This window comes from Pinus tabuliformis, chromosome 2_2 (genome assembly GCF_031772625.1).
Source record: "Pinus tabuliformis cultivar Carrire ecotype Pingquan chromosome 2_2, CPIR1, whole genome shotgun sequence".
In the NCBI taxonomy this organism is placed as follows: Eukaryota; Viridiplantae; Streptophyta; class Pinopsida; order Pinales; family Pinaceae; genus Pinus; species Pinus tabuliformis.
Window position 1 is genome coordinate 1201091645 of NC_142300.1, and position 288358 is coordinate 1201380002.

The 288358-nt window shown below is 38.7% G+C and overlaps 1 pseudogene; it reads right to left on the reverse strand.

Annotated features, from left to right (window-relative positions):
- Positions 1 to 93084: 93084 nt before the first annotated feature.
- On the reverse strand, positions 93085 to 243240 carry LOC149197804 (PI-PLC X domain-containing protein At5g67130-like; annotated as a pseudogene).
- Positions 243241 to 288358: the final 45118 nt, after the last annotated feature.

The following is a 288358-nucleotide window of genomic DNA, read 5'->3' on the forward strand; positions in this document are numbered from 1 at the left end:
AAGGGCTGAGTGTCTTCCTCACTAGTATTCTCAGGAGTGAGGTGAGTTTCTTGGACTACAGATTTACCTTTATCTTGCTTTCGTTTCTTCCTCCCTTCTTTTCTTTTCTGAGCAATTTCTTGAGCAAGTTCTGAAAGAGTTTTAGTGATAATTCCTTGGGCTGCTTGGCTATCATCTTCAGTAAATCCAGGATCAATTTCCTGTTCAGGATGCTGTATATCAGTTTCCTCATCAAACTGTTCTTGAACAGTTTCCTCTTGGGCAGTGGTTTCAGGAATAGTGGTATCAGGAACAATAGTTTCTGTTTGGGCAGTAGTTTCTTGGTTAACCCCCTCTCCTCTTTTTCTTCTACTTCTTTTTGGTACTTGAGGGGACCCTCCAGAAGTTTCTCCTAATTCTTGAAAATGATTTCTTATGAGAAACCTCTCCCATGTGTCTCTTTTTGATTTCAATTGTTCCTCCACTAGCAATTTCACAAGACCGTGATGATATAAATGTGCTTCAATATTTCTGGGGTTCCTTTGGACACTTGCACACATTTTCTTAAGACTTGAAAGCAGAAAGTATGGGAGGTTAATATCATCTCCTAGAAAATGCATCATAACCTTTGCATGATAAACATATAAGACCCCAAATCTTCCCTCACAAGTGAAAAATTTTTGCACTAACAAGAGTAAAGTGGTCCACTCCTCCTTAACATAAGAAACAGGAATCCCTTTGGTAAAGATACTTGTGTCCATACCTGGGTTTTTTAAAATTTGTTTCCACTGCTGATCTTGAACTGACCGGTTCTTAAACCACCTTTCTCTAGTCTGTGGAAGTGAGGTAGCTTGTGCTATGCTGCTTTCATTGACTGTGAATTGTAAGTCCCCTATCTCCACGTGATTATCCTTTTCTCTGAAGGACCTTGCAAAGGCCTTGGTAACCTCCTTATGGTAGCCTCTGAACTTCTGTATACATTGTAACCAGTTTGCCTTTTGTAATGCCTCTTTGACCTGAGGATAACCCTCCAAAAACTTTGAACCTTCCGGTTCTGCCCTTAAGAGCTTTCCCATTGGCTCTTATGGCTCTGTTCTATTTAAAACACGGCTTCAAAACGGCCTTACACAGTCAATTCACGGCTTTGTTCTAGAACACGGCTTCAACAAGGGTCTTACACAGTGAATTCACGGCTCTGTTTTGGAACTCGGCTTTAAAATGGCCTTGACTTGGTGGATTTACGGCCTCAACACAGTGGATTATGGCTTTAGCTCTGGATACGGCCGTAACAGACCTCCACTGGTGATTAGAATTTAGCGGAGAGGGAAAACAGAGTATAGTGAATGGTGGCAGCGTAATGAGCACAGCGTAAATGGAATGAAATAGTGTGAGTGGAAATGAAACAGGGAAAGTGAAATGATATGAGCGTAAGAGGGTAGAAGGGTTATGGAATGATGAATGGAACAGCTATGTCCTTAGATTTCGGTTTCGGAGTTACACTTGGCTGCGTGAGTTAATGTCATAGAGACGTAGTACATTAGGTTACGTCACCTAAGTACGAGATCTTAATGGAAGAAGCAGCCGCAAGTGAAATTCAAAATCGTGGTAATCAAGGACTGATAGACTTGGGAGATACGTGGGTATATGGTTGCATGACTGGTAATCATTACACTTAGTGGCAAGAAACATAACCTAGAAAACTTTGCATAATGAAATAACTGTAAGTTTAGGATTTAACCCATACCTCAGATTCCCGCTTAGATTTGCCTTTGATGACTTGCCACTAACCCTTCGCTGATTTATGGCTGTTGCATGACCATTTTTCATTTATTATTGATGACTACTGAGCTGCAAAGAAATTTCAAACAGACTGTGTTTTTTTTTATATGCAGGTACAGAGAGCTGCGGAATCATTAGATGGCTGCAGAATCTTCAGATAGCTGCGGAATCTGCAGTAGTAGCCTCCGACTGCACAAAAAACAACTTTTAACTATCTAAAAATGACTTTATTGATGGAATGGAATGTAGTGGATGGGTGGATGAATGGAAAAATGAAGTGGAGTGAAAATGAATGAAATGGTGGATGATATGGTGGTGATGATGAAATGAGATGAAATAAGGGAAGAAAGAGAGATTTTTTTTTTTTTTTTTTTGGAAAACATGAGGTGTCAGGTGACCCTGATTTTCACCTCAGGTTTTCTGTATGAGACTGCCAATCAGAGATTGGTTTTCAGGCTCATACATTTATTCTTTTTTTTTTTTTCTTTTTTTTTTTTTTTCAAAAACCAAAGATTAGGCTGATGGAGGAGAAGAATCCTTCTCCACCAACCTGATTGCAGAATCTTCTTTGAACAATTTGACAAACTCTTCTTTTGAGAATGGCTTCTGGTAGATTTTCAAGCGGTGGCCATTCACAATAAGAGGAGTATGAAATTCATCAATAGTTTTTACTCGAACTGCTCCATTGCTAAAGACTTCATCAATCTCATATGGCCCAAGCCAATGAGTTTGAAACTTTCCTTTGAAGTCTTTGAATTTTGAATCAAACAATAGAGCCCAATCTCCTTTCTGAAACTTTCTTTCTTTGATATGACGATCATGCCATTTAGATCTTTGGTGCTGAACTAGATCGGTCCTTAGAATTGCATCTTGTCTTATTTCATCTAGCTCATTTAGCTGGTCCATTCTGTGTTTTTGAGCTTCTGAGAGGCTCATTCCCAATTGGACTGCCATCTTGAAGGTCTTGATTTGGAACTCAATAGGAAGCAGGACTTCCTTCCCATAAACAAGTTCATAGGGAGAATGTCCTATTGTGTTCTTCCATGTGGTTCTATAGGCCCATAAGGCTTCAGGGAGCCTTTCCGCCCAATCTCTTCTATGAAGATGAACAGTCTTGGTGATAATGCCTTCAAGAACTTTATTGGTAGATTCCACTTGACCATTGGATTGCGGATGGTAGGGAGTAGATGTTCTGTGCTTGATCTTATATTCCTCCATCAGCTTCTCCATCAAATTAGATGTAAACTGGCTGCCTTGATCTGTCACAATTTCTCCTGGGACACCAAAACGAGTGAAAATATCCTCAAAAAGAAATTGAACAACTGAATTTTCAGTGGCAGAAGGCAATGCTTTTGCTTCTACCCACTTAGTGACATAATCAGTACAAACCAGTATATACTTCTTTTGCTTTGATGGTGGATTAATTGGTCCAACGAAATCTAGAGCCCATTTCTCAAAGGGTTCGATGCATACCTGAGGCTATAGAGGCATTTCATTTGAAGGAGTTGGTTTCCCAACTCTTTGGCAGCTGTCGCACCTTCTAACATACTGCTTTGCATCTTTAAAGAGAGAAGGCCAATAATATCCTAAAGAAAGGATCTTATAGGCTGTCTTCTTGTCCGCAAAGTGCCCGCCACATGGTTCATCATGACATGCCTTAAGGATGTCAGGCATTTCATCTTCCCGAACACACCTTCTGATTATACAATCTGGCCCTGTTTTGAACAATTCATTAGAAATCCAAGAATAATGTGAACTCTCCCGAATGATTTTCCTTTTCTCATTAGGAAATAAGTGTAGAGGAAGCTTCTCTGTAACAAGATAATTAGCCATATCTGCATACCAAGGAGTCTTGGTAGTAACTGCAAACAAGTATTCATCTGGAAACTTATCTTCTACTGGAGAATCTTCATTAGTGTTTTGGATTCTAGACAAGAAATCAGCTACTGTGTTTTGCTTTCCAGGTCTATCTAACACAGTAATGTTAAATTCTTGCAAAAGTAAAAGCCATCTTGTAACTCTACCATTAGTGACAGGTTTGTTCATTAAGTATCTTATGGCAGAGTGATCAGTATGGACAAAGGTTTCATAGCCGGTTATGTAGTGTCTAAACTTGTTGATTGCATGTACCACAGCTAAGAACTCTTTTTCTGTAACAGTATAATTTAACTCAGTAGGAGTCAAATTCTTACTTGTGTAATAAATGGCATAAGGGATCAAATCCTTTTGTCCCAAAACAGCTCCTAGAGCTGTATCTGAAGCATCAGTAGAGATGTGGAAAGGGAGTTTCCAATTTGGCCCCCTTAAGATGGGTGCTTCAGATATTCTAGACTGTAAAGCTTCAAAGGCAGATTGACACTCAGGATCCCATTTAAACTCACAGTCTTTGGTAAGCAATTTGAAAAGAGGAGATGCTATCTTAGTGAAGTTTTCAATAAATCTTCTGTAATACCCAGTAAACCCAAGAAAACTTCTAACATCCCTCTGGCAATTTGGAACAGGTAACTTAGAGATGACTTCAACTTTGGATTTATCAACCTTGATCCCATCTCCTGAAATATGATGTCCTAAAACAATCCCTTCAGTAAACATCATAAAACACTTTTCATGACTTAAAGAAAGATTTGTTTCCTTACATCTTACCAGTACTTTTTCCAAATTTTCCAAAGCTTCTTCAAATGTATTACCATAAACTGTGAAATCGTCCATGTATACCTCTACACAATCATGAATCAGATCTGAAAAGATTCCTAATACAGCCCTTTGAAATGTAGCAGGTGCATTGCACAATCCAAAAGGGAGTACTCGGTAGGCAAAAGTTCCCCAAGGACAAGTAAATGTGGTTTTGTCTTGATCTTCAGGTGCTACCTGAATTTGATTGTACCCACTAAAACCATCCAAGAATGAGAAATACTTTTTACCTGCTAAGGTGTCTAGTACCTGATCAATAAAAGGTAAAGGAAAATGATCCTTTAAGGTTGCCTTGTTCAATTCTCGATAATCAATGCAAACTCTCCATTTACCATTCTTTTTGGGCACTATAACCAAGGGAGAAACCCATTGGCTATCTGAGATGGGGTAAATGAAGTTTACCTTGAGCAATTTCTGGAGTTCTTCTTTCACGATTTCCCTAAGGTTTGGATTCATCCTCCTTTGTGGTTGCCTAATAGGTCTACTATGCTCTTTAATGTAGATGTGATGAATACAAGTCTTAGGATCGATTCCTTTCATGCCAGTGTATTCCCATGCAAAGGCAGTGGAATGTTTTTGCAACAGTTTAGTTAATTCTTCTTGTTGTGGTCTTCCCAAGTTTTTGTTAATGTTTAATGTTTTTCCGGGGAGGATTTCAGCTGTAGAACTACCAAACTCTTCCATTGAGAAGAGAGACATTTGTCTCGAGGAGAGATATTCAATGTCTGCATCTATCTGAAAATGTTCAGAGTCATATTCTAAAGATACTTCAAAATTTTCTAATGTATTTAGAATTTGACTATCCTCACTGATCTCAGAGATGGTTAGAACTGGTTGTATAGTATCTTCATCCTCTACCCATTCATCTTCTCCTATTTCTGTTATAGCTTTTGCTGGGGGATACAAGTTGAACTTCTTGGTGGAATTACCATCTGATATATACATGTCTCCAGACCTACAGCTTATGAAAGCATCAGCTGTGGCCAGCCAAGGTCTTCCTAAAATAAGAGGATGTCCTCCTAGATTGCTCTTGGGAGTTAAAATCATAAAATCAACTGGATATTCCCAAGAATCTAGAGAGACTGGAATATCTTCCAATACACCATCAGGTTTAATGATTGATCTATCTGCAAGCTGCAGCAAAGTAGGTGTAAAGAGAAGATTAGGAAGCTTTAACTGATCCATGGTCTGTCTACTCATGATGTTGATCGCGGCCCCTAAGTCAATCAGAGTATTTGGGATTTCAACCCCATTAATATGAGTTTTGACAATAGGACTACCGGGATCTACATACTTTTGCATGGTAATCTTACCCATCATTATGTCTGCAATTTTTCCAACTAGATGTATCCTTTTAGTATCTCTGGTTCTTTTTACTGTTTTCTTCAAACTCAACTCCTTTATTGTCTTCGCTAGAATGGGAATTTCCTTAATGGCTTGTAACAAGGGGATCTTGATACATACATTTTTCAATTCATCTAGGAAGTTATAGTCAGGCACCCATATCTGCTTTTCCACCCCTTTATCAATTTGCAATCTTTCAGGAAAGGGAGGTGTAGCTGTAGGTGTAGGTTGCTCAACTGGGGGAGTTGTAGAGATTGATTCTTTTTCTTTTTCTTTTTGGATATTTTGGTTTTGAAGTGATACTTCAGAACCTTTATTGACTTTGAGAGATTCCTCCTCAGAAATGCTTGGTTGTTGAACACTTGTGGAAGGTTGATCTAGGATTCTACCTGATCTAAGTTGTACTTCATTAAGAGGAACAACCATGTAGGTAGGGAATGGTTGACCTTCCATCATGTAAGCATTTTGAGGGTTCCTATTATTTGGATTTGGTAATGGCTGAGAGGGAAGTTGATTAGATTTCTGCTGGGATTGAAGTGCTAATTGAGAATTTTGATTTTGTGGAGGAGGTTGTTGTTGTTGAGGGTATGGCAATGATAGTTGTTGACCTTGGTTTGGAAGTTGTGGAGCTTGCTGATTCTGAAATGATGGAGGATATTGATAGAATTGAGCAAGTCTCGCATAAGGATTTTGCATGCTTTGCATCCATGCTTGGAAAGCATTTTGAGGTTGAGGCCAAGGTTGTTGCCAAGGATTCCAATTTGGTTGGGATTGAGAATTCATAGAGTTGTTAAACCCTTGATTCTGTTGTCCTTGCCAAGGTCTCCTTGCAATAAAACATAGAGATTCAAGTGTACCTGGATCCTCTTGAAAGACTGCTTTGAGGCCAGGAATTGAGGGACAATCCTTGGTCTCATGAGTTTCTGAGCAAATTACACATGTTTCTACAACGTGTGCATCTAAGGGACATTCCCTTAAAGCATGTTTCTTTCTACATTTCGGGCAAAAGATAGCCAAAGCCTCAGCTTCTGCTTTCTGTTTATTGTGAATCTTAAGGGTATCAAGTTGTTCACTAAGACTCCCTAAGATATCAGTTTTAAATTCATCAAGCATACTGCCGATTTCAGCCCTACTCACTGATCTTGTTGCAGATTTATTCGCCCTAAGGAGAGAAGGATCTCTAGGCCCTTTTTGAGTTTTTGATTTGCCCCTTGAGAGATGGATACAAAGTTCTGCTATGTCATTGAGAGAAAGTTGAGAAATATCCCCTTTCCCCATCATGTTTAAGATGTCTATCCATTCATCCCTGATGGCTTTTAATAAGAGGGCTTTTAAGGTCTCTTCATCCAAGGTATTCATTTTTGCTCTTTTCAAGTTATATTGAAATCTTTCAAGTAAATCTTCTAGACTCTCATCTTCTTTTTGTACCATTTTAAAAACCTTGTCCTTGTGATTAGTAGGCATGCAATAGTCTAAACACCTATCCAAAAATGTCTGTTTCATCTCATCCCAAGTCCTAATGGATTGAGTGAGTAACCCCATGAACCATTTCAAGACTTGATCCTTCAGTGTTGAAGGGAACAACTTGAGTTTCTGAGAGTCATCTAGGTAGTCATAAGTTCGACACACCACTTCAAACTCAAATAAGAATGTTTCAGGGTCCTCAGTCCCTAACCCATGGAAGTTAGGGAGGACAGATGGTGATATGTTTTTCATAGTGGCTCGGGAATCCTCATTAACAATGGGAAACCCAAATGAATTATCCCCATTTCTATTTCCTCCTCCAATGGGACCTCTACCTCCATTATTGTTATTGTTATTTCCTCCTCCTCTTCTACCTCTACCTCTACCTCCTCCTTCTTCCTCTGCCATGATGATTCTCCTAGGGATTTCAAAATCTTCTGGTTCCTCTACAAAAGGTGAATGAGAAGAGATTTCTCCTTCTTCTTCAGATGATTCCAATTCCTCAATTACAATTGGTCTTCCTGTAGGAGAAAGAGAAGAGTCTCTTCCTGGTTCAAACTCAATAGAAGGTGTAGGAGAGTCAACTCTTGGCTCTTGAATTCCAGGAATTCTAGGACTAGGAGTTTCGGTTGGAGATAAGGGGGGTGTCTCTTGTCTATCCCTTGAAGCAGATGGACTTGTAAAAATTGAACTTCGAGCTCTAGCTAAAAACCGTCCTCTAGAATCTCTAGCTCTATGCATGTCATTTTTTTTTTTTATTATTTTTCTTCAAGTCAAGTTAATAGTTCTTTTTCTGATCTTCCAGTTCACTCTAGGTGCAAGAAGAGAGCATACTCAAGAAACTACTAAATCAATAACTTTCTCCTTTCTGATCCTCCAGATCACTTTAAAGTGCAAGAGGAGAGCATACTTGGATAGGTTATTAACTTCTTTCCTTGAAATTTTTATGTTTTTTTTTTATCTAAGTATGGCTACTTAATTTCACTTCCCCGGCAACGGCGCCAAAATGTTTAGTCAATTTAGTGTTCCTAAATTGCTAGTATTAATTGTCAACCCGGGGCTCGTAAGCTGATGAAGTGAAGGTGTACTATATGTACTTAAGCAACCTCTTAGAGCTTTTTGTCGTTTGGGGGTGTTGTTTATGGTTAACTTTTCTTCCTAAGATGGAGTGATGATTATAGACAGATGAGTGAAAGTGTGTGTAAAGTGAGTTCTAGGTGAGTGAAAGTGTGTGATTAGTGATTCCTAATTACTTGCTGAATTGTAAAGGAAAAGAACTTGAAAGAAATGAATAACTTGAAATGACTTGAAAGCAAATGACCACGTTCTAATGGCATTAGTCTCTATCCATATTGCTGCAAATAAAAGAAACAAGAAAATCACTTCAAGGATTGATGATAATGGTTATCTCTTCCTAACTCCCTGCTTCTACCACATAGTACTGCGTAAAACACGATTAGGAAGTAGCTGAAGACAAATCCAAGAATTGATAAAAACTCTAAGTGACAAATTATAGCACTACTAAGCCTTTTCCATCATACTGCTTCCTACATGTGTGATTATGTGTAACAAGAGGAAAAAGTATTAGTGCTACAAGCCAAAGCTACTTAAAAACAAGCTGCAATCAATTAGTGTTCTGTTCTCTGAAAGATAAATCATTCATGATAAAGAGAACATAAATTAGTTAGCATCCAACTTGTAAAACTAAGCTAAAAACTAGTCTAGAAAACAGAGTAAAAAGGGCAGCGTTATGAACAAGACAACTGCAACTACCATTAGATATTAAAGCAAATACAACACACTCAATCCCGGGTAAAAACCTGCAAAGAAGCAAATCTGATCAGTGAAAATAAAGGCTGCAGCAATGAAAAGAAAGTAAGCTGTACATAACTTCAAGAAAAAGAAATGATGTAAGTAAAATAAAGAAATTGCAGAAGTATGAACATGAAATACTTATACACGGGCAGTCATGGACAGGGGCCCTCCATCCAAACAACCCACAGAAAACTCAGATGATGTAGAACTTCAAAACAGCATTGTTTCCATTACTTTATATGCAGAAATACATAGTCAAAGGGCTGGAACAGCACTATAAAACAGAGTTTTAAAAGTGTGCTAAAATTCTCACAGAGTCATAAAATACAACAGCTAAAAAGGTAACATAAGCGTACGCAGACGCAAGTATTTATAGGCGTCTGCAAGATAGCCTAATGCGTAAAGCATAAAACAGAAAATCAACAGAATGTCATGCGTAATTAAGTGCAGTCAACACGTCATATGCCTCATGGTCAAGCTGGAGGTCCTGGTCGTTATGGGCAATGAATCCAACATTGGATCATGTTCCCCACGGCTTGCAAAACACGGACAAGTCACCTTTTCCACTGACGTAACCTAACAGCTTACGCATCAACGTTAAGCTGCCTTTATTTGACCGAAACTTGACCCCCTTTGACCGGAGGTACAGGTGACGTGGCTGGCTGAACTGATGGCACAGGAACCTCGAGCACAGATATTCCAACATGCCCATGTGGCTCGTTCTGAAAAATAGCACGTGGAACCTTGAGATCAACAAAACAGCTGCGGGATCATCAGATGGCTGCGGAATCAGCAGATGGCTGCGGAATCAGCAGATGGCTGCGGAATGCCTGTAAGTATGTCAAAAACTAAACAAAACAATCACCCATTAGCAAAGCTCACTTGATCATGTTTAATGACAACTAATGTAATGATCTGGGTGGAAAATGAGGCAAATGAGAGAGGAAAGTGATAAAAACAATAGGTAATGATGGATGATAAGGTGTAAAGTAAAGAATCTACAGTATTCATGGAGGCAAGCATTTGCATGGCCATCAACCAGAAGCCATGGTTGTCCCCAATGGTGTTCAAGCAATTATCAGAGTACGTGGAGTTTAAGGAAGACTTCCACCACATATATATCAAGGCACAAAAGGATCCACAATAGAGATGGTTTGACCTACCTTATCTTGCCATAGGCGATGCCATTCAGGAGGTTGTCAAGTGATGGCCGATAGATTGGCATTCTTCATCCGATCTGGCCGTAGGCAGTAGGAAAGTCATGTGGAGTTCTGAGGAGAAAAGGAAGAAGGAAGCAGTGAAGTAGGTAGTCTAGCAGTTGGCTGAAAAGTGGAGGAAGCACATCGAGGAGAAGACCCAGTTGGAAACGAAGCATGCTGTGAAGTAGCAAGCTGAACATGAGTAGCATGAATTTGAGTGGAGCAGTAAAACCCCTTCACCCCAGACTGAGGAAGAGGAGCAGTCAGATCAGGGAGGGGGTAGAGATGAAGAACAAGGAAACCCCTTCTAGGTGAAGAGGTATAGGGAACAATATAAGGAGGGGCCCTGGAAGAAGTCAAAAGAAACAAAGCCACCTTTGGATCCCATCACGCTCACAGAAAGTGATCTTGATGAGATCAGAGATAAGGTGTGTGATACCACAATAGAATTATTGCAACAGTTCCAACAAAATCACCTGCAATCGCTGGACACTCTTTAGAAGGATCTGCACGAGTTGTAGATCTATACCAATAGGATCTAGGTGGGCACAGTGCAGGTGAGTGCCGCACATACGTTATTAGCACCAGGGACTAGTCAAGTTGCAGAAATGGTCAGATCAGTCGATCTCTGAGAAGTCGCACTACAAGACGGTTCATTGAGCATAGAATCGGCTAATGACAAGGTCATCATGAGTGCGCTGACGAATATTGGCCTCAACCTCACAACTCTCCCCAACAAGTATCTTCACATGCTATAGACATGTGTGACTGTGGAATTACGAGTGCAGGGGCAATACACTCTCTACCTCATTAGTGAATATCGGATGAACAATGAAAAAATGTTCATCGAGAAGACAGAGGCATTGAAGGCAAAGGAGACAATCTAGGCATAAAGTGCCCAGCTGGCAATTATTGTGGCATAAGCATGCAGGACAGTGCTGGAGTTACACATACCGGATGAAGCACTGCTTGAGGCCAAGATCAAGAAACTTGTAGTGGGTGTCTATGATGCCAAGGCAGAGGTGGCTCGAGTTTAGTTCAAACTCAACTTGAAAATCACAGAACTAGAAATTAGGTCACAACCTTCGACTCCACCAAAAGTTAGGGAACAACGCAAAGAAGTTGTTAAGGATTGATTTGCTACTGTCAATGTTGTGGTGGTGGACTAGACAACATTGTTTGATTAGGCCATGGAAGTAGTGATGGCCCTGCAGTAAGATCCAAACCTACAGAGACAGAGACCCATAAGCTCCAATAGCAGTAAGATGAAGTGCAGGTGATGACATGCATAGTGGCTATAGCGCAACACCTCGCCAAGTTGCAGGAGGGTGAGAAACTCCTTGTAAAAGTGGAAGCTGCACAGAAAAAAGAGGTAGTCCATAAGGTATAGTTGGACCCTTGGTTGGAAGAAGCCTAATGAGTCTCCACCAACATACAGGACAAGTTGGAAAACCTGTAGCTTACATAATAGAATATCAAGCAGGACAACAAAGGACTAGCCATAGAGCAGTTGGTAGAATAGGTGAAGCAGGTAGCCACGCAGAGTGTGGCTAAAGTACTAGTGGTTCAAGTTGAAATGGGGGATCTTCGCAACAAGATCTCTATGCCAGCTGAGTGAATCGAGGGCGAGTCACGATATTTGTGTTGGGGGCCTGTTGGGATGGGGTCCCCTCGGTCAGTTTTGGGGGAAAAGCCCAAATTTTGATGTAAAAAGATGTAACGTCTCCACAAGTTGTGGTTGTGGATCGTGTAGTTATTTAAAGAATCAAAAAGAGTTTTACCCTTCTTTTATGTAACTTGAGTAGGCTTTGAAGATCTACACATGGTCTGTGGACCATGGGATTGCATAAATAGGTGTGTCATAGGAATGTCTAAGGCAAGTAAGAAAAAGTCTATGGGTACAAGCAAATAATTCTAGTGCAGAAGTAGGAGTCTTAGAGGAGGGAAAGGCTTTGCAGCTGAGTGTGCAGAGGCCTAGATTAGTGTTCGCAACTAAGTGCGTAGGGAAGTATTGATTATATAAGCTTAAATGAATATCAATAAAAAATATTGTTGTAGAAATTTGTGTGTTTTATATATTAACTTCTGTTATGTATTGATGTGTGACTTTACTTATTTCACATTGTTATCTGAACACAATTAATGTTAAGTGATTACGTGAAGACTATAACGAATTATGTTAAAGTTATTGAACACTTAAGTAGATCTAAGCAAATAATGGTCTAAGAGTAATCTATGGTGCACGTAAGTAGTTTATTCCCCTGTTCAGGGTCCACAAAAGCTGATCAAAGACTTTCGCGGAGGTCTAGAGGATGATTAGAGGAAGTTACAACAATAGGTTACAGGAGCATAGAGGTCTATGCGAAGGCAGATCTAGGTCACCAAAAAGACATCACACTGATCTCTGGGTGTAGAAACCTGGTTCCAACACCCCCCCATACTTCTTTGGGTGAGACTACAGTTTGTGCACCATGGTTTGATGTTGAAAGGGCTAGTAGTGTAGGGATTTGTTTGGTGCAACTAAGTCTGAACCTGGATCAAGACCGCCTAAGCCAACAGTCAGTAAGTGAAACTCATGTTTCCCTTAATTATTCTTCTCCTCCTGCTATAGCCATAGTAACTGTGGTTCCTAATGTGAGTGGGTAACATACAAATTCATCTGTCCCAATATCTGAGGGGAAATATCCTCCACCCTATACACCTGTTGCTTCTAGTGTAAGTTACACACCTCCTTCGGGGAAAAGTCAACCCATTGGTGTTCTTTCTAACCCAGGTGGAACATAAATTCCATCTGTATCAGGAAATGTTGGAGGGACACCTCTACAAGGTCAGCAAGTCCCTTTTTCTCAACCTTCTTATCAACAACCTTATACTCCTATAGGCTCACAATAACTCCAAACTCCATATCGGCAAGAAGGTCCTTAAATGTAGTATGGTCCTCAACTGAAATATGCTTATGGGACTGGTAATCCTCCTTTATGGCCATAAATTCCTATTCAACTGCAGCAGGTACCCTACCTGCAGCCACAGCTGCCGATGTCTTACTCATAGCCATAACAACAGGTTTCTTACCAAACCCAACCAGGACGTTATCATGAACCATAACAACAAATTCCTATTCAACCCTAGTAAGGACCTTACTCACATTCGCAACAAAATATTCCTTACCAATCCTAACAGAGATATTACCAATGACCATTGCAATAGTCGCAATAGATGCAACAAGGACCTTACTAACAACAATATGGTCAATTTGCTTCACAAAATCCATACGTCCAATATGGTCACCAGACTCAGTATGGCCAATCTCTTTATTATCAACCTCTTTATGTTCAAACTCCTTATGGGAAAAATCTACCTCAATGGGGCCAACCCAAACTTAGCAAGGTTGGAATAATCAGTTTAGCACATACCAGAGACCCTATACTCTTGCCTTTTTTGGAAACATTGGAATTACTGAATGTGTCAGGACTCATGAATGACCCAATACTTTACTCACCATATTGGCCTCTGGTACCAACCAAAATTCATAGTGAATTTCCAAAATTCAAAGGTAAATCTAGAGAAGACCCCCAAGCACAAGTTATGGCTTACCATTTATGGTGTTCCTCTAATTCTTGGGTCGATGGTTCTTTTCGATTACGTCTTTTCCAATGCACTTTAATAGACGTTGCTACCAAATGGTACATAAAGTTCTGTCATGGTGATTTTCAATACTTCAATACTTTAGCCATGGCTTTCCTCACTTGTTTCTAATTACCAGTCCAGTATGAAACTGGAACACATCTCCTAACGTCTTTGCAATAGACGAATTCTTCTCACATCTGTGATCCACATCCATAAATTGAGGAGTAGGCGTCATCTTATCAAATTCGATATCTTGGAACAGCTCTTGACTGAGTGGTTCACTAAATCTTGCTTATTGCCAAAGATATATCCATGGGTGGCTGTGTGACTGAGGAACAAGCTATCACTCATGCTGAATATTTGGATTTGGTTCATTCACAATCTAGCACATTATATGAACTCTTACCTATTACCTAGCGACCTTCACTTAGCCCTGCCTCTTCCCAACCCGCATATTCACCACCTACCGATGGCATCATTGGATCTATGGCATAATGGTCTAGTAGTGCTCTGGCTACTTCTTCAAAACCTAAATCTACTATGGCTGCTGCAACCTCAATTCCTAAGAATCCTTGTAAAGACTTTGAGGTAAATGTTGTCCAGTCTACCGCAACAGGTAAATCCTTGAAAGCAAAGAAGAAGGGTAAGGAAAAAATAAACAAGATATCCTTAACAAGATTCCCAAAAACAGTTGACTGATGACACACCCAAACGAAAGCCTAAATATCCTTGCTTGATATGTGATGAAGACCATTATACCAAGGATTTCCCTCATCATGTAGAATTAATTCATATTCTAAAAGGAACTACAAGGATAGAAGTTATGCTTAAGGAACCTTTCCCATCTCAGTAGACACAATTGGTAGATAAAGCCCATGCCCAAGCCTCTGGAAGCTCTCAATTGTTTATGACTAGCTCAAAACATATTTTTGTAGCCACGCGATCTAAAGATTATCCACCTCCGGAGAAACCTGTGGTGGAGAAAGATACCATTGATGTACCCTCTTCCTCCACTCCATCAAATTCGTTCCTCTCCACATTGAGAAACCTAGCATTGATTCCGTCATTCAACCATCCCCTAAAGGTGTTCTTCAAAAATCATCCTATAATTTGAATGCCTAAGCTACCCAACACTACATTAGTGCATAATACTTGGCTCAAGCACCTTCAGTGATGTCAGATTTGGAAGTCCTTCAGATGTGTCTATCACAAAGGAAGGCTTTGTTATCCACTATTGGAGGAGTTTATCCCACAAAATCTAATATGATTACTTTTGATCTCGAAAACCATGTTCCTATATTTCCACCTCAACTTGATTTTCTTATACAAGTTGTAATTAAGGGAAAGACTACCCATCGAACTATTGTTGATGAAGGAGCATCCACATGCATCATGTCCATCTCATGTTGGAAATCCATTGGTTCCCCTCCTCTCAACCGATCCCTGAACACTTTAGAAGCTTTCGATGGTCGAGGCCGATCATATGGTATTCTCAACTCCTTACTCATTCGGTTGGAGGGAAAGATAGTTAATTTATAAGTCGAGGTTGTTGACGCCAATCTCAATTACAAACTTTTACTTGGTCAGAGCTAGACTCATGCAATGTTTTGTGTGGTCTCATCTCTCTTCAGTGTACTTCGTTATCCCCACTAAGGGAAAATAGTCACTATTGATCAATTAGCTTTCTTTTCCTCTAATTCTACAACAAGTAATGTGCCTTATGTTGGGAAAACCAACATCCCTTACGAAAGTGTTGGAGTAGGCCTTTTCAAGGATCCTGCCTTAATGGGAACTTTTTCCCTTCCTTCTCCCTCTAATGTTGCCTTAATTAACAAGATCTCATCTCATTATGACCTAAGGATTATTCCTAGTCCTGAACAGATCAATGATTTTGCTGACACCATACCGCTTAGCCTAGTTGAGAAAGCTTATCAAACTATCCTTTTGGCTTCTGCGGTTGCATCCACAACTCATGATAAATTAAGGTCTTCCCTAGACTCATATCTACAAAATCCTTGGCTTGGTTCTTTTGATTCCAAAGATCCTTTGAACTAGATGTTCCTTACTAAAAAAAGCATTGTTGAAGTCATGTCTATAGAGGAAACCCCTTGGAATGATATTCATCATCGTTCCTCTTTTCTCCCTAGCCCTGGGTCGATTCCTACTTGTTTAGGTACTTTTATTTCTTCTAAAATAACTACTCCATTTCAGCCACCTATCTTGGTTCATGAAGTGTTGTCTGAAGGTAATTTAGGCAACATTTCATCAACCATGCCCATTGACATCTCGGTTAAACCTAGGGTTGTCAAAAATATTTAGATAGGAGCTGCCTATTCTATTGATGAGATTAACATTTACACAACCTTGTTCAAAGAATTTCATGATGTCTTTGCCTCGTCTTATGAATACATGCCTATCATTGATCCTAGTATCATGGTACATGAGATTCCCACCTATCTGGATGTGAAACCTGTATGACAACATCTTCGTCCAGTGTACCGTAGAAGGTAGTTTCCATTAAGGGAGAAGTTGAAAAACTACTAAAATTTGTCTTTATTTATCCTATTCTGCTGATAGATTAGGTCTCCAATGTTGTTCCAGTAACTAAAAAACAAGGAGCCATACAAGTTTGTGTTGAATATCGAGATCTCAGCTGAGCCTATCCTAAAGAAAATTATCCTAGTCCCTTCATTTACCAGATTATTGATGAATGTGTTGTGAGTGAAATTTTCTCCTTCATGGACAGATTCTCAAGATATATTCAGATTAATATCCTTCCTGCTGATCAACACAAAACTACTTTTATCTATCCTTGGGGGAGTTTCGCCTGCAAAAACCTTCCTTTTTGTTTGAAAAACACTCATGCAACCTTCCAACGAGCTATGTCTTATGCCTTCCATGATATTAAAAATATTGATCAACCATATCTTGATGACTTACCTACACATTTGCTTAAATGTCAAGACCATCCAGCTCACCTTCATGTGATTTTTCTTCACTATCAACACTACAATATCCTTTGAATCCTTATAAGTGTGTCTTTTGCATGGAATCAGGTCGTCTCCTAGGCTTTGTAGTCTCTAAAGAGGGAATCCACATTTATCCTCTCAAGGTGAAGGCCATTATCAATTTTCCACCTCCATCTTCCTTACATCAACTCTATAGTTTGTAGTGTAAAGAAAGCTTTCTTCGTCATTCTGTCCCTAATTATGTCGAGCTTGCCAATGGTTTTGCTTGCCTTCTAAAGAAAGGAGTCCCATTCATTTGGAATGACATTTCTTAGAAGTCATTTGATGCTTTGAAGGTTTCCCTCATTAGTGCACCTTTGATGCATCCTCTAAAATATCTTCGTGATTATCTCTTGTACTTGGTCACCGCTGATTAGACCATTGGTATGGTGTTGGTTCAATATGATGATGAAAAAAATGAGAATGTTATTTATTACTTGATTCATAACCTTTTTGATGTTGAGACTCTATATGCTCATGTATAAAATTTGGCGTTGGTTGCAGTTCATGTTGTCCAACGTTTTTGTCACTATATTCTTCTGCGCAAAACTATAGTGGTCTCTGATTGAAACCCCATGACCAACATTTTCTCTCATCAGTCACTTGGGGGAAAATCCTCCAAATGGATTGTTATCTTGCAAGATTTTGACTTCGAATTCACCAAAGCTAAGTCGAAGAAATCACTCCTTTTTGTTGAGTTAATTTGTGACCTTCCCTCTGCAAACAAAACTACTGGGTCTGATGAGCTTATTCTTGATGAGCTTCTCTTCCTCATCAGAACCAATGATCCATGGTATGGACATATCTGTTGGGTTGTGTTATATTCTTTCCACATAGTTAATAGGGGGTTTGAAGGGCACTCGTAACCCCACTTTATGGGGTCCGGGGTAGCGCCCCAGAAAATTTTGGTTTTGGACCCTATGTTAGGTTGGGCGGACCCACCTATGGTTATGTGCATGATTTTCACACATGATTTTTGGACGCGATGGTTTTCAATCCATGGCATTGGATGCTTCGGCATGTATAAATATGTATTGTAACATTGAAAGGAATATAATGAAAAATCAAGCTGGTAGTCCTGGTTTTGGGATCCAGGGGAAATCTCTATGCATATGTATTTCATGTGTTATGCTCTCGCATTGTTTATTTTCTTTGTTTAAGAATTCGTATGCAGGTAATTTCTGTACAGGGTTAAAACCTACAATATCATCATATATCTCAAAACTCATACTTTTCGATCAAAGTTGTATTGCTCTGAGAGGCATCAAATCCGATATCACTCCCAACCCTACCTCATTATTGGGGATACCTTATACTGACCTGGCCTAGATTTAGTCCTTTGATGGTGTCTAACGCATGAGGAATCAGAGAAAGATTTGAATGACTGCCACTTTGGATCCTGTGGCCGTCATATTTTAGGATATGCTACTACTCAAAAGATCCTTCACACCGGTTATTTTTGGCCATATATTTTCAAAGATTGCACACTTATAGTCCAAAAATTCCATGCTTGCCATATTTACAACTAGATGTTGTGAACCCCACCTACTCCTTTACACTTAGTTATCACTGTTGTCCCATGTTCCAAATGAAGAATTACTTTTAAGAAATGTAACCCTCACTCGGTTGGGGGGCATGGATACATCATCATTTCTATTGATTATTTACAAAATGGGCCGAGACGATGCCTACCTACTCTTCCTACGGTGAAACTAAGGTTTTCCTTTTATTCAACCATCCCATAGCTCGGTTTGGTGTACCACAAGACATAGTCACCGACCATGGCTTCCATTTCCAAATCACATGATGACAAAAATCATTGCTCAGTTGGGCTTACGTCATGATAGCTCAACTCCTTACTACCCATAGGCCAATGGCCAAGTTGAGATTGTTACCAAAGTTTTGGTTAGAATGCTTCAATGAACCATTGGGATGCACAAAAAGAATTGATATATCATGATTTTTTTGGCATTATGGGCATACCGAATTGCTGCCAAGATGATGACCAGATTCACACCTTTTCAATTGGTTTATGGTAGGGATGCCACCCTACATATCAAATGTGAAATCCATCTTTAAAACTAGTCGTCAAATTACTTCCTGGTAATTACGTGAGCAAGAGTGGTTACTTAATTTATAACATCTTGATGAGGCTCGTCAAATTTTTGCATTAGTAACTGAGTCTCAGAAAAAAATGAGTTAAAATTCAGTATGACAAAACTGTGACCCCTCATTCATATGCAAAATATGGCTTAGTCTTGTTGTTTACTAGGCTAATTACAAATTAGGAGCTGAGATATTTGAGCTTGTGTGGCATGGACCCTACATTTTTAAATGTGTATTGCAAAAGGGTGCATACGAGTTAGTTGACTATGATGGAAATCAGTTGTTTTAGTCCTGCAATGGGATCTACCTCAAAAAATATTATGCCTAGATTTTGCATAGATACCTTGTACATTAGTGTGTTTTTCATTAGTGTGCTGCTTTTGGCATGAATGTTTGCATTCTTGTGAACATGTTTTCCCTTCTTACTGCATGTTCCACTTGGTTTGCAGATGTTGATGAACCTTATTCCTCATATCGGTTTCACTGATGACGCTTTCCGTAGTATACAAAATCTCTCTTCTGCTGCATGTGAACTCTATTCTCTCGATGGTCAGTTAGTGAGTTTACAGGGCATATGTCTAGGTCATACAACTAAAAATATTTCTGAATATAGTGTGGTTATCAAACTATTGTCGGAAGCTATTGCCCTTGGTATTAGGGCATTAGTTGTTAAAATTGACTGGAAACTCATTGTATTACAGTTAAACGAGAATTATTCCATCATAAACCCTAATATTCTAAGGATGTATTTACATGTTCATCTCTTGGAAATATATTTTGATTACATTACTTATCAACATATTCCAAGACATCTAAATGTATTAACAGATACATTGGCAAATTATGTATTAGATAGACATCTATGACATATGTAAAAAAAACCATCACTTAGTAGGAACAGTAAAAATAACCGTTAAAACATGTATATATATATAGAGAGAGAGAGCTTACAAAATGTCTATTACATCAAAATATGTATTCTGAGACACATGGATTCTCGGGCCTACATAAGTGTAGAAAAATGAAAAGTAGAGATTGAAATCCGCCAACATGGTGCTCTTGGTAGGACAAAACAAATATGATGAGTCAGTTCAAAAATCGATGTAGTCTAGATGACACTCCTATAATATGCCTCTCATACTACAGTTGCACCTCATCAATAGACGCATACTCTGGAATGCCTCTTGTTAAGGTTTCCAAGTTACGTTCCACCTCTACTATCAGGTTAGCTCCTTCCTCATAGGGTGCATCGTTGATCTATCATGCCACCCTCCTAGCTATTGGAGAAACCCCTAAAGGTCTCTTTGGTCTAACATTTGCAAAAAATCATAAGTTTCAAATCTCAGTTTACATAAAACAAAAACATCAAAAACTTGAAAAACTTAAAAAATAGCTTTTTACCTGCATCAGTCCACTATGTACCAGGTAGAAGTGGAAGGTTGGGATCTCCCCAAAAATATATACTGACATATGCCCAATCATCTACCATGATTAGCTGCTAATGCAACCATCCAAAGAATGCTCGAGGAAAAGAAATTTGTTGACCACCTCCATGTCGAGGCATCAAATCACCCCACCTCAGCAACCATGGATCCCTGGGCCTTGGAGCCTCCACCTCTATCCATTGATATGTGAACAATGGTACACATTCTAAGAATAATTTCACCAAGATATATCCGTAGCCGAACTGTTTCAACTTCCCTGTCTTGCATTTCATGAGTTGGTCCTTCATGATGACCAACAATCCTTCACACCAATTAAAAACTATGGGACTTAGACAATCTATGGCATAGTAGAAATGAGATTTAGTCACTTCATACAAGGCGTGAGCTCCTACTATTCGAGCCATGGTATGGAGAATTGTTCTTAGCAAGATATTTGTGATAGTTTTGATGTCTATCTTCCCACTCTTAGTTTTCTGAGAGCCTGGGCAATGTCTCATGATCAACATATATGTACTCTCCCCTCTAGTATGAGAAATAGATAGCGAAATTTGTTGTCCCCTTCTAGAAAAACCCCTAATGAAATATATGGTTTCGATATTTATCTCAAGTTCCTGGTCCCCATTCATAAACAGTTGACTGTCTACATCCCACCAACTGACCAAATATTGCAATAATTCAATTTGGGTCCTAATCCCAGGATTACGGAAGAATTTCAATAACCCATATGCCTAAAGGGCCACTATGTAATTTGGTTCTTAGGTTTCTTGATGATCTTCTACTTCATTCCCTCTATTGTTCCATTTGATCACCGTTTTTCAGTGATTAACCTATGGAACATCCATAAACCAAGATTTTATGAGCTTCTATGGAAAAAAAATTGGGACAAAGTCATTAAACATGGAGGATTTTTCAAAAATTTTATGTCTCTGCACCAGCGTATCTATTTCCCTATTTTTTTTTCTTCCAGTGCGCTAACACAATTGAGCTTAAGGTGAGCAGTGTGGTTAGAATGGGTAAAACTCTCATTGATCACCCTTGACATAATTTTTTTACCAGTCCTCCTTACCATTTTTTTATGGATGAAAACACCTAAAATTACAACTAGAATGAAGGGGAAGGAAAGATCTCTTACCTACAACAAATGGATCGATGAACAATGTCATGGATTGGTTGCACTCCTTGCCTTAAGATTGGGGAAAATTGGGGTAAAAGGTGCTCTCCAAATTACCAAATGTCAAATGGTAATATTTTTTTACTTTTTGAGTTTCTATAAGTCTATTGAGATATTTTTACCATTTAGGGCACATTTTTATTTTATTCTAATATTTTTCTCGAAAATCAGTAATGTGCATTCACTTGTGCAGTGTCATGTCATGGATAAATGCTGAGATTGATTAAGTTTGACTGAATCAACGAGTTTTATTTTATCACTTTTTCAGACTCATTAAAAATAAATGAAAAAGGAACCCCTGAAGTCATCATTCAACTCTTTTCTAACTCTCGAGATATGAAAATATTGTTGAGTACTTGTTGTTACGAACTCGTTAAAGTAAATGAAATGACGTCTACTCAGTATAAGTTTAACCCTTTTTCGGACTGAGATAGACTATTGTACAAAAAAGGAATACTTTAGTCACACATGGCTAAGAGGTTCTCTTGGATATTGTTTTCTACCTTTTCAGATTCAAGAGACTATTTACAAAAAGGGACCTTTGGATTTTCCTTTTTTCCTCTTTTTCAAACTCTCTGAACATGAAAAAGATGTCGAGTTACCCCTTTGTCAGACTCATAAAACTTAAACGACGTAGGACTTGTCACCATAATGAGATCGACTTTATCCTTCCGTTGAATCATTAAACTTACTAGGATGGATTCATCTGAATGATGAACTTATACAATAGGCATATGCTATCCTCTTCAAGCTTGCAATAAAAACTAATGAGGTACTCACTAGAAATAGTGGGGAAAAATGAAAGTGAACACATCCTGTATTTTGTATAAAGGAAACATGTCACTCTTGAACATGACACTTATCTGTCACTCGTGTCAGGTTTGGGTTATCCTCACTTCATGACTTTCCTTGGTTTTGGGAATCCAATTGGTTTTCATTTGATTATACCATATTTTCATCATGACCTCTCATCCCATGTTGAGTCAAATGCTGCCAAATTCTAGAATCGTGTCGCGGATATGTTCAAGAGAAGTCCCATCTCCAATTTTTACCACCTATACCTTGTCTTACCTTTCTGTGACAATATTGAATCACTCTTACCTACTGTGCTATATATTTTTCTTCATGTCGATGATGTGGGATACATCATGGCCCTCCTTTGATGGATCACTTCCTATCAACTTCAACTCATTATCCAAGAAAATGATCTAGAAACTCCCTTTCAGTACATAGGAGCTTGCATGCCTCAATGGAAGGTTCTTCTCATTCGATGATAGGTTCACATCATTGTACTGCGATCAAATCATTCTGCGGGTGTTTGAATTTAGCTTCATTTCTCACACCCGTGGATTTTGCTATTGTACCTTGAGAGCCATTTTCATTATTGGTGGTTGCTCTCGTGTCTGTTAATAATTTACATCATTGACCAGTAATTAGGTGGTTTTATATCATGTTCTAACCTGACACATCTATTCACATGATAGAATTCGTAGATTGATTGGATCAAGACGAAGGTGAAGACCCTGGGTTTCATCTGATAAATCTAGGTTGCATAGAGTTTTGAGCTATTCATGATTGTACACATGATTCCCTCTATATGCATGGATGCGACCATACTATGGGTCCATATATATGATCCTTTCTATTCGGATGGCTATGTCCATGTTGTGGATTCTTACACATGATCCTTTCTATTCAGATGGTTGCATCCATGTTGTTAATCCTTACACATGATCACTTATATTTAGATGGCTGCATCCATGCTGTTAATCCTTACACATGATCACTTCTATTTAGATGGTTGTGTCCATGCCGTGGATTCATGTATTGTTAGATGCCTATTTAGAGATGTATTTTTAGGCATATTTACATCAAAGATGTCAGATATCTATATTGTATCATGCTTGATTTGTAGGTCTCCTGATAGTGTTTCTGTAGGTCCTTTCCTTGACTTATAAAGCATTTAACCCATCACTCCCTGTTGCACTTTCATGCTTTTGGTGATATCTATTACACGGTGTTTTGTCACACTTCCCATCCCATATCCTAAAGCATCAAAATGATGTAAGATGTTAGTGTAATCACCATGAAACACATAAAAAATATCCCTGAATAAGAGAAGAAAAGTTGCCCTGAGATAATTCTGAAGATGTTTGCCTAAAACCCTGGTTTTTAGGATCAACGTGTTTTTCATTACTGCTAGCCTGTGCTAATGGAGTTTTGCAGCATATTGACCTAGCGTTTCTAGTGCAATTTTTGATAGGAAAACCTACACTGAACGTCTTCTGGCAGTTTTTCCTAAAGTGGAGGAGAAGCTTCTCTTACTAGAAGCCTGGAGAATGACAAGTAGGATATTGTTGAATGAGGATATGGTTGATTTCTCCCATTTTGAGTTCTTGATCCTGCCTCTAGGGATCTTTCCCTTGAGATGTGGACCTTCTTCCCTCTTTTGTGGATCCCTAACTCCCTCTCCTTTCCTGTAAACGAAGTCCCTTCTACCCCCAACTGGTTGGTCATTGATTGGTTGCGTTCCTATGTTGAAACTATGCCTAAATGCTTCCCATCTAACTAAGGAGAAGGAGTGTTTGAATGGTCTTGGCTTGGATTTGGAAATCCACTACAAAGGAGGCTTCCAGCATCAAGGAACCTATGGTTGTATGCTTCCCTCATTTCTATTAATAAATACATCTGGTGTTTATTTTCCATAAGTGTTTAAATTAGTATTCATTTAGCATGACGCTCCTTGATCTCTCATGTAGTTTATGTTAGAGTGAACTAGGTTATGTATTCTTTTGTCTCTCTTGTTTGATATTCCTTGCAGGTACTCATCCATGATGGTATAAAGAGGATTGAACCCAGAAGCGAGAAGGCCGAGAATGACATCAATGAATGATTAGCATCAGAGAGAGGTAGGTTATCTATCTTACTTTGCATTTTCCAACATAAAATAGGAAAGCATGCACTTGTTTATCTGGTTTGTTGCTAGATCCTCTCATAGGACTAAAGAGATTGCTTACGTCCATAGAAGGGATTGTCTTCAAAATAGTGAAAGAAAATAATAAGGACTCTAAACTAAAAAGAGGTAGAAATACACAAGAGTTACCTAAGACATTGGGGTTGGGCCCAAACCCAAGAGCCTCATCCCTCTGGAACTAACTTAGTGATGAAACAATAAGAAGCTTCTCATTATCATTGCATCAATGTCTAATACATCACATAATAGTAAAAAATAATAGTGCCAAGTACTTGATCTCAATAACTACCTACTTGAAAACAAAACTTGAATATTCATGAGCTCTTTTACATGTTTATTTATACAAGAGTGGTGAGCTCCAGTATTGCAGCAATGATGCTGTAACTCCTGGGACTCCCTACTTTACTTTTATCAACCCGGTAGTTCATAACAAACTTGGAAGCGACGGTGCTATATGCACAAGTACTAACTCTTATTGCAGGCTGTCACTTGATCAGCTGGCACAAGCTCACTAGGAGCTTAATCCAACTTCTATGAGTTCTTAGAAGAAGCTTTTAACTGCGATAGATGAAAGCTAACTCAAAAGAGGCTAGTCTACTTGCAGAAAGGAGATGAAAGCTGAAAGAAAATGCAAACCCTAGTTTTACCGACTAACCCTACTTGTGCAAGAAAAGAGATGTAAGCTACTAAAATGGATGCCATTAACTATTGCAAAGGTAGAATGCATTTGTTTAAGCTACTTCTAAAGGTAAAAATGGAAAAATCATCTTTTTGTATTTTTGAGTAATTTTATGCAGAATTATTATGCATGTGTTTTAACTATTTTTTACTGTGCAGCGGTTTATTGGCGAAAGGGAATGATGTGTGCATTTTCAAGAGGTTGGGATGGTGTGGAGAGGACCTAAGGGGTCCCTAGAACCCTTTTGAATATTTCCACTGTGTTCAAATCTCGAAAAATCACTTGCGTGAACTTCTACAGGAGGTTGTAGGGGATCTACAGGAACAGGCCGAAAGTGGTTTTTAGAGGGTTTATGGTGGAAAAATGGTGGGAAAGTGGAAATGAAGGATGGATAAGGATGTTAAGGTATCTAGGACTTGGTAAATGAAGCTCAGGAGTGATGAAGATGGTTGGATTTGTTCAAGGATGAAGAAAGCAATGTTGCACATAAATGTCGAAATTAGGGCAAGTTGGGAAAGTGTGGCAAATGAAGGAAAGAAATCTTGAGTGAGGGATTGGAGTAGGTTGTATTATGTAGGAAGGGTAGGTAGGAATGTCTTATAGGTGCTCTGCACACTACTTTCCAGAACTGATAAAAAAAAAGACAAAAAAGACAGAGATTTATCTATTTTGACCTAATCTGCCCTAAAAACTAGAAATGTGATGAACAAAAGCTTATAGATAGAAAATCATGCAAGAGAGCTATGGAAACTAAGCAAGAATAGATCTAAACATGAGAACACAATTGATATCAACTTTTCCAAATCAAAATCTAACACTAGTAATTGCATTGGAAGGCAAAAACAGTGCTTTTGTGGCAACAAGTGTGCCTTGGTCTCAATTCATGGTCCCTAGGAGGGAGAAATGAGATCAAGGACTGCTTGGTAGCCTTTTTATGGATCTTTTCTGTTACCAAAATTTCAAATCAACCTAAAGCATGAACAACTATCTTAATCATTAAAAACAACCTAAGTGATAAAGTAAGATGTTAACCTAAATAACAAAAATTGTTCTATGAATGCAAGAAAAACACATAAAAGTACACAAAGGAGGTATTGAGCACTTGGGTTGGGTCTAGCCCCAATAGCCTCCTAAGAAAGATCAGAGCTGGTGCAAAGTTGAATTCATCTTCATTAATAAAAAAATAATAGTTACATCCCAAAACCTGTCTACAAGAAGAAGCTTGAAAATGTGCTGATACAGGGCTGCACTAAGGTGTGAAAATAGACTAACAAATGACTAAACTATTAAGGCTTGTAGCCTTCCTACTTATGCAAACGAGGAATCCCAACAATCCTCCTTAATTTTAGGAGCTTGGCTACCCAAAACTGAAGTTAATCAGCCACTTCACTAGACCTGCTTGGCTGCCCCTTGAAATCATCTTTGGTGGGATGTTGAACTTCGAGCTGATGGTGGATAACTCAAGGAAGGGGTCATTTAGTGTAGGAGACACCCCTCCTACAAATCCTCAGCCTTGTTCCTTCATATTTGGCTTCCAATCTGCTCATAAATGCCTGATCTTGGTCCAAAAATGTCCAAAAATCTGCAATAAGCACGTATTAGACTTTGTGGTAAAGTGACTATTCCCATTCACACAATTAACATAAATATATTCAAAAGCATGCATAAAACTATGGAAAATGGTGGGTTAAATGAGAATAATAGGAAAAATGAGCCGATATAGTTACCCATTTCCGGGGCTCATCAAAGGGGCTAGCTACTAGTAGCTCCCTTGAAAACAGTAATATTTGTCTTCCTTAATCAAGAATGGTTGATCTTGATCTTCATTAACTGCACTTGCTTGGTTGCCAATGGCCTCATCTTTCCTGGCTGCCAATGACCTCAAGCTGATGAGAGAGAGTGTTGTGATCTTGGGTTGATTAAAGGAGCTAAGGAGGTGGAAAACATCCTAGAATCTCTCCCTATTGTCTGCATTGAGCCCCTGCATGGAAATTATCCAAAAAATTCTCCATTTCCTACAATTAAACCATATTAGGCCACATGACATAGAAAAACATATTTTACCCCTCTCAATATTAATAATATAACAAATTTCTAAATAAATGTGAGAAAGAGATAGTTATAAAGCTCGAGGGTGGCATTATGACCCTTAAAATGTACCTATTGATGAGCCTCATCATCACCCCCTACTAAAATTGTTGCTCATCCTCTAAGAAAATCAGTCATCTATGTGTATTTATTTCATGGCCCTAGTGGCCTCCCTGACATCACAAGGCTCCTCAGATGGTTTTCCTTCTTGGGGATAGAAACTTGCATTATTTTCAATCTCCGTCCATTCCTTTTGCTCTTCTGGTTCATATCTTCCTTCCTATAGGCCTAACAGTAAGGGTGAAATGAGCTTGAGTCCTATCCACTTAAATTTTAATCTTTACATAATCATCTTGTACATGGGTGTCCTCTCCAAGGCATTCCTCAGCCTTTTAGGAGAGTGATATTCTCTGATTTGGATGTTGTGGGGTAAGGCACGCCATCTCCTTTAGTAGGATTGTAGGCTTTCTATTCCCAACAACCTAAATGTGACTTCAAAATGTAAGATGGCTTGTTCCTGGTTGGCAAGGTATTTAGTTTCTAAGTCAGCATCATTGGAGATGATGGTCTGATTTCTAATGAAAACCATTAGGCTCACTAGCTATGCCCTAATATATAATGGTTCATTTTCCTCCTTTTCCATGATTCTATTCACTTCCTTGGCTCTTGCCTCCTCATGAGTTATCCAGGATTCAAAGGCCATCAATTTTGTATCCCCCAATCTTGCATTGGGATCCCAAGTATTCACATAAGTCAAACTAAGGTTATGAATGTAAAACTCAGCCAATTTTGGTTTGTCCTCCATGCTAGCTTGGTTGAAAAATTCAATGAACTTTTTGTAATCATGAAATGGCATAGATCCATGTTGTGCTAAGGTTTTTATTTGGAATTGCAGCCACTTCTCTTTGAGAAAGAGTGCATAAGACTTGGATGGTTGTTTACACTGTAATGCATCCATGGAGAGGCTTTCCATGGTGGAAAGTTGGGTTTCCTTCTCCTACAACTTCTCTCTCAACCACATATTTTATGTATGTAGATGCTCCTTCATTGTGGACTCCCTCATTCTCAGCTCACTTCATTCTTTTCTCATTTCAGGGAATTTTTCTTCCATGAGACCCACATCCTCTACCTTCATAGACTTATAAATTTGCATCCACTTGTGGGCTCTTCCTCTTTCTACTTCTAGCACATATAAAAGTGGGACTGCAAATTTTTGGGGAATGATTCTCCCTCATTAAATGAATTTATAATAGGAGCTTAGGCTACGTTGTGGATTGGGCTCCTAGAGATTTTGGAGGTACTTCTCAAATGTTTTTGGGAAGGTTGCTTCCTCCTGTAGCTATTGTGTCACATTATGGCCCTCTTGTTTCTCATATATCCCACCTGTAGCTCATTCTACCCCTCCTATAGCATACTCTTCCCCTCCTGTAGCACACTTTATTTTTCCTATAGCATACTGTGCCCCTCTTGTAGCTTCCCCTTTTCTTCTTGTTGGAGGGTGGTTGGTGTCTTGGTTTGTTTGAAGGAGGTTTATATGGTGGGGGGCCTCCTTACCTATGCCATAAAAGTCTTTGTTGTGGGTTTTGGAGAGGTGACCTCTTCAACTTTTCCTTCAGTTGATCCCACCTCCTCTTTCTTTCTTAGGGACTCCTCAATTGTGATGGGGACCTTTGTGGGATTTTGTGCCCTCCCTTGCTTGATCCTTGTCCTTTTCTTAGTCTTAAAATATAGGGGGGAATGCCTTTGTCTCTTCCTTTTATGTTTGACCGGGGTGGTTAAGGTAGTTAAAGTTACAACTACCTCCTTTTTAGTGGTTCTTGGAGACAAACTTGTTTTCTTTGGGGGTATCTTTATTTCTCTAGGCTCAATAGTATTCTCAAGACTTGATTTTTCCTGTTTCTCCCCCTCTTCTTTTTCATCTTTTTCTCCTCCTACCCCTACCTTTGGTTCTTATATTGCCCTTTCTTCTTATGTTTCTCTTTTCTCTTCTTCTAACCCTACTACTTCATTCTCTTCTCTCCTTGTCCCTTCTTCTTCTTCCTATTTTTTCCCCTCTCTTCGTCCAACATTATAGGTTGGGGTCTCACCTGGTGTGAGGGTTTGTGTTTAATTAAAGGCTTATCTATCCATGTCTATGAATTTGGACCAAAGGACACAGATTCTCAACTTTCTCAAGGCATCCACCACTATCAGTTTAATGAGGCCATGGTGGCCCAGGTGTTGGTGTTTTACCTCTCTCACTTTTTGACTCATGCCCTGATGGACTGTAGGAGGAAGTATGGCACACTAAGCCTTTGAGCAAGAGGAAATTCTTCTTGGAACTTGAGTTCATGAAGTAATCCAAATTGGTATGCATATACCACACTCATTCTTCCCTCACAAGAGATGTATTTCTGAATATGGTAGGCCACCTCATCCCAAGGATAGTGTATGATTTCCCATCTATCTCCATTCTTGTCCTCAACAAGCTTTTCATTGGTAGTGAGGAAATTCTTTTTAGTAGTGACAATGATGGATTTTTCTTCTCTGCTTCACTTGATCCATAGAAGTAAGGTTTTCACTCAGCTAATAATTTCAGGGCTAAGTGAGATAGCCAATCCCCTCACCGTAGTGGTGGAATTGTCACATGTTTGTGAGTTCACATCCATGGAAAATTCCAAGGCAAGGTCATCATCATACCCTTTCAATAACTTGATGAATCCTAGCCATTAGTGTCTTCTAAGGACATCTACCATAGGCAAGTGTAAGTGGATTGTCTTGGTATCTGAGGGCTCCATTCTATTCAATCCTCCCTCCATTTATTTTCTATATTCTCCATCAAGTGAGGGAAAGATACTTCTTTAATAGCTTCAATGTGTAATTTGCTGACAAAAGTGAGTTAAAATTTCCTTGTTAATGATAATTTCCTACATTCCCATGATTCTACTACTCGAGAAGACCTTTTAATTCCACAATTAGATTACCACTACCTGTAGAATTTGAAGTGAAATTTTTGACTGGGGTGCTTAAGGTAGCTAATTTATTGAGCTTAGAATACAATTGATTCTCTCTCAACAATCTCAATACTGCTGCCAAATGTTCGACATGTTCTTCCTCATTTTTAGAATATACCAATATATCATCAATGAACACAATAACAAACTTGTCTATATAAGTATGCAACACACTATTCATCAAGCACATAAAAGTAGCCGGATCATTAGTCAAACCAAATGGAACTACAACAAACTCATAATTCCCATACCTGGTCCGGAAAGCAGTCATGTAGATGTCCTCTTCTTTAATGTCTACTTGATGATATCTTGATCTCAGATCAATCTTTGAGAACATTGCTACTCCCTTCAGCTGATCAAACAAGTAATTAATCCTCAGCAACAGATACTTGTTCTTGATGGTCACCTTGTTCAACTACCTGTAATCAATGCATAACCTAAGAATATCATCCTTCTTCTTCACAAACAACACTGGTGCACGCCAAGGCGATAAAATTGGCCTATTTTATCCCTTGTCAATCATCTCCTTCAACTCTAAATTAAAATCCACCAACTTTGGAGTGTTCATCCTATAAGGTGACTGATGCTGGTGTTGCCCTTGGTACCAACTCAATGTGAATAATCTCTTCCTTGATGTTTAGTTTGATGAAATTACTCACAAAGATGAACAAACATGATCATGGTTTAGCCTTTCTTCATTTCAAGATACTTAATTTCCATAATATAACACTCTTCCAATTTCCTACATGTATGTCAATGTTATCTAGTAGCCATGGCCTCTTGGATAGCCAAGATTGGTCTTAAGTTTTCCCTAACATGTAAAAATATTGATAAATGGAAGGGGATATGACTCCAACAAGGAGAAACCTACCATGTCTAAAAATGTCTAGGCATGTAGGAATCTACCTACAAACATATAAAAACACCTAAGAAAGGAAAATTAACCAAGTAACCAAGAGAAATTAACTAATTTGAGAAAGTAGTTGACCAAGCTTAGTGAAAGTCAACTAGATGAAAGGAAAATCGACCAATTCAATACTTGAGTCAACCAAACAATATGTAAATTGACCAACATGTAAAGAATATCCCAACAATCAATAAAGCCACCTAAGGAGAGAGTGAACACCTCTATGGGTTGTGTGCAGTATATTCGACCACCATACAGTCCATGGGTGAGAGAAAGAATGTCTAGGAAAGGAAAATGTCTCAATAATGAGTAATTCCAATCAAGAATTCCAATCAAATTGTATAGTCGACCAAAGAAAGGGTAAGTTGATTACACAAATAAGAATTAAGTCAGTATAATGAAATCTACTACTAATAACAAGTTCCACCGATAATAAATTGATATTAGAATACAACCATATTTTCATAGCAACCCATTAAATGCAACCAAGCTATATTTCTGTCACATAACAATCAAAACAAAATGACAATTGACTCAAGAAATTTTTAATACTGGAAACCCAAAACCAATTGTCAAATGGGGGTCCGGTCTATTTCAACAATCTCTAGTTCTAATTATTTTCTTGGCTTGCTATGTATCTTCCTCCTTAGATAGAAAGCCATTGACAATAGAGTGAAGGAGGAAATATGGAGGGTTGGGGTTTAGGGGGAAGACCAACAACCATACCCTCTCATTTCTCATTCCTCAACCTTCTTTCCTATTTAGTTTTCTTATCACATTTAATTCTTTTTTTTTTTCTCACATTCTCTTTTTTGTCTTATTTGATTTTCACATTTACATTGCATAGTTTGTTGACCTTAAAGAATGGTCAATTGAATCTTGGAGGTATTTAGTCTTACACTGTAATACCCTCATCATTCATAATGTAGTTAAATATTATAATTTAGGTTGGTGAGCCGAATTGATATTATGGGGCCAATGTGCCTAGATATTTATAAGCCTGTGAATGTTATGAGGCCTTAGAGATTGAATTGCAATTAATGCAATAAAATATTATAATAATAATAAAATAAGGTTAGCTACATGGCCCACTCCATGGAAAGAGTATGGGGGACACAACTCCAGATAAAAAGGCAATGGTTGGGTACTTTTGGTGAAAAGTACACCTTGGGGCCCATGTGGCTCTAGTGAGTTCCACTTGGGTAATTAGGGCCATGTAGTTATAAAAGGTTGTGTTCTACCTATAATTCATTCATTCATCCGGGGATGGATGGAGGAGGGGTAGTCAGTGAGTCTTGGGGTGGACTCTAAGACTGGTTGATGGCCACTGAGTCCTGGGGTTGGACTCTGGATTGGACGAGGTGTGGTTATTAATTTAACTGTGCCATATGGATGCATCCTGTTTAATATGTGAGCCCTTATGTTGGCTCTGGGAGCTTGGCACTCCAAGAGTTTGTCGACCTTGTCTATGGCCTAAAGGCCATGGAGTTTTGGTGGGAATTCAATGTTATTTTATGGCTTGGAGGATGCGTAAAGCCCTAAAGAATAACGATTGTTGGGGTGGCACCTTGGAAATTAGCCTAGAGGGTGCCTGGAGCCCTAGAGCAATGGGATTGTTGGGTTGGCACCTTGGTCATGGATGTGTGAATAATTCGATTACTATTGCCTTTGGAGTTATCGTCCTAGCTCGGGGGTGACCCGGTGGTTGAGCTTATGAACCACCAGGCCTATGGCTAGGTGGAACATGGAGGACCTATAACCAATCGATCTCTTTTATACAAATAAGTACCTAAAATTTACTTTTAGCAATTTATCTTCTTATGATTGATATTGTTGAACTGAATTAGAGAAAAACCCTAATTCTAGGGTTTAATGGTTAATTGTATGTTATTGTTTGGTAATTTTGTTGTGTATACTTGTATTTTTATTGATTTCGTGTGTTATGTGCCCTAAAATGATCTATGGGTGTCTTTGTATGTTTTTATATGCTCTAATGGTAAGACCTAAAATGGGAAATTCATGTATTTGTGTATATTTCCTTTGTATGTGTGTGTTGAGCTTTATAATTTGTGGGATATGGACTGTAACTCTAGTTGGGGTTTCACATAATTTTATAAATGGCTCAACTATGTAATCATGCTAATATGTGTTCTCATATAAGTGCCTTATGTTTTTGTTATGGTATTTAATAATTGTTATGTGCAGTGTAAAATATATGTATGTGGAAGATGGTATTACAATGAATAGTTGATCATAATATTCCAAGCACAAGGTAATTTATGAAAACAAAGTTTAATTGTTGGTTGTGGTAGCTTAGTTTTTCCTGACAGGAGGTTGGGGACACTACATACACCCATTTGTCAATTTAGATCCATTTTAAATAATCTCATTGTTGGTTTGAGGGGGCTTGACCCATGTTCAGAGTGTGATGCACACCAACAAAACCCTCAACTACTGGCCCTTTTGGCAACGACCTGGAAGCAAGTCGCAGTCTCACCCAAAGCAGTTATGGGAGGTTGCAAAACCAGGTTTCTGCAAAAGAAGGGATATCCGCGAAGTGGCGTTATGTATTTACTTCTATTGTATATCTATCTTATAAATTTTCATGCATAAGAACTTCACGGAGATGATTAGTTTGCAGAAACGCATCAACTCTAACACATGACAGTATATCTTACAGGTCTTCACATAATTCACTAATAAGCGTACATAATCAGATACATAATAGTAGAGAATTAACATGTATATAGATACAATACTTCGCCAAAAATTCTTCTTTATTAAACATATCTTCAATTACATTCACTTTTCTAACATGCGCACCCAGCTATAGGTGGTTTGCACACTCAGCTGCGAACTCTTCAAGGTCTCTGTGCACTCAATTGTGGAGCCTTCCCCAAAACTACAGACTATAGACATGAATACAAAGAATCAATTCACTTATGATATTTCATTATTTTTTTCCTCTTTACAAAGTATTATATATCCTTTTATAAAATTCATCTATACAAAAACCATGGTTCGCATACCATGGATCCATAAAACAAGGACTACAACCTGATACCCATTACAAATAAGGATTTTATCCCATCACAAAAAGCCCTATAAGTATGCGTGATGAATATATCTTCACCAGCTCTGTGCAATCCACTCCTTCTTTCACGGTGTCTTTTACCCAAAACTTGTACCAAGTTGGGCCATGCCCAACAGGCCCCCAACACTCACACGTAACTCGTCCCGAGTCACTCAACTTCGATGCCCTTTATCTGTGCTATGATCCCATTGTATACTGTGTTGTAATGCTGGAGAGTTTCTGCCATCAACTTTTCTTCCTGTTGTGCCTCCTTCAGCAAAGCTTCTGTAGTAGGGCCAATGGTCTTTTGCAGTAGCTCCACTTCCCTTTTCTTCAATTCCTTTAGTCGTTCATCTACTACTTGTGAAAGTTCTAGGGCTTCCTCCTACCACAGCTGAGTCCTCTCCTACAAGATCTGTACTTTCCTCTGCAGATCATCTGTTTGCATCTGGAGGTTATTTCCTTGGAAAATACTGGCAAGCCTTTGCAAGATTGATAAGGTTTTCATAGCTACCAAGATCTCATCGCATTGCTTCTGATTGGCCTATAGTTCTTCCTCAATATTCAAAACATTTGGATTCTCCTGTAGCGAGGTCCAAATCTACATCATGTCGTTGATCAACTTCCCACAATCTCCCACCATCTCAGATATGCCCTTTAGCATTGTGATGAGGTCCCTTTGTCTCTACTCCTAAACCTCTGGTGGCGTACCCGACTACAACCTTATTTACAGCTCTGACATCTACACCTCTAGTCAAATTTTAATTTTTTCATAGCATTCTTTGAGTCCTTCATCACACGGGAAAGCTTCACGACCTTCTCTACTTGATCCAAAATGGATTCAGTTTTGCCTCCAGATCAAAGTCTTTGAATGTAGATGAAAGTGGTATCAAGTAGAAGTGTTCGTCGATACGATTCCAACGGTGTGAACGACGTGTAAAACCAAGTCCCGATGAAGAAGTTAAAGCCAGTCAAAGTTTATGAAAAAATACGGCTAAAAGTCAAAAAGTCAAAGGTCAACAATCAATGGTCAATGGTCAACTGGACAGTGTCAATAGGACACGTGTCATCCTTGGAATACACCACTAATCCTAGATGACATCATTCGAGGAAGTGACGTGTCGCAGTGTGATTGGTTGATATGGGCCAATCCAGTGCTGACATGAGGCAGCCCAGATTTTGCCCAATGTGGCATTATTTCCAAAATTTTGGGGATCAGGGAGGATTGAACCCCTGACCTCCTAGAATTGCTAAGTCTTCACCGAAACTAGCTCATCGGTTGGGCTATCATAGGTCTTGTTAATGGAAGTGATTAGGTTATATTTATGGTGTGCGGGATTTAGGTCACCGGAAAAAAGGGTCGATGACCATGGTCAACCCCATGACCGTCGAAACCCTTAAGTTTATTAATGTAATATCCCACATGCAACGGGTGGTGGTAACCGTATACCATATATGAACAAAACAAACCATATAACAAGCAACTAAAAGTGGAACCATATAGCCTGAAACCTTATCATATAGTGTGAATATCTATGTATATCCATGTAAAACGGCGGGAGTGTCAGGCAAGGATTTCAACCCACTGACCTCCAACCTTATATACCAATGACTTCAAACATTCAGGCTAACCATGATGTCAAGGGTGGGACTTGGTTAACCAAGCCACCATAGTTTTATTTAAACAGTTGCAGGTGTCGAACCTACCATACCACCAACGCACAGCCCGAGACAGTTTTGAGTAGGCCAAAGTGGTTTTTGTCAGCAGAGAGTGGTTTTTTAGGGACAAAGGCAGTTTTGGATCATTCCAGGGAGTCTGGAGGTCACAATGACCAAATATGGTCAAGTTTATACTTGTTTGACTCAAAATTTCGAGCTGAATGCAATGGTGAGGTCCATTTTCTCATTTGAGTCTCTATTTTTGAGCTCTTACCTATAACAGCATTTTGAAGACAAAATAAAGAGGTCGGCACTGGAAGCTAAAGGACCAGGAGACGTAGCCAGGAAATATGGTGAAATCCTTTATTAAATTTTGTTGTGTCAGTGTGTTTGAATGTGTTTTCAATTTTCTTATGTTTTTATGTTATTTGCAACCTTTTCGATCCATTGCACTAAGTAACATATGCAACTTCACATAAAGTCTATAATACCTTTCTTCATTAATGGTGTCACATGGAATGAGTCGATCTTGCGGACAAGATAGACCTTCCTAGAATCTAAAGAAGACCTAATGACAAGCAAGCCAACCAGACACTATCTTTCTCTAAATATGCTTTAATAAACAAAGGCAAACAAGTTTTTTTAGGGCCTACCTTAGGTCCAACGCAAGTTTGTGGATGCCCTCACTCCTTTGATCCAAATGAGCTCCTTTGTCGCGAATCTGCAAACACAAACAAGGCAAACAAATTAAATAGCACCTGAAAAGCCAATAACATAAAACATATTTAACATGAAAGTCAAGGAGTTCATGAAACAAATAACATGAGATACTTGTTGAGAAAAATGAGTTTGATTGTATTAATTCAAAAGAAGAAGAACTTTACAACCTGTGCCTTGACGCTATACAAGCTCCTCCCAGGGTCCAGCAAGAAGTCTCCTCTACTTTGACAAGTTTCACTCACTTCCAAATGGAACCAAGAGGCATTATGTTGGCATTATGAGACAAGTGTTGTCCTTGATGGCAAACCACACTGATGACAAATCATAGTGCAGAAGGTCAGCAGCAAGGAATTGATGATCAGACTATAAGAAGAAGAGAAAGTTCATACACGCAGGTTCATTAAGCCCAAGTCGCGTGTATACGCTGGTTTGCTTCAGTAAAAGAGCGTGTATATGGAAAACTTATCTTTGGTCCACGGCGGTTATTCCTTGGAAGTTGTGCCTATGGTTTTGGACCTTGGTGTCTCGACGGACGTGTTGATCCCTAGTTTTGAAGTTGATGGTATTGGATTTCTATGGTTGTGGCCCTTGGTATTGAACAAGGCCTAAAGCTATATAAGGAGAAGGAAATCATTAGGCAAGTGTATCTGAAATGTCTTGAATATCTGATGAAGCATTAGATCCAGTATGCAGGGTTATGGGTTGATGATGCATTGCTTGATCTGAGCTAAGGAGAGATCTCACCGGTTGATGGAGAACTAGATCCAAGGAGAGATCGGGATCAAATGGTTTGAAATGAACTATCTTTATGATGCTTATTCTAGATCTACATACTGACGCATGTATAGTTCTATAAGTGTTATGAGTATGACTGATGTCTGGTACAGCTGCAAGTTATGAGAAATTATTTTTAGATCTGTACGCGGGTTGTCTTTGGCAAAAGCGCGTATACACGCGGGTTTGATTCATCGAAGTAGCGTATACATTGTAAAGCTTGATATTTGAAGTTGCAGATGGATCTGATGGTTATTACAGAGTTCTGTGTCTGCTCTGTGTTCTAGTGACTGTTGTTAACAGGGTTTCAGTGATTCAGAGTTTGATGATTGTTTTGAGCTTCAATGATAGTTATGGGTCCAGTATGAAAATTGGATGAAAAGTGGCCTTACAGATTATGTGTTGTGCTTCAGTGTATCCAGTCTGAAAATTGATGAAACGTGGTACCTGAAGGTGAGAAGATTGTAGGCAAGCACCTACGTACTAGTATCTAAGCTAGTACAAAAGCTAAGGGAGATCTTTGGAGCATTATAGCAGGTAGTAGCCTGCGTACTAGTAAATGGATCGGCTAGTACAAGAGCAAAGGGGGTTGTAGCTCCCGTACTGGTATAAGACTGCACCAGTACAAATATTGTAAAAAGATTTTCTTATTAAGAAGAAGATTGAGATGACTTGCAGCAGGTGGTTTTCACCCACATTGGGTTTCCACCTTATATCTTTGTGTTCATGTGTGTGGCTCTTGTGTGATGTTCTGTTCTGTTATTCTGCACCTATTTACTGTTAATATGCTTAATAATGATCTGATGCATTTACTGAAGATTAAGCTAACTGAATTATAAGATCTCTGGATATACGCGAGTTTCATTAGACACAGTAGCGTGTACACGCGGGTTCACTTAATTGAAGTAGCATATATGTTTCTGAGTATGAAATTGAAAAGTTTGATTGATCTGATAATACTGATTCACCCCCCCCTCTCAGTATTATTTCCAACAATTGGTATCAGAGCGGGTCCTTTGATAGAAGCTTGATCGCTTGAAGGAGATCTGTGGAACAATGGGAAAGAAGCTTAAGAAGAAAGCTCATAAGAAGAAGAAGACATCTCAGAAGGACTATGACAGTGGGAGAGTCGATTGGGGATTAGGTATAAGAAGCTCCTCAGATTCAGAATCAGATTCAGAATCATTATCAGGTATGAATGTGTTATCCCCTGATGTTCCAGCTATATTTCCTTGTGAAAGAGATGGAAGTGATAGTGAAACTACTGAACATGCTTGTATGGGTGAGCAAGAAAAGTGTCAAATAGAGGCAGTATTTAGAAGGCTTGCAGACAAAGTTAAAGATCAACAAGATCTATTGAACAAAAGGGAATGTGCTTTCAAAGAAGAAGTTACCAAACTAAAGGCCCAACTAGAAGAAGGAAACAAGGTAAGAAAGCTACTCAAGGACAAGGAAGACCAATGTCAAAAATTGCAGCATGAAGTGACATCATTAAGAAAAGAAGTCAACGAAAGAAGCACAACCATCAAGAAACTCAAAGATAGATCCAGCTACTATGAAAATCTTGAAGCTACAATCCTCTCACTAAAAGGAGATCTTGAAGAATCAAAGAAGCAGAATACAGATCTACTCCAAGCTGTTGCGAAACAAGAAAACGAAGTCACCAGCTTAAAATCTCAACTGGAATGTGCCTTCCGAGTTCGTCAAATGCAGCAGGATCTCTATGAAGAACAAGAAAAAGAAATTCTCAAACTAAGGGAACAAATGGAAGAAGGAAGGAAAGCTGAAGAAGTTTTGAAAAAGAAATCTCTTGAAAAGGAAGAACAACTTCAGGTTGAGGTAAATATCTTGAAAGGTAAACTAGAAGAAAAGGATAAGCTTTTACGATTTCAAGATAGCTCTAAAGTATTGGATGATATTCTTAGTAGTCAAAGGTCCCCTGCTATAAAGACTGGTCTTGGCTTCCATGAATCTGTTGAAGGTGAATCTAGTTCACAAGGTGAGGCAAGAAACTCTAAAAGGAAATCTAAAGTGATCAACGAAGAAGTGAAAGATCAATCTCATCATCAACCAAGGAAAGAGATTCCTCAAAGAAAATCCTTTACTCCTCCTATGAATAATGTTGAATGTTATGTATGTCATAATCTTGGACATGTTGCAGCTAGATGTAGAAGAAGAAGAGTTCAAGACCATTATGCAGACAGGTCATCTCAATCAAGGTACTTTAATGGATATTGCTTTGCTTGCAATATGTATGGTCACAAAGCTGCTGATTGCTACAGAAGGAACATGAAACATGTTAGATGTTATGCATGTAACAAGCTTGGACATATAGCAAAGGAATGCAGGAACAAAGGATGGACATCACACCGAAAGGAGAAAACCTCATCACACTTGAAGATATGGAGGAAGAAGGAAGTACAGTCAGCACAATGTACTGAGACACAGCACAGCACAGACATATCAGACTCAGGGGGAGCTGAAAGTGTAAACCTTCAGTGTCCTGAATCTCATACGTAAGTTCCTTAAAGGGAAGTCGCGTATATACGCGAGTTCGACATTGCAAAGTCGCGTATATGTCAGTCTGAGGAAAAGCAGTGGGGACAGGCTCAGAAAAGGGATTTGATATGATTCAGTCCATTATTTGCTCTATTGGTTAATAGCTACAGTCTGCTAAGGATGTGTGGAAATGTTTTGTTACTTGTATGATGTCTAGAAGTGTTTTGATCCTAACTTGAGGATGAAGATGTTTTGATGCTTACTGCTGATATATGCATGATCAGATCTAACAAATGGCACTGGTTGAGGGGGAGCATATGCCTTTAGTAATTCATTGTTGGCATTATGGTTAATAATCCTTGGTGATGATTCTTATATGGATAAATGATATATCTTGCTATGATGTGGTTGTGAGTTGTCTATGATAAACTCTCATATGATTCTTGAAGTTACATAGAAGATGTTCAGATCAGATTTATGATTGATTCTTTGATGATGCATATATGGTGCCTACATGGTAATCTTCATAAGGACAAGGAGAAGTACAAAGCTTGAATACACATCTTCCTCTCTTGATGATGAGTCACTTATATACTGCTATTGTCATATGCATAAAGATCATACAGTTATGATGCAGGCACTCTTGTGAATAAGGATTGTTGCTGTTGATGATATCAAGAAGTTTTGTCAAATGAGCTTGAGCTCAAGATACATAGTGCTGATACATGGATGACTACTCAAGGTTGCTTTGTTGGAGACATGGTGATGAGTTCTTGATACTTGCATGTGTTGATTGATGCAGATGTTCCCAAGTAATGATACTTGGATCATGTAGAGCTTGATGAAATGGCTATGGTGGTTTCACACATGTGAATGACTCTGAATTCTGTTCAAAGGGATGATTTGATGCAGACATACCTTGTTATAGGTTGATGACTTATTCTCTACAGGACATTTACAGGTTGCTGATATGGAAATTGGTATACGCGAGTTGGATAAGTACTATCCGCGTATATACGCTTGTTTATGAAGATACAGACACGTATATGATAATTTGAAGGAAATCAGTGGGTCAAACCCAGAATGAAGATTCTGATATGGGTCTGACAGAGACCATCTGGCACAGGTTCAGGGGGAGCAGATAATCTTCCAATGATGCATTGTTGGCATTATCTTAGAAGCCTTTGGTTCTAGTTCACAAGTTGTTGTTGATTTCAGGTGAAACAAAGTCAGAGGAAGAACAAAAGGATCTCTTGGTTGCTGATCTGAATGCTGATTGACAAGATGCTGGCGATATCAGTTATTTGTGACTTTCATAAGTCTTGGTCTAGATCTATTGTCGCTATGTCATGTATCTCATTTGTGATATCTCTTTTATGGTGTCAAGGTCATGTAACGGCCTATTTTGGTTTCCCCACTATGCCTGGGATGATTGATGCAATATGATTAGTTGTCATATGTAAACTTTTGATGTATCCCCACTTGGTTGGGTGGATGAGTCAATGTTTGTATATCCTCACTTAGTTGAGAGATGGATGTATGTATGAGTCTTTGGTGATAGGAAGGTCTTTTATGATGTATAGAGTCATGTTCTTCTTGAAGAACATCTTTTGTAGATCTTGCCTACAGTCAGGAAGAGCATGAACAACACACTTCAGCAGTACAGAGATTCAGCATGTACTCAGAGGGAGCATGGATAGATTGGTACACCTTGGCATATACAAAGGGGGAGATTATTCAGAGATTTCAGCAGGTACTCAGGGGGAGTATGGACAGTGGATTGATTCAGCAAAGGAAGAGAATATCTTGGTCCACCCTTTGCCCTTGATGTCAAAGGGGGAGAGTGATTTGGTGTTGTTGCCATCAAGTCCAAAGGGGGAGATTGTTGGCATTATGATGCCTGTGTTGTACTTGATGGCAACCCTCTCATAGAAGAATATCTCACTTATGTATAACTGGATGAATCTTCAGAAGAGATATCAGATGTGACTGATGGAGGACAGCTCAAAGGAATCAGATGATAGTTCTAAGTGTGACAAGTTAGCTTTGCCATCAAGTCCAAAGGGGGAGATTGTTGGCATTATGAGACAAGTGTTGTCCTTGATGGCAAACCACACTGATGAAAAATCATAGTGCAGAAGGTCAGCAGCAAGGAATTGATGATCAGACTATAAGAAGAAGAGAAAGTTCATACACGCAGGTTCATTAAGCCCAAGTCGCGTGTATACGCTGGTTTGCTTCAGTAAAAGAGCGTGTATATGGAAAACTTATCTTTGGTCCACGACGGTTATTCCTTGGAAGTTGTGCCTATGGTTTTGGACCTTGGTGTCTCGACGGACGTGTTGATCCCTAGTTTTGAAGTTGATGGTATTGGATTTCTATGGTTGTGGCCCTTGGTATTGAACAAGGCCTAAAGCTATATAAGGAGAAGGAAATCATTAGGCAAGTGTATCTGAAATGTCTTGAATATCTGATGAAGCATTAGATCCAGTATGCAGGGTTATGGGTTGATGATGCATTGCTTGATCTGAGCTAAGGAGAGATCTCACCGGTTGATGGAGAACTAGATCTAAGGAGAGATCGGGATCAAATGGTTTGAAATGAACTATCTTTATGATGCTTATTCTAGATCTACATACTGACACATGTATAGTTCTATAAGTGTTATGAGTATGACTGATGTCTGGTACAGCTGCAAGTTATGAGAAATTATTTTTAGATCTGTACGCGGGTTGTCTTTGGCAAAAGCGCGTATACACACGGGTTTGATTCATCGAAGTAGCGTATACATTGTACAGCTTGATATTTGAAGTTGCAGATGGATCTGATGGTTATTACAGAGTTCAGTGTCTGCTCTGTGTTCTGGTGACTGTTGTTAACAGGGTTTCAGTGATTCAGAGTTTGATGATTGTTTTGAGCTTCAATGATAGTTATGGGTCCAGTATGAAAATTGGATGAAAAGTGGCCTTACAGATTATGTGTTGTGCTTCAGTGTATCCAGTCTGAAAATTGATGAAACGTGGTACCTGAAGGTGAGAAGATTGTAGGCAAGCACCTACATACTAGTATCTAAGCTAGTACAAAAGCTAAGGGAGATCTTTGGAGCATTATAGCAGGTAGTAGCCTGCGTACTAGTAAATGGATCGGCTAGTACAAGAGCAAAGGGGGTTGTAGCTCCCGTACTGGTATAAGACTGCACCAGTACAAATATTGTAAAAAGATTTTCTTATTAAGAAGAAGATTGAGATGACTTGCAGCAGGTGGTTTTCACCCACATTGGGTTTCCACCTTATATCTTTGTGTTCATGTGTGTGGCTCTTGTGTGATGTTCTGTTCTGTTATTCTGCACCTGTTTACTGTTAATATGCTTAATAATGATCTGATGCATTTACTGAAGATTAAGCTAACTGAATTATAAGATCTCTGGATATACGCGAGTTTCATTAGACACAGTAGCGTGTACACGCGGGTTCACTTAATTGAAGTAGCGTATATGTTTCTGAGTATGAAATTAAAAAGTTTGATTGATCTGATAATACTGATTCACCCCCCCCTCTCAGTATTATTTCCAACACTTTACAACCTGTGCCTTGACGCTGTACAAGCTCCTCCCAGGGTCCAGCAAGAAGTCTCCTCTACTTTGACAAGTTTCACTCACTTCCAAATGGAACCAAGAGGTATGTGATCTCTCCTCTCAAGCTCAACTAAGAAGTCCTAATTTCACCAGCATTTACCCTCAAAATGTTCAGCTTCTAACCTCTCTAGTCCTCACCCCAATGCCTGTATTTATAGTGCAATGGAGGGAAGTTACTAGCTCCTCCTTCAAAGGGATAAAGCCCTCCTTCAAAGGGATAGCTCCTTTAGTCAAGGGATTAGCTCCTTCTCTTTTGGGATGCATGAACCACCTCAGAGCGAACAATCCAGGTCAAAATTCCTTCTAGAATCCTCTAGAATTAACCCAAACTAAGTTTTTTAAGATAAACTTTGCGCCTTTTGACTTTCACAGGGATACGCACCCACCCCTTTATAGACAGAGCGTGCAGATACGCAGTTGACACGAACAAAGGGTGCGGGCCCGCAGGTGACAGTAGGAGAAAGTGCGGAACCAGAGCTTTTATTGATTTTCAATATCTTTCTCTCATTTTCAAAGCTTGACTTAAAGAGCTGAGGTCTGAGACTTGCTTAGGAGGACAGTACAAGTGATGATGGACTCATACTGACTGCAGATAGTCATGGTGACGATATTTTTGTGTAACAGATTGCCCCCTAAAGTACGAAGTCTATAATAGATGAGGATTTCATTTATCATATAAGAAGAGTGAAGTACTTTATCATTTCGAGGATCATCTTGTGGAGAGCCCAGTCGGAACTTGTAAAAACATTCAATGCAAGATATATATATGAGATCATATCATCGCTGAGGTAGGCATTCCCATACTTAGATCAAAACTAACTAGGAAACTATCTACTGGTCTGATATAGGAATGATCTTGTAATACATCACAAGTATAGACTTCATGTGAACACAGTATGGACGCAGCCATCTATTTATGAATAGTCCACAATATAATGAATACAAAATTCCTCGCAGCCTGGATGGTGGAAACTAGATCCAGGGTCTTCATTTCTACTTCTCGAAATAGCACGATTCTATCCATGCAAATAAATGTGTTGAAGTCGAACATGGTAGAAACCACTTGATTACCAGTCAATGATGTAAACTGTTAACAAGTGTGAGAGAAACCACCAGTGATGTCAATGGCTCTCAAAGTACTCAATACAATCCATGAGGTGTGAATAGATGTGTTGATGTCGAACATATCACGGAATCCTTTGATCGAAGGTCAATGATGCAACCTATCGTCGAAGGCGAGAAACCTGCCATTGATGCATGCAGATCCCAAGGTACTGACGATTCCTAGATCATCTTTCTAGATAATGAGCTGAAGTCGATAGAAAGCGATCCGTCGCAGGCAAGCCCACAACACGAAATCATAGATCAAGTTGAAGAAATTTAGCTGCAAAGACTAACTCAGGGATGGTCAAGATGGATGACAGATATTTTGCAGATGAATGGCTTATCGACGGTGACCTCTTGAACACATAACGACACAACAGATGGTTTGGTGACAATTGACCCAAAGTTAATACCCAAAAACTGGCTGAAGACTTTCAATGTGGTTTGATCAACTGTTAGGCAAAGGATTTCCCAACCCAGGTGAATAAAAGTGTCGTGTTTAAGAGTGGTTACAAAGTATGACAAATTGACTCATTTTTCTCTCTTTTCCCCCACCATTTCTGGCAAGTACCTCTTTATTTTTAACAAGCTTGAGGAGGATAACATTTGCTTGATTATAAGCTCATCCTTCGGATGAGTCCTACTTAGTTTAAATTCGAACCCTAAGAAGGAGTGGTTCGTTCCTATTTGTAATTGAACAGGTCCTTTACTGTAAAATTTTAACGAGTCCAGTATAGGAGAAACTCGGCATTTTTCAATTTTAGAGAGTCTGAAAAAACTTAAGAAGACTCCAGGGTTGACCTTTTTCATAAATTTGTGTCTCCCAAGCTCGAAAAAGTATAAAATAATACCTGAGAGAGCCGCTTGATCTTGCGACCAAGGAGTACTTTTTGTAATTAGTGCCCCTGATCCGAAAAAGTAAAAAAGTGATCAATGGCACGTCGTTTTATAACCAATATCGAATCTGAAACGACAAAGATCCGACAATCTTTTAATGTTTTTACGGTCAGTAAAAGCGCTGTAAGTGGACCGTCTTTTTAGTTCCGTTTTAACGAGCTCAAAAAGAGAAAGCTCGACAATCTTTTCATGTTTCAGGAGTCAGAAAAGAGCTTAAAGGCGACTCTAAATGTTTCACTTTTTCGTAAGTTTTAATGAGTTCGAAAAAGGGATAAAAATGTACTCATATGGCCGACTTTCAATTTAATTTACGAGCAGGAAAAGACGGAAAGAACTCGGCATTTTCATTTTTTTTACGAGAATGAAAGATAGCAAAATAATCTCGGGATTTTCATGAGTTTAACGAGTCTTGAAAATAACTGAAATTGACTCGAGATAGGTTTCATTTTTACAAAAGCTTGAAACAAAGAAAAACTATGCTTCAGAGTAGTTTCATTTTTACACAAGCTTGAAACAGAGAGAAAACTGTGCTTGATGCCCCCTAAGCATAGCTGCTAGAGCGCATGTCCCCCCCAGCTTCATTTCATTCAACTAAGTACACTGCTGGATGGAATGAAGGTTCATTTATGAGATCATATGAAAGATCCGACCTAAAACTGTAAGAAAATTATGCAAAAAATTGAAATAACTAACCTAAATATACAACTTAACATTTATGAGATCTTGTCAAAGTCTCGACTCAATTAGAGGAGGAGTTGTTTCATTTTTTAACGAGCTTGACACAGGAAAAGAACTATGCTCGGATCCAGTTTCATGTTTACGCAAGCTTGAAATGAAAAACTATGCTTGTTATAAGTTCGCATGCCCCCAGCATAATGACGCAAATCGAGGTACATGCCCCCCAAGCTTCATTGCATTCAACCAGGTGGATGAAATGAAGGTTCACTTTCAAAATCTTGGAAAGACTTGTGGGAGCTGTTTCATTTTTAGTGAGGTTGACACAGGAAAAGAAGTATCCTCAAAACCCTTGTTTCATTTTTTAAACGAGCTTGACACAAGATAAGGAACTATGCTCATAACTACTCTCTACAATCTACCTAACAAGGAACTATACTCTAAAAACCTTGATTCATTTTTTAACGAGCTTGACACAAGACAAGGAACTATGCTCATGACTACTCTCTACAATCTACCTATATAGCCTATCCTTGTTTCATTTGTTAACGAGGTTGACACAAGACAAGGAACTATCCTCGAACCTGATTCATTTTTTAACGAGGTTGACTCAGTAACAGGAACTTTCCTCGAACCTGATTCATTTTTTAACGAGGTTGACACAGGAAAAGAACTGTTCTCATACTCACTGATTCATTTTTTAACGAGGTCGACACAGTAAAAGGAACTATCCTCGACACAACTGATTCATTTTTTAACGAGGTTGACACAGGAAAAGAACTGTCCTCATGACAGCGTGTTTCATTTTTTAACGAGGTTGATATAGGAAAAAACTATCCTCGCTGACTGCCTGTTTCATTTTTTAATGAGGTTGATACAGGAAAAAACTATCCTCGCGCTCACTGATCATGGCTTCCAACTGGAAGAAAGACATGTCAATGGACACACCTTGATCATGGCTTCCAAGAGGTCTTCATCAGAAGGAAGAATAGTTCTCTGGAAGGAACACATGTCAAGGGACTCAAAAGGGATAAGAAGATTGTGTTCGAGTAATCCCATAGAGTTTTCCATGTCAATTACCGGATCTAAATCAAAGGAAGATGAGCAAATAGTGAGAGGCTCACTTACATCGGTAACTGAAAACATGGGACCAGTTGCCACATAATTAACCCGTGGCGGGGTAGATATCACTTTAGAATCAGGAAAATTTAGGGGTGTCATATTATTGGTAGTTGAAACAAGACTAGGGAACGAAAGCTGGTCTACAGTCACAATATTTCCATTGTGAGGGAAAGACATCACGCGAAAGAGTGTCGATACGACAGCTTTCATTGCATAAACATAGTCTCGCCCAAGGAGTAAATTGAAATCCAAGGGGCCTTGAACCACCATAAGATCAATACAGACAGTTTTACCTTCCAAGGTAATAGAAAACTTAGGAAGGATCCCTAAAGGTTCACTAATGGTTCTGTTAAAAGATTTCAGATTCTGCGTAATAGGTGCAAGCTGAGGGGAACCCAAAGCTTTCCAAGCAGTTGAGGATAAAATACTAACAGAAGCACCTTCATCTACCTGTGTGCGGTGCATGTCTCTACCATCAGCCTTGGCAATGATTTGGAAAGGGATGGAGGAGGGAAGATGAGGTTCTGTCAGTCTATTCCAATCAAAGAAAAAGACCTCAGTACTTGGAGGGGGTTCTGTAGAAACAGGTGAGATGCCCCCCGGCATAGAAGAATCTGATGTAACAAGAAGAACCTGAGCAGTATGAAGTTCACTCTCTAAAGGGAAAGTGGGATCGACCGAATGTGAAATTGAATCAACCACTTGATCAAGTAATGGATCATCAACCTGAGTGACATGAGTTTCACTCTCCAATGAAAGAGTGGGATTGACTGTACTTGAAATTTGATCAATCACTCCGTCAGTTGATGGTAGTTTGGGAGAAAGTTTACGGTAACCAGTTGGAAATTCTTGCTGTGGAACAGTAAGGTTTTCCAACAATTTTGAGGCTTCATCCATGTGAGGGAAAATGTGAGTTTGATGACTCCCTTTGCATAACTTACAAGGAAACCTAACTTTACCCTTTTTCCCAGGAACCTGACTATCATTGGTTGATGGATCAATGGAAAGTTGATGAGATTTTTTTGACCATACTTCCAAGACCTTTGGAATACCAGGACAATTGATAAGGAAGTGGTCACCCTTACAAAGCCTGCAAGGGTATTTGGGTTTACGATGCATGTTGGAGGTTTCCTCAACACAACTAACACTTATAGCCACGGTTGGTTGGTTGACTTCTTTCTTATCTTGCTTCTTCTTCTTCTTCTTCTTCCCTTTCTTCTTCTTCTTAGCCACCTGGTTACTAGCATCAAGGCTTTTACCAAGTGAAGAGGAAGAAATGGAGGAAGAAAAATTAGGCGAAGAAGGTAAAGGGTCAACAGAAGGTTGGTGATGTTGAGATGGTGAACTCTGTTGAGGTGAAGCATTTCGTTGAGGTGGAACAATTGGAGTATTTGGGGCCAACGAAGTTGAAAATAACCATATCGGTAATCCTATTGTAAATCCAGGTAATGACAAAGTAGCCATATAAGGAGGACCAACATTTCCAAAGAAAGGAAAAGTACTAGGATCCTCGTTAAGAGGGGTTCCTAGGTTGGTAAATTCCGGAACAGTTGCCATTATATTCAACTTCAATGAATTTTATTAACAATTTAAAACTAAAATTAACAATTCAAAATTCACACCTATGGTCTCTAAAAGTAAAAACAAACAAATTAACACGCGCTATCAAATCTAGGAGTCAAACCACACACAAACAGTAACTTTCCGTACCAAAAACACTAGTTGGTGATGAAATCCAACGTCGCAGAATTCAATACAGAAATGGTGGTTGGAACAGTTACCCCGACAACCTGCTTAATGAATAGACTGGCACAAGTTTCTCCACTAAACCGTCTCGAGTGAAGAGAACCCCCCAGAAAATCCAAGTGAGTCTAGCCGACGTCTGCTCCAGGTACAGTGAGATCTTCCCACCACTGTCACCTTAGGAAGAATCCTAAAGAATATGGTCACTAAGGCTACCAACCGTAACAAATATACCTGGGGGAACAGTCTACAATCCGATACGCACGCAAGGGCAGAGTAGCAAGCTCAATCCCCTTGAAGGCTCCTTGACATAATCCAAGGTTTACCAACAAGTGACCCCAGGCTCCTTGACAATGGTTAATCCGAGGTTTACCATTTTTAATACGTGAATATCTGGCGTCGTTCCCAATGAGGAAGGATTGATTCCCACACTGGTTCGGACATGATCTCATGATTCTCCTTTAAGAGGAGCTTTCCCAGAGCATAAATGCAACAATTGGATTTCTTCCTACCACAAGATACAACTACTTGTTTGTTTTACTGTCTTGGAGAGTTAACTAAAACCTATTCCAAGACACTAGCCTAAGTTAGATTGGTGGAAAGAGCCCTAAAAATGTAAAAATTACTAGATGAATTTTAATTAAGCGCTGTGTTATTTAGGCCGTTATTACTCAAAAGGGTAAATGGATATGAAACCAATGGTGTTATGACCCGAACCAAAACTGAATGCAATCGAATATGATAATGTAATCTTTTCAATTCGATGAATCCTAACTAAAGTAAGGAGAGAGTTGCCATTCACTTCCAACAATGCAAAAAATTGATCACGAAGAGAAAATATAACAAATTCTCTAATGCACTAATTTCATCAAGAAAAACTAATGCAAATCAATTCCAAAACAATTTTTATTTTTATTTTTGTGTTAAAAGCAAGAATAAAAATATGTAAATTCAAATCACAGAAAGCTGATCTAAATCTACGATTGTTTTTTCAGAATGTAAACTATGCAATTGTGATCTATGCACAATTCATTTGAAAAGTATGCAAATGTAATCTATGCACATTTTTCATTCATATTCTGAAGATGAGAATTCTAATTATGCAAATGTGATCTATGCAAGAGAATTCTCAAACACAAGATGATTCTAATGTAATCTAAGAACCAATCAAGTGCAAGTCAAGAAAATTGAGTGAGAGTTCAAAATACGCAATTGATAAAAGCTTAAAACAGGAATGCCAGTGGAATTAACCTAAGAAAAGCCTCTGACAAGTTACATGCAGGTCTGGGCAGGGGATAATAACATCTAAACAAATCCTAAACTGATAAAAAAGAGAAAATTTAAAATTTCTCAAAATTTTGACAGGGTACGCAGGCAGCCTGTTTACACAGGTGCAGTCCCGCTCTGTGCACAAAGCAAAAGTGCGTACAAGTACGCACTGTGCTTAACTCAGAGGGTGCGTTCCTCTCCCAAAACTATGAAAAATAAAAACTAATTCAAAATCAAGTAAATCTACCCAATCCCACAATCATCAAGTCAAAAACTAGAAACAAAAAATACAGTTTCTCAGGTCAAAGTAAAAACAAGGAAAAAATCAAGTCCCCAGTATGGTCGCCATTTTGTCACACGGAATGAGTCGATCTTGCGGACAAGATAGACCTTCCTAGAATCTAAAGAAGACCTAATGACAAGAAAACCAACCAGACACTATCTTTCTCTAAATATGCTTTAATAAACAAAGGCAAACAAGTGTTTTTAGGGCCTACCTTAGGTCCAACGCAAGTTTGTGGATGCCCTCGCTCCTTTGATCCAAATGAGCTCCTTTGTCGCGAATCTGCAAACACAAACAAGGCAAACAAATTAAATAGCACCTGAAAAGCCAATATCATAAAACATATTTAACATGAAAGTCAAGGAGTTCATGAAACAAATAACATGAGATACTTGTTGAGAAAAATGAGTTTGATTGTATTAATTCAAAAGAAGAAGAACTTTACAACCTGTGCCTTGACGCTGTACAAGCTCCTCCCAGGGTCCAGCAAGAAGTCTCCTCTACTTTGACAAGTTTCACTCACTTCCCAATGGAACCAAGAGGTATGTGATCTCTCCTCTCAAGCTCAACTAAGAAGTCCTAATTTCACCAGCATTTACCCTCAAAATGTTCAGCTTCTAACCTCTCTAGTCCTCACCCCAATGCCTGTATTTATAGTGCAATGGAGGGAAGTTACTAGCTCCTCCTTCAAAGGGATAAAGCCCTCCTTCAAAGGGATAGCTCCTTTAGTCAAGGGATTAGCTCCTTCTCTTTTGGGATGCATGAACCACCTCAGAGCGAACAATCCAGGTCAAAATTCCTTCTAGAATCCTCTAGAATTAACCCAAACTAAGTTTTTTAAGATAAACTTTGCGCCTTTTGACTTTCACAGGGGTACGCACCCACCCCTTTATAGACAGAGCGTGCAGATACGCAGTTGACATGAACAAAGGGTGCGGGCCCGCAGGTGACAGTAGGAGAAAGTGTGGAACCAGAGCTTTTATTGATTTTCAATATCTTTCTCTCATTTTCAAAGCTTGACTTAAAGAGCTGAGGTCTGAGACTTGCTTAGGAGGATAGTACAAGTGATGATGGACTCATACTGACTGCAGATAGTCATGGTAATGATATTTTTGTGTAACAAATGGATCAAGTGGTATTAGAGCAGCAAGGCTTTTAAGGTTTGACAAGTTTGTGTGAAGATTTGAATGCTTACTATGTTGAGGCTCGGACGAGGTGAAGGTGAACTTGTTGAGGGATTGGAAGGGTCTTTTCACAAATAAGGATGGTGGATGAAACTCCACTTGGGTCAGAATCTCAATTCTTGGATAGTTTTGTGACGATACGTGCAATGGTGGAAGAGATGTCTCGTGAGTTTAAGAAAAACAAAGATGAAGGCACTTCAACCCCTAAAGATCAAGAAGATAAGGGAAAGGGAGGAATGCTTCCTCCACCATCTCCTCCATTGTTGGCTTGTTGGGGCCTGACCCAGGTTCAGAGTTAATTATCCAAAAAAATCCCTATACTACTGGCCCTTTCGGTAATAGTCCATAGAGCACAGACTGAGGTCTCACCCAAAGTAGTTGTTGAGTTACGAAATGGGTATGTATTTACTCTTAATTTCACCACCTTTTTCCTCTTTTCTTATCTCTTTCATATCTTAATACACTAACATATTGATGGATTGTGATAAGAAATGGATAAACTACTCGCAGTTAAGATTTAGCTATCATAACTAACTTTTACTCGTCTTTATGCAGAAAAATGATGAAAGGAACAATTGTTGTTCCCTAGTGATGGAGCAAAAAAAACCAATAAAGGAAGAATGGAACACGTCAATTCCGGATAGGTCAGAGGATGAATCAAGAGGATCAGCATTAACTACAAAGAGTGTCTGAAGATAACATTCAGTTGTGAATCCCTCAGGATCGGGAGATCCTAAGGGATCGCATTTAATCTTCTACCTCTTTTTTACTATAAAAGCAAATGATTGTAGGAGGAAAGGGGATTGATCGATCTCTATTATTTCAAATTGTAATTTTAATTTATAGACTCGTGCTGTTGGAGAACGCGACCATGGTGTAATGTTACTTAAGTTCAATGATTAATATATAATTGAAGTTGTTGTTCATTCATATTCTCTGAAGTAGCTCAGTAGTGTTCGCTAGTGGCTAGGGGCCTGGCCTCTAGTGGATTAAACTGCTTCCTTGTGTTATATATTTCTGATTCTCGCAAGTTTGATTGGTTTGATAATTTTCCCTTTTTTGTGAGTTTATCCTATTTGCTAGTTACCGCTTTCGTGCATTGAAGTAGTATATTTTCTTTATATATTTTGTAGCATTATCACTTGATTTGATTTACATTTATTGCAGATTAAATTATTTAGATAGTGAATCATACTGATTGAATCAGCTGTAAGAGTTTGGTTATCACTATTGAACTCTCAAATTGATATCATTGCCATTTGCATTGCTTCGTAGAGATTGAGTATGATTTAGATTGAATTAGATAAGAAGATATGAGTTATTGCTACTATGCTCTCGGATGATGCTATTGTTAATTGAATTTCTTGTGTGAGATTTGATTATGATTTTAGTATAGGATTGAGTCTTGAAGCTTAGATGTCATATTTCCTTTCATAATTGCAATTGGAATTTTATAGATGCATCTGTTTACTCTTGTATCAAAGGTTTATACTTCATTTTAAGAAACATTACTCTCTAGATTTATAGCTTGCACATATTGTGTACACTCTTGAAATAAAAGGACTTGCTTGGGTTGATGATTAATGTGGGGTAATTAGGAGTTTTAAAAGACACCTTTTATCAGCCAACATTTTGGCATCGTTGCCGAGGAGAGTGTCGCCATTTTACAAAGAGTGATGTATATTTGATAATTGTTGTTGGGAAAGATTGGGTATTGAAAACGGAAGGTAAGAACCTATGTAATGAGCAAGTAAAGTGCTTGCTCATCCGCCCGCTTTTCAGCACAATTATAGAAAAGTGAATTAAGTGTTTGATGTTTGTCTGTTGAGAGAGAATTAGGTATTAAAAATGAAAGGTAAGAACCTGCATATGGAGCAAGTAAAATTCCTGCACCCCCTCCCGCTTTCCAGCAGAATTGCTAGGAATTTAAGGTAGAAATATATATTTGAATTTCTGCATGAATGAATAAGAAGAAAAGACTAGAAAACAATACAATTCCACATCCCAAACCTAAAAAATCAAAGGGACCGATGACCCTTGGATGATCAACTTTTATCGACGAATCTTAAGAAAAATTGAATCTCAGCCATCAGTAGGTCCCCGAAATGTTTCTTTCGGACAACCTACTGTCTCCCTTCGGGCCACAGGCTCACCATCTGTAGCCTACACTAAGGTCCACAGTAAAACTGAAAGGACTAAGCAGAGTTTTCAAGACATTGAAAATTCGCGACCAATTCCCTCACAAGAAGAGAATTCTTGCAACATTCGTGAAGGAGGAGGAGAAACAGGGGAAATAGAGGAACCAATATCCCCTCAGGTAGTAATTGAGCAGAGGACACCCACTGTCCCAGATTAGGGGAGTGTTGTTAGGATCATTCCCACCTCTTCTAGACAACCCAGGGATAACTCTCTAGCTCTAGAAATCCTGGAAGGGTACTGGCATATTTTTTATCAAATGGCCAATAATCCACAAACACCCCAGACTTCTACATTACAGTATCCTATTGTTGACATAGCTGTCAACACACCCAAAAAAACTATCCCTCTACAAAATATTCCTGCCTTTCATGGACTCACTTCAGAAGATCCAGATGAATTTCTATTTGAATTCGATGTCCTATGTTGAGGTTATGATTACACCACCGATCACTAGAAACTGGAGTTGTTTCCTTCCACTTTAAAGGGAGAAGCCCTGGATTGGTTTATGGGACTAGGTGGGGGCACCATAAATGATTTGGACCAAATGAAAATTGCTTTCCTTAAAAAATATGAGGATTATTGCAGATCTAGAGAACTAAAAGATGAGATATTCCAAATGGTAGCAAGACCTAGTGCAACCTTGGAAGAGTATGTGGAGCATTTCCAATATAACCTCCAAAGGTCTACCTATGCAAATCTGCCTCTACCAGATAATGTGCTCCAAACCACGCTGATTAAGGGGATGAATGACCAGTGGATAGAGACATTAAATATTATGGGTAAAGGTGATATCTATCAAGAAGAGTATGCTAACATTATTGATTTGTGTATCAGGTGCTCGAGGGGCAGTACAAGACTGAAACCAGCAGAATGCGATATGATCACCAAGGATAGCAAAATCTCTGGTAGAAGCATTACTCGTACTAAAATTGACAACCTGCTGGAAGATTTCAAAATGGATATCCTGGGAACCTTGACAACACAATTAGACATCATGCAAGCCAAGTAGAAGCAGGCCAAAGCAGAACAGAACTTGGTTATCTTTTGTCCTCGATGCATGAAGAAACATAGTCATAAAGAATGTCCACTAGATATGGTACAAACCTATGCCATATGCACTAAAGAACATGCCACAGAAAATTACCCATCACTCCCAGGATTAAAAGCAGTCTTCAAAGAGGTAGAGGAAGAAACAGATTCAGTCTACCTGTTAAATCAGTGTTGCCAATGGCAACCACGACAAATAGGTATGCCTACCAACCCATATTCATTCTTTGAATTAGCCCCCACAATATAATTCTCAACAATACACAAGAGCTACATGGCAAAACCAGCCACCTTTTCCTAATTGGTCACCACAAGCATTTTCTATGCCACCTTGGTCTAATCAATCAAATGCAAACAATAGTTGGCCAAATTCCTCTTACTTTCCACCATTTTGGCAGAACAATCCATATCCATCTCAATGGACCCCCTCCACTTCACAAAACCAGAACTGGCAGTCAAGCTGGCAAAGACCTACAAACTAGCCATGAGGAACAATCCCCTTGCCTCAACCTAGGCTGCCAGAACCTTACACGTTGTAGTAGAATCCTCGACCCAATCTATGACCACAACTCCCAGTCAAGCCCAACCCGAATCCCAACAACAGACCAGTCCAATTGGTACAATTTATTGAAGGGTTGGATCCAAAAACTGAGTTGAGAGAATGCAATGAACTCAAATTGAGGTCTGGATGAATAATCGAGTTAGAGGAGGATAAAAATATACAATTAGAAGAACCACTACTTGTAGAACAAACACCTCAAATGGAGAATACAATTAAACAGAAAAACCACGATCAAAATATTACCTCTTCTCCTTTATTCCCAGAAAGATTTATTATACCCCACCCAATCGAATATCCTGATTTCGATCTCCTGGGAGAATTAAAAAATCTTTGTGTAAAAATACCCCTCTAGGTTATTTAGGACATTCCAATCTATGCAAAAACTATTAAGGAATTATGTACCAAAAGACCTACGAGGAAAATAAAAGAAACATCAACTGTCCATGTAGTCAGAGCTTTGTCTGATTTATTATCAGGCAGAGAAACACCGGTGAAATATGAGGACCCAAGAAACCCTATAGTCACAGTACAAATAAATGGATGTTCCTTTCCAAATGCATTAGTCGATATAGTGGTAGCAATTAATATTCTCACAACAACAACCTGTTAGAGACTTGGCATCACAGCCTTAGATCCAACTACAACCTTGCTAGAACTTGCTGACTGATTAGTTGTCAAACCAGAAGGGACATTATAGGATGTAATGGTGTATGTAGATTCTTGGGAATACCCAACAAATTTCTTGATTATTAATCCTAGAAATCGGCTAGATGGACATCCTCTAATATTAGGAAGACCTTGGCTAGCGACCACAGATGCTTATATAAGTTTTCAAACATGCAATATGATTATAGCAAGAGGAAGTAATTTGAAGAACCTAGCTTTATATCCTCCATCTCAGCCAAGCCTAACTATAATAAAAACTAGGTAACAACCTGTAACATATTTAACTGAAAATATTCGATCACCACTAACTGTAGTAGATGCTCTTGAATTTAAGAATCAAACAGAAGATGACATTATTAACACTTACATTAACCACTTGGCTGTCGTATGTAATATAAAATGTCACATGATTAAAGCAGCCCTAGATAACGAAATTGAAGAAGATCCCTTAAAAGATATCAATGACCAAATAATACCAACAACAACTATTTATAACAACAAATCCATTGAAATTGAGCCAGGAAAGTCCTAAACATTAACAAAAACCTGACTGATGACCAGCAATAGAGGCTTATCCAAATCCTTAGAAAATATAAAGACACTTTTGCTTGGGATTACCCAAATATGAAAGGAATTGGCCCTCAATTATGTATGCACCACATCTATATTGAGAAAGTTGCGAGACCCATTCAATAACCTCAACGAAGATTAAACCCTCACCTAAAGGATGTTGTTAAAGACGAACTACAGAAACTGTTAGATGTGAATTTCATCTATCCTATATCTGATAGCAAATGGGTTTGTCCATTAGTTATAGTTCCTAAGAAAAATGAGAAGTGGCGTATATGTGTCAATTACAGAGAGATTAATGAAGTAACGCAAAAAGATCATTTCCCCCTTCCGTTCATCGACCAGGTTCTAGACACATTGGCAAGTAAAAAATTCTTCTCTTTCATAGACGACTTCAGTGGCTACAACCAAATCCAAATCACCCCTGAAGACCAAGATAACTCTACCTTCACCTGCCCCTGGGGGACATTTGCTTACAGGGTATTACCTTTCAGACTGTGCAATGCACCTTCCACATTCCAGAGAGCCATACTCAACATCTTTACAGACTTGATAAATGACAAACTCGAGGTGTACATGGATGATTTTACACCCTATGGAGATGACTTCAAGTTGGCATTACAAACACTAGAGAAAGTCCTGGAAAGATGCATTGCGACTAGGCTCTGCTTAAGCCATGAGAAATGCCACATGATGATGACCAAAGGCTTGATCCTGGGTCATTATATCTCAGCAGCTGGAATTCAGGTAGATCCAGCAAAAATTCAGATAATCCTCTTAATACCTACCCCCTGCACTCAAACTGAGGTACGTAGTTTTTTGGGATTTTCTAGATATTATCAAAGATTTATAAAGAACTTCTCCCAAATTGTTGCACCATTATATGCTTTGACAGGAAATATCGATTTTATATGGACTGACAAATGTGACATTGCCTTTGAAGAATTAAAACGGCTAGTATCAACAACCCTAGTATTACGGGGCCCAAACTGGGATTTACCATTCCAGATTTCATCTGATGCATCAGATACGGCCATTGGAGTAGTTCTTGGCCAAGAGGAAGATAAGAAACCTTATGTGATATACTGCATCAACAAAAATTTAACTCTTGCTAAGTTGAATTATACCATGAACGAGAAAGAGTTTCTAGCTGTAATCTATGCTATTAACAAATTTAGACACTATATAACAGGATACCCTGTGGTTTTGTATATTGATCACTCCGTTATCAAATATTTAGCTAATAAACCTATTATGAATGGAAGAGTGACACGATGGTTAGTCCTTTTGCAGGAATTTGACATAACAATCAAGGATTGACCAGGAAAGCAAAATCTGGTGGCAGACTTCCTCTCATGCATGCCAAAAATAGACGACGTAGTGGTAGTAGAAGACCAATTCCCTGATGAGCACCTATTTGTTGTAACTGTGAAAACATCGTGGTATGCAGATGTCGTGAATTACCTAGCAGTGGGAAAATTACCCAAGCACCTGACACCCAGAGAAATAAAATTAATAGTGCAACACAACACTCAGCTTTCCTGGATCAGAGTATACCTCTTTCACATAGGAGCCGATATGCATATCCATAGGTGTGTTAGAGAAGACGAAATATACGATATCCTAAAATCCTGCCACAATGGACCTTGTGGTCGACACTTTACAAACTATAGGACTGGACATAAAGTCTTACAGATGGGTTATTATTGGCCCACCATTTTTAAGGACGCTAAGAAATTTGTCCAGGCATGTGATCGCTGCCAAAGAATGGGTCACCCTGGCCAGTCTGATGAGATGCCCCTGCATCCACAATTAGTCATCGAACCTTTTAAATGTTGGGCATTAGATTTCATTGGCCCAATAAACCCATCATCTAATCAAAAGACATATATACTGGTTACAACAAAATATGTGACTAAATGGGTGGAGGCAAAAGCATTACCAAGGGCAACAGAGGACACAGTAATCCACTTCCTTTTCCAAATTTTTGTGCGGTATGTCCTGCCCAAAGAAGTAATTACGGATGGATGGCCACAATTTGTAGGCCATAAGATCGCTACTACATTAAAAAATCATTACATTTTGCATAGAATCACATCTCCATACCACCCGCAGGCAAACAACCAGGTAGAAAGTACCAACAAAGTAATCGAGGCCATTCTAACAAAGACAGTCGCCTCGCATAGACGTGGCTGGGCTACCCAATTGCCATAAGCCCTGTGGGAATATCGCACGACTTGGAGGAATACCACAGGATACTCCCCATATCAGCTACTGTTTGGCAAAGAACCTATCTTTCCCATAGAATTTGAAATTCAGACATTGAAGATAGCCCAAGGGTTGGATTTAAATGAAGCACAGGTTAACATACTACATCAAATCAATGAATTGGATGAAATTCGACTATCAGCTCTTCTGCATACTACACATATTCAACAACAAAGAGAAAAATGGCATGATGCCTTCGTCAAGAAAATGATATTCCATGAAGGTGACTGGGCACTTCTGTACGATTCTAGGTTCCAGGATTTCCTGGGAAAACTCCAGACTAGATGGTTAGGTCCCTACGAGATACAAGAGGTTCATGATAATGGCACCCTTACATTAGCCACCATTGATGGGTCTGGTTACTCTTTTAAAGCAAATGGACATCGAGTATACCTCTACCACAAACCGCTTACAAGGGAATCCTTTTACCAACAGATATGTGAAGATTCTACAATACAAATTCTCGCTGAAGAGGGAAACTATTCGACAACACCAGTCTAGTGAAGAATTTATTTTTTTGAAACCTGTACATAAAATTGCCTTTCTGTTTTCTTTCTATTTGATTGGATTTTCTTAGAATAGTAGAGATGATTGTTTATTAGTTCTATTTTCCTTTGTTGTTCCCTACAGGGAACAACTATTGTTCCCTATAGGGAACAACACTTTTTCATGTGCATTTTCCTTTGTTGTTCCCTACAGGGAATAGTTGTTGTTCCCTACAGGGAACAATCGTTGTTCCCTATAAGGAACAACACTTTTTCGTGAGCATTTTCCTTTGATGTTCCCTACAGGGAACAACCGTTGTTCCCTACAAGGAACAACTACTGTTTCCTACAGGGAACAATGATTGTTCGCTATAGGGAATAGTTGTTCTTCCCTACAAGGAATAAATGTTGTTCCCTACAGGGAACAGTTGATGTTCCCTGAGGAGAATCAACTCATTTTACCTCCTATAAATTCACAATTTGGGTGTCGGTTTCGACCGAGAATGCACCTTTACATTTCAACTCAATTTTATTTGAATTTGTTTACAAGTTAACTTACAAATTATGATTTTGTAAGTTACATAATGACCAATTATCATTGAATGTTGATGTAGTCTTTTGAAATGTATGAGTTTGTAGTTGCATTAACTTGATTTCCTTGCATGAATTTTCTTGTTGATGTAGAATGTTGATGTTGCCAACTTTGATTATGTTTTGTAGTTGCACAAATGCATGTGATTGTTGTTCTTGATTGAATTCTCGTTGCAACTTCTTAATTTTAGGTGCTTTTATTAGTGTGCTTGTTTCATTCACTTTCTTTAGACACCTTGTGTGTGTTAGATAAGATAATTGTAGTGTCAAAACTAGACACAAAACATGCACAATCAATCACTACACAAGGTGTACCTAAGATCCCCTTATTCAATTTTAGGAAGATCTAGGACACATCAACACCACAAAAAATATGTTTTTATTAAATATTGAAGTACATCAACCTTTTATCTTTACAATGTCGTCATTGAAACTTCTCAAAATTCCAAAACTCCTTGAAAATTTTCAAAACTTCTTGGAAGCAAATTGTCTTCAAAACTGACTCACCCACTTTCTTCAACAAAATATTAAAATGACCTCCTTAACAAATACACCTTATCACTCCATTACAAGGAAATAAGCCCTTACTTTATAAAAATCCCACTTGTCACTCCACACTAAAAAAAATGCACACTTATCTCTCCACTTTTAAAAACTACATATTTCTTTTACTTTAGAAACATAAACTAAATATGGGTCTCAAACCTTCATTTCACTTTAGACACATTTATTACAATGCTATACACTTTCTCACTCTATTTATAAACTTAAAAAATAAAATAAAAAAATTAATTCCATTTAAAAGAATTTTAATGAGTCGCTTTAATAAAGTGAATTAAAAAGTGAATTTAGGTTTATGGAGTTATTTGAAAAAATAACATGCATTCACAAAATTCGATCGAAAGCTACTGCGGCACATGAAATTCTTCACTGAAAGTGTCGCCTCTTTGACTGTTTACTGGAAATTCTTCGGAAGGATCAGGCACGTCCTCCATTACAACCAACGTCGTCTTCATCATTTTCTGCGATTTTTAAATTCTTGCATATCAATGTAACTGTCTCCCTCGGGATTCGCTTCTTGCATATCGCTGCAAGGTCTGTGCACTACAATCATCTTCAAACTTGACCGGTGTACCTCAGATCTTCAAGAACAGGTCCAAGTATCCGCTCGTTGAATTGGATGCTGGAAGGTCAAGCAGATTCCCATGTTAAGAAACACAACCATGGAAATGTCCTGATCTGGTGGTTGGATCAGCAATCTCTCAAATTTTTGTCTCTACACCCTGACCAATTCATATGCCATTTCCTATGCAATCATTGAATTGGTCGTTTGATTTCCTCCAGCATTTTTCCACTAGTAATTGCACATGACTCCAAGCTCCATGCACAATGTGTCCATGCAATAGCGTATTGAACCGGCCACACCATGCTACAATATCCTCACTCACACGCTACTTTGTTCATACATAGAGTTTCATACACCTCCGTGCTCCAGCATTCCTCCCACACACAAAAGGCATTCACACAACAAGTTGCATGCTATGTATATCTTTTTATCTCTGATGGCACGGAAAAGGTCAAAGCCTCATTGTATTATATTCCTCACACTCTCAATGTAATGTACAAATAACTTGGACACTATGGTTGAGAAAATCTCTCAACCAAACACTAATCTAGGAGCCTAACTAGTTGGAGAGAATCTCTCAACCAACTAGCATGGAAAAGGTCGGAGCCTCATTGTATTATATTCCTCACACTCTCAATGTAATGTACAAATAACTTGGACACTATGGTTGAGAAAATCTCTCAACCAAACACTAATCTAGGAACCTAACTAGTTGGAGAGAATCTCTCAACCAACTAGGCCTAAACTGACTCCTAACCATAACTCAATCTAGAAAGGTAGGATTAAATCCAACTTTCTTGATTTTAATTAATTTAATTATTTTGGGCTTATAATTGTTTTTAACACATGAGAGTGAGGCTAACACTCCCCACTTACCCCATGAATAGACACAGTCCCTATCATGCCTTCTCGGTTAAAATCAATAGAAAATTCAACATTATCACAATTTCCATGTTGGAAAGGGTAGTGAAGTTTGCGAGCTTAAAATTTTTAGAGTATAATTTTTCATCTTTGTTGTTGTTCCTCTACCAGTAGGCCTAGACAGTACCCTAGCAATGTCACTATAGGAGCAAAAGCATTGCTCTGCTACCACCGATCTTGAAAAGTACCCCAATGGAGTTGCTTGTTTCAACTCTCTGCGCAGGAAGTCTTTCTCTTATTTCGTCTTTATTTTTTTTAATTTTTTTATAGGACTGTGCATTGGCACTTATTCATTTTGGGTAGAAGAGAAATCATGACTTATTGAGAGCAGGAGAGGCTATTCCTTTAGTGAAGCATGTAAAGACCTTTGATTTAGGTTTTCTCGTTTAGATTTTTCCCATTCTCCTTTTCTACTAATTGGATAAGCATGAAAAAACCAAAACATAAAGAACCAAATACAGGGGCAAGGTTTCCTGAATAGACACGATTTCATGGTTTGGCCAAAAATCTCCTTACAGACATATCATATTTTCCGTTAGAACTTCATCAACCAAAAGACTCTCATTGACCCCCTCACTCAAGTATCTACTAAGATGTCTAAGAAAATATCTTCCATATTGTGATGAATATGTCGGTGATTCTTAGACATGCCAAGTTACACTATATTATTATGCCCCAAGTTGAAAACGTTTTTCTCCATGAGTGAATGCTCATGTCCTCAAATGAGAATGGTTATGCTCCAAATGAGAATGTGCGTGTCCTTAATGAAAATTTCTATGCTCCGAATGAGAATACTTGTGTCCCGAATGAGAATGGCTATGCTCCAAATGAGAATGTTCATGTCCAAAATGAGAATGGGTATGTAAATGGTTGTTTTCACAATGTTGATGATTTTCACTGGTGTTTCCAACATGGTGAGACGTACACATAGATTTTGTTTCTTCACTCTTTAGAGCACCATATTTTTTCCCTAAATCATTCTACTATTGCATAATTAACCTCACATTCACGTTTTGAATCCGAGCTTAACACTACTATTTTTAATGTGAATGCCACCATTATTGATCATCATCTAATCTCTAATTTTCTCTATGTCACCTAGTGTCATCTCTTCTGTTGGAATTCATGTCATCTGACTCACCTTTTCTTTCATTTAATTTTTGTGGCGTTGTAGGAAGTACATGATCTTGTGCAGTAACCTCTCCCTCCTTTCTCCACAAGAAATACAATGTGAATTTCCATAATTTTTGGCTTGAAGGAATTGTGGTGGACTCAAGGGCAGAATTATCTTGTGATCAACCAATTCCTATTTCATATAAAATCTTCCTACCGTCTTAGGTTTTCCTAGCTTGAATTCTCAATTAAAATGGATTCTTCCTAGAGCTGGAGCTCTGTAGTAAATGCAAGAGGAATACCCTATGTGGCACTCTGAGAGGAATACCTTGTCTAAAGCTCTATAGTAAATGTTATAGGAATACCCTGTCTAGAGCTCTATAGTAAATGAAAGAAGAATACTTCGTTCCATTTTTCTCTACAAATGACACAAATCAGGTTGTCCTACTTTACATTTGAAGCAATACATGTAGAATTTTTCACTTGTAGATCAACCTAATATATGCAATGTCCTAAAGCATAATACTTGATCTACTTCTACCATAAACTTTGCAGAAGCTTAAACATATATGAGCATCATCAAGCATGAACAGATATAACTAAGAATGAGAAGTAATCAACCATAACACAAAAGATATATCACTGGGGAAAGCACCAGGCTAAAACCCCAACTCTGTATTACCATACAACTGGAAATCTTGTTCAAGTTACAAAAAGAATTCGCTCTCAAGCTATCCTGATCTCTCTGCACTCAAACAATACATCTCACAAACTCAATAGACATAGAATATATCTTCCTCAAGCCCTCTTATTTCCTTTTGCAATTTTGATTGAGGTCCAATGATATCACATGTGTGAATTGGCCTCATCACACTCACTGTAACCTTAGGTCCAACTGTGCAATCCATAATGAATAATATTCCTTCTGCATGCAAGGAATATTCATCAAGGAATATCCTAGCAACTAATAGTACAATGTCCCTCCATCTGATCTCAACTGGGCCTTTGACTGAACTGACATGCATGAGTTATCCATGAGTGAATCTTCAGTTATCTGAATTACAGTAGTTACATGCATGCAAGCATTAACTAACTGAACTCTCATTAATTTAACAAACTATTAAATTAATCTAACTGGACTTGACTAAGTTAAACTAAGTCAACTAATTACAACTCAATATTACAACTCATCCTTATCTCTTTAACTGAAGGTTAAATTCCTTAATCAAAGGAGAAATTGTTGCATGTCCTCACATAGACTTCAAGTTTGATTTTCCTTAACTAATTAACTCAAGATGAATTAATTAATTAATTTCCAAACTTCTGTTGATATCAAATTCGAATTTTACTTCCTATGTTTAGTCCAGGGACTGACTAAAATAAGAAGGGATCCCAAAATGCTATTTTTAGCACTTTCACTTTTCACCCATTGTTGTTAAGATCTCCAATGGCTAAATGGCTATTTATAGCAGTGCTATTTTTAGCATTTCTTGTTGCAAATCTCAACACTCCCTCTCAACAAGAAAGGGATTATCAACAACCCCGATCCTGTCTCTGTGGAACTCGAACTTGCATTTTGACAATGCCTTTGTCAAAATATTTGCATCCTAATCCTCAGTGGAAACATACTGCAACATCATGATCCTCTTGACCACACAGTCCTATAGATGATGGTAACGGATATCTGTATGCTTGGATCTGTCATGAAACAATGGATTCTCAGAGAGTTTTATACAACTCTTATTATCACAGTATACCACCGTAGGATCCATCATTTAACCAAACAATCCCACTAGAATCTTCCACATCCAAATGGCCTCACATGCTGCCTGACTCATAGCCATGTATTCAGCCTCTGTTGAGCTAAGTGTAGCTGATCTCATTTTCCTGCTATACCAAGAAACTGCAGTTGAACCAAGGTTGAAGATTCCTCCAAAGGTGCTCTTTTGGTCTAATGGACTACCAGCCCAATCCGCATCCATGAAGCCTTGCAGCTTCACTCCCTCTCTCCATCTGTACCATAATCCATACTATGTAGTGCCTCTAAGATATCTCAGCACATGCTTCGCCGCCTTCCAAAACAACTTGGTACGCTGAACCATAGCTTGACTCGGTTGGTTCACTACAAATCATAAGTTGGGTCGTGTGTTCACCAAATACATGAGTGAACCCACCAGCTACCGATAAATAGTAGTAGCGACTACCTCACCTGAAGTAGCATCCTTGTTCCTCCAGTTCCCAGCTAGAGGAGTCTGCATGGGCTTTCACTTCTCCATGTGAAAGTGCCTGAGTATCTCATTGGCATACTTTCCTTGAGACACAAATACTTCCCCATCTTTCTGGCACACTTCCATGCCTAGAAAGTAGTGCATGAGGCCCAAGTCCTTCATCTTGAACTTTCTTGCAAGGTCCTCCTTGCAAGATTTGATCAACTTCTCATCACATGTCAAAATCAGATCATTGACATAAAGTATAATAATCAAGGGCTTACCATCTACCATGATGTGGTATAGGTTCACATTTGCTTCACTCTTGGTGAAGCTCAACCTAGTGAAATAGTTGTTGATCCTGGTATACCAAGCACGGGGTGCTTTCTTTAGTCCATACAATGCTTGCTTGAGTCGGCAAACATGCGACTCGTGATCAATGGTCTCAAATCCTTTGGGCTACTCAATGTATATCTCTTCCTCAATCTTCCCATTGAGGAATGTTGTCTTCACATCCATCTAATGGATCTTCCAACCCATCTGAGCTGTTAGAGCTAGCATCGATTTGATAGATGAGTACCTTGCTACAGGAGCAAAGGTCTCATCGTAGTCGATTCCCTCAACCTGTGAGAAACCTTGGGCAACAAACCTTGCCTTGTGTTTCTCAACACTACCATCAGATGCCTACTTTACCTTGTAAAGCCATCAGGAACTAACCACTGATTTGTCCGTAGGTCTAGGGAGAACATCCCACACACTATTCTACATGATAGAATCATACTCTTTTACCATTGCATCAACCCAAACTGGTTGTTGCACTACCTCCTAAAAAGAAGAAGGTTTGGTCACTACACACTTCCAAACCAAGGCCATGTAGCCAGTTTATCTCTCGAGAGGTCTCCTCTATCTGCGATGAGAGGATGGCTACCCCACATTCTCTCTCGCATCCTGCATCAATCTGTCAGCTTCCCATGAGCGTTTCCTCCCGTCTCTGGAAGACTCTCTAGGAGTGGTGGTCTCCACTACTGGATCGTCTACATGTGGCTGATCCACATCATCAGGAGGCTCCTCCTCCTTTGGAACTAAAAGTTCCTCATCGCCATGCAACTTGAGCTCCCTCTCAAGTGACACTCGCATGGCTCTTTGATCATTGAACTTCAGATCCTTGCACACTACGGTCCTTTGACTGGTAGGCAAAAACACACGATAGTTGTGGAGTGTATCTGTGTACCCCACAAGTATCCCCAACTCAGTTGTTGGGGCTAGCTTCTTCCGAACATCTTTGGTCACATGACAGAAAATTGGTGATCCAAAGATGCGGAAGTGACTCACATCTGGTCACTTCCCCAAAAAATCCTCCATAGGTGTCTTCATCCCCAAAATATGATGAGGACTTTTGTTCTGAATGTTCACTATTGTATTGCATGCCTTAGCCCACAGATGTAGTGGTAGGCCTTGGTCATGCAACATCAATTGAGTTGCTCCCACAATAGATCTGTTCTTCCTTTCAACCACCCCATTTTGTTGTGGGTTATGGGGTGCTGTCAGTTCCCTTTTAATTCCTTCTACTACACAGAAGTCTTTAAACTGCTGGGAGATATACTCTCCACCATTGTCACTACGTAAGGCTTTTACTTTCTTCCCAGATTCTTTCTCTGCCGAGGCTTTAAACTCACAAAACCTCAAGAAGGTCTGATCCTTCTTTTGCATAAATTATATCCAACCACTACGAGAAAAACCATCAATGAAAATAACATAGTACCTTTGTTTAGCATTGGAGGTTATAGAGAATTGTCCACATACATCTGAGTGAACTCGCTCCAGGATTGCTCCAGCTCTACTATCTCAATCTTGAAAGGAAGCTTTTGCATACTTACCCAGGGTGCATCCTTTACATCTATTTGTTTGCTCTAGTTTTCCCTTGGGTAAGACGGTAGAAATTTGTTGCATGATCTTCAAGGCCTTATGATTCAAGTGGCCCAGTCTCCTATGCCATAAACAATGTAAACTTTGAAACGGGAACTGATATTGTTACCCGTTTCGTAGAGATAGCAAAAAAGTGACCTGATTCTGAAAAGGGGTGATGTAGGACACACATGTTTTTTTTAGAGCATGGTTTTTGGCACTTTGATTTTTTTTATGTACATTGCATTTTAGAATGGTAGTGATTTTTATGTTGATTTTAAAAAGTGGTAATTCTGCATCAAACCCTTTTTTTAAAAGACCTATTTTTTGAGTTTAAATTTTCTAATGTATGAAATGTAAATAATTATTTTGTAAAGTTAATAATTTTTGAAGTGGTTATTTTCTTCATATTTTCTTGTTTCTATTTTAATTTTAATTTTTTTTGTAGTGAGGCTTTTATTGTTTTGCATTTTTAAATTAAAAGGTCGATATTTTGAATTTTCGATATTCTACCTATTTATACATCCTTAAATAATTTTTCAATCCACATGAAATAATTGTTTCTAAAAAACAATATTTTTTAACAATGGACATAAAAATAACCATTTTTAACATAAATATAACTAAAAGTCTACACATTTTGATAATTTTTGCTAAAATTGACATGCCAAAATCACAATTTTTATACGAAAATTTAAAAAAAAATGGTTAAATAATAGTTTTTTATGAATTTCATGTCAAAAAAGTAATAATAATATATATTTTTTTTCAACTTATAATGATTAAATTAAAAATTAATGTGAAAATCACATATTACAAATATTCAATGCATGTTCCCGTAATCGGAATCGAATAACCACTGCCCAACTGCCCATGGGGGTGGCTATCCGATTCTTGGAATCAGATAGCCATGGCCCGGCTACCCCCACAGGTGGCGGGGCGGTGGCTATCCGATTCCGAGAATCGGATAGCCACCCCCATGGGCAACCGGGCGATGGCTATTCGATTCCGAGAATTGGATAGCCACCCCCACGGGCATTCGGGCGATGGCTATTCAATTTCGAGAATCGGATAGCCACCCCCGTAGGCAATCGAGCGATGGCTATTCGATTCCGAGAATAAGATAACCACCTTGTTATCGGGAAAACTAGTGTCTATTCAGAGCTGCTAGTCCCACTAAGATGGGTAGCTATCTTGAAAACAAACACATTAAAGTTACTTGTGTTTTCCTTTATGAGAGATAGATGAGAGAGAAACAGAGAGTACCAACCTCAGTCTTTCACTTGGCTCCTTGCTTGTTTCCTCCCTCCTTTGACAAAGATTCACCACTCTTTCCTTACTTGTCCCGATTCAAAGAACACATGTAGAGTCAAAGTAGCATAATACCATCAAAGCATATAGATCTACAACCATAAACAATATAGGATTAGATGTATATTAACCATACAAATGCATATATCAATATAAGATTCAGAGATATACAAGAATATAGAGGAAAACTCAAATGGCTTTATTGATAGAAGTAGTAGAAGAGAGGATTACAACCCATTGGTTTGACCCAACGCCATCCTCCCAGCATCAAAGCCCTCTTCACCTCATACAAAGCAAGATCACCCAACAATGTCTTCAAAGAGAAACCAACAACACTTCCTTGCAAATTACAAAATTCCAGCCCCTGGATCTCTTAGATGAGGGATCCATATATAGATGTTTACAAGAGAGTGAGTCAACTTCTAGGATTTTTATTAGTGTCATTTCACTGATAGTTCTTGGTTCCACTTGGAGGTTTAAGATCCCTTACTCATCCCTGGGTGAATTCAGAGAGGCAAGTATCATATAAGAAGTTTCTAGAAGATTCTCTGGGTTTCCACCTAGCACATTGCTTTTGCCATTTGCCTGCTCTCGCTTATCACACCCTACAGAAGGGCTTTCTAGTATGCATCACACCCCCTGTTTGTAATAGGTGAGATGCATCACACCCTATGCATGGAGCAGTCTGTATGGTCCTGTTTTGACCACTTTTGAGTAGTTTTTCATGGAGAACTTCTGGGAGATGATGTAATCAATTGACCTTGTTCCTTTAGGGTATAAAACAACACTTTTAGGGGTTTAGAAGCCCTTGGTTTATGGACATATGTAATTGGGGTTCCAGTGCCCAAATATGTCAATAATAGTTGCCCCTTAAAGCATGAGGTTGTAAATCATTTTGATGTCGGGTGAAATGATTTATAATGAAGATTCGAGGCTTTTCGAACTGGAAGGTGACCTGTAATAAGATACAATACAATACGTTATCTTCACAATATTTTCATGATCTAGCTGAGGCGGGCATTCCCATGCTCAGCTTTATAAATTCATATTCATGTACATAAGACAGACAATCGTCTGTGTGGCAGACTAATGATTCTGGTAGAGCCATCATCCTTTAGTTTGGATGATTATCTGTGCAACTGTGATGTACATTTGATGTCTTTATTTTCCTAAATATATCACAGTCTGGATGGATGAAACTAGATCTGGGGTCTTCAAACTTGTTCAATCTTCGCTTGAAGTACAAGTCGATCCATGTGAAAATATTTTCTTATGTCGAACATGGAAAGACATCGCCTGATTACCAACCAATGATGTAAGTTGTTAACAGGCGCGAGAGGAATCACCGATAATGATGATGACCCTCAAAGTACTGTAGTACAATTCACGTGGTGTGAATACATGAGCTGATGTTGAACACCATGTAAAATCTTTTGGTTGAAGGCCATTGATGTAAACCTATCACTAGAAGTGAGAAACTTGCAATTGAGGCATGCAAGCTTCAAAGTACTGAAAGGGTTGTCCCTAAGTCAACTTCTTGGATAATGAGCTGATGTTGACAAGAAGTGAATCGTCGTAGGAGGGCCTTAATGAATCCCACATCTATGACATGGAACAAAGAAAATGATTTTGCGGAGGTGAAAACGATCTGATGATACAAGGTTCAGGGTGGTGGTCATGAAAAATGGAGAGTGAAGGTATTGCAGCGGCTGAGACATTGGCTAGGTTGGTGAATTCTCTGAGCGACTTCTCTTGAACATACTGGCGACACTGAAATGGATTGGTAGCGTTAACCCCAAGGTGGATGGCACGGTGGACCAATGGTCATATGACCAGTGAATGGAATAACCCAACCCGACTCAATCATGGTGATGGAGTGAAAGTGTCATGTTCAAGAGCGACCTGCTACCAATGAAGCTATTCAAGTTTTCTTCCCTTTTTCCCCAGTCATTGCTGACTAGTACCTCTTTATTTTTGTCAAGCTTGAGGAGGATAACATATGCTTGTTCTATAATTTTCCCTTCGGGCAAACCCATTGCTATGTTTTAACGAGCCTAGCGACAGTGAAACTCGATCTTGTTCGCATGGACAAGTTTGTTGCTATTGTTTTAATGAGTTTAACGACAAAGATAACTCAGTCCTTTTCAATTTTAGAGAGTCTAAAAAGGGACGTAAAGGCAACTCCAGTGGTCCTTTTTCGTAATGTAATCCCTTAAGTCTGAAAAAGTGTAAAATAATACGAAAGGGATGACTTTTCGATAGTTTTAATGAGCCGAATAAGACAAGCATTCGATATTTTTGTGTAATAATCCCTCAGGTCCAAAAAGATTAAAATCTAGAGGAGGGATAACACTTGGTCACTTTTAACGAGCTGGAGAGGCCAATTGCTACGCAATCTTTTCATATTTTATGAGTCAGATGAAAAGAGCTTGAAAGAGACTCCTTTTTTGAGGAACGAGTGATGTTTTTGGATAGCAAATGGTTCCAGGAAAGGCTTGGAACTTTCCAATCACGACAGTGGAAAGAGGGTGGCTAATAAAATCACTCATCGCAGCTGTTCCTCAAAAGGGTAAACAATCAAATGGAGGCATATGATTAGCTAAAAAAGAGTGGAGGTGATGGTAAGAACACGACCAAGGTTCAAAAGCTGATAGTCATGCGAATGGTTATTTAACGAAGGTGGGGTTCATTTTTTAATGAGCTTGAACTCTATGGAAACATTTTATCATTGCTAGGTTTATTTTTTGTTGAGCTTGAACTTTGTGTAAAACTGCTCATGAGGAGGTTTATTTTTTAATGAGATTGAACTTTGTGTAAAACTGCTCGTGATAATAGTTAAAGATATTCACTTCACCATTACCACTATGTTCTTTTGACGGTCATGTTGCCTGTTCATTTACTCCATCAAATTGATTAGAAATGTGAATACATGCTTGAAAAATGAATTAGACAACCATATTTTACTCAAACTACATAAATAGTAACATAAAAATAGTTTTTACCTCTCATTTTTACCATTTCATTCAAATTTTGGATTCTTGGAGCTCTGGAGGAGATTTTCCCCTTGATTTTCACCAGCTGATTCCGGGAGATTTTGTGGACTATTTTCAGCACCGTCTAGACCATGTAGGAGCTAACCCTGAGCTCTTCAATTGCACTCTTTCCTTTTCTGATTTTGAGCATGCTTTCTTGTTCTCGTGGGCCTCTGGGGTTTGAATAATTCATTTTCTCCCCATCGCACCCAATGTATATCGAAAGGTGCGATGCATACTAAGTTGGCCATTGGCTAGTTAGGATGCATCTCACCCAGTACACAACTGAGGTGCGATGGGCACAAAAGGGCAAGTTTATGCACTATTTTTCATGGAAAATTTTGCCTGTTTTTGCTTGAATCAGGATCCTAATTTTTCTCTTATTTGTTTTTCAGAGATTCATTGGATCAAGATGGTCATTACATGGCATGAACGTGAGCATGAGGAAGAGGACATGGTTACTTTACATGATCCGGGTATGGTGACTGCTTTGCGGAACTATGGTTTGCTCAAATTCTTCGCATATCCAGCATGAGGCAACAAATCAATTTGTTGCAATATTTTCTCATTGCATGGGATCCTATCAACCAAGTGTTCCAGATTTTAGGTAAATCCATCCCTTTGACAATTGAGCATATCTACTTCTTGACTAGTTTATCGAGGCGTGGTGCCCCTCTCTCATTATCAGGATCCGCCCGTGGAGGTGAATCTGTGAGGGATTATATTCACCAATTCTATAGAGATGGATCTTAGCCGAGCAAGGATGACAATATCAGTATTCGTGATGTCACTAGCCGGTCCTTGAGGACTATCTTATTCACCTTTACTAGATTGGCTGGTAGTGTGGCTCTTCATTTGGCCAACAAGTCCTATATGCAGTATGCTCTGGAATGCCTTGAACCAAAGGTATTCAATTGGTGTGATGCAGTACTTCCGGTTATAAAAGAACAGCTCACCAAGGTGAAGAATGGAAGATCTAAGAACTTTGGTTATGGTTCTATTCTCACTGCCTTCGCCTTGGAGAAGATCCCACTGACGCAGCCACATTACATTTCACTTGGACCATCAGTACCAACGGAACCACGGATGTAGAGATGGGTCGATCTTATGGCCAGACATGCTGGCCAGTCACAGATTTCATTCTTTGATTCCTTCTTTGAGTGGTTCGACAGTCAAGAGATGGTCTTTTCTGAGTATCCATATGCTGGGATGGATTTCTGGGGTGACCCAGATTTGGTGTTGTTGGTCGGCGAGCAATGGGGTGTTATAGGTAAATGTTCTGACCATATCCCTGTTTATTGTTTTTATAATGTTCTTATGTATTTTAATGCTATCAAGACTAATCAAACTCATATATTCATGCAGATATTGGACCCGTGTGACCAACAGTGCACTTGAGGGTAGCAGCTGCCATTCCAGTAGGAGAGGTTGTAGGGAGGGTTTTCCTCTGCAATCTAGACATAGCCGAGACCCTTGCAGTATTGCAGGATCATATTGAGGGTCTCACCCTTGGTATCCACAATGTGAGGACTGACGAGTTACCTTTGAGATTATAGCACCATATTATTAGCGTGCCGAGTCAATGGACTAGGCTCTTACGTATGATCACACAGGCGGTGACTTTTTATCACTAGCACCATTAGTCTAGGGTGATTTTCTGCATTTTTTGAGTTTTTGGGTCATGTGACCAATTTTGTCTTAGACACAGAACAATTTGATAAACTATAAACAGTTATATATATTTTTGATTTTCGGAGCTTTATTTTGGTTAAGTTATATGATCCTGATGCAAATGTTGATTGAAATGCTTTCTTTTATAAATGCTGCAAATGTCTATCTAACACATAATTTGCTAATGAATCAGTTAATGTGTTTAAGATTCTGGAAATGTGTTGATATTGAATAGAATCAAACTGCCTTTCCAAAATCCTGACCCTTAGGAACATACGATAGATAGCTGGATTCTGAATAGAATATATGCGAGTAATCTGTAGGATGACAAGTTGTGAGTCTAGCCTGACAAAAAGTCAGCATATGCCACGTGCGATGGCATCAGAGAGAAGTTCTATCAATGTGCTATACTCAGTGATGTTGTTCGTTGATCGACCAATACATACTCCTTTGAAACTCACTAACTCGCTGCTTGGATCAAAAATGGCCCAGGCCGCAGAAGATAGGTTCCGCATACTACGACTAGCTCTGTCGGCATATCCAATGAATGATTCCAATAGGTTCGACATCTGTAACAAATGCAAAAGATGGATTACCTAACCAAAATGATCACTCTTGACGAAAACAAAAATGTAACAAAAGCATATGAAGAGGTCACTACACTTAGTCAAGCATAGTAACGCTTAAGGTACAACCCATTTCGGGGTTGTGCTAGTGGAATTCCATTGTAATCTACTAGCTCGTAGGCTCCTTTTGTTAACACTCATTTAACAATGTAAGGACCCATCCACAAAGATTTGAACTTACCTGCTCCCAATTTATCGGATTCTTGATCATAAAGCAAGACCAGGTCACCTTCTGAGAAGACACGGGGTTTGACATTTCTGTCAAACTGTGTGTTAACTCGTTTCTTATGGGCTTCACTAGCCAAGGTGGCGTCACAATGGGTTTTGTCCAATTGGATTAGTTCCACGAAATGAGCTTCTTCCTCTGAAGTTCTAGGGAGAAGGTCAATTACAAGCTTGAGAGATGAAATCTCACATTGAATCGGTAAGACAGCTTCCAGGCCATACACCAGCTGAAAGGGTGTAAACCCAGTCACATTTCTTACCAAGGTTTTATATGCCTACAAGGCTGAGTACAAGATTAGGTGCCAACTCCGTTTGTGGACTCCGATCATCCTTTGCAGCATACGCTTTAGGACTTTGTTGATGGCCTCAACTTATCTGTTAGCTTGCAGATAATACGGAGTAGAACTGTCATGGGACAATCCTAATTTGGTAGCCAATTCAACCATCATGTGAATGCGAAAATGCGATCCATGATCTGTGACTATACCCTGTGGAACACCGAACCTAGAGACTATATGATTGAAAAAGAAAAGAGCAGTCATTTCGCTGTTGTTGTTTAATGTAGGCATCACCTTGGCCCATTTTGTAAAATAGTCAACTACGACTATGATATACCCATGCCTCCCAGTCGAGCTGGGGTTACATGTCATGAAATCTATGCCCCATTTGGTGAATGGCCCAATAGTAACTACTGGTTGCAAAGGTGCCAGTGGTATTCTAGTTTTACAGTCAAAGATTTTACAAGCATGGCAACTTCTAACTGCAGTTATGCAATCTTTGAACATTATTGGCCAAAGCCTGCTCATAAGATCTTTTGTGCCATGGCATAACCAGATTGATGCCCCCCACACGCGCCTGAATGAAAATCATTCAGGACTTTTTCGGCCTCCTCATGGGTGAGGCACCTTCGCAGAATTGTATCGATACCATGATGGTCAAGCGTATCACTGACGATCATGTAGTCTTTTGCTTGGTATCGAGTACGTCATTGTTCAGAGCGAGAGGTATTAGGCCTGTATGTTTGGGTTTGGAGATAGATGATTATATCTCCATACCACGGATCACTTGATGATATCAACAACAAATATTCATCCACGATTGTTTCTTTGGATGTTGAATCGTTGGATGATGATGGGAAATCACATAATAACTCCGCGAAAACTAGAGATTTCTTTGATTTGGATTTTACGAATTCCAAATCAAAATCTTGCAAAATAGCTATCCATTTTGAATATTTGCCCCCAAGTAGCTAATGCGATAGAATGTATGTCATTGGGTTGTAATTTGATAAAATAATAGTTTTGCGAAAGAGGATATAGTGTTGAAATCTTTGTACTGCTTGAACAGCTGCAATAGCCAACTTTTCAACATAGGAGTATTTTCTTTCTGTATCATTTAAGTTTCAGCTTAAATAATAGATAGGATGTTCGACTCCATTTTCTTCTTGAACTAAAACCATTGCGATGGTTGTATCTGCTGCAGCTAGATACAGGTTAAAGTCCTTTTGATAATTAGGAGCGTACATTAATGGCGCTTTTATTAGGGATTCCTTTAGAGCATCAAAGGAAGCTTGCACAACTTGATCCCAGTTGAAGGGTACTTCTTTTTTCAAAAGACGTGTATAACCTTTAGCAAGTTCAGCGTAATTTGGAATGAACCTCCTTAGAAAGTTCGCTTTCCCTTAGAGTTTCTGAGTCTGAAGCAAATTTGAAGGTGGAGGCATATCGATGATTGCCTGAATCTTACATGGGTCGAGTCGAATTCCATCCTTAGAAACTATGAAGCCAAGTAAATGACCAGAATCGACACAAAACACACACTTGTGTGGATTTAGTCGTATCTTGTAGTGTCAGCAACATAGAAATATAACTCTCAAATGCCATGGATGATCAGTCCGCTTTCGCGAATGAGCCGGAAGATCGTTGAGATATGGTTGAATGATGTTTTTGATGTCATGGAAGGCATAATTCATAGCCCTCTGAAAAGTTGCCCCCTTGTTCTTTAAACTGAAAGGTCATTTTCGATAGGCGAATGTGCCCCACAGACACATAAATGCAGTCTTTGACTGGTTTTGTGGGTGGATATTTATTTGATTACAGCCAAAAAATCCATCCATAAATGAAAAGATTTCGCATCCGGCACATTCATCAATTATCTAGTCGATGAAGGGTGTAGGGTAGTTATCCTTTGGACAAGCTTGATTTACATCCCTGTAATCAACACACACTCTAATCATTCCTTGCTTTTTCTTCATAGGAACAATATCCAATACCTAATCAATTAGAGGAACTAGGTAAATGAAACCAGCATGTAAAAGTTTTTCAACTTCTGCCTTGATGGTAGCGGCTTTATTCGGGTGCACTTGCCAAAGCCGTTGTCATACCGTTTTAACATCTGGATACATCTTGGTTTTGTGTTCAACTACACTCGAGTCAAAGCTTGGCATTTCTTCGTATGACCATGCAAAGACATCTCTGAATTCGCAAAAGAGAGTGCAATATATTTCCAGTTTTGAAGAAGAACAAGATTTTGTAGGTTTTAACCCTGTACAGAAATTACCTGCATACGAATTCTTAAACAGGGAAAATAAACAATGCGAGAGCATAACACATAAAACACATATGCACAGAGATTTTCCCCTGGATCCCAAAACTGGGACTACTAGCTTGATTTTCCATTATGTTCCTTTCAATGTTACAATACATATTTATACATGCCGAAGCATCCAATACCATGGACCGAAATCCATCGCATCCAATACCATGGACCGAAAACCATCACGTCCAATACCATGGACAGAAAACCATCGCGTCCAAAAATCATGTGCGAAAATCATGCACAGAACCATAGGTGGGTCCGCCCAACCTAACATAGGGTCCAAAACCAAAATTTTCCGGGGCGCTGCCCCGGACCCCATAAAGTGGGGTTACGGGTGCCCTTCAAACCCCCTATTAACTATGTGGAAAGAATATAACACAACCCAACAATCTCCCACTTGTTGTTTTCTTTCCACAGGGGGCCACAGGAGAGCTTAGTCATTTTTCCAGCCCTGAGATGCCCATTGCTTCTCTACACCAAGAGAACTTCTCAGAGATCACAGATTTTGTCAATGCATCTGTAGTATTCTTCAAAGTGTCCACCTTTACCAGCAACACCTTTCTGTCTTCTATCATATCTCTCACAAAGTGATACTGAACATCAATGTGCTTTGTCTTTGAATGATAAGCAGGGTTCTTTGCCAAGAAAATTGCACTTTGGCTGTCACAGTCTATTCTTATAGCTCCCTATACTAACCCCATACTTGAACACAATCTCTGCAACCAAACTGCTTCCTTGCTTGCATGAGTGACTGCCATGTATTCTGCCTCTGTAGTTGATAGTGCCACTACAGATTGTTTCTTACTCATCCAACTGACTGCACCTCCAATAAGGTTAAACACATACCCACTTGTAGATCTTCTCTGATCTAGATCTCCAACCCAGTCTGCATTAACAAAGCCATGAATATCCAACACTCTGTCCAATCCTGGTCTTCCTTGGTAGCACAAACCATAATCACTAGTGCCACACAAATACCTGAAAACCCGCTTCACTGTTGTCCAGTGCTCCTTCCCAAGTTTTGACATAAACCTGCTCAATACTCCCACTACATGTGAAATGTTTGGTCTAGTATAGACCATTGCATACATCAGGCTACCCACTGCACTTGCATATGGAACATGGGACATGTCCTCTTCCTCTTCTTGTGTCTTGGGACACTGTTTAGTAGATAACCTCACACCTACAGGAATAGGAACCTTCACCGGTTTACTATCTTACATATTAAACCTCTGCAGTATTGTCTCGACATACTTCCTCTGGTTTAACCAGAGCTTCCTCTTTGCCCGATCTCTTTTAATTTCCATGCCCAAAATATAGTTTGCAGCACCAAGATCTTTCATGTCGAATTTGGAGGACAATTGGGTCTTCAAATCCTGGATAATTTCTTTGTCATTTCCAACCAGCAATATATCATCCACATACAAGACCAGATAAATAACACGGTCACCAATTAATTTAAAATACACACAATGATCTGCTTTGCTTCTGGTGAAGCCAAGTCCCCGTATAAATGTATTAGATTTCTGATACCACATCCTTGGTGACTATTTTAACCCATACAGAGACTTCTTTAACTTGCATACCAGTTCTTTCTTACCGTTCACCACAAAGCCTTCAGGTTGCTTCATGTAGATTTCCTCTTCCAAATCCCCGTGAAGAAATGTTGTCTTCACATCCATATGTTCTACCTCAAAATCAAAAGTAGCAACAACAGATAAAAGTAATCTAATAGAAGTTACCTTGGCAACAGGAAAAAAAATATCACCAAAATCAATTCCCGGCACCTGGGAATAACCTTTTGCTACCAACCGAGCTTTGTATTTCTCCACCTTTCCGTCTGCATTTGTCTTCTTCTTGAACACCCATTTGCTGACAATGGGTTTCCTTCTAGCCGGCAACTCCACTAGATCCCAAGCTTCATTTTTGTGCAAAGATGCCATTTCATCAGCCATGGCCTCTTTCCAGAGTTTTCCATCCTCTGAATCCACTGCTTCCTTCATAGTTCTAGGTTCATCATCAGTAACAGACAAAGCAAAATTTGAACAGAAAGCAGATGGACTATACCTTTCTGGTTGCCTTCTTTCTCGAACTGATCTTCTCACAGCCAAAGTTTGTGGCTCTTCATCTTCTGATTCCTCCTCTGCTACAGAGTCTGATTCTTCCTCCTTTAGTTCAAACTCTATCTTCACAGGTTCCTTTGGTTGGACTTCATGTTTAATAACATCTTTCACCTCTCTGAACACCACATCTCGACTGTACACAACCTTCCATGTGACTGGGTTCCAAAGCTTATAACCCTTTAAACCATCTTTATACCCAATAAAGATGCACTTTTCAGATTTAATATCCAACTTGGTTCGTTTCTCCTTTGGAACATGTACATATGCATCACATCCAAAGACCCTCAGATGTGAAAGAGAGGGTTTCTTACCAGTCCATACTTCTTGTGGAGTCTTATCCTCCAACGCTGATGAAGGTGACCTGTTGACTAGGTAACATGCAGTATCCACCGCCTCTGCCCAGAATTCTTGTCCTAACCCGGCACCACTGAGCATGCTTCTTGCCCTTTCCATCAACGTCTTGTTCATTCTTTCTGCGACTCCATTTTGCTGAGGTGTATATGGAGTAGTCTTCTGCTGTGCTATACCACACTTCTTACAGAATTCTTCAAATTCCTTGCTACAAAACTCTCCACCATTATCCGTCCTCAGCACCTTTATCTTCTTCTCTGTCTGATTTTCCACCAAAGCCTTAAATTCTTGAAATCTGTCAAAGATTTCAGATTTCTTCTTAAGGAAATATATCCATGTATTCCTTGAGAAGTCATCTATAAATGATACATAATACATAGACTTACCCAGTGATGGAACCTTCACAGGTCCAAACACATCACTGTGCACAAGCTCTAATATCTGTTTCGTCCTCTTACCACCAGAGGGGAAACTCACCTGATTCTGCTTCCCATATACACAGTTTTCACAAAAATCAAAATCCAGAGAGCTATTATTCATACCTTCTACCATACCTTTACCATGAAGTTTTCAAAGGCCCTTCTCTCCAATATTTCCAAGCCTTTGATGCCACAACATGGTCTTCTCTCCAGAGACCACTAGATTTTCTAGTCCATTTTCAGGAACCATAGAACTATTGCACCCATCAACAACTGTGCTACCTTGTAGCTTGTACAGAGTCCCAATCTGAACTCCTCGCATCAATATCAGTGCTCCTTGAACCATCTTGCAGGTATCTTTCTTGAACACTGTCTTTACACCTGCATCATCCAACTTGCTTACAGAAATCAGATTTCTAGCCAATGCAGGAATATGCAGAACACCCGGAAGTGTTCTAACCCTTCCACCTTGCAACTTCAACTTTACATTTCCGCGACCAATGATTCTAGCCTTCCTATCATCTCCTAAGAAGACATCACCACCATCGTATTTCTCATGCTCGCAGAACCACTCTCTATGGGGAGTGAAGTGAAAGGATGCACCTGAGTCAATCAACCGTGCCTCATGATCTACATGTGTACTTGAAGAAGCCAAGTACACATCCCCACCTTCATCTGAGGTGGTTTTCGCCTCTACAGAAGGAGCATCATCAGATCCCTTTCCTTTATCAGGAGCTTTAGATTTACAATCCCTTCTGAAGTGCCCTTCCTTTCCGCATTTCCAGCACACCACCTTTATAGGCTTTCCTGGAGATTTAGATCTCCCTCTAGATTTAGATCTCCCACTCGATGACTTATTTTTGTTTCTGTTCTGGGACTGTCCTCGTACAGACAAGGCATCACCATTCTGGTTGTCCATATTTTTCCATCTCATCTCATCCGTCAGCAAAGCTGAGACTATTTCATCAAACTGCAAAGCAGTTGCATTGCTACCTATTGCAATAACCAGACTATCCCACGAATATGGTAGAGAACACAACAGACTGATACACTTATCTTCATCTGAAATTTTAATATCAACAGATGATAACTGACTTACCACAGTATTAAATGCATTCAGATGCTCTATCACCGAGTCTCCATCTTTCATCCTCAGGTTATACAGCTTTTTCCGCAGGAACAGTTTATTCACCAGAGACTTAGATTGGTAAAAAGTCCCTAACTTGTCCAACAAAGCCTTCGCCATAGCTTCCCCTGATACATTCAGCAATACTGAATCTGAGACACACAATCGTATTGTGCTCTTTGCCTTCCGATCCAACTTCTTCCATTCTTCATCGGTCACTCCCATTGGTTTAGTACCCAGATCTACCGAAATCCACTGATCTTTATCCACCAACAGATCCTCCATCTTGAGTTTCCACAACTCAAAACTCTGACCATTGAACTTCTCAGTCTCTATCTTTCCACTGCTCGCCATCTTCTTTCACCACAAGAATCGATCTCGCAGATATCCCACTGAACAGGGTTTACCACAGGCCTAAGCGAAACCCCTCAGCAACAAAGGCATCCACTTGAAGCTAAAACAACTCTAATACCAAATGTAGGTTTTTAACCATGTACAGAAATTACCTGCATACGAATTCATAAACAAAGAAAATAAACAATGTGAGAGCATAACACATAAAACACATATGCACAGAGATTTTCCCCGGGATCCCAAAACCGGGACTACTAGCTTGATTTTTCATTATGTTCCTTTTAATGTTACAATACATATTTATACATGCCGAAGCATCCAATACCATGGACCGAAATCCATCGCGTCCAATACCATGGACCAAAAACCATCGCGTCTAATACCATGGACAAAAAACCATCGTGTCCAAAAATCATGTGCGAACATCATGCACAGAACCATAGGTGGGTCCGCCCAACCTAACATAGGGTCCAAAACCAAAATTTTTTGGGGCGCTGCCCCGGACCCCATAAAGTGGGGTTACGGGTGCCCTTCAAACCCCCGATTAACTATGTGGAAAGAATATAACACAACCCAACAGATTTGTCAACATGAATATTCTCTACAACATTAGGTTTGATCGAGATATTTATGGCAATAGTTTCTTCAATATTGGATAGATTTCACTTGGAATCCACCGTGTTTACAGTATTTGATAGAAAATCAAAAACTGAAGGATGATTAAGGCCATTGGAATAATCTTCGTTGTAATCCGGAAGATGGAAACGATGGTGGTAATCTTCCCATGGTGCCTCTTCTATCATCATCGATTGAATAATTCCTTTTGTCTGTAGAATGTACATGTGACCAAGGATCTGAAGAGGTGCCATATCCCTTTGTCCTATCCACCAAAACACTTGATGAGCATTGATTTGGGTTTGCCACCCAGGCTGAGAAAATTGATTGCTACAAAATCTCTATTAGGCTTGGAGGCAAAACCTATTGATGATCCATTCTAACAAAATGTTTGGAAATCTTCTAAATGGAAGATATCATATTGTAGGTTCCTACTGTTATCACTTTTGCCAGATTATTCGGAGGCAGTAGGGAAAGGGTACCCATCAAGGTAGGGTCTTTTAGTAGGCCTACTCCGACATTTTGGAGCGAATGAGAGCTTCCATGGATCATTGTAATGCTTCATGTAACTTGTGAACTGTTGGGGAGAAAGGTTTGTTGATCAATGATTATAATTCCTCCTTGGAAAGGAAATGCAATCTTCCTAAAGTAAGTTGATACAACAGTAGCCATGGCATAAATCCAGGGCCTTCCTAGTCAGATATTGTAATTGAGGTTTCCATCGATAACTTCAATGTCAATTTCTATTGTTATTCCCCCCAGTTCAACTTGTAAGTTACTTAAAATACCGTACGGGGTGTATGTTCATTAATCGAATTCTTTTAATGTCGTTGATGATCTTGACAAAGGTGGTGATCTTAAAGTTTTCCAACAACTCATTGACATAATGCAGGTAGATGCCTCCTCATCAATAATTGTTTGATGATCAGTTTTGTTGAGGGCTTTCACTTGAATGAGGAAAGCAAGTTGAGCTGGTAATTGAGGTTCAAATCCTTTATGATTAAAGGCCACAAGATTGGAATCTGTTGGGTCAATCCCACCTATTGTAGATAATAGAGCCTGCTTTTGGGAGGGGCAATTTTGCAGTACTTCAAGTGTTGACATAGCGGACGACAATTGGGCTAGATCCTCTACTATATTAAAATTCTGTGCTACTTGGGCATCAGGATTAAATATCGATTTGTGTACTACTCCCTTTGGCGGTTTTATCGTTAGCTCAGGAACGATGGGTGGCACAACTTCGGTTGAATTTTTTGTCGAACTACTAGGTTGATCTGCAACCTTGTTATTCGACAGCCGTGGATTCCGTAATCTTTGTTCCTTGTTGATATCAAAACATCATTTTGCTATTTCGAAATGGAAAACATAAGCACTTGGGATGGGGAAGCATTGTCGCTAGCAACTAGATTGGTTTTTGGGTTTGGAAATGGGTCAGTCAATACTACTAAAGTTATTTAATTCTTAAAGATTTTCTTAACTTTAGCTTTATATGGACAATCTCTCATCCAATGGGCCTCATCGCATATGAGGCATGGTTGATTAGGTTTCTTTTGCCTAGAAGGGTTTGCAGAAGATTTTTTAGGAGACGGATAGTCCTGTTTCTTCTTTTTTCTTTTCCCTTTCTTCTTGACCCCTGGCTTCTTTGGTTCTTTGCCTTTGTCAATCGACACAACATTAACTTCCGAGGCAAGAAGTTCATCATTTGCATTTTGACCAGAAATCGTACGGGCCTTCTTAGATGTAGCCTTCGCGGTCTTCGCGCTGGTTGTGCCTATCACACCATCGCTGGCATGAGAGTCTTTGTTTGATTTAGGAGGAGGAGGAACGGAAAACTCTGGTCTAGGAGCATCAGGGATTTTGTCGTAGAGCATGTCAGACTGAGTATAAATCAAGTCTAGATATTGCGCACGAGCAATGACTTGCTCTTCAGTGACAACCTCCCCTTTAGCCACATCTTATGTAATAGAAGGTAACAATGACTTAATAAACCATTCAGCTAGTAGCTGATCAGGAACATATGTTCTTACCATTCGGCAACGATGTCACCACTCATGAATATGATCTGATATATGAGTGGCTATCGTTTGCTTAAAATTGGTAAGAAGCTCTGTTCCTGTTTCGTACCTTATGGGTAATTAAAAATGGGTTAAAAAGGTTGTGGCAAGGGCGTTGAAGTTATCGAATGAAGATCTAGGCAATTCGATGTACCATTTTGCTGCCAGACCAGTTAACGTTCGCTGAAAGAGGCGAAGCCTAATCAAATCATCATTGAGAGTGTTGGACGAACACCACAAATGAAAGGTCATCACATGATTCGATGGATCTTCACCAGATTTCCATTGAATTTAGGAATATCTGACAGAAGTTTATGAGGAATCGCTGGCCACCAAGGGGCATAATCAATTGGATCATTTGTTAGTCGATTCAGATCTAGTAATTCCAACGTTGCGACGAAAGGCAACTGTTGATTCAGATTTGGTGAAGCGTACCCAGGATAAGATGGAATCGCCTGAACAGTGGGTCTTTGCATACTAGCATAATGTATTTGATGCTGATAACTTTGATAAGGTTGATGGGCATAACCATTACGATATGATTGATGGTGACCGTTTTGAATATACGGTTGCCTATGACCCGTAAAGCTTTGTTGCTCAGGTCCTTGGTAAGCTTGTTGGAATTGCGGTTGTTGATATTGAACTAGCCATGGTTGTGAAGTCATTTGCTGTTGTCCAATACTGGATGTTTGACCAAGATGAGGGGTGCTAGTACCCGTTTGAGCCTGAGTCGCTTCAGTCAAGGAGCCACTAATCAGCGATTGTGGTTGAGTCATTGAGACAAGAGGCTGTTGTATTACGACCTGAGAGACTTAAGGTTGACATACAACAGGCAGCGCTTGTACTTGTGACATCATTACAATAGCTAGTGTAGTGGGAATATTCGACACGGGTAGATTTGGTTGCATTGAATATACAACTCTTGGCTATTGAGGTAGTATTGGCACCCAACCACTGGATGCAATTCCAACTTGACTCGAATTTTGTTGTGAACTCTCATATGGTTGTTCTCCGGGAGGGAACAATGAAAAATCACACTGCCCCCCATATGGCGGCAATCCAGTGTTCAAAGGAAAAATTGGTCCTTGTAGACTGGATTGCCCAAATTGATACTATTGTGGAGGATCAATATATTGAGACTCAACATAAGAAATTCCAGATATTATTCAGGACGAACAAATGGGAACAGACCATACTATTGAAACAACCCTTGGGTGGACTCCATCTAGTGGTTGAGACCCATTTGGGACAGATGGTACACCAGTGAACATTGTCGGAGTAGTGGCAGGAAATTTTACTACTGCTGTATCAGATGACACAGTCCTAGATGTCGATGGTTGTTTAGACATATTGAGTCTATCCAAAAGACTTCCTAGCAATTCTATAGGAACTTGCAATGAAGGTTGACTATCTTCTGAATTAGAAGCATATAGGTGGATCCCAGTTCCAAAATGTAATGGGCTACTAGTTAGAATATCCTCCACAATCTCTTCTATTGCAATTAGTCCAGGTGGAAGACGCAGACCATCAGGTCCGTAAAATATTTCTGGTGCCAAAGAAGGTGGACACTCTGCAACGACAGATGTTGGAGGGTTAACACCTTCTGAATTAGTCCTAGATGGAGCTGGTTCAATAATAGATGTGTTTATCGTTATAGTAGGATTAGTTCTAGTGTCCTCTTGTAACTTTGGAACTTCTTCTGTAGAGGCAGGGATACTAGAAATAGTTGGAGTAATTGGAGTTTCTGAGGATGTTGAAACACAAGGTTCAAACAAACCAAGAGACTTTGACCCAGTTAAACGAGATCGCTTGGCCCGGAATGGTTTCATTTATGGAGTCAAAGATGGTTGGCTCGTTAGCCTCTGCGAACGACGGGGTTTTGATTGACTTTCTTCCATGATTGCTGATTACTTGATCAACTCAAAATAAAAAGGGGAAAATATTATTCCGAATTAAATGAATTTTATGATGCTTTGACACAACTTACTTTTTCAATTTTTAAGAGTCGAGAAAAAGCTAAAGATAACTCTAGTCGCCTTCGATTTTTAATGAGCCTGAAGTGACAAGTGCTCAGATGGACCTTTTCTTTTACGGAGTCTAAAAAGGAACGAAAGTGACTACTCTAGAAATCTAGATAGAGGGATTACCAAACGAATCGAAAAACTGCAGAATACTTTTTATGGTACAACAGTCAATCTTCCCGAATGCTATGTTCAGTGCATTGCGATCGATAGAGCGGCAGACACGGCTTCCTAAGGGTAAAGGATGTAGCCTATTGTGGTCTCCAAATATATACTCGACGGTATGTGGGAGCACAAGTTCGTACTGGCACTTGTCATCTTAAAGAGGAGGAATCACCCAACCTACGATGAAAGCGATAGTTACCGGGCTTTACGACGCAGGAATACATTTCTAGCCTAGACTTCTAGATGTTGTGCATTAGGTTCCAAAGCATTTTTATGTTCATTGAAGTTTATTTTATAGTTGATCTTTCTTAAGAAGTTTTCCTTTAAGGTTCACCACATGATGTAGATATATAATTCCTAAATATGGAATCTAAGATGATAAATAGTTGTTTACTTTCTTTTTGCAATGAAAATCCTAGCTACTAAGGAAAGAGAATTGAAATTCTTTCAACGTAGAGTAGAGAGCACACATTAGATGCACTTTTCCTAAATCAATTTCAGCATGCAGTCTTAATGCAAATGCAGGTGCATGTATTGTTTTTCCGTTTTCCTTAATGTGAGAATGACAAAAGAGAAAACAAATTATAGATCTGAACTATTCACTTTCAAAGCGACAATACTAACAATTTTCTTTTCAAAAAATGAAAGTAAAGCCAGGATGACACTTTGCGATTTCAAATTCAAACTGCTTTCGACACTTGAAATACTAATGATTCAAATCAAATACAATGGCAAAAGTGTAATCGACTATCTAAAAGAGAAATGTTTTGTAATACTCTTTTTCTTGACTGAAAATGACACTTGCGACACTTTCAAATCAAAAGACGACAGTTCGATTAAGCTACTATTTGCAAAGGAGAATTGTAAATGATGAAAAAATACATTAAAAAAACATTCACAATTCCTTCTAATGGAGGCTGAATAATGCAAAGGAATATGGTTTCAATAGAGATATACTAATCACAAACAACAAAACTACTGAATAAAGCTGAAGACAATGAAGAAAAAGCCAAAATCTGGAGGCAGAAGCAGTCTCATCTGATCATCGCACCTATAACATAGGGAAATAGGGATGCATCTCACCTACAGCACATGGGAGATGTGATGCATCCAGACTGCCAAGAAGAGACAGCGCGATGGTCTAGGGACGAGACTGAGCTTGGTTTTTTGCTCATAGTTTGCAACTAAGTTCAAGGATTTAGGCTGAGCTAATGATTGTCAGTAAACACAAAGTATAGGGGCTGATCTAATGAGGTTTTTTGAGCTACCACCAAGGCACTTAGGATGTTTGCAAGTCAGTTGTTCAGTTCATAAACAAACCCAGAGATTGATTGAAGCAGTGTTGCTCTACTTTGCACTTGCATAGCAAATTCAATTCAAAGGCTAGCTGGCTTAACTTCAAGCTCCGTTTGTAGTTTATATAAACAAATAGAGACAAGCAATCAAACTAATCGTTCCCCAGCGAAGTCGCCATTTTATTATCAGGAAAACTAGTGTCTATTCAAAGCTACTAATCCCACTAAGATGGGTAGCTATCTTAGAAACAAACAAATTAAAGTTACTTGTGTTTTACTTTATGAGAGATAGATGAGAGAGAAATAGAGAGTAAGAACCTCAGTCTTTCGCTTGGCTCCTTGCTTGTTTCCTCCCTCCTTTGACAGAGATTGACCACTCCTTCCTTGTCCCGATTCAAAGAACACCTGTAGAGTCAAAGCAACATAATACCATCAAAGCATATAGATCTATAACCATAAACAATATAGGATTAGATGTATATTAACCATACAAATGCATATATCAATACAAGATTCAGAGATATACAAGAATATGGAGGAAAACTCAAATAGCTTTATTGATAGAAGTAGTAGAAGAGAGGATTACAACCCATTGGTCTGACCCAGCACCATCCTCCCAGCATGAAAGCCCTCTTCACCTCATACAAAGCAAGATCACTCAACAATGTCTTCAAAGAGAAACCAATAGCACTTCCTTGCAAATTACAAAATTCCAGCCCCTGGATCTCTTAGATGAGGGATCCATATATAGATGTTTACAAGAGAGTGAGTTAGCTTCTGGGATTTTGGTTAGTGTTATTTCATTGATAGTTCTTAGTTCCACTTGGAGATTTTAGATCTCTTACTCATCCCTGGGCAAATTCATAAAGGCAAGTGTCATATGAGCAGTTTCTAGAAGATCCTTTGGGTTTCCATCTAGCACACTGCTTCTGCCATTTGTTTGCTCTCGCTCATCACACCCTACAGAAGGGCTTTCCAGTATGCATCACACCCCTCGTGTGTAATAGGTGAGATGCATCGCACCCTATGCATGGAGCAGTCTGTATGGTCCTGTTTTGACCAGTTCTGAGTTTTTTTTCATGGAGAACTTCTGGGAGATGATGTAATCAGCTGACCTTGTTCTTTTAGGGTATGAAACAACACTTTGAAGGGCTTAGAAGCCCTTGGTTTATGGACATATGTGATTAGGTTTGTAGTGCCCAAATATGTCCATAACACACCCCCACTAGCGGCCAGACAGTGGCTATCCGATTCTCGGAATCGGATAACCACCCCCTGACCGCCCTTGAGGTGGATATCTAATTCTTAGAATCGAATAGCCACCGTGTGGGGGCGGCCAAGTGGTGGCTATCTGATTCTAAGAATCAGATAACCACCACCTGGCCACCCCACAGGCGGCTAAGTCGTGGCTATCCGATTCCGAGAATCGGATAGCCACCGCCCAACCGCCCGTGGGGGTGGCTCGGAAGTGGCTATTCAATTCTTGAAATCGAATAGCCACCACCCAACCACTCGTGGGGGCGGTGGCCGATAAAATTGTTTTTTTAAAATAAAAAATAAATTTTGTTAAATATGTTTATTATGTGTGTGTGTGTATATATATATATATATATTTTTTATTTTTTTTTATAATTTTTTTTAAATGTTTTTTTTTATAAATTTTATATATATTTGTAATATATATATATATTTTAAATATTTTAAATAATATTCTAAAAAATATCAAAAATATATTTAGCTTTTTTTAATTTTAATGTTTTTTTGAAAATGATGTTTAATTTGAAAATATGTATTTTTTTAAATTTTAATTGTTTTTTGGGTTTTTAATTTTAGCATATTTTTGTTTTTTAGGGTTTTTTGAAAATGTTTTTAATCTTAATTTTTGTAGTTTTTAAATTTTTTTCTTTTTTTTGGTTATTTTTCTATTTTTTTTCAATCTAGTTTGTTTTTAATTTAATTTAATTTTTTTAGTTTTTCTTAATGCTTTTTTAAAATTTCCTATGTTTACTTAATTTATTTTTTTTTGTTTTTTTTCTCAATTTTTTTATGGTTTACCACATTAAAAAAAATGTTATTTTTTTGAAAATATGTTTTTCTTATTATTTGTTTCTTTAAATTTTTTTAATTTTTTAATTCTTATATTTTATAGGTTAATTTTGTTTGTTTTTTTTTTTTTTTAACATTTTTACGATTGATTTTTTTTTTTTAATTTTATATATTTTTATTTACGTTTTGGTATTTTTTTTTAACCTTTTTTTGTTTTTTTTTTTTTTTTAATTTTATGTTTTCATTACCCTTTTTTGAAATTTTAATGTTTTTCGAAGTCATAACAAAATATTTTACACCATTATTTCAAAATGTTGAAAATCCGTCCCCCCCCCCCAAAAAAAAAAGTGTTATTCGAGCATCAACACTTTTCGTTTTGAGGGTGTTTTTGCACATAAAAATTCGGTTTTACTGGCATTTTTTAAGATGTTGAAAATTAACCCTAATTACGCTGGTTTTTGCACAAAAAATTCGTTCTCACTTCCATTTTTAAAACATGTTCAAAATTGACCCTAAAAAAAAAACCATTGTTCTAGTATACACACTTTCGGTTTTAGCACTGTTTTTCATGTTTTTTCGGGGTTTTTTGGGCAGAGTTCTTGTTTTGAGTTTATAATTCCCGTTTCAAAGTTTACATTGTTCATAGCTTGCCAACATCTTGGCTTTGCACCACCTCTACTTTGGAACTCGGTGCGGCACAGTAATCTACCTCCAGCTTGTAGAGATTCTTTACTCGAATCCATATTCGCTTGGTCTATCTAGTGCCGATATGCCTTAGGAACACCTTTCCTTTACTAAAGACTACATCATAGCCTTTATCTTCTAGCATAGCAATAGACACAAGATTTTTTTCAAACCTAGTACATATTTAACAAACAGATAGGATGAGAGGAGCACCATGCTCTCTGAAACACAATTGTACCTTCACGAGAGACATAGTGTTTTCCATCATCGCTCATCTTGATCCGCATCTGGAGATCCTTCTCCTCTAATGTACTGAAAATATTCTTGTCACCAGACATGTGGAAAGAAGCTCCACTGTCCAGGTACCAAACACATCGCACCATGGATGAAACCATGCATGTGATAAGCGAGAAATCCAGCTCAAATTGTGAAGCTAGTGCATCACTATCAGATCCCTTTGAGGAACCCTTATTAGATTTCTTCTATGGAAAATTCATAGCATAATGGCCCACTTCATGACAGTGAAAGCATCACACCTTTGACTTGTCAACCTTCTTCCCACCATGAGAAGTTTTGGATTGGGACGCCTTCCCTTTCCCTTTCTTAGCTTTACTCACTAAAGCTAGATTTTCTTCATCATCTTGTTTTGATGAAGATCCATCCCTGGTGCTCCGCCTTATCTCCTCCTGCATCAGATCTTACCAAAGTTGTTCCCAATCTGGCAGTTTCTCTCTTCCATTAACCGAGTCCTAGTAGCTATGCCATCTCTTAGGAAGATCAAGGAGTCTTAGACTCACCATGTCATCATCAGCAGTCACAATCCCTACACTTGCAAGCTCATCCCTGTAGGTGGTGAGCTTTTTCAGGAACGTAGAGATTGTGTCGCCCTTTTTGCACTTGATCTTTTGAAGTTTGTCCTTCAGCGCCAATGTCCTTTGATTACTGCTATTCTGATAAAGATCTTTCAATGTTTTCCACATCGAAAATGGAGTCTCCTTCCCGTGGAGGCTCGAGACAATGTGATCTCGAACTCCCTCCAGGAGGATTCTCCTTACTCTAGCCACACACTTTTTTCATTCCGCCAGTTGAGTAGCATCAGTCGGCTTTTGGACTTCTTGATCAATGAAGTCCTTTAGGCCGTTATCTTCTAATACTGCCTCCATGCGAGCCTTCCAGGCTATATAATTCGAATTGCCACCAAGGGCATATTCGAGTCTTAAACCACTGAACGCCATCGGTGAAATAGATGTGATAAGAACTCAATTCAATATTCATAACCAAACTTCATACTTCTCCTGGTTGTCAACTATTCTTCCTTGATCACCTTTGCTCTGATACCATGTAAAATTTTTCACCTATAGATCAACATAATATATGCAATGTCCTAAAGCATAATACTTGATATACTTCTACCATAAACTTTGCAGAAACTTAAGCAGATATGAGCATCATCAAGCATGAATAGATATAACTGAGAATGAGAAGTAATCAACCATAACACATAAGATATATCACTAGGGAAAGCATTAGCCTAAAACCCCAACTCTGTATTATCATACAAGTGGAAATCTTGTTCGAGTTATAAAAAGAATTAGCTCTCAAGCTATCCCGATCTCTCTACACTCAAACAATACAACTCACAGACTCAATAAACATAAAATATATCTTCCTCAAGCCCTCCAAGCCTCCTATTTCCTTGTGTAATTTTGATTGGGGTCCAATGATATCACATGTGTGAATTGGCCTCATCACACTCACTGTAACCTCAGGTCCAACTGCGCAATCCATAAGGAATAATATTCTTTCTGCATGCAAGGAATATTCATCAAGGAATATCCTAGCAATTGATAGTACACAGTCCCTCCATCTGATCTCAACTGGGTCTTTGACTGAACTGACATGCATGAGTTATCCATGAGTGAATCTTCAGTTATTTGAATTACAGTAGTTACATGCATGCCATCATTAACTAACTGAACTCTCATTAATTTAACAAACTATTAAATTAATCTAACTGGACTTGACTAAGTCAAACTAAGTCAACTAATTACAACTCAATATCACAACTCATCCTTATCTCTTTAACTGAAGGTTAAATTCCTCAATCAAAGTAGAAACTGTTGCATGTCCTCACATAGACTTCAAGTTTGATTTTCCTTTACTAATTAACTCAAGATGAATTAATTAATTAATTTCCAAACTGCTATTGATATCAAATTCGAATTTTACTTCCTATGTTTAGTTCAGGGACTGACTAAAATAAGAAGTGATCCCAAAATACTATTTTTAGAAAAGTTAATTTTTAGCACTTTCACTTTTCACCCGTTATTGTTAAGATCTCCAATGGCTGAACTGCTATTTATAGCAGTGCTATTTTTAGCATTTTCTAATTTTAACATTTCTTGTTTCAAATCTCAACAATACACAGAAAATGGAATGTGTAAGAACATTCTACGATGAATATTGCATGGTGTGAAAATAAAAATAGAACAATGATCAAAAACTGATGTGAACACAACAATTCGATTTTAACATGGATCAATAAAATTTAACCTCTCTGTGAATGTCATTAAATCCACTAAGGTTGAAGATTAGGGTTTGTGTAAATTCAAAAAACTGAACCCACTTTCACTTTAGGAACATTGTTGTGAAAAGGAAAATAAAACAATGATGAGAAATAGATGAGAACGTAACAATCCTAGTTTAAGATGGATCAATAAAATTTAACCTCTATGTGTATGTCATAAAACCCACCGAGGTTAAAGATTGGTCTATGTAAATTGAAAAAATGAAGTGATAAATTTCACTTAAATAAATCAACTACTGAGAAATTAGCCCATCAGTTTCCTATAGCTTGGTGACACATGCTCAAAATGTTTAAGAGTGCATCAAAATTTTCTATGTAGGCTTTGGATACAATGGGTTGATCTGGGAAGAAATTCTCGAGAACCAGTGACTAGGATTTTAAGCTTAGATTCTTTGATTCAACGTGAATAGTATTGGATCCTGCTACCAAATCAACATCCCCTTCTACCAAAATAGCTTCTCATCAATCCCTTCCTATACATCATTAAAGGCATGGGATAGGTTTTGTAAAACTTACATTGATTTTCCACCACATAGTTCCACTGATAAGAAATTCCCTCTGAGGCCTCTTTGGAAGTTATTGAGGTGAATACTATAAGGTGATAGTTTTTCATGACCATGTCACTCATAGTGAATCAATCACTACCATATTTGGGCATGACAATCATTAGGTACCAATACTTCATCAAATCAACTTCGGTGAAGACTTTGGTCAAACCTTTGGTAGCTTTAACATAGTCCTCGATGAATATGGTGATGATTTCAAAGGGATTGTTTGGCATAAATGTTTGAATCTCCTTTAATGTATTCACAACTAGCATCTATAACAGAACCATATTCCAAATAAACAAAACATTTAAATATTGGTTTAGTTAAATTTAAATGAGGTTGACAAAATCTATAATCAATTGTAATCTATCAATGTATTTAATGCTTACCATGGCTAGGTTCAAATATATTAAATGAAATAGACCTCAATATGAGTCAGACTGGTTTAACTTTACATCTAAGGCTTTAATTTCACCGGTTACCATCAATATTATTGAGCATTTAGATAAATTCAAATCTCCTGAATAATGTGGACCTGGAGGTATGGTGCATTGATTTACAATGAAAAATAACACCCTAATAACCTGAATAACACTTCAAATGTGGAAAATTATCCTCAAATGTATTTAACTTAGACAATAAAAAAATTGTAGTAGTTAATCAAGGGACTTGAGATTTTGACCTACAAAAGTTGTGAAATTGTAGCAATTGCCTCTGAAGGAAAGACAGAGCCAAACATCATTCTCATAATCATACGTGTCCAACATTAGCCCTCTAACACCATCATCTTGCAAAAAAATCCCCAAATTAAATACCTTAATTGCTTAAAGTCTCGGCTAAATTCCCAACAATTCAAATACCCTAATTGACCTGAAATATTTTACAAGCCATACACACATTTAATAAATCCATAACACTAACTTCTTGGTTATTGTAAGTGAATCTATGGACACTCATCTACAATTCTTCTTCGAAGATTGCATAAGAACTGTGGGTCATTAGCCATGAGTATTTATTGAAAGGTAGGTTGCCCACCTAAACAAAAATAAAATAAAATATCAAATATTTGCAGAGAAATTAAATGAAAATCAATCAGAATCTTTCAAAGTTGAGAATGATGCCTTTAAAGTTGGATTTGTAGTATAAATCCTAGTGCATTTGTAACTCGAGTCGCCCATTGAACTACACAATATGCATTTAAGACCCGTGACATAGTCACTATCCTTTGTACAAATATCATGGACCTATTGGGAAATGAAAGGGAGAAACAAATGAGAATACCCTCTTGCTTCCCTGCTTGATTCTAAGATTATTACAACTAAAATAGCAGATGTAGGCAATGTGATTTGATCCCACAACTTGACAACTCCCACTGGAACAAGCTCCTCCTACGCCACTGGTGGGTAAGAGCACAATTGTAGCCATGAACAAGACGATTCTAACTTCTCAAAATGTTATATTTTAATTTTATAACTAATTAGAAAAATTATATAATTAGCATATTCTAATTTTGTATAAAAATGATTAATAAAAAGGGAAAAATATAATATAAAAGAAATAAATTGATATGATTAAATTTCATGTGGTTTGAATATCTATTTTCAAAAAAATAAAAAATATAATTATCCCATATCCACTCATGGAATCTTTGGGCAAACTTCCCAAATGCAACTATTGACAAGTTGTCTAGAGATCAAAGGGACAAAAGAGGAATTGTAGACAAGTTGTTTCTAATTGTATCAGTAGAGATGAAAGGGACAAAAGAGGAATTGTAGACAAGTTGTCTCTAATCTTATCAACAGAGATCAAAGGGACAAAAGAGGAATTGATGTTTCGGAAATCTTTCCAGGAAAATTTTTCGCATTCTTCAGAGTTGGCTATGCCCACAAAACTAAGAACTCAACAATTCATTGTCTTTATATAAAATAACATGAATGGTAAGTGAAATAGCAGCTTCAGTATACGCATGAGACAATAGTAGCCGGCAAGTTGATGGACTTAGGGTGCACTTTGAGGGTCAATTTTGCATGTATTAGATAATATTATCTTGAATTGATATTCTTTTGTGTTAATTGTTAATTGTCTTAAATGAGTTTCCTCTTAATTGCCATTGTCTTAAATATTTTTGTCTCAAATAATTTTTTTTGTCTTAATATATTTTTGTCTAAAACTGCTTTTGTCTTAAATATAAAGTTGTCTTAAAATATTTTTGTTTTAAATATAAAGTTTGGTCTCAAAATATTTTTCTAAAGTTTTTCTCACAATATTTTTGTATCAAATTGTTTTTGTCTTAAATATAAAATTGTTTTAAAATTGTCTTTACACTGTTTTTATTTTAAATTTTATATTTAAGACAATTCAATTGATATTAAATTTTAATGTAAAATATCTAAAATAAAATAAAAAGTGCCATTCTTATAGTATTGTTAATTTCTACCAAATAATTGGTTAAATTTTAAAATTTTAATGTAAAATACCTAAAACAAAATAAAAAATGACCGTGTTAATTTCTGCGAAATAACTTGTTCAAATTTTATGAAGAGGAGTAAACATGAAAGGCAAGTTTAGTTGAATTAAATCATGTCAATGACTAGACCCCTTCCGTAAGCCAATAAACTTCCCTACTTAGCTCAAGCCTTATGATAACATCTCACTAGCACCTAAAAACCTAAAAAAGGTGGTGCATTTTAATATCATTAATTTATACGAAATGCAGCTAATATGGGAATCTGTGGCCGAGACAAAAGTATGGCAGACGAGATAGATATGGACGCAGCACATGGGCACGACCTTCCATGTCTTACCATATGAGTTATAAATATAATATATGATATTTATCCAGATTGGACTGTCTCGTGTGGGCGACAAATTATTTTATCGATCCACAATCGACCTCTATTTGGTTTGTATTATCATCTCACGGATCATCTTGGTTGTATTACGTTGACAGATCGTTCTTTCATTTAATATTGAGGTATTTTGGCTGCATCTTATAAGCGATTGGCGATAGCATTTTATAAGTAGATTGCCATTCTGTGTAAGATTGGATATTTTTGGCTGTATTTTATAAGTAGTTTGTCTTTCTATTTAACACTGGAGCTTTTTAACTACATCTCACAAGAAGGAAGATCACTGCTTTTTATAGTACAAATTCTCCTTCCATCTTTGAGGGCTGCATCCCTCAACTGGAAAGATACATATTAATTTTTGCTGTTTGCCTCTTAAAAATGGATAAATCATTTTCTATTCAACATTATAACTAACTATTTACTCACAAGAAGGAAGATCACAAGAAGGAAGATCACTGCTTTTTATAGTGCAAATCCTCCTTCCATGCATCTCTGAGGGCTGCATTCCCAAGTGGAAAGATACACATTAACTCTTGCTGTCTGCCTCTTAAAAATGGATAAATCATTTTCTATTCAACATTATAACTAACTATTTACAGAAAAGTTCTAAATGATAAAATGAAAAAGGAGAAAATCAAATGAAACCATTTTTACTTTATAATAAATATAAAAAAATCATGATTATTGACTTTTAATGATTATATTATTGTAATTGTAAATTTTAATAGTATGATTGGAACAAGTGAAAGAAACAAGGGCTGCATAGTAGCTAGTACCTGTCACTTAAATATAGCTTAATTAAATTAAAAAATAATAAAGACAAATAATTCATCACAAAAAATTAAACAACTAATAATATGTTGTATTATTAATGTCATCATAAAAACTAATATTATTTATATTAACATATATAGAGTTTAATATATATATATATATATATATATATATATATAAAATTTATTAAAATATATTTTAATATATTTTTAATATAACAATAAGTTATGTTAAACTGTATATATGGAGAAAAAACTATAACGCATGAAGATAGAAATAATAATAAAATGAAAAAAAATCAAAATAAAAGAGTTAAATAAAAAAGAAACCAATTTAAAAACAAAAAATTGGTAATTAAGATAAATGTAAGTTACTACATAGTCCATAAAAAGACCTCAATCAATCACTTTACAAATAAATAAATTTAAATAATAACAAAAAATGAACTCCTAATGTTAAACTATGGATAAATAGCATAAAGTTTTGGTCAAAAACAAACTAATAAACAACATAAAATTTTGGTCAAACAAAAACTAATATACAAGTCAAATTAAAACTGAATGCTTAATATAATAAAAACAAAAAAACTAAATAAAATTGTGTGTATAATAAAGGCAAAAACGCTCAAAAAAAAATTTAAGTTGTAAAATTTATATAATCTAAATAGAGGTTTTAAAAGTTTATATATATATATATATATATATATATATATATATATATATATATATATCTTAGTAGTTAGACTGCACGACATTTTAAAATTGAAAGAGTCTTACAAATTAAGAGTTTTGAATAATAAAAATATATTTATGAATGGTATGGTAGGATACTCATTTGAACTAATACTTGAAGAGTAGTTTAAATATATTTATAATGAGTAGTATATTTCTTTTCTGTTTTTGTATTTTTAAGGTTAATTTTGATTAACATTTGGTAGTAATTTGTTAGAATAATATGTTTAAATTTTGTAGACTACATAATTTTAGTGGTGAGGGTTTTTTTTATGAAGATGAAATTATTTATGCATTCAAAGATATATTTAATAAGAAAAGTCATAATTTTACAAAACAATTATATTATTAGATTTGGGAGAAAAAACAAAATAAAATAGTAAAAGTGGCCTAAACAAATATTCAAAAAGTAATTTATTATGTTATTTTTCAATGAATATTGGAGTAATAATTTATTGTGATATTATGTAGCATGTCTATATGAGAGGGTAAGTATTTATTGTCATATTTTGTAGTCATTGAGTGAAATATTATGAGAGGATTTTCAATGGTAAATATAAATTATTATGTAGTTTTCTTTTTGGTTTTGGGGGAGGCCAGAAATGGGATTAATTATTATTATCATTATCCAATTTTAATGTTTGCAAATTCTTAATAGAGTTGAAACTAAAATATGGTAAAAGGAAGTGGTTATTATTATCAATGGACTAGAAGATATTTAAAATATGTATTTTGATTTCATATTATTTCAATTTTTTTAATAATAATTACATTTTTTATTATCATTTTTTAATAATTTGCATGTATTATATAAATATTTAAAGTTTTTAATAATATTAAATTTGCTATACAAAAATTAGAAAGTGTTAAATTATTTGTAATTAATTCAATGAAATTTTACAAGTAATTTAAGAAAACATGTTTTATGAATGTCTATGAATTATAATTTTTGTATAACAAAAATAATAATAAGAGTTATTTTCATGATTTATAGTACATCTATACGATTCTAATATTTTAGATTAAGCAATTAATTTATTTAATCTCATATTAATTATCACTATTTTATTATTGGAATTTATGAAATAATTAATGCTGAAAATAAAAGAAATCTATAGAAAACCACACTATCCACACAAATTAACACAAAATCTATCTTCGAAATCCAAATATGTGAGAAATTTACGTAGAAAGTGACACACACTCTTAAAAAAATAGGCACCTACCAGAAGAAATAGGCACTCACTATCTAGTTGCCTTTGAGGTTGTGGCATGAATGTGTGTTATAGAATCTTTTACTCCTCTATTATGCTTTCTACTCACACTCCTATATCTTATGCTAACTATGATGCTACAAAATGGAACCCTCTTTCTTTTGAAGGGCTTAGCCTAATAGTTAGCATGGTTTAGGTTTTTTCATTCTCAACCCTCAATTAGTGATATGGTTTTTGACCTTCTAGAATCTTATTGAAATTACACATGTGGGTAGCCCCTCGAGTGTAAGAAATGGGGACTATTGTGGCATCCACTAGGGACATGGTGGTAAACAAAGTAGATCAAATTATGAGACATAACTTTTGCATATGAGCTTTGATGTAGGTGATTTTTGCATGATTGTAAAGATTTTGGTGTGTAGAAAAATGTCATGGCATTGGAAGATATACCAGCAAATTTTTAAGTCAAAAAAGAATCATTTGATACTTAAAAATGGCTAAAAAAAGGGTTCCACCACCCAAATTCCCAAATTGGGACTTCCCACTAAAATGGGATTTCTAAACCAATTCCATTTTAGTATTCATGGAAGAAAGTTCCTACCCAAAAAAAGGAATTTCTAAGCTTAAAGTTTTAATCTTTGATAAAATAGATCTTTAAAGACCTTTTATAGTTTAAGGAAAAGTACATTTAAACTCTTAAATAGAAATCAATAACTCAACTCATCATTAAGGACTAAGCATCAAGAACTTGAGATTACTTCATACCTTGCAAGGGAAGAGAACAACAATACAAAATTTCAAACTGTAAGCTATATAAAGGCAAGAAATTTTCCATGAATCTAGAAACAGATTTGAAGTTCATGAACTTCTATGGTCACTCAATATAAAGGGATCACTACATGAAGGACTATAGTACAAAACTATGAACTCAATCAATATACACTCCCATTATTCATTAAAATATAATTTGAAAAAGCACAAGGATGTAATCTTAAAAAGGGAAAAGTATCACTTTATCCAAGATAAGTTCTATAAGATCAAAGTTTTTATTGCTACAAAAGGTCCCAAAATGGCAACATCTTGTGCATGAAAAAAATTCTAAGGCACAATATCAAAGTACATTCTTTAGTTCTTAAAATAAGTGAAGAGGCATACATTTACTATCATGCATATATTAAAGATGTCTGCTTTTCAAGCATGACATCAAAGGTTTCATTTCAAATCTTAAAACCATGGAGTACACAAAGGTTCAAGGAGAGTCCATTTCATTTTATAGTGCATCAAAATAAACTTTTTGGCTTTACCAAAACCTAAAATTCTAATAAAACAAAGTATGAATTTCAAGCTACAATATAAAATGTAATTTGAACATCTCATAAATTAGGTTACACATGAATTCATATATTAACACTCATTTTCATGCATATAACTACGGAAAGTCAAGTTACAACTCAAGTTAGAACACTATATTCAAGACCTTAAAAGAATACTAAAGAGTAGAATATAAAGGAAACAAAAATCCACAAATCATGGATTCATCATTTTAATTACAATTATGCAAGACAAAAAAGTCAAGCAAAGCCATATTTCTGAAAGTGAATACAATGAATGATTACATTGTTTCGAAAAGTCTCACTCATAGTAGTGAATAACTATTGCTAATGACCCAAAGTATTAATATTTAGATCAAAATCAAGTTCAACACCAATTTTTATCAACAATAACTATTCAATGGAGATTTCAAGCAACGATATTGAATTTTAAAATGTTCATAAAACTACTACCTAAAAAAATCCAATGCATATTAAAATAACTTGGAACATCAAATTTAATCAAACCATGAAAAAAATAAATACTAGGTCTCAATCTTATAAAGGAAAACAAGTCTCTAATATATAATAAAGAATGATCAAAATTTGTCGACAATGATCATAGATCTTCAAATTTCCTAGTTTTAACACATTGTAGACAAGTCTATAGGGTAGAAATTCAAGAAATCCTAGAATCAATTACATGACACCTGATTTCAAAAAGCTTAAATGATTAAACTATAAAGTAATTATGGATCATAGTTAATGATCAAAAATAATAATATAAATGATATCACGATTCAAAGTTTAATTTCCAAATGCAATGAAAGGATCACAATGCATGATATGGAAGGTAAGATCAAGGAAGGCCATAGAACTTTAAAAATGGTAAATTTTCACTTACATCATTTATGTCTTTTCATTTCATCATTGACAATCATGTCTGCAACCTCAATGTTTTTTAATTAAATTTTACCTCATGTAAACCTTGAGCAACTCATTGGTTATAGCTTCCTTTTCTTCAATCTTATTTTCATCTCTCATAATATATCATTCCATAACACTCTACTCCGTCCATCCTTCATTTAGGTTATCCTTTTCATTTATTCCACAACACTTCATTCAGTCCATATTACCACTCATTCATATGTCAACTATACCATGCATCCGCCATCAAAATTTCTATCCATTACATTCATATATCAACTTTTAACTCTTGTATAGACTCATACAATAACCTACTAAATGTCAAGCTACATTTTTTCTTAATTAACAGTGATATAAGAGTGTGCACATACAATAACCTACTAAATGTTAAGCTATAGTTTTTCTTAATACACAGTGATATAAGAGTGTGCACATTCAAGCATACAAATTTCCAACATTCTACAAATAACTACAAGAGATAGAATTATAGTTTTGAGGCTTTTGTGATTAGTACTTTGTGTATAGTTTTCTTCCAGAGTTCTCGCATCCATACTTGTTTAAATCGATGTTTCGAGTCATCCACTGTGGCTCATCATTAGGATAGATCGGTAAGTGTGTAGGACAGATCTCATCGGAATGAAGAAATAGAGCTAAGAGATGGAATGGGAAGTCAAAGAAAATTGCATATGGTCAAATAACTTTACTATAGGAGAATCACTTTTGGTTTTAACATATCACACAATGGATAGAACATATTCATATGGAAAACTTAAAAACCTTATGCATGTCTATCTCTTTTTTAAAATTTTAATCAAAATCATTTCTCTATCAAGAAAAATTGAATATTGTTTTATGGCTTTATTATTTCCCTTCATCATTTCCTTACCCAATCTTTTAAGGAAACCTACTTTACCTTCTATGTCACCTAGGAAATTCCAATATTTTTAGGTTGTGAGGGGCGGGTCAGGGAGTTGGGGTGGGTTTTAGAGCATATCTATTTTATTAGCAAAACCATCATGTTTCAAAAAAAATATCAATTAGAGATTCCATAATAGGAGCAACGATAGAATAAATAAATGAATAAAAGAAAACACTTTAGCATTAACTCTAATGCATACTAAAGAATGCTTCATAAATCCAAAAGAAGAAGAAAGTCAAGCTCCAATGTGGTTTATTGTCACTCTAGATGTTCACTTTTTTTCTCAATTTTGAATAGGGATTGTCATTTATTGTTTTAATTCATGCTCACTCATGCCTTGAAATCAAAGTTTGAAATTTTTACTACATATAGAGGACATATTACTCTATCTCTATGTTATCACCTCAAAACTACTCACTTGCACCGTTCATTCAATAGAAAAACATGAATAACTCACTATTGGTACCCATACCGGTCGTTTCAACCCCTTTCCATAATGTATCACCTCAAGCTTGTCATAAATAGCGTAGTCAAATCCTTAAATTGACCAAAAATGACTAGCATAGATATTACCCCCATTATATGTGTGTAGATAGTGCAGATATACTGCCTGAAATTTGTGTTACCCCTCAAATTCAATAATTATATTATTTCTAACCCACATCAATGTGCCCAAACTATTTTGATGGGATGTCAATTATATGTAGACCATGTTAAATCCTAATTGTTCTTTTTAACTTTAATTCAATCATCTTTAACCACTATAAGAAACACTATCTCAAAGAGGTTATCCACTACACAACTACAAATAAATCATTTAAGGTTGTTGCTTCCATCCATCCATACATGTAATATTATGTTGTCATAATGCCATTGGAATCTTTAGGGCCCATTCCTCTTGATCGTCTTAGTATAGCTTATCGACCTTATTCGTCAACCAAGGTCAAAGCCACAAATACACCAAATAAGCCAAAGATCCATCCTATGGAGGGGCTTTGTAGCCCATTTGACTTCAACAAACCCATCCATAGGTGTTTATTCTTTGTCTTCTTGTTATGGTGATGCAAAATTTCAATTCTTTCAAATCAATATGTTCATGCTAAGTAGAATCTAGTTTATGCTTTGGATTTTCATGTCTTACATGAATTAAGGATTTGTATATGTAAGTAGATATTGTAACTATATATACTTTCATAATTCAAAACATGAAGGTATGGGTACAATTTTGTTTACATCTCAAACCCAACATGGATGCCCATTGTGCTATTCATTATTAGATGCATTATTAGAAGGTTGTTAAATTTTAGCATCACAAGGACCATGTGCATTTGCCACATAAAGTTATTCATAAGGATTGAAATACTTTTTATCATGAGAACATGCTTAGTATGGATAGTACTAACGTTGAAGAGATAATTAGTAGGAGAGCACTCATGGAAATAAAAAGTAGGCTTATTTATATATAAATATATATATATATATATATATATATATATATATATATATATATATATATCTGAGAATGAAACAGGAAGTGATGAAGAAAGTGAAGAAGAACATAGGAATTTTAGTAGCAAAGAAAACATTGAAATGCCAAAATATGCTACCATGTGGAGTCTAGGTGGGGTTATAGAAAAGATGGGGTTGCTAATAGAATTACATTTAGAGCATCTAAAGCTTTAACAAGAATTGGAGGGTCGTAAATCCAAGAGTGAAATTAGGAATCAACATGATGGGCTTTCATGTGTCTTTTTGTTTTCAAATGAATTTGACTACAAAATAAATGAACGCCTACTTTAGAGCTAATAATAAATTGATTCATGCAATGATGGTAGATAAGAGTAGAAATGAAGATGATTAGATTGATTTAAAGTTTTGATGTTTTGATTTCTATTCCACAAGGCAACATTTCAAATGGGAGGTATGACCAACTCTAAAATTACCATTTTCACACATTCCTTTCTCATCCATGTTTCCTTTTATAACTACCTAACATCCCTTTTACCATACTTAAAGACATTTCTAAGCCATTTATAAAACCATTTCAATATTATTTAATATGTTGTGATGAATTTGATATGTTCTATTTGATTACAAGAAAAATAGAATGGGTTATTCTCAAATTTGAATATGAAGTTTATGAGATGAAATTTTCATCCTTGGCATCAATTATGACACCTAGAGGATTACTCTCATCACCACCAAGGTAGTATGTTATATTCTAAAGATATTAAGGTACTCTATAAATGATCATTAAACTAAAAAATAGTTGGACCATGAAAACTATAATTTTAAGGAGAAATTCATCAATAATTTAAACAAATTTAGAGCATATAACTTTGAATCTAGTTTGAGTTGGAGTAGCATGACCTTTTAGTTATTTTAAAGAATGTCATGAATTGCAAAGGCTTTAAATGTACGAAAGTATTTCCAGAATTTTAGGAAAAACATTTTTGGAGAAGTAGGTTTTTAAGAATTCACCTTGGTAGAATTTGAGGCCATGTTTGTATTTAATGAGAGTGTAGGAGTTTATATATATATATATATATATATATATATATATATATATTTCATGTGTACATGTAATTTTGATTTTTCCATCAATTTTAGAGTTTCTTCTAGCTATAATTTATGTTTTCCTCCTAAGGAGTCAACCCCATACTTCAAGGTAAGAACATTGAATCCTCTTTCCTCTAGATTGCTGATATTTTATTTTCTCTTATTGACTATAGCTTTCTATTTACATTTTTCTTTATTTATTTTTAGTTTTTATATTTTCATTTCTAAAATTATTTCCATTTCATGTATTTCCTTCAACAATACTTTTCAATCATAGTATTGAAATGAATCTATAAATATAATATATGATAACTAATGTTATAAGGATTAACTCATCTAGCCATAACAAAAATTACCACGTCAGTTAACTAATTCTTCATCCCATTTCTCCACTTATCTTTTATATATTTTCAAGAGAAATAGGGATGAAATTCATAAACTTAACTATATCGCAAATAGGTTGAAATGATTTAACAAAGTTAAGCATTTATCTTGCTGACTTGAAATATAAATACATACTATTAAAAAATAAAGCACATTTGAGTAAGTTAAAACATTATATTTAAATATATAATATATCCTTAAAATTTATTTCAGAATAGCTTAAAATAATTTAACAAAATTAACTATCTGCGTTTTAAATTAATAAAGATAAGTTAAAACTTAATGATTGCACATAGTATACCACTGAATAAACATTAAATTTATTAAAGTTTTCACAAGCATTTCAAGTCATTTCTCAATACTTGTTTTTTAAATTGCTTCTCATTCGTGGTTGAATTTGGAAAATATTGATTGAAGACTATACGCAATACGAGAAAGGATTATCTTATTTTTAAGAAAAGCAAATAACGGATTAAAACTGACATATCATGCCCGTCTTTTGTATAAACTGTGAACTCTTAAAATACTATTGACTGTAAGACTTGTCTCATTGTTATTTTCATATATTGAATTCTATTTAACATCAAACAAACAAACATTCCTAGCATTTGGATGTTCTATATTCAACAACCAATTTAGGAATTTAATAAGTAGAGTTTTTGTTACGTTATTTTAAATCTTTTTATTAAATTATATATTTGAATAAATCTAACAATATTTTTGAAAAAATTAAAAGATAATTAATTATGTTTTTATATTTAACATATTGCATTAGTAACTTCAATAAACTCTACTCAATTTGAGGACCAAATATATTAGAAAAAAATTATTTAAACAAAATTTAAAATGAGATTCTAAACACATTTGAAGTATACTATTATTAGATGGGGTATCATTATAAATCCTTAATATATATAGTTCATTTTAATATCATATTAATATCCATTAAAGAGGTTTGGAATTTAATTTATTTTATTTATTAAGTGGAAATTTGATGAAGGCTATTTGTTTAGGCTGGGAAGCCGTTATATTTAGAAGAAAAATAACAACAAAAATTTGTTTATGAAATGTATGCTAAGAGTGTTCAATTAGAGAATGTCACTATTCTAATCTTTTTCTATATTCATTTTTGCATCTATAAGAATCATCTCATTTCTAATTTATTTATTTATTTTCCAAGGAAAAAAAAACTTATTTTTCATTGATAAAAAAGAGAGTACATATATATTAGACAAGTTATTTTGTTTACAATCATTTTAACACATATTACTAATGAGTTAAAAAACGTATATCTTTTATATCTTTCTACTAGTCTATTATCCTTCTATCATGTATTCTGTAAAATGTAGATCTTTTATTCATATGAAACCATATTATCCGTAACTATTGAGACAAAATGTAGCAGATTGTTACATCTTATATTTTCATCGAGGTGTCTCCCCAAAATTTATAACATAGTCAATGGTAAATATCACACATCGTTCTCCTAGGAATAATCAATGTTGCCAACATTAATCAAGACATCTAGATCAAAAAAATGAAAAGTAGAACTTACAAGACTCCTTGGAGACACCTCACATGGAAAGAAAATCTGATGTCATATTATTCTCCCTGTATATATGATCAAATTGTATGTGTTCAAAAGTACTTACCAGACTCTGGATATGCTTCATCTAGTTTGATAGTATGGGAGGGTTAAATAGAGTATAGTCCTTGACCTAGTCTATGATGCCCTTGGCATCTCCATATACCTATAATCTCTTCAATCCCAACCATTTCACTACTACAAGTACTCCCCATAAAGTGATAATATCTTCTCTACTATTAGTATCATGACTTCCTTCCCACCAGAATTGTAAATAGTTACCACACTCTAGTACTATGAATGCACCAAATTTGGATTTCCTCCATGAGCATGCCACATCAAAATATCCCACAGGAAATTCATTCCAAATGTTTTTGAATCTGCTTTTTCTTCTGTGAGATCACCTCTTAGTTGGTCCATTTTTTTTGAAATATGCCACTGTCTTATTCACATCTTCCCATACCACTACCCCTTTTTATTCCAATATGTGAGTGTTTATGTTGTGCCAGATGGACCATATAACATAAAACGGTAAGGTTTGATGTTGATGTTGTGAGATGAACCAATAGTGTAGACAAGATTCCAAGGTCTGATGTTGTCTGCTTGGTGTGATATTCAATGTATCAAGAACTTCATTCTAGACAACCACAACATATGGGAAATGTATAAGAAAATGATCAATATCTTTGAGCCCCCTCATGCACATATGACAAATGCCAAGACCTATAAATCCTCAAATTTGTAGGTTCTTCCATATAAGCACATGGTCATAAACTTCCAACTAGCTAAAACATTTGAGCTTTTGTGGAAAATCCCATTTCCAAACATCCTGGAACCATATGTGGAAGACAAATTCCTTCTCTGCCCTAGGCATTATGCGATTTATATCTTTGACCATCGCTCGACCACTTTTTGACATTCCATCTTATACCATATTGTGATATTCTTCTGTAATTGTAATACCTGCTGAGCATAATAGAGAAATGTAACTCTCCCATTATTTTTCATATACACCTTTTAGTGCTATCTCCTCCACCCTGCTCTAGGTTTGTAAATCAATGTTGTTATTGTGAAGTTGATGGATCTAGTGTAGGAGGTATATTCCTCTCTCATGTATGATATTAAGCAATGGTAAAAATAAAGAGTGATTCCCATAAATACCCTTTATAGCATCTAACCCAATCTCAACCTTAGTTCCATATCCAACATCCCAACAGATGAATCCCAAGAGCCACTGCACGTTTTTCATCATGTTGCTCCAGATGTAAGATACACATGGTTTCTTTCTCACACCATTTCTAATCCAGGATGTGAAAAATTGAACATACATATATTTATCTCTAATAATGAGTGACCATAATCCGGATCCTATCATAGCCCTCCACATGATTTTGATAATCAATTCCTTTTTGAAAGTATATGGGTCTATGATCCCCCCAGCCACCCTCCTCAATTGTCTTGGCCAATGTTGTCCATCTTACGAAATGAATCTTCCCCATATGGTTGGTCCTAACCCAAAAGAATCTACCCATAATAGATTCTAACCTGTGTATGATCTCTTTTGGTAACATGAACAAATGCATCTAATATACTGAGATATTTTTTAGCACATACTTCAACATAATCATTCTACCTCCCATAAATAAATATATGTGTTTCCACCCATCGATTTTTTGTAAATTTTGTCTATCATCCAATCCGAGTCCTTAATGTAGTATTTGTTTGGTTTCAATCTAAAACCAAGGGATATAAAACCTTCGTCATATTGTATGGATACAATATCAAATAGTTTAATAATGTCCCTAATCACCAAAGCCTCTCTGTTTCCATATACCATAATATATTTAGTTTTGCTCATGTATAATCATGTAGCCTCTCCAAAAGTCTTAATAATCTTATGAATATGTGTCCATTCTATGAGAGTTGACTCACCACCAAATAGTAAGTCATCTACAAACATCAAATCTGTGACAACATAATGTCTAGTAACTTGAGCCCCAGATATTAGCCCCTTTTCCCTCACATCTCCCATCTTGCGGCTCATAAGATCTATCATAAGGAGAAAAAGGAGGAGCGATAGAGAACATCCCTGCCTCAAACCCCTATATTCCCTAAAGAACTATGTCAAGAGTCCATTAATAATCATTGCAAAATTTGCACTATTGCTGAATTCCAAAATCCATTTAATGTTCCGTGGGGACATACCAATTTTGATCAATACTAGTTTTAGGAACTCCTAGTCCACGCAATCATAAGATTTGATCAAATCAAACTTGAGTAGACATGACTCTAGCTTCCAGGATTTCATAGAATGTAGGACCTCTTGTGTAATGGCAATGGCATCCTGAATCTGTCTTCCCTCTGGAAACCTAAACTATCTAGTTGTAATGTGCCTTGACAATACCAGCTTGAGTCTACATGAAATTAATTTGGAGATCATATTATACACATAGTTGTAAAGGGATATTGATCTATAATATATAAAGGTCCTAGGTTTCTCCTTCTTAGAAATTAAGGCAATGAATGTGGCATTGATGGCCCTCGATATCTATCCACAATCCCTTGATTCCTTAGGAATAGCCAGGATGTTAGGAATCATCATCTCAATGAAAAGTAGAAATAATTCTACCCCCCAACCATCAAGACCAAGGCTCTTTTCTTTCATATAGTCCTTTAAAACCACTGTCAATTATTCCTTAGTAATCGCTTTCTCCAACATATATTTATCTTCCTTACAAAACATCTTCGGAACAAGTGTTGTATGTTCCATTTGTGAAGGAAAAGCTTCGTATTGTGCCTTGAAAATATCACTAAAGTGTTTGGCTACAGCTTGTTTGATATCCGATTAAGAGTTATGTAATTGTTTATCTTCATCCCCAATCTCCCTAATGGCGTTGTTTTGTTTCTTGTGATTAACATGCAAGTGAAAAAATCTTGTATGTTTATCCCCAGCATGAACCCATATGGGCCAACTCTTCATTTAGATATCTTCCTCTCGAGATAGGAATATCCTTCTCTTTTTATCCTCCAATTCTATAATTTTGGATCTACATAGATTGGAGAAAAAGAGAGGCTCTCGAGGTTCATTGTAATACTAGAGTATATTCTCAATCTCAAAAAGAGCTTTGTATTCTTCTTCGTTCTTGCTTTTGATCCAGTTTCAAGCTTCCTTTTCTAGGGATTTTAATTTATAAAATACATAATACATGGAATCTGTTGCAGAAGGTGTCAAGTCCTTGTTCCAGAATTTGGACACTACATTCTCAAATTCTTTCATTTTCAGCCATTTATGGTTAAATTTCAAGCGATAGATTATCCTCATACCAACCCCAACCGAAGAGAGCATGATTGAATAATGATCAAAGATAAATGTAGGGATGATATGGGATCCAATCCCCACTAGATCATGAAGTAGAGATTCAATCACGATGAATTTTCCCAATATGTTTCAAATGCCATCGATACTAGTATGCCCATTCCTCCATGTGGGGGCAATGGGTATCGACGTAGAATCTATGAGGGAATTTTCATCCATCATATCCTTGAAATATGAAGAGATGTTATCCTATTTTGACTTATCTCCCCAAATTTCCCCAGACCCATAGTAAAATTAATATCCCTCACAATAATCAATGATTTCAGTCCCAATAAATGAGAGCGAGGTACAAGATCCCAAAAGTGTTTGCATCCATCATAAGGTTCATATGTGTTAATAAAGCACATCCTTTGGCACAAAACCTTCACATGACCAGTGAAAATGACACATGCACATATCTATATGCCTTTAGCTCAAAGAATTTTGGGTTCCACAACACCCCCAATCCACCAGATTGTCCTTTTGCATTGGTGGTACACACATACCAATCTCGAAAGACTGACAGTAAGGTCTCCAAGGATTTTTCACGTACGATCATAGTTTCTTGTATAAGGATCATAGAATGGTTATGCATACTGATAATACCTCTAAGGGAGATGATTTTATGGGTCGTTCCCATTGCCCTGATATTCAGAGACATAATAATCATGGAGGCACTTGAAGATTAGGCGTATCCCCGATAAAGACTCGAGTACCCTCAAAATCAGAAATAGTAATTTGTCCAACGGTGTATGAAAGATCAATACTGAAAAGTGACCCTATAGCCTCTAGCCTTGAGGAGAAATATATATCATAAAGGTTACATACTGAGACCTTCTTATATTTTAGAGGCCTCTCTTACCTGTGTGTCACATTCCTCAATGATTTAGGTGATCCAGGTGGATATTGGTGGCCACCTGCCAAGTCCACCTGGACCCCCACCATTGTCTTTCTCAGCATTTTCAGTTTCCTTAATTGTAGCACAACTTACTATTTTTAGCAGTTTTTCGGGTCCTGAACTTCCGGAGCCGTTTTGAGGCCCTAAACGACGTTTTTTGGGGAATCCAGGGGCAACATGGATCCATGGAAAGGACTGATGTTGCCCGTTTGAACAATGATAGTACTCAGATAGATCTTTCTAACGAGCTATTGTATGCGTCAAACGAAGATCATATGCCAAAGTTACGACCCCGGGAAGTTGATGTACCAATTTACCCCAAACGGGGCCCACAGTTTGGCGTTTCATCTCCTAGGGTTAGGTTTTGGAATGTTAAGGGTTTTCCATTGTTTCTCAACAATAAATAGGCCTTCGAGCCTCATTGTAATATAGTTCAGAGGCATGTAGCCATCACATCTCTTCTCAGAGATAAGCTACCATCACCCTAGCTGGTTTTATTTCCATTTCTGGTTGTAAGCATATCTCAGTATTTTCCATTAATGAAATGAAGTATTATTTCCGCTACATATTTGTGTATATGGTTATCTCTGTAATTTGTTGCGTTCCTGTTTAAATCCGGATCAGTGGTATCAGAGCGGTCTACTTTTTCTCTGTTTCTCTTTGCATGTCCCCAACAAGGTCGGGATATAAGGAGTTAGGGCTTGAACTGGTTGAACCTTTGCAAGACCAGCCTCGCAAATCCCGACGGCCTCCCATGGCGGACGAGAAGAATGAAGAGGGGGCAGGAGATCCCATCAAAATCTTGCTCGAAGAAGCCCTCGAGCGACAACGGAACACGATGATGGACAACTTTGCCCAGATCCTTCAGCAGCTACCCAGAAGCGACGCATCGGCTTCCAGCAGCTACTCTGGAAACGCCACACCCTTTAAGGTACAAGTTAATTTTGAAATCCCCATATTCGAGGGTTAGATAGACGTAGATGCCGTAGATAAATGGTTAAATCTGCTAGAGGGTTATTTTTATGTTCATGAATTTTCGAGTCGGGAAAAGATTGTTTTTGCTCTCCTCAAAGCAGCCCCCCACGTCAAGGACTGGTGGGAAACCTACTGCGAGCAGAAGGATGAAAGTACTGGCTCACTATTTTCAGCCGCACCCACCTGGGATTCGTTCCGGGATGAATACATAAAGTGGACCACGCTGCGGCAGGGAAGGGACCAAGACGTGCCAGAGTTCACCAATCTTTTCCATACCCTTCGCACAAAGTTGGGTATCAAGGATTCAGAGCAACATTTGATACTCAAATACCGTGGCTGCCTGCACAAGTACATCCAGGAAGAGATACAATTCCTAAACATCCCCTCGCTCGACGCAGCATACCGATATGCCGTCAAGGTCGAGCAGAAGTTTAAACAAAAGAAGCGAGACTTTGGATCTGCGAATCCAAAGCAGGGGAAAGGTGCCCCTAAACCACAGAACAAAGGACAAAGCCAAGGCGGGATAGCCCAAGACAACCAGCCGAAGCTGCAAGCAAAGAACAGCGCCGCGAAGCCGAGAAAGGACACTGGAAAATGGTGCGAGTTCCATAAGAGCTCCACTCACAACACAAGTGAGTGTCGGGCCAAGCAGTCACTGGTGGCGGAGCTAAAGGTTTCAGAATCATATGCATGTTCCGACTCTGAGTCAGAACCTGATAAGGGGTATGAAAAAGGGAAGCAGATCATTGATGCGGATCCCAGCGCCACTGTTGCACTGCAAAGATCCAGAAAAATAAACCCGAAGATCCAGAGGAGGAGGAGCGTCTCTTCCACTCCCAGATGTGGGTAAATGGCTCCCCAATACAGTTCATTGTTGATAGCGGGAGTCAAAAGAACCTCATTTCGGCAGAGGTCATGAAGCGGTTGGGTTTACTGACCACAGCACATCCACAACCATACACCATTGGGTGGCTTCACCAAGGACGAGATCTTCGCATGAGCCAACAGTGTCGCCTTCCATACACCATCAAGCCCTTCACGGATGAGGTATTGTGTGACATTGCTCCCCTTGAATTTTGTGATGTATTACTAGGACAACCATACTTGTGGAAGCGACATGCTGTGTATGAATCAAGGCCCCATGCTGTTATTATTACATTGGGAAATAAGTTGTTCAGGATACGAGAGGTAGCACCACCTGCTGCCATCTCTTTGATTACTGCAAAACAATGCAGTAAGATCATTTCCAAAACCAGGAAATTTGTGTTCCTGATGATACGCCCTCAAGGAAAGAAGAAGATAGTGGTCGCGGCCTCCAGACGGGGTCACTCGGTACGACAACTACAGATGGACAAGATTGTGGAGGAGTACGAGGAAATCTTCACCTCCCCGGCAGGGGTTCCTCTGCACTGTCAAGTCAAGCACTCCATCGATCTGACCCCAGGTGCGCCGCTACCCAATGGACCAATTTATCATCGCTCCGTTCTGGAGAACAATGAAATCAAGAGGCAGATTCAGGAGCTCCTGCAGAAAGGTCACATCAGTCCGAGTTCATCGCCCTGTGGGAGCCCGATCGTGTTGGTACAGAAGAAGGATGGGACGTGGAGACTCTGTATTGACTATCGGGCGCTGAACAAGATCACTGTCCGTAATAGGTACCCGATCCCGCGGATTGATGACCTCCTAGACCAACTAAAGGGGGCGAAATATTTCAGCAATATCGATCTGAAGTCAGGATATCACCAGGTACCAATCGAACCCTCTGATGTGTGGAAGACTGCCTTCAAATCCAAGGAGGGCCTCTTCGAATGGTTGGTCATGCCTTTCGGATTGACGAATGCTCCTGCAACCTTTATGAGGCTAATGGATGACATCTTGCGGCCATTCACCAACTCCTTTGTAGTAGTATACTTGGATGACATTCTGATCTTCAGCCAGAGTTGGGAAGAGCACCTCCACCACATCCGACAGGTTCTCCAAACACTGCGGCAACACAAGCTATGTGCCAATTTGGAGAAATGCACTTTTGGCATGACCCAGGTTCAGTATCTGTGATACATCATTGATGAACAGGGGGTGCATGTCGATCCAGCCAAGATCCAAGTCATTCGGGATTCGCCCTCTCCAACCACTCTAACAGAGCTCTGCAGCTTTCTAGGTCTTGCCAACTTCTACCGCAGGTTTGTGTTGGGGTTTTCTCATATTTCTTGGCCCTTGAGTCAAGTCACCAAGGGAGGGGCAAAAGCAAAATTCTTTTGGTCTGAATCTCAACAGAAGGCATTCATGGAGTTGAAGGATCGCCTCTGCACGGCACCAGTGCTCGCATTACCAGATTTACAACAACCATTTGAGGTCGAGACAGATGCCTCTGACTATGCTATTGGGGCAGTCCTTACTCAACATGGACATCCAGTGGCATATCACAGTGAAACACTTTCAGACACAGTCCGAAAGTACCCCACTTATGATAAAGAGATGTATTCCATTGTACAGGCCTACCGACAATGGAAGCATTACATTTTGGGGAAGGAAATGGTCATCCACACAGACCACCGACCCCTGCAGTTCATACAGACCCAAGGGAAATTGCAGAATGATAGCCATCAGAAGTGGTCTACATACCTGCAACAATTCCACTTGAATATCAAGTATAAGAAGGGCAGCAGCAATAATGTTGCAGATTGCCTCAGTCGACCACCGATCATGGCGTTAACTATCGTGCTCAACTCTTGTGGGCACGAGACTTCTGATTGGCCACTTCTCTACAAAAGCGACCCGGAATTCGGCCACACATACCAGACACTCTTGGAGGGTCGGCGTGTTGCAGATTTTCACCTCCAAGATGCCCTATTATGCCACCTCGGTCACCTTTGTGTTCCTTCAAGCGAGCGTGCCAAGATGATTTTGGAAGCACACTACAGTCGGGCTGCTGGGCATTTCGGGGTCGAGAAAACAGTGGCAGTACTGCAAAATTATTTCTATTGGCCGAATCTTTGACAGGATGTTGGGAAGTACATCAAATCATGTACTACCTGTGCCATTGCCAAACCGACCATTAAGAAGCACGGCCTCTATACCCCGTTGCCTACCCCTAGTCGACCTTGGGAATCCATCTCCATGGATTACATGTCAGGCCTTCCTTCCACTAAGCATGGAAATGACTGTGTTTTTGTGGTCGTCGACAGGTTCTCGAAGATGGCCATTATGGTGGCCTGCAAGAAGAATATCACAGCAGAAGCCACTGCTAAACTCTTCTTTGAACGAGTGTGGGTGCACTTTGGGATCCCACAGTCTATCATCTCAGATCGAGACAGTCGGTTTCTCAGCACATTTTGGTCCAGTCTCTGGTCAATGTTGGACACCAAAATCATGAAGTCCACAGCCTTCCATCCTAAAAATGATGGCCAGACAGAGGTTGTCAATAGGATGATTGTGCACATTCTGCGCATGTATAACTCAAAGCATCCACGCACATGGGACGAGAGCCTCCCCTATGTTCAGCACATCTACAACCGAGCTCTTCACAGCTCCACTGGCGATAGCCCTTTTCAGGTAGGTTTGGGATTCCAGCCACTATGCCCCATTGATGTGGCCATGCCACTTGCTGCTACTCACATGAATTCAGCTCATGTCGAGTCCGAAACAGATAAGGCCACCAGCTTTATTGAGTGCATCCAACATATTCGCCAGCAGGTCCATGACATTCTTGAGAAATCAAATGCCAAGTACAAGCAGCGACATGATCAACATCGGGTGCCACACAAGTTTCAGGTGGGCGACAAAGTCTGGTTGCATTTGCAAAAGGAACGCCTTACTGGAGCCTATCGGAAATTGAGACCACTCCGATATGGTCCTTACACCGTTACTAAGGCTATGGGAGACAATGCATTTGAGCTCAGCATTCCCCCATTCCTTGGCATGCACCCAGTGTTCAATGTGGACCGCCTTCGGCCATACTTTCCACCATTGCTAGACACATCCGACATTGCAGAACAGCTCAAACCCACAAAATTAAATCCAGATTGCATGGAACAAGCTGCAACTGATCGGATCATGGACACACAGATCAAGAACACTCGCCAACAGAATATCCAACTATATCGAGTTGTCAAAGCAGGCCAACTCCTTCAGCAGGCCAAGTGGCTCACCAGGGAACAAGTTCAGCAAAAGTTTCCTCATCTCATGGAGGAGCTCAACGCAATGGGGACCATTGCTTCCTAAGGGGGGAGGAATGATCGAGGTGGATATTGGTGGCCACCTGCCAAGTCCACCTGGACCCCCACCATTGTCTTTCTCGGCATTTTCAGTTTCCTTAATTGTAGCACAACTTACTATTTTTAGCAGTTTTTCGGGTCCTGAACTTCCGGAGCCGTTTTGAGGCCCTAAACGACGTTTTTTGGGGAATTTGGGGGCAACATCCATATTGCCCATTCCAACAATGATAGTACTCGGATAGATCTTTCTAACGAGCTATTGTATGCGTCAAACGAAGATCATATGCCAAAGTTACGACCCCGGGAAGTTGATGTACCAATTTACCCCAAATGGGGCCCACAATTTGGCGTTTCATCTCCTAGGGTTAGGTTTTGGAATGTTAAGGGTTTTCCATTGTTTCTCAACAATAAATAGGCCTTCGAGCCTCATTGTAATACAGTTCAGAGGCATGTAGCCATCACATCTCTTCTTAGAGATAAGCTACCATCACCCTAGCTGGTTTTATTTCCATTTATGGTTGTAAGCATATCTCAGTATTTTCCATTAATGAAATGAAGTATTATTTCCGCTGCATCTTTGTGTATATGGTTATCTCTGTAATTTGTTGCGTTCTTGTTTAAATCCGGATCATTAGGATTGATAGTGTCCTTTGGGTCCTAAAATAATGACCTTATAATCGTTAATGGTTCTAGCTCCATAGAGGCACTTTGAAGGGCCTCCAGATCCTTGTTTGTTGAGATCAACATGACATCATTCCCAATGTCCTGGGAATGTGTAGTCTTAGGTGTGAGTACACTAGGACCAAGGGAGAGTCAAGTGGCCCCAAATTTCAAAAGTTGTATAGAGGCAACATTCCATCAGGAACCTGCGTCCCCTGAGACAAGTGAATTTCATGAGGGATATGAGACGTCTACAAATGGTTCATATCACCATCGGGTAGAGGAGAGAAACCCACATCCAGTTCAAAAGTTGGGTTATGTGCATAAAAATTAACATTAACATTTTCTAATATAGAAGAGGGTTCTGAGTTACCTAGAGGAATGAAGTAGGGTGATGCATGTTTTGTAGCAGAGTTATAGTATAAACCATTTGATTGCAACCCACACACCTTGAGATGGATAAATCACCTTCTAACACCAAATTTCATATGGTAGGATGTTAGCAGGTGCCCTGTATCACGACGCTGCAAACATATATGTGGAACCCCCCAATAGTCATTGTTAAGAATGAATAAAAAAAATGCTCCAAAGAATTACAAGTTGGGCTAATAAAATCCCTCCCATCTCTACATCCACCAACACCCATGCCATTATTTTGTTAAGTTGACTAAAGATACCCTTGTCCCAGTAAGAGAATTTTCCAATACGATTAGAAATATTTGTAACCGTCGAAAAATTCGACAACTCTAGGGGTAACACATGAGCAATTTTTCCCAAACCAGATTATGTCGAGGAATCTTAGTAAAGGGATCAAAACTAGATTTTCATCTTTGAAGGATCAGGTACTCACGTCCCTTTATCCAAGGATACTTTAGAATACGCTCAGTGTCCTCATAAAAACATATCCAACCGTTGAATAATATGCTAACCTTCAGTCTGTACTTCAGAATTGGTACCCATCTAGATTTAATCCATGCCTTAATTTGTTTGACTATCATCTATAAGTGATACCAGCGCCCCACCAATTCCTTATGTCTCAATGATTTCCCAAAAATACCTAACACCAAGCACTAGGGGTTGTGCACATAGCACCACCTTGATTGGCTTCTTTTTCAGATTCTTTTTGTGGCCCTTATGAGGCACAATTAGTAGCATGAGACCCATATACTCCAGAATCCCTCCTAGAGATGAAATCTTCAGAGAACTCAGCAGAAGTGAAATCCTTGAAAGAGCCTCTCGTTCAACTTGGATGGTGATATCAATTAACCTCTCGAGGGACGGGGAGGAAAAGTCCTACATGGATTCCAGCTATCCATCGGAAGAACAACCACCTCTTATGGCCCCAATGACACCAAGTCCATTGCCATGCAGGTGGGAATAAACCATGAATGAGTTAGGGATGTGTCACGAGAGTAAAAGTCGATGGGTGCTTCTTTCAAAGGAAAAATGGAAATCCATTGAACTTTCAAAAAATTCTGAAATTTGTCTTTCCTAGCATGCACGTACTGACGTATATCCTCCAAAGCTATTCTAGGTGTGATTCCTTAATTATATGATGCCCACATAAAAGGTCAGTATGAAAGCAATGAGAAAATGGCTAATCCCCAACAAACATCACCAACTTCCTTAATGGATAGGACATCAACAATAAAGTTCTCAAATTCGATGTTCAAATTCAAAAAATCAGATAGATGAGAATCCACCATGGATTGAAACTCTATAGGTCATCGAATAGTATTTTAAAAAGACATCAGAGATCTACCCAGCTGCCAAACACCCTTGTCTCTAGTCCCTCTGAACATATTATAGATATTTCATCCAACAACACCAACAACTACACAAGCTAAGACTAAATCTAATCCATATGTCCCCAACCCTACAACCAAAGTTGTCTCCCCTAGAATCATTGACCACACCACCAGAAGTCCCCCCCCTATCGTTTCCAGACTCCTCTTCGATCATAAGTTGCTACGATGTTTTATGATGCATATATTGACTGTTAACAAGTCATGACAACATATATTCCTAAATAGTGTAATGGTTATTGATCATATCTCATGGAAGCTTAATAGAATCAATAACCTAAAGAGTCAGGAACACCACTGCATCATACACTAGCCTCCCTTGTTGCATTTTTTCAGGGATAGAAATAATTTACATGGAACCATAAATAATAATTCTTACTGTGTATCCTCCTTTCCATGCACTAACTCACCATAAGTGTCTAGCAAAAAATTGCAAGAAATCCATTTGTCTAGATACACTATCCATCTAACCTCTATGGTCTCCATTTTACTTTCATTCTCATTATTGATCCAAATTTGGATGAGACTGAATTCAACATTGGGAGTTGTTAAGGTATGTTATCAATGATGGCAACAGGGTGATGAAAACATAATGATGAAAGTAGCGCAAGCATCAAAGAAGGCATCATGATGGATCAACATGACAATATGGAAGTCAAACGGTGCTAAGAATTTGGATCCAATTTGGGAGTACCAAATCAGCTTAAGTAAAGTTGTAAGCCACCCAGTTAAATAGATATCTAAAATAGATTTCCAACGATATATGGAAGTCTGAAAATGGCTTCCTAGATTGAAATTTAGAGGCAGTTGAAGTACGGTGACCCCAAGGCTCTCATAATAGAGTTAAATGTACCTAGCAACCTTGGGGCATAAACAAGTTTGGAACATGGTGAAAGTATAGCAGAGGAGAAATGGCAGAGCCTTTAAGCAAGAGCTTGGGGCTCACATGGAAGCAGAAAGAACTCCCATTGGAGCAAATGGGAGCGAGTGGATCCCATAGTATAGTTGGCCCAATGGGCTTACCTTGAAGGGTTCACAACAGTGGAAAACCTTGATGTCCAGGTATAAGTGATTGTGCTGACACGACAACCACAAAAATAGCAGGGAAGCAATTCATACACCTGGCCCAAGGGGAGTTCATCTTGAAAATTTATTTGTGTGTCCAGGTATAAGAGACAAAGTAGAGGTAGTCGAGATAGATTGGAAGGTAGCTAGGTGCTACCCATTGGTGGAAAAAAGTGGATGGAACCCACTTGTCCATCTATAACCCAGTGATAATGTTGAATATCCCAAGGTTAGGCACTAGGATTTCAACCCCGGACAAGGCAGCAGCAGTGCTAGCCCATAATAATATAGTGCAGGGAAGCGTCAATGGAAGAGTAAGGCAAAGGCCCACTTTTCTGCCTCACCCCACTTGGGGTGAGGCTAAGGATTTATGCATTGTACAAAAGGGAAGGACTGAGATATGGGCATCGAGACACATTGGTGTTACGACAACAAATCATAGTAGGCGGGAGGACCCTGTAGGATACATCATCCTGTAGAATAAGAGATTGAAAGAGAAATTGGTGGTGGTGTCGGGATATAGGCTCCAAGACATGGAGCCAAATAAAAAACCAATGAAATGGGATCCGAGTGGTCCCCTCTAGGACATCTCATCCCAGCGAAAAGGCCCTAGAAATTTTACAAAAGAAAACAAACAAATGTGACAGGAGGAAAGGTGTTGTGGGCTAAGTGCCTGCACAGGGTCCCGTGCAATGAATGGAGGACCAGGGGCATGATGTAGCTAAGTTTTAGCATTTGGTAATTTGGTTGGTTGTTTCACATAGAAACGAGAATGTGTTATAGACATTTTTATGCCTTACAGCATGAAGCATGAAATGTCCATAATCTAAGGGATCCAAAGTCCCTAAACATGTTGTTCCTACCCCTAGAGGAACAAGGTCAGCAAACCACAGCACTGAATAAAAGTTCTCCACCTGAAAACACTCAAAAACAAGGCAATTCTGGATCATGTCAACTGCTCCATTGAGCATCTGCGCTGAATGTCAAGTGCTCCACTGTCTACCTGCATTGAATGTCAACTGCAAAGAAGGCTACCTGCGCTGGGCGAGTTTGGACATGTGGCACAGTCATTCCTCAAGGTGTCAATGCCCAGGAAGTTTCCAAAATGACACTTGGATCAGGGAATTCGACTGGTGATGAGTAAGAGGTTCCAAATCTCCAAGTGGAAGCAAGAACCTCCAAGTGGACTTAAGAACTGAAGTGGGAGAGGACACTAGTCAGCTTCATGCCAGCCTCAAGCTGACTCATCCTTTCTCCAAAACTCCTATATATAGATCTCTCTCATGAGGTCTAGGGAGGCTGGAATCTTGTGAATGTAAAGAATTGTTGTTGGTTTGAGTTTAGAACTATTGGGTGATTTTCTTTGAAGGAGGTGAAGAGGAGATTTCTTTATGCTGGGAAGGTGATGCTGGATTGGGCCTCTTATGGTTGTATCACTTCCTGAACCTTACTTCTTCCATTAATAAAGCATTTGAGGTTCTTCTATATGCATGTGTTGCAATGGTGTGTTGTTATACTTATGTATTTGATTTATTCTAATCCTTGAATCAATTATGAATGTATGCTTCTTGTAGTTTCCCTCTCTTGCCATTTTGCAGGATCTTGGTGTAGCTGGGCCAGTGAAAGAGCAAGGAGCTGGGAGCAAGCAGCAAGGAGAGAAGATTGGATCAATCATTAGCGGAAGACATCGGTTAGTGGATCTCTTTCTCCTCTCTTTTACATTCCATAAAGAAGTAATCTCAGATAGCTTTGCTTTGATTGTTGCTAAGGAACTATCACCCTTAGAGTGGGATAGGGTCATTCCGTATTGGATACTTTTCCCAACAACAGAATGGAGGTTCCAATGGTGGATAAGTGCCAACCTTTGGATTGTTTCATGTAGAAAAAAAAAACAAAGGGAGCCAAAAACATAAAGAGATTAGGAGCTACATTCTTTGTGCAATGTGGTCACCTTGCCTAGAGGTAGGACCAAAGGCAGAAGGGGATGATAACAAAAAGATTGGCCTTCAGAATTACTCCAACAGATAAGTGTTGTGACCAATGGCGTAGATCCGTTAACAAAGGGAAAGAGGCCCCCACAGAGTTTTAAAAGGGCTTAGCACCCAGGGCTTAAGTTGACAATCACAAAGACCTTTTTTATGGTAGAAAATGAGGGAAAGGAGATCACGGAGGGAGCGTAAGGAAAAAAATGGATGAATTGCTAGTTTTTGGCCGTTAAGCTAGAGATAACCATGGTTAAATTTAGCAGGCTGGTTGCTAAACCCTGTAAAAATTCTAAAATACCTATAAGAAGAAACAAGCAGTTTAAGTGGAAGAAAAGTAAGTAGAGGTTTGTTTGAGCTAGAGAGGAAGGTTAGAACAGACAAACATAAGTCCAGAAGACCAAAATAGGAAGAAAAAAGGAAACAAATATGGTTTCATGCATAAATTTGAACCCAAAAATAACAAGAAGAAAAACTTATAAAAGCAGGCCCAGACTAGTAGAATTGCACATTGTTTTTTGAGATCGTTTGTAAGACAAAGCTCATGGTATAAGGAGGTATGTATATGCCGAGGTTGTTGTAATTGTTGTCATGTGGTTATTGATACATAAATATTGTTTTTGAAAGAAGGGATGGTATTCATGGGTCCTAGTATGAAAATGGATGAAAAATGAATTGGTGAGTGTCAAAGAAAGTTCTAGCTTGTTGATCAAGGGTTGGTGCTCTTTCTAGTAGGTGTTGGAGAATAGTTGGTTTTGGTGCTCCAATTAGTTGTAGATGAAGAAATTGGGAGTTGTGGCTTCCTACTGTTTGTAGCTAGAATTGTAATTTCAAGTTGTAGCTTGACCTATTAATAAAATTGAGAATTAGTTGAAGCAGTTTGTTCCTTAAATGAACTAATTGTTTGATTGTTGAAATTTCTCTTTATTGTCGTGTTTCTCTTACATAAAAATAAAATAAATATTAAATTAGTAAAAATTGCTATAATATTGATTTAACCCCCCTCTCAGTATTGTCATGGTTTCTGATAATTGGTATGAAAGCTAGTTACTTTTGATCAGTCTAACAACTAGAAGTAGCTCAAGGACCATGGTGAGACAGGAAGGAGGTTTTACCAATAAGGAACCCATGTTCAATACAATAAATTATGCGTTTTGGAAAATGAAGATGAGGACCTATATTCAATCACTTGGAGTCGATGTGTGGGATGTTGTGGAAGAAGAATATCGAAGGCCTTCAATATTAATTACCAAAGATCAGAAGTTGGAGTTTGCATGCAACGCTAAAGCAATGCATGCCCTTCTTGCTAGCCTACTAGAATCATAGCTTGTCAAAGTAATAAATTGCACATATGTCAAAGAAATTTGGGAGAAGATGAGAAACTTTTATGAAGGAAACAACAAGGTAAAGAAGGATAAACTCCAATGTTTTAGGATGCAATTTGAATCACGAAGCAGGAAAGATGATGAAGATATTGCAAATTATTTTTTAAGAGTAGATGAAGTTATGAAAACCATAAGAGGGCTTGATGAAAGGCTAGATGAATAAGTGGTAGTTCAAAAGGTGCTTAGGTCTCTTCCTGAGAGGTTTAATCCCAAGGTGTCTTCCATTGAAGAAATGCTAAACCTGAACACTCTCACTTTAGATCGACTTCTTCGAACACTCATTGCCTATAAGATGAGGAGTTCTAAAGGAAAGTCTGCAGCCAAAGGATCAACTTTCAAAGTAGTAAATAAGAGAAAGAATGAGCTTAATGACTCATGATGTGAATCGGTTGAAGATGAAGCCAACTTTGTGAAGACACTCAAGCGAGTATCAGGAAAGTATAAATGTAAATTACCATTCAAATGCTTTAACTGTGGCAAAGTTGGTCATTATGCAGTAAAGTTGTTGGGTTGTGTTATATTCTTTCCACTTAGTTAATAGGGGTTTGAAGGGAACTTGTAACCCCACTTTATGGGGTTCGGGGCAGCGCCCCAGAAAATTTTGTTTTTGGACCCTATGTTAGGTTGGGCAAACCCACCTATGTTTTTGTGCATGATTTTCGCACATGTTTTTTGGATGTGATGGTTTTCAGTCCATCGTATTGGACGCGATGGTTTTTGGTCCATGGTATTGGATGCTTCGGCATGTATAAATATGTATTATAACATTGAAAGGAACATAATGAAAAATCAAGCTGGTAGTCCCGGTTTTGGGATCCAGGGGAAAATCTCTATGTATATGTGTTCTGCTATCGCATTATTTATTTTCTGTGCTTTTAGAATTTGTATGCAGGTAATTTTTGTACGGGGATAAAACCTACATTTTGTATCAGAGCAAATTTTGCTTCAAGGGGATGCCTTTGTTGCTGAGGGGTTTTGCTCGGGCCTGTGGTAGACCCTGTTCAGTGGGAGATCTACGAGATCGATTCTGGTGGTGAAAGAAGATGGAGAGCAGTGGAAAGATAAAGATCAAGAAATTTAATGGTCAGAGTTTTGAGTTGTGCAAACTCAAGATGGAGGATCTATTGGTGGATAAAGATCAGTGGATCGTGGTAGATCCGGGTACTAAACCAATGGGAGTGTCCAATGAAGAATGGAAGAAGTTAGATCGGAAGGCAAAGAGCACAATACGATTGTGTGTCTCAAATTCAGTATTGCTGAATGTATCAGGGGAAGCTACAACAAAGGATTTGTGGGACAAGTTAGGGACTCTGTACCAATCTAAGTCTCCGGTGAATAAATTGTTCTTGCGGAAAAAGCTGTATAACCTGAGGATGAAATATGGAGACTCAGTGACAGAGCATCTGAACGCATTTAATATTGTGGTAATTCAGTTAGAATCTATTGATATTAAAATTTCAGATGAAGATAAGTGCATCAGTTTGATGTGTTCTCTACCAGATTCATGGGATAGTCTAGTTATTGCAATAGGTAGCAATGCAACTGCCTTGCAGTTTGATGAAATAGTCTCAGCCTTTCTGACGGAGGAGATGAGATGGAAAAATATGGAGAGCCAGAATGGTGATGCCTTGTCTGTATGAGGACAGTCCCAAAACAGAAACAAAAATAAGTCATCGAGTGGGAGATCTAAATCTAGAGGGAGATCTAAATCTCCAGGAAAACCTGTAAATGTTGCGTGCTGGAAATGCAGAAAGGAAGGCCACTTCAAAAGGGACTGTAAATCTAAAGCTCCTAACAAAGGAAATGAATTTGATGAGGCTCCTTCTGCAGAGGCGAAAACCACCTCAAATGAAGGTGGGGATGTGTACTTGGCTTCTTCATGTACACATGTAGATCATGAGGTATGGTTGATTGACTCAGGTGCATCCTTTCACTTCACTCGCCATAGAGAGTGGTTCTGTGAGTATGACAAATATGATGGTGGTGATGTCTTCTTAGGGGATGAGAGGAAGGCTAGAATCATTGGTCGCAGAAAATTAAAGTTGAAGTTGCAAGGTGGAAGGGTTATAACGCTTCCAGGTGTTCTACATATTCCTGCATTAGCTAGAAATATGATTTCTGTTAGTAAGCTGGATGATGTAGGTGTAAAAACAGTGTTCGAGAAGGATACTTGCAAGATGGTTCGGGGAGCATTAGTATTGATGCAGGGATTTCGGATTGGAACTCTGTACAAGCTGCAAGGTAGCACTGTTGTTGATGGGTGCAATAGTTCCATGGTTCCTGAAAGTGGAGCAGAAAATCTAGTGGTCTTTGGAGAAAAGACCATGTCGTGGCATCAAAGGCTTGGACATATTGGAGAGAAGGGCCTTCGAATACTTCATGGTAAAGGTATGGTAGAAGGTATGAGCAATAGCTCTCTGGATTTTGATTTCTATGAAAATTGTGTTTATGGTAAGCAGAATCGGGTGAGTTTCCCCTCTGGTAGTAAGAGGGTGAAACAGATATTAGAGCTTGTGCACAGTAATGTGTTTGGATCTGTGAAGGTTCCATCACTGGGTAAGTCTGTGTATTATGTATCATTTATAGATGACTTCTCAAGGAATACATGGATATATTTCTTTAAGAAGAAATCTGAAGTCTTTGATAGGTTTAAAGAATTTAAGGCTCTCGTGGAAAATCAGACAGAGAAGAAGATAAAGGTGTTGAGGATAGATAATGGTGGAGAGTTTTGCAGCAAGGAATTTGAAGAATTCTGTAAGAAGTGTGTTATAGCACGACAGAAGAATACTCCATATACACCTCAGTAAAATGGAGTTGCAGAAATAATGAACAAGACGTTGATGGAAAGGACAAGAAGCATGCTCAGTGGTGCCGGGTTAGGATAGGAATTCTGGGCAGAGGCGGTGGATATTGTATGTTACCTGGTCAACAGGTCACCTTCATTAGCGTTGGAGGATAAGACTCCACAAGAGGTATGGACTGGTAAGAAACCCTCTCTTTCACATTTGAAGGCATTTGGATGTGATGCATATGTACATGTTCCAAAGGAGAAAAGAACAAAGTTGGATAGTAAATCTGAAAAGTGCATTCTTGTTGGATATAAGGATGGTTTAAAGGGTTATAATATTTGGAACCCAGTCATACAGAAGGTTGTGTACAACCGAGATGTGGTGTTCAGAGAGGTGAAAGATATTATTAAACATGAATTCCAACCAAAGGAACCTGAGAAGATAGAGTTTGAGCTAAAGGAGGAAGAATCATACTCTACAGCAGAGGAGAAATCAGGAGATGAAGAGCCACAAACTCCGGCTATGAGAAGATCAGTTCGAGAAAGAAGGCAGCCAAAAAGGTATAGTCCATCTGCTTTCTGTTCAAAATTTGCTGATGATGATCCCAGAACTGTGAAGGAAGCAGTGGATTCAGAGGATGGAAAACTCTGGAAAGAGGCCATGGTTGATGAAATGGCATCTTTGTACAAAAATGAGGCTTGGGATCTGGTGGAGTTGCTGGCTGGAAGGAAACCCATTGGCAACAAATGGGTGTTCAAAAAGAAGACAAATGTAGAAGTAAAAGTGGAGAAAAACAAAGCTCGGTTGGTAGCAAAAGGTTATTCCCAGGTGCCAGGAATTGATTTTGGTGATATTTTTTCTCTTGTTGCCAAGGTAACTTCTATTAGATTACTTTTATCTGTTGCTACTGCTTTTGATTTTGAGCTAGAACAGATGGATGTGAAGACAACATTTCTTCACGGGGATCTGGAAGAGGAAATTGTTAGGATATTCCGACACATAGGAAATAGTTAAGTACAACTTGGTCTAGGTTAGAGTTAGGTATAGAGTTAGGTAAAGTGTGTTTCTTTACCGTTGTACATTTTGTAAATTACAATCCGACGGTCACGATATGTAGTGATCCGACGGTTCATTCTCTCCTCGGTATTACCGACACTTGATCCGTGGCTTGACACCCGATTGGTCCATGAGTTCTATTTAAAGCGCATGGAGGGTCATTGTTCGGGTGATCCGTGCATGATAGAAGTTTATGTAAATTTTCATTCTTTGATTAATAAATTGCCTGTAGTAGCCATGTTGGCGCAGGCTGTGGACTGTTTCCCTCTTTGAGGGTTTTAACCACGTCAAAAATACTGGTGTATTGATCTGTGATCTGGTTGTGAGCGGTGTCCTTTTGGTGTTCTTTCTGAGGAACTTACCCTGTAAATTCCTACATGGTATCGGAGCTATTTGAGGGCCGCGTCCGTTGGTGATCCAAATCTGAAGCCGATAGAACTGCATCCGACTGTCGTTTCCCAGATCTGCTATTTCTGACTGCTTTCGGGCCGAGAGGACTGCTCTGTTGCATTCGGAGCATCTGTTCCAGTGAGGAACCCCTTTCGTTTCACGCGAAAAGGTTTCCGGTAGCCCTAGCTGCGTCATTTTTCAGATCGGGAGGTATACAATGTTTATTTGCAGTTTACTGTTATTTTCTCTCTGCTTATTTCGGTTTCAGTTTGTTTAGCTTTTTCTTTGCATATTCGTGTTGGGTTTTGTGTTTTGTGTTTTGTAGGGAAAAAGAGCTTTCTCAAGGAAAGCACGCAAACCAAGGCCCACCCCCCCCCCTCTCTCTCTCTCTCTCTCTCTCAAATTTTTTGTATAGATCAATTGGTTCAAAGCTATTTTAAGAGAGTAGAGGTCTTGGGTTCAAGTCTCCATTTTGTGGGGGCGGATTTTTTCATTCCCGCACATTCGCGCACTTTGCCGGCAACTTTAACAAAAAAATTTTCAAAAGCCATAACTTCTTCATCCGGAAGCCTTTTTCAGAGCCGTTTTTTTTAAAACAGCCTAATTTTTCGAGATCTATCCATTGGAACACTTACTTTCAGCATCTTCAGCTTCAGTTTTTTTTTAAATGGAAAGTCCATGCCAAGTCATTCTTGACAGCACTAACTACTTCCAATGGATAGCCTACATGGAAGATTTACTTAGAAGTAAAGGTCTCTACAGAATAGCCACAGACCAAGAGAAGAAACCAAAAGATGAAGACAAGGCTGCAAAATGGGAAAATAGACAAGATCAAGCACGTGGTTTGATAGGGATGTCTATTTCTCCTGATCTTAGATTCCATATTGCAGAACTTGAGACTCCTCATGAAGCATTGGAAAAACTCACTAAAGTTTTTGGGATTAAAAATGAAATTAGAGCCCATCAACTTGAAAATGAGTTGCTTACATTGGATCCTAATAATTTTTCTTGCATTGAAGATTTCTTGTCCAAATTCAAGACCCTTAGATATCTTTTGGAAGGTGTTAAGGTTAAGAAAGAAAATAGTAACCTTATTTATTCCATCCTTACTAAGTTGGGACCAGCCTACTCTGTATTTGTTTCCACCTTCCATTCTACAAGGGAAGCTTTCATTTGTCAAGGAAAAGACTACAAGGCCCCTTCCTTTGACTCTTTTTGTGATTCTTTAATAAGAGAACAAGAAAAACTCTTACACCTTGGTCTTCTTAATCTTGGAAACTCTTCCACGAAAGCGTTAGCCGCCCAGCAGCAACCAAATTCAAAGAATCCTAAGAAGTCATATCCTAACAAGAATGGTCCTAAACCAACTCAGCCTCAAAATGAAAGATCATTTCAGCAAAATGATAAGACCAATAAAAACAAATGGAAGAAGACTGATAGACATTGTAACTTTTGTAATCGAGATGGCCACTTAGAATCTAAATGCTTTAAGAAGATGGAAGCCTTGGAAGCCGCAATGAAGAAACATAACATCCATGTGGAGCATACTTCAACTTCAACTTCCGGAATGGCACTTTCTGCATGTCGTTGTCAATCATCTCAGTCTGGTTATGCATTAAATGTATCTTCTTCTCTCCTTCTCATGAGTGGCTCATTGATTCTGGAGCCTCTTATCACATGGCCAAAAACCAAGCCATGTTTTCTTCTTTAAATGATTGTAACACCAAAAATATGTATGTTGGTGATGATAGATCTCTTAATGTTGTAGGGACTGGAACTGTTCATCTAGACAATGGTCAGTTTAATGATGTATTATGTGTTCCAACCTTATCCTGCAACCTTCTATCTGTATATCAGATAACTCATTCAGGTGAAGGTAAAATTGTTGAATTTTCACCTCATGATGTTGTAATCAAGGATCTAAGAGATCCTAAACAGATTCTAGCTACTGGTATTGCTGATGATTCCACAAGGTTGTATAAGTTTCACAACTTTGGGTCATCAAATCTTCCCTCAGTATTTGTTGCTCATAATGATGAAGTGAGCAAACTTTGGCATGAGCGATTTGGTCACTTAAACTATCGCTCCCTTCAGCATCTATGTAAAGAAAATATGGTGACAGGTCTTCCTATGGTATCTTGCAGAGATGGTGTTTGTTCCGGATGTGTACTCGGAAAACATCATCGGGACAGTTTTGACAAACGTGCCTCTTGGCATGCCTCAGCCCCTTTACAGCTTGTGCACAGTGATTTATGTGGTCCACTTCCTGTTGCTTCATTCTCTGGCTGCAAGTATTTCTTAACTTTCATTGATGATTTCTCCAGACGCACTTGGGTATACTTCTTAAAACTCAAGAGCGAAGTATTTAACACATTTTTGGCCTTCAAAGCCTTTGTTGAAAAACAATCTGGACATCAAATTCTTAAGCTAAGAACTGATAATGGTGGAGAATATGTTAAAAACACATTCATCAACTTTTGCACCGAAAATGGAATTCAAATGCAACATACTGTTCCATACACTCCACAACAAAATGGTGTAGCTGAAAGGAAAAATCGCACCTTAAAGGAAATGGCTAATTGTATGCTGCAATCTAAAGGACTCAGTCTTAGTTTTTGGGCTGAAGCAATTAATTGTGCAAATTATATAATCAATCGCACTCCTACTAAGGTTCTAAAGAATATCACTCCAGAAGAAGCTTGGAGTTCCATTAAACCAGATGTAAGTCACTTTCGTGTTTTTGGAAGTGAAGCATGGGCCCATATTCCAGATGAAAATCATAAAGCTTTAGAACCTAAGAGTGAGAAATGTACTTTTGTTGGATATTCTGAAGATGTAAAAGGTTATAGACTTATTCCATTTAAGTCCAAAAATGTTATCATTAGAAGAGATGTAAAATTTGATGAAAATAAATCGGCCTGCGAGCCTAGTCCGGCGGATGTGCCACCTCTTCCTATCTATTCTACTTTTGAAAACATTTCTTCTTCAGATGATGAAAGTGAGGATGATAATCCTCCCCCACCTTCTCAGGATCCTCAACTTCCAAGATGGGTCCGTGCTACTCGGGATGCAGCAGGTGATCTTGTCGGTGATCCTACAGATCAGCGACGTACACGTTCTCAGTTTGAAAGAGCCTCTTCTTTACTGGCTCAAGCTCCAGTAAATCATGATCCTGACACTTTTGCAGAAGCTTCAGGCCATCCACATTAGGAAGCAGCTATGAATGAAGAATATCATTCATTGTTGGCAAATGATACATGGGATCTTGTTCCTCTACCAAAAGGACGCAAACTTGTTAGATGTAAATGGGTTTACAGAACCAAGTATGGACCAGATGGGAAAGTTGATAAACATAAAGCTCGTCTTGTTGCTAAGGGCTTTTCACAGGTTGAAGGCATTGACTACGCTGAAACCTTCTCGCCTGTTGCCAAAATGAACTCTATCCGCCTTGTTCTTTCCCTTGCTGCCTCTTTAAAATGGGAAGTCCATCAGATGGATGTTAAATCTGCCTTCTTGCATGGGGACTTGCAGGAAGAAATCTATATGGAACAACCCATTGGCTTCATACAAACAGACTCCAGCCTTGTTTGTCGACTTAAGAAATCCCTTTATGGTCTCAAGCAAGCTCCTCGGGCTTGGTATGCCAAAATGGATAGCTTTCTTTTAGAATCTGGCTTTTCTAGGTGTTATTCTGGCAATACTGTCTACACCAAGAAAGTGGGCAACTCTCTTATCATCCTTGTTCTTTATGTTGATGATCTTATTCTTACTGGTAGTGATCCCAACCTTATAAACCATGTGAAGTCCAGCCTTAAAAAGAAATTTGAAATGACAGACTTAGGACACTTACACTATTTTCTCGGTCTTCAAGTCTTGCAATCCAAGGAGGGTATTTTCCTTTCCCAGTCCAAGTATGCTTGTGATATTCTTCGTCATTTTCACATGGAAGACTGTAAGCCAGCCCCTTCTCCCTTTCAGTCTGGAGTCAAACTTTCAGTCTCTTGTACTTCTCCTGAAGTTGATGCTACCTTATACCGTCAACTTGTAGGAAAACTCTTGTATTTAACCCATACTCGTCCTGACCTTTCCTTTGCTGTTGGCCTTGTTGCTCGTTTTATGCAAAACCCCCGTGAAAGTCATTGGAAAGCAGCTAAAAGAATACTTCGTTATGTTCGAGGTACAGTACAGTTTGGGATTCATTACAGTGCCAAAACAGCTCCTCTATTAGTTGGTTTCACTGATTCTGATTGGGCTGGTGACCCTGATGATCGGAAGTCTACTGCCGGTTATGTCTTCACTCTTGGTTCAGGACCTATTACATGGGCTTGTAAGAAACAGGCTGCCATTTCTCTTTCGTCAGCAGAAGCAGAGTATCGTGGTGCCGTGGAAGCTAGTAAGGAAGCCTTGTGGCTTCGTCAGATCCTATCAGAGTTTGGCTTTGAGCAGCAGCATCCAACCACACTTTGGTGTGATAATCAAAGTGCCATTCAGCTATGCAAAGATCCAGTCTAGCATCAGCGCAGCAAACACATTGAACTACACATGCACTTCATCAGAAAGCTCATTCATGACCATGTTCTTGAAGTGCAATATTGTTCAACAGATGATCAGGTTGCAGACATCTTCACAAAGGCTCTCACAGAGGCGAAGTTCACTAAACTTCGATATATGCTTGGAGTTCAGGAAGTTGTCACTAAGGGGGGATAGGCTCTAGTGCCTCCTTCCTTCTCCTATTGTGTCATATTTGTAAATCCTTCAATCCTATCCCAAGTTGTTCTTAAGGGGGGATGTTAGGATATTCCGACACATAGGAAATAGTTAAGTACAACTTGGTCTAGGTTAGAGTTAGGTATAGAGTTAGGTAAAGTGTGTTTCTTTACCGTTGTACATTTTGTAACTTACAATCCGACGGTCACGATATGTAGTGATCCGACGGTTCATTCTCTCCTCGGTATTACCGACACTTGATCCGTGGCTTGACACCCGATTGGTCCATGAGTTCTATTTAAAGCGCACGGAGGGTCATTGTTCGGGTGATCCGTGCATGAGAGAAGCTTATGTAAATTTTCATTCTTTGATTAATAAACTGCCTGTAGTAGCCACGTTGGCGGAGGCCGTGGACTGTTTCCCTCTTTGAGGGTTTTAACCACGTCAAAAATACTGGTGTATTGATCTGTGATCTGGTTGTGAGCGGTGTCCTTTTGGTGTTCTTTCTGAGGAACTTACCCTGTAAATTCCTACAGAAATCTACATGAAGCAACCTAAAGGCTTTGCAGTGAAGGGTAGGAAAGAACTGGTATGCAAGTTAAAGAAATCTCTGTATGGGTTAAAACAATTACCAAGGATGTGGTATCAGAAATTTGATACATTTATATGGGGACTTGGCTTCACTAGAAGCAAAGCATATCATTGTGTGTATTTAAAATTAATTAGTGACTGTGTTATTTATTTGGTCTTGTATGTGGATGATATGTTGCTGGTTGGAAATGACAAAGAAATTATCCAGGATTTGAAGACCCAATTGTCCTCCAAATTCGACATTAAATATCCTGGTGCTGCAAACTATATTTTGGGCATGGAAATTAAAAGAGACTGGGAAAAGAGGAAGCTCTGGTTAAACTAGAGGAAGTATGTTGAGACAATATTGTAGAGGTTTAATATGCAGGATAGTAAACCGGTGAAGATTCCTATTCCTGTAGGTGTAAAGTTATCTGCTGAACAGTGTCCCAATACACAAGAAGAGGAAGATGATATGTCTGGTGTTCCATATGCAAGTGCAGTTGGTAGCCTGATGTATGCAATGGTCTATACTAGACCAGACATTGCACACGCAGTGGGAGTATTGAGCAGGTTTATATCAAAACCAAGGAAGGAGCATTGGACAGCGATGAAGTGGGTTTTCAAGTATTTGCGTGGCACTAGTAATTATGGTTTGTGTTACCAAGGAAGACCAGGATTGGACAATGTTTTGGATATCCATGCCTTTGATGATGTAGATTGGGTTGGAGATCTGGATTAGAGAAGATCTACAAGTGGGTATGTGTTTAACCTATTTGGAGGAGCAGTCAGTTGGATGGGTAAGAAACAATATATAGTGGCACTATCAACTATAGAGGCAGAATACATGGTAACCACTCATGCAAGCAAGGAAGCAGTTTGGCTGCAGAGATTGTGTTGAAGTATGGGGTTAGTACAGGAAGCTATAAGGATAGACTGTGACAACCAAAGTGCAATTTTCTTGGCAAAGAACCCTGCATATCATTCAATGACAAAGCACATTGATGTTCAGTATCACTTTGTGAGGGATATGATAGAAGAAAAAAAGGTGTTTCTAGTAAAGGTGGACACTTTGAAGAATATTATAGATGCATTAACAAAATCTGTGAGCTCTGAGAAGTTCTCTTGGTGTAGAGAGACAATGGGCATTTCAGGGCTGGGAAGATGACTAAGCTCTCTTGTGGCCCCCTGTGGAAAGAAGACAACAAGTGGGAGAATGTTGGGTTGTGTTATATTCTTTCCACGTAGTTAATAGGGGGTTTGAAGGGCACCCGTAACCCCACTTTATGGGGTCTGGGGCAGCGCCCTGGAAAATTTTGGTTTTGGACCCTATGTTAGGTTGGGTCGACCCACTTATGGTTTTGTGCATGATTTTTGCACATGTTTTTTGGACGTGATGGTTTCCGGTCCATGGTATTGGATGAGATGGTTTTCGATCCATGGTATTAGACGTGATGCTTTTTGGTCCATGGTATTGGATTCTTCAGCATGTATAAATATGTATTAGAACATTGAAAGGAACATAATGAAAAATCAAGCTGGTAGTCCCGGTTTTGGGATCTAGGGGAAATCTCTGTGTATATGTGTTTTATGTGTTTTTCTCTCGCATTATTTATTTTCTGTGTCTTTAGAATTTGTATGCAGGTAATTTCTATACGGGGATAAAACCTACAAAAGTGTCTTGAAAAGAAGAAAAAGGATTATGATCCTAAACAAGACTAAAAAGAGAGGCTTCTATGTTGAAGAAGAGAGAACTTCTGAAAGTGAACCTGACCAATCCTCAAATGAAGACAAAAATGATGATATCCCTAAGGAATTTATGTTGATGGCCATTGAAGATATTCAAGTCAAGGTTATCAACTTTGATAATGTAGAATGAGAAGTATATCATGAAGGAGTGCTGGTAAGTACTCTTGAGGAAATAGAGAGGTTGAGAAAGAAAAACAAAACCGATATATAGACCTTGCTATAAGAAAAGAAAAAAACCGAGAGAGAGACCTTGCTAAAAGAAAAGATTGAAATTGTAGAGCCTTTACTCCTAAGATAGAGGAAGGAATGAAAATACAAGATACCTTGAACCAATAGTTAAATGAGAAGGAAACAATTTGTGAGAAGATGGAAGGAGAAATTGTATTGTTGAAGGAGTTGGATAAACCTAAAACACAACTTAGCTTAAATAATAAATTTAACAAAGGAACTGAAGATGTGAATGAAATTTTGGAAGCACAGAGACCCTCTTCAAATCGAACTAGTCTAGGTTATGACGTTGAGTCAAGTGCAACATCTAAGCTAAAAGTTAAAAAGAAAATCTCTTTTGTTCCCCCAGTGAAGGAATGGCCTGCGTAGCAATAAGAGGAAATCACATAGATTAAGATAAATTGGCAGCATGAGAAGGAGAACACTGCCCATGCAAATCGTTTTTCTCCTCAGTATAGAAGACAACCACGTAAGTACAATGGTGTCTTCCCTGGATATTCTTTCACATGCACTAACTATGGCCAGAAGGCAACCAACTGTAGAGTTAACCTCTCTGATAGAAAATTGATAACCAAGAGAATTTTTCAACAGAGAAGAACCAGATTTAGGTATGATAATCTATCTTCTCCCTTGAATTATCAAGTGGAGTGTTTTAAATGCCAAATTTTTTGGCATATAGCAGTAAATTGCAGGCTAAGGGAAAATAAGAAAATACCTACTACTGAGCAAATTATACAACAGTAAAAAATATAGAAAGAAAAAGAGAAGTTCGAGTAGTTTAATATTGCCTTGTATGCTCACAATGATTGGAGCCATTGTTATTCCAGGAACATGACAGGAGATAGAAGAAAATTTCTTACCTGGCATCCTATGGACAAAGGTAATGTGAGTTTTGGGAACAATGTACTAGGCAAGGAAATTACAAAAGGAGTATTCATCCTATCAAATGGTAGAGGTAATTCAAACAATGTCTCTTATGTTGATGGATTGAAGCACAATCTATTGAGTGTGTCTCAGATGTGTGACCATGCATACAATGTGGTATTAAAAGCCAAAAAATTTCAAATCAAATCCACAGGTACATGATATATAGTTGTTGAAGTTGCAAGAACAAACAACAATGTTTATGTGCTAAAGGAAATGACAAAAAAGTGTTGGTTGTCTAAGATAGATGAAAGCTAGCTATGCCACAAAAGGCTTTCACATTTGAAATTTGATAAGATTGTCAAGCTTAGTAAGAAAAATGCATTCAAGGATCTACCTAGGGTTTTAAAACCATAGAACATTATTTGCAAGTCTTGTTAGCTAGGGAAGCAAGCTCGAGTTCCTTTCAAAGACAACAAAAACTATTCATCAAAACCATTACAGCTGGTACACATGGATTTGTGTGGACCATGTAGAATGCAATAAACCATCGACAAACTCTATTTTATGCTAATCATTGATGATTTTAGAAGGATGTTTTGGGTTTCATTCCTCATAGAGAATTTTGAAGAATTTGAGAAGTTCAAAGAGTTCAAAGCCATGGCCGAGAATGAAAGAGACTGCAAAATGAAAATCATAAGGTCAGACAATGGAGGTGAGTTCACTTCAAAGGAATTTGATGATTTCTGCAAAAAAATGGCATCAAAAGGTAGCTGACCATAGCGAAGAATCCCAAACAAAATGGTGTTCCAGAGAGATAAAACATATCGATGCAGTAGTTAGCTAGAGAAATGACGACAAAAAATCATGTTCAACAAAGATTTTGGGCAGATGCAATTCATACAACATTTTTCATTCTAAACAAAGCTCATCTAAGACACAACAGTGACAAAAATTCTTATGAGTTGTGGTGTGGCAAACCTGCAATAGTCAAACACTTCAAAATATTTGGCAGCAGATGCTACATCAAGAGGAATGATGAGAAGGTAGGAAAATTTGATCCCAAAGTTCATGAAGGAACTTTTATGGATTATTCACGAAGCAAAAATGGCTAAAAATGTACAACAACGTCAACAAGAGAATTATTGACTACATTGATGTAACGGTAGATGAGTACAATAATCAAGAGCTGAAAACAACTCGAAAAATTGAGCGTTGATGAACCAACAAGTATTAGTGATGAGAATAATGAGGCAGTTGAAGAGGAAAGTGAGGAAGATCCCTCTAGTCCTCAAGCTAGAGATCATGTAAGGTATGTACAAAAACTTCACCCAAGTGCTCAAATAATTGGTGAAATAACTCATGGAGTGCAGACAAGAAAGAAGATGCCCAATTCCCCTATGCAGGCACATGTTGCCCTATTTTCCTTGGAGGAACGGAAAGGTGTTTCTCAAGCCAGCTAAGATCAAAATTGGATAAAGGTCATGATTGAATAATTAGACTAGATAGAGAAAAATCAGACTTGGGAACTTGTTCCCAAACTTGCAAACAATAATTTCATTGGCGCAAAGTGGGTATTCATAAATAAAGAGAAAGATCATGGAGACATGGTACAAAACAAGGCCCGGTTGGTATGCAAAGGCTACACTCAAGTAGAAGGCATGGATTTTGATGAAAAATTTTCTCATTTTTCCAAATTAGAAGCAGTAAGAATGTTTTTTCGCATATGCTTGTTTCAAAGGATTTAAATTTTATCAAATGGATGTCAAATATACTTTTCTAAATGGAGAGCTACACGAGGAAGCTTATGTAGAATAGTCAGAAGGCTTTTAGCTAACAAAGAAAATAGATCATGTATGTAGGCTTCAGAAGGTTTTATATGGCCTCAAGCAAGCCCCCAAGGCTTAGTATTCAAGGCTAGACAACTACTTTCTCAAGTGTGGATTTAAAAAAGGATCAGCTGACAACAATCTCTATGTCAATGAAAAGGGTGGAAAACTCATTATGGTAATGGTATATGTTGATGATATTATGTTTGCAAGAAATTCAAATTGTTGAACAGTGAATTTGTAGTTGATATGAAGGTCAAATTCTAAATTTCCATGCTTGGAGAGATGTCATATTTCCTTGGATTGTAGATAACATAGACCCCTAAAGGTATTTTTATTTCTCTAGACAAGTATCTCAAAGAAGTGTTAAATAATTTTGGAATGGAAGAATGCTCTTTAGTGCGCACTCCAATGGTAACAGGCTGCAAACTTACCAAGATGGATGACTCTCCAGCAGTTGACCAGAATTCATATAGGTCCATTATTGGCAGCCTTTTGTATTTTACAACTATAAGATCATAAATAATGCAACTTGTTGCAATAGTTGGAAGATTTCAAGCAGCTCCCAGACAAATCCATCTCTTAGTAGTGAAGATAATTCTTAGAGAAACCATGGACTATGGACTATGGTACCGAAGAGATAAATATTTTTCTCTTTATATTTTTACTGATGTTGATTGGCCAGGTGATGTGGATGACAAAAAAAACACAATTGGTGGTTCTTTCTTCCTTGGAGATTGGCTGGTCTCATGGTTGAGCAATAAGCAGGCCTCTATTTCCTTATCTATAGCTGAAGCAGAATACATACAACAGCATCGTGTTGTACTCAACTTCTGTGAATGAAGCATACTTTGTAATATGTCAAGTGTTTTATGATAAGCCAATCCCCATAATTTGTGACAACAAAAGTGCAATTAGCATGTCCAAGGATCTAGTCTTTCACTCAAAGACCAAGCATATCCCCATCCAGTATCATTTCTTGAGCGAGAAGGTTGTATCCCAGGTTGTGAAACTCAAGTATGTGTCCATGAAAGAACAAGTTGCTAATATATTTACAAAGTCACTCCCTAGAGAACAGTTTGAATTTTTGAGGGAAAAATTGGGAGTCATTCCTCTTTCCTCCCTTTACTAGCTCTTCCTTTAAGAGGAAGAAGGGAAGTTGTCACATTTTCAACATATATTAGTGAAGCGTCTAGGTCCACAAGGATCCACATGAAAAAGAAAGGATTGAATACATGAGAAGCATGGTTACAGGGGGAGGATGTTGGCTCTTTTTTTACATTGATGTCAAAGGGGGAGTGATAGGGGTGTGATTTATAGGGGAGTGATGACCAAATCAAACCAAATAAAACAAGAGGGGGAGTGATCTATTGATAAAAAAATAATAGCACCATAGTAGCTTAAAGAAAAAGAGGAGTGTCATGTCAAGGGGAACAAAACTTGAAAGACTTGCGAAGGGACTTAAAAAGGGCAAAAGGTGTTTTCAAACAAAATGTGTGGTGTTTTATTTTAAGTGTTTCTGTGAATACCAAAGGGAGATATTATTAAGGTACGTTTTCAATGATGGAAAAGGGTGATAAAAGTAGCACAGGTGTCAAAAAAGACAACATGATGGAGAAACATGATAGTATGGAGGCCAAACGGTGTAGAGGATTTGGAGAAAATTATAGAGCACCGTATTAGCTTAGGTAAGGGTGAAAGCCACCGAGTTGGATATAGCTATGAAAGAGCTTTCCAAAGGTAAATGGAAGTCCCAAAATGGCTTCCTAGATTGAAATTTAGAGCCAGTTGAAGTATAGTGACCCCAAGGCTCTCATGAAAGAGTTAAATGTAGCTGGCAGCCTTGTCTCATAGCCGAGTTTGGGACATGGCCAAAGTATAACATACAAGAAATAGAAGAGCCTCTAACCGAGAGATCCAAGCTCACGTGGAAGCTAGAATGGAAGTGGAAAGAGCTCCCATTAGAGCGGATGGGAGAGAGTGGATCCCACAGTAAAGCTAGCCTGACAGGCTTAACCCAGAGGGTTCACCCTGATGAGAAAGCTTGATGCATAGGTCTAAGTGACTGGGTTAATGTGATAGCTACAAGAACAATGGGGAAGTAGTTCATTGGACCAAGCATATCCCATAACATACACTTGACTTGATGGGACTTCATCCCATAAATTTATTTGTGCGCCCAGGTCTCTACGACCAGGTGGAGGTAGTTGGGACAACTCGGCGGGCAGCTAAGTGATACCCATTGGTGGAATGGAACAGGTGGAGCCCACCTCACTATCTATAACTTGGCGATAATGTTGAAGAGCCCAAGGCTAAGCACCAGGCTTTCAATGTTGGGACACGACAACATCAAGGCCAACCCACAACAATACAACATAGGGAAGCGCTAATGGAAGAGTATGGCAAAGGCTTACTGCACCATCTCATCCCACTTAGGATGAGCCCATAGGATTTATATAGTGCACAAAAGGGAAGGATCGAGCTATGGGCATGCATTAGTGTTACAATAACAAATCAGAGTAGGCGGGAGGACCCCACAGGACACCTCAACCAGCAGAATAAGATATTGAAAGAGAAATTGAAGGCAACACTAGGTTGCAGCCTCTGGGCCACAAAGGCAAAGAAACAATCAATGAAATGGGATCCAAGTAGTCCCCTCCAAGATAGCTCATCCCCGTGAAAGTACCCTGACAGATTTACAAAGGCAAACAAAAGAATGCACTAGGAGGAAAGGTTTTATGGGCTAAGTGTCTACACAGGGTCCCATGCAGCAATTGGAGGACCAAGGGAATGACATAGATAAGTGCTAGCCTTTGGGCCTTTGGTTGGTCATTTCGCATAAAAATGAGAACAAAGGTTCAAGAGGTGGCTAAACGACAACCTTTGGATTGTTTCACGTAGAAATTTTTTTTGGGAAATATGAAGAGCTTAGGAGCTCGAGACTTTTGGAAATGTGGTCACCTTGTGTAGAGGTAGGACCAAAGAAAGAAAGTGCTTCTAATAAGAAAATTGGCCCACATACGGCTCCAACATCTGATCATTGTGACCAACGACGTGGAGCCATTAACAAAGAGAAAGAGGCCCCGACAGAGTTTTAAAAGATCTTAGTCCCCATGGCTTAAGATGACGGTTGTGAAGACCAGTTCTATGGAAAAAAATAAGTGAAAGGATCCCACAAAGGGATCCTAAGGAAGAAAATGGTAGAAATTCTAGTTTTTGGTAGTTAAGTCAAATATAACCACAATTAAATTTAGCAGGCATATTGCTAAAGGTTGTAAAAATTCTAGAATACCTAAAATAAGCAGAAAAAAGAAGTTTAAGTGGTAGAAAGGAAAGTAAAGGTCATTTTGAGCTAGAAATGAAGGCCATAATTGTTAAAAAAAAAGGTACAAAAGACAAGGATAAGTATAACAAAGGAAAAAGATATGGTTTCATGAAAAAAATATGGTTTCATGAATAAAAGCAAGCATAGACTAGAAAAATTGCACACTAGTTTTTGAGATTGTTTGTGAGATAGAGCTCATGGTGTGGCGAGGTATTCGTATGGTGAGGTTGTTGTAAGTTTTATCAGGTGGGTTTTTTATACTTAAATATTATTTTGAAAAGGAGGGATGGCAGTCATGATTCCTAGTATGAAAATAGATGAAAAATGGATTGGTGAGTGCCAAAGAAAGTTGTAGCTTAGTGATCAGGGGTTGGTTCTTCTTCTAGTAGGTGCTAGAGAATAGTTGGGGTTGGTTCTCCACTCAGTTGTAGCTAAATAAATTGGGAGTTGTGGCTTCCTACTCGTTGTACCCAAAATTATAATTGTAAGTTGTAGCTTTCCCTATTAATAAAATTGAGAAGCGGTTGACCCCTTTTGTTCCTTCAATGAACTAATTGTTTGATTGTTGCAATTTCTCTTTATTGTCTTGTTGCTCTTACATAAAGAGAAAATAAATCTTAAATTGGTAAAATTTGCGACAATATTCATTCAACACCCCTCTCAGTATTCTCTTGGTTTCCAGCAAGAGCAACCTCAGAACTCCATATGTTCAAAGAATAGTGACAAGAAATAGGAATTAAAACTAAGTAGATTCTCTAAGTCTCTTTCTAACTTAGTGTTTCAAACATTTTTACCATAAAAAATACTTTTAAAATGAAAAAAATGTTTGGTAAAAGTTCAAATTCTAGGCCTGCTACCCAACACAATGAAAGTGGAAAATCTTCACAAAGATGCTTCACTTTAATGTCAAAATGTGTGCAAAGTACACTGGATGATGGTCAGGACCAAGAGTATGATAAACAGGTGAGATATCAACACAACGCATGGGCACAATGAAGAATAGAATTACACCGACGATCCATGAAATACATAAAATAAAATATAATATTAGATATAAATAAATATGTATGTATGATATTTATCTAGATGAGATCCTTTACAATGAGGGTGACAAAATATTTCATCAATACATAGAAAGATCTTTACAAGCTACACTCATTGAAGAGAAGATGATATATCATGAGTAACAATTTTAAATTTATTTATTTTATTTATCTATTTAGTTTGTATGGAGTTTAAGTTTTATTATGTAAGTGGTTAATTTTTATTTTTAAGAGAAGTTGAGGGTGTGACTGATTTATGGGAGATGATAATTATTTTATAGTGCATCTTGTTTAAATCCTATAAGTGTTGATATTGTTTTTCTCTCTAACATTAGCAAGTCTAGGTTGTTTCTTATAGGGAAAATCTTGTTTTTCTATCTAACATTAACATTAGCACATCTAGACTATATCTTATAGGACAAATAATTCTTCCGTCCAACATTGGGTTTTCCTAACTACATTTTATGGATAGATAGATCATTTTTCCATCCAACGTTAACATTAACTTAAACATATATTTAATCTAACTAACTTACAAAAATTTAAATTAAAACCATATTATAATGTTCTTAAAAGTTTGTAAAAAATTATAAAATTAAAAATGAGAAAGAAACATTGAAATAAAAAAGACACTTTCATAAAAATAAATATAAATATATATAATTATTAAATTTTCATCATATATATTTCTTTATTTACTAGATAAAGTGAGTCCTTAGATGACTTTTACACCTTACCTATAGCTTAGGTAACCCCAACCAAGGGGAATTTAAGTTGTCTAAATCACCTAGGGATTGCACCTGGGCCTGGGTCACACTAGCCTTTAGCATGGCTCATTGATTTTTTTTCCATGGAGTTTCGAACCAATGATTGCTTTACAACACAAAGTGCCTTAATAGAACATGCTATCACCATCTACTCTACCATCATGGGAAATTTTTCATAATATATTATCCTATAATTGACTTTCATTATTGTGAATGGAACAAGTGAAGGAAGTAAAAATGAAAATGAAACTGGAATAGAAGTTTCATGAGAAACAACCCATAATAAAATAACAGAAATGTGAATAGTAACAAGATTAATAATTGCAATGCAGCATAGTCCTTTCCTCTACCCTTAATTAATTGATTAATACCATGCTTACATGACCAAATTTTTGTCGTTATTCGAGAATGATTTCATTTCCGCAAGATGTTGTTATCTACGCATTCACACCTTCGTATTTTGTATAGTGAAAGCCGCGTTCACATAACTTTCATGTGCACCTTTGTATCTCACATAATGAAAGATATCTTCACATAGATTCGTCCATTGATCCAGTTGCACCAGAAGATGCAACAATAAATTTTAGTATGGGTAAAAGTTTTCAATATGCATAATGATGAATCTGATAAACTATATATTGTGATGGTAATTGTCAATCTTAGCATTGGAGGTTAAACAACTCTTTAAAAAACCCTTTCTCTTACACTTCCCTCACTTTGCACTCCACATAATTTCCATAGTGCACACATGAAAAATCTGATGAAGTATCCATTGCAATGGTAATTGTGAATCATAGTATTGGAGGTTAAACAACTCTTTAACAAACCCTTTCTCTTTCGCTTCCCACACTTATACACTCTACAAAATTTCCGTAGTGTGCACAATAAAAACATTATCATCATATCACAATGTGTTATTAAGGCCATGACTCTTTGTGTGGGGCCTACATTTTGTGCACAATTAAAATTCATAACAATTTTGTTTCAAGGATTTAACATTATGTAAAGTGTAAAGGGAAAACAAACGTTTTCATTGTGTGGAGTGTAGAGGGCCAGTGAACTTTTTAATTATACAAAGTGTGTAGGTAGAGTCAAAGCTTTTATTTTATGAAGTTCTTCTCTGTGCTCTAGTATCTCCACACAAACCCCTTCTCCACACCACCACAATTGGCACATGTGGTCACCCAACAATGTTTATCACAATGTGTTATTAAGGCGATGCCTCTTTGTGCAAGGCCCACATTTTGTGCACAATTAAAATTCATAACAATTTCATTTCAAGGATTTAACATTATGCAGAGTCCAGAGGGGAAGTGAATGTTTTTATTGTCCGCAGTGCAGAAGGGCATTGAACATTTTCATTGTATGAAGTGAGTAGGTGGAATTAGAGATTTTATTGCACGAAGTGCTTTTCCACACTCCCTTATCTACACACAAACCCATTCTCTTCACCTCTGCACTCCACACATGTGGTCGCACAACAATGTGTCTTATAATTATAATTGAATATTAAGATTTTTCGATACATGTGAAACATAGAGGTGCATATTGATACATTATGTGGAGTCAAGAAAATCATATTGATAAAATATTAACCAAACTTATATATCATTTTATTTGTTTGGGGGGAATGTGTGCAGAAGTTTGGGTTATTATATTGTGCGATTATCCCTCTGTATGGAGTAATACTACAAACCTCATTTCCTAAACCATAATAGTACATATTTGTTTTGTATTTGATCTCTTGTTGATCATTTCCAGATCTAGATGCAATCAAATGGTCCATAATACCTACATTTCCATAATCAATCATTATTTGATAGCTTTGTTGGCACTTCGATAAACTTGGAATAGAGTTATTTTAATAGACTTAAAATAGTAAACATTCATATATTAATTGAAATCATATATGAAGTATGTATTTATTTTTGTATTGTGCACAATGAAATAATCATTTCCATCCATGCAAAGGGCCCATGTTTGCGTTAAACTTCCTTGCTTGCCTCTATCCTATTTGAGCAATGAATGGGGTATGTCAAAAAACATTCAATGATTTTTGTAGAGAACATGATATTCAACATAAACACTCTCTCTCCTACAACAATCGTTGTTGTAATGTGATGAACAAGAAACATCATTAGAATATGACAGACAACAAAAGTCATTGCAATGTGAAGAACAACAAAATTCAACAAAATTAGATGAATAAGAAAAGTCATGACAATGCGATGAACAATAATTATCATTGCAATGTGAATAAAAAAAACCATAACTCATTTGTTGTAGTGTAATGAAAAAAATATAAGTTCACAATGTGATGACCATAACCTGAGATTTCATTTTGATAATCATAATATGACTTGATAATGTGGTAGAAAAATTTAGAATCACAATGTGACAGAGATAACCCAATGTCATTGTGATAGCCCTGGTGAAAATTCCATGTAATAAAAGTTAAAAACAATAACCACAGATGAATGGGACACTTATTCCAAGTTGAATGTTGGGTAAGACATCCTAGTGGGTGTTCATTTAGTTTTTTATGGCTAAGGAAATTGGAAAAGGAAATGGGTAAGCATTTGGGAAGGCGAAATTCCATTTCTGGCACAATTATTTATGAAATTAATGGAAATTAGGAGAAAAAGGAGGTGAAAGGTGACAGGTTTCATGTGAGAAGGAAAATGAAGGAAAATAATGGAAAATGAAGAAAATAGAGGCCCCATTCATAAAAAGGCTTATGAGGATCAATTGGTAACCTTTTGTCAGTTTAGATTTGGATCACTCTTGGACACAGAGTTTTCTTGGAGAACTTTGGCATTGGAGCAAGAAAGGAAAAGAAGGCAAGAGGAAGAAAATATCAAGTAGGGAAAGGTAGGATCAAGCAGCTACATCAAGCTTCATTGTAGATATTGACTTGCATGTGTATGTTCCTTGCTAGATTTTGCATGCATGGGATTGCATGTGTTTCTTTTCGACCATGGCATGGGTTTTGCAAGGTGTGATAATATTGTCAGCCTAGCCTTTCCATTTCCTGATAGATTTGATGAGAAGGGTTCTCTCATGTGGCTTATGTGGGATGGCTGGATTGGATTCGAAGATGAGTGGGGTGGATCTTTAAATTGAGAAACACATGGTGTAGTGGTCACTGAACCAGACTGAGGACATGCAAATCCACTAACCTAGTAACCCCTGAACTAGGTTGTAGGTTGCGGTAAAGCTAGATTGGAATCCTTGTCAGTGAATGGCAAGATATACGGCAAAGAAAGAGGTGGATTTTCTCTCCATTGGGCCTACCGATTCTGGGATGGAATGCATTGTAAATCTTGGAGATTGTGTCTCGGTGTAAGGCCTAGTGATCCCTAGATAAGACTACAGATGCACGGTAAATCTTGAGAGACTAGGAGGCACTCAAATTCCTCACAATGTGGGTGGATAACTCTAGTAGAATCCACATTGATTGGTTTTTTTGATGTGTTCTATGAGTCCCATATTCATGCTTGGGATATGGCACAGGGGTGATTGGCTGAAGAGAGACTTGGTTCAACCAATCTATGTTCAGGTGAAACATGGTAGTCCCATCTCTGGTTGGTTCATTGCATTGATTAATGAGAAATCCATTTCATGGATTTTCATGTGTAAATGTACTGGTGTATATATGGATTTCGATGGTTGATATATTTATTATATTTCTTTCCCTATTATGTTGGTTACATGTACATTTTATGACAACAACTATGCATGGATCTTAGCATGTTTTGCTTGTATATGAATGGATAATGTGTCTATGACCTAATAGATGAATATGCAGCAGAATTGGAGGGCCGTAAATCCAAGAGTGAAATTGGGCCTTCTAATCAACATGATGGGCTTTCATGTGTCTTTTTGTTTTCAAATGAATTTGAATACAAAATAAATGAACGCCTACTTTAGAACTAATAATAAATTGATTCATGCAATGCTGGTAGATAAGAGTAGAAATGAAGATGATTAGATTGATTTAAAATTTTGATGTTTTGATTTCTATTCCACAAGGCAACATTTCAAATGGGAGGTATGACCAAATCTAAAATTACCATTTTCACACATTCCTTTCTCATCCATGTTTCCTTTTATAACTACCTAACATCCCTTTTACCATACTTAAAGACATTTCTAAGCCATTAATAAAACCATTTCAATATTATTTAATATTTTGTGATGAATTTGATATGTTCTATTTGATTACAAGAAAAATAGAATGGGTTATTCTCAAATTTGAATATGAAGTTTATGAGATGAAATTTTCATCCTTGGCATCAATTATGACACCTAGAGGATTACTCTCATCACCACCAAGGTAGTATGCTATATTCTAAAGATATTAAGGCACTCTATAAATGATCATTAAAATAAAAAATAGTTGGACCATGAAAACTATAATTTTAAGGAGAAATTCATCAATAATTTAAACAAATTTAGAGCATATAACTTTGGATCTAGTTTGAGTTGGAGTAACATGACCTTTTAGTTGATTTTAAAGAATGTCATGAATTGCAAAGGCTTTAAATGTACGAAAGTATTTCCAGAATTTTAGGAAAAACATTTTTGGAGAAGTAGGTTTTTAAGAATTCACCTTGGTAGAATTTGAGGCCATGTTTGTATTTAATGAGAGTGTAGGAGTTTATATATATATATTTCATGTGTACATGTAATTTTAATTTTTCCATCAATTTTAGAGTTTCTTCTAACTATAATTTATGTTTTCCTCTTAGGGAGTCAACCCCATACTTCAAGGTAAGAACATTGAATCCTCTTTCCTCTAGATGGCTGATATTTTATTTTCTCTTATTGACTATTACTTTCTATTTACATTTTTCTTTATTTATTTTTAGTTTTTATATTTTCATTTCTAAAATTATTTCCATGTATTTCTTTCAACAATACTTTTCCATCATAGTATAGTTTTAATTTACAATATTTAATATTTTGAAATGAATCTATAAATATAATATATGATAACTAATGTTATAAAGATTAACTCATCTAGCCATAACAAAAGTTACCACGTCATTTAACTAATTCTTCATCCCATTTCTCCACTCATCTTTTATATATTTTCAAAAGAAATAGGGATGAAATTCATAAACTTAACTATATGGCAAATAGGTTGAAATGATTTAACAAAGTTGAGCATTTATCTTGCTAACTTGAAATATAAATACATACTACTAAAAAAATAAAACACATTTCAGTAAGTTAAAACATTATATTTAAATATATAATATATCCTTAGAATTTATTTCAGAATAGGTTAAAATAATTTAACAAAATTAACTATTTGCGTTTTAAATTAATAAAGATAGGTTAAAACTTTATGATTGCACATAGTATACCACTGAATAAACATTAAATTTATTAAATTTTTCACAAATATTAACCAGCATTTCAAGTCATTTCTCAATACTTCTTTTTTAAATTGACCCTTGCTTCTTGTTATTGTGGATCCCCCAACCTGATTATTCTCTGTTGTGGTTGAATTTGGAAAATATTGATTGAAGACTAAACGCAATACGAGAAAGGATTGTCTTATTATTAAGAAAAGCAAATAACGGACTAAAACTGACAGATCATGCAAGTCTTTTGTATAAACTTTGAACTCTTAAAATACTATTAACTGTAAGACTTGTCTCATTGTTATTTTCATATATTGAATTCTATTTAACATCAAACAAACAAACATTCCTAGCATTTGGATGTTCTATATTCAGCAACCAATTTATGATTTTAATAAGTAGAGTTTTTGTTAGGTTATTTTAAATATTTTTATTAAATTATATATTTGAATAAATTTAACAATATTTTTGAAAAAATTAAAAGATAATTAATTATGTTTTTATGTTTAACATAGTAATTTCAACAAACTCTACTCAATTTGAGGACCAAATATATTAAAAAAAAAAATTATGTAAACAAAATTTAAAATGAGATTCGAAACACATTTGAAGTATACTATTATTAGATGGGGTATCATTATAAATCTTTAATATATATAGTTCATTTTAATATCATATTAATATCCATTAAAGAGGTTTGGAATTTAATTTATTTTATTTATTAAGTGGAAATTTGATGAAGGCTATTTGTTTAGGCTTGGAAGCGGTTATATTTAGAAGAAAAATAACAACAAAAATTTATTTATAAAATGTATGCTAAGAGTGTTCAATTAGAGAATGCCACTATTCTAATCTTTTTCTATATTCATTTTTGCATCTATAAGAATCATCTCATTTCTAATTTATTTATTTATTTTCCAAGAAAAACAAAACTTCTTTTTCATAGATAAAAAAGAGAGTACATATACATTAGACAAGTTATTTTGTTTACAATCATTTTAACACATATTACTAATGAGTTAAAAAATGTATATCTTTTATATCTTTCTATCAGTCTATTATCCTTCTATCATGTATTATGTAAAATGTAGATCTTTTATTCATATGAAACCATATTATCCTTAACTATTGAGACAAAATGTAGTAGATTGTTACATCTTATATTTTCATCGAGGTGTCTCCCCAAAATTTATAACATAGTCAATGGTAAATATCGCAGATCGTTCTCCTAGGAATAATCAATGTTGCCAACACTAATCAAGACATTTAGATCAAAAAAATGAAAAGTAGAACTTACAAGACTCCTTGGAGACACCTCACATGGAAAGAAAATCTGATGTCATATTATGTTCCCTGTATATATGATCAAATTGTATGTGTTCAAAAGTACTTACCAGATTCCGGATATACTTCATCTAGTTTGATAGTATGGGAGGGTTAAACAGAGTATAGTCCTTAACCTAGTCTATGATGCCCTTGGCATCTCCATATACCTATAATCTCTTCAATCACAACCATTTCACTACTATAAGTACTCCCCATAAAGTGATAATATCTTCTCTACTATTAGTACCATGACTTCCTTCCCACCAGAATTGTAAATAGTTACCACACTCTAGTACTATGAATGCACCACATTCGCATTTCCTCCGTGAACATGCCCCATCAAAAAATCCCACAGGAAATTCATTCCAAATGTTTTTGAATCTTCTTTGTCTTCTGTGAGATCACCTCTTAGTTGGTCCAATTTTGTTGAAATATGCCACTATCTTAATCACATCTTCCCATACCACTACCCCTTTTTATTCCAATATGTGAGTGTTTATGTTGTGCCAGATGGACCATATAACATAAAATGGTAAGGTTTGATGTTGATGTTGTGAGATGAACCAATAGTGTAGACAAGATTCCAAGGTCTGATGTTGTCTGCTTGGTGTGATATTCAATGTATCAAGAACTTCATCCCTGACAACCACAACATATGGGAAATGTATAAGCAAATGATCAATATCTTTGAGCCCCCTCATGCACATATGACAAATGCCAAGACCTATAAATCCTCAGAATTTGTAGGTTCTTCCATATGAGCACATGGTCATGAACTTCCAACTAGCTAAAACATTTGCGCTTGTGTGGAAAATCCCATTTCTAAACATCCTGGAACCATATGTGGAAGACAAATTCCTTCTCTGCCCTAGGCATTCTGCGATTTATATCTTTGACCATCGCTCAACCACTTTTTGACATTCCATCCTATACCATATTGTGATATTCTTCTGTAATTGTAATACCTGTTGAGCGTAATAGAGAAATGTAACTCTCCCATTATTTTTCATATACACCTTGTAGCGCTATCTCCTCTACCCTGCTCTAGGTTTGTAAATCAATGTTGTTATTGTGAAGTTGAAGGATCTAGTGTAGGAGGTATATTCCTCTCTCATGTATGATATTAAGCAATGGTAATAATAAAGAGTTATTCCCATAAATACCCTTTATAGCATCTAACCTAATCTCAACCTTAGTTCCATATCCAACATCCCAACAGATGAATCCCAAGAGCCACTGCACGTTTTTCATCATCTTGCTCCAGATGTAAGATACACATGGTTTCTTTCTGACACCATTTCTAATCCAGGATGTGAAAAATTGAACATACATATATTTATCTCTAATAATGAGTGACCATAATCTGGATCCTATCATAGCCCTCCACATGATTTTGATAATCAATGCCTTTCTGAAAGTATATGGGTCTATGATCCCCCAACCACCCTCCTCAATTGTCTTGGCCAATGTTGTCCATCTTACCAAATGAATCTTCCCCATATGGTTGGTCCTAACCCAAAAGAATCTACCCATAATAGATTCTAACCTGTGTATGATCTCTTTTGGTAACATGAACAGATGCATCTAGTATACTGAGATATTTTTTAGCACATACTTCAACATAATCATTCTACATCCCATAAATAAATATATTTGTTTCCACCCATCCATTTTTTTGTAAATTTTGTCTATCATCCAATCCGAGTCCTTAATGCAGTATTTGTTTGGTTTCGATCTAAAACCAAGGGATATAAAACCTTCGTCATATTGTATGGATACAATATCAAATAGTTTAATAATGTCCCTAATCACATTTAGTTTTGCTCATGTATAATCATGTAGCCTCTCCAAAAGTCTTAATGATATTATGAATATGTGTCCATTCAATGACAGTTGACTCACCACCAAATAGTAAGTCATCTACAAACATCGAATCTGTGACAACATAATGTCTAGTAACTTGAGCCCCAGATATTAGCCCCTTTTCCCTCACATCTCCCATCTTGCGGCTCATACGATCTGTTATCACCAAAATAGGTCCCTGATAGGTTGTTGATTAGACTATCTCAGTGTAACTATTTCAAACCAATCTTTTAGCTAAGGCTTAGCCTCCTCAGCCTGAGAGGGCTCTCTCAAAGGATTGATGATAATATAGATGGCTAGCTCTATCTTGGTTTTGTGTGTTTGTAGGTTGAAAAGATGAAGGCTTGCTACCATTGGACTATGGAGTCAACAAGTCAATAAATTCAGTGGCAAGGTTTCTTGACATGAAAGCTGAGGCAAATGGGGTTTTCAAACAAAGATAATTCCCTCAAGGAAATAGGTCATCACAATAATTCCATTACTAAATGAAGTCAGAGCATAGGGTTATGAATTCTGAGTAATAGTAATGAAACTTACTGCTAGTAGTTCAAAGATAGTTTACTAACAAAATGTAGAAGATACATTCATCTCATTTCTAAAGGAAGTCAGAGCACATGGTTGTGAATTTTGAGTGATAGCAATGAGATCTACTGCACAAACACAACAATTCCATTACTAAAGGAATTCAGAGAATAGGGTTATGAAATCTGAGTAATGGTAATGAAACTTGCTGCTAGTAGTTCAAAGATTGTTTACTCACAAACTGCAAAAAGACACAGTCATCTCATTTCTAAAAGAAGTCAGAGCACATAGTTGTGAATTATAAGTAATAGCAATGAGATCTACAGCAAATGATTCAAAGTAACATATAAATCAAGACAACATTAACCCCATGAGAACTCAGATCTGTTCAGAAAAACCTCTCTGCATTACTGATTATAGTTCATAACATAAAGCAGCAGCTAGGCCAAAAAGTCTTCAACCCCTTTTGCTAATTCAACCTCTTGCTTCATATATAGCATTTACAATTAGGATTCCATCATCTCTCATCAAGAGAATTCGAATTTGCCATCAGTGACACCTATTCTAACCATAAAACAAACCTTTAAATGCATTTGACAACTAACTAGTAGTCCTAAAGACCTAATAGGAGTGTAACTCCTTATTATGATTACAACAACCTTATCTAAACATTTAAATGAATTATTTGACAGTTGGAACCTCATGAAGTCGAATTTGATGAAGCCTCCCACGTTGTCACCTGATTGCTGATGACAAACCCTAGAAATTAGGGAACATGTTTCCCTGTTTTTAGGCTTAGGATCCTTGAAACTGGCACGTGGGATAGAGCCATTATATTCTCACTCATGACATATTTTATGAAAATAAAGGATGTTTTTGTAGTCCACGCTGTCTAGAACAAAAACCTCTCTTGGGTTTCCAAAACACTTCTCCAGCTGTCCCGAATCTGTCCTTGAAAAACATGTGTCAAACAGGAAAAATCCGTTCTTTGAAATTAGAGTCTCAAAGAAAGCTTATTATATCCCAACTGAAAACACTTATGAAGAAAGTGAGATAGGTTATTGTAGCTGGATAGTTGATGAAGAGAAAAATCCTTCATAATTCCAAAATACCTTTTCATGTGACCAGAAACTGATCTTGAAAAAGACTGCTAAAACCAGAAGACCAAGCTTGATTTTCAGTAGTTTCGTAGCGCACGTTTAACCATAAATTCCTCCAACGTCAAAATAAATTTGAAGAAATTGAAAGAGGTTTTTGTAGTTTGGCATGTTAGGAAGAAAATCCTCTTTTAGTTTTCAAAATTGAGTTCTCAGCTCCTCAGAACCCGTTCTAAAAGTTGACTAGTAAACGCAGAAAACATAGTTTTTTTATGCTGAAACAGGCTTTTTCAGGGGTTTCGTAACGCGCTACGAAAACTCCTAGTTCAGTGATTTCGTAGCGCAAAACTGGTTTTTTACACTGTCTGCGCTACGAAAACATGGATTCATAGCAATTTTCAAAAATTTTCCAAAATGGCTAAACACATGACTTTCAAAACATGATATGAGATCCATAAAGTGTGAAACAAGGTTGTTGAGCTATATTTGATGATGGAAATGAGACTCTAACCCTATGACTTAGACTCTAAAAACCATAACAACGACTTAACCACCATCTAACATTATGACTTTAGGAACAAATGTAAAATGTAAACCTTGACACAAGCTTGACACATGGAAATAATTTGTGATGTGGGACCAGTGATGGGCAAGAATGGAGTGTTGACCCTATTTGACCATACCAACAAGACTCTTTTCTAGATCTTAGACACTAAAGAAACCATGGAAAGACTAGACCAAGACTAACACCAATCCTTTGGAATAGAACTGATGCTCCGAATTTAGAAATCATTTCTTAAGTGATAACAGTGGCTCCACTTGGGATAGTGTGCCCCTGTGGTACACTAAGAACTTGTAGCTCCAGTGCCGCTATCCATTCTCTAGAATAAAACTCTGAACTTCTGCCCAATCTTCTCCTCAAGTCTTTAATGATTTTTTTGCAAGAGGAATTCAAATTGCACCTACTGAAATAGATGCTTAGTCAACCTACCCTGAGCTTATTTGCATCTACCTACCCTATCAGCTGCAATCTCCACTTGTAGCTCAAGGAACATGAAACTTCCAATGAAGCCAGTCATCGATCTGATCTGACACTTGAATCTCTTGACTATGCTTGAAGCAAAAATAAACTAGATACTGAAATAACCAAGGAAGCATGAGGTGTAACTGTTCTTCAAGATGAAAATATAACTGGAAGCCTGAACAGTAAATCTTTTCCATGTAGTTAGCTATAGGGTCAAAAAACACATGGTTAGTTTGATGTTTCTTGTGATATTCTGCAGCTTTAGACAACTCACCAATACTTTGATCATCTGCATAAGGCTTCAGCTGTGTGCTCTCAAACTGCTCCTCAAATTGATTTTCAAAAATAATGTGTTCTTCCTCAATCTCAAAAGAGAAAGGAAGCAACACCCTCTCTTTGTATTCTGCCATAGAAAGCTTTTGAAAAGTATGATCATGATCATGAAGACTATATGATTGAATTTGACCTTGTAAACCTTCAATGTCTTTCTCAATGTTCTTAGCAACTTCATCCAAAAATTTCATCTTATCTTCTATCTTGCACTCAAATGATTTTAGATAAGAAGACAAGAACAAAGAAAAATTTTCATCTATTTCTTCATTAATATGATCATCATTCCATTGTTTGAAACCTTGAATTGAAGGAGAGTTTGCCACCAAATCTGATCTATCTATCCATTCCTCCAAAAACATAAGCCAAAAGTCTGCAAATGACTTAATAGATTTGGCAGGAAAGCTTTCAATCCACTGTTTACATTTCCCTTGAAATGAATCATAGAACAACATAATGCAAACATCCTCATGTTTGACTCTAAGAAGCTCGGTAAAATCATAGAAATCTGATATATGCTTCAAAGTTAAACTCAAATCTTCTCCATTGAATTTTGGACCATTCCTTAGAAAATATGTATCCTTGGGAAAATGATTTGGGAAACCATGAATTCCTGAAAAATTTATGCATGCATACCTTGAAATAAGAATGGTAGCATCTGAGTTCTTCATAACTCCAGTGGAATCACCATGAATCTATGAATTTCGCATTCTTCAACAATGGAGTCGCCAAGGTAGTCTTGCAGCCTCAAAAAGATTTTTGAGCTCCTGCTACCTTCAGAAATTCAGTCTCTTGATTTCGAGAATGAATAATCTTCAGACTCCCGGCAGACGCACCAAAATGTTATCACCAAAATAGGTCCCTGATAGGCTGCTGATCAGACTATCTCAGTGTAACTATTTCAAACCAATCTTTTAGCTAAGGCTTATCCTCCTCAGCCTGAGAGGGCTCTCTCAAAGGATTAATGATATTTATTGATGATAATATAGATGGCTAACTCTATCTTGGTTTTGTGTGTTTGTACGTTGAAAAGATGAAGGCTTGCTACCATTGGGATATGGAGTCAACAAGTCAATAAATTCAGTGGCAAGGTTTCTTGACGTGAAAGTTGAGGCAAATGGGGTTTTCAAACAAAGATAATTCCCTCAAGGAAATAGGTCATCACAATAATTCCATTACTAAAGGAAGTCAGAGCATAGGGTTATGAATTTTGAGTAATAGTAACGAAACTTACTGCTAGTAGTTCAAAGATAGTTTACTAACAAAATGTAGAAGATACAGTCATCTCATTTCTAAAGGAAGTCAGAGCACATGGTTGTGAATTCTGAGTGATAGCAATGAGATCTACTGCACAAACACAACAATTCCATTACTAAAGGAAGTCAGAGAATAGGGTTATGAAATCTGAGTAATGGTAATGAAACTTGCTGCTAGTAGTTCAAAGATTGTTTACTCACAAACTGCAAAAAGACACAGTCATCTCATTTCTAAAAGAAGTCAGAGCACATAGTTGTGAATTCTAAGTAATATCAATGAGATCTACTGCAAAGGATTCAAAGTAACATATAACTCAAGACAACATTAACCCCATGAGAACTCAGATCTGTTCAGAAAAACCTCTCTGCATTACTGATTATAGTTCATAACATAAAGCAGCAGCTAGGGCAAAAAGTCTTCAACCCCTTTTGCTAATTCAACCTCTTACTTCATATATAGCATTTAAAATTAGGATTCCATCATCCCTCATCAAGAGAATTCGAATTTTCCATCAGTGGCACCTATTCTAACCATAAAACAAACCTTTAAATGCATTTGATAGCTAACTAGCAGTCCTAGAGACCTAATACAAATAGGAGTGTAACTCCTTATTATGATTACAACAACCTTATATAAACATTTAAATGCATTATTTGACAGCTGCAACCTCATGAAGTCCAATTTGATGAAGCCTCCCACGTTGTCACCTAATTGCTGATGACAAACCCTAGAAATTAGGGAACATGTTTCCCTGTTTTTAGGCTTAGGATCCTTGAAACTGTCACGTGGGACAGAGCTCTTATCTTCTCACTCATGACATATTTTACAAAACGGAAGGAGGTTTTTGTAGTCCATGCCATCTGTAACAAAAACCTCTCTCTGTTTTTAAAAACACTTCTCCAGCTATCCCGAATCTATCCTTGCAAAACACGTGTCAAACAGGAAAAATCCGTTCTTTGAAAGTAGAGCCTCAAAGAAAGATTATTATATCCTAACTGAAAACACTTATGAAGAAAGTGAGATAGGTTATTGTAGCTGGAGAGCTTATGAAGATAAACCTCCTTCAGAATTCCAAAATACCTTTTCATGTGACTAGAAACGGATCTTTAAAAAGACTGCTAAAACCAGAAGACCAAGCTTGACTTTCAACAGTTTCATAGCGTAAGTTTAACCATAAATTCCTCCAACCTCAGAATGAATTTGAAGAAATTGAAAGATTATTTTGTAGCTTGGAATGTTAGGAAGAAAAGCCTCTTTCAGTTTTCAAAATTGAATTCTCAGCTCCTCAGAACCCCTTCTGGAAGTTGACTAGTAAACGCAGAAAACAGAGTTTTTTTTATGTTGAAACAGGCTTTTTCAGGGGTTTCGTAGCGTGCTATGAAAACTACTAGTTTAGTGATTTCGTAGCGCAAAACTGGTTTTTTACACTGTCTACGCTAAGAAAATGTGGATTCATAGCAAGTTTCAAAAATTTTCCAAAATGGCTAAACACATGAGTTTCAAAACATGATATGAGATCCATAAAGTGTGAAACAAGGTTGTTGAGCTATATTTGATGATGGAAATGAGACTCTAACCCTATGACTTAGACTCTAAAAACCATAACAACGAATTAACCACCATCTAACATTATGAATTTAGGAACAAATGTAAAATGTAAATCTTGACACAAGCTTGACACATGGAAATAATTTGTGATGTGGGACTAGTGATGGGCAAGAATGGAGTGTTGACCCTATTTGACCATACCAACAAGACTCTTTTCTAGATCTTAGACACTAAAGAAACCATGGAAAGACTAGACCAAGACTAACACCAATCCTTTGGAATAGAACTGATGCTCCGACTTTAGAAATCATTTCTTAAGTGATAACACGATCTATCATAAGGAGAAAAAGGAGAAGCGACAGAGAACATCCCTGCCTCAAGCCCCTATATGCCCAAAAGAACTATGTCAACAGTGATCCAGGTGGATATTGGTGGCCACCTGCCAAGTCCACCTGGACCCCCACCATTGTCTTTCTCAGCATTCTCAGTTTCCTTAATTGTAGCACAACTTACTATTTTTAGCAGTTTTTCGGGTCCTGAACTTCCGGAGCCGTTTTGAGGCCCTAAACGACGTTTTTTGGGGAATCCGAGGGCAACATGGGTCCATGGGATGGACCGATGTTTCTCATTCCAATAATGATAGTGCTCGGATAGATATTTCTAATGAGCTATTTTACGCGTCAAATGGAGATCATATGCCAAAGTTACGACCCCGGGAAGTTGATGTATCAATTTACCCCAAACGGGGCCCACAGTTTGGCGTTTCATCTCCTAGGGTTAGGTTTTGGAATGTTAAGGGTTTTCCATTGTTTCTCAACAATAAATAGGCCTTCGAGCCTCATTGTAACACAGTTCAGAGGCATGTAGCCATCACATCTCTTCTCAGAGATAAGCTACCATCGCCCTAGCCGGTTTATTTCCATTTCTGATTGTAAGCATATTTCAGTATTTTCCATTAACGAAATGAAGTATTATTTCCGCTGCATCTTTGTGTATATGGTTATCTCTGTAATTTGTTGCGTTCTTGTTTAAATCTGGATCAGTGGTATCAGAGCGGTCTGCTTTTTCTCTGTTTTTCTTTGCATGTCCCCAACAAGGTCGGGATATAAGGAGTTAGGGCTTGAACTGGTTGAACCTTTGCAAGACCAGCCTCACAAATCCCGACGGCCTCCCATGGCGGACGAGAAGAAAGACGAGGGGGCAGGAGATCCCATCAAAATCTTGCTCGAAGAAGCCCTCGAGCAACAACGGAACGTGATGATGGACAGCTTTGCCCAGATCCTTCAGCGGCTACCCAGAAGCGGCGCATCGGCTTCCAGCAGCTACTCTGGAAATGCCACACCCTTTAAGGTACAAGTTAATTTTGAAATCCCCATATTCGAGGGTCAGATAGACGCAGATGCCGTAGATAAATGGTTAAATTTGCTAGAGGGTTATTTTTCTGTTCATGAATTTTCGAGTAGGGAAAAGATTGTTTTTGCTCTTCTCAAAGCAGCCCCCCACGTCAAGGACTGGTGGGAAACCTACTGCGAGCAGAAGGATGAAAGTACTGGCTCACTATTTTCAGCCGCACCCACCTGGGATTCGTTCCGGGATGCCATCAAGGAGCAATACTACCCTGTCGGAAGCTATGAGTTTGAATACATAAAGTGGACCACGCTGCGGCAGAAGGGACCAAGACGTCCCGGAGTTCACCAATCTTTTCCATACCCTTCGCACAAATTTGGGTATCAAGGATTCGGAGCAACATTTGATACTCAAATACCGTGGTTGCCTGCACAAGTACATCCAGGAAGAAATACAATTCCTAAACATCCCCTCGCTCGGCGCAGCATACCGATATGCCATCAAGGTCGAGCAGAAGTTTAAACAAAAGAAGCGAGACTTTGGATCTGTGAATCCAAAGCAGGGGAAAGGTGCCCCTAAACCACAAAACAAAGGACAAAGCCAAGGCGGGACAGCCCAAGACAACCAGCCGAAGCTGCAAGCAAAGAACAGCGCCGCGAAGCCGAGAAAAGACACTGGAAAATGGTGCGAGTTCCATAAGAGCTCCACTCACAACACAAGTGAGTGTCGGGCCAAGCAGTCACTGGTGGCTAAGCTAAAGGTTTCAGAATTAGATGCATGTTCCGACTTTGAGTCAGAACTCGATAAGGGGTATGAAAAAGGGAAGCAGATCATTGATGCGGATCCCAACGCCACTGTTGCTACAGCAAAGATCCAGAAAAATGAACTCGAAGATCCAGAGGAGGAGGAGCGTCTCTTCCACTCCCAGATGTGGGTAAAGGGCTCCCCGATACAGTTCATTGTTGATAGCGGGAGTCAAAAGAACCTCATTTCGGTAGAGGTCGTGAAGCGGTTGGGCTTACCGACCACAGCACATCCACAACCATACACCATTGGGTGGCTTCACCAAGGACGAGATCTTCGCGTGAGCCAGCAGTGTCGCCTTCCATACAACATCAAGCCCTTCAGGGATGAGGTATTGTGTGACATTGCTCCCCTTGAAGTTTGTGATGTATTACTAGGACAACCATACTTGTGGAAGCAACATGATGTGTATGAATCAAGGCCCCGTGCTGTTATTATTACATTGGGAAATAAGTTGTTCAGGATACCAGAGGTAGCACCACCTGCTGCCATCTCTTTGATTACTGCGAAAAAATGCAGTAAGATCATTTCCAAAACCAGGAAATTTGTTTTCCTGATGATACGCCCTCAAGGAAAGAAGAAGACAATGGTCGCGGCCTCCAAACGGGGTCCCTCTGCACGACAACTACAGATGGACAAGGTTGTGGAGGAGTACGAGGACATCTTCACCTCCCCGGCAGGGGTTCCTCTGCACTGTCAAGTCAAGCACTCCATCGATCTGACCCCAGGTGCACCGCTACCCAATGGACCAATTTATCAGCGCTCCGTTCTGGAGAACAATGAAATCAAGAGGCAGATTCAGGAGCTCCTGCAGAAAGGTCACATCCGTCCGAGTTCATCGCCCTGTGGGAGCCCGATCGTGTTGGTACAGAAGAAGGATGGGACGTGGAGACTCTGTATTGACTATCGGGCGCTGAACAAGATCACTCTCCGTAATAGGTACCCGATCCCGCGGATTGATGACCTCCTAGACCAACTAAAGGGGGCGAAATATTTCAGCAAGATCGATCTGAAGTCAGGATATCACCAGGTACCAATCGAACCCTCCGATGTGTGGAAGACTGCCTTCAAATCCAAGGAGGGCCTCTTCGAATGGTTGGTCATGCCTTTCAGATTGAGGAATGCTCCTACAACCTTTATGAGGCTAATGGATGACATCTTGTGGCCATTCACCAACTCCTTTGTAGTAGTATACTTGGATGACATTCTGATCTTCAGCCAGAGTTGGGAAGAGCACCTCCACCACATCCGACAGGTTCTCCAAACACTGCGGCAACACAAGCTATGTGCCAATTTGGAGAAATGCACTTTTGGCATGACCCAGGTTCAGTATCTGGGATACATCATTGATGAACAGGGGGTGCATGTCGACCCAGCCAAGATCTAAGTCATTCGGGATTGGCCCTCTCCAACCACTCTAATAGAGCTCCGCAGCTTTCTAGGTCTTGCCAACTTCTACCGCAGGTTTGTGTTGGGGTTTTCTCATATTTCTTGGCCCTTGAGTCAAGTCACCAAGGGCGGGGCAAAAGCAAAATTATTTTGGTCTGAATCTCAACAGAAGGGATTTAGGGAATTGAAGGATCGCCTCTACACGGCACCAGTGCTCGCGTTACCAGATTTACAACAACCATTTGAGGTCGAGACAGATGCCTCTGACTATGCTATTGAGGCAGTCCTTACTCAACATGGACATCCAGTGGCATATCACAGTGAAACACTTTTAGACACAGTCCGGAAGTACCCCACTTATGATAAAGAGATGTATTCCATTGTACAGGCCTGCCGACAATGGAAGCATTACATTTTGGGGAAGGAAACGGTCATCCACACAGACCATCGGCCTCTGTAGTTCATACAGACCCAAGGGAAATTGCAGAATGATCGCCATCAGAAGTGGTCTACATACCTGCAACAGTTTCAGTTGAATATCAAGTATAAAAAGGGCAGCACCAATAATGTTGCAGATTGCCTCAGTCGACCACCGATCATGGCACTAACCACTGTGCTCAACTCTTGTGGGCACGAGACTTCTGATTAGCCAGTTCTCTACAAAAGCGACCCAGAATTCGGCCACACATACCAGACACTCTTGGAGGGTTGGCATGTTGCAGATTTTCACCTCCAGGATGCCTTATTATGCCACCTCGGTCACCTTTGTGTTCCTTCAAGCGAGCGTGCCAAGATGATTTGGGAAGCACACTACAGTCGGGCTGCTGGGCATTTCGGGGTCGAGAAAATAGTGGCAATACTGCAAAATTATTTCTATTGGCCGAATCTTCGACAGGATGTTGGGAAGTACATCCGATCATGTACTGCCTGTGCCATTGCTAAACCGACCATTAAGAAACACGACCTCTATACCCCGTTGCCTACCCCTAGTCGACCATGGGAATCCATCTCCATGGATTACATGTCAGGCCTTCCTTCCACTAAGCATGGAAATGACTGTGTTTTTGTGGTCGTCGACAGGTTCTCGAAGATGGCCATTATGATGGTCTGCAAGAAGAATATCACAGCAGAAGCCACTGCTAAACTCTTCTTTGAACGAGTGTGGGTGCACTTTGGGATCCCACAGTCTATCATCTCAGATCGAGACAGTCGGTTTCTCAGCACATTTTGGTCCAGTCTCTGGTCAATGCTGGACACCAAACTCACGAAGTCCACAGCCTTCCACCCTCAAACTGATGGCCAGACAGAGGTTGTCAATAGGATGATTGTGCACATTCTGCGCATGTATAACTCAAAGCATCCACGCACATGGGACGAGAGCCTCCCCTATGTTCAGCACAGCTACAACCAAGCTCTTCACAGCTCCACTGGCCATAGCCCATTTCAGGTGGGTTTGGGATTCCAGCCACTATGCCCCATTGATGTGGCCATGCCACTTGCAGCTACTCACATGAATTCAGCTCATGTCCAGTCCGAAACAGATAAGGCCACCAGCTTCATTGAGCGCATCCAACATATTCGCCAGCAGTTCCATGACATTCTTGAGAAATCAAATGCCAAGTACAAGCAGCGACATGATCAACATCGGGTGCCACACAAGTTTCAGGTGGGCGACAAAGTCTGGTTGCATTTGCAAAAGGAACGCCTTACTGGAGCCTATCAGAAATTGAGACCACTCCGATATGGTCCTTACACCATTACTAAGGCTATGGGAGACAATGCATTTGAGCTCAGCATTCCCCCATTCCTTGGCCTGCACCCAGTGTTCAATGTGGACCGCCTTCGGCCATACTTTCCACCATTTCTAGACACATCCGACATTGCAGAACAGCTCAAACCCACAGAATTAAATCCAGATTGCATGGAACAAGCTGCAACTGATCGGATCATGGACACACAAATCAAGAACACTCACCAACAGAATATCCAACTCTATCGAGTTGTCAAAGCAGGCCAACTCCTTCACCAGGGAACAAGTTCAGCAGAAGTTTCCTCATCTCATGGAAGAGCTCAACGCAATGGGGACCATTGCTTCCTAAGGGGGGAGGAATGATCCAGGTGGATATTGGTGGCCACCTGCCAAGTCCACCTGGACCCCCACCATTGTCTTTCTTAGCATTTTCAGTTTCCTTAATTGTAGCACAACTTACTATTTTTAGCAGTTTTTCGGGTCCTGAACTTCTGGAGCCGTTTTGAGGCCCTAAACGACGTTTTTTGGGGAATCCGGGGGCAACATGGGTCCATGGGATGGACCGATGTTGCCCGTTCCAACAATGATAGTGCTCGGATAGATCTTTCTAATGAGCTATTGTACGCGTCAAACGGAGATCATATGCCAAAGTTACGACCCCAGGAAGTTGATGTATCAATTTACCCCAAACGAGGCCCACAGTTTGGCGTTTCATCTCCTAGGGTTAGGTTTTGGAATGTTAAGGGTTTTCCATTGTTTCTCAACAATAAATAGGGCTTCGAGCCTCATTGTAACACAGTTCAGAGGCATGTAGCCATCACATCTCTTCTTAGAGATAAGCTACCATCGCCCTAGCTGGTTTATTTCCATTTCTGATTGTAAGCATATTTCAGTATTTTCCATTAATGAAATGAAGTATTATTTCCGCTGCATCTTTGTGTATATGGTTATCTCTGTAATTTGTTGCATTCCTGTTTAAATCCGGATCAAACAGTCCATTAATAATCGTTGCAAAATTTGCACTATTGCTGAATGCCAAAATCCATTTAATGTTCGGTGGGGACATACCAATTTTGTTTAATACTAGTATTAGGAACTTCTAGTCCACACAATCATAAGATTTGATCAAATCAAACTTGAGTAGACATGACTCTAGCTTCCAGGATTTCATAGAATGTAGGACCTCTTGTGTAATGGCAATGGCATCCTGAATCTGTCTTCCCTCTGGAAACCTAAACTATCTAGTTGTAATGTGCCTTGACAATACCAGCTTGAGTCTACATGAAATTAATTTGGAGATCATATTATACACATAGTTGTAAAGGGAGATCGATCTATAATATATAAAGGTCCTAGGTTTCTCCGTCTTAGAAATTAAGGCAATGAATGTGGCATTTATGGCCCCCGATATCTATCCACGATCCCTTGATTCCTTAGGAATAGCCAAGATGTTAGGAATCATCGTCTCAATGAAAAGTAGAAATAATTCTAACCCCCCAACCATCAAGACCAAGGCTCTTTTCTTTCATATAGTACTTTAAAACCACTATCAATTATTCCTTAGTAATCGCTTTCTCCAACATATCTTTATCTTCCTTACAAAACATCTTCGGAACAAGTGTTGTATGTTTGATTTGTGAAGGAAAAGCTTGGTCTTGTGCCTTGAAAATATCACTAAAGTGTTTGGCTACAGCTTGTTTGATATCCGATTGAGAGTTATGTAATTGTTTATCTTCATCCCCAGTCTCCCTAATGGCGTTGTTTTGTTTCTTGTGATTAACATGCAAAAGAAAAAATCTTGTATGTTTATCCCCAGCATGAACTCATATGGGCCAACTCTTCATTCAGATATCTTGCTCTCGAGATAGGAATATCCTTCTCTTTTTATCCTCCAATTCTATAATTTTGGATCTACATAGATCAGAGTGTTAGGACTCCACTATGTATCATTTTTGCTATATATTTTGACACCATTCTACTCTTATAACCATGAACTTCATTGTCTTTTTCATCTACTTTATCCCAAGGTATATAGAAACCTCTTCTTTATTATATGTTTAATCTGTCTTACATTTAATTCTGCAATACTCTTATATTTTATCATTAATTGAAGTGTATTGTTGCTAACACAAGTCCAAAGATCGCAGATAAGTTATATGCCTTGTTGGGAACAAGCGGCCGTTGCTGAGACAGCTGACTCCGTTGCTGAAACAGCTAACTCCGTTGCTGAAACAGCGGACTCAGTTGCTGAAACAGCCGTCAAGCACGCAAATCCCGTTATGCGTAATTTGCGATTCTGGAAGAACTTTTTGTGGAATAGTAGCAGCAGCACGAAGATACGGTTACCTGGATTATTCTGAAGATAGCACTGTTATGGTCTCTGTTGTAACAGCATCCTTTTTTTGGAAGAACAGAATAGTCCTGTTTTGGGAAAGAGAACAGAATTGAGATAATGTAGATTCGCTCTCATGTAAATTGTAAAAGATGTCTCCTCTTTAAAAAGAGGAGACATCATCATTAGAAGGGAGTTATTTTTTTTGTAAAAAGCTACAGGAGAGTATTGTGTGAGAACTGGAGCTAGTCTCCATCTGTAATGTATCAGTTACTTTGACAGATGAATAAAATCTTCTTTTGAGCGTTCCAGTTTAATTCTTTCTCTTGGGGAATCTTGTGAGAAGGAAAGGGCCCGCCTTCCTCACAAGATTCACCCTCTTGGTTCCTGTAGTTTGTTTAATTCTTTGTGTGTTTGCACTTCCCTTAATTTTGTTGTTGGACACTAGTTACATAGTTTAGTAATACTCTGTTTCTTTAGCACTACATGTATTGAATGCATGAATGAATGATGTTGGGAAGCATGTGCTGAAGATTCCTGCATAAAGGAATAGGGTCTTGCTCCCATTGATTGTTTTCCTTTGCCTGCAGTGTGATTAGGAACAAGAGAACAAGTGCTGAAGGTTCCTGTTCATGGGAATAGGGTCTTGATCTCTTGAAGCTACTTTTCTTACAGTGTGATTAAGTGTCAGGCATCAGGTGCTGAAGTTCCTCACTAAGGAATAGGGTCCTGTTCCTGCTGTAGTTGATTGATTTCTTTTCTTGTAGATTGATTTTCCTTTGTTTGGATTGTAACTGCAACAGAGAAATCATTTCTGCTATAACTTAATTGACTTCAGCTTTGATTAAGTAGAGTGTGAATCAGTAGATTGATGAGATTAATAATCGTGTGTCCTTCTTTTACTACAACATTGATTCTGCTTTTGAAATTGAGCATATCCAGTGCGCGATTATCTTTGAAATAAAAAGACCTTCTCGGGTTGACAATTTATGTGGAGCTTGAATTGTGAAAACAATTAAAGCGACCAACACGGAGAAAAAGAGAGGCTCTCGAGGTTCATTGTAATACTAGAGTATATTCTCAATCTCAAAAAGAGCTTTGTATTCTTCTTCGTTCTTGCTTTTGATCCAATTTTGAGCTTCCTTTTCTAGGGATTTTAATTTATAAAATACAGAATACATGGAATCTGTTGCAGAAGGTGTCAAGTCCTTGTTCCAGAATTTGGACACTACAGTCTCAAATTCTTTCATTTTCAGCCATTTATAGTTAAATTTAAAGGGATAGATTATCCTCATACCAACCCCAACCCAAGAGAGCATGATTGAATAATGATCAAAGATAAATGTAGGGATGATACGGGATCCAATCCCCACTAGATCGTGATGTAGAGATTCACTCACGATGAATTTTCCCAATATGTTTCAAATGCCATTGATACTAGTACGCCCATTCCTCCATGTGGGGGCAATGGGTATCGACGCAGAATCTATGAGGGAATTTTCATCCATCATATCCATGAAATATGAAGAGATATTATCCTATTTTGACTTATCTCCCCAAATTTCCCCAAACCCATAGTAAAATTAAGATCCCTCACGATAATCAATGATTTCAGTCCCAATAAATGAGAGCGAGATACAAGATCCCAAAAGTGTTTGCATCCATCATAAGGTTCATATGTGTTAATAAAGCACATCCTTTGGCACAAAACCTTCACATGACCAGTGAAAATGACACATGCACATAATCTATATGCCTTTAGCTCAAAGACTTTTGGGTTCCATGACACCCCCAATCCACCAGAGTGTCCTTTCGCATTGGTGGTACACACATACCAATCTCGAAAGACCGACAGTAAGGCCTCCCAGGATTTTTCATGTACGATCATAGTTTCTTGTATAAGGATCATAGAATGGTTATGCATCCTGGTAATACCTCTAAGAATCATATGATGAGATTTGTGAACTTGCTAAGAGGTGCTCTAGGGGAGCTGCAAGAAACAGAATAAGAGATTCCACCTATTCAAGAGTGCAGAAATCAGCCAATGGAGGAGAAACAAGAGCTGAGATAGGTAATCTACTTGAAGAATTTAAAACTGAAATGTTAAGTTCTTTTGCTTCACAGATTGACACTTTGCAGGTTAAAAAGAAGCAGGCCGAAGCAGAAGCAACTCTGGCTGTCTTTTGCCCGAAATGCAGAGACAAACATCCACTAAGGGAATGCCCAAGAGACAAAATACCAATTTGCACCCTTTGTGAGAAAGATCATGAGACAGAACAATGTCCATCTCTACCAGGAATAAAGGCAGCATTGCAGCCAACGGAAGAAGAAGCTGAAGCAGTTTACCTGCTAACTCAAAGAAGACAATGGCAACCAAAAGGACAAGGTATGAACTCTAGTATGCCATTTAATCGTTGGAACAATTATTCTGCTTTTGGCCAAACAAGTTACCCCCCCTTTAACCAAATGCAATACCCACCCTTCAATCAAATGAATTTCCCACCCATGCAAATGCAAAACCCTCCCTTTGTCGATCCTTCAATGTGGACTCCTTGGCCTCCACAGCAGCCATCTCCTTTCAATCCTTGGAATCCAAATTGGAATAGTCAATCACTCCCGTATCCAAATCAATTGCCTCAATTCCAACAACCACTCCCTCTGCCATCAAATGCTCCGCCAAGTAACCAAATGAGACCCCAACTACCTGTGCAACCAAATCCTAACCCCAATAATAAAGTTGTGCAAGTCATTGATATTCAGAATCAGTCTATATTTCCTACTATGCAATGTAATGATATTCATTTGAGATCTGGAAGAATAGTAGAGCCTATTATTGATGACATAACGTCTTCTCATTCAGATAAAAATGAAACCGAGAAACAAAAAGAAGCACAACCACCTCCTAACAAGAATGTTGAAATAACAGAACCACCATTCCCCGAACATTTGGTTTTAACCAGAACAGCTGAAACACCTGCTTTTAATTTTATAGGGGAATTGCAAAATTTGTATATTAAAATTCCACTTTTACAAGCATTAAGAGATGTACCAATTTATGCCAGAACATTAAGGGATATTTGTGTTAAGAAACCTGGTAGGAAAACCAAGGACCCCCTTACAGTACATGTGATGGGAGACTTGTCTGCATTAATGTCCGGAAAAACCCCTCCTGTAAAATATGGTGATCCCGGCCATCCTACAGTCACAGTCCAGATTGGTAAAACAATGATTCCCCGAGTTCTGGTAGATTTAGGTGCAGCAATTAATATAATGACTCTTGAAACTTCACAATTGTTACAGCTGAATAATACAATCAGAGATACACCCACCATTTTAGAGTTAGCTGACCGTTCCACAATTAAACCGGAAGGAATTGTTGAAGATCTACTTATTTCAGTTGAATCCTGGAAATATCCAGCTGACTTTGTTGTATTGCAAACTAAAACAAAGCTGGGGGGACATCCCTTAATTCTAGGAAGGCCATGGTTGGCCACAGCTGATGCATTTATTAGTTGCAGATCTGGCTCAATGACAATTTCTAATGGTTATGAAACAAAACAGTTAACTCTTTATCCTCATGCTACACCGGTAGTTAATAATGAAGATTCTATATGGATGGATTATGATGATAATGCTGTTCAGCCTATTCTAACTATAGGACAAGCTTTAACTCTTAAAGACAATACAGAGGATGAGATAATCAATAATTTTATTTGTGAACCTTCTTCTGTTATTGCTGAAACACACAATCAATTAACTGCGATTTTTGAAACTGATGCACAAGAAAAGATTGAATCTGAAGATTCATCTCAGACTTTAACCACGATCTCATCTAAAAGCATAACAGTCGAAATTGAACCCGGCAAGACATTAAACATAAATCCTGATCTAACAGATGTGGAAACACAGCAATTAATGAAGTTATTGCATGAATATAAGGAGGCATTTGCCTGGGATTACACAGATATGAAAGGTATTTCTTCTGAATTATGTACTCATCGAATTTACATTAAAGAGGGATGCCGACCTGTTTGTCAACCCCAAAGACGAATGAATCCTAATTTACGAGAAATTGTTAAGGAAGAACTTCAAAAATTGCTTAATGCAGGATTTATATATCCCATATCTGACAGTGAATGGGTTTCCCCATTAGTAATTGTCCCTAAGAAAAACGGGAAATGGAGAGTATGTGTCGACTATAGAGCTTTAAACAAAGCTACTCAAAAGGATCACTTTCCCTTACCCTTCATTGATCAAGTGTTGGACAGTCTTGCAGGGAAGAAATTCTTTTCTTTTCTAGATGGATTCAGTGGGTATAATCAGATAAGAATTGCACCCCAAGACCAAGACAAGACCACTTTCACCAGCCCCTGGGGAACTTTTGCCTATAGAGTTCTTCCATTTGGGTTGTGCAATGCACCAGCAACTTTTCAAAGAGCTGTTATAGGAATTTTTTCCGATATGCTGAATGATTCTATGGAAATATTTATGAATGATTTTACCCCTTATGGTGTGTCTTTCGAAGAGGCATTACAAAACCTTGAGAAAGTACTTAAAAGATGTATACAAGCTCACCTCTCCTTAAGTACCGAAAAATGCCATATGATGATGAGTGAAGGAATAGTGCTTGGACATTTTATTTCATCTCAAGGTATTCAGGTAGATCCATCTAAAATTTTGGTCATTCAGAATCTTTCTGTTCCTAAAACTCAAACTGATGTGAGAAGTTTTCTAGGACATGCTGGTTATTACAGGAGATTTATTAAAGATTTCTCTAAAATAGCTTCTCCATTATTTGTATTGCTTATGAAAAATGCTGAATTTAAGTGGACTAATTCTTGTCAGAAAGCTTTTGAAGAACTGAAGCATCAGTTGTCTACTGCTCCTATTTTGAGGGGGCCTGATTGGAATCTTCCTTTTCACATATCTTCTGATGCTTCAGACATTGCTATTGGAGCGGTTTTGGGACAAGAGGAAAATCATCTTCCTTATGCTATATACTTTATCAGTAAGAATATGACCCCTGCTGAGCTTAACTATACAGTTACCGAGAAAGAATTTCTTGCAGTAGTCTATGCCATTAATAAATTTTGACACTATATCACTGGTTATTCTACTTTTGTGCACACTGATCATTCAGCTATTAAATATTTAATGAAAAAATCTGTCACGAATGCTAGAGTTACCAGATGGCTATTACTATTGCAGGAATTTGATATCACAATTGTAGATCGGCCCGGTAAAGAAAATGTGGTGGCTGACTTCCTTTCACGGTTAAAAACTGACAATGATATTCCAGTAGATGATAGTTTTCCTGACGAATATTTGTTTGCAGTTTCTGCTCACTCTCCATGGTATGCAGATATTGCTAATTATTTGGTTGCAGGAAAACTACCAGCACACCTTTCATATAGAGAAAAGAGAAGAATTGTTCAACAAAGTGCCAGGTACAGCTGGATAAGCGGGTGTCTTTTCTATACTGGGCTTGATCAGGAGATCCGAAGATGCATTAGAGAAGATGAAGTGTATGACATATTGAAAGCTTGTCATGATGGCCCTTGTGGAGGCCACTTCGCTGATAAGAGAACATCACATAAAATTCTGAGGATGGGTTACTATTGGCCCTCATTATTCAAGGATGCAAAGAAATATGTAAGGGCTTGTGACAGCTGCCAGAGAATGGGTCAACCCAATCATAGAGACCAAATGCCATTAAACCCCCAGGTAGTTTCTGAACCATTTGAAGATGGGCCTTGGACTTCATAGGACCCATTAACCCTCCATCCAATCAAAGAACCTATATATTAGTCTGTACAGACTATATGACTAAGTGGGTGGAGGCCAAAGCACTTATTAGAGCCAATGAAGAGGCTGTCCTAGCTTTCTTATTTGAAGAGATTTTCACTAGATTTGGAATTCCTAGAGAGCTAGTTACTGATGGAGGACCTCCATTCAATTCTCATGGTTTTAAATCTACCCTTCACAAATATCATATTCAACATAGAATGACTACACCATACCACCCCCAGGCCAATGGGCAGGTGGAAAGTACAAACAAAGTTTTAGAAGCCATTCTAACCAAAACAGTGAAGGACAACCGGAAGGATTGGTCCCAAAGGCTCCCTGAGGCATTATGGGCTTACAGAACTACTTGGAGAAACACTACAGGTTTTTCTCCCTATGAATTGGTTTACGGTAAAAATGTTGTTTTTCCTGTGGAATTTGAAATTAAAACTTTAAGAACTGCTTTAGCTGTTAATCTTGATTTGACTGATGTGCAGACAGCTAGGTTGCAGCAGCTTCTGGAGTTGGATGAAAAGAGATTAGATGCCATTCATCAAACAACCATGATACAGCAACAAAGGATGAAGTGGCATGATAAAATTATCAAACACAAGCAGTTCCAAAAAGGTAATTGGGCCTTGTTGTATGACTCTCGGTTTGAAAATTTTTAGGGTAAGCTACGTACACGCTGGCTTGGACCATATGAAGTAGATGATGTTTTTCCAAACGGAACGGTAAGACTTGTAACAATTGATGATGTTAAAACACCTCTACTAGTCAATGGCCATAGGCTCCGTCTATATCAGCGCCTTGTTTCTAAAGAGGATTTCAAGACTGCTTGCATGACTGATATTCATTATCTCTTTCTAGGGGAGTCTTCTGCTCCTCACAGCATTTAATTTTCTGCACTATATTTTTAGTATTAGATTAGAATTAGCACTAATAATCCCTGTCAAGGATTGGCATATTACAATTGAATTTTGCAGATTCTGGAAAAAACAGTAAGGAGGACAGATTCATCATGAGAAGATCTGAAGCTTTAATCACAGAAGCTTGTTCCCATCATTTTACCCCATTTTACTAGCAATATTCCCCCATATCCACATTATTTCCATTTTTTCCATTATTCCCACTCCCACCATCCCTGAAATATCCTCCTTCAGTCAGTATTTCCCATCCCTTACTACTGAAATTATCCCCTATCAAATATTTTCTCCATTTACAGACCTAAGTCATTTATCCCATTTCTCTGATTTTTCCCGTTGCTGAAACACCTGTTTCAGCAACGTATCATTGATTTTTCCCGTTGCTGAAACACCTGTTTCAGCAACGTATCGTTCATTTTTCTGTTGCTAAAACACCAGTTTCAGCAACTTGTTATCATCAAAACAGTATTTCTCTTTGCTGTTATATAAGCTTTTTGGTTCTCCACGATTATACTTCAGACCCTTTTGGCGAAGAATTATTCAGCACGGACCAGATTCAATTACACTCCTGTTCTAAACTTCAGAGAAATCTACAGATTCTTCCATGTACATTAAGCTATTTTGAAGCAACCGACACTTCGAATTATTAAACCAAAGGTAAAAATGTAAGGTATGAGGTCTTAATGTAATTCAGTTAAATTATATTAAAGAGAGGATTTCATTCATAATGATTACGGATCTTCACACGTCCAATCATTATTACACCATATGTAGGGGGGGGAATTCCGAAAATTGAACAATCATTTCGCATTAACCAAACTTCCGTCCCTTGTCATATCTATTTCCGCCGTCATTTAGACCATGCAGCCTCTGTTGCAACAACTAGCGCGATCAGGGTCTGTGTTCACTGTGTCTGTGCCTCTACGTATAACTCAAAGCTACAGCCATGGGAGGGTAGGCCGTTAGACATGAGCCCGGCTCCGTAAATCTTCTTCAATTGTTTCCCGAAGTCTATCAGATTTTCCAACAAGCGGGATGGACAGTATATTTTGAAAGATTGGGGGAATTTGACCAGGAACAAGTCTTAGAGTTTGCACAAAACCTTCAAGACGATTTTTCAATGGTCCAAGGGGTTCGCATTTCAGTAACAGAGGAGGACATAGTTCAGGTATCAGGGTTGCCAGCTATTGGTACTCGCTGGTTCAGCAGGAAGCAGGTTGTTCTCAATGCGCAGCAAGAATTTTTGCACCCAGATGAGCAAGTGGAACCCAGAGGCCGTGGGGTTAGTCTGCACTCACTTCCTCAACCATGGCCATCAGTGGCAGAGTTCATCAAACACTACTTAACGTGTGAGGGGCGTTATCAGGTAGTGTACAATCATGATTTTGTTTTGATGAATCATTTGAGAAATGGGCGACTGATTAATATCCCCTATTATCTGCTTGGCTGTATTAAAAACATGTCTTATTATTGTAGACGCGCTAAATTCCCAATGTTATCCCTTACCCACCACCGTTTGTGCCAGTTGTTGATACAGAGGGGTTTTGCTCAGCAAAATCCCCCTCTGCATGTCCCACTCCCTGTTCCCCAGCCGCCTGAAATTCCTCAGCAGGCTCAAACGTCCCAACAACCCGAAAGTTCTCATGATATTCCGGAAATTCCTTATGAAGAACAACAGGACGAGATTCCACATTCCCCAGTTGACCCAACCCCGAGCTCGCCTCATTTAGCAGAGCCAACTGCCCCCACTATTTCTGTCCCTAGTGACGACTCTCTAACACCCCCTTCCTCACCCACTTATAAAAAGAAAAGAACCCCAACAGTCGTAGTCTCCAGACCACGGACAAGGTCTACATCTCAAATTCTTACTTCTTTGAAAAAACCTGTCCCCAGAAAGAAACCCTCCCCTTCAAAGAAAAGGAAAGGCAGTGATTTTGCTGCCTTCCTACCAAAAAGAAAAATGAAAATGACTGTTGAGACAAAACTCACCTCCATTTCCCCTGACCCTACCACTATTCTATTAAAACCTTTATCCCCATCTCAAACCTTCCAACCCGTCTCGTCCGGAGGCACTGCCACACAAGAACCAGCGCCCCGGGATAATACGACATTGTTTATGGCTCAAGAAGTGACTTTCACACAAGAACCAGTCACTTTCCCAGTGGCTGAAACACAAGAACCAGTCACTGGGGCACAAGAATACACCAAGCAGGACGATAGTGGGAAATCAGCAGTGACTGTCACACAAGAACCAGTCACTTGCCCAGTGGCTGAAACACAAGAACCAGCCACTGTGGCACAAGAACCAGCTACGACTGTGCATCAAAAAAATACCCCAACAGAGTCAACCAGTACACAAGGTTTACATACTATGACATCTCTATTGGAGGAGAATGAATTCCTGAAGTCTGAATTAGAAGCTTACAAGAAGGAACTAACCATGGCTCAAGAGGCTTTTGAAAGAGAACTGAATCTCCATACATTAGCACACGTAGCCTCAATGCAAAATAAGGAGCCATGCAAAGAATACATGTGCCAGGAGTGTGGCAACATTTACCAGAATGCAGGCTACAAACTAGTTCAATTATCTGAGGCATCTACATCAGCTGGAATAAGAGAGGGATGCCCTACTGCTCCACAAGAACCAGTAGGACCCTCTATAAAGCAAGAAGAAGAAATCAAACCTCAGATATCCCGTCCTTTGCAGGTTGATGCAGCCATCCAGACAGAGGAAACAACGTCCCAACCCACTACTTTTGATGCAGCCATCCAGACAGAGGAAACAACGTCCCAACCCACTACTTTTGATGCAGCCATCCAGACAGAGGAAACAACGTCCCAACCCACTACTTCTGATGCCAAGACACAGACTCTGCCATGGAATCAATTGGAACAGATGAACAAATGGAAGAAGCAATATGCTGAAGAACAAGATATAATATTACGACAACATAAGTTACAATGGCAGAACCATGTATATGCCAACTGGGATAGTTGGGACCAAATAATGCAAGAGCACAGGGAGTACAAAAAGGAAGCCAAGGAATCTAAGGCAAAGATAGCCTTGATGTTTTCATTAGTCCAGAAGTTGATGGCTACGCGCAAACCCTCTGTAAACTACTCTCTCTTTCTTTCTGAACGATTAGTTTATTTCCAATTAAAAGCAATAGCAAATGGTAGACCATATGAATTAATGACTCCAGAGAAATTTGTTGAGACCTTTAAGGAGGCCCCTGAGAGTGACCAGCATTTGCTGTGCGAACTCTACCTGCATAATGAGGCCATCCCCGAAAATAGGAAAGTTAATATTATTCCAATTGCAGGAGATATACAAATCAGGGCATTTGCTTCATTTTTGTCTAACCAGCTCACTTGGCAGACTGCGTTCACTGCAAGCAGTCATAATGACGAGAATAAACTCCTGTGGATTAGACCAGAGCCTTTAAGCCCAGCCATGTTCATCGCACAATATTATGAATTCTTGCAGAAGCCAGGAATGAACGAGTACATGCAGCAATTACAGGCTTCAATACTTTTTAAGTGTCAACAACACATTAGAATGAAGGGTACTGCTGCATTGAAGGCCAATGATATGTTTTGGCAGCAGTCATGTAAGGAAAGACATGATTATCACCCTTTTAACCCTCTCAATTTTCAAGCTGCATTATCCAGGGTCCCTAAGTACATTGATTGCATTCAACATTGTGGAGTAAACTGGATCGGGTATCACTTCCGTTTTCCAATTTTATGGCTGCCTTCAGACAAATATCAATGTCATTACCAGTTGAATGACAGAGATGAAGCCTTGGCATGGCAACATTTGCAGAACAACAGCGGATTCCGAGCTCCTACAGATGCCACCTTCTCCAGCTACTTCTTGAGTAATTTGCATGCTCAGTCCCAGTACTCAGACTCTGATTCAGACTAGGGGTTGCCTGAGGACATGCAACAATTTTAGCTGGGGGGGATGTTAGGACTCCACTATGTATCATTTTTGCTATATATTTTGACACCATTCTACTCTTATAACCATGAACTTCATTGTCTTTTTCATCTACTTTATCCCAAGGTATATAGAAACCTCTTCTTTATTATATGTTTAATCTGTCTTACATTTAATTCCGCAATACTCTTATATTTTATCATTAATTGAAGTGTATTGTTGCTAACACAAGTCCAAAGATCGCAGATAAGTTATATGCCTTGTTGGGAACAGGCGGCCGTTGCTGAGACAGCTGACTCCGTTGCTGAAACAGCTGACTCCGTTGCTGAAACAACGGACTCAGTTGCTGAAACAGCCGTCAAGCACGCAAATCCCGTTATGCGTAATTTGCGATTCTGGAAGAACTTTTTGTGGAATAGTAGCAGCAGCATGAAGACACGGTTACCTGGATTATTCTGAAGATAGCACTGTTATGGTCTCTGTTGTAACAGCATCTTTTTTTTGGAAGAACAGAATAGTCCTGTTTTGGGAAAGAGAACAGAATTGAGATAATGTAGATTCACTCTCATGAAAATTGTAAAAGATGTCTCCTCTTTAAAAAGAGGAGACATCATCATTAGAAGGGAGTTATTTTTTTTGTAAAAAGCTACAGGAGAGTATTGTGTGAGAACTGGAGCTAGTCTCCATCTGTAATGTATCAGTTACTTTGACAAATGAATAAAATCTTCTTTTGAGCGTTCCAGTTTAATTCTTTCTCTTGGGGAATCTTGTGAGAAGGAAAGGGCCTGCCTTCCTCACAAGATTCACCCTCTTGGTTCCTGTAGTTTGTTTAATTCTTTGTGTGTTTGCACTTCCCTTAATTCTGTTGTTGGACACTAGTTACACAGTTTAGTAATACTCTGTTTCTTTAGCACTACATGTATTGAATGCATGAATGAATGATGTTGGGAAGCATGTGCTGAAGATTCCTGCATAAAGGAATAGGGTCTTGCTCCCATTGATTGTTTTCCTTTGCCTGCAGTGTGATTAGGAACAAGAGAACAAGTGCTGAAGGTTCCTGTTCATGGGAATAGGGTCTTGATCTCTTGAAGCTACTTTTCTTACAGTGTGATTAAGTGTCAGGCATCAGGTGCTGAAGTTCCTCACTAAGGAATAGGGTCCTGTTCCTGCTGTAGTTGATTGATTTCTTTCCTTGTAGATTGATTTTCCTTTGTTTGGATTGTAACTGCAACAGAGAAATCATTTCTGCTATAACTTAATTGACTTCAGCTTTGATTAAGTAGAGTGTGAATCAGTAGATTGATGAGATTAATAATTGTGTGTCCTTCTTTTACTACAACATTGATTCTGCTTTTGAAATTGAGCATATCCAGTGCGCGATTATCTTTGAAATAAAAAGACCTTCTCGGGTTGACAATTTATGTGGAGCTTGAATTGTGAAAACAATTAAAGCGACCAACACGGAGAAAAAGAGAGGCTCTCAAGGTTCATTGTAATACTAGAGTATATTCTCAATCTCAAAAAGAGCTTTGTATTCTTCTTCGTTCTTGCTTTTGATCCAATTTTGAGCTTCCTTTTCAAGGGATTTTAATTTATAAAATACAGAATACATGGAATCTGTTGCAGAAGGTGTCAAGTCCTTGTTCCAGAATTTGGACACTACAGTCTCAAATTCTTTCATTTTCAGCCATTTATAGTTAAATTTAAAGGGATAGATTATCCTCATACCAACCCCAACCCAAGAGAGCATGATTGAATAATGATCAAAGATAAATGTAGGGATGATACGGGATCCAATCCCCACTAGATCGTGATGTAGAGATTCACTCACGATGAATTTTCCCAATATGTTTCAAATGCCATTGATACTAGTACGCCCATTCCTCCATGTGGGGGCAATGGGTATCGACGCAGAATCTATGAGGGAATTTTCATCCATCATATCCATGAAATATGAAGAGATATTATCCTATTTTGACTTATCTCCCCAAATTTCCCCAAACCCATAGTAAAATTAAGATCCCTCACAATAATCAATGATTTCAGTCCCAATAAATGAGAGCGAGATACAAGATCCCAAAAGTGTTTGCATCCATCATAAGGTTCATATGTGTTAATAAAGCACATCCTTTGGCACAAAACCTTCACATGACCAGTGAAAATGACACATGCACATAATCTATATGCCTTTAGCTCAAAGACTTTTGGGTTCCATGACACCCCCAATCCACCAGAGTGTCCTTTCGCATTGGTGGTACACACATACCAATCTCGAAAGACCGACAGTAAGGCCTCCCAGGATTTTTCACGTACGATCATAGTTTCTTGTATAAGGATCATAGAATGGTTATGCATCCTGGTAATACCTCTAAGGGAGATGATTTTATGGGTCGTTCCCATTGCCCTGATATTTAGAGACATAATAATCATGGAGGCACTTGAAGATCAGGCGTATCCCCTCTAAAGACTCGAGTACCCTCAAAATCAGAAATAGTAATTTGTCCAACGGTGTACGAAAGATCAATACTGAAAAGTGACCCTATAGCATCTAGCCTTGAGGAGAAATATATATCATAAAGGTTACATACTAACACCTTCTTATATTTTGGAGGCCTCTTTTACCTGTGTGTCACATTCCGCAATGATTTAGGATTGATAGTGTCCTTCGGGTCCTAAAATAATGACCTTATAATCGTTGATGGTTCTAGCTCCATAGAGGTACTTTGAAGGGCCTCCGGATCCCTATTTGTTGAGATCAATATGGAATCATTCCCAATGTCCTAGGAATGTGTAGTCTTAGGTGTGAATACACTAGGACCAAGGGAGAGGCAAGTAGTCCCAAATTTCAAAAGTTGTATAGAGGCAACATTCCATCAGCAACCTACATCCCCTGAGACAAGTGAATTTCATGAGGGATATGAGACATCTACAAATGGTTCATATCACCATCGGGTAGAGGAGAGAAACCCAAATCCAGTTCAAAAGTTGGGTTCTGTGCATAAAAAATAACATTAACATTTTCTAATATAGAAGAGGGTTCTGAGTTACCTAGAGGAATGAAGTAGGGTGATGCATATTTTGTAGCAGAGTTATAGTATAAACCATTCGACTACAACCCACACACCTTGAGATGGATAAATCAACTTCTAACACCAAATTTCATATGGTAGGATGTTAGCAGGTGCCCTGTCTCATGACACTGCAAACATATATGTGGAACCCCCCAATAGTCATTGTTAAGCATGAATGAAAAATTTCTCCAAAGAATTACAAGTTGGGCTAATCTCTACACCCACCAACACCCATGCCATTATTTTGTTAAGCTAACCAAAGATACCCTTGTCTCAGTAAGAGAATTTTCCAATACGATTAGCAATATTTGTAACTGTCGAAACATTCCACAACTCTAGGGGTAACATGTGAGCAATTTTTCCCAAAATAGATTATGTCGAGGAATCTTAGTAAAGGGATCAAAACTAGATTTTCATCTTTGAAGGATCAGGTACTCACATCCCTTTATCTAAGGACTTTAGAATACACTCAGTGTCCTCAAGGTTGAGAAAGTAAAAACATATCCAACCGTTGAATAATATGCTAACCTTCAGTCTGTACTTCAGAATTGGTACCCATCTAGATTTAATCCATGCCTTAATTTGTTTGACTATCATCTATAAGTGATACCAGTGCCCCACCAATTCCTTATGTCTCAATGATTTCCCAAAAATACCTAACACCAAGCACTAGGGGTTGTGCACATAGCACCACCTTGATTGGCTTCTTTTTCAGATTCTTTTCGTGGCCCTTATGAGGCACATTTAGTAGCATGAGACCCATATACTCCAGGATCTCTCCTAGAGATGAAATCTTCAGAGAACCCAGCGGAAGTGAAATCCTTGAAAGAGCCTCTCGTTCAACTTGGATGGTGATATCAATTAACCTCTCGAGGGATGGGGAGGAAAAGTCCTACATGGATTCCAGCTATCCATCGGACGAACAACCACCTCTTATGGCCCCAATTACACCATGTCCATTGACATGCAGGTGGGCATAAACCATGAATGAGTTAGGGATGTGTCATGAGAGTAAAAGTCAATGGGTACTTCTTTCAAAGGAAAAATGGAAATCCATTGAACTTTCCAAAAATTCTGAAATTTGTCTAGCCTAGCATGCACGTACTGATGTATATCCTCCAAAGATATTCTAGGTGTGATTCCTTAATTATATGATGCCCACATAAAAGGTCAGTATGATAGAAATGCGAAAATGGCTAATCCCCAACAAACATCACCAACTTCCTTAATGGATAGGACATCAACATTAAAGTTCTCAAATTCGATGTTCAAATTCAAAAAATCAAAGAGATGAGAATCCACCATGGATTGAAACACTATAGGTCACCGAATAGTATTTTAAAAAGACATCAGAGATCTACCTAGGTGTCAAACACCCTTGTTTGTAGTCCCTCTGAACATATTATAGATATTTCATCCAACTACACAAACTAAGACTAAATCTAATCCATATGTCCCCAACCCTACAACCAAAGTTGTCTCCCCTAGAATCATTGACCACACCACTAGAAGTCTCCCCCCTATTGTTTCCAGACTCCTCTTCGATCATAAGTTGCTGCGATGTTTTATGATGTTGCATATATTGACTGTTAACAAGTCATGACAACATATATTCCTAAATAGTGTAATGGTTATTGATCATATCGCATGGAAGCTTAATAGAATCGATAACCTAAAGAGTCAGGAACACCATTGCATCATACACTAGCCTCCCCTGTTGTATTTTTTTAGGGATAGAAATATCTTTCATGGAACCATAAATAATAATTCTTACTGTGTATCCTCCTTTCCATGCACTAACTCACCATAAGTGTCCAGCAACAAACTGCGAGAAATCCATTTGTCTAGATACACTGTCCATCTAACATCTATGGTCTCCATTTTACCTTCATTTTCATTATTGATCCAAATTTGGATGAGACTGAATTCAACATTGGGAGTTGTTAAGGTATGTTATCAATGATGGAAACAATGTGATGAAAACATAGTGATGAAAGTAGCACAAGCATCAAAGAAGGCATCATGATGGAGCAACATGACAATATGGAAGTCAAACGGTGCTAAGAATTTGGAGCCAATTTGGGAGTACCAAATGAGATTAGGTAAAGTTGTAAGCCACCCAGTTAAATAGATATCTAAAATAGATTTCCAACGATATATGGAAGTCCGAAAATGGCTTCCTAGATTGAAAGTTAGAGGCAGTTGAAGTACGGTGACCCCAAGGCTCTCATAATATAGTTAAATGTACCTAGCAACCTTGGGGCATAGACAAGTTTGGAACATGGTGAAAGTATAGCAGAGGAGAAATGGCGGAGCCTTTAAGCAAGAGCTCGGGGCTCACATGGAAGCAAAAAGAACTCCCATTAAGAGCAAATGGGAGCGAGTGGATCCCATAGTATAGTTGGCCCAATGGGCTTACCTTGAAGGGTTCACAGAGGTGGAAAACCTTGATGTCCAGGTATAAGTGATTTGGCTGACGCGACAACCACAAAAATAGTAGGGAAGCAGTTCATACACCTGGTCCAAGGGGAGTTCATCCTGAAAATTTATTTGTGTGTCTAGGTATAAGAGACCAAGTAGAGGTAATCGGGATAGATTGGAAGGTAGCTAGATTCTACCCATTGGTGGAAAAAAGTGGATGGAACCCACCTGTCCATCTATAACCCAGTGATAATGTTGAATATCCCAAGGTTAGGCACTAGGATTTCAACCCCAGACAAGGCAGCAACAGTGCTAGCCCATAATAATATAGTGCAGGGAAGCGTCAATGGAAGAGTAAGGCATAGGCCCACTTTTCTGCCTCACCCCACTTGTGGTGAGCCTAAGGATTTATGCATTGTACAAAAGGGAAGGACCGAGATATGGGCATCGAGACACATTGGTGTTACGACAACAAATCAGAGTAGGCGGGAGGACCCTGTAGGATACATCAGCCTGCAGAATAAGAGATTGAAAGAGAAATTGGTGGCGGTGTCGGGATATAGGCTCCAAGACATGGAGCCAAAGAAAAAACCAATGAAATGGGATCCGAGTGGTCCCTACTAGGACATCTCATCCCAGCGAAAAGGCCCTAGAAATTTTACAAAAGAAAACAAACAAATGTGATAGGAGGAAAGGTTTTTTCGGCTAAGTGCCTGCACAGGGTCCCGTGCAACGAATGGAGGACCAGGGGCATGACATAGATAAGTTTTAGAATTTGGTAATTTGGTTGTTCGTTTCACATAGGAACGAGAATGGAGGTTCCAATGATGGATAAGTGCCAACCTTTGGATTGTTTCATGTAGAAAAAAAAACAAAGGGAGCCAAAAACATAAAGAGATTAGGAGCTACATTATTTGGGCAATGTGGTCACCTTGCGTAGAGGTAGGACCAAAGGCATGTTGGAAATAATACTGAGAGGGGGGTGAATCAGTATTATATAATACTTTTAATAAATCTTCTTTATTTGTTCTTTGAATTATCTTTGCATGTCAGTACCATAAAATAATGAGCATGAACAAAAGAAAATAGATAGTCACACCAAAGAACACAATATGTAAGGTGGAAACCCAATGTGGGTGAAAACCACCTGCTGCAATATGTCTCTATCTTCTTTCAAATTAGAAACTCCTTTTACAATGATTTTGTACTGGTGCAGTCCTTTACCAGTACGCAGGCTGCAACCTGCAGAGAGCTACAACTCTCTCTCGTTTCCCAGTCTCTCCTGGAAGGGAGCTACAACCCCCTACTTCGTTTCTTACAAGGACCACTTTTCATAAATTTTCAAACTGGATCCATAAGCATCAATTGATCATCAAGTATGAGAGAATCACCCAATCAACTGTAGTAACCAGATCAACAGTAATAGGACCAAACCCAGAACACAACAATGATAAACAAAGATTTTAAGAGAAGGAAGCACCCTGCTCCACTGCTTGCCTGCTTCCCGGACTCACCCTGCTCAACTGCTAGCCTGCGTCCCGGACTAACCCTGCTCAACTGCTAGCCTGCATCCCGGACGCACCCTGCTCAACTGCTAGCCTGCGTCCCTCGCTCTGAGTCTATTGAACTGCCTGCGTCCCGGCGCACCTGAACCCTTCTGCGCCTGCGTCCCGGCGCACCTGAACCCTTCTGCGCCTGCGTCCAGGCGCACCTGAACCCTTCTGCGCCTGCGTCCCGGCGCACCTGAAACCTTCTGCGCCTGTGTCCCAGCGCACCTGAACCCTTACTGCACCTGCGTCTCCGGGATTTCAAGACTTCAGAAGTAACCTAGATAGTCAGATCTACAGATCTGAACATGCGCCGAAGAGATCTCGGTCCATCAGTAGATTTTCCTTGTTTAGATCTAGACCAGATCTAGCCCTCATAAGATATTCAACCAAAAACCATGCTTAAGCCAAATGATCTCCTTTCCTTTATATAGGCACGCTCCTCCTAAAATCATGGAACAATACCACGAGCCGACACCATAATAACCCAATACCGTCGGCTAAATACCAAGAGTAAAACATAAGAAACCCCATGTGTGCTTTTCTCTGCCTTGAAATGTGTGCATTGGGGGGACGCACCTCCTGAACGGCTGCCCTGCGTACCTGGACGCAGTCCCTGCATGGGGTACCTGCGGGTACGCACCTTCTGAACTGCTTTCCTGCGTCCTTCTTAATTTTCAACAAATTGAGAGCCTTGCCACGAGAATTGCCATCAAGTACAACATCTGTAACATATAGCTATACCAGAAACATAATGCCAACAATCTCCCCCTTTGGACTTGATGGCAACCTCACAAACTTCAGCTTCATTCTCCCCCTTTGACATCAAGGGCAAAGGGGTATGCTCCCCTAAGATCATGCTCCTCCTGAAAATGAACCAGATCTGCAACAAAGAATCATAATCCACCATGAAAGAGATAGAGACATATTGCAGCTATTTCCAAGATCTCCTTCTGACCATCCTCCATAATGCCAACAATGCATTATATGCTCCCCCTGAACCTGTGCCATCAATCAGAAAAGGTTCAACAATAAGATGATGCATCAACAACCCCTAGCTTTTGCTTGAGGTATTCAAAAGTGTCCCTGAGCAATGGTTTGGTGAAAATATCAGCAACTTGTTCCTTAGAAGGAACATACTCCAACTTGACCTTCTGTTCAAGTACTTGTTCCCGGAGAAAATGGTACTTGATTGGTATGTGCTTGGTTTTTGAATGCATAACAGGATTCTTTGAGATGCTGATTGCACTTGTGTTGTCACATAAGATGGGGATTGGTGGTGTACAAGTGATTTGAAAATCCTGCAAAGTCTGCATCATCCAAAGGAGTTGGGTGCAACAAGATGCAGCAGCAACATATTCTGCTTCAGCTGTAGACAAGGCAATTGAACTCTGTTTCTTGCTGAAACAAGATACCAGTCTGGAACCCATAAAGAACGCGCCACCACTTGTGCTTTTCCTGTCGTCCACGCTTCCGGACCAATCTGCATCTGTATAAGCATGAAGTGTAAGATCTGTATCTCTAGGATAGCATAAGCCATAATTTTGAGTCCCTTGAAGATATTTGAAAATTCTCTTCACTGCCTGAAGATGAGTCTCTTTCGGATTTGCCTGAAATCTTCCAACTATTCCAACTGCATGCATGATGTCTGGTCGGGTACCTGTCAAATAAAGTAAACTTCCAATCATAGATCTGTAGGTTGGTTGATGTACTGCTGCAGATTCATCATTTGCACTGAGGCTACATCCTGTGACCATGGGTGTACATACTGGTTTTGCATCTTCCATACCATATTTCTTCAAAATCTGTTTGAGATACTTGGTTTGAGATAAAAAAATTCCTCCTTCTTTTTGTTGGATTTTCAAACCAAGGAAATATGTCAGTTCTCCTAGCAGGGACATTTCAAATTCTTTCTGCATGACAGAGGAAAAGTTTTGACTCATAGCTTCTTCATTGCTCCCAAAAATAATGTCATCTACATATACAACAAGTATTAGCAATTTGTCATTTTCAACTTTTATATAAAGATTGCTATCTGTTGATCCTTTTGAAAAGCCTTGTTGATGAAGATATTTGTCCAAACGGTAGTACCAAGCCCTTGGAGCTTGTTTGAGACCATAGAGAGCCTTTTTTAATCTGCATACAAGATTTGGATCATTTCCAAGAATGAACCCATCTGGCTGTTCAATGTACACTTCTTCTTCCAAGTCTCCATTCAGAAAGGCTGATTTCACGTCCATTTGAAATACTTTGAAGTTTTGAAAACTTGAGAGAGCAAGGAACATTCGGATGGCCTCAAGTCTTGCAACAGGAGCAAAGGTTTCTTCAAAGTCTATTCCTTCTTGCTGCGCATACCCTTTACAAACAAGTCTGGCTTTGTTTCTAATTACTTCTCCATTTTCATTCAATTTATTTTTGAAGACCCATTTTGTTCCGATAACATTCTTATCTTTTGGTCTAGGAACCAGCTCCCAAGTGTTGTTCTTTTCGATCTGCTCAAGTTCTTCATCTATTGCTTTCACCCAACATTCATCTTTGCATGCCTCTTTCACATTTTGTGGTTCAGTAGAGGAGAGTAATGCCAAATAGCTTGAAGCTTCTGCAACTGTTCTTCTTGTTTGTACACCTGCTTCTTTCTGTCCCACAATCTGAGATTCTGGATGATTCTTCTGAACATATCTGGATGGAGTCTTTTCTTCTATTCTTGTTTGCTCCTCTGGTTCTTCTTCTTGAGGTTCTTCTTCTTCATCATTCTGTCGTTGGGGGTAGCCTTCATCTTCTTCGATGTCTTCATGATGTACTTGCCTAGGAATGTATCCCTTTTCATCAACCACTACATCAATGCTGTCAACAATTCTACCAAGTCTTTTATTGTAGCATTTGTATGCTTTGCTATGTGGAGAGTAACCAAGAAGAATGCCTTCATCTGCTCTAGGTTCAAGTTTGCCAAGCTGCTCATCTGTATTCTTGATATAGCATTTGCTCCCAAATATTTTGAAGTGCTTTACCGAAGGAGTCCTACCACTCCAGAGCTCATGAGGAGTTTGAGTGTTGTTCACCCGGACATTTGTTTTGTTGAGAATAACAACCGCAGCATGTGCAGCTTCACCCCAGAAGGTTGCGGGAGTTCCTGACTCATCAAGCATAGCACGAGCCATTTGTTGGATTGTTCTGTTCATCCTTTCCACAACTCCATTTTGCTGAGGAGTTCTTGCTGTAGAGAATTCTCTTCTTATCCCATGTTCTTCACAAAAATCGAAGAATTCATTTGAAGTAAATTCCCCACCTCTATCAGATCTGAGGCACTTAATTTTGTGACCTGATTGATTTTCAACCAAGGCTTTGAAGGATTTGAATTTTTCGAATGCTTCATCTTTGTGCTTCATAAGTCCTAACCAGACAAACCTGGAGAAATCGTCAATGAATAATATCAAGTATTCTTCTCCTCGAGGTGTTCATTTCCTGAAAGGACCGCATGTATCTGTATGTACTAGCTCAAGAGGCATGCTAGCTGATCCTTCTTTCTCTGGAAAGTTAGTTCTGGTTTGTTTTCCAAACTGACATGATTTGCATATGGTGTTGTCAGGAATTTTGATATCTAGAAGATCACGAACTGCCTGATATTTGCATGCTTTCCTTATTTGTGAAAAGCTTAGATGTCCCAACCTCCGATGCCATAACCAGTGCTCATCATCCTTGCTCAGATACCATTGTTGTTGTCCTTCTTCAAATATGTACAGATTATTTGGAGTTCTTTTACCTTTGATCACTGTTTTACCTGTATCAAGATCACGAACAAGACATCCATTTGATATGAATATAACCTCGGTTCTTTGATCACACATCTGGCTGACACTTAGAAGGTTATGCTTCAATCCATCAACATACAAAACATTTCCAGCCTTGACCTTTTCTTTTAACTGAGCAATGCCCTTTCCTTTTATAGTTGCAGGAGTATCATTTCCAAAAGAGACTTTCTTTCCCTTTTCTAGAGCAGAATAAGACTCGAGTTTTTCTTTATCACCTGTCATATGCTTCGAACATCCACTGTCAATGTACCATAGATTTTCCTGTCCCTCTGCATAAAATGCTATCCCACATCTTTCTGTTTGAGGTTCCTTTATTCTCCATGTTTTGGTGCTTGAGGCTTGTTCCTTTTTCTGCTGAAACCTGCTCCTGCATTCAGAGTCTTCATGACCAAAGTTATTGCAAATAGAACATTCAACTTCATTTTCAAGAACTGAAAAGTTGTTATAGGTCCTCTTTGTAATCCCTGTCATACTTCTTTGCTTTTGAGCTTCTCTAGTCATGATCGTTTTATATGCAACACATTGAGCTGCTTTGTGACCAAAGTTATGGCAAGAAAAACATTGTCCATTGAAGAAACTTCTGCGGTTATTGAATCTACCAGCCAACTGATTGTAGTTTCTATTTTCATCTATTCTTGAACCAATTTGAGAAGATTTTACCTGTGGCTGGTTGTAGCTTTTGTTCACCCTTAAGATGGATTGCCCTTGATATTTTCTATTTGTAATTCGTTCCTGCTTTACCTGTTGATCTTCATTGTTCTTTTGCTCATTTCTTCTTGCTGCATCAAGATAACTTTTTGAGGTGGATGCTTGAGAAGTTTCTCCATTATAGCCTAGACCTGTCTTGTTTAGAGGAGACCGCTGCACATTGATAATCTCATCCAAAGTTTTAGATCCTTTGACAAACTTGAGATTAATAGCTTTTGTTTTCTCAATCTCTTTTCTAAGACCAACAATTTCACCTTCTAATTTTTCAAGATGTTTTTCCTTTTCATCAATTTGAAATTGTAGAGTATCAATGATCATGTTCTTTTCTTCTATACATCTCTTGAGTCTTGTAATTTCATCAGAAAGGTTATCCACATCTACAGCATCCATATAGTCATCATCTTCAAATGCCATTAACAACTTATATTCATTACCTTGTTCATCTTCATCACTGTTTGATAGACCATCACTATCTTCATGAGTGTAGTAGCTTTTCTTATTTGCGTTCTGTTTCTTGTTCCATCTAGCAGGTTCCTTTCCTTTATCTTTATAAGGAAATTTTGCAGCATAATGACCTACTCTTCCACAGGCAAAGCATTTAAATGGTAACTTACCTATGAACCTTCCAGAACCCCTTTGAAGATTTCTGACAAAATTTGATTCGTCTTCCTCTTCTTCTGGGACGTGGCTTGCTTCATAATAATCTCCTTTGCCTGATGCCTTGAAAGCAGCTTCTCTTCTGTCTGATGGACCTCCCTTTCTCATTTCATAAGCAGTTAGAATTCCATGTAGCTGAGACATAGTAAGAATTCGTAGATTTTCCTTTTCTTCTATTGCAGATACTTTAGATTCAAACTTGGGGGACAATGATCTTAGAACCTTTTCAACCACAATAGCCTCTTTTATTTCTTCACCCAATTTTTTCATACAATTAACAACCTCATCTACCTGAAGAAAATAGTTAGCCACACTTTCATCATTATACATTTTGAGAGTCTCATACTGAACTCTGAGAGTTTGAAGTTTAACACGCTTTACCTGTTCATCTCCCTCATAGCTTGTGACAATTTTGTCCCATATCTCTTTTGCAGATTTATAGTGCATTACCTTCATGAATTCTGATTGAGATATACATCCTAATAGAGTACTGACTGCTTTCGCATTTGTTTCATACTTCTTTTTCTCGGCTGCATCTGTAGGAGTAGCTGAAGGAAAAGCGTAGCCTGTCTCTATGATGTCCCAAACTTCTGTACCAAGAGATTGAAGATAGGCAGTAACTCTTACCTTCCAATAATTGAAGTTTGTCCCATCAAAAACCGGTGGCCTGATTGATGCTTCTCTCTCGTAGTTGCTCATGATGAATGATCTACCTTCAAGCGATCAAGCTTCTCTGAAGGACCTGCTCTGATACCAATTGTTGGAAATAATACTGAGAGGGGGGTGAATCAGTATTATATAATACTTTTAATAAATCTTCTTTATTTGTTCTTTGAATTATCTTTGCATGTCAGTACCATAAAATAATGAGCATGAACAAAAGAAAACAGATAGTCACACCAAAGAACACAAGATGTAAGGTGGAAACCCAATGTGGGTGAAAACCACCTGCTGCAATATGTCTCTATCTTCTTTCAAATTAGAAACTCCTTTTACAATGATTTTGTACTGGTGCAGTCCTTTACCAGTACGCAGGCTGCAACCTGCAGAGAGCTACAACTCTCTCTCGTTTCCCAGTCTCTCCTGGAAGGGAGCTACAACCCCCTACTTCTTTTCTTACAAGGACCACTTTTCATAAATTTTCAAACTGGATCCATAAGCATCAATTGATCATCAAGTATGAGAGAATCACCCAATCAACTGTAGTAACCAGATCAATAGTAATAGGACCAAACCCAGAACACAACAATGATAAACAAAGATTTTAAGAGAAGGAAGCACCCTGCTCCACTGCTTGCCTGCTTCCCGGACTCACCCTGCTCAACTGCTAGCCTGCGTCCCGGACTCACCCTGCTCAACTGCTAGCCTGCATCCCGGACGCATCCTGCTCAACTGCTAGCCTGCGTCCCTCACTCTGATTCTATTGAACTGCATGCGTCCCGGCGCACCTGAACCCTTCTGTGCCTGCGTCCCGATGCAACTGAACCCTTCTGCGCCTGCGTCCAGGCGCACCTGAACCCTTCTGCGCCTGTGTCCCGGCGCACCTGAAACCTTCTGCGCCTGCGTCCCGGCGCACCTGAACCCTTACTGCACCTGCGTCTCCGGGATTTCAAGACTTCAGAAGTAACCCAGATAGTCAGATCTACAGATCTGAACATGCGCCGAAGAGATCTCGGTCCATCAGTAGATTCGCCTTGTTTAGATCTAGACCAGATCTAGCCCTCATAAGATATTCAACCAAAAACCATGCTTAAGCCAAATGATCTCCTTTGCTTTATATAGGCACGCTCCTCCTAAAATCATGGAACAATACCACGAGCCGACACCATAATAACCCAATACCATCGGCTAAATACCAAGAGTAAAACATAAGAAACCCCATGTGTGCTTTTCTCTGCCTTGAAATGTGTGCACTGGGGGGACGCACCTCCTGAACAGCTGCCCTACGTACCTGGACGCAGTCCCTGCATGGGGTACCTGCGGGTACGCACCTTCTGAACTGCTTTCCTGCGTCCTTCTTAATTTTCAACAAATTGAGAGCCTTGCCACAGGAGTTGCCATCAAGTACAACATCTGTAACATATAGCTATACCAGAAACATAATGCCAACAAGGCAGAAAGGGATGATAACAAAAAAATTGGCCTGCGGAATTACTCCAGCAGATAAGTGTTGTGACCAATGGCACAGATCCGTTAACAAAGGGAAAGAGGCCCCCACAAAGTTTTAAAAGGGCTTAGCACCCAGGGCTTAAGTTGACAGTCACAAAGACCTTTTTTATGGCAGAAAATGAGGGAAAGGAGATCACGAACGGAGCGTAGGGAAAAAAATGGATGAATTGCTAGATTTTGGCCCTTAAGCCAGAGATAACCATGGTTAAATTTAGCAGGCTGATTGCTAAAGCCTGTAAAAATTCTAAAATACCTATAAGAAGAAACAAGTAGTTTAAGTGGAAGAAAAGGAAGTAGAGGTTTTTTTGAGCTAGAGAGGAAGGTTAGAACAGATAGACATAAGTCCAGAAGACCAAAATAGGAAGAAAAAAGGAAGCAAATATGGTTTCATGCATAAATTTGAACCCAAAAATAACAAGAAGAAAAACTTATAAAAGCAGGCCCAGACTAGTAGAATTGCACACTGTTTTTTGAGATTGTTTGTAAGACAAATCTCATGGTATAAGGAGGTATGTATATGTTGAGGTTGTTGTAATTGTTATCATGTGGTTATTGATACATAAAGATTGTTTTTGAAAGAAGGGATGGTATTCATGGGTCCTAGTATGAAAATGGATGAAAAATGAATTGGTGAGTGTCAAAGAAAGTTCTAGCTTGCTGATCAAGGGTTGGTGCTCTTTCTAGTAGGTGTTGGAGAATAGTTGGTGTTGGTGCTCTAATCAGTTGTAGATGAAGAAATTGGGAGCTGTGGCTTCCTACTATTTGTAGCTAGAATTGTAATTTCAAGTTGCAGCTTGACCTATTAATAAAATTGAGAATTAGTTGAAGCAGTTTGTTCCTTAAATGAACTAATTGTTTGATTGTTGAAATTTCTCTTTATTGTCTTGTTTCTCTTACATAAAGAGAAAATAAATCTTAAATTAGTAAAAATTGCTACAATATTGATTTAACCCCCCTCTCAGTATTGTCTTGGTTTCCGATAATTGGTATGAAAGCTAGTTACTTTTGATCAGTCTAACAACTGGAAGTAGCTAAAGTACCATGGTGAGACAGGAAGGAGGTTTTACCAATAAGGAACCCATGTTCAATGCAATAAATTATGCGTTTTGGAAAATGAAGATGAGGACCTACATTCAATCACTTGGAGTCGATGTGTGGGATGTTGTGGAAGAAGAATATCGAAAGCCTTCAATATTAATTACCAAAGATCAGAAGTTGGAGTTTGCATGCAACGCTAAAGCAATGCATGCCCTTCTTGCTAGCCTACCTGAATCATAGCTTTTCAAAGTAATAAATTTCACATGTGTCAAAGAAATTTGGGAGAAGATGAGAAAATTTTATGAAGGAAACAACAAGGTAAAGAAGGATAAACTCCAAGGTTTTAGGATGTAATTTAAATCACGAAGCAGGAAAGACGATGAAGATATTGCAAAGAATTTTTTAAGAGTATATGAAGTTATGAAAACCATAAGAGGGCTTGATGAAAGGCTAGATGAATAAGTGGTAGTTAAAAAGGTGATTAGGTCTCTTCCTGAGAGGTTTAATCCCAAGGTGTCTTCCATTGAAGAAATGCTAAACCTGAACACTCTCACTTTAGATCAAATTCTTGGAACACTGATTGCCTATGAGATGAGGAGTTCTAAAGGAAAGTCTGCAGCCAAAGAATCAACTTTCAAAGTAGTAAATAAGAGAAAGAATGAGCTTAATGACTCATGATGTGAATCGGTTGAAGATGAAGCCAACTTTGTGAAGACACTCAGGCGAGTATCAGGAAAGTATAAATGTAAATTACCACTCAAATGCTTTAACTGTGGAAAAGTTGGTCATTATGCATTAAAGTTGTTGGGTTGTGTTATATTATTTCCACGTAGTTAATAGGGGGTTTGAAGGGCACTCGTAACCCCACTTTATGGGGTTCGAGGCAGCGCCCCGGAAAAATTTGGTTTTGGACCCTATGTTAGGTTGGGTGGACCCACCTATGGTTTTGTGCATGATTTTTGCACATGTTTTTTGGACGTGATGGTTTTCGGTCCATGGTATTGGACGCGATGGTTTTTGGTCCATGGTATTGGATGCTTCGGCATGTATAAATATGTATTATAACATTGAAAGGAACATAATGAAAAATCAAGATGGTAGTCCCAGTTTTGGGATCCAGGGAAAATCTCTATGTATATGTGTTCTGTTATCACATTATTTATTTTCTATGTTTTTAGAATTCGTATGCAGGTAATTTTTGTACGGGGTTAAAACCTACATTTCGTATCAGAGCAGATTTGGCTTCAAGGGGATGCCTTTGTTGCTGAGGGGTTTCACTCGGGCCTGTGGTAGACCCTGTTCAGTGGGAGATCTGCAAGATCGATTCTGGTGGTGAAAGAAGATGGCGAGCAGTGGAAAGATAGAGATCAAGAAATATAATGGTAAGAGTTTTGAGTTGTGGAAACTTAAGATGGAGGATCTATTGGTGGATAAAGATCAGTGGATCGTGGTAGATCTAGGTACTAAACCAATGGGAGTGTCCGATGAAGAATGGAAGAAGTTAGATCAGAAGGCAAAGAGCACAATATGATTGTGTGTCTCAGATTCAGTATTGCTGAATGTATCAGGGGAAGCTACAACAAAGGATTTGTGGGACAAGTTAGGGACTTTGTACCAATCTAAGTCTCTGGTGAATAAACTATTCTTGCAGAAAAAGTTGTATAACCTGAGGATGAAAGATGGAGACTCAGTGACAGAGCATCTGAACGCATTTAATACTGTGGTAAGTCAGTTAGCATTTGTTGATATTAAAATTTCAGATGAAGATAAGTGCATCAGTTTGTTGTGTTCTCTACTAGATTCATGGGATAGTCTGGTTATTGCAATAGGTAGCAATGCAACTGCCTTGCAGTTTGATGAAATAGTCTCAACCTTTCTGATGGAGGAGATGAGATGGAAAAATATGGAGAGCCAGAATGGTGATGCCTTGTCTATACGAGGACGGTCCCAGAACAGAAAAAAAAATAAGTCATCGAGTGGGAGATCTAAATCTAGATGGAGATCTAAATCTCTAGGAAAACCTGTAAATGTGGTGTGCTGGAAATGCGGAAAGGAAGGCCACTTCAAAAGGGACTATGAATCTAAAGCTCCTCACAAAGGAAAGGGATTTGATGAGGCTCCTTCTGCAGAGGCGAAAACCACCTCAGATAAAGGTGGGGATGTGTACATGGCTTCTTCATGTACACATGTAGATCATGAGGCATGGTTGATTGACTCAGGTGCATCCTTTCACTTCACTCTCCATAGAGAGTGGTTCTGTGAGTATGAGAAATATGATGGTGGTGATGTCTTCTTAGGGGATGACAAGAAGGCTAGAATCATTGGTCGCAGAAAAGTAAAGTTGAAGTTACAAGGTGGAAGGGTTAGAACGCTTCCAGGTGTTCTACATATTCCTGCATTAGCCAGAAATCTGATTTCTGTTAGTAAGTTGGATGATGTAGGTGTAAAAACAGTGTTCAAGAAGGATACTTGCAATATGGTTCGGGGAGCACTGGTATTGATGCTTGGAACTCTGTACAAGCTACAAGGTAGCACTGTTGTTGATGGGTGCGACAGTTCCATGGTTCCTGAAAGTGGAGCAGAAAATCTAGTGGTCTCTGGAGAAAATACCATGTTGTGGCATCAAAGGCTTGGACATATTGGAGAGAAGGGCCTTCGAATACTTCATGGTAAAGGTATGGTAGAAGGTATGAGTAATAGCTCTCTGGATTTTGATTTCTGTGAAAATTGTGTTTATGGGAAGCAGAATCGAGTGAGTTTCCCCTCTAGTAGTAAGAGGGCGAAACAGATATCAGAGCTTGTGCACAGTGATGTGTGTGGACTTGTGAAGGTTCCATCACTGGGTAAGTCTGTGTATTATGTATCATTTATAGATGACTTCTCAAGGAATACATGGATATATTTCCTTAAGAAGAAATCTGAAGTCTTTGACAGGTTTAAAGAATTTAAGGTTCTCGTGGAAATTCAGACAGAGAAGAAGATAAAGGTGCTGAGGACAGGTAATGGTGGAGAGTTTTGCAGCAAGGAATTTGAAGAATTCTGTAAGAAGTGTGGTATAGCACGGAAGAAGAATACTCCATATACACCTTAGTAAAATGGAGTTGCAGAAATAATGAAGAAGACGTTGATGGAAAGGGCAAGAAGCATGCTCAGTGGTGCCGGGTTAGGACAGGAATTCTGGGCAGAGGCGGTGGATATTGCATGTTACCTGGTCAACAAGGCACCTTCATTAGCGTTGGAGGATAAGACTCCACAAGAGGTATGGACTGGTAAGAAACCTTCTCTTTCACATCTGAAGGTATTTAGATGTGATGCATATGTACATGTTCCAAAGGAGAAAAGAACAAAGTTGGATAGTAAATCTAAAAAGTGCATCCTTATTGGGTATAAGGATGGTTTAAAGGGTTATAAGATTTGGAACCCAGTCACACGGAAAGTTGTGTACAATCGAGATGTGGTGTTTAGAGAGGTGAAAAATGTTATTAAACATGAAGTCCAACCAAAGGAACCTGAGAAGATAGAGTTTGAGCTAAAGGAGGAAGAATCAGACTCTACAGCAGAGGAGGAATCAGAAGATGAAGAGCCACAAACTCCGGTTGTGAGAAGATCAGTTCGAGAAAGAAGGCAGCCAGAAAGGTATAGTCCATCTACTTTTTGTTCAAAATTTGCTGATGATGATCCCAGAAATGTGAAGGAAGCAGTGGATTCAGAGCATGGAAAACTCTGGAAAGAGGCCATGGTTGATGAAATGGCATCTTTGCACAATAATGAGGCTTGGGATTTGGTGGAGTTGCCGGCTAGAAGGAAACCCATTGGCAACAAATGGGTGTTCAAAAATAAGAGAAATGCATAAGTAAAAGTGGAGAAATACAAAGCTCGGTTGGTAGCAAAAGGTTATTCCCAGGTGTCGGGAATTGATTTTGGTGATATTTTTTCTCCTGTTGCCAAGGTAACTTCTATTAGATTACTTTTATCTATTGTTGCTGCTTTTGATTTTGAGGTAGAACAGATGGATGTGAAGACAACATTTCTTCATGGGGATCTGGAAGAGGAAATAAACATGAAGCAACCTGAAGGCTTTGCAGTGAAGGGTAGGAAGGAACTGGTATGCAAGTTAAAGAAGTCTCTGTATGGGTTAAAACAATTACCAAGGATGTGGTATCAGAAATTTGATACATTTATATGGGGACTTGGTTTCACTAGAAGCAAAGTAGATCATTGTGTGTATTTTAAAGTGACCGTGTTATTTATTTGGTCTTGTATGTGGATGATATGTTGCTGGTTAGAAATGACAAAGAAATTATCCATGATTTGAAGACCCAATTGTCCTCCAAATTCGACATGAAATATCTTGGTGCTGCAAACTATATTTTGGGTATGGAAATTAAAATGGATCGGGAAAAGAGGAAGCACTGGTTAAACTAGAGGAAGTATGTCGAGACAATATTGTAGAGGTTTAATATGCAGGATAGTAAACTGATGAAGGTTCCTATTCCTATAGGTGTAAAGTTATCTGCTGAACAGTGTCCCAATACACAAGAAGAGGAAGAGGATATGTCTCGTGTTCCATATGCAAGTGTAGTTGGTAGCCTATTGTATGCAATGGTCTATACTAGACCAGACATTGCACACACAGTGGGAGTATTAAGCAGGTTTATGGCAAAACCAGGGAAGGAGCATTGGACAACAGTGAAGCGGGTTTTCAAGTATTTGCGTGGCACTAGTAATTCTGGTTTGTGTTACCAAGGAAGACCAGGATTGCACAGAGTTTTGGATATCCATGGCTTCGTTGATGCAGACTGGGCTAGAGATCTGGATTAGAGAAGATCTACAAGTGGGTATGTGTTTAACCTATTTGGAGGAGCAGTCAGTTGGATGAGTAAGAAACAATCTATAGTGGCATTATCAACTACAGAGGCAGAATACATGGCAGCCACTCATGCAAGCAAGGAAGCAATTTGGTTGCAGAGATTGTGTTCAAGTATGGGGTTAGTACAGGAAGCTATAAGGATAGACCGTGACAGCCAAAGTGCAATTTTCTTGGCAAAGAACCCTGCATATCATTCAATGACAAAGCACATTGATGTTCAGTATCACTTTGTGAGGGATATGATAGAAGACAAAAAGGTGTTGCTAGTAAAGGTGGACACTTTGAAGAATACTATAGATGCATTGACAAAATCTGTGAGCTCTGAGAAGTTCTCTTGGTGTAGAGAGACAATGGGCATTTCAGGGTTGGGAAAATGACTAAGCTCTCTTGTGGCCCCATGTGGAAAGAAGACAACAAGTGGGAGAATGTTGGGTTGTGTTATATTCTTTCCACGTAGTTAATAGGGGGTTTGAGGGGCACTCGTAACCCCACTTTATGGGGTTCAGGGCAGTGCCCCAGAAAATTTTCGTTTTGGACCCTATGTTAGGTTGGGCGGACCCACCTATGGTTTTGTTCATGATTTTTGCACATGTTTTTTGGACGTGATGGTTTTCAGTCCATGGTATTGGATGCGATGGTTTTTGATCCCTGGTATTGGATGCGATGCTTTTCGTTCCATGGTATTGGATGCTTCGGCATGTATAAATGTGTATTATAACATTGAAAGAAACATAATGAAAAATCAAGCTGGTAGTCCCGGTTTTGGGATCCAGGGGAAAATCTCTGTGTATATGTGTTTTATGTGTTCTTCTCTTGCATTATTTATTTTCTGTGTCTTTAGAATTTGTATGCAGGTAATTTCTATACGATTTTAAAACCTACAAAAGTGTCTTGAAAAGAAGAAAAAGGATTATGATCCTAAAGAAGGCTAAAAAGAGAGGCTTCTATGTTGAAGAAGAGAGAACTTCTGAAAGTGAACCTGACCAATCCTCAAATGAAGACAAAAATGATGATATCCCTAAGGAATTTATGTTGATGGCCATTGAAGATATTCAAGTCAAGGTTATCAACTCTAATAATGTAGAATGAGAAGTATATCTTGAAGGAGTGCTGGTAAGTAGTCTTGAGGAAATAGAGAGGTTGAGAAAGAAAAACAAAACCGATATATAGACCTTGCTAAAAGAAAAGAAAAAAACCAAGAGAGAGACCTTGCTGAAAGAAAAGATTGAAATTGTAGAGCCTTTACTCCTAAAAATAGAAGAAGGAATGAAAATACAAGATACCTTGAACCAATAGTTAAATGAGAAGGAAAAAACTTGTGAGAAGATGGAAGGAGAAATTGTATTGTTGAAGAAGGAGTTGGATAAACCTAAAACACAACTTAGCTTAAATAAGAAATTTAACAAAGGAACTGAAGATGTGAATGAAATTTTGGAAGCAGAGAGACCCTCTTCAAATCGAACTAGTCTAGGTTATGACATTGAGTCAAGTGCGACATCTGAGCTAAAAGTTAAAAATAAAATCTCTTTTGTTCCCCCAGTAAAGGAATGGCCTGCGTAGAAATAAGAGGAAATCACACAGATTAAGATAAATTGGCAGCATGAGAAGGAGCACACTGCCCATGCAAATCGTTTTTCTCCTCAGTATAGAAGACAACCACGTAAGTATAGCGGTGTCTTCCCTGGATATTCTTTCACATGCACTAACTATGGCCAGAAGGCAACCAACTGCAAAGTTAACCTCTCTGATAGAAAACTGATAACCAAGAGAATTTTTCAACAGAGAAGAACTAGATTTAGGTATGATAATCTATTTTATCCCTTGAATTATCAAGTGGAGTGTTTTAAATGCCAAAATTTTGGGCATATAGCAGTAAATTGCAGGCTAAGGGAAAATAAGAAAATACCTGTTACTGAGCAAACTATACAACAGTAAAAAATATAGAAAGAAAAAGAGAAGTTAGAGTAGTTTAATATTGCCTTGTATGCTCACAATGATCGGAGCCATTGTTATTCCAGGAACATGACAGGAGATAGAAGAAAATTTCTTACCTGGCATCCTATGGACAAATGTAATGTGACTTTTGGGAACAATGTACTAGGCAAGGAAATTACAAAAGGAGTAGTCATCCTAACAAATGGTAGAGGTAATTCAAACAATGTCTTTTATGTTGATGGATTGAAGCGCAATCTATTGAGTGTGTCTCAGATGTGTGACCATGGATATGATGTGGTATTTAAAGCCAAAAAATGTCAAATCAAATCCACAGGTACAGGAGATATAGTTGTTGAAGTTGTAAGAACAAACAATAATGTTTATGTGCCAAAGGAAATGACAAAAAAGTGTTGCTTGTCTAAGATAGATGAAAGCTAGCTATGCCACAAAAGGCTTTCACATTTGAAATTTGATAAGATTGTCAAGCTTAGTAAGAAAAATGCATTCAAGGATCTACCTAGGGTTTTAAAACCATAGAACATTATTTGCAAGTCTTGTTAGCTAGGGAAGCAAGCTCAAGTTCCTTTCAAAGACAACAAAAACTATTCATCAAAACCATTACAGATGGTACACATGGATTTGTGTGGACCATCTAGAATGCAATAAACCATCGGCAAGCTCTATTTTATGCTAATCATTGATGATTTTAGAAGGATGATGTGGGTTTCATTCCTCATAGAGAAGTTTGAAGAATTTGAGAAGTTCAAAGAGTTCAAAGCCATGGCTGAGAACAAAAGAGACTGCAAAATCAAAAGCATAAGGTCAGACAATGGAGGTGAGTTCACTTCAAAGGAATTTGATGAATTCTACAAACAAAATGGCATCAAAAGGCAGCTGACCATAGCAAAGAATCCCAAACAAAATGGTGTTGCAGAGAGAGAAAACATATCAATGCAGTAGTTAGCTAGAGAAATGACGAAAAAAATCATGTTCAACAAAGATTCTGGGCAGATGCAATTCATACGACAGTTTTCATTCTAAACAAAGCACATCTAAGACACAACAGTGACAAAAATTCTTATGAGTTGTGGTGTGGTAGACTTGCAATAGTCAAACACTTCAAAATATTTAGCAGCAGATGCTACATCAAGAGGAATGATGAGAAGGTAGGAAAATTTGATCCCAAAGTTGATGAAGGAACTTTTCTGGATTATTCACGAAGTAAAAATGGCTACAAGTGTACAACAAAGTCAACAAGAGAATTATTGACTACATTGATGTAAAGGTAGATGTGTACAATAATCAAGAGCTGAAAACAACTCGAAAAATTCAGTGTTGATGAACCAACAAGCATTAGTGATGAGAATAATGAGGCAGTTGAAGAAGAAAGTGAGGAAGATCCCTCTAGTCCTCAAGCTAGATATCATGTAAGGTATGTACAAAAACTTCACCCAGGTGATCAAATAATTGGTGAAATAACTCATGGAGTGTAGACAAGAAAGAAGATGCCCAATTCCCCTATGCAGGCACATGTTGCCCTGTTTTCCTTGGAGGAACCAAAAGGTGTTTCTCAAGCCAGCTAAGATCAAAATTGGATAAAGGCCATGAATGAATAATTAGACCAGATAGAGAAAAATCAGACATGGGAACCTGTTCCCAAACTTGCAAACAATAATTTCAATGGCGCAAAGTGGGTATTCATAAATAAAGTGAAAGATCATGGAGACATGGTACAAAACAAGGCCCGGTTGGTATGCAAAGGCTGCACTCAAGTAGAAGGCATGGATTTTGATGAAACGTTTTCTCATTTTTCCATATTAGAAGTAGTAATAATGTTTTTGGGATATGCTTGTTTCAAAGGATTTAAATTTTATCAAATGGATGTCAAATATACTTTTCTAAATGGAGAGCTACACGAGGAAGCTTATGTAGAATAGTCAGAAGGCTTTTAGCTGACAGAGAAAATAGATAATGTATGTAGGCTTCAGAAGGCTTTATATGGCCTCAATCAAGCCCCCAGGACTTGGTATTCAAGGCTAGACAACTACTTTCTCAAGTGTGGATTTAAAAAAGGATCAGCTGACAACAATCTCTATGTCAATGAAAAGGGTAGAAAACTCATTATGATAATGGTATATGTTGATGATATTATCTTTGCAAGCAATTCAAATTGCTGAACAGTGAATTTGTAGTTGATATGAAGGTCAAATTCTAAATGTCCATGCTTGGAGAGATGTCATATTTCCTTGGATTGCAGATAACATAGACCCCTAAAGGTATTTTTATTTCTCTAGACAAGTATCTCAAAGAAGTGTTAAATAATTTTGGAATGGAAGAATGCTCTTTAGTGCGCACTCCAATGGTAACAGGCTGCAAACTTACCAAGATGGATGACTCTCCAACAGTTGACCATACTTCATATAGGTCCATTATTGGCAGCCTTTTGTATTTTACAACTATAAGATCATAAATAATGCAACTTGTTGCAATAGTTGGAAGATTTCAAGCAGCTCCCAGACAAATCCATCTCTTAGTAGTGAAGATAATTCTTAGACAAACCATGGACTATGGAATATGGTACCCAAGAGATAAATATTTTTCTCTTTATATTTTTACTGATGTTGATTGGCCAGGTGATGTGGATGACAGAAAGAACACAATTGGTGGTTCTTTCTTCCTTGGAGACCGGCTGGTCTCATGGTTGAGCAATAAGCAGGCCTCTATTTCCTTATCTATAGCTGAAGCAGAATACATGCAAAAGCATCATGTTGTACTCAACTTCTGTGAATGAAGCATACTTTGCAAGATGTCAAGTGTTTTATGATAAGCCAATCCCCATAATTTGTGACAACAAAAGTGCAATTAGCATGTCCAAGAATCTAGTCTTTCACTCAAAGACCAAGCATATCCCCATCTAGTATCATTTCTTGAGTGAGAAGGTTGCATCCCAGGTTGTGAAACTCAAGTATGTGTCCATGAAAGAACAAGTTGCTAATATATTTACAAAGTCACTCACTAGAGAACAGTTTGAATTTTTGAGGAAAAAATTGGGAGTCATTCCTCTTTCCTCCCTTTACTAGCTCTTCCTTTAAGAGGAAGAAGGGAATTTGTCACATTTTCAACATATATAAGTGAAGTGTCTAGGTCCACAAGGATACACATGACAAAGAAAGGATTGAATACATGAGAAGCATGGTTATAGGGGGAGGATGTTGGCGCTTTTTTTACATTGATGTCAAAGGGGGAGTGATAGGGGTGTGATTTATAGGAGAGTGATGACCAAATCAAACCAAATAAAACATGAGGGGGAGTGATATATTGATAAAAAAATAATAGCACCACAGTAGCTTAAAGAAAAAGAGGATTTCCATGTCAAGGGAAAAAGGTGTTTTCAAACAAAATGTGTGGTGTTTTATTTTAAGTGTTTCTTTCAATACCAAAGGGAGAGATTATTAAGGTATGTTTTCAATGATGGAAAAGGGTGATAAAAGCAGCACAGGTGTCAAAAAAGACAACATGATGAAGAAACATGATAGTATGGAAGCCAAACGGTGTAGAGGATCTGGAGCGAATTATAGAGCATCGTATCAGCTCAGGTAAGGGTGAAAGACACCGAGTTGGATATAGCTATGAAAGAGCTTTCCAAAGGTAAATGGAAGTCCCAAAATGGCTTCCTAGATTTAAATTTAGAGCCAGTTGAGGTATAGTGACCCCAAGGCTCTCATGAAAGAGTTAAATGTAGCTGGCAGCCTTGTCTCATAGCCGAGTTTGGGACATGGCCAAAGTATAACATACAATAAATGGAAGAGCCTCTAACCGAGAGATCCAAGCTCATGTGGAAGCTAGAATGGAAGTGTAAAGAACTCCCATTTGAGCGGATGGGAGAGAGTGGATCCCACAGTAAAACTGGCCCGACAGGTTTAACCCAAATGGTTCACCCTTACGAGAAAGCTTGATGCCTAGGTCTAAGTGACTGGGCTAATGTGATAGCTACAAGAACAATTGGGAAGTAGTTCATTGGACCAAGCATATCCCATAACATACACCTGACTTGATGAGAGTTCATCCCATAAATTTATTTGTGCGCCCAGGTCTCTACGACCAGGTGGAGGTAGTTGGGACAACTCGGCGGGCAGCTAAGTGATACCCATTGGTGGAATGGATTAGGTGGAGCCCACCTCACTATCTATAACTTCGCGATAATGTTGAAGAGCCCAAGGCTAAGCACCAGGCTTTCAATGCTGGGACACGACAACATCAAGGCCAACCCACAACAATACAACATAGGGAAGCGCTAATGGAAGAGTATGGCAAAGGCTTACTGCACCATCTCATCCCACTTAGGATGAGCCCATAGGATTTATATAGTGCGCAAAAGGGAAGGATCGAGCCATGGGCATGCGTTGGTGTTACAATAACAAATCAGAGTAGGTGGGAGGACCCCACAGGACACCTCAACCAGGAGAATAAGATATTGAAAGAGAAATTGAAGGCAACACTGGGTTGCAGCCTCTGGCCCACAAAGGCAAAGAAACAATCAATGAAATGGGATCCAAGTAGTCCCCTCCAAGATAGCTCATCCCCATGAAAATACCCCGACAGATTTAGAAAGGAAAACAAAAGAATGCACTAGGAGGAAAGGTGTTATGGGCTAAGTGTCTACACAGGGTCCCATGCAGCAATTGGAGGACCAAGGGAATGACATGGATAAGTGCTAGCCTTTGGGCCTTTGGTTGTTCATTTCGCATAAAAATGAGAACAAAGGTTCAAGAGGTGACTAAACGCCAACCTTTGGATTGTTTCACGTAGAAACAAAAATTTGGGAAATATCTTCAACTTAGGAGCTTGAGACTTTGGGAAATGTGGTCACCTTGTGTAGAGGTAGGACCAAAGAAAGAAAGCGCTTCTAACAATAAAATTGGCCCACATATGGCTCCAACATCTGATCATTGTGACCAACGACGTGGAGCCATTAACAAAGAGAAAGAGGCCCTGACAGAGTTTTAAAAGCTCTTAGTCCCCATGGCTTAAGATGACAGTTGCGAAGACCAGTTCTATGGAAAAAAATAAGGGAAAGGATCCCACAGAGGGATCCTAAGGAAGAAAATGGTAGAAATTATAGTTTTTGGTAGTTAAGTCAAATATAACCACAATTAAATTTAGTAGGCATATTGCTAAAGGCTGTAAAAATTCTAGAATACCTAAAATAAGTAGAAAAAAGAAGTTTAAGTGGTAGAAAGGAAAGTAAAGGTCATTTTGAGCTAGAAATGAAGGCCATAATTGTTAAGAAAAAAGTAAAAAAGACAAGGATAAGTATAACAAAGGAAAAAAATATGGTTTCATGAATAAAAGAAGGCATAGACTAGCAAAATTGCACACTAGTTTTTGAGATTGTTTGTGAGATAGAGCTCATGGTGTGGCGAGGTATTCGTATGGTGAGGTTGTTGTAAGTTTTATCAGGTGGGTTTTTATACTTAAATATTATTTTGAAAAGGAGGGATGGCAGTCATGGGTCCTAGTATGAAAATGGATGAAAAATGGATTGGTGAGTGCCAAAGAAAGTTGTAGCTTGTTGATCAGGGGTTGGTTCTCCTTCTAGTAGGTGCTAGAGAATAGTTGGTGTTGGTTCTCCACTCAGTTGTAGCTAAATAAATTGGGAGTTGTGGCTTCCTACTCGTTGTACCCAAAATTATAATTGTAAGTTGTAGCTTTCCCTATTAATAAAATTGAGAAGCGGTTGACCCCTTTTGTTCCTTCAATGAACTAATTGTTTGATTGTTGCAATTTCTCTTTATTGTCTTGTTGCTCTTACATAAAGAGAAAATAAATCTTAAATTGGTAAAATTGGTGACAATATTCATTCAACCCCCCTCTCAGTATTCTCTTGGTTTCCAGCAAGAGCAACCTCAGAACTCCATATGTTCAAAGAATAGTGACAAGAAATAGGCATTAATACTAAGTAGATTGTCTAAGTCTCTTTCTAACTTAATGTTTCAAACTTTTTTACCATAAAAAATACTTTTAAAATGAAAAAAATGTTTGGTAAAACTTCAAATTCTAGGCCTGCTACCCAACACAATGAAAGTGGAAAATCTTGACAAAGATGCTTCATTTTAATGTCAGAATGTGTGCAAAGTACATTGCATGATGGTCAAGACCAAGAGTATGATAGACAGGTGAGATATCAACACAACACATGGGCAAAATGAAGAATAGAATTACACCAACAATCCATGAAATACATAAAATAAAATATAATATTTGATATAAATAAATATGTATGTATGATATTTATCTAGATGAGATCCTTTACAATTAGGGTGACAAAATATTTCATCAATGCATAGCAAGATCTTTACAAGCTACACTCATTGAAGAGAAGATGATATATCATGAGTAACAATTTTAAATTTATTTATTTTATTTATCTATATAGTTTGTATGGAGTTTAAGTTTTATTATGTAAGTGGTTAATTTTTATTTTTAAGAGAAGTTGAGGGTGTGAGTGATTTATGGGAGATGATAATTATTTTATAGTGCATCTTGTTTAAATCCTATAAGTGTTGAGATTGTTTTTCTCTCTAACATTAGCAAGTCTAGGTTGTTTCTTATAGGGAAAATCTTGTTTTTCTATCTAACATTAACATTAGCACATCTAGACTATATCTTATAGGACAAATAATTCTTCCATCCAACATTGGGTTTTGCTAACTACATTTTATGGATAGATAGATCATTTTTCCATCCAACGTTAACATTAACTTAAACATATATTTAATCTAACTAACTTACAAAAATTTAAATTAAAACCATATTATAATGTTCTTAAAAGTTTGTAAAAAACTATAAAATTAAAAATGAGAAAGAAACTTTGAAATAAAAAAGACACTTTCATAAAAATAAATATAAATATATATAATTATTAAATTTTCGTCATATATATTCTTTATTTACTAGATAAAGTGAGTCCTTAGATGACTTTTACACCTTACCTATAGCTTAGGTAACCCCAACCAAGGGGAATTTAAGTTGTCTAAATCACCTAGGGATTGCACCCGGGCCTGGGTCACACTAGCCTTTAGCATGGCTCATTGAATTTTTTTCCATCGAGTTTCAAACCAATGATTCCTTTACAACACAAATTGCCTTAATAGAACATGCTATCACCATCTATTCTACCATCATGGGAAAAGTTTCATAATGCATTATCCTAGAATTGACTTTCATTATTGTGAATGGAACAAGTGAAGGAAGTAAAAACGAAAATGAAACTGGAATAGAAGTTTCATGAGAAACAACCCATAATAAAATAACATAAATGTGAATAGTAACAAGATTAATAGTTGCAATGCAACATAGTCCTTTCCTCTACCCTTAATTAATTGATTAATACCATGCTTACATGACCAAATTTTTGTCATTATTCGAGAATGATTTCATTTCTGCAAGATGTTGTTATCTACGCATTCACACCTTCGTATTTTGTATAGTGAAAGCCGTGTTCACATAACTTTCATGTGCACCTTTGTATCTCACATAATGAAAGATATCTTCACATAGATTCGTCCATTGATCCAGTTGCACTAGGAGATGCAACAATAACTTTTAGTATGGGTAAAAGTTTTCAATATGCATAATGATGAATCTGATAAACTGTATATTGTGATGGTAATTTTCAATCTTAGCATTGGAGGTTAAACAACTCTTTAACAAACCCTTTCTCTTACACTTCCCTCACTTTGCACTCCATAGAATTTCCATAGTGCACACATGACAAATCTGATGAAGTATCCATTGCAATGGTACTTGTGAATATTGGTATTGGAGGTTAAACAACTCTTTAACAAACCCTTTCTATTTCACTTCCCGCACTTATACACTCTACAAAATTTCCATAGTGCACACAATAAAAACATTATCATCATATCACAATGTGTTATTAAGGCTATGACTCTTTGTGTGGGGCCTGCATTTTGTGCACAATTAAAATTCATAACAATTTTATTTCAAGGATTTAACATTATGTAAACTGTAAAGGGAAAACAGACGTTTTCATTGTGTGGAGTGTAGAAGGCCAGTGAAATTTTTCATTGTACAAAGTGTGTAGGTAGAGTCAAAGCTTTTATTTTATGAAGTTCTTCTCTGTGCTCTTGTATCTCCACACAAACCCCTTCTCCACACCACCACAGTTGGCACATGTGGTCACCCAACAATGTTTATCACAATGTGTTATTAAGGCCATGCCTCTTTGTGCAAGGCCCACATTTTGTGCACAATTAAAATTCATAACAATTTCATTTCAAGGATTTAACATTATGCAGAGTCCAGAGGGGAAGTGAATGTTTTTATTGTGCGTAGTGCAGAAGGGCATTGAAAATTTTCATTGTATGAAGTGAGTAGGTGGAGTTAGAGATTTTATTGCACGAAGTGCTTCTCCACACTCCCTTATCTATGCACAAACCCATTCTCTTCACCTCTGCACTCCACACATGTGGTCGCACAACAATGTGTCTTATAATTATAATTGAATATTAAGATTTTTCGATACATGCAAAATGCAGAGGTTCATATTGATACATTATGTGGAGTCAAGAAAATCATATTGATAAAATATTAGCCAAACTTATATATCATTTTATTTGTTTGGGGGGAATGTGTGCAGAAGTGTGGGTTATTATATTGTGTGATTATCCCTCTGTATGGAGTAATACTACAAGCCTCATTTCCCAAACCATAATAGTACATATTTATTTTGTATTTGATCTCTTGTTGATCATTTCCAGATCTAGATGCAACCAAATGGTCCATAATACATGCATTTCCATAATCAATCATTATTTGATAGCTTTGTCGGCACTTTGATAAACTTGGAATAGAGTTATTTTAATAAACTTAAAATAGTAAGCATTCATATATTAATTGAAATCTTATATGAAGTATGTGTTTATTTTTGTATTGTGCACAATGAAATATTCATTTCCATCCATGCAAAGGGCCCATGTTTGCGTTAAACTTCCTTTCCTGCCTCTATCCTGTTTGAGCAATGAATGGGGTATGTCAAAAAACATTCAATGATTTTCGTAGAGAACATGATATTCAACATCAACACTCTCTCTCCTACAACAATCGTTGTTGTAATGTGATGAACAAGAAACATAATCAAAATATGACGGACAACAAAATTCATTGCAATGTGAAGAACAACAAAATTCAACAAAATTAGATGAATAAGGAAAGTCATGACAATGCGATGAACAATAATTATCATTGCAATGTGAATAAAAAAACCATAACTCATTTGTTGTAGTGTAATGAAAAAAATATAAGTTCACAATGTGATGACCATAACCTGAGATTTCATTTTGATAATCATAATATGACTTGATAATGTGGCAGAAAAATTTAGCATCACAATGTGACAGAGATAACCCAATGTCATTGTAACAGCCCTGGTGAAAATTCCATGTAATAAAAGTTAAAAACAATAACCACGGATGAATGGGACACTTATTCCAAGCTGAATGTTGGGTAAGACATCCTAGTGGGTGTTCATTTGGTTCTTTATGGCTAAGGATTTGGGAAGGTGAAATTCCATTTTTGGCAAAATTATTTATGAAATTAATCGAAATTAGGAGAAAAAGGAGGTGAAAGGTGACAGGTTTCATGTGAGGAGGAAAATGAAGGAAAATAATGGAAAATGAAGAAAATAGAGGCCCCATTCATAAAAAGGCTTATGAGGATCAATTGGTAACCTTTTACCAGTTTAGATTTGGATCACTTTCATTATACTCTCCATCTCTCATACTCTTTGACACAGACTTTTCTTGGAGAACTTTGGCATTGGAGCAAGAAAGGAAAATAAGGCAAGAGGAAGCAAATATCAAGTAGGGAAAGGTAGGATCAAGCAGCTACATCAAGCTTCATTGTAGATATTGAATTGCATGTGTATGTTCCTTGCTAGATTTGGCATGCGTGGGATTGCATGTGTTTCTTTTCAACCATGGCATGGGTTTTGCAAGGTGTGATAATATTGTTAGCCTAGCCTTTCCATTTCTTGATAGATTTGATGAGAAGGGTTCTCTCATGCGGCTTATGTGGGATGGCTAGATTGGATTCGAAGATGAGTGGGGTGGATATTTAAATTGAGAAACACATGGTGTAGTGGTCACTGAACCAGACTGAGGACGCGCAAAGCCACTGGCCTCATAACCCCTGAACTAGGCTGTAGGTTGCAGTAAATCCAGATTGTGTGTCTCAGTGGTCATAGGAATCCTTGTCAGTGAATGGCAAGATATATGGTAAAGCAAGAGGTGGATTTTCTCTCCATTGGGCCTACCGATTCTGGGATGGAATGCATTGTAAATCTAGGATATTGTGTCTTGGTGTAGGGCCTAGTGGTCCCTTGATAAGACTGCAGATGCATGGTAAATCTTGAGAGACTAGGAGGCACTCAAATTCCCCACGATGTGGGTGGAGAACTCTAGTAGCATCCACATTGATTGGTTTTTTTGATGTGTTCTATGAGTCCCATATTCATCCTTGGGATATGGCATAGGGGTGATTGGATGTGTAGAAATTTTGAGTAATAAACACTTATTCACAGAGATTATCTTGATTATACACTATTGTGGAATACATGCACAATACATAATCTCCTCTACGTTGATCATCAATTTAGCAGCATCAAAAACAATGAAACATCAATCGCATGCAGACATTAACACAATATGCAACCCGGGGAAAGCTTACAGCTAAAAACCCCACACTATCTGTATATTAATGATTGAGAACATTTAACAATAAATAGTACAATACTCCTCACAAGTAGCCAGCACTATCTCCACCTGTTACACACAAAACTAGCTCAGATCCGAACAAGTCACAGGTTCAAATATCCTCCGTTATTTTGCCTGCCTCTATTGCACAATATCAAGTGAAAATCATCCACCCTGAAAATCACATGAGCATAGGCTATATCACTGGGCATTGGCCCACACTGCGCAATACGCATTGGCATAACTCAATCCCATTGATTGTGCAAGATCTCATGCATAACTATAGTCACAACTGATAGCAATCTCAACCTCTAACACCTGTCTCCACTGAACTGTACATGCACTGACATGCAACTGAGTTAACTAATGTATTCTTTAGTTGCTTTATGAGTTAATAATTAATTCACATAACTCATCACTAGTCTATTTGCAGTTAGACTAATTACAACTAGTTTAACCAAGTCAAACTGAGCACAACTCCATCAACTCCACATCCAACTCCACCAAACTCAACTGGTTGAGTTGTAACTGAAGCCCTGCAGGCAATAGCTCAACTGACCCACAAAGAAAGCATATTTCCTTCTGACAGCTGCATGTACCACATCTGTAGCTCAAACTGAAGTGCTCCAAGAGGATAAGATAATGTTTATAGTCTAAATATTATTATGAGACAATAATATTTGACTTTTCTATTTTTAGCCAGGCAGTCTAAAAATAGACTTTGATCACTCCGCTGTGAACCAAAAATAGAAGTCCATCTATTTTTCCCAACATGACCAATCATCCATAAATAGCATCCTGCAACACATAGACCATGATCCATATGTCTAAAAATAGACTTTGCGCCATAATTTTCCTGTGGGCCCACTTAGTGAAGGCGACTCCTTTCCACTAAGCTCCATCATCTTGTTGCATTCTCAACACTCCTTCTCAACAAGATGTGGATTATCAGAAACCCCTATCGTGCCTCGGTGGTATTCGAATTTTCTCCTGGTGAGCACCTTCGTCAAGATATCAGCATCCTGATCCTCCGTTGGAATGTATGAAAGTAACATGATTCTCCACTGCACACAATCTCTGATATGATGGTACCTGATGTTAATGTGCTTATATCTATCATGAAATATAGGATTAGCCAAGAGTTTAATGCAACTCTGGTTATCACAGTAAATCACAGTAGGTTCCAAGTAAGAATCGAACAAACCGACCATGATCTTCCTCATCCATATAGCCTCGCATGCAGCCAAACTTGCTACCATATACTCGGCCTCTGTTGAACTGAGTGCCACAGATCTCTGCTTCCTACTGTACCAAGAAACTGTTGTCGACCCGATACTGAAGACCACTCCTGATGTGCTCTTTCTGTCCGTTGGGCTCCCTGGCCAATCTGCATCCGTGAAGCCACATAGCTTCACCTCATCCTCCTGTCTATACCACAATCCATATCCCGATGTGCCTCTCAAATAATGCAATACATGCTTGCCTACCTTCCAGAAGAGCTTGGTAGGCTTAAACATAGCTTGTGAAAGCTGGTTAACAACATAGCATATATTGGGTCATGTATTGACCAGATACATAAGCGACCCCACCAACTGTCGATAAATAGTGGCATCCACTTCTTTTTTCGAAGTGGCATCCTCCTTCCTCAAACCTCCAGGAATAGGAGTATCAACAGGCTTGTAGCCATGCATGTTGAACTTCTCCAGTATCTCCCGAGCATACTTACCCTGAGAAACAAATAGTCCATCACTGCGCTGCCAAATTTCCAATCCCAGGAAATAATGAAGGATGCCCAAGTCCTTCATCTCAAACTCCTTAGCAAGATCATCCTTGCATGAAAGCATCAACAGCTCATCACCGTTAGAATCAAATCATCTACATAAAGTACAATGATAAGCAACTTACCCTCCACCAGAATCTAGTATAGGTTAGGATCCGCCTCACTCTTGGAGAATCCAAGTCCGGCGAAATAACTGTCTATCCGTGTGTAACAAGAACGTGGTGCTTGTTTCAACCCATACAACGCTCTCTTGAGCCTACACACATGCGCCTCACTGCTGAAGATCTCAAAACCTTCAGGCTGCTCAATGTACGCCTCCTCCTCAATGACTCCATTGAGGAACGCAGTCTTCACATCCATCTGATGAATGTGCCATCCCATTTGTGCCGAGAGAGCAAGAATCGTCTGTATGGAAGAATACCTTGCGACAGGTGCAAAGGTCTCCTCATAATCGATCCCCTCTATCTGTGAAAAGCCTCGGGAAACAAATCTTGCCTTTTACTTCTCCACACTCCCGTCAGCTGCTTGCTTAACTTTGTAGATCCATCTCGAACCCACCACTAATTTCCCTTCCGGTCTAGGAACAATCTCCCATGCACTGTTTCTGACAATTGAATCATACTCTTCCACCATGGCATCTACCCATGCGGGATCCTCCACAACTTCCTCGAAAGAGGATGGCTCAGTCACAACACATTTGATCATAAGAGCCATGTATCCAGTGTACCGATCAAGTGACTGTCACTACCTGCGTTGGGTTGTAGGTGGTCCTACAACTTTCTTTGCATCTTGAGCCAGTCGCTCAGCTTTTGTCAAGCACTTTTTCCCTGTGATGGTTGGCGCTGCATGAGTGGTCTCTTCCACTCCATGAACCTCGTCCTGTGGCTGATCAACTCCTGAAGCTCATCCTTAGGAACTAATAGCTCCTCATCTGCATGCAAGTGTGGCTTCCTCTCAAGCAAACACTTCATGGCTTTCTCCTCCTAAAATTTTATATCCCGTCGCACAATAGTCTTACCACTGTCTGGCAAATACAAACGATAGTTGTGGGGCGTATCAGTGTATCCCACAAATATCCCAACCTCTGCGGTCGGCTCCAACTTCTTCCTCGCATCCTTCGTCACATGCATGTAAACGTTAGCACCAAAAATCATCAAATGAGAAAGATCAGGCTTCTTACCAGAATAAGCCTCCTTGGGTGTACTCATGCCAAGTATCCTGTGAGGACAACAGTTCTGCACATATACTACAATATTGCATGCTTCCACCCACAAGTGAAGGGTAGGCCCTAATCATGCAACATCGCCCGTGCAGCACCCACGATCGTTCTGTTCTTCCGCTCAGCAACCTCGTTCTTCTATGGGTTATGGGGAGCTATGAGCTCTCTTCGAATCCCTTCTGCACTGCAGAAATCCTTGAACTCGCCAGAGATGTATTCACCACCATTGTCGCTCCTAAGAGCCTTCACTTTCTTCCTCGACTCCTTCTCAACCAGTGCTTTGAACTCATAGAACTTTGAGTATGTCTCGCTCTTCTTCTGCATGAAGAAGATCCAGCACTTACGAGAGAAATCATCAACAAAAATCACATAATACCTGTGTTTTGCTGCCGAAGCTACTGAGAAAGGTCCACACACATCTGTGTGAATTCTCTCAAGGATCATCGTGGCGTGACTATCCTTATTGTGAAAGGTGACTTTCACAAACTGTCCCAAAGTACACCCCTTGCATTGATCTGACTACGCAAGAGTGCCTTTAGGAAGCCTGTAGTGATTTGCTACAGTATCTTCAAGGCTCCATGGTGAAGGTGACCTAATCTCTTGTGCCACAGCTCGCCATCATCCCGGCTCACCAATCCTTCTGCCTTGCATGCCATTGTTGCACATCCATCTACATGCAACTGATAAAGGTTCCTCACTCGAACCCCTATCTTCTGGGTTTCTCCAGTTGTCTTTCTACGCAGGAAAGCCTTTCCCTCGCTGAAAACAACATCATATCCCTTGTCTTCTAACATCGCCACAAAGATAAGATTCTTCTTCAATCCTGGAACATGCATCACTTCCTTCAATACGAAGGGTTTACCAGACTCCCTCTCAAAGGAAATGGTATCGATACCGGTCGCACTGTATCTACCATCATCGCCCATCTCGATGTGCACTCCAAGATCTTTCTCCTCCAGATCAGAAAACAAATCTCGATCTCCTGTCATGTGAAAAGACACACCATTGTCCAAGAACCACACCGATCCCATCACACTTGAAATGAAGCATACAATCAATGAAAAATCAAGCTCAAACTGCAAGGCTAGAGCCTCTCCTGCTACAAATCCAGCATCTTGCTTGTTCTTCTTCTTCTGTAGACAATTAGTGGCATAGTGTTTGTGCTGGTGACAGTGATAGCACTTCACCTTGAACATGTCTTGCTTCTTGCCTTTCGCACCAGACTGAGAAGATTTCTTGTTCTTCCCCTTCTTTGCCTTGGAAGCCAAAGCACAATTTTATTCATCAGTTCCCTTTGATGAAGATCCATCCCTGGTATTCCGCCTGATCTCGTCCTGCACAAGATCTGACCAAAGTCTCTCCCATCCTGGAAATTTCTCCCGACCATTGACAGAGTCCTGATAGGAATGCCAACTCTTCAGAAGACCAAGGAGAGCCAAGCTCACCAAGTCCTCATCATCGACAGTCACCCCCACACTTCCTAGCTCATCCCTGCACTGAGTGAACTTCGTGAGATACTTGGGCATACTGTCTCCCTTCTCACATTTGATGTTTCTGAGTTTATCCTTGAGTGCTAACTTCCTCTGATCGCTCTTGCTTTGGAATAGATCTTTTAATGCTTTCCACATTAGGTATGGAGAAGCCTTTCCATGCAGGCTGGACACAATGTGATCCTTCACGCCCTCCAACAAAATCCTTCGACACTTTGTTGTCTTCTTTTGCCAAGCGTCAACCTGCACAGCATCAGTAGGCTTTGGGACATCAGCCTCTATGAAATCCTTCAGCCCATTATCATCCAACACTACCTCCATCTTGTCCTTCCATGCAATATAGTTTGAGCTACCCTCAAGAGCATACTCCAATCGCAATCCGTTAAAAGACATTGCCACGTTGATACCAAGAAAACACTGTTGCAAATTCGAATTCCACCAACTCCAAACTCAACTGCCTCAGATCTAGAATTCGTGAGAACAAAGTATTTCTCATACAGAGATTGACTGTATGGCTTTTACCGGATATCTCACCTTCCAAAGGAAGGATGAATCCAGAGGCTACCTGGCCCGATTACAGACTCTCCCTGAAGAAATAAGATGTAAACACTTTCTGAATAATGTTGGAAATAATACTGAGAGGGGGGGGTGAATCAGTATTATCAGATCAATCAAACCTTTCAATTTCATACTCAGAAAAATATACGCTACTTCAATTAAGTGAACCCGCGTGTACACGCTACTGTGTCTAATGAAACTTGCGTATATCCAGAGATCTTATAATTCAGTTAGCTTAATCTTCAGTAAATGCATCAGATCATTATTAAGCATATTAACAGTAAACAGGTACAGAATAACAGAACAGAACATTACACAAGAGCCACACACATGAACACAAAGATATAAGGTGGAAACCCAATGTGGGTGAAAACCACCTGCTGCAAGTCATCTCAATCTTCTTCTTAATAAGAAAATCCTTTTACAATATTTGTACTGGTGCAGTCTTATACCAGTACGGGAGCTACAACCCCCTTTGCTCTTGTACTAGCCGATCCATTTACTAGTACGCAGGCTGCTACCTGCTACAATGCTCCAAAGATCTCCTTTAGCTTTTGTACTAGCTTAGATACTAGTACGTAGGTGCTTGCCTACAATCTTCTCACCTCCAGGTACCACGTTTCATCAATTTTCAGACTGGATACACTGAAGCACAACACATAATCTGTAAGGCCACTTTTCATCCAATTTTCATACTGGACCCATAACTATCATTGAAGCTCAAAACAATCATCAAACTCTGAATCACTGAAACCCTGTTAACAACAGTCACCAGAACACAGAGCAGACACAGAACTCTGTAATAACCATCAGATCCATCTGCAACTTCAAATATTAAGATTTACAATGTATACGCTACTTCGATGAATCAAACCCGCGTGTATACGCGCTTTTATCAAAGCCAACCCGCGTACAGATCTAAAAATAATTTCTATCAACTTGCAGCTGTACCAGACATCAGTCATACTCATAACACTTATAGAACTATACATGCGTCAGTATGTAGATCTAGAATAAGCATCATAAAGATAGTTCATTTCAAACCATTTGATCTCGATCTCTCCTTAGATCTAGTTCTCCATCAACCGGTGAGATCTCTCCTTAGCTCAGATCAAGCAATGCATCATCAACCCATAACCCTGCATACTGGATCTAATGCTTCATCAGATATTCAAGACATTTCAGATGCCCTTGCCTAATGATTTCCTTCTCCTTATATAGCCTTAGGCCTTGTTCAATACCAAGGGCCAAAACCATAGAAATCCAATACCATCAACTTCAAAACTAGGGATCAACACGTCCGTCGAGACACCAAGGTCCAAAACCATAGGCACAACTTCCAAGGAATAACCGTCGTGGACCAAAGATAAGTTTTCCACATACACGCTCTTTTACTGAAGCCAACCTGCGTGTACACGCGACTTGGTATATAGCGATCCTGCGTATACGCGACTTGGTATATAGTGAACCTGCTTGTATACGCGACTTGGGCTTAATGAACCTGCGTGTATGAACTTTCTCTTCTTCTTATAGTCTGATCATCAATTCCTTGCTGCTGACCTTCTGCACTATGATTTGTCATCAGTGTGGTTTGCCATCAAGGACAACACTTATCTCATAATGCCAACAATCTCCCCCTTTGGACTTGATGGCAAAGCTAACTTGTTACACTTAGAACTATCATCTGATTCCTTTGAGATGTCCTCCATCAGCTACATCTGACATCTCTTCTGAAGATTCATCCAGTTATACATCAGTGAGATATTCTTCTATGAGAGGGTTGCCATCAAGTACAACACATGCTTCATAATGCCAACAAATAATAGATCTGATGATCAACAGCTCTGATACCATGTAGAAATTTTGAATAATAAACACTTATTCACAGAGATTATCCTGATTATACACTGTTGTGGAATACATGCACAATACATAATCTCCTCTACGTTGAACATCAATTTAGCAGCATCAAAAACAACGAAACATCAATCGCATGCACACATTAACACAGTATGTAACCCGGGGAAAGCTTATAGCTGAAAACCCCACACTATCTGTATATTAATGATTGAGAACATGTAACAATACATAGTACAATACTCTTCACAAGTATCTAGCACTATCTCCACCTGTTACACACAAAACTAGCTCAGATCCGAACAAGTCACAGGTTCAAATCTCCTCCACTGCTTTGCCTGCCTCTATCGCACAATATCAAGTGAAAATCATCCACCCTGAAAATCACGTGAGCATAGGCTATATCATAGTGCATTGGCCCACACTATGCAATACTCATTGGCATAACTCAATCCCATTGATTATGCAATATCTCATGCACAACTATAGTCACAACGGATAGCAATCTCAACCTCTAACACCTGTCTCCACTGAACTGTACATGCACTGACATGCAACTGAGTTAACTGATGTATTCTTTAGTTGCTTTATGAGTTAATAATTAATTCACATAACTCATCACTAGTCTATTTGCAGTTAGACTAATTACAACTAGTTTAACCAAGTCAAACTGAACACAACTCGATCAACTCCACATCCAACTCCACCAAACTCAACTGCTTGAGTTCTAACTGAAGTCCTGCATGCAATAGCTCAACTGACCCACAAAGAAATCGTATTTCCTTCTGACAGCTACATGTGCCACATCTGTAGCTCAAATTGAAGTGCTCCAAGAGGATAAGATAATGTTTATAGTCTAAATATTATTATGAGATAATAATATTTGACTTTTCTATATTTAGCCTGGCAGTCTAAAAATAAACTTTGATCACTCCGCTATGAACTAGAAATAGAAGTCCATCTATTTTTCCGAACATGACCAATCATCCATAAACAACATCCTGCAACTCATAGACCATGATCCATATGTCTAAAAATAGACTTTGCGCCATAATTTTCCTACGGGCCCACTTAGTGAAGGCGACTCCTTTCCACTAGGCTCCATCATCTTGTTGCATTCTCAACAGGCTGAAGAGAGACTTGGTTCAGCCAATCTATGTTCAAGTGAAACATGGTAGTCCCATCTCTGGTTGGTTCAATGCATTGATTAATGAGAAATTCATTTCATGGATTTTCATGTGTAAATGTACTGGTGTATTAATGGATTTTGATGGTTGATATATTTATTATATTTCTTTCCCTATTATGTTGGTTACATGTACATTTTATGACAACAACTATGTATGGATCTTAGCATGTTTTTCTTGTATATGAATGGATAATGTGTTTATGACCTAATAGATGAATATGCAGCAAATGACATGAGGGAACAATGGTTTATGGCAATTCTTAGATAATTCTAAGATCCCTACACTTAATTATGTTGTTTACACTTGTAGGTTACATGTCGATGATATGTTTGACAAAATTCCTGTCATGGCTAGTAGGGGTCTGGCTAAGGTCTTGTTGAGTTTATTTCTTTTGCTTCATGGTTTCCCTATACTTTTATTGATTTCAAGCTTTTATTACATTTTGGGCGGTGGCCTAGGATCTAGGCCTGAAAACGCAACTTAAATCTTGCGGTCACTGGCACAGAATTGTCAAGTTTGGTCCAGAATCACTAACATGCAGGCATATGAGAGCAAATTTAGGTCTATGGTTGCTCCCTTGCCTATAGCATGAGAGAAATTATGGCTTCAAAGTTCCAAAACATTAGTGGGACCCTAGGACAAGTTGTCTGAGTGGCTGACTTGTCTTCTGAGGGTTCTATTGATGATGTTGGATGAATGTGTGTGATGTTCCATTGATTCCACTTCCTTAAGGTTACCTAGAAGGTCGAATCTCATCATAGTAGCCTCTCATATCATGTTTACCCTAGTTGGCATGGTTACTTGGGTGAATGTGGAAGGATGGTTTTGTAGAGTGGTATCAGAGCATGGTACAATTGTCAAACTGGATGGGTTGAATGTGTTATTCATGCATGCATGTCAGTTGCATGTCTATCTCTTACACTTATATACTTGTTGCAATTTCTTGATGTTGGATTAGGGTTGTAGTATGGTTATCACAGAGAATTTGATGTTGATTTCGTGAAGAGTATTTGACATGAGTATGTGACTGACTGTATATGTTTATTTGTCACTTACATGTTGATTTTATGTCACCTACTTACATATTTGTATGTTATGTTACATTTTGAATATTTGTATTACATGTATCAATATTGTAGGTTGATTGCAAGAACCGATCGATTATGTTACACTACATGCATTTATGCGTAGGTGTAGTTGATTTGACATTTCTTATGCATATTGTCGGTTGCATGTAGCAATGTGTATAATGGAATAATTGTTGTTGTCATGCTTGAGGTCTTAGCATGCATTGTTGATATGGCCTTACATTGGTGACTGGATCCTAGTTAGAGTGATGATTATGTTTTGTTACAATTACTTGAAAATGTCTATATGTTATTTTGTCTATGTTATACATGTATCACACTAATTTGGTGATCTTGCATTCAAGGTATTCTCCCCAAGCTATACTGAGGTACGTTTGTTTATTGTGATTTGGTTTATCTGAGACATTATGCATTGCAGGAAGAGAAATATCAAATGGCTAGCAAGGTGGTAGATTACATAGAATTTCCCTATGCATCAAATGAGTAGCTTGGTGTGGGGAATACTTCTGATTTGGCTAATACATTCAGAAGTTTGAAGGAAGAGATAAGGAGTTATAAGGCAGATAATGATCAAATCATATAGGCACAAGAGAAGCAAGGAGAGGTCAATACTATACTTCTTTAGAGTTTGTCAGAACTATAGTGACAAGGGCCACTTTGGATTAGCCATGCACATCAGGATGAGACTAATGGAGCATATGGCAGTAGATATTCTGGTAGACACAGGTCAGATAGATCTAACACAGTGAGAGATGGCAGGTTGTGGACACTTTGGAAAGGAGGGGTGATGGGTACATGTATTATTCTAGTTCTAGCTCTGATAGACATCATGATCATCGTCACTATCATTATTATAGGAAGAATGATAGGGGATACTTAAACAAATAAATTCAAGAAAGAAAAACCACCTACTTTTGATGGAGATGTGAAGAAGCTAGAAGATGCAGAGGCTTGGATACTTGGGATGAAAAATTTCTTGGAGTTGCATGAGTACACAGATAAAATTAAGGCTAGGATAGATATCTTCAACTTGAAAGGTAAAGAAGATATCTGGTGGGAAGATGTTAAGTGGGTTAGAGACATCAGGACATATGACTTGAGTTGGCGGGAATTCAAGAGGCCTTTTAAGAAGAAGTACTTGTCAGAAAGGTACTAAGATAGTAAGGATAAAGAATTCTATGAGTTAAATATGGGATCAATGACAGACAAAGAGTACAAGACGAAGTTTTTGGAACTATTGAGGTATGTACTGTATCTTACTGATGAGAAGGCTAAAATTTAGATATTTGTTAGTGGATTTCGATTAGTATTTAGAGATCGGATTGAGTATGATGAGCCTCAGTCACTTGAGAATGTTATTAAAAAATTGAAGAATTCCTATGAGAAATAAAAGTGTAAGAATGAATCTTAGCATGGACGGAAGGGAAAAGAAAAATGTAGAGGTAAATTTTAGCCTAAGAGGACAAGGCCTCAACATGCATATGGGAAAGAAAATGTTGCACTGCAAAATAGATTTAATGCAGCTATACAGTGTTAGCCCCCTAATTTTCTCTCGTTTAGCCATTTTTCCCTTCCTAAATGATAACCATTTACCGTTGTTTTACCTCTCTTATACACCCTCATCTTGCACTAGTCCAAGAACGATGACATATTTCGTATGAAATTTATATTTCATATTTTTAACTTAACTTAGCATTAATTAATTAATTATTGCATGATTTATTTCTTATAATCGCTCTTGTAGCTTATCGATATCTCTAATTTTTATTTGGTAGTCAAGTGCTTACTGTGACCGCTTATCCTAGTATAGGATCGGATCTTGCACCGGTGCCAACACAACAAATCCTTGCAGCAGATCTGAACCTCCTTGATCACCACCTTGTTTTGCACAGCTTCAGCCACAAAAGTATGATAGACCTGAAAGCAGCTGAGCTCCAGCCATGACAACAAGGTTGATGAAAGGTAGCTGAGATCAGATTTATGAAGAACGAACAGTTGGAGATTGGCTATGGCCAGTTTTGTTAAACTGCCTAATTTTGAAGGCCGAAAGCTAAATTCTGCATATCGGTTATGTAATTGGTTAAACGATCCTTTTGGCCTTCAGCCAAGGATCTATATAATGAAGAATGTAAATAGGACGAGATAGTTTTTAATAGAAGTTTGTATAGAATAGAGATATAACCAGGGAGGTGGTAACAAGCTTGTATTTTGTTATTGCTCGAATCTGGGCTAGACTATGTATTCACGCATGTATTTGCCTCTATGAATTAATAAGAAGGGAGCTCCACCTCATGTTTCATAAATCATATTTCTATGTTTGAAAGCTGATGAATTGATAAATTACTGAGCAACGTTTCTATTTGAAAGGGAAACATGCTGGTTGGCTAAGGCCCAGCTAACCCAACACGTTTATCCTATTTCTTGTTTCTTGTAATTTATGTTTATATATTGACAAGTGTGATTTAATTTCCAGCACATGCATTCCTGTCTGAGTGAAAGTGGATCCATTGTGTGAAGTAGTTAAATTTCATTTTCCTGCATCTGATTTTGGATTGGTTTTCCCGCCTGGTCCAAGTAGGAGAAATAAACCTGCACTAGTGCATGTTGGTGTGCTATTCATTTTCTTGTACTTGATTTCGGATTGGTTTTCCCGCCTGGTCCAAGCAAGAGAAATAAACCTGCACCAGTGCACGTTGGTGTGCTATTCATTTTCTGCATTTCTATTTGATTAGTTTCCCTGCCAGGTCCAAGCAGGAGAAATGAACCTGCACCAGTGCACGTTGGTGTGATGTAGCAAGCCTTTCTAGTTTACTTCCCGCAATTCTCTTGCTTTCATTAAATACTTTATGACATGACATATTATATGGATTGTTTCTTTATTTTTGCACTCTGTTAAAATCAGAAACATTCATTTTTATGTGTGCAATTTGATTTCACAGTATAATAACACTTAGAGTAATTAAATACTTATTTCAAGAATTAAATACTAAGTGCAAGAAGCTCTGATCTGGTGCAAGAACTAGTTTCTTGCCACAGGATCTGAGTGCTCTAAACCTGAAAAAGTTCAAGCCCTTGCAGGAAGTAAAATTCTTTTAGTAAAGACACCATTTATACCCTCTACATAAATCTTTGATTCATGCACTAGTGCAAGCAGACTGCACTAGTGCAGGACATATTAGTACAAGAAGGAAATCTCTACATAAGCAGGTTTAAAGGGCCCATCTAATGAGACTGCTAAAGAAAAACACACACTCAGTAGTTAATCAATAGTTAGCTAGAATGATTGCCCCTTTATTTCTAAATCTCTTTTGCAAATGCATTCTTGTTGTTCCAGTCTTAGATTATTTTGATGGTTCAAGTTTCCTTTTTCTCTTTTTAGTTTGATTCTACAATCTTTCCTTTAAAGAAAGTAGGGATTCACATTAGAAATATTCATACCATCTCTGGCATTGCCTGTGCTTCGTCTCTAAGTTTACGAATCCCCCAGGTTTACAATTTAAGTGTTGAGGAGTTTGCTTAAGTGTAATTCCTACACCCAATATTTTGGTGTCGTTGCCGAGGAGGTGATTTGATTTGATAATAATTTTCTGATTATACAATAGAGGTAATTTTTCCTTCATTTTTGCAGTATTTTTTGGAAAAGCTTCTTTGAAGTAATTTTACAGGTGTTGATTGATTTCTGACAACATTTTTTATTAGAAATTGTTTTGTTATTTTTCTTTCCTTTTTTGAAATGAATGCCTAGAAAAGGCAGGGGTTCAAAGCTCACTAAGGGCTCGAAGAATTTTGAAAACAATTCTCATATTGGATCTCCTTTTGTGAGTAGGAATCCCAATCCAATTCAAACCCATCATGCAGGAACAATCCACATGGATTCTGGTGATAACAGCTCAGGTGTGGTTTAGTCTGTTGGGAGTAAAAGGGAAACAATGGCAAACCATGAAGATCATAGGGAAGGGACTGGTGAAAACCAGGTAAGTGGGGAAAAATCCACTTTTGTGTTTCCAATTGTGGATCTTGATACTGTGGCACAAATGAAGAATATCCCACCATCAGCTCTCCCTCATTTCCATGGTAAAGTTCATCAAGATCCTGACTCTTTTCTATTCGAGTTTGATATTCTATGTAGAAGTTATGATTATTCAACTAATGCTCAGAAGCTAAGATTATTTCTTGTTACTCTCAAGGACTCAACTCTACTTTGGTTTATGGGGTTAGGAGGAAACACTATAGCCTCTTGGGATCAGATGCAAAGAGTGTTTTTGTCTAAATATTAAGAATATTGCAAAACTCGAGACATGCAAGATGAGATTTTTACAATCATACAGGATGATGATGAAACTCTTGAAGACTACCTAGAAATATTTCTGTATATTTACAAAGGTCGAAACTTAAGTTTGATTCTAGTACTATTAGAACCCTGTTCTTAAGAGGGCTTACTCATAATGATAGAAATAATTTAAATCTGTTAGGGCAAGGTGATATTTCTCAACAAACTTTCGAGCAAATTTGTGAATTATGCAGGAAATTTTCAAGAAATTAGTATAGATTTGGTAGAGGAACTCGAAATAGAAATAGAAAAACCAAATCTACTAATGCTATGATTATTGGACTAGAAAATGAAATGGAAAACATGAAAATTGATATAATGAATACTGTTACCAAACAGTTGGACTCTTTAAAATTTCAGCAAAAACTTATGAAGGACAAAGAGTCATTAAGTATTTTCTATCCTAAATGTAGAGACAAGCATCCTCCTAAAGAGTGTCCTCTTAATTTGAAAGAAGCTAACAAGTGTGTTATTTGTGCAGAAGACCATGTCATAGAAAAATGTCCCTCTATACCATGACTTAAAGCTGTTTTTACAGGGGGACAACTTGAAGCTAAATACTTGTATGCTATGGGAGCAAAAAGAAATTGGCCTCAAGTAGGTGCAGATATTGCTCCTGAATTTTCTCCACACTATTTTGGTTATAATTCAAATGCCTATTCTTATCCTAACACTAATCAGCAGTGGCAGTATGGGAACCAATATCAACATGGGCAGCCTTCTCAACCATGGCAACAAGGTTGGAGAGTGCCAACTCATTCTCTATATTCCTACTAGCCACCCATGCAATCATATCCATCTACAAATGCACCTTATTCAATGCCTCAACCTTCAAGTCAGTCTACTCCACCATTACCTTTACCTCCACTTTTTCGACCTCCTCAGTTGCCTACTCAACCTATGCCTAATCCTAACAATAATAAAGTAGTGCAAATGATTTATGTAACAAACCCGCCTTTATTCGAGTACCAGTCTATTCCAGTTGGGGTTCATGATATTCAATTAAGATCGGGAAGGACTGTAACATCAGAAAATCTAGAGTGATTGTTGAAGAGAAAGAGGAAGAGGAAACTCTTATCGTTCTCCAAAAGCTGTCACTAAGCAGCCTTTACCCTCTGAATCCTTGCCATCTTCTTCCAACCAGCCTCCCTTCCTAGAGAGTCTAGTAATGGAAAGAAGTGAGCCTATTTCTGAGACTAGCTTGGGATCAGAGCTTTAGAATCTTTTCATTAAGATACCTCTGCTCCAAGCCATCAAAGAGATCCTATTTGTACCAAGATTATTAAGGAACTCTGTCTCAAGAAACCCAGAAGAAAGAGATTGGAACCCCAAACCATTCAATTTGTTGGTAGGGTAGCAGAGTTAATGACATGATGTGTGTCTATGGAAAAATATATTGATCTTGGAAACCCTGTTGTCTCGGTTCAGATTGGTAATGTCCTTGTCTCTAATGTTCTTATAGATCTGGGGGCAACCATTAATGTCATGACTAAGAAAACCATGGATCAACTTCGGTTATCTCATCTTTGCCCTACTCCCACTGTGCTTGAATTAGCGGATAGATCTAAAATTAAGCCAGAAGGAGTATTGGACGATGTGATCATCTCATTAGATTCTTAGGAATATCCTGTTGATTTCATTGTGCTTCAGCCAAAGAACCCAGTAGGAGGAAATCCCTTGATCTTGGCTCAACCATGGCTTGCTACAACCAATGCATATATTGGATGTCGCTCCAGTGATATGTATATTTCACATGGAGATTCTAGGAAGAAAGTTACCTTATACCCCCCTGCCAGATCCATTTATGACCTTCGAGATACTTTATGGTTGGATCAAAGCAGTGATGAGGAGACTCAGCCCATTTCCCTTATTCATCAATATGCTGGGTCTTCAGAAGAAGATGAGATTCAAGATTTCTTGAATAGTCTAGACAATATGCCTAATTTTGAGCTATTGAGCCAGATTTTTCAGCCTAGATTTTCAAGATAATCATGATTCTCATCCTTCTGTACCACTGCATTCTACCAGCCCCTTCAGTACTCCTGAGCTTGATACTACTCTTGTTGAGATCAGCCTTGGTAAATCCTTGTATATTAGTTTAGATTTGGACTCATCTCAGCAACAGCAGCTTGTGAATTTGTTGCAAAATCATCTTAGTGCCTTTGCATGGGGCTATGAAGATATGAAGGGTATTCCTCCTAAAACTTGTACACATCATATCTATATTAAGGAAGGAGCTTGACTTTTCCGACAACCCCAAAGGCAAATGAATCCAACTCTAAGAGATATTGTGAAGGAAGAAGTACAGAAACTCTTGGATGCTGGTTTTATCTATCCCATTTATGACAGTCAGTGGGTCTCTCCATTAGTGATAGTACCTAAGAAAGATGGAAGATGGTGTATTTGTATTGAATATCGAGAATAACCCACTCTCAAAGATTACTTCCCTCTCCCTTTCATTGACTAGGTGCTTGATACCCTTGTAGGAAAGAAATATCTTTCCTTTTTGGATGGCTTCAGTGGTTATAACCAGATACAGATTGCACCCGAAGATCAAAATAAAACTACTTTTACATGTCCATGGGGTAAATTTGCTTATAGAGTGCTCCCCTTTGGTTTATGTATTGCCCCAGCTACCTTTCAAAGGGCAGTCCTAGACATTTTTGCTAATCTAGAAGCTGTAGAAATTTATATGGATGACTTTTCTGTGTTTGGTGATTATTTTCAAGAAGCTCTCAACAATTTGGAATAACTACTTCTTCGTTGTCAGGAAGCCCATCTCGCCTTGAGTGACAAGAAATGTAGATTAATGTGCAAAGCGGGAGTGGTACTTGGCCATTTGATTTCTAGTAAAGGTATCCAGGTTGATCCAACAAAGATCGAAATCATTCTGCATCTTCCTGCACCTAAAACTCAAAGGGAAGTAAGAGCTTTTTTAGGACATGTTGGTTACTATAGGAGATTCATTGAAAATTTTTCTAAGATAGCTGCTCCTCTTTCTGACTTCTAGCTAAGGATAGTGAATTTTCTTGGACCACAGCTTGCCAACACTCTTTTGAAACATTAAAGGAAAAGTTAGTACATGCACCAGTTTTGAGAGGTCCAAACTGGTCCATGCCTTTTCACATTTCCTTTGATGCTTCAAATTTGGCTATTGGCACAGCTTTAGGACAAGAGGAAAATAAGCAATCCTATGCTATTTATTATATTAGTAAGAATTTGCCTTCTGCTGAATTAAATTATTTAGTTACAAAGGAAGAGTTTTTAGATGTATTTTTTGCAATTAATAAGTTCAGGCACTATATTACAGGATATGAAGTATTTGTACATACTGATCATTCCGTGATTAAATATTTGATGAATAAACAATTAACTAGCAGTAGAGTGACTAGGTGGTTACTATTGTTGCAGGAATTTAATATTATTGTTGATAGACCAGGAAAATCTAATGTTATAGCAGATTTTCCTTCTAGATTAGATAATCTTGGTGAAGCAACTCCTATTAATGATGATTTTCCAAATGAACATCTTTTTGCTATGTCAACAGATTCCCCGTGGTTTTCTAACATTGCTAATTACTTGGTTACTGGGAAAACACCACCCCATTTGTCCACTCATGAAAAGCGGAATATTGTTTAGAAAAGTGCTGCATATTCCTGGATTCAAGGAGATCTCTTTTACACTGGTCTAGATCTGATTATCTGTAGATGTGTAAGAGAGGAGGAAGTGTTTGACATATTGAAATCTGCTCATGATGAACCTTGTGGAGGCCACTTCGTTGATAAGAAGACTGCATATAAATTATTGTGTGCTGGTTACTTTTGGCCTTCCTTGTTTAAGGATGCCAAATAGTATGTCAAGCGTTGTGATAGCTGTCAGCGAATGGGCCAGCCTAATCAAACCAAAGAAATGCCTTTATGCCCCCAAGTTATGATTGAGCCTGTTAGAGTCGGTCTGTTCAGCCCTCCGTTAGAGATCAAAACCTCTTTTGTTGCATTTCATTTTAGGTGTCTCATTCAGTCCTGTTAGCTGCATTCTGCTAGGAGCATCAATCTTCTGATGGAAGTGTCTTGTCTCCATACTTCCCTCATGTTGTGTATCTGCTGGTTCGTTTCTGATCATCAAAATTCATCAAAGTCAATTTTATAGTCATTATGGATGGTCTTTTGGTCAACCAAGAGTCATTTCAGTAATTAGGTCTAGGGTTTCGCAAACTTTGTCTGCAAAGGGTCCAATAATGCCAGCAGGCACATGAGGATGTTCCTAATAAGTTTTCATTAAAAAAATTTCATTATCAATAATGCTTGAGAATGATTCTTCTTCAAAACTTTGTTTTGAAGAAGAAATCGTCAAATTTATGGTTTGTAATAAACATGTAATTTTTAGAGTTTTTCAGTCATGGAGTATTTCAGGTGCAGCCCTGGTCATCCTTTGTTGAAATCCGATGCCAACCATTCCTCCAAAAAGTGACGAAAGTTTCATCATTCAAGTCAAAAAGTCAAAGTGGAAGCAAAAACAGAGTTATGTGAAAGTGCCAAAGTCTGCAACATTACAAAAGTGGGTTTGTCAAATGAAGAATCAATCCATGCCATAGGAGATGTTCTTGTGCTTCAATAGTTCATTTACACGCAAGAGAGCAAAGAGAAAGTAGTGGAGGAAATAAAATTTAGTGTGAAAGCCAGACTGTGTGTGAAATCCTAGTCGTGGCGCGTTGGGAGGCGGCCACGGCGCATAGGTAAGTCGCGACGCATATAACCGTTTTCCACTGTGTAAATTATAACATGCGCGGTGCACTGGGTTGTGTGCGCGGCACACTGGGTCAACGACCAAAATTTTTATCATTGCTCCACAAAAATTCAAATTAATTCGGTCCTTCTCATTCCGAGTAAGTTTATGAAATTTCCATTAACTTGTTCGGTGTTGATTGAAGTGGGTTATGAGAATTTGTAATGCCAAAATTATCAACCCTATCACCATGTTAAATTTTCTCCCTTAGAGTTTGAATTTGAGTTTTAAAATTTGATTTTGGTGCCAACTCCCTTCCCCACCTGTGGTTCCTCTCCCATTATTGTTATTTCATCAACACACTATCCTCTTACATATCTAAGAGTCATTCACTCCTAAAGCCTGATTCCCTCATATCCCAAGTTACTCATTCCTAAGTCCCACTATCCCTATCCCTAAAGTCATTGCATTCCTTATCATTCATTTCATTTGTAAAATTCCCAAAACCTCAAGTTACCCCAACAGTCAAGTAATTGTCCATTGTTGCTACATTTGTCGAAATTCCAAAGGGCAAATTATCACTTGACAAGACCCCACTATCCACACTGCCCTATTTCGCACAGTCCCTCCCACATTTGGAAATTGAAGCAAAAGCACCAAATTCTATTTCTCCATCTCATTGAAGCCAACACAAACTTTGAAACACCATGGAGACGGACACCGACACATCATATGACTAAGACAATGACTCTACAACTGAAACTGCATGCACCAGGAGGACACTAAAACGATGCAAAAGGAATGATAGGCTCCAAATATTGGCTGAAGCTTCTTTGGCTACGCATGATACTTGATGATGGACATTTAGTCCAAATTTCAGCAATTTTGGAGAAAATTTTATCAATTTTGAATTTTTTGGCTTCAAAACAGATTTTCCTGCCCAACGCGTAGCGCCACTTGGCGCGTGCTTATAATTGGGAGATCCTCTAGAGGAAAACCTTGGATTTCTGGATTTGTTATGAAAATTTATGCATGCTCATGAATGACCTAAGGATTTCATCAACTTCTGGGTTGCCTAAAGGGTCAAAAACACACAAAAAATGACCTCTCTGCCACCTTTTGCAACCACAAGAAGCAGTGTTGGGAGATTGGATTTTTGGAGGGGCAAATGACATCCAAATCCAAAAATTCTAGTTGGATTTGAAAGTAGACAGGTAGGGTTTTCGAACACGCTATCCTGAGTGCAATTTGGACTTCGGGAAGGGCCTCAAAATCAGCCTCAAAGTTGTGCTATGCATACAGGTTTTGGGCGTAGCGCATAGAGAATTTTGGCCTATTTTTCACTCTTCATCTCAGAATTTCGGCCAGTTTTGACTAGTTTTACTTTTTGATGTAACTCTTGATCTACCTTGATGTAATTTCATGAACATGATGTAATTTTGGCACATATTTACTTGTTTTAGTAGATTCATTCACTAAAAAGCAAAAAGCAACTGAATGAATCAGTTTCCTTTTATATAGAGGCAAGTTGTTTTATTGCCTATTTTTCAGTTCCTTGTTTAGATATGGTTGAAACAGCTCCTGGAATGATGAGCTCGACCCCTAGAGGCATGGGAAGGAGTTAGGCTTGTCTGTATCATGTAATTTCTCAATCATTTTCAGGGTTGGACACTTGGGATTGCTTGGCACTCCATTGTAAATCTGATTTCTGCATTTTTGGCAAAGGAAAGACCTGGGTTTGCAGCACTTTTTGGGATCCCTGTGGCTTTGTGTCTTGATGGTGTTCTTCTCTATGTAATTTTTAAGTTCACTTATATTTGTGTGTATCACTTCCTTTCCCTTTTGCTTCTGAAATTAAACAAATGAGTGACAAAGGTAGAATTCATTAGCTTGTTGTGCTCTACCTTTCAGTTTTGTTTAATTTTCAATGTTTTCTTCAGTTTGAAGAGTATCCTTGAAACCCTCTTGCCCTCTTCAGCATCTCACCAGTCTGAACCCTTCATATTTACAAATCAAAGCATCAAAATGATTGCCTTTCTTGCCCCAATCAGAACTCTGCAAAACTCGCCTTCATCCCCGGACCCAAATTTGCCTTTCCCTTGATTCCAACAAAACCCCCAAAAAATCAAATCAAATCCTTGCACTTCATACCTAGCCTAACATTAGAATATATTCTAGTCATCTCAAGCCCCATAGATCATCATTAGCTGAGATTGACCGGGAGAGAGCCCTCTCCTATCCTCGTAAGGCTAGCTACAAGGCTGAGCGTGGTTTGATGTTGGTCCTGGATCCTACCTTTTTAGCCTGAGGTAAAGCTAGGCACTAACATAGTGGCGACCATACTGGGGAAGAGATTGTTTGTTTGTTAGTGTTCTTTGTTTTATAGACTACAGACGGAGTCTGAAGATTAGCCAGGTAGCCTTTGAAACGCTTTTGCTTTGCATTAGCGTAAGTAGATAAACGCTACTTCAGTCAATCTCTGGTCTAGTCTTATAAGATGAACATCTGACTTGAAAATTGCCCCAGTAACATGTATCAAGTTCAGATCTGATTGTTGATGGTGGACAACAGTCAGACAAATATGAAGGCTGAAATCATTCACCTGCCGACTCCAATGTCGAAGAATCCCAAGGTTCCGAATTTTTATGGCGACTCTACTCTTCAAGAACTAGTGGCCTGAAGAATTTCTTGGTCAATTCATTGTTATAAAAATGGATTTGCTTGCTCGACAGTATGCTCCCATGAGCTGAGATCACATTCTAGGTTTTCCAAACAAAATTCCAAAGGTAAATTGGCAAAGGAATTTGCCTATGTTTAAAGACGATAATAGGAATGATGCTGCTTTACATCTGGTTAGATTTCACATGCATATTCGCAAGTTGACGATTGATTTTCCTGAATATTGCTTGATGAAGATATTCATGGCCACTCTGGAAGGTGAAGCCCAATCTTGGTATGAAAGTTTGCTGCCTGCTTGTATTTACTGTTTAAAGGATTTTCATACCATGTTCTTTGAAAGGTATAAAGAATCTTATCCATCATTAAATCTAGTTCAGAACTGTTGCAAACATGCTTATAGTTTTATTGAAAATCTTGAGAAAGTTTATGAAGATGATGACTTCATGGATGATGAGATCATGGAAGCCCTGTATGAAAATCCATTTCAGTAGCATAAAGAGAGTGATACTTATCAAGATGATCAGGAAAATTTGCAGCAGGATCAAGATCTTAGTACAATGGAAGATGATGAAAGAGAAGGTTTTATTTCAGATCTGTCCATAGAAGAAGACAGCATGTAGGAAAGTCAAGTTTCAATCTCAGAATGTGATAAATTCAAGTCAGTTAATTGAGATTTAGATTCAGATCATGATGATGAGGAAGATTCAGGTCGTGATGATGAGGAAATCATTAAAACTAGTCACTTTGTTACACAAGATCATAATCAGCATATAGTAGGTTTTTCTTTGCTTGAAGATGAAGGAATTTTGCATCTTCATAGTCAACAGGAAACACATGAAATGAATCAATAGTATGAGGAAAATTTGTATACTCCTTTGCTTGAAATTAATGAAGACAATCACTGTTTGAGAAAAAGAAAACAAAAAGTATTATCTCCTTTGTCTAAAAATGAGATAGATCAACTTCTGAAAGGTTATGTTATAGCCCAAGCTAAAACAGATTTGCAGTGCACACATGGTCAAGAAGGTGATGGTGGAACTTCTTCCTCTTTTGAAAATGATGACAGTCTTGTAATTAGCTTTATAGATCAGCGAACAGATAATATTTTCTTTCATGAAGATGATAAGGCTGTCATGTTTGATAATCTTGAAGATTGTTTTCTGTTTAAGAATGACCTAGACCATGAAGTTGAGGAATATGAGCTTGAGAGAGACAATATGCTAGAATTTCTCATGGTCAAGGAATTTACAGCTAACACTCAGATGGCAGAAGCTTATACTTCTCTATGCTTTCCTATCACTCGGCAATCAGTTGTTCTTTCAGATCAGAATGAAGGGAGTACTTGTATTTTTGCTGCTCGATCTCAAGACAAAATAGTGCTTCAGGATTATCAAGATCCCTTTGGAATTCTTTTGCAAGCATTAGAAAAGATAAATGTTGCCTGGTTTGTTATCATAAGGCTTGGTTTCAGTGGTTATTGTGAGTTGCCTACATGTACATCGTTCTGCCTGCTCAGGGAATGTGAGAGCAGAATTTCATTGAGTAGCCATTTGTTGGATTGGTTACATTGGAAGGCTCACTACACATGATTGTACATATTTCATCAGTAGGCAGGTGATTGTCATCATGATTTGAAGTTCTCAAATCTCGATGGTCTGCTACCATTTAAAAGCTTTGTAAGTACTTGTTTCAGTGAAGTAAGTCTTGAGTCATGTTTTTCAGTAATTTTGGTTTCAAAATTGACTCGGTTTGAGTCAAGTTTCAGTTAATAAATGAGTCAAAAGTCTTGTGTCAGTTTGTCAAGTTATCGACTCCATAGCCCAATGGACGAAGGCACTATCTATCTCTCCCAGAGATCTGTAGTTCTTGGCACCTCCAAGGAGCTACCATCCCCATTGGAGCCAATGTTAGAGTCGGACTGTTCAGCCCTTCGTCAGAGATCAAAACCGCTTTTGCTGCATTTCATTTTAGGTGTCTCATTCAGTCCTGTCAGCTGCATTCTGCTAGGAGCATCAATATTCTGATGGAAGGGTCTTGTCTCCATACTTCCCTCATGTCATGTACCTACTGGTTCATGTCTGATCATCAAAGTTCATCAAAGTCAAGTTTATAGTCATTATGGATGGTCTTTTGGTCAACCAAGAGTCATTTCAGTCATTAGGTCTAGGGTTTCGCAAACTTTGTCTGCAAAGGGTCCAATAATGCTAGCAGGCACATGAGGATGTTCCTAATAAGTTTTCATTCAAAAATTTTCATTATCAATAATGCTTGAGAATGATTCTTCTTCAAAACTTTGTTTTGAAGAAGAAATCGTCAAATTTATGGTTTGTAATAAATATGTAATTTTTAGAGTTTTTCAGTCATGGAGTATTTTAGGCGCATCCCTGGTCATCCTTTGATGAAATCCAATGCCAACCATTCCTACAAAAAGTGACAAAAGTTTCATCATTCAAGTCAAAAAGTCAAAGCGGAAGCAAAAATAGAGTTATGTGAAAGCGCCAAAGTCTGCAACATTACAAAAGTGGGTTTGCCAAATGAAGAATCAAAGTCCATGCCATAGGAGATGTTCTAGTGCTTCAATAGTTCATTTACATGCAAGAGAGCAAAGAGAAAGTATTGGAGGAAATAAAAGTTAGTGTGAAGTTGGACTGTGTGTGAAATCCTAGTCGCGATGCGTTGGGAGGCGGTCGCAGCGCATAGGTAAGTTGTGACGCATATAACCATTTTCCACTGTGTAAATTATAACGTGCACAACACACTGGGTTGTGTGCATGACACACTGGGTTGTGGGCACAGCGCACTGGGTCGACGACCAAAAGTTTATCATTGCTCCATAAAAATTCAAATCAATTCGGTCCTTCTCATTCTGAGTAAGTTTATGAAATTTCCATTAACTTGTTTGGTGTTGATTGAAGTGGGTTATGAGAATTTGTAATGCCAAAATTATCAACCCTATCACCGTGTTAAAATTTTCTCCCTTAGAGTTTGAATTTGAGTTTTAAAATTTGATTTTGGTGCCAACTCCCTTCCCCACCTGTGGTTCCTCTCCCATTATTGTTATTTCATCAACACACTATCCTCTTACATATCTAAGAGTCATTCACTCCTAAAGCCTAATTCCCTCATATCCCAAGTTACTCATTCCTAAGTCCCACTATCCCTATCCCTAAAGTCATTGCATTCCTTATCATTCATTTCATTTGTAAAATTCCCAAAACCTCAAGTTACCCCAACAATCAAGTAATTGTACATTGTTCCTACATTTGTCAAAATTCCAAAGGGAAAATTATCACTTGACAAGACCCCACTGTCCACACTGCCCTATTTCCCACAGTCCCTCCCACATTTGGCAATTGAAACAAAAGCACCAAATTCTCATTCTCCATCTCATTGAAGCCAACACAAACTTTGAAACACCATGGAGACGGACACCAACACATCATATGATCGAGACAATGACTCTACAACTGAAATTGCATGCACCATGAGGACACTAAAACGACGCAAAACACATGATAGGCTCCAAATCTTGGCCGAAGCTTCTTTGGCTAAGCATGATACTTGATGATGGGCCTTTAGTCCAAATTTCAGCAATTTTGGAGAAAATTTTGTCAATTTTGAATTCTTTGGCTTCAAAACAGATTTTCCTGCCCAATGCATAGCGCCACTTGGCGCGCGCTTATAGTTGGGAGATCCTCTGGAGGAAAACCTTGCATTTATGGATTTTTTTATGAAAATTTATGCATGCTCATGAATTACCTAAGGATTTCATCAAGTTCTGGGTTGCCTAAAGGGTCAAAAACACACAAAAAAATGACCTCTCTGCCACCTTTTGCACCCACAGGAAGCAGTGTTGGGAGATTGGAGTTTTAGAGGGGAAAATGACATCCAAATCCAAAAATTCCACTTGGATTGGAAAGTAGAAAGGCAGGGCTTTCCAACGAGCTATCCTAAATGCAATTTGGACTTTGGGAAGGGCCTCAAAATCAGACTCAAAGTTGTGTTATGCATATAGGTTTTGGGCGCGGCGCATAGAGAATTTTGGCCTATTTTTCACTCTTCAGCTCAGAATTTTGGCCAGTTTTGACTAGTTTTACTTTTTGATGTAACTCTTGATCTATCTTGATGTAATTTCATGAACATGATGTAATTTTGGCACATATTTACTTGTTTTAGTAGATTCATTGACTAAAAAGTGAAAAACAACTGGATGAATCAGTTTTCTTTTACATAGAGGCAAGTTGTTTTATTGCCCATTTTTCAGTTCCTTGTTTAGATATGGTTGAAACAGCTCCTGGAATGATAAGATCGACCCCTAGAGGCATGGGACGGAGTTAGGATTGTCTATATCATGTAATTTCTCAATCATTCTCAGGGTTGGACACTTGGGATTGCTTGGCACTCCATTGTACATCTGATTTCTACATTTTTGGCAAAGGAAAGACCTGGTTTTGCAGCACTTTTTGGGATCCTTGTGGCTCTGTGTTTTGATGGTGTTCTTCTCTATGTAATTTGTAAGTTCACTGATATTTTTGTGTATCACTTCCTTTCTCTTTTGCTTCTGAAATTAAACAAATGAGTGACGAAGGTAGAATTCATTTGCTTGTTGTGCTTTGCCTTTCAGTTTTGTTTAATTTTCAATGTTTTCTTCAGTTTGAAGAGGATCCTTGACACCCTCTTTCCCTCTTCATCTTCTCACCAGTCTGAACCCTCCATCTTTACAAATCAAAGTATCAAAACGATTTCCTTTCTTGCCCCAATCAAAACTCTGCAAAACTCGCCTTCATCCCCGGACCCAAATTTGCCTTTCCCTTGATTCCAACAAAACCCCCCAAAAATCAAATCAAATCCTTGCACTTCATACCTAGCCTAACATTAGAAGATATTTCAGTCATCTCAAGCCCCATAGATCATCATTTGCTAAGATTGACCTGGAGAGAGGCCTCTCCTGTCCTCGTAGGGCTAGCTACGAGGCTGAGCGTCGTTTGATGTTGGTCCTGGATCCTACCTTTTCAGCCTGAGGTAAATATAGGCACTAACAAAGCCATTTGAAAAATGGGCTATTGATTTTATAGGGCCAATAAATCCAACATTATTAAGTAAAAGCCATATCTTGGTTTGTACATATTTTGTTATGAAATGGGTAGAAGCTAAAGCTATTTCTTTTGCTATAGAAAAAGTTGTTGTTGATTTTCTTTTTACTGAAATCTTTACTAGATTTGGTGTGCCTAGAGAAATTGTTTCTGACAATGGTCTGCAGTTTATTTCTAATCTGATATAGGGTGTGATGGAGCAATACAAGATTCGACAGAGGAAATCCACGCCGTATCACCCTTAAGAAAATGGCCAGGTGGAATCCACGAACAAAGTGATCGAGTCCATTCTGACAAAGACAGTACATATGAAACGAAAAGACTAGGTTGAATGATTACCAGAGGCTTTGTGGGCATATAGAACCACTTGGAGAAATAGCACGGGACATACACCATATGAGCTAGTATATGGCAAACAGGTTTTGTTACCAATTGAATTCCAGATCAAAACTTTCAGAACTGCAATTCAATTGGGACTAGATCTCTCTAAGGTACAACAACAATGTCTTCTCCAATTAAATAAGTTAGATGAATTTCATAGGTATGCTATTCAACAGAACATACTAATTCAGCAGCAACGTAAAAGGTGGCATGACAAGTCTATTTAGAGAAAGCAATTCCAACCAGGTGCTTGGGTGCTCCTTTATGATTCTAGATTTAAAATATTTAAAGGGAAATTACATACACGTTGGATGGGACCTTATGAAGTGATCTGAGTATTTGAGAATGGAGTAGTAGAAGTTAAAACTATTGATGGACCAAATTCAGTATTCTTGGTAAATGGACATATATTAAAGAAGTATTTTCAGCCACCTACCAGGAAAGATTTTACACAAGTCCAACAACAATTTGGGATGGTAGTGGTGAATGGTAATACCAACCTTTTGAAAACATGAATTCTCTTTCTTTTTAAAGATAAAAATGAAAAAAAAAAAAAAAAAAAAAGGAAAAAAAGTAAAGAAAAAATGTTTTCTTGTAATTATGAAACCAGTTCGCTGACATGATTGCAGAAGGATCAACCTGAAAAACAGCTTGCTAGTAGGAAGATAAAAAATTTCTAATAAAAATAAAATGTTGCTTGATCTTTAGATATGCAAGTGACCACCAAGTAAAAGCAGGTTCAGTGGAACCAAACTTTATACAGTTGGGGTAATTAGCATGGATATTTTTACTCAAGTAACGTTTAATTTTTGCTGCAGTTATTTTTTCTTGCACCAGTGCAGGCAGGCCTTCCAGATTTTTTTTTCCTTTATTCATATTCCACTTTCATAATATTCCCTCAGTTTTCTTCTTCAACCCAAGAATGATTAACCTTCCCACATTCTTCTAAAATTTACCCTATCCGCTTCGAAGAAATCCCACTTTATCCTTGCAATTTTTTCCCTATCCCACTTTTGTTTATCCCCTCTTTTGGTACCATTCCTAGAATCCCTATAACAAATTTCATTCCCACTCTGAAATTTCCCTTTTCCCACTTCTTTATTCCCTCATGAATTTATTGCAGGATCTCACACACAAAGAGTAAAAGGATATGCTCTGAAGCATCAAGAAAGGGCAAAGCAAATTTTTAATATAAGTTGAGAAAGTCATGTGGAAGTCCAACCTATATTTTATTTAAATTCTTTGTTTTTAGATATTATGCTTGCACTAGTACAAGCATGTTGTCCTATATGATAAAGCAAGTAGAATGATACTAGCAAAATAGTATAATTTAAGCGGTGCAAGCATATTAGTGAAAGCATGCACCCCATCGGAAACATACTACAAGTTATTCTTTTCATAGCATATGGCATAGGAAAGTGGTCATCATGAAAATTTATATGAAGTCATTTCACTTAGCCGACGAGTACTTATGCTGTCATACTAACTAGGAGAAAATTATTTAAAGTACATGGTGTTTTTAAGTTAGAAATCATGATCTTTTTTAATGAATGCTAAGTTCTTTTTTGAATTATGAAGGAACGCAGAAATGTTTTAATCGTTGCTTGGACATAATTACTCCTCTTCGCCATAGTCCTAAATGTCCTTCACTTGTAATGATTACCTCACCTAGCCGTTAAAATGCCACTGCAAGTACCAATCCAGCCTAACCTCAAAGATGTCGTGTATCTACGACGAATGAACCGGTGATACAATGGAAAGGATGGTGGATAGTTGGATCTCTATTTATAAGAACCAATTTCCTTGGTATTGCATGTAAAATTTCAGAACTTGATTGTTCATAGACGTTAAGTAGCGATGCCGCCTGTTTGAAATGAACCCTTGTCTCTCAGCATGATAGAACAAACTGTCGAGTATCGCAATAGTCTTGCACTATTGTGAGACTCAGGTTTTCTTCAATTTTTGCAGAAGTTTGATGGGCACGATAAAGAAGTGGCTTTACAGTTTACCAGGAGTTCCAGGAATGACTTAGTGAAAATTGGGCCTCTCAAATTTAAAGTCACAGAGGAATTTATAGCAGCAACGATAGGCTTGGAGAACAATGGTGAACAGTGGTTTAAAAACCAGAAGCTGGAAAGGAAGTGATGACAGTGTTTTGTCATTGATAAGAAGATAGAGGTAGACTAGAAGGTAACAGTTCCGCGCAGTGCCCTACTGGGTCAGTGGAAAGACCTCCTTTTCATTCTAGAGAAGTTTGTGACCTACGAGGGAAGATACACCCGCACCTTGGTATATCATTTTAGAATGCTGCAACATTTTGAAGCCAACCGACATGTCCGGTGGAGGATGAATTTCCCATATTTTATGCTTAAGAGCTTGGAGAAGATGGCTAAAAGTGTTCAAGACAGATGGGCAGACCAAGCTGACACAAGGCTATATCACCACGACTTGATAAAAATTTCGGTCCTGAAATAGCTAGAAGTGAAAGGTATGACATGGGAGGCACTGTTAAAACAGCTGCACAAAGGGAAAGCCACTGCAAAGGAGATAGAGGACCCTGTCTGCACAAGCAAGGGCCCAAGTAAAAATGAAAAGGGAAGTCCTTCTTACACCAGTGCAAAAAGGAAATGATCTGAAAAAGTAGAAAAGCCCTCGTCTTCAAATAAGAAGACAGCTAGCGCACCAGTTGAAGAGACCCCTTCCACAACATAGACCCTCGAAAATGACAACCTGTTAGTCCTTGCGGACGCAGCAAAAATTGCAGAGGTCGAAGACGATGCTCTATTGGCTGATTTCATCAAAAAGCCTCGGTAAAAGAAAAAAGTATCTAATGCAGGCAAAGAACCACAGTCCCCACAGGGCGTGGAATCCCCTATTGCACCAATACAAGAAGAAGCACCAATGCGAGAAGAAGAACTAGAAAAAGAAGCAAAAAAAAGAAGAAACAGAAGAAGAAGAAGTAGGAGGAGAGGAATTCAAAGAAGAAGAGGCAGAATCCTAAGAAGAAAAGGCAGAATCCGAAAAAGAAGAGTCAGAACCCATAGAAGAAGAAGCAGAAGAAGAACAAGAAGCAGGAGGAGAAGAATCCGTAGAAGAAGAAGCAGAATAAGGAGAGGTAGGAGAAGAAGAACTAGAGGAGGAAAAACTAGAAGAAGAATAACCAGAGGAGGAAGAACCAGAAGAAGAGGGACCAGAGGGAGAAGAGTTTCCTAATGTAACCATGGTGGATATGGAGGTCCCTGAGGAAGACACAGCCCCTACCGAGATAGAAAAGGAAAAATATTTGGTAACTCCTATTGCTTGGGTAGTTGAACTAGAGCTTCAAGTGCAGAACTTAGAGCAGCTTGTAGCCAAAGTGCAGGAGCATAAAGAATAGAGTAGAGGAGAATTGACAACAGAAATCCAGAAGAAGAAAAGAGAAGTTAAATTCTGGAAGTATCGAGCTGCACAATGTTTCAGGTGACAAAAAAGTTAAAGAACATCAGAAAGAAGAAGTCTGAAACATTGCAGGCTGATGACAGTATGCTAGAGCAGGATTGAGCTGGAATGCTCAAAGTTTTGAAGTTTTTTTCAAAGGTAAAGAGTTGTGTGAGGACACACAATAGCTTAGGGATGGGAGGATGTTAGCCCCCTAATTTTCTCTCTTTTGGTCATTTTTCCCTTCCTAAATTATAACCATTTATCGTTGTTTTACCTCTCTTATACACCCTCATCTTGCACTAGTACAAGAACGATGACATATTTCATATGAAGTTTATATTTCATATTTTTAACTTAACTTAGCATTAATTAATTATTTATTACAAGATTTATTTCTTATAATCACTCTTGTAACTTATCGATATCTCCAATGTTTATTTGGTAGTCAAGTGCTTACCATGACCACTGATCCTAGTACAGGATCAGATCTTGCACCAGTGCCAGCACAACGAATCCTTCCAGCAGATCCAGACCGCCTTGATCACCACCTCATTTTTCGCAGCTTCAACCACGACAGCAGGATATATCTGAAGGCAGTCAAGCTCTGGCCATGACAACAAGGTCGATCAAAGGTAGATGAGATCAGATTTATGAAGAATGAATAGTTGGAGATTGGCTATGGCCAGTTTTGTTAAACTACCTAATTTTGAAGGATGAAAGCTAAATTCTACATAACGGTAATGTAATTGGTTAAACGATCCTTTTGGAATTTGGCCAAGGATCTATATAATGAAGAATGTAAATAGGATGAGATAGTTTTTGATAGGTTTGTATAGAATAGAGATATAACCAGGGAGGCGGTAACAGGATTGTATTTTGTTATCGCCTGAATCTGGGCTGGACTATGTATTCACGCATGTATTTGCCTCTATGAATTAATAAGAAGGGAGCTCCACCTCATGTTTCATAAATCATATTTCTATTTTTGAAAGCTGATGAATTGATAAAGTACTGAGTAGCATTTCTATTTGAAAGGGAAATGCGTTGATTGGCTAGCGCCCAGACAACCCAGCACATTTACCCTATTTCTTGTTTCTTGTAATTTATGTTTATATATTAACAAGTGTGATTTAATTTCCAGCACATGCATTCCTGTCTGAGTGAAAGTGGATCCACTGTGTGAAGTAGTTAAATTTCCTTTTCCTGCACTTGATTTCGGATTGGTTTTCCCGCCTAGTCCAAGTAGGAGAAATAAACCTGCACCAGTGCACGTTGGTGTGCTATTCATTTTCCTGTACTTGATTTCGGATTGGTTTTCCCACTTGGTCCAAGCAGGAGAAATAAACCTGCACCAATGCATGTTGGTGTGCTATTCATTTTCTACAGTTCTGTTTGATTAGTTTCCCCACCTGCTCCAAGTAGGAGAAATGAACCTGCATCAGTGCACGTTGTTATGATACAACAAGCCTTTCTAGTTTACTTCGCGCAATTCTCTTGCTTTCATTAAATAATTTATGACATGACAGATTATATGGATTGTTTCTTTATTTCCGCACTTTGTTAAAATCAGAAACATTCATTTTTATGTGTGCAATTTGATTTCACAATATAATAACACTTGCAATAATTAAACACTTATTTCAAGAATTAAATGCTAAGTGCAAGAAGCTCTGATCTGGTGCAAGAACTAGTTTCTTGCCACGGGATCTGAGTGCTCTGAACCTGAAAAAGTTCAAGCCCTTGCAGGAAGTAAAACGCTTTTAGTAAAGACACCATTTATACCCTCTGCATAAATCTCTGATTCCTGCACTAGTGCAAGCAGACTACACTAGTGCAGGATAGATTAGTGCAAGAAGGAAATCTCTACATAAGCAGGTTTGAAGGGCCCATCTGATGAGACTGCTAAAGTGTCTCTGCTAAAGAAAAACACACACTCAGTAGTTAATCAATAGTTAGCTAGAGTGATTGCCCATTTATTTCTAAATCTCTTTTGCAAATGCATTCTTCCTTGTTCCAATCTTAGATTATTTTGATGGTTCAAGTTGCCTTTTTCTCTTTTTAGTTTGATTCTGCAATATTTCCTTTAAATAAAGTAGGGATTGACATTAGAAATATTCATACCATCTCTAGCATTTCTTGTGCTTCGTCTCTAAGTTTACGAATCCCCCGAGTTGACAATTTAAGTGTTGAGGAATTTGCTTAAGTGTAATTCCTACACCCAACATACAGGGACATGGGTCATAGCAGCAGTGACAACATAGAGGTGAGGGAACTAGTCGGTTGGGGTGTTGGACATGTGGTGAGGAGCACCTTAAGAGAGATTGTCTACAAAATAAGGGTGGAAGGCCTAATATATATAGTGCACAGGAGGCACAGATTGTTGGGGATGTTGGCCAAAGTATTCCACATATCTATGGAGCAGTAGACAACAGGCAAGAAGACCACCAGGAATCTATCATTGAGATGGACAATAAGCTTTGTGATCAAGTTATTTCTATTTTGATTAATCCTAGATCTAATTATAGCTATGTTAGTCTTGGCTTGGTGGATAAGTGTGGTTTGAATAAGTAATTTCATGCAAAGTCTCGGTTAGTTCAGTTCGCTACAGGTACAAAGTAGCGAGTTCATAATTGGGTAATAGATTGCACATTTAATTTAAATGTATGCCTACAAAAACACATTTAAATATATTACCATTGGGATCATATAGTATGTTGTTGGGTATGGATTGGTTGTATCTACATAAAACAAAGGTTGACTATTATGAAAAATCTATTGAGTGTGTTGATGACAATGGAGAACCAAGAGTCTTACAAGGTAAGAAGAAAGCCACATCAGTTAGGATGGTGGTAGCTATGCAAGAAAAGCATAGCCACAAGAAAGGGTGCAAGATATTTGCAGTACACATTTCTAGTGATAAGGGTATGGAGATTTAGGATACATATGTGTTAAACATATATCCAATGTTACAACATTTTCAGGATGAATTTCCCGAGGAAATTACAAAGTTTCCACCTCACATGGAGGTATGATTTTCGATTGAGTTCATGCTAGGGGTAGCTCCAGCATCGAAATAACCTTACAGGATGAGCACACCTAAGTTGGTTGAGTTAAAATTGGAACTGAAGGAAATTTTGGACAAGGGATACATTGGGCCAAGTGTATCACCTAGGAAACATCGGTTTTGTTTGTGAGGAAGAAAGCTGAACCCTCAAATTATCCATTGATTATAGGTAGTTGAAAAAAGTGACTATAAAGAACAGATATACTTTGCCGAGTATTGATGACTTGTTCGATCAGCTGAAGGGAGAAGAAATGTTCTTGAAGATTGACTTGAGATCTGGATACCATCAAGTAAACATCAAATAAGAGGACATTTACAATACTACATTCAGGACCAGGTATGGGGATTATGAGTTTGTTGTTGTTCCTGTTATCAATCCAGGAAACTCTCCGAGGTTGTAAATCAGAGATGCCTGGTGACATATAATCTTCAATATTGTTCTCTAAACTATTGGAATGAAAGATGGTTTGGATCAAGTCGGATAACCATTCCATCTCTATTCACACTCAAGACATGCATGAACACCCCCAAAAACACAAGGCTTTAGACTGCTAATGCTCAATATTTTGTAGATTAATGGATAGATGGAGAACACTGACTATGCCAGCAGATAGCATACATGGACCTATATGAATGGCTAGCTACAGGCAGTAAAAGAACTCACTGACTATGCTGGCAAATGCACATATAATCACACATATAAATGGCTAGCCATAGGCAGCAAAGAAGCTTGCAAATCTAGTATATCAAAGCAGAGATAAGATGACAGTTATCTGGCCTTAAACACATAGAAAACTTGAACAAACTATTCAAGTGCAAGCATAGAACAGAAGATAAATGGACATTAAACATGTAGCAGCAAAAGAAGCTTGTATTACTAAAAAATGCAGATGAGAAGCTTGAGAGAACAGGGGAGGAATAATCTCCAAAAGTTGAACCCTTGTTACATTTAGTTTTCTGCCTTTTATAGGCCCTTTACAATGCTCCTGAGCTCTCTAGAAGGCTCAGAGTCTTAAACTTGTCTGATCTGTCCCATAACCGTTTGATTCCCTCAATAGGCAGGCATGGCTCAGAGGTTTTCCTCTTCTGACAGAGGAATAACCATACTCAGATGTTTTGGGCGGCCTGCTGTGATGCATGGGAGCTCCCTCGTGCCAAAGATGCCCCATCATGTTTGTTAGGATGACTGCTGCACTGGCAGGGTCGTTAAGCTCCATGATTTCATTTGATTTGGGTTGAGGCGTGTAGTGGCCCTTCTCCTTCCCTTTCTGGGTTCTGTTTGCCGGCCGCTGTCCCTCTGCCGAATCCTTCTTCTGGTATGTAATCATAACTGCACGATTTCTTTAAGGATGGCTTGCCTCTTGAACCTGCAATGGAGTAGCTATTGTTCCTATGAAATCCCTGCACCGGTCCCCTTCAGACAATAGCTGCAAATGTTTCTTTTCTATTATTGTGTCTGTTTGGGTCATAAACAGCGAAAACGCTGCAATACTGCTAAATCCCGCCCATTTTGGCTTCATTTGGACTTTAAAAGTCTTCAATCCTGGTTCAATCATCTATCGGGTCCACCTTTCCAGTCGCAATGCATATCTTAACCGGCCAATCCTCTGTTTCCTTATATTTGAAAATACACATAAAACTGCTGCAAAATCATGAAAAATGGCTTTGGCAGACTTGAACAATATATATATTTTACTTCTGAACCCTTTCGGATCCGAGACTCATCGCAATCGGCACCTGCCCAGGCTTCTTTTGTATTTTCTTATATTTCGTTATATAAAGAAAATGCGCCCAAAACCATTGAAAACGGCTTTAGCGTGGATTTTAAATTTTAACAGAAATCATTCATAATGCCATTGGGTCTGACGCATCAGATCGCAAATATATATGTGCAAAAGGCTCTTCCCCCTTTGAAAGTGCCGATGCGATATCAGAGATCGCTCATCGCAAAATATAAAAGCCCAGACCTCTTTGTAAGTCCTCCATTGCGACTCGTCGATGCGATATCGGCGATCGCTCATTGGCGATGTCTTGTGCCCCGATCCTTGGTGAAGCGCCGATAGCGATATTGCCATGGACCTAAAAATCTATCAAAAAGAATTAATAACGCCGTCGGGTCCGGCCCATCGGGTCCGACCCATCGGGTCGCATGCATATCATATGTAAAAGCCCTGGCCCTTTGACTATCCCGATAGCGATATTGCGATGCGATCTCGGCCATTGATCCGGATGCGCGATCGACGGTCCTGATCGAATCGCTATATCGCATCGCTATGCTACCGCCGATACCTCCGATGCTCCGATGCTCCAACCTGCCGATACGCCGACTCGCCGATGCGCCCATCGGCGATCGCTGATCGGCAATGTCCCTCATCGCTGCCACTGCCTGCCTGCGCCGATTGCGAAATGCCGATGCGATCTGGACCATTGATCGGCCAGATCGAACGACTGTCGCGCATTTGGTCCTTTAAGCCTGCTATTTGGGTTTTTGCATGGTTTTGGAGTGTTTTTGCCTCCCGATAATGTATTTCCGTCGATTGGTGGAGGCCTTAAGAGGATTTTGAAGGCTTTTGGGGCACTTTGTATCCATTTTTGGGCATCCTTCTGTGCGCAAACAACCCAATCAGGACTACATTTTATCCTCAAATGTTGGATTATGTAGCAGAGCTAACACTGGCTCCTTCTGGGGATGAGATCCTCCCTGTGAGGTCTCAAGAACCTGCAGACCAATGCCTTCATACAAAAACAACTATAAAAACACTTGCCTAGTGTCCATTGGGCATGGAGTCAACTAAGCATACAACATAAAACTGTAAAAGAACTTAATTACAAACATAAAAGCCTGAAAACTTAAACTTCAAAATTTGCCCATTTGCACGGCAACCAAACTGTTTCTCCTGCTCTCAGCTTGGTTCATCATAGATCAATAGGACTGGATTGATTTGATCCTCTACCTCAAAGAGTTTAGGACATCTGAGCTTGATAGGTAGGTAGGGATCAAATTTCACTCACTTTTTGTGTATTTTCCTCCTTGGATGTTCTTCATGGGAGCCTTTGTATACCAGCTGAATATTCGTTTCTGGTGTATACTTGTCTGTGTTATCTGTGGTCTGCACAACTAATATGAATGGTGAACCATAGTGTTCTTGTGCAGGGGACACAAAGACATCATCTGCTCCAGCATCTTTCATAAAACAATCCTCATCAAAGGAGGAGTCCCATGACTGCGCATTTTCTTTCTCTGTTAACTGATAAGTTGCCTCTTCAGTCCGTGTGGAGGCCATCTGAGCAGGTTTCATAGTATCAAGACTGAGATGATTAGCTTCAGCCTTGATCATTGAACTATTTCCTGCCTCAGTGTTTAAGGGGCAACTGAGAGGGATTTTCACTTGAGCAGACAGAGAAGCAAAAGATGATGGGGAGCTTTCCTCCCCCTTTTTAATCATTGAACTGGGGACAATAGCAGGCTGGAAAATTTGCAGATCTGCATAGCCATGGAGAGGTGTGCTGACTTCGGGCTCAGATTGCTGGAAGGTGCAGGTGCTTGCTGCAAGCTGCCACTACTGGTCAACTTGTTATTCTGCAGTTACAACAAATTGTCGAGCAGTGCTCTTGGCCAATGCCTCTTCATAGGCAGCTCTGGTTAGGAAAGGAGCACCTTCCAAACCAGAGACCTCCTCCTCCTCAGGATACACTTATTTCATGAATATATTCTGTAAAAGGGGCCTCTCCCCTTTATCTTCACTTGTATCTCTTTTTCTCTGCAAGATCTGGATATGCTCATTGGCTTCTCTATACTGATTTGGAGCTGAAAAAGAAATGGAACAATGAGCTCCTGCTTCTACAAAATGTTGCTCAGCTTTTAACTTGGAAACTTCAGAGGCCAAAAACTCAATCATCCTAGCTAACTCTTCAATCTCATGCTCTGAGGATGATGAGAGACCACCCTTCTAAAAGTTCCCAGACTCAGTATGATCATAGAGCAGATCTTCCTTATCTCCCCAGTGCTTTAAAAACACATCATCTAGGGCCTCAATGTCTGCAATAGTCCTAGGGGGTAATTCATTGAACCATTTTCTAGCATCCCCATCTAGGCTTTGGACAAAAACCCTCATCCATACATCCTCTTCATAGATATCCAGGTTATCAACAAAGTTATAAAAGGATTCGAGGTGCTCCTCAGCTGATACTCCTTCTATACCGGTAAACTTTAGCATGTATTCCTGATAATCTCCTGCAAGCTTGGCATTTAGAGGAACAAGAAAGACCAGAGGTATATACCTAGCAGCAATGATTCTTTCTATTTTTTTGGGAGCTTGATGGCTTGCCATGACTGAGGTATATGAAAGAATACTGGTAGACTGAGAGGAATTAATCAATCAAAAGCATGATAGAAATAGAGGAGTACGAAGGACAGCATGGAAATCTTCTTTCAACTGAGGTCCGAAAGGGAACTGAATGGGTAAGGAGCTGAATGAATCTCTGAAGGTGACATTCACTAACAGAGACACATGGAACTTTTAAGGCTTACCTGACCCTAATGCTCCCTACTACAAAATTTTCTTCTACTGAATGATCTTCTCAGGATCAGGCAATGATTCAGCTGATATTCTGAAGATATCTTCGTGCATGTTTCAGCAGCTGCGCCAGAACTTTAATGTGGAGTCGCCAAAGGATGGCCTTCCTCCAGTGGAGTCACCAAACAGATGATTACAACCAAAATCTGTGGTCAAACCTTGTGTGTCATCAAAGCTTGAAGCTGTGTCATCTCCCAGGGAAGCTGAGCTTCGATTCTCTTCTCCCCGGCAACGGGGCCAATTAATGTTATCACTCCAGGAAACTCTCTGAGGTTGTAAATCAGAGATGTCTGGTAACATATAATCTTCAATATTGTTCTCTGAACTATTGGAATGAAAGATGGTTTGGATCAAGTCGAATAACCATTCCAGCTCTATTCACACTCAAGACATGCATGAACACCCCCAACAACACAAGGCTTTAGACTGCTAATGCTCAATAGTTTGTAGATTAATGGATAGATGGAAAACACTGACTATGACAGCAGATAGCATACATGGACCTATATGAATGGCTAGCTACAAGCAGTAAAAGAACTCACTTACTATACTGGAAGATGCACATATAATCACACATATAAATGGCTAGCCATAGGCAACAAAGAAGCTTACAAATCTAGTATATCAAAGCAGAGATAAGATGACAGTTATCTGGCCTTAAACACATAGAAAACCTGAACAAACTATTCAAGTGCAAGCATAGAATAGAAGAGAAATGGACATTAAACATGTAGCAGCAAAAGAAGCTTGTATTACTAAAAAGTACAGATGAGAAGCTTGAGAGAACAGGGAAGGAATAATCTCCAAAAGTTGAACCCTTGTTACATTTAGTTTTCTTCCTTTTATAGGCCCTTTACAATGCTCCTGAGCTCTCTAGAAGGCTTGGAGTCTTAAACTTGTCTGATCTGTCCCATAACCGTTTGATTCCCTCAATAGGCAGGCATGGCTCGAAGGTTTTCCTCTTCTGACATAGGAATAACCATACTCAGATGTTTTGGGTAGCTTGCTGTGATGCATGGGAGCTCCCTCATGCCAAAGATGCCCCATCATGTTTGTTAGGATGACTACTGCGCTGGCAGGGTCGTTAAGCTCCATGATTTCATTTGATTTAGGTTGAGGCATGTAGTGGCCCTTCTCCTTCCCTTTCTGGGTTCTGTTTGCCGACCGCTGTCCCTCTACCAAATCGTTCTTCTGGTATGTAAGCATAACTACATGATTTCTTTCAGGATGGCTTGCCGCTTGAACCTGCAATGGAGTAGCTATTGTTCCTATGAAATCCCTGCACCGGTCCCTTTCAGATAATAGCTGCAAATGTTTCTTTTCCGTTATTGTGTCTGTTTGGGTCATAAACAGCGAAAACGCTGCAATACTACTAAATCCTGCCCATTTCTACTTCATTTGGACTTTAAACGTCCTCAATCCTGGTTCAATCATCTATCAGGTCCACCTTTCGGGTTGCAATGCGTATCTTAACCAGCCAATCCTTTGTTTCTTTATATTTGAATATACACATAAAACTGCTGCAAAATCATGAAAAATGGCTTTGGCGGACTTGAACAATATATATATTTTACTTCCAAACCCTTTCGGATCTGAGACGCATCGCAATCGGCACCTGCCCAAGCTTCCTTTGTATTTTCTTATATTTCGTTGTATAAAGAAAATGCACCCAAAACCATTGAAAACGACTTTAGCGCGGATTTGAAATTTTAACAGAAATCATTCATAATGCCATCGGGTCCGACCCATCGGATCGCAAATATATATGTGCGAAAGGCCCTGCCCCCTTTGAAAGCGCCGATGCGATACGCTAATGCAATATCGGTGATCGCTCATCGCAAAATATAAAAGCCCAGACCTCTTTGTAAGTCCTCCATTGTGACTTGCCGATGCGATATCAGCGATCGCTCATCGGTGATGTCTTGTGCCCCGATCCTTGGTGAAGCACCGATAGCGATATTGCCATGGACCCGAACATCTATCAAAAAGAATTAATAACACCATCGGGTCCGGCCCATTGGGTCGCATGCATATCATATGTAAAATCCCTGGCCCTTTGACTATCCCGATAGCGATATTGCGATGTGATCTTGGCCGTTGATCCAGATGCGAGATCGACGGTCCTGATCAAATTGCTATATCGCATCGCTATGCTACCACTGATACCTCCGATGCTCCAATGCTCCAACCCACCGATACACCGACTCGCTGATGCGCCCATCGGTGATCGCTAATCGGCAATGTGCCACATTGCTACCGCTACCTGCCTCCTCCGATTGCGATATGCCGACGCGATCTGGACCGTTGATGGGCCAGATCAAACGGCTGTCGTGCATTTGGTCCTTTAAGCCTACTATTTGGGTTTTTGCATGGTTTTGGAGTGATTTTTGCCTCCCGATAATGTATTTTCGTCGATCGGTGGAGGCCTTAAGAGGATTTTGAAGCCTTTTGGGGCACTTTGTATCCGTTTTTGGGCATCCTTCTGTGCGCAAACAACCCAATCAGGACTACATTTGATCCTCAAATGTTGGATTATGTAGCAGAGCTAACAGTTCCATTTGGCTTAACTAATGCTCCAACTACATTCATGTGTTTGATGTATAGTGTGTTGCATCCATTTTGGATAAGTTTGTTATTGTGTTCATTGATGATATACTAGTTTATTCTAAAAATGAGGAAGAGCATGCCAAGAAGTTAGCAATAGTATTGAGATTGTTGAGAGAGAATCAGTTTTATGCTAAGCTTAGCAAGCGCAATTTATTTCAAACTGAGGTACACTACATGGGGCATGTAGTCTCCAAGGAAGGCATTGCAGTAGATCCAGAGAAGATAAGGTCCATCATGGAGTGGGTAGCTCCTAAGAGTGTGGACGAGGTGAGATCTTTGATGGGTTTGGCAGGCTACTATAGGAGGTTCATCAAGAACTTCTCATAGATTTCTTATCCCATTACATCATTGCAAAGGAAAGGTAAGAAGTTTGAATGGAGAAAGGATTCTGAAGCTAGATTTGAGCAACTTAAGCAATTTTTGACACATGCACAAGTGTTATAGAATGCAGATCTGTACAAAGATTTTGTGATATGCACAAATTCTTGCAAGAGAGGGCTTGGTGGAGTCCCTATGCAAGATGGACAAGTGGTATGTTATGAGTCCCTGAAACTAAATGAGCACGAGCAAAACTACCCGACACATGATTTGGAGTTAGCAGTGATTATACATGAATTGGAGGTGTGGAGGCACTATCTTCTTGGTAGGCGGTTTGTGCTTATGAGTGATCACATTGGGTTGAGGTATTTGTTTGACCAGCCAAATATGAATGCCAGGCATGCTAGATGGTTGGCCACGATCAACGAGTTTGATTTCAAGATCAAGTACATCAAAGGTAAAGAGAACATGGTGGCAAATTCTCTCAGCAGAAGCGTATAGGTGCATCACTTGGCAGCTGTGAGCTCCTATGGGGTAGACTTATAGGATAAGATCATTCAAGGAGGATGGTAGGATGTCAGGTATATAGAGATTGTGAACAAGTTGTAGCAGGGTGATACTACAGGTATAGGTCACGGTACAGGTATAGGTACAGGTATAGGTGGCAGTATAGGTATAGGCAAAGGCACAGGTACAAGTATAGATGTTGGTGCATAGGGCATGGACTATTGTCTTACAATAGATGGATTGGTCAGGTTTCGAGACAAGATATATGTACCAGATAATAGTGAGCTCAAGAAGGTTATCTTGAGATAGTTTCATATGAAACCATATTCAGGTCACCCAGGTTATCATAAAACCCTAACAACAGTGAATAGATATTATTACTAGCCGAAATTGAAGAGGGATGTAGCAGGGTTTGTGGCGGGGTGTTTCAATTGTCAGCGAGCGAAAGTAGAGTGTAAACATCTAGGTCAACTGCAACAGCCGATCACAATTCCAAAATGGAAATGGGAGGCCATTTCCATGGATTTAATCAAAGGGTTGCTGAAGAAAGTGAAGTAGCATGATTCCATCATGGTCATTGTGGACAGGTTAACGAAGGTTGCACACTTCATTCTGGTGAAGTCCACATTCTCAGCTAGTGATGTGGCATAGGTATTCATTAGATATGTGGTTAGACTGCATGGTGTTCCAAATATGATTGTGCCGGACAAGGATGTGAAGTTCACTTCCAAGTTTTGGAAGGCATTATTTGTAGGTTTGGGCATACAGTTGGCCTTTAGCACAACTCATCATCCACAGACAGATGGAAAAACAGAGAAGGTCAACAATATATTGGAGGAAATGTTGAGGACGTATTGCTTATGGTGGTTTGATATATGCTATATGATGTTTTGATATTTTATTAGATATGATGACTAGTATATGTTTGATATATGTTTTGGTATCTATATATATGGTGATGTTGCTAATGTACCCATGTGTATGGATGTAAATACTATAACGAGTTGTGTTATAAAGCTTCATTATGTGGTATGGGTGTCATGTCATTATGTTTATGTTATCATGTTTGATCTGAAAGTCACCCTTGAGTGACCTCAGTTAATTAATTAATGAATGAAGGTATTACATACTCATGTGCTAGTGTGTGTCTATGTTATTTTAGGCAACGAATCGATCAGATTGAAAAATACATAGACACTAGAAATAGAAAACAATAGAGAAACACAGTAAGAAAAACAATAACACAACAATTAATAAGGAGTTCACCCGATCCTCTAGGGCTATGTCTCCGGTCCAACTTTTAGTGGTGGCCTTCTATTATTGTGTCTTTAAAGCAGAGAATTACAATGAGGAGCTCAAATTGAGTCTCCTGAAACATAATTGCTTGGTAGGGTGGTCCTTGGATCCCCCAAGCCACTAGAATGCACAAACTCTTTTCCTTACCAGCTCTTGACCTCTCTAGTCTTTAATGGGAGGAGCCCAATGTGGTGCTCAGTTCCCAGATAGATCCTCTCAGGGATGGCTTGATGTTTCCTTATGCTGTAGGTCAGCTCAGCTCTCTATCTTTCTACTCTTTTCTTCACTGTCTCTTCGTTCTCTGTCTTCGTCTTCTTCTTCCTCCGGTTCTTCCTCTCACTGTCTTCTCTCTCTCTGGTCTTTTTTCTTTGTTCATGGCTTTAAGCCACTCTCTCTCATGACTGTTGGTTTCCTCTTCCATCCCCCGTCGGGTCGCCTGCTGCTACTCGCTTGGATTTCCCTGTCTATGCATCTTCATGAACAACTCACAGGGAGTGGCCACTTGTCACCCTATGAACTACACCAAATTTTGCTCGTTGGTTCAGTTCTTTGGTTACGTCAGGAAATGACTCATCCGCCACCTCAGCGGCCAAATTGAACCTCAAATCCTTATATATCGCGGCTTAATCCACTGTTAAATCTGGTTCTTTCATCGTGCATGTTCTCAGTCGTTATATCTGGAGCCCCCAGATCTGACGCCATTCGATAATTTTGCACAGTTGACTTGCTCGACCGTTAGCGCATGATGAGCAGTGGTTTTCTCTCTCCTCCACCTGCCACGGGTCTAGTGCTGAGTGGAATCGCTCATTTTTCTCCAAATTTGCTTACTGCCCAAGGGTGCCCCCGATAAATACCGCTGATTTTGGAGCGCGGGTCCCGCCTTTAGCCTTTAGCGCTTTCCCCATGGTTTTCCCAGCTTCCATGCGATCGAGAGATTTGGGGCTTTCCTTCTCGAGGGGTTTTGCCCAGTGACGTGTGATTAGCACTAAGCACTAATCGTGCATCAAAAACTACCTCCTTTTCCCGATCTAGGATTCCAAGGTGCTAGTTTCACCTCTTGTGCGGTATCCATGGGCCTCGGTCAGCACGCCTTGAATGAGGTCCTTGTCGTTCCTTGCTGGCTGCTAACTACCACTGTTTAGAGGTCTTCTTGATTGCTCTGTGCTCATAATTCTTTGAAGTTTGTCCTATTTTGATACAATCATGGTGCTTTGATTATTCTTCATGGATCTAATTCGAATCATGGCCTTCCCACTGAAAAATATTTTGGACCACCAAAAGTTTGTTTTCAAGAATCGACCAAGTGAGGGTACAATTGTTTCACTTGTCCAATCTCAATCCACTTTGAACTACTCGTCTTTGAACCTTTGAGCCCAATTCTGAGGTACTCAACATCTCTTTTGTGCATCGTCCTCACCTTCCTGTCTAAAACTATGTATTCCTGGAATTCATTAAGATATTCAGGTAGCAGGTCATCAATAGAATGCAATTGACTCTGCTCTTCAGGATCCTCAATTAGAGAGGGTTCAAACAATCTCAAGAAATTTGCATTTACGACTGAGTAGATGTGCATGTAAGCTGGTAGATCAAGGCAGAAATCATTCTCACCAATCTTCTCAAGTATCCTAAAAGGTCCATACCTGATAGGCTTTACCTTCTTACCTTCACCTTGCATCCTGTCCTTGCTGATGTACAGCCAGACTTGGTCACCAACCTGAAAACAATGCTCCATATGATGCTTGTCATGCCTTGCCTTGTATTGGCTTGGCTCTTTTCCAGTTGTTCCTATACTGCCTGGTGGATCTCCTGGATTTTTTCAATGAACCTAGTTGCCTTGTCCACATCACTGTGTCCGTCAACTGTGGTATCTTTACCAAAGACAAAATCCAAAGGAGACCTTGGTGTGAAACCAAAATAGGTCTTGAAAGGAGATCTCTGTGTAGAATAATGTTTTGCTCTGTTGTAAGCATGCTTTATAAAACACAAATCTTCATCCCAAAGCTCAGGATGTTTGCTGCAATATCCTCTGAATAACTGGATCACTGTCCTGTTAACTACTTCTGTCTGGCCATCAGTTTGTGGATGAAAAGTTGTGCTCTTCTTCAGTTTGGTGTCCATCGGCTCCCACAGGATGGACCAAAACTTCCCCACAAATCGGGTGTCTCGATCAGATACAATGGAAGTGGGTAACCCAAAATGAACCCATACATGTTCAAAGAACAATTTTGCAATTTATTCATCTGTAATCTGTTTATTACAAGGTATCAAAATACACATTTTGTTGAACGTATCCACAACAACATATAGATAATCATGACCTTTCCTAGATTTAGGCAGTCCTCCAACAAAATCCATGGAAACACTTTCCCAAGGGTGAGAAGGAACTGGTAATGGAGTGTACAAGCCTAGTTTTCTATTGTTGGGCTTGCTTTTAGCACACATAGTACACCCTCTTACATATCTAGAAACTGTCTCATTCATTTTTGGCCAATAAAAAAATCTTTGCAACTGTGCAACTGTTTTACTTACGCTAAAGTGACCTGATATCAGATATGTGTGTGCTTCTCTAATTATCTTTACTCTCTCAGTTTGTGGAATGCAGAGTTTCCCACAATGGTATAAGAGTCAGTCCTTTACATGATAATCCAATTCTTCTACTCATTTGCCTTGACTCAAAGTTGCATATACATCATTAAAGTCTATATCTTGAGCATATTGTTCAATGTAGCTTTAATGTAACACCAAATTATGCTTAAGTATAATAGATGCATTTATAATGGGTCTAGATAACATGTCTGCAACTTTATTATGTATGCCCTTTTTATATCTGATGACTAAATGAAATTGTTGCAGAAAACCCATCCATCTATAGTGTCTTGTTTGCTGCAACTTAGTTTGGGAGTGTAGATATTGAAGTGGTTGATGATTAGTATGTATTACTGTCTCTTTGCCCATTAAGTAATGTTTCCACTTTTTCACCCTCTAAACTAATGCATACAATTCTTTATCATATGTAGGATAATTAACTACTGCAGGATTAAAAGTCTCAAAATGATAACATATGGGTTTATTGTGCTGTGTCAACACTTCTCCCATGGCATAGTCACTAGCATCTGTTTAGATCTCAAATGGTCTTTGCAGATCAGGCAGTGCTAGTATAGGTGTTGCACTAATCTTTTCTTTCAAGGTGTTGAAGGCTTTCTGTTGTTTTCCTCCCCGCTGAAACACCTTGTTCAATCCTGTTAAAGCATGTAAGGGAGCTGTAATTGAGGAAAATTTAGAAATGAACTTCCTCCAATACTGTGTTGCCCCTAAGAAGCTTCTCACTTCTATAGCATACTTGGGTTTAGGCCAGTTTACAATGACTGCCACTTTAGAGGGATCTATTTTCAATTCACCACCCCTTACTATATGACCCAAATAATTTAGAGATGTTTTGCCAAATTCACAATTTGAGAGTTTAACATGAATTTTTTCTCTTTTCAAAACATCTAATGTCTGCTTAACATGCTTTAAGTGTTCTTCCCAGGTTTTACTAAAAATCAGAATGTCATCTAGATACACAATAACAAAAGTCATCAAGAAAAGGTCTGAGTACATCATTCATTAATCTCATGAAGGTAGCAGGAGCATTAGTTAAGCCAAAAGTCATAACGAGCCACTCATATAATCCTTGCTTTGTCTTGAAAGCAGTCTTCCATGCATCTTGTTCTACAACCCTAGCCTGATGGTATCCACTGTGCACGTCTATCTTGGTGAAATAAACAACTTCTTTCAATTGATCCAAAAGATCTTCTATGCGAGGAAGGGGATAATGATTTTTGATTGTTATCTTATTTAGTGCTCGGTAATCAATGCACATTCTCCACGAGCCATCTTTCTTTCGCACCAAAATGATTGGTGACCCACATGGTGATGTTCTAGGTCTGATGAACCCTTTCTCGAGCAACTCCTGCACCTGATTCTTGATTTCATCATTCTCTAAAGTAGACAACCTATACATTCCAATGTTAGGCAATGGAGCATCTTACTGCAAAATAATATCATGTACTATTTCCTTTTTGGGTGGCAGACCTTTAGGTTCTTGAAACAAGATATCATACTCTGAAACACCCTTTTCTAAATCAGCTTGTTTTTCAACATTACAGCCCTCAAATACATTGGTTTTATCAAGTTTCTTTTCCTTTACAACTATAAATAAGAATTGTTTACATGAATTTATCATTCGTTTCATCTGCCCTGAGTTTATGAGAGTATAATTATTCTTGAGCTTGTGAGCTCTTACAAAGTATTTGATTCCCTCTTTAACAAGTAGATACTTGTTCTCAGCTCTATAGAAAATAGCTTTTCTATCATACAAGTAAGGACTTCCTAAAACAATTCCACATATATCCAAAGGGATTATGTCTAACTCAACCTCATCTACAAATGCTGACCCAAAAGAAAACTTGAGTTTGCATTGTCTAGTCACTTGTTGTTGTGCTTTATCATTCAACCATCCTAATGGGTATGGTTTCTTATGAGGTGTAGTTACTAATCCCAATTTCTTTACAATTTCTTCAGAAATTAGATTTACTTGTGAGCCACTATCAAACAAAGTATCAATCTTTTGATGTTTGGAAATAACTCAAATATGGAAAAGCTCATGTCTTTCTCTCTCATTTTCTTCATCAATAATAGATTGTGCAGAATTACTAATAGATGCTTCAAAATTCTTACCTTTTATACCTATGGTTGCAATAGTTGTTTCATCTCCTAAGTCTAACCCCAAATCCTTTTGAATAGAGGAATTAGTCTTCTTCTTCTTGCCCTCGAACTTCTTAGGTCTCAGCTCTAGATGCAGAATCCAACAGTGCTCATCATCATGCCCATCCTTTTTATAGTGAGTGCATGAAGCCTTGCTCTTCTGTGTAGTATTAGCCTTCCTTGCTTTCCATCTCCGCTTTCTTTTCTCCTTGCTCTTGCTTTCAATGGGTTGGGATGGTCCCCCAACTTCTGGATTTCCATTCTTTCCTCTAGCTTCTAGATGAGTAGCTTGTACATATACCTCATCTATACTAGTGGGATTAAACATGAGGATGGTATGCCTCATGTAGCTGTGTAGACCACCAATGTACTTCAAAAGAGTTTCTGGTGATTTTAATGAGATTCCTATAATCAATGATCTCTTTCTGAATTCTTGAGTGTACCATTGCACACTTTTCCCTTTCAACTATCGAAGAGTTTTCCAACTCGTCATGGCTTGTTGCATGTAGGCCAATGGATAGAACTGCTTTTTGATTGTAGAAACAAATTCACTCCAGATAGAGATAGTCTTACCATGTCTCTTCATGTAAGCTTGGGTCTTACCTTCCCACCAAACCAAGGCAGTGCCTCCTAGGCATAGGCTTGCCAGCTGCATCTTTCTCTTATCTGAATCAATACTCCACACTCTGCAATAAACATCAATTTGTCTAATCCAATTATCCAAATTTTGTGCATTCAACTCTCCATCATATATAGGCAAATAAAATTTAACATCTAGTTTGATCAAAGATGCTTTCTTGTTATGCACAGGGCTATTAGGAGGTGTGAGAAATATTTCCTCTTTCCCTTTTCCTTTGGAGTGGTCATGGAAGTGAGACTCATTTTCTCCTTTGTCTTGCTTGAAGCCTGATGAATCTTCCTCCTTATGCTTTCTAAAGTCCCTATACATTTCTTCTACCATGGACTTTATGGTGTTATAGACATTTTTGTGCCTTACAGCATAGAGCATGAAATGTCAATAATCTGAGGGATCCAAAGTCCCCAAACATGTTGTTCCTACCCCTAGAGGAACAAGGTCAGCAAACCACAGCACTACAGTTCAGTTCTCCACTAAAAACACTCAAAAACAGGTCAGTCTTGGATCATTGCAGCTGCTCCACTAGGCATCTGAGCTGCATAGCAGGTACAACAAAGGCTACCTGCGTTGCAGAGCAAGTAGGACAAAGGCTACCTGCGCTGAGCGTACTTGGACATGTGGAGGAATCGTTTCTCAATGTGCCAGTGCCCAGGAAGCTTCTAAAAAGACACTTGATGATAAGATTCGCCTAATGATGAGTTAAGAGCTTCTAAAACTCCAAGTGGAAGACAGAAACTCCGAGTGAAGAACTGAAGAACAACTGGAGTTGAAGAGGACAACAAGTCACACATCAAGCTGACTTATCTTCACTCCAAAACTCTATATAAGGATCTCATCCCATGGGATCTGGAGGTCGGAATTTAGTGCAAAGAATTGCTGTTGGTTTGTAGTTGAGAGTATTGGGTGATTGCTTGAGGGAGGTGAAGAAGAGATTTCTCTCCATCGGGAAGGTGATGCTGGATTGGACCTCTCATGGTTGTATCACCGCCTGAACCTTACTTCCATATATTAATAAAGCTTTTGAGGTTCTTCTATTCGCATGTGTTTCAATGATGTATTGTCTTACTTGCGTATTTGATTTATGCTAATCCTTGAATCAGTTATGAATGCATGCCTCTTGTAGTTTCCTTTCTTTGTCTTGTTTGTAGGATCTCGTGTAGCTGGGCCCGTGAAAAGACTTGGAGCTGGGAGCAAGCGGCAATCAAAGGAGATTGGATCGACCATTTGTGTAAGACATCGGTAAGTGGATCTCTTCCTTTTATCTCTTGCATGTCATAAAGAAGAAACTTTAGATAGCTTTGCTTTCAGCTGTTGCTAAGGAACTGTCACCCTTAGAGTGGGTTAGGGTCATTCCGAGTTGGATACTTTCCCCCAAAAAAGACTGGCGACTCCACTGGGGATCGTGTCTTGTTGGTAGCTTGTGTATTCTTGCTATTTATCTCTTGAACAAAGGGAGTACCGAATCGAACTGCATTCGAATCCTTCGAATGCAAAGTAGAGGGCAGCTACTCTAGCTCAGTGCTGGGCATGTTCATGATTTAAAGAGCTGATCCACAAGGACTCTTTTAAGCTCTTTGTGATAGTGTTCATCTTCCTCAATCATCCTCTAGTGTATACTTGTCTGATAGCTTCTGATTTGGCCAAAAACCGCTCATTTTTTAGCAAACTGTGACCCGGAATCTGAGAGAGACGTGAGTTGTCTCATCAGTGCAGCTGCAACAAAGGCTACCTGCACTGCAACGCAGGTCCCGAAGGGGCTACCTGCGCTGCATCTCAGATTGACAGTGCAGCACCTGCGCTGATCCAGTTTTGCTTTGTGCAATTTGGATTCTCCACTGTCTGTTGCCCAGTTTTCAGTATTGTTTTTGCAGCCTGTTGTCAACCTGTGTACCCAACTGAAACTACCTTTCTTTGCCCTCATTCCGCCTCAGTTGTATGTTGAAACCGTGATTGTTCTTATTGTATTTCTTACTTTCATTCACAGTTTCCCATAGCGAAAGTGAACTAGTCTTGCTGTGACCTCTTGGATCTAGACCTGTGAGAAAGTGTCATTGTGATTCTAAGAGCTAGTTTATTGTTGCTCATAGCTACTTGATCATTTGCTTTCGTTATATGGTTCGAATTTCAGTATTTCTCGTGTTTGAAACAAGTGAATCTTAAGGTGTTCTTTTGATTATTGGACAATACTTGTTTGTTTTCGCTTGAAATTGAATTCGAAATCATACAACAGCTTTCTTTTGTCATACACTAACAATTAAGAGAGAAGAAAAGAAATACTTGCATTGTGCATGTGCATTTTGACAGTTTGCATGTCGATTTAGGAAAGTGCATTAGTGTGTGCTCTATGATCTGTTTGAAAAGATGATGTCTTTCTTTTCCTTCAGTAGTTAAGGTTTTCATAAGTTGAAAGAAGTGAAAAAGCTTGCTTATCATTCTTAGACTGCATTTAGGAGTTGTCTCATACATCACGTGGTGATCCATAAAGGCAAACTGCTAAGCAAGATCAACCTAAAAAGAACTGAATTTATCTAACAACGCTTTGAAACATAACGAAACACAGTAGAGGTCTAGGTAGAGACGTGAACCGGCGTCGTTAAACATAGTGACTGTCGATCTCTACGAAGGTGGGTGATTCCTCCTGAGGGACGATAGCACTAATACAGACTTGTGCCCCCGCGTACCGTCGCGTATATTGGGGGACCCCTATAGGAACAAAGCCTTTATCCATAGGAAGCCGTGTCGGCCGCCCTACTGATCGCGATGTAGTGAACACAGCATTCACGAAGATCGACCACTCGTACCGTAAAACGTATTCTGTGGTTTCGCGAAAGGTTTGGCACACCCTTGCCTAGAACTCCAGAGTAGTTTCTTTTGGCCTTTTTCAAACTCTATAACTGAAAAAGTCCATCCGAGCATTTGTCACTTTGGGCTCGTTAATACATCGAAGGAGACTAGAGTCATCTTTAGCTTTTTCTCGACTCTTAAAAAGTGAAAAAGCAAGTTGTGTCTAAAGCGTCGTCATATAAAATTCATCTTAAACTGAACATAATTACCCTTGATTCCTATGTTGATCTTTAAAGTTGAGAACATGGAACACACCAACCAAGGGATCCCACAGGGGGGACCCCTAGCCCTTTCTCCTCTTGGGGAGAAGTTGGTGCGCCCCACATGGCCACATTGTCGCTTCCAGGACTGACAATTGGCCTGCCAGTTTGGCTATTCTCAACCGCTGTAGTTCAGACCACCACGGTTCCTGAACAGTCGAGTCAACAGTTAGACCAGTCTAGAACTACCCTCCAGCCTTCCACTTCTTATGAGCCTTCCTCCAATCCTTCTTCTTCGAAAGGTCAAGCCGCCAAAAGCACGGCTCCCATAGAAAAGAAGAAGGAAAAGAAGAAGAAAGAAAAGAAGCAGAAGGAGCCAAAGGCGCCTGGGGGCAAGCAGAAGGTATCTAACGAAAACCCACTCACAGCACGGACCGGGCCCAAGTCGCCATGTGTCATATGTAGAGGGAACCACTTCCATAGTGATTGTCCCAGTATTCCCCGGATACTAAGGGACTGGTCCCCTCGTTTGCACGATTCAGAAGCATCAACCTCTGACAACCAGGTCGAATGCTTACCGTCGACCAACGAAGGTGAAGGACGCAGACGACGAAGAGGATGGACATCCTCCTGCGAATTGTGTGAAGGCAATCACACCCTCCGCCGTTGTCCCTTTTTAGACGAAGCCAAGAGAGTTTTGGAAGATCAACCGGTTGCACCGTTGCTACTTCCTCCTGGATATCAAAAACTTGCGCCAAGTCCTTCGTTGGTCGAAAATACAGCTGTCTTGCTCAGAGGGCCAGCTGAAGTGTCAATCATTGAAAGTGAACCTACTAAATCTGGACCGGACGAAAGTCCAAAGGTCGAAACGACAGTTGACCCGGTTCTCCCTTCAGAAGTTTCATCTTCAAATACCACAGTCACTGAGGATTCATCTTCAGTTGACACCCCTACCGAAGAGAATAAAGATGACACCGTCCATATTCTTTTCGTCAACACCAATTCTGATGAACATCAGGGCAATGTGCCCACTCCTTTATCGCAGGAAGGAGCTTCATCAGGATCATACCCGGCCGTATATTCGGTCCCACCACCAAGCAACCTGGTTGTGTCCTTTGATTGGAACCAACTAGGCAGACCCCGGTTACCAGCCAGTATACCATTTAGAATTATAGTCCAAATATACAAAATGGTGATGGCTGGAACTATCATTGATGAAGGGGCATCTGTGAGTATCCTGTCCTCTATTGCTTGGAAAGAACTGGGTTGCCCAGCGCTTTTGCCCGAGACAAGGCGTCTCTCGGGTTTTGACAAAGGAACCAGTCGACCATTAGGGACTCTGCTTAATGTGCCTATTACCTTGAAAGGGAAGGCTGTCAAGATGAATTTGATGGTCGTCCAAGGACCCTTGGATTATAACCTACTCCTTGGACGAGACTACATATATTGCATGGAAGCAATAGTCTCCTTACTCTTTCGAATAATGTGTTTTCCATACGAAGGAAGAATGGTCAAGCTCGTAGACCAACTTTCATTTCCGGGATCACGCATTGCCAATAGTCACATACGTACCCTAAATGATCTATTTGATCAAGAAAGGTCTCTTCCCCCGGTTCTTCTTCCTGATGAATGCGAGTGATTCGGGAAAGGAACGCAGGAGCCCAGGGGGCATGCATCCTGGTCTGCTATGGAGGCAGAAAAAACCTTAGGTGTAGAGTAGAATTTTCGCGGAAGAATATGACTAGTCCGTACCCCGTCCCCCTCCTTCATCTTTGTGAATCTTCCTCTGAGCCATCTTCATGGAGAAGAAGGACAAGAAGACAAAGAGAGAGTTGGACTCTCAGAAGGGGCTGTTAGGGATGGGGTTGTTCTGGAAAAGGATTCTTCTGTCAAGGTTACTTGTTTGACAAAGGTCATTCACCTTTGTCTAAATAGGTAGGCTCTACCAAAGAAGGGGATCCGTTTGTGGTAGCAAGTAGGTACCGGCTTTGGGTAAAAGGCCAGCCTCACCCATTAAAACAAATGTTTTAAGGGATAAGTAGGGGCAGCCCCCAAAGATAGAGACGCTGTTGTTGCCACAGATTGTAACCATCTTTGTGTACCCTAATGATAGACATCGCCGAAGAAAGAGTTTCATTTGCGGCTGCAAATAAAACCATTCTTTGGGTAACCAGAAAGAGGTAGGCCTCTCCCGGTAAAATGAATGTTTTACCTGCAAATTGAGGGGTAACCTTGGAATTCAACTTATACCTGGGGGCATGCAAACCTCTTGGAATGCAAGCGCGGGCGGCTTTTCAGTTTTAGGTAGGACTAACCCCTCTAACCCGTAGGATGGGCCGATACCCAGCTTGCATAAAGAGAGGATATGGAGCAATACGTAGGAAGATGAAGCTCCTTAAAAAATAGCGATCTTCCATGAGACCTTCCTACTTTATGACTGGTAAAAACGAGCAATTTTTGGCAAGGTTCAGGCTCGTTAAAAAATAAACACAAGATACGAGCAGTTTTTGGCAAGGTTCAGGCTCGTTAAAAAATAAACACAAGATACGAGCAGTTTTGGCAAAGTTCATGCTCGTTAAAAAATAAACGCAAGAACCAAGCAGTTTTAGCGCATAGTTCATGCTCGTTAAAAAATAAACATAAGATTGAGCAGTGTTTTGGCGCATTCAAGCTCTTTAAAAAAATGAACCCAGTACCGGTAAATAAACATCTGAGACCGTAAATTCATCAGCCATAAAAGCCTTGGTCGTGTTTGTGCACCGTCACCTCCACTTTTCATTTGGCCGATCATTCACATCCACTTGATTGTTTACCTATTTTGAGGAACAGCTGCGAAGAGTGATTCCACCTAGCCATCCTTCTAATACTTCCATGATTGGAAAATTCCAACCTGTACCTGGAATCTGCTGCTATCCCTGTTTATCACTCGTTCCTCAAAAGACGAGTCTTCTTTGAGCTCTTTTCACTGACTCGTGAAATATGAAAAGTTTGCCGAGTTTTGGCCTTCCAGCTCGTTAAAAGGACCGGAAGAGCTATCCCTCCTCTAGATTTTAATCTTTTTGGACCTGAGGGATTATTGCACAAAAAGATCGAGCGCTTGTCTAGTTCGGCTCGATAAAGATATCGAACATTCATCCCTTTTGTATTGTTTTATACTTTTTCGGACTTAAGGGATTAGATGACGAAAAAGGACCCCTTGGAGTCTACTTTATGTACACTTTTCAGACTCTCTAAAAATGAAAAGGACCGAGTTGTCTTTGTCGCTGGGCTCGTTAAAAATATTAGATAGCGACAAACTTGTCCTTAGACAAGAACGAGTTTCCCTATCGCTAGGCTCATTAAAAACATAGCGATGGGCTTGCCCGAAGGGCAGGTTATAGATCAAGCATATGTTATCCTCCTCAAGCTTGTCAAAAATAAAGAGGTACTGGTCAGAAATGACTGGGGAAAAATTGGGAAGAACCTCAAAGCTTAATGGTAGCAGGTCGCTCTTGAACATGACACTTTTGCCTCCGTAAATATCGGGTTGGGTTATTATCATTCACCGGTCCCTTCACCATGGTCTCGCCATACCATCCATACATGGGGTAATGCTACCGATCCATCACATCAGTGTCGTTATATGTTCAAGAGATGTCATTCAGAAAGTGTCAACCGGGTCCCATCCACTACCATACATCATCTTTCATCCTTCCATGACCGCCACCCTGAATCATATTTCACAGATCGTTTTCACCATCATCACTAGCTCCGTTCCGTGTCACTGATGTGGGATTCATTAAGGCCCTCCTTTGACGGATCACTTCTTGTCGACATCAGCTCATTATCCGAGAATTTGATCTAGGAACACCTCCTCAGTACTTTGAAGCTTGCATGCCCCAATGGCAAGTTTCTCACTTCCGGCGATAGGTATACATTAATGACCTTCGACCGGAAGACTTTGCGTGGTGTTCGACGTCAGATCCTATATTCACGCCACGTGAATTGTGCTGCAGTACCTTGAGGGTCATCATCATTATCGATGATTCCTCTCGCGCTTGTTAACGGTTTACATTATTGACTGGTAATCAAGCGATGTCTTTCCATGTTCGACTTCAAGAAATTCTCACATGGATCGACTTGTACTTAGTGTGAAGATCGGAAGTTTGAAGACCCCGGATCTAGTTTCATCCATCCGGGCTGCGATATATATTCAGGAGATAAAGACATAAGCATGTGCAGCAGATGGTCATCCTACTAAAAGGATGATAATTAAAAGCAGAGAATTATCAGTCTATTATCAGACGATCGTCTGTTTATGTACATCAAACGTATTTATAAAGCTGAGCATGGGAAATGCCCGCATCAGCTAGATCATGAAAAGAAAGTATGAAAAGATAATGTATTGTATTTTGTTACAGGTCACCTCCCGGCGATTGAATGAACTTCGGATCCTCCTAATAAAGCATTTCACCCGATAAACGACCTCATACTTTAGGGGGCAACTGTTATAGACATTTTTGTGCCTTACAGCATAGAGCATGAAATGTCAATAATCTGAGGGATCCAAAGTCCCCAAACATGTTGTTCCTACCCCTAGAGGAACAAGGTCAGCAAACCACAGCACTACAGTTCAGTTCTCCACTAAAAACACTCAAAAACAGGTCAGTTTTGGATCATTGCAGCTGCTCCACTAGGCATCTGCGCTGCATAGCAGGTACAACAAAGGCTACCTGCGTTGCAGAGCAAGTAGGACAAAGGCTACCTGCGCTGAGCGTACTTGGACATGTGGAGGAATCTTTTCTCAATGTGCCAGTGCCCAGGAAGCTTCTAAAAAGACACTTGATGATAAGATTCGCCTAATGATGAGTTAAGAGCTTCTAAAACTCCAAGTGGAAGACAAAAACTCCGAGTGAAGAACTGAAGAACAACTGGAGTTGAAGAGGACAATAAGTCACACATCAAGCTGACTTATCTTCACTCCAAAACTCTATATAAGGATCTCATCCCATGGGATCTGGAGGCCGGAATTTAGTGCAAAGAATTACTGTTGGTTTGGAGTTGAGAGTATTGGGTGATTGCTTGAGGGAGGTGAAGAAGAGATTTCTCTCCGTCGGGAAGGTGATGCTGGATTGGACCTCTCATGGTTGTATCACCGCCTGAACCTTACTTCCATATATTAATAAAGCTTTTGAGGTTCTTCTATTCGCATGTGTTTCAATGATGTATTGTCTTACTTGCGTATTTGATTTATGCTAATCCTTGAATCAGTTATGAATGCATGCCTCTTGTAGTTTCCTTTCTTTGTCTTGTTTGTAGGATCTCGTGTAGTTGGGCCCGTGAAAAGACTTGGAGCTGGGAGCAAGCGGCAATCAAAGGAGATTGGATCGACCATTTGCGCAAGACATCGGTAAGTGGATCTCTTCCTTTTATCTCTTGCATGTCATAAAGAAGAAACTTTAGATAGCTTTGCTTTCAGCTGTTGCTAAGGAACTGTCACCCTTAGAGTGGGTTAGGGTCATTCCGAGTTGGATACTTTCCCCCACAACATATGGCTAAGAAACTATCTACCAATTGAGGGTCTGGTCCTATAGAACCTTCTTCTGACATTGTCTTCTGAGGATAGAATCTCACAATTTCAGGATTAGTTTCAACCAACTCTCCTTATCATAGCTTGAGCTTTGATCTAGTTAGCATTCAACAACTAGACCAACACAAGCTTGTCTAACCTTTACAGCCTAGAGCTCTGATACCTCTAGATATGAAAATCACCCTTGAGTGGCCTCAGTTAATTAACTAATGAATGAAGGTATTACAGACTCATGTGCTAGTGTGTGTCTATGTTATTTTAGGCAACAGATCGACTAGATTACAAAATAGATAGACACTAGAAATAGAAAATAGCAGAGAAACACAGTAAGAAAAAACAAGAACACAACAATTAATAAGGAGTTCACCCTATCCTCCAGGGCTACGTCTCTGGTCCAACTTTCATTGGTGACCTTCTGTTATTGTGTCTGTTATCACCAAAATAGGACCCTGATAGGCTGTTGATCAAACTATCTCAGTGTAACTATTTCAAACCAATCTTTTAGCTAAGGCTTAGCCTCCTTAGCCTGAGAGGGCTCTCTCAAAGGGTTAATGATATTGATTAAAGATATGGATTAGATGGTTAACTCTATGGTTTGTTATTTTATATGTTTATAGGTTGAAAGATGAAGGCTAGCTACCATTAGGCTATGGAGTCAAAGTATGTTTCAATACCACAACATGATCAGCTTAACATGAAAGTTAGGGCATAGAGAGTCTTTATACATCAACAAAACAAAGATACAATGCAAGGAAACACATTTTATAAATACATGAAGGAAGTTAGAGCATCATTGATGAGTTCTAAGTAACATGTATTCATACCAATGCAAGTAAGTGAAAGAGGAAAGCCATGAGACAATAGAACATTAAAAACTCTCTTTGAATCCTGCGTAGTGAAGCCAAACCATTATACCTAGCATGTAAGTCAAGGCATTATAGAGTTCAAGTGTAGAAATGCAAATATAGTGAAACACAGTTAGTTTATCTATGAAGGAAGTTAGAGCATCATTGATGAGTTTTGAGTATCATAATTAAAAACCACTACAATGTAAGTATTGGAAACTGCCATGAAAACAAGAACATACAAGAACTCTTCATGAATCTTGAGTTGTCTAAGTAGAAACTCTGCATTAGGTTAAAAATATACACAATCTGCACATAGAGCAGCATCTAATCCAAAATTTCTCCCTCTCGCTAATTCGACCTCTTGCTTTATATATAGAATTTACAACATGATTCCCTCATCCCTCATCAAGAGAATTCGAATTTGCTATAAGTGACACCTATTCTAACCATAAAATAAACCTTTAAATGCATTTGACAACTAACTAACAGTCCTAGAGTCCTAATACAATTAGGAGTACAACTCCTTGTTATGACTAAACCACCTTAACTAAACATTGAATGCATTCTTTGATAGTTGAAACCTCACGAGGTTGAATTTGATGAAGCCTCCCACGATGTCACCTTACTGCTGATGATAAACCCTAGAAATTAGGGAACATGTTTCCCTGTTTTTAGGTTTAGGATCCTTGAAAATTATCACGTGGAACAGAGCCTTTATCTTCTCATCCATGACATATTTTACGAAACTAAAGGAGATTTTGGTAGTCCATGCTATCTAGAACAAAAACGTCTCTTGTTTTTTTAAAAATCTTCTCCAACTGTCCAAAATATGTCCTTGAAAAACACATGTAAACTGAGAAATTCTGATTTCTGAAAAACTGCACCTACAATAGTTTCGTAGCGCAAGTTGGGTCATCCATTTCTCCCATATTATAATGAATTTGAAGAAAATTAAAGAGTTTTTTGTAGTTCAGTATGTGATGAATAAAAACCTCTTTCATTTTTCCAAAATATGCTTTCATCTTCTCAAAAGACCTCCTGGAAGTTGACTACCTAAAATAGTTTTTCTACTGAAAAAAGCTACTTCAGTGATTTCGTAGCGTAAAACTGGTTTTTGACACTTTCTGCGCTATGAAAACATGGATTCGTAGCTAATTTCAAAAAAATTTCAAAATTTCTAAACGTATGATTTTCAAAGCACATGGTGAGGCTTCTAGGACATGGAATGAGGCTGTCAAACTTTATTTGGAAAAGAGAATAACACTCTTGAGATGAGATGACTCAAAACCTATTATAAGACTATGACTAGAAACAAAGCAAACTTTCCAAAGTTTAGAAGAAAAAAATTTAGGGTGATAATAGTGGCTCCACTAGGGATAGTGTGCCCTTGTGGTATACTAAGAACCTATAGCTCCAGTGTCGCTATCCATCCTCTAGAATAAAACTCTGAACTTCTGCCCAATTTGATCCTCAAGCCTTCAATGATTTCTGAAAGAAGAATTCAAACTACACCTACTGAAATAGATGCTCAGTCAACCTACCTAAGCTTATTTGCATCTACCTACCCTATCAACTGAAAACTTCTTTCAGCTAAATCAACGTGAAATTTCCAATGTAGCCAATCATTTTTTTTATTTGATAATTGAGGTTTTTCACTGCATCTGAGTTCAAAGTAGCTATGATATTGTGATTACCATTGCCACTAAAATTGCCTCTGATCTTCATAGAAAAACTGAAACACTGGAGAGTAAAAATCTTCCATGTATTTAGCTATAGGATCCTAGAATACATGATCAGCTTGATGATCCTCATAACATCTTGTTACTTCTAACAACTGATCTTTAGTCACACAACATGTATTTGATAAGTTATCCAACTGCCTTTTTGCATGATTTCCATAGAAAATGTAATTTTCCTCACTATTATGATCATTATTTGAAGTAATCTGCTGCAATGAATTACATAAATGATCAACCTTTTCCTCTGCCTGAGGGTTTTAAAGAATTTCTTCCAGTATTTCTTCTTGGTGTTTGCAATTATTTTCATCTTCATTATGATCCGAAGATTGACAAGTCTGTTGCATCTCTACATCAATCTCGGAGGATGTAATATGATTTTCATAAGTAAACGTCTGCTGATTTTCATGCTACATTTCATGAGATGTTATCCTTTCTTCTTGGTGTTGAAATGTATTGTTATGAAGAGCCTCTAAAATTTCTTCATCCATGAATTCATCATCATCATAACAATCCTCCAAATATTTAATAAAACTCACAAAATGTTTACAACAATATTTGACTAGCAATAAGGAGGGATGACACTCTTTATACATGTCATAGAATACATCAGGGAAATCAGCAAGAGAATATAATGAACCATTTTCCAAGCTTTTATACCAAGACCATGTTGTTCCTTCTAGAGTGGTCATAAACATATTCATGAGACAATATTCAGGGAACTAAGCCTTAAGATTGTGTACATGCATATGGAACCTAACCAAATGAAGAGCAGCATTGTCTTTCTTTTCATCTTTGAATATTGGAAGATCATCTAACCAATCAACCTTTGGCATAGGATTTGGAAATCCAGGGATATTAGACCGATTCATAGGGGCATACCTAGCATTCATTCTTGCAATGGAACTCATCTTGAAACTTCATCAAGCTACTGATCTTCTAGCAGTGGAGTCACCTTACAATTTGGTATTTGATGTGTGGAGTCGCCAAGGTAGATTGCAGCCTTGAAAACTTTCTGAGCTCCTACTACCTTTAGAAGTTCAGCTTTCTTGATTTCATGAATGAATAATCTTCATACTCCCGGCAGACGCACCAAAAAGTTATCACCAAAATAGGACCCTGATAGGCTGCTGATTAGACTATCTCAGTGTAACTATTTCAAACCAATCTTTTAGCTAAGGCTTAGCCTCCTCAGCCTGAGAGGGCTCTCTCAAAGGGTTAATGATATTGATTAAAGATATGGATTAAATGGCTAACTCTATCGTTTGTGATTTTATAGTTTTATAGGTTGAAAGATGAAGGATAGATACCATTGGGCTATGGAGTCAAAGTATGTTTCAGTACCACAGCAAGATCAGCTTAACATGAAAGTCAGGGCATAGAGAGTCTTTATACATCAACAAAACAAAGATACAATGAAAGGAAACACAGTTTATAGATACATGAAGGAAGTTAGAGCATCATTGATGAGTTATAAGTAACATGTATTCATACCACCAAGTAAGTGAAAGAGGAAAGCCATGAGATAATAAGACATTAAAAACTCTCTTTGAATCCTAAGTAGTGAAGCCAAAACATTCTACCTAGCATGGAAGTCAAGGCATTATAGAGTTCAAGTGCATAAATGCAAATATAAAATAGTGAAACACAATTAGTTTAACTATGAAGGAAGTTAGAGCATCATTGATGAGTTCCGAGTGTCATAAGTAAACACCACTACAATGTAAGTATTGGAAGATGCCATCAAAACAAGAACACACAAGAACTCTTCATGAATCTTGAGTTGTCTAAGTAGAAACTCTGCATTAGGTTAAAAATATACACAGTTTGCACATAGAGCAGCAGCTGAGCTAAAAAGTCTCCCTCTTGCTAATTTGATCTCTTGCTTTATATATAGCATTTACAACATGGATTCCCTCAAACAATGCAAACTTTGAAACGGGAACTATAAACTCAAAACGGGAACTCTGGCCAAAAAACCCCAAAAAAACATCAAAAACAGTGCTAAAAACGAAAAGTGTGTATACTAGAACGACGTTTTTTTTTTTAGGTGTCAATTTTGAACGTGTTTTAAAAATGGCAGTGACTACGAAATTTACTACGAAATTTTCGTGCAAAATATAGCATCAAAATGAAAGTGTTGATACTAGAATAATGATTTTTTTTTTTAGGGTCAATTTTCAAACTTTTTAAAAAATGCTAATAAAACCAATTTTTTATGTCTCAAACAAAGTTAAATTTTAAGGAAAAAACACATTAATGTTTCTGGTAGAATATCATTTTTCTTTCCTAAGTATAAATTTAACATGTTTTCAACCACAACATGCTAGATACAAAAGAAATTGAAATTTTTTACTATAAAACTAAAAAAACATGACATTATGAACAAATTATATCACTGAATGAATTCAAAAGTCTTTATTTGTATACTGAATAAAACAGACATTATATCTCTAATTTGATATTGCATTGTAGATATTTAAACAATAAAATTTATCATACTTAAGACATAATCCAACAACATAAAAATGCTTCATAACTTCTCATTTAACAAAATATGGAAAACATTAATTTTATTTGAAGATACGATGCATACATCAGTTATATAAACTGTCTTAAACAATTATTCAAACTCAATCACCCAATAACCGTGGGTAGGCCGTCGTCGTGCCCCCTTCCCCCAACCCATTACCGATCTTTCCCATTCACCCATGCCCTCTTCCCCCTTCTGCCCTACCCATGCGCCAGCCCTTGCCACCCCCAACTCACCCACCCATGCACCATTTCCCCAACTCTTCCTTCCCTACCCCACAACTCTCCTCCCCATAAGCCCACCCCCTAACTCCCATTCCCCTCCAATCTCAACTCCTCCCCCCCTTCCTTAACGCCGGCCCCATGGGCCTCGCGCCCTACCCCCCTCCACCCTACCCTTACCCCTACCCCTACCTTCCCCCACCCCCCACCCCCGCCACCCCCCTACACTTACCCTACCCCCCCCCCCCCCACCCCTACCCCCCACTACCCCCCTGCCCCCCCGGCTACCCCCCCCCCTCCCCCCCCCCCCCCCCCCCCCACCCCCTACCCTTACCCCCCCCCCCACCCCCCCTGCCCCCTACCCTTACCCCCCCACCCTGCCACCCCCCCCCCACCCCCCAACCCCCTACCCCCCCACCCCCCCTGTTATAGACATTTTTGTGCCTTACAGCATGAAGCATGAAATGTCAATAATCTAAGGGATCCAAAGTCCCTAAACATGTTGTTCCTACCCCTAGAGGAACAAGGTCAGCAAACCACAGCACTAAATATCAGTTCTCCACCTGAAAACACTCAAAAACAAGCAAATTCTGGATCATGTCAACTGCTCCACTGAGCATCTACGCTGAATGTCAACTGCTCCACTCTGTACCTGCGCTGAATGTCAACTGTAATGAAGGCTACCTACACTGGGCGAGATTGGCCAAGTGGCACAGTCATTCCTCAAGGTGTCAATGCCCAGGAAGCTTCCAAAATGACACTTGGATAAGGGAATTCGCCTAGTGATGAGTAAGAGGATCTAGATCTCCAAGTGGAAGCAAGAACCTCCAAGTGGACTCAAGAGCTGAAGAATAACTGAAGTGGGAGAGGACACTAGTCAGCTTCATGCCAGCCTCAAGCTGACTCATCCTTTCTCCAAAACTCCTATATATAGAGCTCTCTCATGAGGTCTAAAGGGGGCTGGAATCTTGTGAATGTAAGGAAGTGTTGTTGGTTTGAGTATATAACTATTGGGTGATTTGCTTGAAGGAGGTGAAGAGAAGATTTCTTTCTGCTGGGAGGTGTTGCTGGATTGGGCCTCTTATGGTTGTAACACTCTCAGAACTTTACTTCTTCCATTAATAAAGCATTTGAGGTTCTTCTATATGCATGTGTCTCAATGGCGTATTGATACTTGTATATTTGATTTATTCTAATCCTTGAATCAATTATGAATGTATGCTTCTTGTAGTTTCCCTCTCTTGTTATTTTGCAGGATCTTTGTGTAGCTAGGCCAGCGAAAGAGCAAGGAGCTGGGAGCAAGCAGCAAAGAGAGAAGATTGGATCAATCATTAGCGGAAGACAACGGTTAGTGGATCTCTTTCTCCCCTCTCTTACATCTCATAAAGAAGTAATCTCGAATAGCTTTGCATTCGGTTGTTGCTGAGGTACTATCACCCTTAGAGTGGGATAGGGTCATTCCGTATTGGATACTTTTCCCAACAACAAATTGGCGACCATACTGGGGAGCGTATCTTGTTGGTTGTTTGTGTTTTTTCTATTCATTTCATAAACACAGGGAGTACCGAATCAAACTGCATTTGGATCTTTCAAATGCAAAGTAGAGGGCAGCTAATCTAGCTCAGTTGCTGGGCAAGTTTATGATTTGAAGAGCTGATCCACAAGGACTCTAAACAGCTCTTAGTGATAGCTTTTCATCCTCCTTTTCATCCCTTAGTGTGTACTTGACTGATAGCTTCTGATTTGGCCAAAAACTGTGAATTTTTGAGCAATCTGTGACCCGGAAACCAAGAGAAACGAAAGTTTCATTCTTCAGTGCAGGCTGTGTGAAGGCTGTCTGCATTTCAGCACAGTTCCCGAAGGGGCTACCTGCGCTGAATGTCAAACTGACAGTGTACCACCTGCGCTGGACCAGTCTTGCCTTGTGCTACTGGGGTTTCCTGCTGTTTCTTGCCCTGTTTTCACCCTTGTTTTTGCAGCCTGCTACCAGTCAATGTACCTATCTGAAACCAACTTTCCTTGCCACTATTCCGCCTCGGTTGTATAAAGAAACTGTGTTTGTTCTTTGTGTATTTCTTGTATCATTTATAGTTTCCCATAACAAAAGTGAACTAGTCTTGCTGTGGCCTCTTAGATCTAGACCTGTGATAAAGTGTCGTTCTGATCTTAAGAGTTAGTTTATTTGCTGTTCATAGCTGATTGAGCTTTTGCTTTCATCATATGGTTTGAATTTATATATTTCTAGTGTCGAAACAAGTAAATCTTAAGGTGTCTTTTGATTTTGGACAAGCTTGTTTGCTTTCACTTGAAATTGAATTCAAAGTTATACAACAACTTTCTTTTTGTATCGCACCAACATTAAGAAAGAGAAAAGAAATACCTGCATTGTGCATGTGCATTATGACAGCTTGCATGTTGATTTAGGAAAAAGTGCATTAGTTTGTGCTCTATGATCTGTGTGAAAAGATGTTGTCTTTCTTTTCCCTCAGTAGTTAAGATTTTCAAAGTTGAAAGATTGAAAAGCTTGCTTATCATCTTAGACTGCATTTAGGAGTGTTACTATACATCTCGTGGTGATCCATAAAGGCAAACTGCTAAACAAGATCAACCTTAAAATAAATTGAATTTACATAACAACGCATTGAAACATAACGCAAACACATAGAGGTCTAAGCTAGAGACATGTTCCTGCGTCGTTAAACGTGATATCTTAGCGTTGAGTGGTTGGGTGATTCCTCCACGGTGAAGCGATAAGTATCAATACGGACTTGTGCTCCCACGTACCGTCGCGTATATATTGGGATACCCCTATAGGAACAAAGCCTTTATCCATAGGAAACCGTGTTGGTCACCCTACTGATCGCAATGCAGTGAACACAAAATTCACGAAGATCGACCACTCGTACCGTAAAACGTATTCTGTGGTTTTGCGAAAAGTTTGGCACACCCTCTGCCTAGAACTCCAGAGCAGTTTCTTTTGGCCTTTTTCAAACTCTATAACTGAAAAAGTCCATCCAAGCATTTGTCACTTCGGGCTCGTTAAAACATCGAAGGAGACTAGAGTCATCTTTAGCTTTTTCTCGACTCTTAAAAAGTGAAAAAGCAAGTTGTGTCTAAAGCGTCGTTATAAAATTTATTTTAAACGGAACATAATCACCTCCTATTCCTGCGTTGATCTGTAGGTTGAGAACATGGAATGCCCCAACCAAGGAATTCCACATGATGGAAATCCTAGTCCTTTCTCCTCTTGGGGAGAAGTTGGTGCGCCCCACATGGCCACATTGTCGCTTCCAGGACTGACAATTGGCCCGCCTATTTGGCTATTCTCAACCAATGTAGTTCAGAACACCATGGTTCCTGAACAGTCGAGTCAACAGTTAGATCAGTCTAGAGCTGCCCACCAGCCTTCTACTTCCTATAACTCTTCCTCCGATCCTTCATCTTCGCAAGGTAGAGCCGGCAAAAGCCAAGCTTGTTGGAAATAATACTGAGAGGGGGGGTGAATCAGTATTATCAGATCAATCAATCTTTTTCAATGCTCAGAAACATATACGCTACTTCAGTTAGGTGAACCAGCGTGTACACGCTACTGTGACTAAATAAAACAGCGTATAAGAAGAAAACTCATAATTTAGTTAGCTTATTCTTCAGTTAAGTTCATCAGGACATTATTCACCACATTAACAGTAAACAGGTGCAGCATAACAGAACAGATCAAAAGCCACACACATGAACACCAAGATGTAAGGTGGAAACCCAATGTGGGTGAAAAAACACCTGCTGCAAGTTGTCTCTATCTTTCTTTAATATGAAACTTCAGTTTACAATCTTTTGTACTGGTGCAGCCTTATACCAGTACGCAGGCTACAACCTGCAGAAGGCTACAACCTTCTCTCGTTCTCCAAACTTCCTTGGAAGGGAGCTCCAACCCCCTTTGCTCTTGTACTAGCCAAGATACTAGTACGTAGGTGCTGACCTACAATCTTCTTTCCTTCAGGTACCACCTTTCATACATTTTCAGACTGGATATTCCTGAAGCATAACATTACAATCTGTAGACCCAATTCATTCAACTTTCACAACAGATCATTGAAGCATAAAACAACCAATACTTGTATTATCAAACTTTGAATCACTGAACCACTGAACCCTGTCAATCACCAGTTACCAGAACACAGAGCAGACTACAGAACTCTGCAATAACAGTCAGACCCCACTGTAAACCCAAAATCAAGCTTCAAAAGATATACGCTACTTCAATGAGAAAAACCCGCGTATACACGCGCTTTTACCAAAGCCAACCTGCGTACAGATCTAAAAATAAACTTTCTCAATTTGCAGCTGTACCAGACATCAGTTAGACCCAGAACATAACATTGCGACAATATGCAGATCTAGAAATATGCATAATCAACCATATCATGATAGTGCATTTCAAACCATTAGATCCCGATCTATCCTTAGATCTAGTCTTCCATCAACCGATGTGATCTCTCCTTGGCTTAGATCAAGCAACCCAGAACCTGCATATCAGATCTCTTTCTCTCTTAGATATTCAAGCCTTGTCGAAAGATGATATTGCCTAATGATCTTCTTCTCCTTATATAGTCTTAGGCCTTGCTCAATACCAAGAGCCAAAACCATAGTAACACAATACCATCAACTTCAAAACTAGGGATCGACACGCCCGTCGAGACATAATGGTCCGAAATCATAGGCACAACTTCCAAGGACTAACCACCATGGACCAAAGGTACTTTTCCACATACACGCGCTTTTTCTGAATCCAACTAGCGTGTACACGCGACTTGGGCTTAACGAACCTGCGTATATGAACTTCCTTGGCATGCTGTACTAAGATCTGTCTTCTGATTAAGTTGCCATCACCTGTACCAACCTCTGAGCACCTGTACCAACCTCTGAGTGAGTTGCCATCAAGGACAACACTTGAATCATAATGCCAACAATCTCCCCCTTTGGACTTGATGGCAACCACCACACCAAGTCACTCTCCCCCTTTGACATCAAGGGCAAAGGGCTGTGCTCCCCCTGAGGACATGCTGATACCTCTGCTTGGCTGTGCTGACTCATGCTCCCCCTGACAGTAGGCCAGATCTGCAAAAGATGTTCTTCAACAAGAACCAAGACTTATACACCATAAGGGACCTTCCTATCACCAAAAAACTCAATACATACATCCATACTCCCTACCAAGAGGGGACATATCAGAAACAACCAATTATATTACAGCATTCATCCCAGGCATAGTGGGGAAACCAACATAGGCCGTTACATGACCTTGACACCATAAAAGAGATATCACAAGAGAGATACATGACATAGAGACAACAGATCTAGACCAAGACTTATGAAAGTCACCAGCAGCATATGATAAACATCTTTTTAGATCAGCAACCAGGATTTCTTTCTGAGCTCCTTTTCCTGAAATCAACAACCAAAACATCTGAATGCCAACAATGCTTTATGAGACTTTTAAGCTGCTCCCCCTGAACCTGTGCCTGCTGCACCCCCTGAAACCGTGCCTGAAGAATTCTGACATACCCATTGCTGTTCAGAACTCCAGAGTTTGCCCTTGCTGTTCAGAACTTCATATACGCGATTTCTCCTGCATGAAACAGCGTATGGACGCGGATATAATCTCTGCAACAAGCGTACACCATACACGCGACTTTCCCAGCATAAATCCGCGTGTATACGCGTATATACCTTTCGTAACTTGCGTATACCAACTTTTCTGTAGAACAAACAAGCTTCAACAGCAGGATGAAGCATCAACTACTCCCAGCTTTTGTCTGAGATATTCAAAAGTTTCCCTGGGCAGTGGTTTTGTGAGAATATCAGCAACTTGTTCCTTAGAAGGAACATACTCCAACTTGACCTTCTGCTCAAGCACTTGTTCCCGAAGAAAATGGTACTTGATTGGTATGTGCTTGGTCTTTGAGTGCATGACTGGATTCTTTGAAATGCTGATTGCACTTGTATTATCACATAAGATAGAGACAGGTGGAGTGCAAGTGATTTGAAAGTCCTGCAAGGTCTGCATCATCCAAAGAAGTTGTGTGCAACAAGATGCTGCAGCCACATATTCTGCTTCAGCTGTAGATAAGGCAATCGAACTCTGTTTCTTGCTGAACCAAGATACTAATCTGGAACCCATGAAGAAAGCACCACCACTTGTGCTTTTCCTATCATCCACACTTCCAGCCCAATCTGCATCTGTGTAAGCATGAAGAGTGAGATCTGTATTTCTAGGATACCATAAGCCATAGTTTTGGGTCCCTTGAAGATATTTGAAGATTCTTTTGACTGCCTGAAGATGAGTTTCCTTTGGGTTGGCTTGAAATCTTCCAACCATTCCTACTGCATGTGTAATATCTGGTCGAGTACCTGTCAAATAAAGCAAACTCCCAATCATGGATCTATAAGTGGGTTGGTGAACTGCTGCTGATTCATCATTTGCACTGAGGCTGCATCCTGTAACCATGGGTGTACATACTGGCTTTGACTCTTCCATGCCATACTTCTTCAAGATCTGCTTGAGGTATTTGGTTTGAGACAAGAAGATACCTCCTTCATTTTGTTGGATTTGCAATCCAAGAAAATATGTCAATTCTCCAAGAAGTGACATTTCGAATTCTTTCTGCATAACCAAGGCAAAGTTTTGACTCATAGTCTCTTCATTGCTGCCAAAAATAATATCATCTACATAAACAACAAGAATTAGCAATTTGTTATTTTCAACTTTTATATAGAGATTGCTATCTGCTGATCCTTTTGAAAAGCCTTGTTGGTGAAGATATTTGTCCAACCGATAGTACCAAGCCCTTGGAGCTTGTTTGAGTCCATAGAGTGCCTTTTTCAATCTGCATACAAGGTTTGGATCATTCCCAAGAATGAAACCATCTGGCTGCTCAATATATACTTCTTCTTCTAAGTCTCCATTCAGGAAGGCTGATTTCACGTCCATTTGAAATACCTTGAAGTTTTGAAAGCTTGAGAGAGCAAGGAACATTCGGATGGCCTCAAGTCTTGCCACAGGAGCAAAGGTCTCTTCAAAATCTATTCCTTCTTGCTGTGCATACCCTTTACAAACAAGTCTGGCCTTGTTTCTAATTACTTCTCCATTTTCATTTAATTTATTCTTGAAGACCCATTTTGTTCCTATTACATTCTTATCTTTTGGTCTAGGAACTAATTCCCAAGTGTTGTTCTTTTCGATTTGCTCAAGTTCTTCATCCATTGCTTTGACCCAACATTCATCTTTGCATGCCTCTTTCACATTTTGTGGTTCAGTGGAGGAGAGTAGTGCCAAGTAGCTTGAAGCTTCTGCAAGTGTCCTTCTTGTTTGTACTCCTGCTTCTTTCTGCCCCACAATCTGAGTTTCTGGATGATTCTTTTGAACATATCTGGATGGAGTCTTCTCTTCTATTCTTGTCTGCTCCTCTGGTTCTTCTTGAGATTCTTCTTCTTCTTGAGGTTCTTCTTCTTCATCATTTCGCCTTTGAGAGTAACCTTCATCTTCTTCAATGTCTTCATGATGAACTTGCCTAGGAATATATCCCTTCTCATCAACCACTATATCAATACTGTCAACAATTCTGCCAAGTCTTTTATTGTAGCACTTGTATGCTTTGCTATGTGGAGAATAACCAAGAAGAATGCCCTCATCTGCTCTAGGTTCAAGTTTGCCAAGTTGCTCATCAGTATTCTTAATATAACATTTGCTCCCAAAGATTTTGAAATGCTTCACGGAAGGAGTTTTACCACTCCAAAGCTCATGAGGTGTTTGAGTGCTGTTTACTCGGACATTTGTTTTGTTAAGAATAATAACAGCAGCATGTGCAGCTTCACCCCAGAAGGTTGCAGGAGTACCTGATTCATCGAGCATAGCACGAGCCATTTGTTGGATAGTTCTGTTCATTCTTTCCACAACCCCATTTTGCTGAGGAGTTCTAGCTGTAGAGAATTCTCTTCTTATCCCATGTTCATCGCAGAAATCGAAAAATTCATTTGATGTGAACTCCCCACCTCTGTCAGATCTGAGGCACTTAATTTTGTGTCCTGATTCATTTTCAGCCAATGCTTTGAAGGATTTGAATTTTTCGAATGCTTCATCTTTGTGCTTCATAAGCCCTAACCAAACAAACCTTGAGAAATCATCAATGAATAATATCAGATATTCTTCTCCTCGAGGTGTCCTTTTCCTAAATGGACCACATACATCTGTATGGACTAGCTCAAGAGGCAAGCTAGCTGATCCTTCCTTCTCTGGAAAGTTAGTTCTGGTTTGCTTTCCAAACTGACAAGATTTGCATATGGTGTTGTCTGGAATTTTGATATCTGGAAGATCGCGAACTGCCTGATATTTGCATGCTTTCCTTATTTGTGAGAAGCTTAGATGTCCCAACCTTCGATGCCATAACCAGTGCTCTTCATCCTTGCTAAGATAGCATTGTTGTTGTCCTTCTTCAAATATGTACAGATTATTTGGAGTTCTTTTGCCTTTGAGAACTGTTTTACCTGTATCAAGATCACGAACAAGACATCCATTCGATCTGAAAATAACCTCGGTTTTTTGATCACACATCTGGCTGACACTTAGAAGATTATGCTTCAATCCATCAACATACAAAACATTTCCAGCCTTGACCTTTTCTTTCAAAGGAGCAATACCTTTTCCTTTTATAGTTGCAGGAGTATCATTTCCAAAAGAAACTTTCTTTCCCTTTTCTAAAGTAGAATAAGATTCAAGTTTTTCTTTATCACCTGTCATATGTTTCGAACATCCACTGTCAATGTACCATAGATTTTCCTGTCCTTCTGCATAAAAAGCTATCCCACATCTTTCTGTTTGAGGTTCCTTTATTCTCCATTTTTTGGTGCTCGTGGCTTGTTCCTTTTTCTCCTGAAACCTGCTCCTGCATTCAGAGTCTTTATGACCAAAATTATTGCAAATAGAACATTCAACTTCATTTTCAAGAACCGAAAAGTTGTTATAGGTCCTCTTTGTAATCCCTGTCATACTTCTTTGTTTTTGAGCTTCCCTAGTCATGATTGTTTTATATGCAACACATTGAGCTGCTTTGTGACCAAAGTTATGGCAAGAAAAGCATTGTCCATTGAAGAAGCTTCTGCGGTTATTGAATCTACCAGCCAACTGATTGTAATTTCTATTTTCATCTATTCTTGAGCCAAACTGAGAAGATTTTACCTGTGGTTGGTTGTAGCTTTTGTTCACCTTAAGAAGGATTGTCCCTGATAGTTTCTGTTTGTAATTCGTCCCTGCTTTACCTGATTATCTTCATTGTTCTTTTGCTCATTTCTTCTTGCTGCATCAAGATAACTTTTTGAGGTGGATGCTTGAGAGGTTTCTCCATTATAGCCCAAACCTGTCTTGTTTAGAGGAGACCGCTGCACATTGATAATCTCATCCAAAGTTTCAGATCCTTTGACAAACTTAAGATTAATAGCTTTTGTTTTCTCAATTTCTTTTCTGAGACCAACAATTTCACCTTCTAGTTTTTCAAGATGTTTTTCCTTTTCATCAATTTGAAATTGCAAAGTATCAATGATCACACTCTTTTCTTCTATGCATCTCTTGAGTCTAGTAATTTCATTATAGAGATTATCCACATCTACAGCATCCTCATAATCATCATCTTCAAATGCCATTAACAGCTTATATTTATTACCTTGTTCATCTTCATCACTGTTTGATAAGCCATCACTATCTTCATGGGTGTAGTAGCTTTTCTTATTTGCACTTTGTTTCTTGTTCCATCTAGCAGGTTCTTTTCCTTTATCCTTATAAGGACATTTTGCAGCATAATGACCTACTCTTCCACAAGCAAAGCATTTGAAAGGTAGCTTACCTCTGAACCTTCCAGAACCCCTTTGAAGATTTCTGACAAAATTTGATTCTTCTTCCTCTTCTTCTGGAACATGGCTTGCTTCATAGTAATCTTCTTTTCCTGATGCCTTAAAAGCAGCTTCCCTTCTGTCAGATGGACCTCCCTTTCTCATTTCATAAGCAGTTAGAATTCCATGTAGCTGAGACATAGTGAGAACACGGAGATTTTCTTTTTCTTCTATTGCAGATACTTTAGATTCAAACTTGGGGGATAATGATCTTAGAATCTTTTGAACTACTATAGTCTCTTTTATTTCTTCACCCAAATTTTTCATACAATTAACAATCTCATCTACCCGAAGAAAATAATTAGCCACACTTTCATCATTATACATCTTGAGAGTCTCATATTGAATCCTGAGAGTTTGAAGTTTAGCTTGCTTTACCTGTTCATCTCCTTCATAGCTAGTGATCATTTTGTCCCATATCTCTTTTGCTGATTTGAAGTGCATGACCTTCATGAATTCTGTTTGGGATATACTTCCTAATAGAGTACTGACTGCTTTTGCATTTGTTTCATACTGCTTTTTCTCAGCTGGATCTGTAGGAGTAGCTGAAGGAAAAGCATAGCCTGTTTCTACAATGTTCCAAACTTCTGTACCAAGAGATTGAAGATATGCAGTAACTCTTACCTTCCAATAATTGAAATTTGTCCCATCAAAAATCGGTGGCCTGATTGATGCTTCTTTCTCGTAGTTGCTCATGATGAATGATCTCCCTTCAAGCGATCAAGCTTCTCTGAAGGACCTGCTCTGATACCAATTGTTGGAAATAATACTGAGAGGGGGGGTGAATCAGTATTATCAGATCAATCAAACTTTTTCAATGCTCAGAAACATATACGCTACTTCAGTTAGGTGAACCAGCGTGTACACGCTACTGTGACTAAATAAAACAGCGTATAAGAAGAAAACTCATAATTTAGTTAGCTTATTCTTCAGTTAAGTTCATCAGGACATTATTCACCACATTAACAGTAAACAGGTGCAGTATAACAGAACAGATCAAAAGCCACACACATGAACACCAAGATATAAGGTGGAAACCCAATGTGGGTGAAAAACCACCTGCTGCAAGTTGTCTCTATCTTTCTTTAATATGAAACTTCAGTTTACAATCTTTTGTACTGGTGCAGCCTTATACCAGTACGCAGGCTACAACCTGCAGAAGGCTACAACCTTCTCTCGTTCTCCAAACTTCCTTGGAAGGGAGCTCCAACCCCCTTTGCTCTTGTACTAGCCAAGATACTAGTACGTAGGTGCTGACCTACAATCTTCTTTCCTTCAGGTACCACCTTTCATACATTTTCAGACTGGATATTCCTGAAGCATAACATTACAATCTGTAGACCCCAATTCATTCAACTTTCACAACAGATCATTGAAGCATAAAACAACCAATACTTGTATTATCAAACTTTGAATCACTGAACCACTGAACCCTGTCAATCACCAGTTACCAGAACATAGAGCAGACTACAGAACTCTGCAATAACAGTCAGACCCCACTGTAAACCCAAAATCAAGCTTCAAAAGATATACGCTACTTCAATGAGCAAAACCCGCGTATACACGCGCTTTTACCGAAGCCAACCTGCGTACAGATCTAAAAATAAACTTTCTCAATTTGCAGCTGTACCAGACATCAGTTAGACCCAGAACATAACATTGCGACAATATGCAGATCTAGAAATACGCATAATCAACCATATCATGATAGTGCATTTCAAACCATTAGATCCCGATCTATCCTTAGATCTAGTCTTCCATCAACTGATGTGATCTCTCCTTGGCTTAGATCAAGCAACCCAGAACCTGCATATCAGATCTCTTTCTCTCTTAGATATTCAAGCCTTGTCGAAAGATGATATTGCCTAATGATCTTCTTCTCCTTATATAGTCTTAGGCCTTGCTCAATACCAAGAACCAAAACCATAGTAACACAATACCATCAACTTCAAAACTAGGGATCGACACGCCCGTCGAGACACAATGGTCCGAAATCATAGGCACAACTTCCAAGGACTAACCACCATGGACCAAAGGTACTTTTCCACATACACGCGCTTTTTCTGAATCCAACTAGCGTGTACACGCGACTTGGGCTTAACGAACCTGCGTATATTAACTTCCTTGGCATGCTGTACTAAGATCTGTCTTCTGATTAAGTTGCCATCACCTGCACCAACCTCTGAGCACCTGTACCAACCTCTGAGTGAGTTGCCATCAAGGACAACACTTGAATCATAATGCCAACAAAGCTCCCATGAAGAAGAAGGAGAAGAAGGAGAGAGAGAAGAAGAAGAAGGAGCCTAAGGCGACTGGGGGCAAGCAAAAGACATCTAACAAAAATCCACACACAGCACAGACCGGGCCTAAATCGTCATGTGTAAAGGAGACCACTTCCATAGAGATTGTCCCTGTATTCCCCGGATACTAAGGGACTGGTCCCCTCGGTTGCACAATTCGGGAGCATCAACCTCTGATAGCCATGTTGAATGCTTACCGTCAACCAGCGAAAGTGAAGGTTCAAGACAAAGAGGGGGAGCAAGATCCCCTTGCAAACTGTGTAAAGGCGATCACGCCATCCACCGTTGTCCCTTCTTAGACGAAGTGAAGAAAGTTTTGGAAGATCGTCCGGTTTCACCGTTGAGACTTCCTCCTGGATACAAAAAACTCGTGCCAAGTCCTTCGTTGGTTGAAAATACAGCTGGCCCACTCAAGTGGTCAGCTGAAGCGTCAGTCATTGAAAATGAACCTACTGAATCCAGACCAGACGAAAGTCTAAAGGTCGATATGGCAGTTGACCTGGTTCTTCCTTCAGAGGTTTCATCCTCAAATGACACCGTCACTGAAGATTCATCTTCAAATGACACCCTCACTGAATAGAATAAGGATGACACCATCCAGATTCTTTTCATCAACACAGACTCTGATGAGCATCAGAGCAATGCGCCCATTCCTTTATCGCAGGAAGGAACATCGTCAGGGTCATATCCGGCCGTGTATTCGGTCCCACCACCAAGCAACCTGGTTGTATCCTTTGATTGGAACCAACTAGGCAGACCTCGATTGCCAGCCAGTATACCATTCAGAATCATGGTCCAAATCTACAGAATGGTAATGGCTGGAACTATCATTGATGAAGGGGCATCTGTGAGTATCCTTTCCTCTGTTGCTTGGAAAGCACTGGGTTCCCCGACGCTTTTGCCTGAGATAAGAAATCTCTCGGGTTTTGACAAAGGAACCAGTCGACCATTAGGGATCCTCCCCAATGTACCTGTTACATTGAAAGGGAAGACCGTTCAAATGAACGTGATGGTTGTTCAAGGACCCTTGGATTATAACCTACTCCTTGGATGAGACTATATATATTGCATGGGAGCTATAGTCTCCTCACTCTTTAGAGTAATGTGTTTTCCACACGAAGGAAGAATGGTCAAGCTCGTAGACCAACTTTCATTTCCGGGATCACGCATCGCAAATAGTCACATACCAACCCTCAATGGTCTATTCACCCAAGAAATGTCTCCACCCCCAGTCCTCCTTCCCGATGAGTGCGAGTGATTTGGAAAGATGGGACTGGAACCCAAGGGGCATGCATCCTGGTCTGCTTTGGGCAGAGGAAACCTTGGGTATAAGGTAGAATTTCCGCGAAAGAATATGACTAGTCCATACCCCGTCCGTGGAAGGAAGAGGGGTTGTTCTAGAACAGGATTCTTTTGATAAGGTTACTTGTTTGACAAAAGTCATTCACCATTGTCTACTTCGGTAGACAGTGCCGAGGAAATGTTTTCGTTTGATGGTGTTAACAAAACAATCTTTGGGTAACCAGAAAGAGGCAAGCCTCACCCTTTAAAACAAATGTTTTATCAGATAAGTAGGGGCAGCCTTGAAATTGTACTTTATACCTGGGGGCATGCAAACCTTTTGGAGTGCAAGCTAAGAGCGGTTATTTATCTGTTTTTTAGATTAGCCGTTTCCGAACTTGCATAAAGAAAGGATGAGAGGGAGCATAGCTTATGTGAGGTGCGAGCTCTATAAAAAATGGAATCTTGCAGGAGACATTCTTATCCTATGACTGGTATATCGAGCAGTTTTACCACGGAATTTATGCTCGTTAAAAAATAGAAAAGCGAGATCTGAGCAATTTTAGCACATAGTTCATGCTCGTTAAAAAATAAACATAAGATTGAGCAAGAGTTTCCTCCAGAGTTTAAGCTCATTAAAAAATGAACCTATTCCGGTAAATAACCATTGTGATCATAAATTTATTAGCCATAAAAAGCCTTGGTCGTGTTTGCACCCGCCACCTCCATTCCATTTGGCCAATCGTTCACCTCCATATGATTGTTTACCCATTTTGAGGAACAGCTGCGAAGAGTGATTTCACTTAGCCATCCTTGTGACACTGCCGTGATTGGAAAATTCCAACCTGTACCTGGAATCTGCTGCTATCCCTGTTTATCACTCGTTCCTCAAAAGACGAATCTTCTTTGAGCTCTTTTCTCCTGACTCGTAAAATATGAAAAGTTTGCCGAGTTTTGGCCTTCTAGCTCGTTAAAGTGACCAGAAGAGCTATCCCTCCTCTAGATTTTAATCTTTTTGGACCTGAGGGATTATTACACAAAAAAGGTCGAGCGCTTGTTTTATTCGGCTCGTTAAAGTTATCGAAAACTCATCCCTTCTGTATTGTTTTATACTTTTTCGGACTTAAGGGATTAGATGAGGAAAAAGGAATTTTGGAGTTAACTTTCTGTACCTTTTCAGACTCTCTAAAAATGAAAAGGACCGAGTTTTCCTTGTCGTTAGACTCGTTAAAATGATTAAATAGCGACAAACTTGTCTTTAGACGAGAACGAACAACCTACAAGAGAGAAAAAACAAAGAATTGAAACCAATTCTGAATTTCAAGACAACATTACCAATTCCATGTCGTTGTAGCAAAGTAGAAATGGAAACAACATCCTCAGTAGGTGGAGATGTTGTTTTTGCAAGAAAAATTCTAGCAATTAAAACCACATTCGAGTCAGGTTGGGTGTCTCACCATCCCAAAACCACAACAATCCCTAAGTTCTCCAACCTCGTCGACCCCTATGAGACTCTCTCCATAGGAAACACTTTTATGAATTGTTGCAGACTAAGCACCATGGGAGATAATGCACTTCCATTATCATCACACGAGTGAGAAATTGAGTATTACACATACTAAATCCCAAGCAACGTAGTTAATACCAAGCAACTTAGTTCTAATAGCATTATCATTATGAGGTAACAAGTGATAATGGTTGCTCACTTGCCAAATGTCTCACCATTAAAACATTCTCTGAGACATATTGTCACATCTCTCAATCAATCGGCCACATAAGATAGCAATAACCCACCCCTTCCTTTTCATAAATCACCCCATCCAAATAACATTTTATATATTATTGATCCACATCATTAGTTAATTTAATATTTTTATTTTAAAATTAACAAAATTATATCTATATATATAATTTAAATATTTAAATATTAAATTTTTAATCCGATTAATTTAAAAAATATTAAAATTATAATTTTTTCCAAAATATTTGGTAAGTTTTTGTTACGCTAAATCCATTTTTAAACCCAAACCGCTGCTCACACGGGAGTGCTCCACTAAAGAAAGGATGAGAGGGGACTCAACTATTGCTGTCTTTACTTTATAATATCTCAAGGCCGTGTGACCTAAAAAGTCAAGACAATTCGCCAAACCTGTAAAAATGGAATTTTGGATATTGTGAAGCACACTTTTCATCATATGTGACAACCACTTGCAAACAAAATCCGACGTGGAAAGCTGGTGGTGAAAAATATACCATTTCTATTTGTTTATTTATTGGCATACTCGTTGTTTATTTATTTAATTTTTTGGCATGTTTGATTTTTGATTTTTTTATTTAAATAATTTTTGGCATGTTTGTTGTTGGATATTTAATAAATTAACTGTATCTCGGATATCACCACTCATATTAGCTCTGCTTCTGCCATTCTCATGCACTGCCTCATTATTGAACCATCGTCATTACTGAACAAACGTTAAGCCATCGTCATTACTGAACAAACGTTAAGCCATCGTCGTTAAGCCATCGTCATTACTGAACAAACTGTATGACTTCTAGCGGGTCGATTCCCGAAATCGACCCGCCGCCGGTCGGACGGGGCGGGGCGGCCCGGGGGTGGCGCTGCGCGACCGCAGCGCCACCCCCGGGCCGCCCCGCCCCGCCCGACCGGTGGCGGGTCGATTCCCGGAATCGACCCGCCAGAAGTCATACAGTTTTAACGCTTAACGACGATGGCTTAACGTTTGTTCAGTAATGACGATGGTTCAATAATGACGATGGTTCAATAATGAGGCAGTGCATGAGAATGGCAGAAGCAGACGTTTCTGCATATGCAACTCCCATGCCCTAACTCATCCCTGTCTCTATTGTCTGCCTACCGTTATGCCATATATACATTTAATATATTCATGTGTGTGCACATATAGATTTAATATATTCATGCCTGGCTGAGTCATGGAACCCCTTGAATCCTCTTCCCTTCTTTCCTCTCTTTCAAGTGAATATTGCAGAGAGTAACTCTGTGAGAAAACTATTCTGAGTATATTATAAAATAATTCTGAGTATATTATCATATCATATAATGCAATGCGGATTCAGATATAACAAAACGCAAACATTTATACTTGTTTGTCTCCAGCTTTACAGCCTATACTTTATAGCCTCATTGTTATATGTTTTTATGATATGTGTTGTTTTTATAAGATTATCCTATTTTATTATTTAAAATAAATTTTTAAATGTATAAATAATTTTATTTTATTTTTTAAATAAATAATTTATAAAATATAAATTATGTTCTATAAATTTGTTATTTTAACAATTTTTTATCACATCCGAAAACAACCAAAAAAATTATATGATTTCACTACTATCTATACTTACTTTCACTTTCAGTAACTCATGGACGGACATTTTTATATACATTACTGATTCTTCGAATATTTCGCAATAAACACGGGCGCTGTTAATTATTTGAAAGCAATGCTATATACATAAGCTAAGTGCTCATAAGCTTCTTTAGCTCCATTAAGTTTTTCAATTCCGAAGTTACTTATCGAAAAGGTATCTTTAGCTAAATTGCTGATTCTCAAAATATTCAGCGAAAAACTCGGTCATAATAAATTCATTAGGGTAGGCCGGCGAATAGTTTTCTCACAGAGTTACTCTCTGCAATATTCGCTTGAAAGAGAGGAAAGAAGGGAAGAGGATTCAAGGGGTTCCACGACTCGGCCAGGCATGAATATATTAAATCTATATGTGCACAGGCATGAATATATTAAATGTATATATGGCATAACGGTAGGCAGACAATAGAGACAGGGATGAGTTAGGGCATGGGAGTTGCATACGCAGAAACGTCTGCTTCTGCCATTCTCATGCACTGCCTCATTATTGAACCATCGTCATTACTGAACAAACGTTAAGCCATCGTCGTTAAGCGTTAAAATTGTATGACTTCTGGCGGGTCGATTCTGGGAATCGACCCGCCGCCGGTCGGGCGGGGCGGGGCAGCCCGGGGGTGGCGCTGCGGTCGCGCAGCGCCACCCCCGGGCCGCCCCGCCCCGCCCGACCGGCGGCGGGTCGATTCCGGGAATCGAACCGCCGCCGGTCAAGCGGGGCGGGGCGGCCCGGGGGTGGCGCTGCGGTCGCACAGCGTCACCCCCGGGCCGCCCCGCCCCGCTCGACCGGCGGCGGGTCGATTCCGGGAATCGACCTGCTAGAAGTCATACAGTTTGTTCAGTAATGACGATGGCTTAACGTTTGTTCAGTAATGACGATGGCTTAACGTTTGTTCAGTAATGACGATGGCTTAACGACGATGGCTTAACGTTTGTTCAGTAATGACGATGGTTCAATAATGAGGCAGTGCATGAGAATGGCAGAAGCAGAGCTAATATGAGTGGTGATATCCGAGATATAGTTAATTTATTAAATATCCAACAACAAACATGCCAAAAATTATTTAAATAAAAAAATCAAAAATCAAACATGCCAAAAAATTAAATAAATAAACAACGAGTATGCCAATAAATAAACAAATGGAGATGGTATATTTTTCACCACCAGCTTTCCACGTCGGATTTTGTTTGCAAGTGGTTGTCACATATGATGAAAAGTGTGCTTCACAATATCCAAAATTCCATTTTTACAGGTTTGGCGAATTGTCTTGACTTTTTAGGTCACACGACCTTGAGATATTATAAAGTAAAGACAGCAATAGTTGAGTCCCCTCTCATCCTTTCTTTAGTGGAGCACTCCCGTGTGAGCAACGGTTTGGGTTTAAAAATGGATTTAGCGTAACGAAAACTTACCAAATATTTTGGAAAAAATTATAATTTTAATATTTTTTAAATTAATCGGATTAAAAATTTAATATTTAAATATTTAAATTATATATATAGATATAATTTTGTTAATTTTAAAAAAAAATATTAAATTAACTAATGATGTGGATCAATAATATATAAAATGTTATTTGGATGGGGTGATTTATGAAAAGGAAGGGGTGGGTTATTGCTATCTTATGTGGTCGATTGATTGAGAGATGTGACAATATGTCTCAGAGAATGTTTTAATGGTGAGACATTTGGCAAGTGAGCAACCATTATCACTTGTTACCTCATAATGATAATGCTATTAGAACTAAGTTGCTTGGTATTAACTACGTTGCTTGGTATTTAGTATGTGTAATACTCAATTTCTCACTCGTGTGATGATAATGGAAGTGCATTATCTCCCATGGCGCTTAGTCTGCAACAATTCATAAAAGTGTTTCCTATGGAGAGAGTCTCATAGGGGTCGACGAGGTTGGAGAACTTAGGGATTGTTGTGGTTTTGGGATGGTGAGACACCCAACCTGACTCGAATGTGGTTTTAATTGCTAGAAT